The following is a 288358-nucleotide window of genomic DNA, read 5'->3' as shown; positions in this document are numbered from 1 at the left end:
GGGCAGCAGACAAAACTCTCTGTCTGCCATTATCGGAGGGGCCACACCCAGCATTCACAACACCGGGAGGGTCCCGGAGAGGAGAATATCAGGCAGGGCAGCAGCTGACCAGCTACCACTGAAATCAGGATCTCTGGCTATCCCCCAGTCAGGGCAAAGTGCTCCCCGAGTTCCTGGGGAACAGGACTGGGGCTGGGTGGAGTTCCATCGACCCAGCTCCATAGCCTAGGGGGAAACCCTACAGGCTCACAGCAGCCTCAGCGAAAGCCTCTGCACAGCACTAGTAGAAAGCACCCATCTGGCAGCCACAAGGCTGGAAGACCCCGGGACAAAAGTAGCATAGCTAGGTGAGCTAACCACAGACTGTAGAAGATGCCAATAGCTCTGCTGCGACCCATAGTGGACAAGTGAGATTTTGTGGGTGCCGACAGTGATGGAGCAGCAAATATAAGTGATCCTACCCCTGGCTGCTGGAAAAGCCCATAACACCATTGCAGACCCCAAGGAGGGAGCACGTCTAGGTGGGCTGCAACAGTAGGCACCAGCAGCCTGAAGCCCCCCTGTGATGGCCCCCACAGCAGAAGAGGGAATCCAAAGGACCACTGTGACTACGAGGAGGGGCCCAGGCCCAGTTAGCAACTGCGGATAGGGTTCCTGGTTGGTGCAGTATAAACAGCTGCTCCCCCACCACACCAGCAGAAACAAGTGGAAGGAGCAACTAATCTCTATCTCTATGCAGAGGCACAAATCTACATCAAGCAATATGAAAAAATACATTAAATCTACAGAACAGAAGGAAAACAACAAATACACAGACAAAGAAAATGAAATATATAACCTAAATGATGATGACTTCAAAACAGCCATCATTAAAATACTCAATGAGTTAAGAGAGAATTCAGATAGACAACTCAACGAGTTCAGGAGCTATATCACAAAAGAGTTTGATACGATAAAGAAGAATCAAACAGAAATACTGGAAATGAAGAACACAATAGAGGAGATTAAGAAAAATCTAGATGCACTGAACAGTAGGGCTGATAATATGGAGGAAAGAATTAGCAATTTGGAAGATGGGAATATAGAAATGCTGCAGGCAGAGGAGGAGAGAGAAGTAAGACTAAAAAGAAGTGAAGAAACTCTCCGAGAATTATCAGATGCAACGTAAGGATTATAGGTATAGGAGAGGGAGAAGAGAAGGAGAAAGGGGCAGAAAGCCTATTCAAAGAAATAATGGCTGAGAACTTCCCAAATCTGGTGAGGGAGATGCATCTTCAGGTGACAGAAGCCAAGAGATCTCCAAACTTTATCAATGCAAGAAGACCAACCCCATGGCATATAGTAGTGAAGCTAGCAAAAGTCAACGACAAGGAGAAAATACTAAGGACAGCCAGGCAAAAGAAACTAACCTACACAGGAACCCCCATCAGGCTATCAGCAGATTTCTCAGCAGAAACTTTACAGGCTAGAAGAGAGTGGAATGATATATTCAAAAATCTGAAGGACAAAAACCTACAGCTGAGAATTCTCTACCCAGCAAAAATATCCTTCAAATATGAGGGAGAAATAAAAACTTTCCAACATAAACAAAAATTAAGGGAGTTCATTGCCACAAAACCTCCTCTTCAGGAAATCCTCAGAAAAACCCTCATTCCTGAAAAATCCAAAAAAGGAAAGGGGCTACAAAACCAAGAGCAGAGGAGATAAGTAGAAGGACAACAACAGAGAGTAGCAGCTCTTCATCAGAACAGATTAAACCATGGGATGAGAAACAAGGAAATTGAAGAAAACCGGAAAACAAGACATAAAATAGTAATGGTAGGCCCCCACATCTCAATAATCACTCTAAATGTAAATGGATTGAACTCCCCAATCAAAAGACACAGAGTGGCAGGATGGATCAAAGAACAAGACCCAACAATATGCTGCCTCCAGGAAACACACCTCAGCCCTAAAGACAAACACAGACTCAGAGTGAAGGGATGGAGAACAGTACTCCAAGCTAATAATGAACAAAAGAAAGCAGGTGTCGCTATACTAATATCAGACAAGGTAGACTTCAAAGCAAAACAGATAAAGAAAGACAAAGAGGGACAATACATAATGATAAAAGGGACTCTCCACCAAGAAGACATAACACTTATAAATATATACGCACCCAACACAGGAGCACCAAAATTTGTAAAGCAACTCTTAACAGAACTAAAAGAAGACATCAACAACAATACAATAATACTAGGGGACCTCAACACACCATTAACACCAATGGACAGAACATCCAGACAGAAAATCAACAAGGAAATAATAGAATTAAATGAAAAATTAGACCAGATGGACTTAATAGATATATATAGAACACTTCATCCAAAAACAGCAGGTTACACATTCTTCTCAAGTGCACATGGAAGATTCTCAAGGATTGACCATATTTTGGGAAACAAAGCAAACATCAATAAATACAAGAGAGTTGAAATAATATCAAGCATCTTTTCTGATCATAATGCTATGAAACTAGAAATCAACTACAAGAAAAAAGCAGAGAAAGGTGCAAAAATGTGGAGACTAAACAACAAGCTTCTCAACAAACAATGGATCATTGAAGAAATTAAAGAAGAAATCAAATTTTATCTGGAGACAAATGAAAACGAGAACACGACATACCAAATCATTTGGGATGCAGCAAAAGCAGTCCTAAGAGGGAAATTCATCGCAATACAGGCTCACCTCACTAAACAAGAAAAAGCTCACATAAGCAACCTCAAACAACACCTAACAGAACTAGAAAAAGAAGAACAAACAAAGCCCAGAGTCAGTATAAGGAGGTAAATAATAAAAATAAGAGCAGAAATAAACGATATTGAAACTAAAAAGACAGTAGAAAGGATCAATGAAACAAAGAGTTGGTTCTTCGAAAAAATTAACAAAATCGACAAACCTTTAGCTAGACTCACCAAGAAAAGAAGAGAGAAATCTCAAATAAATAAAATTAGGAATAAGAGAGGAGAAATCACAACAGATACCAATGAAATACAAGGGATCATCCATAAGAGAATACTATGAAAAACTATATGCCAACAAATTGAACAACCTGGAAGAAATGGACAACTTCCTAGACTCCCACCACCTCCCCAAACTGAATCAGGAAGAAATGGAGAATCTGAATAGGCCAATCACAAGTAAGGAAATAGAAACAGTAATCAAAAACCTCCCCAAAAATAAGAGTCCAGGACCAGATGGCTTCTCTGGAGAATTCTACCAAACATTCAAAGAAGACTTAATACCTATTCTTCTCAAACTATTCCAGAAAATTGAGGAAGATGGAGAACTCCCTAACACATTCTATGAAGCCAGCATCACTCTGATCCCCAAACCTGACAAGGACAACACAAAGAAGGAGAACTACAGGCCGATATCACTGATGAACATAGATGCAAAAATCCTCAACAAAATTCTGGCAAACCGAATACAGCAATACATCAAAAAGATTATACACCATGATCAAGTGGGATTTATACCAGGGACACAGGGATGGTTCAACATCCGCAAGTCAATCAACGTGATACACTACATCAACAAAATGAAAAACAAAAACTACATGATCATCTCAATAGGTGCAGAGAAAGCATTCGACAAGATCCAACACCCATTTATGATAAAAACCCTCAATAAAATGGGTATAGAAGGAAAGTACCTCAACAAAATAAAGGTCATATATGACAAACCCACAGCCAACATCATACTCAATGGACAAAAACTGAAAGCCATCCCTCTGAGGACAGGAACAAGACAAGGGTGCCCACTTTCACCACTCCTATTCAACATAGTACTGGAGGTGTTGGCCCGAGCAATTCGGCAGGAAAAAGAAATAAAAGGAATCCAAATAGGTAATGAAGAAGTAAAACTCTCGCTGTTTGCAGACGACATGATCTTATATATAGAAAACCCCAAAGAATCCATAGAAAGACTATTAGAAGTAATCAACAACTACAGCAAAGTAGCAGGGTATAAAATCAACATACATAAATCAGTAGCATTTCTATACACTAACAATGAACTAACAGAAAAAGAACTCAAGAACTCAATCCCATTCACAATCGCAACGAAAAGAATAAAATACCTTGGGATAAACTTAACCAAGGAAGTGAAGGATCTATACAATGAAAACTACAAGACTTTCTTGAAAGAAATTGACGACGACATAAAGAGATGGAAAGACATTCCATGCACATGGATTGGAAGAATAAACATAGTTAAAATGTCCATACTACCTAAAGCAATCTACAGATTCAATGCTATCCCAATCAGAATCCCAAGAACATTCTTCACAGAAATTGAACAAAGAATCCTAAAATTCATATGGGGCAACAAAAGACCGCAAATTGCTAAAGCAATCCTGAGCAAGAAAAACAAAGCCGGCGGAATCACAATCCCCGATTTCAAAACATACTACAAAGCTACAGTGATCAAAACAGCATGGTACTGGTACAAAAACAGGTCCACAGATCAATGGAACAGAATTGAAAGCCCAGAGATAAAACCACACATCTATGGACAGCTAATCTTCGACAAAGGAGCTGAGGGCCTACAATGGAGAAAAGAAAGTCTCTTCAACAAATGGTGCTGGGAAAACAGGACAGCCACATGCAAAAGATTGAAAATTGACCAGTCTTTTTCACCACACACCAAAATAAACTCAAAATGGATCAAAGACCTAAACATTAGGCCGGAAACAATAAGTCTTCTAGAAGAGAATATAGGCAGTACACTCTTTGACATCAATTTCAAAAGAATCTTTTCGGACACTATAACTCCTCAGTTGAGGGAAACAATAGAAAGAATAAACAAATGGGACTTCATCAGACTAAAGAGCTTCTTCAATGCAAGGGAAAACAGGATTGAAACAAAAAAACAGCTCACTAATTGGGAAAAAATATTTACAAGCCATTTATCTGACAAAGGGTTAATCTCCATAATATACAAAGAACTCACACGGCTTAACAGCAAAAAAACAAACAACCCAATCAAAAAATGGGCAGAGGACATGAACAGACATTTCTCAAAAGAAGATATAAGTATGGCCAAGAGACACATGAAAAGATGTTCATCATCCCTAATCATCAGGGAAATGCAAATCAAAACTACACTAAGATATCACCTTACACCCGTTAGATTGGCAAAAATATCCAAAACCAAGAGTGACAAATGTTGGAGAGGTTGTGGAGAAAAAGGAACCCTCATACACTGTTGGTGGGAATGCAAACTAGTGCAGCCACTATGGAAAACAGTATGGAGATTTCTCAAAAAGTTAAAAATAGAAATACCCTATGACCCAGCCATCCCATTACTGGGTATCTATCCTAAGAACCTGAAATCAGAAATCCCAAGAGTCCCTTGCACCCCTATGTTCATCGCAGCATTATTTACTATAGCCAAGACGTGGAACCAACCTACATGCCCAGAAACTGATGACTGGATAAAGAAGATATGGTATATATACACAATGGAATACTACTCAGCCATAACAAAGACAAAATTGGCCCATTCACAGCAATGTGGATGGACCTCGAGGGTATTATGTTAAGTGAAATAAGCCAGTCAGAGAAAGACGAACTCTATATGACTCCACTCATAGATGGAAGTTAACATATTGACAAGGAGATCTGATCGGTGGTTACCAGGGAAAAGGTGGGGGTGGGGGGAGGGCACAAAGGGGGAAGAGGTGTACCCACAACATTATTAACAATAATGTACAACTGAAATCTCACAAGGTTGTAATCTATCATAACATTAATAAAATAAAATAAAATAAATTTAAAAGCCAAAAAAAATAATCAGGAACAAGACAAGGGTATCCATTCTCACCTCTCTTATTCAACATAGTACTGGAAGTCCTACCTGGAGCAATCCGGCAAGACAAAGAAAAGGCATCCAAATCAGAAAAGAAGAAGTAAAATTGTCACTATCTGCAGATGATATAATCTTATATATTGAAATCCCAAAGACTCAGCTAAAAAGCTGTCAGATATAATCAGTGAATTCAGTAAAGTTGCAAGATATAAAATCAAGATGCAAAAATCAGTTGCATTTCTATATACTAACAATGAAACATCTGAAAAAGAAATAAAACTGTTACATTTGCAATAGCATCAAAAACCGTAAAATATCTAGGAATAAATTTAACAAGGAAAGTGAAAGATGTATACAATAAAAACTACAAAATTTTGCTGAAAGAAACTAAAGAAGACAAACAAATGGAGGGACAACCTATATTCATGAATTGAAGGAGTTATTGTTGTTAAAATGTCCATGCTACCTAAAGTCAACTGTACATTCAATGCAATCCCTATCTAAATCCAATGGTGCTTTCCACAAAAATAGAAAAAACAATTCTAAAATTTGTATGGAACCGCAAAAGACCCCAAATAGCCAAAGAAATCATGAGAAAGAAAAACAAGACTGGAGATATCATACGTCCTGATTTCAAACTATACTACAAAGCTATAATAATTAAAACAGTATGGTACTAGCATAAAAATAGACGTACAGATGAATGGAGAATAGAGAGCCCAGAATTAAACTCCTGCATATATGGTCAAATAATATTTGATAAGAGAGCCAAGAACATCCAATGGGAAAAAGATAGTCTCTTCAACAAATAGTGTTGGGAAAACTGAAAAAGCACATGCAGAAAAATGAAATTGGACTCCTATCTTACACTTCTCACAAGAATTAAATCAAAATGGATGAAAGATTCAAACACAAAATCTGAAATTGCCAAACTCCTAGAAGAAAACATAGAGAAGAAGCTCCTTGACATTGGTCTTGGCAATGCTTTTTTGGATATGACACCAAAAAGCACACATAACAAAACAAAAATTCAACAAGTGGGATTATATCAAACTTAAAAGTTTCTGTACTGCCAAAGAAACAATCAACAAAATGAAAAAGCAACCTCTGGGATTGGAGAATATTTTTTGCAAACCATGTTATCAGATAAGGGGTTAATATGCAAAATTTATAAAGAACTCATACAATTCAATAACAACAAAAAATCTGATTAAAAAATGGACAAAGGAACTAAATAGAAAGTATTCCAAAGAATATATCTAAATGGTCACAGGTACATGAAAAGGTGCTCAACATCACTAATCATCAGGGAAATACAAATAATAACCAAAATGAGATAGGACCTCACACATGTAAAAATGGCTATCATCAAGAAGATAAGAGATAAGTGTTGGTGAGGATGTAGAGGAAAGGGAACCCTTGTGCACTGTTGGGATTGTAAACTGGCTCTGCCCTTGTGGAGAACAGTATGGAATTTCCTCAAAAAATTAAAAATGGAACTACCATACTATCCAGCGATCCCACTTCTGGGTATATATCCACAGGCAATGAAAACAGGTTATCAAAGAGATATACACACTCCAATGTCTATTGCAGCATTATTCACAATAAGCAAGCTATGAAAAGGATCTAAATGTTTATCAACAGATGAGTAGATAAAGAAGATGTGATCTGTATATACAAGGGGACACCATGAAAAAAAAAAGGAAATCTTGCTGTTTGCTACAACATGGATGAACCTTGAGGACATTATGTCAAGTGAGATAAGTCAGACAGAGAAAGACAAATACTGTACGACATCTCTTATATGTGGAATCTAAAAATAACTGAACATGAAAAAACAGAGTGAAATTTTGGTTACCTGGGGCTTGGGTGGGTGGATGGGAAATAAGAGAGATTTGGTTTTAGGGTACATACTTGCAGCTAGTAGATAAATAAGTCCTGGAGATCTAGTACACAGTACAGGGATTACAGACAACAAAACTGTATTATAAACATTATACTTGTGAAGTGATTACATCTTGTTTCCTCTACTAGATGAAACGATAATTATATGATGTGATAAGGTGTTAGCCAACACTACAATGGAAATCATATTGTTATATAAATGTATCAAATCACTATGTTGTACACCTTAAACTTACACAATATTATATGTGAGTTATATCTCAATTTTAAAAACTGTATATTGCATATGTATAAATAAAAGACAAATGCATAAAACAGTAATTATAAATCTGTGTTAGTGGGCACAAAATGTATAAAGATGAAATTTATGATTACAACATAAAGTGGGGGGGGCAACAGAGTTGTAAAGTAGTCTTTGTATACCACTAAAACTCAATTGGTATTAAAACTTGGTTGTTATAAAGTTAATTTATTAATAGTAACCCCCAGAGTCACTATTAAGAAAAAAACCTAAAACATATACAGAAGTAGAAATAAGAAGGAAATCAAAAGGGTATACTGGAAGATGTTCTTCACAAGATGAATGGATAAATAAATTAGTATATCCCTAGAATGAAATATTATTCAGCCCTAAAAGGAAAGGAACTATCAAGCCATGAAAAGGTATGGAAGAACCTTAAATGCATATTACTAAGTGAAAGAAGCCAACCTGAAAGGGCTACATATTGTATGACTCTAACCATGTGACATTCTGGAAAAGCTAAAACTATGGAGACAATAAAAAGATCAGTGGTTGCCAGGGAACAGTGGGAAGGAGTGAAGGATGAATAAGTGGAGCACGAGGGATTTTGAGGGCAGTGAAACTATTCTGTAAGATACTGTAATGATGGATACATGTCATTATACATTTGTCTACACCCCTAGAAGGTAGAATACAGAGAAAATCCTAAGGTAAACCATAGACTTTGGTGGATAATGATGTATTAATGTAGGTTCATAGATTCTAAAAAATGTACCACACTGGTGCAGGTTGTTCGTGGAGGAGGCTGCAGTTGGGGGGGGGGGGGAGGAGGGAGGGGATATATCAGAACTCTCTGTACTTTCCACTCAATTTTCGTGTGAACTCAAAACTGTTCTAAAAAAATAAAGTCTATTTTAAAAAAGGAAAAAGAAAAAAGGAGGCAGCAAGTAAACTCTGAGATTTAAATACAAAAGAAAACCTGGTCTCCCACAATACAATGCAAACATTCTAAGGCTAAGGACTGTGACACTTTTATTTTTTCTCCAGTATCTCTAACTCTTTTGAGTACATATTTTGAAATCAGTAAGATTTTCTGAAAAGAAGAGAATTTTGTGTGACCTTTGGCAAATAATTTCACCCTTTGAATCTTATACTTTTTAATGTAACGAACAAAGATGATAAATGGAAAAGTGGTACTCTAGAAAAAGATTGATCAATCAAAAGAAGGCAGTGTTGGAAGAATTCAATAACAAAAAAAGATAAGAAAGAGAAAAAAAGGCAAAATAGCAGAAATAAGTGCTTCCTAATCAGCATGCAAATAGTAACCAAAGCTGGGCTGTTTATAATAATATCAAACATAATAAACTGTCAAACTTGTTACAATAGACAAATGCATTATGTATTGATAAAAAGGACAGTCTATCCAGAAAATATACCAATTTTAAAGATATATGCACTAAACAATAGAACCCCAAAGTATATCAAGCAAAAATTGACAGAAGTAAGAGAAGAAATAATAATTGGACACTGAATACCTCATTTTTAATAATAAATCAAAATCTAAAATGAAGATCAATACAAAATAGAGTACTTGAAGAACATGATACACCAAATACACCTAATGGACCTATATAGAACACTTCACACAACAAAGCAGAATAGACATTCTTCTCAAGTGTAAATTAAACATTCTCAAGTACAGAAAATATATTAGCCCACAAAAAAAGTCTGAATAGATGTAAAATATTGAAATCATGTGAAGTATTTTCTCTGAGCACAGTGGATTGCAGCTAGAGATCATAACATAAGGAAAACTGGTATATTCAAAAATATGTGCAAATTAAAAAAGATTCTGTTGAAGAACCAATGGAAAAAGTTAAAGTTGAAATCAGAAAATATCTTGAAATGAATCAACACGAAAACACAACATAGACAAAACTTCAGAACTGAAGGAGAGAGAGTTTTCCAGTTGAACAAAAGCTGAAGGAGCTCATCACCACTAGACCAGGCTTTTAAGAAATGTTAAAGGGAATTCTTCAAGCTGAAACAAAAGAATGCTAATTAGTAACAAATTCTATAAAGTATAAAACTCATTGGTAAAGGTAAATATATAGTTAAATTCAAAATACTCTAATGTTGTAATGGGGATGGGTAAATCATTTATAGCACTAGAATAAAAGTTGAGAGACAAGGAGATCTCATCAAGATAGCAGCATAGGCAGACCTCTTCCCATGAACACAACCAGTTTGTAACTATTCTTGAAAAAATTACCCCAGAGAGAGAACTAAAAACTAGATAAAAAGAACCCCCACAACAAGAGACAGTCCTGACTGAGGCAGAAGTTCCTTCTGGAGAGAAAAAAGCCACCTTCACGAGCTGCAGAGCTTCACAGCCGAGCTGGAGCAACCCTAAGTTATGCAGCCTTCCCTAGAGGAGTGGGGACCTGAGCAGGGGGGTGCATGACTGCTATAAGCATACTTCAGACTCAGCACAACTGAGGCGAGTCTCATAATATCTGGCTTTGCTGAATATTAACTACAACTGAGAATACCCCCAGAGAAGCTATTGGACATAAGCAGAAAAACCCAGCTCTTAAAAGGCCCACATTCAAATTCACCCATCTCAGAAAGCAACCTAAAATCACCAGAAAGAAAGGTGCACAGTTCTTTGGTGAAAAGAGACTCACCTGGTAGGTTCTAGGTGCATCTCAGTGAGAGCTGAGACCTCTCTGGAGACTGAGACATTGGAGGCAGCCATTGTTGTGACCTACTACAGGTGTGCTGTCACAGATGCTGGCAGACACCATTGGAGTTCTTCTACTGGCCTGTAAGCCCAAGGGTCTGCTACACCCCCCAGAGCATTGACTTAATCCAGCTCAGCCGAGGCAGGCAGCCTGCCCTAGGGACTGACCCCACCAAACAGCAAGCCCTCAGCTACTTGTCAGCCTGCATAGACTGAGTGCCTCAATCCTCTGCAGCCAGGTGAGTCTGTCTGCCTCTGTGGGTCAGGGCCTGCATGAGGAGCAGGAGGACTGTGGAGGGTGTTGGTGAAGAGGGTGGGGGCCTCTGCAGTGGGGTGACTGGGTATGCTCCAGGGGGTTGGGAAGTGTGCACAGGCCAGAACTGTGTTAATGGTGTGTGTGGATCTGTGAACAGTGGGGCTTGTCAGCTGCAGAAGACCTGTGCTTCACAAACAGCCGCAAAGGAGATTGGCCCCACTTTCCAAAGCCTGAAACAATTGGGTGCTCCCACGCCTGGGGCCAGCCTCACTCAGCTGCAATCCTGAGAGAGCTGACAACAGCCTTGCAGGGCAGAAGCCTTCGGCAATTGTAAGCCCCTAAGCCTAGCAAACAGCCACACTGGGTGCCTACTCACTTAACAGAAAAGCTGCAACAGGAGTGTGTTATTAGACCTTGCAGCCAACTGTGCTAGTGCTCCCCAAACCTGATTTACAAACAGCCAGCCAGGAGGGGGAAGCCTAGACTCCCTGGGTAATTGCAGTAAGAGCAACACTGCCACAGCAGGACACAGATAACCCACACAGCAGTCACTCCTGGAACATTTGTACTGGTGACAAGATGGAAGCACACTGCTGGACGTCAAAAGGCATCTCTTACATAAGGCCACTTCTCCAATATCAGGAGACATAGCTGACTCAGCCAATACATAGATATAAGCACAGAGAAAGAGGAAAACTGAGGAGGTAAAGGAATACATTCCAAGCAAGGGCACAGGACAAAACCTCAGAAGAAGAAATAACTGAAACAGAAATAAGCAATCTACCTGACAAAGAGTTCAAACAAAAAGTCATAAGGATGTTCACTGATCTTGGGAGAAGACTGAACAAACTTAGTGAGAACATCAACAAAGAACTGGAAAATATAAAAACAACCCAAGCAGAAATGAAGAATACAACACTGGAAAGGAAAAACTCACTAAAGGGACTCGATAGCAGAGTGGATGACACAGAAGAATAGATCAGTGTGCTGGACAAAAGACTAGAGGAAGTCACCCAAGCCAAACAGATAAAAGAAAAAAGAATTAAAGAGAACAACGACAGTCTAAGGAAACTCTGAGACAACAGCAAGCACACTAGCATCCATATTGTAGGTGTTCTAGAAGGAAAAGTGAGAGACAAAGGGGCAGAGACTCTATTTGAAGAAATAATAGCTGAAAAATTTCTTGATCTGAGAAAGGAAACACACATCCAAGTACAGAAAGAAAAGAGAGCACCAAACAAGTTGAACCCAAAGAGGCCCACACCAAGACACATTATAATTAAAATATCAAGAATTACAGATAAAGAGACAATCCTAAAAGCTACAAGAGAAAGGCAACAAGTGATATACAAAGCACACCCCATAAGGCTATCAATTGACTTCTCAGCAGAAACCTTACTGGCACAATATATTTAAAGTGCTAACAGGAAAAGACCTACAGCCAAGAATACTCTCCCCAGCAAGGTTATCATTCAGAATGGAAGGTGAGATATGCAATGTCCCAGATAAGCAAAAATTAAAGGAGTTTATCACCAAGAAACCAGTTCTACAAGAAATGCTAAAGGGACTTATTTAAGTGGGAAAGAGAAGACCACAAATAGAAATAAGAAAATTATCAAAAAATAAAGAACAGCCAATAAATTCACTGGTAAAGGCAAAAATACATTAAAGGTGGCAGATCAACCAACTAGGAAGATAATATGAAGGTTAAACGTACTAAACCTAGGGGCCAATCCTGTGGCAGAGTGGTTAAGTTTGCATGCTCTGCTTCGGCTGCCCAGGGTTTCACCAGTTTGAATCCTGGGCACAGACATGGCACTGCTCATTGAGCCATGCTGAAGCGGCGTCCCACATGCCACAACTAGAAGGAACCACAACTAAAAATTACACAACTATGTACCAGGGGGCTTTGGAGGGAAAAAGGAAAAAATAAAATCTTTTTTTAAAAAGTACTAAACCTACCTGTTTCACTGATAAGAGCGTAATGTGTAGACACACACAAAATAAGAGTTTAGATATGATTTCAAAACATAAAATATGGGAGGAAGGGAGTAAAAGAGTAGAGGTTTTAGAAAGAGGTCAAACTAAACAGACTATCAACTCTATACAGATTGCTATATACTTAGAATACTATATTTGAACCTCATGGTAAACACAAACCAGAAACTTATAATAAATACACAAATAAGTAAGAGAAAGTAAAGCAAACATATTACTAAAGAAAGCCATCAAACCACAAGGGAAGAGAGCAAGAGAAGAAAGGAAGAGAGAAGAACTACTAAAACTCCCAGAAAAAAAGTAATAAAATGGCAATAAATACATATTTATCGATAGCTGCTTTAAATGTCAATAGACTAAATACTCTAATGAAAAGGCATAGCATGACCAATTGGATCAAAAAACAAGACCTATATATATGCTGTATACAAGAGACACACTTCAGAACTAAAGACACTCATAAACTGAAAGTGAAGGGATGGAAAAAGATACTCCTTGCAAATGGCAAAGACATGAAAGCTGGGGTAGCAATACTTAGACAAAATAGATTTTAAAACAAAAACTATAACAAGAGACAAAGAAGGACACTGTAATCATAAAGGGAACAATCCAACAAGAGGATATAACACTTGTAAATATCTATGCACCCAACATAGGAGCACTTAAATATATAAAGCAATTATTGACAGACAAAAAAGGAGAAATAGATAGTAACACAAAGTAGGGGACTTTAACAGTCCACTTACACTGATAGATCATCCAAACAGAAGATCATAAGTAAACACGGGCCTTAAATGACACATTAAACCAGATGGATTTAGTAGATATATAAAGAACATTCCATCCAAAAACTGCAGAATACACATTCTTTTCAAATGCTCATGGAACATTCTCCAGGATTGATCACATATTAGGCCACATAACAAGTCTCAATAAAGTTAAGACAATCAAAATAAAAACAAGCATCTTTTCTGACCACAAAGGTATGAAACTAGAAATCAACTACAGGAAGAAAATCAGAAAAGCCACAAATATGTGGAGATTAAACAAAATGCTAATGAATAACGATTGGGTCGATGAAGAAATCAAAGGAGAAATCAAAAAATACCTGGAGGTGCTGGCCTGGTGATGCAGTGGTTAAGTGCACACATTCTGCTTCAGTGGCCCAGGGTTCGCCAGTTCGGATCCCGGGTGTGGACATGGCACTGTAGGGCAAGCCATGCTGTGGTAGTTGTCCCACGTATAAAGTAGAAGAAGATGGGCGTGGGTATTAGCTCAGGGCCAGTCTTCCTCAGGAAAAAGAGGAGGATTGGTAGATGTTAGCTCAGGGCTAATCTTCCTCAGAAAAAAAAATACCTGGAGATAAATGAAAATTAAAATACGACATGCCAACATCTATGGGATACAGCAAAAGTGATTCTAAGAGGGAAGTTTATAGCAATTCAGGCCTACCTCAACAAAGAAGAAAAATCACAAATAAACAATCTAACATTACACCTAAGTGAATTGAAAAAAGAAGAACAAACAAAGCCCAAAATCAGCAGAAGGGAGGCCAGCCCATGGGTCAGTGGTTAAGTTTGCACATTCTGCTTTGACAGCATAGGATTGGCTGGTTCATACCCTGGTGCAGACCTACACACTGCTTGTCAGACCATGCTGTAGCAGGCGTCCCACATGTAAAAAAGAGGAAGGTGGACATGGATGTTACCTCAGAGCCAACCTTCCTCAGCAAAAGAAGGAGGATTGGTGCAGATGTTAGCTCAGGGCTAACCTTCCTCAAAGAAAAAAATCAGCAGAAGGAAGGAAATAATAAAAATCAGAGCAGAAATATATGAAATAGAGGTGAAAAAATAATAGAAAAAATCAAGGAAACCAAGAGCTAGTTCTTTGAAAAGATAAACAAAATTGACACACCTTTAGCTAGACTCACCAAGAAAAAAAGAAGGCTGAAATAAAATCAGAAATGAAAGAGGAGAAATTAGAATGGACACTTCAGAAACATGAAAGATTATAAAGAATACTATGAAAAACTATAATGCCAACAAATTGGATAATCTACAAGAAATGGATAAGTTCTTAGAATCATACAACTTTCCAAAACTGAATCAAGAAGATATAGAGAATTTCAATAGACCAATCACCAGTAAGGAGATTGAAACACTAATCAAAAACTTCCCAAAAAGTAAAAGCCCAGGACCAGATGGCTTCCCTGGTGAATTCTACAAAACATTCCAAGAAGACTTAATACCTATTCTTCTCAAACTCTTCCAAAATATTGAAGAGGAGAGGAGGCTTCCTAACTCATTCTATGAAGCCAACATTACCCTGATACCAAACCTAGACGAGCACAACACAAAAAAAGAAAATTACAGGCCAATATCACTGATGAACATCAATGCAAAAATCCTCAACAAAATACGAGCAAATTCACAACTTAGAAGGACCTGCAACTAACATATACAACTATGTACTGGGGGAATTTGGGGAGAAAAAGCAGAAAAAAAACCCCAGTAAATCGAATACAACTACATTAAAAAGAGCATACAAGCATATACCATAATCGATTGGGATTTATTCCAGGGATACAGGGATGGTTCAACATCCACAAATCAATCAACATAATACACCACATTAACAAAATGAAGAATGAAAATCACATGATCATCTCAATAGATGCACAGAAACATTTGACAAGATACAGCATCCATTTGTGATAAAAACTCTAAATAAAATGGATATAAAAGGAAAATACCTCAACATAATAAAGGCCATATGTGACAAACCCACAGCTAATATCATTCTCAATGGAGGAAAAGTGAAAGCTGTCCCTCTATGAGCAGGAACCAGAGGAGGGATGCCCCCTCACCACTTTTATTTAACATAGTATTGCAAGTCCTAGGCAGAGCAGTCCGGCAAGCAAAAGAAATAAAAGCGATCCAAATTGGAAAGGAAGAAATGAAACTGTCACTATTTGCAGATGACATGATTTTATATATAGAAAACCCTAGAGAATCCACTAAAAAACTTTTAGAAATAATAAATGAATACAGTCAAGTTGCAGGATACAAAATTAACATACAAAAATCAGTTGCATTTCTATACACTAACAACGAAGTAGCAGAAAGAGAAATTAAGAATATAATTCCATTGACAAGTGCAACAAAAAGAATAAAATACCTAGGAATAAAGTGACATGAAGAGGCAAAAGATCTGTATACCAAACACTATAAAACACCTGAAAGAAACTGAAGAAGACACAAAAAAAGGAAAGATATTCTGTGCTCTTGAACTAGAAGAATTAACAGTTAAAATGTCCATACTTCCTAAGGCAATCTACAGATACAATGCAATCCTTATCAAAGTTCCAATAACATTTTCCACAGAAATAGAATAAAAAAATCCTAAAATTTATATGGAACAACAAAAGACCCCAAATAGCAAAAGGAATCCTGAGAAAAAAGAACAAAGCTGGAGGTATCACACTCCCTGGTTTCAAAATATAGTACAACACCATAGTAACCAAAACAGCAGGGTACTGGCACAAAAACAGACACACAGATCAATGGAACAGAATTGAGAGCCCAGAAATAAATCCACATATATATGGACAACTAATTTTCAACAAGGGAGCCAAGAGCATACAATAGAGAAAGGAGAGTCTTTAATAAATGGTGTTGAGAAAACTGAACAGTCACATGCAAAAGAATGAAAGTAGACCATTATCCTACACCATGCACAAAAATCAACTCAAAATGGATTAAAGATTTGAATGCAAGATTTGAAACCGTTAAACCTCTAGAAGAAAACATAGGCAGTATGTTCTTTGACATTGGTCTTAGCAGCATTTTTTAAAATACCATGTCTCACTGGGCAAGGGAAACAATAGAAAAAATAAACAAATGGGACTACAGCAAACTGAAAAGCTTCTGCACAGCAAAGGAAACCATCAATAAAACAAAAAGACAACCTAACGTTTGGGAGAAGATATTTGCAAACCATATATCAGATAAGGAGTTAACATCCAAAATATAGAAAGAACTCATACATCTCAATGACAGAAAAAATAACAACCCAATTTAAAAAATGGGCAAAAGATCTGAACCAAGATTTCTCCAAAGAAGATATACAGATAGCCAACAGGCACATGAAAAGATGTCCAACCTCATTAACTATCAGGGAAATGCAAATCGAAACTACAATGAGATATCACCTCACTCCCATCAGAATGGCTATAATTAACAAGACAGGAAACAGTGAGTGTTGGAGAAGGTGTGGAGACAAGGGAACCCTCATACACTACTGGTGGGAGTGCAAACTCGTGCGGCCACTATGGAAAACGGTATAGAGTCTCCTCAGAAAAACAATAATTGATCTACCATATGATCCAGCTATTCCACTGCTGGGTATTTGTCCAAAGAACATGAAAACACAAATGCATAAAGATACATGTACTCCTATGTTCATTGCAGCAGTATTCACAATAGCCAAGACTTGGAAGCAACCTAGGTGACCATCCGGGCACAAATGGATAAAGATGATGTGGTATATATACACAATGGAATACTACTCAGCCACAAGAAATGATGAAATCCGGCCATTTGTGACAACATGGATGGACCTTGAGGGTATTATGCTAAGTGAAATAAGTCAGAGGGAGAATGTCAAACACTGTATGATCTCACTCATAAGTAGAAGATAAAAACAACAACAAACAAACACATAGCAACAGAGATTGAGAATTAGTGGTTACCAGAGGGGAAGGCTAGAGTGAGAAGGGTGAAACTGGTGATTAGGCACATGTGTGTGGCGATGGACTGTAATTAGTCCCTGGGTGGTTTTCATGATGTAATCTACACAGAATTCGAATATATTAGGATGTACACCTGAAATGTATATAATGTTATAAATTAATGTTACTGCAATAAAAAAAAGTTGAGACAAAAATGTTAAAAATAACTGTAAGTACAATAATTTATTAATGGATACACAATGTAAAAAGATGCAAGCTGTGACACCAAAAACACAAAATTTACGGTGGGAGAGCTTTTCTATGTCTTCAAAATTGTTATTAGCTTTAATTAGACTGTTATAAATGTAAGTGTTTTATCTAGGCTTCATAGTAACCATAAAGCAAAAGCTTATAGTAGATCTAAACAAGCTAATGTTACACTTCAACATACTAGAAAAAGAACAACAAACAAAGCCCAAATTTAGCAGAAGGGAGGAAATAAAGATCAGAACATACATAAATGAAATAGAGACTGAAAAGATTAGAAACTAAATCTAGTTTTTTGAAAAGATAATATAGACAACTCTTTTGCTAGACTCACCAAGAACAAAAGAGAGAGGACTCAAATAAATAAAAATAACAAATGAAGAAAGAGACATCATAACTGATACCACAGAAATAGGAAGGATCATAAGAGGTTACTATGCACAATTATACACCAATATATTGGGCAATCTAGAGGAAATGGATAAATTTCTAGAATCATACAACCTACCAAAACTCAATCAGGCAAAGATAGAAAATCTGAACAGACCAATTACTAGTAAGTAGATTGAGTCAGTAAGCAAAAACCTCCCAACAAACAAAAGTCCAGGACCAGATGCTTCACTGGTGAATTCTACCAAACATTTAAAGAAGAATTAATACCAATCCTTCTCTAACTCTTCCAAATATTAAAAGAGGATAGAACATTTCCATACTCATTTTATGAGGCCAGCATTACCCTGATACTAAGACCAGAGAAGGATGCCACATGACAAGAAAATTACAGGTCAATATCCCTGATGAACATAGATGAAAAAATCCTCAACAACATATCAGCAAACCAAATTCAACAATACCTTGAAAAGATCACACACCATGATTAAGTTGGATTTATTTCAGTGATGCAGGAATGATTTAACTAACATCCACAAATCATTCGATGTGATATACCACATTAAAACAGTGGGTAAAAATCATATGATCATCTCAATAGATGCAGATAAAGCATTTGACAAAATTCGACATTCTTTCATGATGAAAACTCTCAACAAACTGGATATAGAGGGAATGTACCCTATATTCATGGATTAGAAGACTTAATATTGTTAAGATGACAATAATGCCCCAAATGATCTACAGATTAAATGCAATCCTGATCAAAATTTCAATGGCCATTTTTTCAGAAATTGAAAAGCTAATCCTAAATTCGTATAGAATTGTAATGGACCTAAATAGTCAAAACAATTTTGAAAGAGAATAACGAAGCTGGAGGGCTCACACTTCTGATTTCAAAACTTACTACAAAGCTGTACTAAACAAGATAGTATGGTATTGGCATAAGGATAGACATGTGGCTTATGGAGTAGAATTGAGATCCATGAAATATACTTTTATGGCCAATTAATGATTGATAATGGTGCTAAGATCATCCAATGAGGAAAGAATAATCTCTTCAACAAGTGGTGCTGGGACAACTGGATATCTACATGTGGAAGATTGAAATTGGCTCCAGGACCAGATGGCTTCTCTGGAGAATTCTACCAAACATTCAAAGAAGATTTAATATCTAGTCTTCTCAAACTATTCCAAAAAATTGAAGAAGATCAAATGATTTCTAATTTATTCTATGAGGTGAACATACCCTGATACCAAAACCAGGCAAGGACAGCACAAAGAAGGAAAATTACAGGCCAATATTGCTGATCAGCATAGAGGCAAAAATATTCAACCAAATATCAGCAAACTGAATACAGCAATACATTAAAAGGATCATAAACCCATGATCAAGTGGGATTTATACTAGGGAAGCAGGGATGATTCAATATCCACAATTTAATCAACGTGATACACCACTTAAACAAAATGAGGAATAAAAAAAAAAATCACATGATCATCTCAATAGGTGCAGAGAAAGCATTTGACAAGATCTAGCATCCATTTATGATAAATATTCTCAATAAAATGGGTATAGAAGGAAGTAGCTCTTCATAATAAAGGCCATATTTAACAAAGGCACAGTCAACATCATACTTAACAGTGAAAAACTAAAAGCCATCCCTCTGAGAACAGGACAAGACAAAGATGTCCGCTCTCACCACTCCTATTCTATGTTGAGGTTTTGGCTAGAGCAATTAGGCAAGAATAAGAATTAAAAAGCATCCAAATTGGAAAGGAAGAAAGGAAACTCTCACTTTTTGCAGATGACATGATTCTATCTATAGAATACCCTGAAGAATCCATCATAAAACTATGAGAAATAATCAACAACTACAACAAAGTTGGAGGGTACAAAATCAACTGACAAAAATCAGTTGCATTTCTATACACTAATAACAAACTAGCAGAAAGAGATGTTAAGAATACAATCTCATTTACAATTGCAACAAAAAGAATAAAATATCTAGGAATAAATTTAACCAAAGAGGTGAAAGACCTATACTTTGAAAACTATAAGACATTTTTGAAAGAAATCAAAGATATAAAGAAGTGGATAGATATTCCATGCTCATGGATTGGAAGAATAAACATACTTAAAAAGGCCATACTACCTGAAGCAATCTACAGATTGAATGCAATCCTAATTGGAATCCCAATGACATTCTTCACAGAAACGGAACAAGGAATCCTAAAATTTATATGGAACAAGGAAAGACCTCAAATAACCAAAGGAATCCTGAGGGAAAAAAAACAAGCTGGAGGCATCACAGTCCCTGACTTCAAAATGTACTACAAAACTATAATAATCAACACGGCATGGTACTGGCACAAAAACAGATGCATAGATCAATGGAACAGAATTGAAAGCCCAGAAATAGAACCACACATCTATGGACAGTTAATCTTCAACAAAGAAGCCAAGAACACACAATGGAGAAAGGAAATTCTCTTCAATAAATGGTGTTGGGAAAACTGGACAGCCACATGCAAAAGAATGAAAGTAGACCATTATCCTGCACCATACACAAAAATCAACTCAAAAAGGATTAAAGACTTGAATGTAAGACCTGAAACCATAAAACTCCTAGAAGAAAATATAGGCAGTATACTCTTTGACATCAGTCTTAGCAGCATCTTTTCGAATACCATGTGTACTCAGGCAAGTAAAATAAAAGAAAAAATTAACAAATGGGACTACATCAGACTAAAAACCTTCTGCAAGACAAAGGAAACAAGGAACAAAATGAAAAGACAACCCACAAACTGGGAGAAAATATTTGCAAATCATACATCTGACAAGGGGTTAAGCTCCAAAATATATAAAGAACTCATACAACTCAACAACAAAAAAATAAACTACCTGATCAAAAAATGGTCAGAGGATATGAACATTTTCCCAAAGAAGATATACAGATGGTCAAGAGGCACATGAAAAGATGTTCAACATCACTAATTATTAGGGAGATGCAAATCAAAACTATAATGAGATATCACCTTACACCTGTCAGAATGGCTATAATCACCAAGACAAAAAATAGCAAATGTTGGAGAGGATGTGGAGAAAAGGGAACTGTCATACATTGCTGGTGGAAATGTGAACTGGTGCAGCCACTGTGGAAAACACTATGGAGATTTCTCAAAAAATTAAAAAAAGAAATACCATACAACCCAGCTGTCCCACTACTGGGTATTCATCCGAAGAACCTGAAATCAACAATACAAAGAGATTTATTCACCCCTATGTTTATTGCAGCATTATTCACAATAGCCAAGACGTGGAAGCTACCCAAGTGCCCATCAACTGATAAGAGGATAAAGAAGATATGGTGTATATATACACAATGAAATACTACTCAGCCATAAAAAAGACAAAATTGTCCCTTTTGCAACAACATGGATGATCTCTGAGGGTATGATGATAAGTGAAATAAACCAGACAGAGAAAGACAAACACTGTATTATTTCACTCATATGTGGAAGATAAACAATCTCATGGGTGAAGAGAACAGATTAGTGGTTACCAGAGGGGAAGGAGGCAAGGGGTGGGTGAAAGGGGTAAAGGGACACATATGTATGGTGACAGATAAAAACTAGACTATTGGTGGTGAACACAATGCAGTAGATACAGAAGATGATATGTAATAATTTACACCTGAAATTACACAATGTTATAAACCAATATGACCTCAATAAAATAACTTTTAAAAGATGATGGGCGAAGGGTTTGAATAGACGTTTCTCTAAGGAAGGATACAAATGACCAATGGGTATATGAAAAAAATGCTGAACATCATTAGTGAAATGCAAATCAAAACCACAATGAGATACAACTTACCATCTACTAGGATGGCCACTTTAGAAAAAAAGGAAAAAATAAGTGTTTGTGGAGATGTAGATCAATTGGAATAGTCACACATTGCTGGTGAGAATGTAGAATAGTGCAGGTGCTGCAGATAACAGTTTGGCAGCTCCTCAAAAAGTTAAACATAGAACTACCATATGACCCACCAATTCCACTACTGGTTATACACCCCCAAGGAATTGAAAGCAGGCATTCACACAGAAACTTGTACATGAATGTTCACTATTCACAACAGCCAAAATGTAGAAACAACCCACGCAGCCATCAACAGATAAATGGATAAACAAAATCTGATATATCAATGTTGTAGAATCTTATTCAGCCGTAAAAAAGGAACAAAGTAATCATAACTGCTACAACAAGGATGAACCTCAAAGACATTATGCTAAGTGAAAAAAGCCTAACCCCAAAGGTCATATATTGGATAATTCCATTTATATGAAATAGCCAGAAGAGGCAAATCGATAGAGGCAGGAAGCTGAGCAGCGGTTGCTGGGGCTTGGGGAACGGGAAGATGGAGAGTGACTGCTTAATGGGGAGCAGTTTCCTTTTGATGTGTTGAAAATTTAGAACTAGATATAGATGATGTATACACAACATTGTGCCACTTAATTACACACTTTAAAATGGTGAATTTTTTGTTAAGGAATTGTGTCTCAATAAAAAATATAAATACACATAAATACACACAGGGCTTCTAATTACCCATTAATGTAACAATGGAGACTACCAGTCTTTAGGCAATCAACAATCTATTTTTTTAAATAGAAATTTGAAAGCTTTGGTTCATTGTTTAATTGGAAACATTTTTTTCTTAGAGGTATGAGAAATAAAAATGGCAAGCAATAGCATATATTGGAGTATATGAGGAAGCCATTTGGTGTAAACCTAATTCGGTCTGACCTTGTCTTTCCCAAAGGGCCTGACCGAGGCCGTTGAGCATGCATTGTATATCTGCTTTAGATATTCCCTATGGCAAGAACAAAGGCCCTTGAGATAAAGGTGCAACTTTCTTCCTCCTCCCAACATTGGCATTTCCTTAAGGATTAAGCATCTTTCCTTAGGCTAGGAACTGATTGCTGCGCTCACCTGTGACCACCCAGCTGGAAACAATAGACTTGCCTCCTGCTACTGCCGCTGAGATAGCAGACCCACTACCTGCTGTGTCCATCAAGCGCTGTGCTGACAGGGCAATCTTGTGCGTATTGTGGGAGGGACATTTCAATCATATGTGAAACATCCTGTTTGGGGGTATATAACCACTCTGTATACCTCACTTCTTTGGTGCCCTTTCTTCCTTTGGGAAGAAAGGCCTCAGACCATGGTCCTCAGATTTTAGCTCAGAATAAACTCACCCAAATTTTCATTTATAGATTGGTTATGGATTATTTTCATCGACAGGTACATAAATCTTGATGCATCTTATAATCAGTTTCATCTTAAATTAGATGAAATGTGGTACCTGGATTATAGAACATATTTTGTTGTATTATAGTTTCTGATGTATGTGGCTTTCACTGTGTGAATGCTCTGGGATTATATTTTATTGAGATATTGCCCTGCTAACAAGCCATGACTCTCTGTGTTAGGTTTCACTTTGGTGGCAGGTATTAAGGAAGTCCAAAATAACTGACATAATAAGTCTGAAGGTTTTTTTCTCTTTCATATGAAAGAAGTTCAGAGATAGGCTGTTCAGGGCTGGTCTGTGCTACACAGTCAGGAAGGCATGAGCTTTTGTTTCTGTTCCTCCTTCTGCACTTGGCCTCTACTTCATGCCCCAAGATGGATGTTGTGGCTCTGTATGACAGCCTGCAAGGAGGCAAGCGGAAGAAGCCTGTGCCTCTCCCTGTAAGGATGCTCCCTCAAAGTTGCACATGATGCCAGGAAATACAGATTTTATTCCATGTCCAGCTAAAACTTGGTATTTCTCAGTGACAATCAGTAACAATGAACCCACAGCACCCACATCTTGGTTTCTAAATATCATTCTCTGATAAAAGAAACCAGGGCTCCTTGCAGATACAGCTGATTCTAGGACTTGGGCATGGAAAATACAAGAGGATGGAACATCTTGGAGTGACAGAAAGTAACAAACTGAATTTGAACAACTAAATGAGTAACATTGTCTTAGATTATAATCCAAAGTATGTGATACATGTAGTAAATCTACACTGATATAAATAAATTATTCTATAAATAAATAAATGAGGGAGAAGGGACAAATCTTCCTTACTGGATGTGATGGTCAGTTTTATGTTTCCTCTTGGCTAGGCTATAGTCTGCAGTTATTCAATCAGACACTGATCTATCTAAGTGTTATTGTGAAGGCATTTTGTAGATATGATTAATAGCAATGATCAGTTAATTTTAAGTAAATGAGATTATCCTTGATAATCTGGGTGGACCTGATCCAATCAGTTGAAAGGTCTTAAGAGATGTCCCTGAAGAAGAGATTTTTGCCTGGGGACGGCAGCTTCACTGCATGCCTGAGAGTTCCAGCCATCCTTCATGACAGCTGTTCTACAGATTTCAGACTTGCCTGGCCAGACCCACAATCAAGTAAGCCAATTCCTTGCAGTAAATATCTATCTTTCTCTCTCATGAGAGGGTCTATAGATCTGTTATCTATCTCTGTATCATCTGTCAATTTATCTATCATCTATCTGTATCGCCTATTTGTTCTGTTTCTCTGCTTGAACCTTGACTGATACATTGAAGAATTTGAAGTATTACTTGTAGATTCTCCCCCCTCAAGAGTAGAAGTGTAATGGCCTTCCACCTGAGCGTGGGCTGGATGTAATGTCTCCCTTCCAAAGAACAGACTACAGAAAGGGAAAAACAGTACCTTTCCAGTGGAGAAAGTTGGGGCACCACCTTACCAGGTGATCAGCATCAACATCACCAGTAATATGTCATGTGGATGTCATGTAGCCCTGATACGCTGTGATAAAAAGGGCACATCACCTCTGTGGTGCTCTCCAAAACCCAGATCCCAATCTAACCATGAGAAAGACATCAGACAACACAAATTGAGGGACTTTCTAAAAAACTGCCTGACCAATTCAAAACTGTCAAGGTCATGAAAAGAGGGAAAGTCGGAGAAACTGTCCCAGATCACAGATGACTAGGGAGATGACAACCAAATGTAATGTGGAGTCCCAGATGTTAGTGGAAAAACATGAAATACAAATAAAGCCCCCAGGTTATTTTTTTTAAATTGGAGTTTTTATTTCCTTAAGCAGGGAGGGGACATTCATCCTGGGACAGCTAGCAGCCTCTGGCTGACCTAAGGGCCAGGAGCAGGGCGAGTATTCCTAGAGCCCAGAAACAGGTATGCTGTTGGGGGTGGGGCGGCAGGTGAGAGAGGCCTCTGGCTTCAACCACAAGGAGCGTTGTTGTATCTGTTAGCCCTCCCACATGGAGATAGAACAAAGTGCAAAGAAGGAAAGAACACAGCACCTCCAGCTGTGTGGGACACCACTCATGGCCAGAACACAGCCATCTCTGGCCGATGGAGGTATAGGATGGGGTCCGGGACTCCTGAGAGCAAGAAGGCTGTGGGAGGAGCAGGCCATCTTGTTCTGTCTGAGCTTGGTTGCTTTTAGTTCTCCTTTAATATTTGCTCTCCTCTCTGCAAAGGTGTCAGCCAGTCTGAGGTATGCTAAGAGAGGCAGAAGGTAAGGTGGGATTGGGTTGATGGCAGCTGCAGCAGAGTGAGAAAACCCTGTGAGGTGAGACCCAGGGGCCTCTCCCTACCACCGTCCCCACAATCCTGTCCCTGGTTCTCACTCCAAGGCTTATGAGCAAATGCTTGTGGTCTTTCTGTCCACCAGACCTCCCAAAGCAGGGGAGCCAAGAACCATTTATGTCCTTAGCAGGAGGGAGAGGCCCACAGCTGGTCCTGGCTCTTAGGGAGTCAGGCCAGCAAGCTGAAGAGCTGCTCTGAATTCAAGAGGCAGATGAGTGTCGGTAATGGCTGTAAACTCCTTCCTCTCATTAAAAATTCACATTAATTGCTTTATTTCCCACCACTGCCTTTGATTTCCCTCCTAATTAAACAGGAAACACCCAATCAATCTAATCCTGTGGCTACCTGTTGTCTAGAATGCCTTTCTACATAATATGTTCCTTTTCTGTCAGTTTAACCAATTGTTTTCTTCTTCATCTCAAATGAGAATAAAAAGACAATAACACTATTCATCATTTACTACTTTGTGTATCAGTAGAGTTTGAGCAAGTTTACTGCTACGAAGTTAATATCTGAATTAACCCCATGGTTAATTAACAATATTTTGTCCAGAATGTAAGCAATTAAATCAATACATTCCCAGAATAAAGGAATAAAATCAGCTGAAGGCCAAGACTTGGCCTCACTGTCTGGGCCCTGGTAGGTGTAGGACAATTGCCCTCCCTGGCAGGGCTGAGGCTTTAATTGTAGGCAGTATAATGCTCATGTTTAAAGTGCAAAATGTCATCTCCCCATTAAGAAACCAACCTGTAACTTAGCAGAGGAAAACTGCCACACTGTCTCAGGGAAGATGCAGTACCAAATTGCCTAAGCATAATATTGGTCTGCTTTTAGTTTGAAAAAAAATGTTTTGGGGCCAGCCCTGGTGGCCTAGTGGTTAAGTTTGGTGTGCTCCGCTTTGGCAGCCTGGGTTCAGTTCCTGGGTTCAGACCTACACCACTTATCTGTCAGTGGCCATGCTGTAGTGGTGGCTCACATACAAAACGAGGAAGATTGGCAACAGATGTTAGCTCAGGGTGAAACTTCCTGAGCAAAAAAAAAAAAAGAAAAAAAGTTTTGGCAACTGATTAAGGAAGGATACCACCACATTTCTGGGGAGGTTCCAAAAACATTAGGGAGAATGATAATTTAATAATTTAGAAAATGATTCTTAAAGGTACAAGAAAAAAATCTTTTTTTAAAAGACAAATATAGACTTCTAGTCACCTAAAAAGCCCAGTAAGAAAGTGATTTAGGGGCCAGGCCCATGGCCTAGTGGTTAAGTTCAGCATGCTCTGCTTCAGTGGTCCAGGTTTGGTTCCTGGGTGTGGACCTATATCAGTTGCTGGCAGCCATGCTGGGGCAGTGACCCACATACCAAATAGAGGAGGACTGGCAACAGATGTTAGCTCAGGGCGAATCTTCTTCAGCCAAGAAAAGAAAGCAAGCAAGTAATTTAAACTTGACTGGGTGTTGACTATCTTTATCCTAAAATGCACCATCTGGGGGCTGGCCCTGTGGCCGAGTGGTTAAGTTCGCACACTCTGCTTTGTCAGCCCAGGGTTTTACTGGTTCAGATCCTGGGCGCGGACATGGCACCACTCATCAAGCCATTGAGGTGGTGTCCCACATGCCACAACTAGAAGGACCCACAACTAAAAATATACAACTATGTACCTGGAGGCTTTGGGGAGAAAAAGAAAAATTAAAATCTTAAAAAAAAAAATGCACCACCCATCCTTGCTCTGCTCTCTGCTCTTCCCTACCACTGTCTTGGAATGAGTAGGGCTTTCTTCTTTTTATTAGTGACCGGAAACTAGTTCACCACTTCTTATACTGACCCTCAACACCTCTACAATATCTCTTTTCAAGAAAGATAACTCTTGGGACTTTCAACCTAACATTAAAAAAAAGGTAACTCTGTTAAGATAACCTATGTGTTGCTCTCAAAAAAAAAAAAAAAAAAAAAAAAAAACCCTTCCTAGGGCCAGCCTGGTGGCATAGTGGTTAAGTTTGTGTGCTCAGATTCAGCAGCCCAGAGTTCACAGGTTTGGATCCTGAGTGTGGATGTAGCACTGCTCGTCAAGCCACACTGTGGCAGCCTCCCACATAAAATAGATGAAGATTGGCATAGATGTTAGCTCACTGACAATCTTCCTGAAACAAAAAGAGGAAAACTGGCAACAGATGTTAGCTCAGGGCCAAGCTTCCTCACACACACACAAAAATAATAAAAGCCTTCCTTCTTATTTTTCAAATAGGCTCATCTTAGTGTGAGTTTTTAACAATGCAACTTTGACACAAATAAAAGTGGTGTATTCACACAACTGCTGTCATGGAGTCAAAGGGTATTATTTGAACAATGTGGAGGAATGAAAATCAAGTTTCCCCCAAATTGTCAACATTGTACTTTTAGAACTTTCTATCTACATCAGTGTTGAAGCATTTGTGAGCCATCTCACCCACTCAAGGTCCTAGAGAGAGAAATCTGTGGTAGCACTTGAAGCCACACTCTCAATTCCCTTTAATTGAGTAGCAGAGGAATAATCATAATAGATTAAATATTGCAGGTGTAGGGTAGAATTAATCCAGTGCATTCTTTCAAGTTATGGAGATTAATTTTATACCTAATGACTTTTGTTTATAATATCACAATAAGAAATTGAAGGGTCAAGAAACTGGTATAAATCTTAGTTTTACTGTCAGAATTTCAAAGCATTATTTTACCTCTTTCTTAAGAAGTAAAATACATTCATTCATAAGAACCATAATTGAAACAGACACAGATTAGCACCAGAGTAACACAACATAAGAAAACTAAGTACAATTTAATATAGAAAATAACCCAAAAAGGTAAAGAAAAGGAACCCAGATGGGTGAGACACGGAAGCAGAGAGAACATTATACTTGGAACTCAACTCTCCCTTTTCGCCTGTGATTCTCAAATGCATGACAAACTGTAATAGCAAATACTTGTGTAATCCCAGAGGGGTAACTGCTAGTATGTCGTGACTGTACTATAGTAAATGTCTCAAAGGCAAAGTTAAACTAATGCCCAATTCTGTAAATCAATGAAGTGAGAGCCTTATTGACCTACTTCTCATTTTCAACCTTTGAGAACCAGCCAGCTATTAAGAGTGTCTATCAGATTATCATCTACCTGTCACCAAAGACAATTTTTTACACAACTGTCCTTCAGTATCAAAGAGCCAAGTTAGCTGGGGCTGGCCCCGTGGCCGAGTGGTTAAGTTCGCGTGCTCCGCTGCAGGCGGGCCAGTGTTTCGTTAGTTCGAATCCTGGGCGCGGACATGGCACTGCTCATCAGACCACGCTGAGGCAGCGTCCCACATCCCACAACTAGAAGAACCCACAACGAAGAATACACAACTATGTACCAGGGGGGCTTTGGGGAGAAAAAGGAAAAAATAAAATCTTAAAAAAAAAAAAAAAAGAGCCGAGTTAGCTGTCATAGGAGTTACTGTAGAGAATACCTTAGAGCTGTCCTGTTCAGTATGGTAGCCACTAGCCTCATGTGACTATTTAAATTTATAGTTGATCTTCATTATTCAAAGATTCTGTATTTGTAAAAATTTGCCTACTTTTAAAAATTTATTTATAACCTCAAAATCAGTACTTGCAGTGCTTTCATTGTCATTCATGGACACACACAGAGTAGCAAAAAATATGAGATGTACATGTTCCTAGTGGAGACTGAACAAAGCTAAGCTCTGCCTTCTTGTTTCGGCTCTCATACTGTGTCCTTTTTGGAGTCTATTTAGTGCCATGTTTTTAGCACTTTGATTGGTGATTTCTCTGTTTAAAATGGCCTCAAAGCATAATGCTGAAGTGTTATTTTAGTGCTCCTAAGCACAAGAAAGTTGTGCTGTGCCTTAAAGAGAAAATGTGTTAGATAAGTTTTGTTCAAGTACAGTTATAGTACTGTTGGTCATGAGCTCAAGGTATATGAATAAAAAATATATATTTAAAAAGGTGTCTTTATCAGAGCAGAAATAAATGAAAAAAGATTTAAAAGACAATAGAAAAGATGAATGAAACAGCTGGTTTTCTGAAAACACAAAACTGATAAACCTTTAGCTAGATTCACCAAGAAAAAAAGAGAGAGGACACAAATAAAATCAGATGGAAAGAGGTGACATCATAATTGATACCACAGAAATACAAAGGATCCTAAGAGACCACTAAGAACAATTATATGCCTAATCTGAACAGACCAATTCCTAGTAAGGAGATTGAATCAGTAATCAAAAACCTCCCAACAAACAAAAATCCAGTACCAGATGGCTTCTCTGGTGAATTCTACCAAACATTTAAAGAAGAATTAACACCAATCCTTCTCTCTTCCAAAAATTAAAAGAGGAGAGAACACTTTCATATTCATTTTAAGAGGCCAGCATTACCCTGATACCAAAACCAGACAAGGATCACATATCATAATTAAGTAGGATTTATTCTAGGGATGCAAGGGTGGTTCAACATCTGCAAATCAATCAATGTGATAAACCACATTAACACAATGAAGGATAAAAATCATCTCAATAGATGCAGATAAAGCATTTTAAAAAATTCAACATCCATTTATGATATAAACTCTCAACAAAGTGAGTATAAAGGGAACAAAACTTACAATAAAGGCTATAAATAACAAATCTACAACTAATATATTCAAGGATGAAAAGCTGAAAGCTTTTCCTCTAAGAAAATGAACAAGACAAAGATGCTCATTCTTGCCACTTTTATTCAACATACTTTTGGAAGTCCTAGTCAGAGGAATTAGGCAAGAAAAAGAAATAAAAGGTATCCAAATTGGAAAGGAAGAAGTAAATCTGTCACTATTTGCAGATGACATGATACTATATATAGAAAACTCTAAAGACTCCACCAAAAATTGGTTAGAATTAATCAATGAATTCAGTAAAATTGCAGGATATAAAATCAATATACAAAAATCTGCTGTGTTTCTATACACTAATTATGAACTATCTGAAAGAGAAATTACGAAAACAATCCCATTTACAATTGCATCAAAAAGAATAAAATACCTAACAATAAATTTAACCAAGGAGGTGAAAGACTTGTACACTGAAAACTATAAGACAATGATGAAAGAAATTGAGGAAGACACAAATAAATGGAAAAATATTCCATGCTCATACATTGGAAGAATTAATACTGTTAAAATGTTCACATTCCCCAAAGCAAACCACAGTCTCAATTCAATGCTTATCAAAATTCCAACAGCATTTTTCAAAGAAATAGAACAAATAATCCTAATATTTTTATGGAACCACAAGACTCTGAACAGCCAAAGTAATCTTGAGAAAGAAGAACAAAGCTGGAGGCATCACACTTCTTGATTTCAAACTATATTACAAAGCTACAGTAATCAAAACAGTGTGGTACTTGCATACATAAAAACAGACACATAGATTAGTGGGTCAGAATAGAGAGCCCAGAAATAAACCCACACAAGTACGATTAATTAATTAATGAAAAAGAAGCCAAGAATATACAATGGAGAAAGGACAGTCTCTTCAATAAATGGTGTTGGGAAAACTGGACAGCCACATGCAGAATAAGACGGGACCAATATCTTACACCATACACAAAAATTAACTCAAAATGGATTAAAGACTTGAATGTAAGACTTGAAACCATAAAACTCCCAGAAGAAAACATGGATGGCAAGCTCCTTGACATCAGTTGGTGGTGATTTTTTGGATTTGACAACAAAAGCAAAAATAAACAAGTGGGACTACCTCAAACTAAAAAGCTTTTGCACAGCAAAAGAAACCATCAACAATATGAAAAGGCAAACTACTGAATAGGAGAAAATACATTCATGTGTTGCTTAACGATGGGGATATGTTCTGAGAAATGCATCACTATGTGATTTCATTGTTGTGCGATGGTATAACCTACTACATACCTAGGCTAGATGGTACTAATCTTAAGGGACCACCATCATATGTGTGGTTCATCATGGACTGAAATTTCATTATGTGGTGCATGACCATATTCTAAAATCATTTATCAGATAAGAGGTTAAAATACAAAATACATAAAGAACTCATACATCTCAATAGCAAAAAAATCAGACATTTTAAAATGGGCAAAGAAATTGAATAGACAGTTTTCACTGTCTAAGGAAAGACATATAGATGGCCAACAGGTACGTGAAAAGGCACTCAACATCAGTAATCACCAGAGAAATGCAAATCAAAACCACAATGAGATATCACACACAGGTTAGAATGGCTATTATCAAAAAGACAAAAAATAACAAGTCTTGGCAAGGATGAAGAGAAAAGTGAACTCTTGTGCACTGTTGGTGGTAATGTAAAGTGGTGCAGCCAATATGAAAAACAGCACAGAGTTTCCTCAAAAAAATTAAAAATAGAACTACCATCTGATCTAGCAATTCCACTTCTGGGTATTTATCTGAAAGAAACAAAAATGTTAACTCAAAAAGATATAAGCACCCCCATGTTCATTGCAGCATTATTTACAATAGCCAAAACATGGAAACAACTTAAGTGTTCTTTGATGGATAAAGTGGGACACACACACACACACACACACAAATAGAATATTCTTCACCCATAAAAAGGAAGGAAATCTTGCCATTTGTGACACCATGGATGGACTTTGAGGGCATTATGCTATTGAAATAAGTCACAGAGACAGACAAATACTGTATGATCTCACTTATATGTGGAATCCAAAACGAACAAACAACCCCCCCAACTCATATATACAGAGAACAGATTGGCGGATGCCAGAGGTGGGGCATAAGGGGTGGGCAAAATAGGTGAAGGGGTCAAAAGATACAAACTTCCAGTTATAAAATTAGTCCCGGGCATGTAATGAACAGCATGGTGGACTCAAATAAATAACAAAAATTTAAAAATATATTAAATAAGAGGTCTTTAACACAAACACACATAAAACAAGGTTATATACTGAGTGGTTGATGAAAATGTTGTGACCAGAGGCTTGCAGGTACCAACCCTGTATTTCCCCTAACAGCAATGGTTCTATGTTCACCAATTTGGTGTTTGTGGTGGCTTTATAGAATATAACTATTGTGAATAATAAGAATCAGCTATAATTTAATTTAAATAGTTTAACATTCAGGTATTCAGTCACATTAGCCAGACTTAAAAGGCTCAATAGCCACATATGGCTAGTGGCTACCACAGTGAATATAGGACATTTCCATCACTATACAAAGTGGATATTACACAGTGCTGTTTTAGAGAGTTATTCGAGAGATAAATATAGGGTTACTCTAGAGAAGAATCTAGAGAATAACTCCTGATCCTCTGGGCCTGGTCACAGGCAGCCTCTCCTAGTGCCAGTCACCTCTGAATTGTCCTTGAGGTGTTGTTTTTCTCACTGTCTATTATGGATCTCTGTGTACAAGTACTCCCTCCTCTTTTCAGTTGTAAACTCCTGTGGCAGTTTTTTCATACAATGTCTCTATGTGCCTTATCCAGGCACATAAAGATTACTCTATGTGATCTGCAAAGAGTAGACACATACAGGAACTCAACTGCAGAAGTTCTTGACAACTATGTTTAAAAAAAGATAATCTGAGTGACAGCATCGAAAATGGCTAAGAAGGACTCTCCAAGAGTCAGTACCTCTACTGAAGCAACCAATAAGCTGGCAAAAAAATGGCAGAATCACTTTACTGGAACTTTGGATTCCAGTCAAATACTTACAGAAACCAGGTGATTGCTTAAGAAAGAGGCTGTGAAAATTTGAAAAGAGTGTTGTAGCAGTTTTGTTTACCTGCCTACCATCCCCCACTTCCCAGCTTTCAGCAATGACCATAGGGACAGGAGGCTATGTTCCTGGTGTGGTTTGCTGGTGCCAGGGGCGAGGGTTAAGGGGTGGGGTGCCAATATGGATCTTGTTCTAAAAAAATTGTGGTTGTGTGTTTTACCTTTCTGGCAGTGACCTGAGGAACCACCAAAGAATCTTCCCTTTGGTTTTCGCCCTCAGCTCAAGCAGCTTGCCAGGAAGTGTCAGAAGAATTTAAAGACATATACTACCCATGGGCGCTAGGGGCAAGATAGAGCAGATGGTGTAGGTAGCAGATAGAACCAATAGTGTGGATAAAAGGATGCTGAGGAGGAGGATCCTTGGAGTTGGAATAGGGTTCTGGAGGGCTGTCAAGTGCAATGTGCATGCCAACCCCTGACACATACTCAGAAAAGACCTGAGAGAACCCTAACTTATACCTCTAGCCAGTCCTTAAACTCTACACAAGAAGGAAGTGAAGGCTAAGGTGGAGTTGCAGGCAGCTGGGCTAAGCATTCAAAAGAGTGCCTCAGCTCAAAACCAACCTGCAAAGTGCAAGAGAGGAGTTTTCTGTTTTCTTTCTGGTGCCAGGTGTTTAAGGAAATCTCTGTCATTGGCTCACCACTGAAACAGTGGAACAGGTATTTTGGTGATCACACTTGGTAAGGAATACAGTCTTTGCGGGGGCGGGGGAGTTTGCACACCCACTTAAAAAATGGAAAATTGCAGCCCTCAAGAAACAAAAGCAGCAGCAAGTGACGTCACCATCATGGTGGAGTGAGCTCTCCCCTTGAATTCTCCCCTCTAAAATACAACTAAAAGGACATTCATACAACACAAGAGACATCTGAGAGACCCATGCAACTATACATCTGAGGGTGGTTGGGTGGATCCTCCAGAGGAAGTGGAAGCCGGTAAGGGGTACTTTTCTCTTCCCAACAGCAGCCAGTGACCTTGGGACTTTGCAAGGCTTTGAGAACAAAGCGGGGAGGGGTGGTCCTCCATGGGAGCACCATTGCTCTCCAAGTTCCCTCACAGCCTGAGGGAAAGCCCCACACAGAGAAGAGACTGTGCTGCTGTGGAGGTGTCTTCATCAAGCTAGCACCCCAGGAGAGAAATTGGGGAGGGCCCAGGGAGAACGCTCCAGGATTGTGCAGGAGAAAGAGAATGCCCTTGCTCCTGCCAGGCAGATCGGCAGGAGCTCCACAGAGAGACAGGTGGTGGCTGGGGAAGGTATGCAGGTGTAAGAAAGTGCATCTTCCCTCACCCAGCATTCCGGCTCTGGGATAGCCCAGAGAGAGATGCAGTGGCTGGAGGATGTGCACAGGTATAAGAAAGAGCCCCTTCCCCTGCCCGGCGCTCCAGCCCTGTGATTGCCCAGAGCACCTGGAAGTGAGAAAAGCAGCAGTTGGGGAAGGCAAACAGGTGAAAAAAAGTGCCCCTTCCCCCTCGCAGCACTCTAGCCCTGCAAACAGCCAGAGCTCTGCACAGAGAGAAAAGCAGTGGCTAGGGGAAGCACAGGTGAAAGAAAGCACTCCTCCCCCTGCCCAGTGCTCCAGATCTGCTATCAGTCAAGGAATCACACAGAAAGAAAAGGAGTCAGTGGCTGGAAGTGGGGAGTTGCGCACTGTGCTGGGCCCAGAATACGCAGCACCTGATCCCCACCCAGTGGCAGCAGGTGGAAGCTGCAACCAGATTGTAACACTATGCAGAGGCAAAAATCCACGCAATTAAACAGTATGAAAAAATATATTAAATCCTCAGACCAGAAGGAAAGTGACAAGAATCAAGAAACCAGTCCCAAAGGCACAGAAATTCATAACCTAAATGACAAAGAATTCAAAGTAACTATCATTAAAAAACTCAACGAGTTACAAGAAAACACAGACAAATCAATGAATTCTGGAGCATCCTCACAAAAGAGACTGAAACTATAAAGGGGGTCAAATTGGAATTGTTGGAGATGAAAAACATAATGGATACAATAAAGAAAAATCTGGATTCCCTAAACAACAGGGCTGACATTATGGAGTACCAAATCAGCAACTTAGAGGACAGAAATATAGAAATGTTTCAGATGGAGAGAACTAAGACTAAAAAGAAATGAAGAAACTCTCAGAGAAATATCTGACTCAACTAAGAAATGCAAAGTAAGGATTATAGGTATTCCAGAGGGGGAAGAGAAGGCGAATGGAGCAGAAAGCTTGTTCAAAGAAATAATATCTGAGAACTTCCCAAACCCAGGGAAAGAGCTGGATATAAAGTGAACGAAGCCAATAATTACATCAATGTAAAAAGACCCACTGCAAGGCATATAGTAGTAAAGCTGGCAAAAGTCAATGGCAAAGAAAAAATACTAAGGGCAGCAAGGAAGAAGAAAATAACTTACAAAGGAACCCCTATCAGGTTTTCAGTGAATTTCTCAGCAGAAACCTTACGGGCTAGGAGAGAGTGGAATGATATATTCAAAACTCTCAAAGACAGAAACTTTCATGTATGAATAGTCTACCCAGTGAAAATATCCTTCAGATATGACAGAGAAATAAAAACTTTCTCAGATAAATAAAAGCTGAGGGAGTTTATGCCACAAGACACTCACTACAAGAAATCCTCAAGAAGGTCCTCATACCTGAAAAAAAAAAAAATTGGAAAGGGGCTACAAAGCCCTGAGCAAGGAGATGAATAGGAAGGCAATAATCAGAAAATAGCAGCTCTCTATCAGATCAGGTTAGTAAACACTTAACTTTAACATTAAGGATAAAGAGAAGGAAAACACCAGAATGAAAATAATCTCATAATTTTAACCACAAACTCACAACACAAGATGGAACAAGATATGACCAAAATAACATAGAAGGAGAAGAAGAAAGGGACAGAGTGAGCATAGTCTAAGGAAAAAAGTGGCTATAAGAAAATGGACAATCTCATCTACGAGATCTTTTATACAAACCTAATGGTAACCACTAAACAATTAGAACAGAGACATATATGGTAAACAAGGAGAAAGTGAAGAAAATTATCATAGAAAACTACGTAACCAAATTGGTAGTCCAAAATATACAAGATGAGAAACAAAGGAAGTGCAGAAGAACCAGAAAACAAGCAATAAGATAGCAGTATTAAGCCCTCATATATCTATAATCACTCTAAATGTAAATGGACTGAATTCTTCCATCAAAAGACAGAGAGTGGCAGGATGGATTAAAGAACAAAACCCAACAATATGTTGCCACCAGGAAACAGACCTCAGCTCCAAAGGCTTAGAATGAAAGGACAGAAGAGAATACTCCAAGCTAACGACAAAGAAAAGAAAGCAGGTGTTGCTATACTTATATCAGGCAAAATAGACTTCAAAATAAAACAGGTAAAGAGAGACAAGGAGGGGCAGTATATAATGATCAAAGGGACACTCCACCAAGAAGACATAACACTTGTAAACACATAAGCACCCAACACAGGAGCACCGAAGTACATAAAGCAACTATTATCAAACCTAAAAGGAGATATTAAAGACATCACATTAACAGTAGGGGACCTAAACATCCCACTTACATCAATGGATAGGTCATCCAGACAAAAATTCAACAAGGAAATAGTGGAATTAAATGAAAAACTAGACCAGATGGACTTAACAGATATATACAGAATACTCCATCCAAAAACAACAGAATATACATTCTTCTCAAGTGTGCATGGAACATTCTCAAGGATAGACCATACACTGGGAAACAAGGCAAGCCTCAATAAATTTAAGAAGAATGAAATCATATCTACTATCTTTACCAACCATAATGCTATGAAACTAGAAACCAACTACAAGAAAAAGCTGGGAAAGGAACAAAACTATGGACACTAAACAACATGCTACTGAACAACGAATGGATCATCAAAGAAATAAAGGGAGAAATAAAAAAAAAATCTGGAGACAAATGAGAACTAAAACAGACCATACCAACTCACATGGGATACAGCAAAAGTGGTCCTAAGAGGAAAATTTATAGCAATACAAGCCCACATAAACAAACAAGAAAAAGTTCAAATAAGCAATCTTAAACTACATGTAACATAATTAGAAAAAGAACAAAGCCCAAAGCCAGCAGAAGGAAAATAATAAAAATCAGAGCAGAAATAATGAAATTGAAACAAAAAAGACTGTAGAAAGGATCAATGAAACAAAGAGCTGGTTCTTTGAGAAGATAAACAAAAATCGACAAACCCGCAGGGAGACTTACAAAGCAAAAAACAGAGAAAGCTCAGATAAATAAAATCAGAAATGAAAGAGGAGAAATAACAATGGATATCAGAGAAATACAAAGGATTATAAGAGAATACTATGTCCATTTTGTTGGCATATAGCTTTTCAATCTGGAAAAAATGGATAAATTCTTAGACTCTTACAACCTCCCAAAGTTGAATCAAGAAGAAATAGAGAATCTGAATAGACCAATCACAAGTAAAGAGATTGAAACAGTAATCAAAAGTATCCCAAAAAATAAAAGCCAAGGACCAGATGGCTTCCCTGGAGAATTCTACCAAACTTTCAGAGAGGATTTAATACCTATCCTTCTCAAGCTATCCCAAAAAACTGAGGAAGACAGAAAAATTCTGAACACATTCTACAAGGCCAACATCATCCTGATACCAAAGCCAGAAAAGGGCAACACAAAGAAAGAAAATTACAGGCCAATATTGCTGATGAATATAGATGTAAAAATTCTCAAGAAAATATTGGCAAACCAAATACAGCAATACATTGAAAGGATCAACAACCATGATCAAGTGGGATTTATACAAGGGACACAGGGATGGTTCAACACCTGCAAATCAATCAATGTGATACAACACATTAACAAAATGAGGAAGAAAAACCACATGATCTTCTCAAAAGATACAGAGAAAACATTTGAGAAGATTCACCATCCATTCATGATAAAACCCTCAACAAAATGGGTATAGAAGGAAAGTGCCTCAACATAATAAAGGCTATATATGACAAACCCATAGCCAACATCATACTCAATGGGGAAAAACTGAAAGCCATCCCTGTGAGAAAAGGAGCAAGACAAGGGTGCCCACTCTCACCACTCTTATTCAAAACAGTACTAGAGGTTTTGGACAGGGCAATTAGGCAAGAAAAAGAAATAAAAGTAATCTAAACAGGCAATGAAGAAGTGAAACTCTCACTGTTTTCAGATGACATGATTTTATATATAGAAAACCCTAAGGAATCCATCACAAAACTATTAGAAATAATCAACAACCAGAGCAAAGTTGCAGGATACAAAGTCAACTTACAAAAACCAATGGCATTTCTATACTCTAATAACAAATTACCAGAAAGAGAACTCAAGAATACAATCCCACTTACAATCAGAACAAAAAGAATAAAATATCTAGAAATAAATTTAACCAAGGAGGTGAAAGACCTATACAAGGAAAACTAGAAGACATTACTGAAAGAAAGTGATAACAACATAAAGAAAAGGAGATATTCCATGCACATGTATTAGAAGATTAAACATTAGTTAAAACGTCTATAGATTCAATGCAACCCCAATCAGAATCCCAATGACAGTCTTCACAGAAATAGAACAAAGAATCTTAAAAGTTGTATGGGGCAACAAAAGACCCCAAACAGCCAAAGCAATCCTGAGAAAGAAGAAGAAAGCTGGTGGCATCACAATCCCTGACTTCAAAATATATTACAAAGCTATAGTAATCAAAATAGCATGGTACTCGTGCAAACATAGGCACACAGATCAACGGAACAAAACTGAAAGCCCAAAAATAAAACCACACATCTATGGACAGCTAATCTTTGACAAGGGAGCCAAGAACATATAATGGAGACAGGAAAGCCTCTTCAATAAATGGTGTTGGCAAAACTGGACAGCCACTTGCAAAAGAATGAAAGTAAACCATTATCTTCCTTCATATACAAAAACAGACTTGAAAAGGACCAAAGAGTTGAAGTTAAAACCCAAAACCATAAAACTTCTAGAAGAAAATACAGGCAGTACACTCTTAGACATCAGCCTTAAAAGGATCTTTTGGAATACCATGTCTATTCAGACAAGGGAAACAAAGGAAAAAATAAGTAAGTGGGACATCATCAGACTAAAGAGCTTCTGGAAGGCAAAGGAAACCAAGATCAAAATGAAAAAACAACCTAACAACTGTGAGAAAATATTTGCAAATCATACATACGACAAGGGGTTAATGGGGTTAATCTCCATAATATATAAAGAACTCACACAACTGAACAACAAAAAACAACCAACTCAATCAAAAAGTGGGCAGAGGATATGAACATTTTTCCAAAGAAGGGATACAGATGGCCAATAGGCACATGAAAAGATGCTTCACATCACTAATAATCAGGGAAACGCAAATCAAAATACACTTAGATATCACCTTATGCCCATTAGAATGGCTATAATCACCAAGACAAAAAATAACAAATGTTGGAGAGGTTGTGGAGAAAAGGGAACCCTCATTGCATGGTGTGAATGCAAACTGGTACAGCCACTATGGAAAACAGTATGGAGATTTCTCAAAAAATTAATAGAAATACCATATGACCCAGCTATCCCACTACTTGACAGTTATCCAAAGAACTTGAAAGCAACAATACAAAGAGACTTATGCACCCCTATGTTCACCGCAGCATTATTCACAATAGCCAAGATGTGGAAGTAACCCAAGTGTCCATCAACTGATGATTGGATAAAGAAGATATGGTGTATATATATATATACAATGGAATACTACTCAGGCATAAAAAAGACAAAATTGTCCCATTCGTAGCCACGTGGATGGACCTTGAGGGCATGATGTTAAGTGAAATAAGCCAGACAAAGACAAACACCATATGATTTCACTCATTTGTGGAAGATAACAAACTTACAGACAAAGAGAACAGTTCAGTGGTTACCAGGGGGAACAGGGGTAGAGGGTGTGCACAAGGGGTGAAGGGGCATATTTATATGGTGTCTAACAAATAACAATCTACAACAAATTTCACAATGATGTAAACTATTATGAACTCAATAATAAACAAAAAAAGAAACAACAGCAAACCCTGGGGAGGGAGAAAAAAATGATTTCCAGAGTTAGTGCATTATGATATTCAAAATGTCCAGTTTTCAACCAAGATTACAAGGCTTAACAAGAAACACTGGTAAAGGTAATGATATAAATAAATATTGGTTTGTAACTCCTGTTTTTGTTTATAAGCTTTAAGAGACAAATGCATAAAACAATAATTATAAATCTATTTTAATGGGGATATAATACAAAAAGATGTAATTTGTGACAACATAAAGTGGGAGAAAGGATAGAGCTTTATATGAACAGAATTTCTGTACGCTATTGAAACTAAATATCAATTCAAACAACACTGTTATAAATTTAGGATAATTATAATCACGAGGTTAACTACTAAGAAAAATATTTAAAAACACAGAGAAAAGGATACAAGGAAAGAATTCAAATGGTACCTTAGCAAAATCAAACACAAAAGAAAACAGTAGTGGAAGAATTCAGGGAAAAAAGATGAAATTTATAGAAAACAAATAGAATAATGACTGAAGTAAATGCTTCCTAATCAGAAATCACTTTAAATGTAAAAGGATTAAACAAACCAGTTAAAAGAAAGATATTGGCAGAATGGATTATAAAAACATAATCCAATTATACACTATCTGCAAGTGACTCATTTTAGAGGCAAAGTGACAAACAGATTCAAAGTGAAAGGATGGAAAAATACATTTCATGCATAAATACTCTGGGAAACTGGCATGGCTACTAATCTCAGAAAATAGATTTTAAGTCAAAACTTGCTACAAAAGACAAAAAAAGACATTATATATTGATAAAAAGGTGAATTCATAAAAAAATACAACAATTATAAAGATATACACACCAAACAGCAAATATGTGAAGCAAACACTGACAGAATTGAAGAAAAAAACAGACCCACAATAACAGTTGGAGACCTCAATAACCCAATTTCAATAACGGATAGACAGAACATTAGACAGAAGAACAATAAGGAGGGACAGGACTTGAACAACACTATAAACCAACCAGACCTAATAGACATATACAGGACACTCCACCCAACAAAAGTAGAACACATGGAATATTCTCCAGGATAGACCATAAGTTAGGCCACCAAGCAAGTCTCAATAAATTGAAAAAAGATTGAAGTCTTACAAAGTTATCTTCTCCGACCAAAATGCAATGAAGCTAGAAAGCAATAAACAGAGAAAAGTGAAAAACTCCAAATACGGAAATTACACAACACACTCTTAAAACAGCCAAAAAGTCAAAAATGAAATCACAAGGGAAATCAGAAAATACTTTGAGGCAAATGAAAACAAAACACAATATACCAAAACTCAAAGAACGTAGCAAAAGCAATGGTCACACTTTAACAGCTACATTAAAAAAAGAATGACTGCAAATAAACAAACTAACTCTACACCTTAAGGAACCAGAAAAAGAGAGCAAACTAAACCCAAAGCTAGCAAACTAAGAAAAGAATAAAGATTAGAGCACAGCTTATCAAAATAGAGTACAGGAAAACAATAGAGAATCAACAAAACCAAAAGTTATTCCTCTGAAGAGGTCAAGAAAATTAACACACCTTCTCCTAGACAGATTAAGAAAAAAAAAGAGAATGCAAATAACTAATATCAAAAATGAAAGTGGGGACACAATCTTACAGAAATAAAATGCCAACACATTAGATAATCTAATTGAAATGGACAAATTCCTAGAAACATATAAATTACCAAAAGGGATTCAAGGAGAAATAGAAAATCTGAACAGATCTGTAACAAGTAAAGAGATTCAATCAGTAATCAAAAACCTCCCAACAAAGAAATAGGCAGCAGATGGCTTCCCTGGTGAATTCTATAAAACATTTAAGAAGAATTAACACCAATCCTTCCCAAACTCTTCCAAAAAATATCAGAGAAGGCAAAACTTCCTAACTCATTCTACAAGACCAGGGTTACCCTGATACCAAAGCCAGACAGAGGCTCCATAAGAAAACTAGAGACCAATATCTATTATGAATACTGATGCAAAAATCCTCAACAAAATACAAACAAACATAATCCAAAGCATATTAAAAGGATTATTCACCATGGTCAAGTGGGATTTACCCCAGCAATGCAGGGGTGGTTCAATGTCTAAATATCCATCATTGTAATACACAACAGTAACAGACAAAGGAGAAAAATCAGAGCTGCACCTCCATACAAAAAAAATGTTTGACAGAATTCCACACCATTTCATGATAAAAACACTCAGCAAATTAAGAACAGAAGGGAACTTCCTTGACATGATAAACGACATTTCTGAAAACCCACAGCTAACATCACATTCCATGATGAAAGATGAAAACTTTCCCCTTACGATCAGGAACAAGACAAGGATGCCCATTCTCAACACTGCTATTCGACATTGTCCTGGATGTTCTAGCCAGAGCAATTAGGCAAGAAAAAAGAAATAAAAGGCATTCAAACTGGAAAAGAAGAAGTACAACTACCTCTATTCATAGATGGCATGATCCTATATATAGAAAATAACAAAGAATACCAAAAATAAGTACTAGAACAATAAATAAATTCAGCAAAGTTGCAGGAGAGAAGATCAACACACAAACTTGGTTGTGTTTTTGTACACCAGCAATGAACAATCTAAAAAGGAACTTAGGAAAAACAATTCCATTTACAATAGCATCCAAAGGAATAAAATATCTAGGAATAAATTTAACCAAGGAAACTGAAAAGTATAAACACTGACAACTAGCAAAAATTATAAAACATTGCTGAAAGAAATTAAAGACACAAATTAAAGGAAAGATATTCTGTGTTCATGAATTAGAAGATTTAATATTGTTAAGATGACAATACTACTCAAAACAATCTGCAGATTCAATGCAATCCCTATCAAAATTCCAATGGCTTTTGCTTTTCAAAAAGTCAAGCATTAGCTTTCGTTTCCCAGCTGCCAAGATCTCGGAAGTTTTGAAGCTCAGCAAAGAAGGGAAATCCATTGAGAACAATCTGTAAAGCAATCATGACCGTGACCACTTTAGTTAAAGTTGAAAAGCCAGGATGGAATTCCAAGATGGCGCCGTGAGTAGTCCTCTTTGTCTCTCGCCCTTCGAGTCTACAATTATTTGGACACTTATCGCTTGACAAAGGATATCCAGACAGCATCTCAGGACGTCTGAGACACCCACGTGACTATACATCGGAAGGCGGACGGACTTTCCTCCGGGAGGATGTGGAAATAGGTGAAAACTCTCCGACCCCGACGGGCAGCCTAGTACCCGCAAGCGGCTTTCTTCCAACGGACGCCCCCAGAGGATCCACACACATCTAGGGCAGGAGCGAGAACACAACAGAGGAGCGACGGTGGAAACAGGTGACCAGAACCCTACTTAAACCCCCCGCAATTACTCCTAAACGCAGAGGGAAACTTTGGAGTTGCACACCTGAGCCCGCGGGGAGAGTCTCTCCCCGCCATTGGCGGGGAGACCCGGCCTGGTGCTCGGGGCGCCCGGAGGGTCCCAGAGAGACGCCCGCCCCGGGGGACTAGGGATTGCCGGAGATCTCGGAGAGGACCGGGGCGGGGGAACTTTCAAAGGCGGGTCCGGCGACCCGGAGGGGAAGCGCCGGAGCTCCGCCAGGCAGCAGACAAAACTCTCTGTCTGCCATTAGCAGAGGGGCCACGCTGAGCACTCAGGGCTCCCGGCAGAGGCTCGGACAGAAGCCCAGAGGGCGGGGCTTCCCCCAGCTGCCGTTGCCCGCCCCGTGGGACTAGGGATTGCCGGAGATCTCGGAGAGGACCGGGGCGGGGGAACTTTCAAAGGCGGGTCCGGCGACCCAGTGGGGAAGCGCCGGAGCTCCGCCAGGCAGCAGACAAAACTCTCTGTCTGCCGGTAGCAGAGGGGCCACGCTGAGCACTCAGGGCTCCCGGCAGAGGCCCGGAGAGAAGCCCAGAGGGCGGGGCGACCCCCAGCTGCCGTTGCCCACCCCGGGGGACTAGGGATTGCCGGAGATCTCGGAGAGGACCGGGGCGGGGGAACTTTCAAAGGCCGGATCGGCGACCCGGAGGGGAAGCGCCGGAGCTCCGCCAGGCTGCAGACAAAACTCTCTGTCTGCCGGTAGCAGAGGGGCCACGCTGAGCACTCAGGGCTCCCGGCAGAGGCCCGGACAGAAGCCCAGAGGGTGGGGCGACCCCCAGCTGCCGTTGCCCGCCCCGTGGGACTAGGGATTGTCGGAGATCTTGGAGAGGACCGGGGCGGGGGAACTTTCAAAGGCGGGTCCGGCGACCCGGTGGAGAAGCGCCGGAGCTCCGCCCGGGCAGCAGACAAAACTCTCTGTCTGCCATTAGCAGAGGGGCCACGCCCAGCATTCAGGGCTCCCGGCAGAGGCTCGGACAGAAGCCCAGAGGGCGGGGCGTCCCCCAGCTGCCGTTGCCCGCCCCGTGGGACTAGGGATTGCCGGAGATCTCGGAGAGGACGGGGCGGGGGAACTTCCAAAGGCGGGTCCGGCGACCCGGAGGGGAAGCGCCGGAGCTCCGCCAGGCAGCAGACAAAACTCTCTGTCTGCCGGTAGCAGAGGGGCCACGCTGAGCATTCAGAGCTCCCGGCAGAGGCCCAGAGAGAAGCCCAGAGGGCGGGGCGACCCCCAGCTGCCGTTGCCCACCCGGTGAGGCTAGGGATTGCCGGAGATCTCGGAGAGGACTGGGGCTGGAGAGAGTTCCAGAGACCCAGCTTAGTAGCCTAGGGGGAAACCCTACAGGCTCACAGAAGCCTTAGGGAAAGCCTCTGCACAGCATCAGTAGAAGGCACCCAGCCGCCAGCCACAAGGCTGGAAGACCCCAGGGCAAAAGCAGCATAGCTAGGTGTACTAACCACAGACTGTAGAAGATGCCAATAGCTCTCCTGCGACCCATAGAGGACAAGTGAGATTTGGTGGGTGCCGACAGCAACCGAGCGACAAATAAAAGTGATCCCACCCCTGGCCGCTGGAAAAGCCCATAACACCGTTGCAGACCCCAAGGAGAGAGCGCATCTAGGTGGGCAACAACAGTAGGCACCTGCAGCCTGAAGCCCCCCGTGACGGCCCCCACGGCAGAGGAGGGAATCCAAAGGGCCACTGTGGCTACGAAGAGGGGCCCAGGCCCAGTTAGCAACTACGGACAGGGTTCCTGGTTGGTGAAGTATAAACAGCTGCTCCCCCCACCGCAGCAGCTGAAACAAGTGAAAGGAGCAACTAAACTCTATCTCCATGCGGAGGCACAAATCAACATCATCAAGCAATATGAAAAAATACATTAAATCTCCAGAACAGAAAGAAAGTAACAAATACACAGAAAACAATCCCAAAGAAAATGAGATATATAACCTAAATGATGATGACTTCAAAACAGCCATCATTAAAATACTCACTCAGTTAAGAGAGAATTCTGACCGACAACTCAACGAGTTCAGGAGCTATGTCACAAAAGAGTTTGATACGATAAAGAAGAACCAAACAGAAATACTGGAAATGAAGAACACAATAGAGGAGATTAAGAAAAATCTAGATGCTCTGAACAGTAGGGCCGATAATATGGAGGAAAGAATTAGCAATTTGGAAGATGGCAATATAGAATTGTTGCAGGCAGAGGAGGAGAGAGAAGCAAGACTTAAAAGAAATGAAGAAACTCTCCGAGAATTATCAGACACAATTAGGAGATGCAACGTAAGGATTATAGGTATACCAGAGGGAGAAGAGAAGGAGAAAGGGGCAGAAAACCTATTCAAAGAAATAATGGCTGAGAACTTCCCAAATCTGGTGAGGGAGATGGATCTTCAGGTGACAGAAGCCAATAGATCTCCAAACTTTATCAATGCAAGAAGACCAACTCCACGGCATATAGTAGTGAAGCTAGCAAAAGTCAACGACAAGGAGAAAATATTAAGGACAGCCAGGCAAAAGAAACTAACCTACAAAGGAACCCCCATCAGGCTATCAGCAGATTTCTCAGCAGAAACTTTACAGGCTAGAAGAGAGTGGAATGATATATTCAAAAATCTGAAGGACAAAAACCTACAGCCGAGAATTCTCTACCCAGCGAAAATATCCTTCAAATACGATGGAGAAATAAAAACTTTCCCAGATAAACAAAAACTAAGGGAGTTCATTGCCACAAAACCTCCTCTTCAGGAAATCCTCAGGAAAACCCTCATTCCTGAAAAATCCAAAAAAGGAAAGGGGCTACAAAACCAAGAGCAGAGGAGATAAGTAGAAGGACAACAACAGAGAGTAGCAGCTCTTCATCAGAACAGATTAAACCATGGGACGAGAAACAAAGGAAACTGAAGAAAACCGGAAAACAAGACACAAAATGGTAGTGGTAGGCCCCCACGTCTCAATAATCACTCTAAATGTAAACGGATTGAACTCCCCAATCAAAAGACACAGAGTGGCAGGATGGATCAAAGAACAAGATCCAACAATATGCTGCCTCCAGGAAACACACCTCAGCCCCAAAGACAAACACAGACTCAGAGTGAAGGGATGGAGAACAATACTCCAAGCTAATAATGAACAAAAGAAAGCAGGTGTCGCTATACTAATATCAGACAAGGTAGATTTCAAAGCAAAACAGATAAAGAAAGACAAAGAGGGACAGTATATAATGATAAAAGGGACTCTCCACCAAGAAGACATAACACTTATAAATATATACGCACCCAACACAGGAGCACCAAAATTTGTAAAGCAACTCTTAATAGAACTAAAAGAAGACATCAACAACAATACAATAATAGTAGGGGACCTCAACACACCATTAACACCAATGGACAGAACATCCAGACAGAAAATCAACAAGGAAATAATAGAATTAAATGAAAAATTAGACCAGATGGACTTAATAGATATATATAGAACACTTCATCCAAAAACAGCAGGTTACACATTCTTCTCAAGTGCACATGGAACATTCTCAAGGATTGACCATATTTTGGGAACCAAAGCAAACATCAATAAATACAAGAGAGTTGAAATAATATCAAGCATCTTTTCTGATCATAACGCTATTAAACTAGAAATCAACTACAAGAAAAAAGCAGAGAAAGGTGCAAAAATGTGGAGACTAAACAACACGCTTCTCAACAAACAATGGATCATTGAAGAAATTAAAGAAGAAATCAAATATTATCTGGAGAGAAATGAAAATGAGAACACGACATACCAAATCATTTGGGATGCAGCAAAAGCAGTCCTAAGAGGGAAATTCATCGCAATACAGGCTCACCTCACTAAACAAGAAAAAGCTCACGTAAGCAACCTCAAACGACACCTAACAGAACTAGAAAAAGAAGAACAAACAAGGCCCAGAGTCAGTAGAAGGAGGGAAATAATAAAAATAAGAGCAGAAATAAACGATATTGAAACAAAAAAGACAATAGAAAGGATCAATGAAACAAAGAGTTGGTTCTTCGAAAGAATTAACAAAATTGACAAACCCCTAGCCAGACTCACCAAGAAAAGAAGAGAGAAATCGCAAATTAATAAAATCAGGAATGACAGAGGAGAAATCACAACAGATACCAATGAAATACAAGAGATCATAAGAGAATACTATGAAAAACTATATGCCAACAAATTGAACAACCTGGAAGAAATGGACAAATTCCTAGACTCCTACAATCTCCCCAAACTGAATCAGGAAGAAATGGAGAATCTGAATAGACCAATCACAAGTAAGGAAATAGAAACGGTAATCAAAAACCTCCCCAAAAACAAGAGTCCAGGACCAGACGGCTTCTCTGGAGAATTCTACCAAACATTCAAAGAAGACTTAATACCTATTCTCCTCAAACTGTTCCAGAAAATTGAGAAAGATGGAGAACTCCCTAACACATTCTATGAAGCCAACATCACTCTGATCCCCAAACCTGACAAGGACAACACAAAGAAGGAGAACTACAGGCCGATATCACTGATGAACATAGATGCAAAAATCCTCAACAAAATTTTGGCAAACCGATTACAGCAATACATCAAAAAGATTATACACCATGATCAAGTGGGATTTATACCAGGGACACAGGGATGGTTCAACATCCGCAAGTCAATCAACGTGATACACTACATTAACAAAATGAAAACCAAAAACCACATGATCATCTCAATAGATGCAGAGAAAGCATTCGACAAGATCCAACACCCATTTATGATAAAAACCCTCAGTAAAATGGGTATAGAAGGAAAGTACCTCAACATAATAAAGGCCATATATGATAGACCCACAGCCAACATCATACTCAATGGACAAAAGCTGAAAGCCATCCCTCTGAGGACAGGAACAAGACAAGGGTGCCCACTTTCACCACTCCTATTCAACATAGTTCTGGAGGTGCTGGCCAGAGCAATTCGGCAGGAAAAAGAAATAAAAGGAATCCAAATAGGTAACGAAGAAGTAAAACTCTCGTTGTTTGCAGACGACATGATCTTATACATAGAAAACCCCAAAGAATCCACAGAAAAACTATTAGAAATAATCAACAACTACAGCAAAGTAGCAGGGTATAAAATTAACGTGCATAAATCAGTAGCATTTCTATACACTAACAATAAACTAACAGAAAAAGAACTCAAGAACTCTATCCCATTCACAATCGCAACGAAAAGAATAAAATACCTTGGGATAAACTTAACCAAGGAAGTGAAGGATCTATACAATGAAAACTACAAGACTTTCTTGAAAGAAATAGGCGATGACATAAAGAGATGGAAAGACATCCCTTGCACATGGATTGGAAGAATAAACATAGTTAAAATGTCCATACTACCTAAAGCAATCTACAGATTCAATGCTATCCCAATCAGAATCCCAAGAACATTTTTCACAGAAATTGAACAAACAATCCTAAAATTCATATGGGGCAACAAAAGACCGCGAATTGCTAAAGCAATCCTGAGCAAGAAAAACAAAGCCGGCGGAATCACAATCCCCAATTTCAAAACATACTACAAAGCTACAGTGATCAAAACAGCATGGTACTGGTACAAAAACAGGTCCACAGATCAATGGAACAGAATTGAAAGCCCAGAGATAAAACCACACATCTATGGACAGCTAATCTTCGACAAAGGAGCAGAGGGCCTACAATGGAGAAAAGAAAGTCTCTTCAACAAATGGTGCTGGGAAAACTGGACAGCCACATGCAAAAGATTGAAAATTGACCATTCTTTTTCACCACACACCAAAATAAACTCAAAATGGATCAAAGACCTAAAGATTAGGCCTGAGACAATAAGTCTTTTGGAAGAGAATATAGGCAGTACACTCTTTGACATCAGTTTCAAAAGAATCTTTTTGGACACTGCAACTCCTCAGTTGAGGGAAACAATAGAAAGAATAAACAAATGGGACTTCATCAGACTAAAGAGCTTCTTCAAGGCAAGGGAAAACAGGATTGAAACAAAAAAACAGCTCACTAATTGGGAAAAAATATTTACAAGCCACTTATCCGACAAAGGGTTAATCTCCATAATATACAAAGAACTCACACTGCTTAACAACAAAAAAACAAACAACCCGATCAAAAAATGGGCAGAGGACATGAACAGACATTTCTCAAAAGAAGATATGAATATGGCCAATAGACACATGAAAAGATGTTCATCATCGCTAATCATCAGGGAAATGCAAATCAAAACTACACTAAGATATCACCTTACCCCCGTTAGATTGGCAAAAACATCCAAAACCAAGAACGACAAATGTTGGAGAGGTTGTGGAGAAAGAGGAACCCTCATACACTGTTGGTGGGAATGCAAACTGGTACAGCCACTATGGAAAACAGTATGGAGATTTCTCAAAAAGTTAAAAATAGAAATACCCTATGACCCAGCCATCCCATTACTGGGTATCTATCCTAAGAACCTGATATCAGATATCTCAAGAGTCCGTTGCACCCCTATGTTCATTGCAGCATTATTTACAATAGCCAAGACGTGGAACCAGCCTACATGCCCAGAAACTAATGATTGGATAAAGAAGATGTGGTATATATACACAATGGAATACTACTCAGCCATAAAAAAAGACGAAATTGGCCCATTCACAACAATGTGGATGGACCTCGAGGGTATTATGTTAAGCGAAATAAGTCAGTCAGAGAAAGACGAACTCTATATGACTCCACTCATAGGTGGAAATTAGTATATTGAGAAGGAGATCTGATTGGTGGTTACCAGGGAAAAGGGGGGGTGGGGGGAGGGTACGGAGGGGGAAGTGGTGTACCCACAACATGACTAACAAAAATGTACAACTGAAATCTCACAAGGTTGTAATCTATCATAATATTAATAAAAAAAAAAAAAAAAAAAAAAAAAGTCAAGCATTAAATTCTTCAATTTCTTACTGTTCAAAGAGAATAAGTGCAACCCCCATAGTTGTGTTTTCACTATAATACAAAGACAACATTCTGAAGTTCAAAAATATATATTTTACTAGAAGTTACAGGTCATCAGTTAATAAATAGTACTTCAAAAATTCTTGTAGGTTGATGACATAGCTTTTATTTCTTTTAGGAATAGTTTCAAAGTTTGTCTTTACTCTTTCCCCATGATTTGTTGTGTGCTATGTGCAGGCACTGTATTAGGTGGTGAGAGACATGTTGATTGTGTGCTATGTGCAGGCACTGTATTAGGTGGTGAGAGACAGTGATTTCGACATCGCCTCTGTCCTAAAGGAACTTGTGATAGACTTGTTTTTCAGTTTGATAAAATGCTCAAATTAATATTCATAAGGATGGATTCATTCAAGTCATCTTCATTGAGATTAATATGAACCTTCCTGGATTATTTTGGAGTTGAAAAACAAATGTTTATTTCATATGCAACATGAATATAATGTCAAAACCTGTTTACAATGTAAATATTATCATTCATATTTGTAAAACTTTTAAAAATAGCTGTACTGAACAAAAAATATATGAATAAGTCCAATACTACATAGTGCATTTTAAATTTACCTGTTATTTTTTACTAAAGCTTCACCGTCTCTTTCAGGCTTGTCTCACGTCCTTGGCACACAGTGTTAACAACGTACTCTAGCCACATTACTCTGTCTCCCTAAGATGTGGTGTAAGGTGAAGAAAATGGCTCAGTCTGTTCTACTTCTGGGAAAAAACTCTCTGCTTGCCTTTGAACTCTTACTTATCTGAAAATGCATGTGGTTTCTACCTTTAAAAACATTACATTGCTTAATAACTTAATAAAATGCTTAATAAAAATATTCTTAATATTATCCATATTTCCTTATAATCAGTAGAGACATCTTCTTTTATTTCCTGTTTTCCAAACCAAGTATCTTTATTTAGCAAGAATCACAGGGTTGAAGTTTGGACCCAAAGTATGGGTCAGACATGCAGTCCCTAAGCATCCTGAGCAACTGTGCAAATGTCTTATGAATGCTGCATATGTTAACTGTTTTTATTGCACTCTCTTGGGTTTTGATGGAATTTTCAAGCAGACAGCTTTGAGACTGGACTCATACACACAGATATCTTGGAACAATGAACTTTTATTGATATGAAACATAGTCATTAAAAAACAGTTTCCCATAATATGGGGATCTAGTTAATGAATACATCCTGCATTATCAAGACTCAAGAGAAAATTATGGTTAATTAGTTGTTACAGAAAACAATATATTATAATCGGCTCAATTCCAAAGTAGGCTTGTTTTGATTGTTTTTGTGCTGTAGCAAAACATATTTACTAGATCATGTATGTGTATACTGGGTTTTCACACACATGATCACTTATTTTTCTTTAAAGACGCAATTTCTTTGGTTGAATAGATACCATCTGCTGAGAACATAAGGTTTATTTTTAATGCCATAATGCAGTCGGTCTGTATTTATCAGAATAAATTTGTCAAGTAACATAATGAAATATAAGATGAACGTTTTGCTTTTGAAACTGTGTAAGAGCTATACACTACTTTGGGGAAAAACTTTAACGTTCCATATTTCAAGATTATTATTTCTCAAAATCATGCAAGAGTTTCCAAAAATAAATGTTTGAAATTTTCTTCTATTAAAAAGCTCAAAGCCAATCTGAAAACAGTACCAGGTGTGCGGAGGATTAGAGGAGGGGCAGAGATTCTGTGAATGAAAAGGAAGCCATTTTTGTATCCATTAATTTGATCTTGCTGTCTAAAATGCATGTTTCTCTCCAAATAAGGAATTCATTTCAAATAGAGATTTCCTTTATTTTCCTAGAACGGAAAGCTTAGTGCTATCCCTATTATAATACATGGAATTTCTGAAGTTATCCCTAATCTGGGATGCAAACCATTTTTATCTGTCTTCCTGTTGGGGATCAGAGTAATGAAAATAAGTGTTAAGACCAAGGTCTTTATCTCCTAAATATCTTCTAGTCTAGAAAACATACAATGTCAAAACTAGAAGAAAACAAAAGAAAAAAACCTACAAAAATATCCTAAAATATCAAACATAATCATTTTTAAATATAATAAGCCACAATCCTAGCTTTACTTATTGTTATTACTCCTGTGCTGCTAATATAATGTAACTTCATATCAGTTATGCTGTTGGCTTTACTCTCACGGAGTCTCAGTGATGAAGTCTCTGGGTGTTATTTCCAATGTGCCATGACCACCAAGGAGAACACTGCAGGGAATGCTCACACTTACACCATTTATTAAGATAGCTGGTTTATCTAAGTTGTAGCACTTGTAATATGCTATATTCTTGATTTAATACCTGTATAAGCCTGGACATTTATTTTTCTATTACGTCTATTATAACCCTAGCCTAATCTTTGATTATACCTAATCATTCATTCATACCAATATTCACCATGATCTTTATTAAACTCCTGCGAGAAGACTGTATCATTAAACAGATTTCTTTAGTGTGTCAAGAAAATCAGCTCACTGATTGCTGTACATAAAAGTTTAAGAGATTCTTTAAACACTTTCATGTTTTTTATCCACTGACTCTCACAGACCTCACATCCAGGGCTCCCATCCTATCCAAGTTCTGCCAAGGATGTTGGGGTCTGTTGCCTGGTCAATCAAGCACTTCACCTGAGCTTCTTCTGAAAGGTCACTCTCCAGTTCTTGGGCACGGATATTGTGATCTTCACTTCCTCGTGCTACAGCCACATAATCTCCAAATGCAGCTACCTTCTCATGGCCCAGAAGTAACTCATCACTGGAAAAAATATTAAACAAATATGAAAACACAAACCATGCATCACTTTTCCTATGTTGCCTGCGTTTCTAGCTGTCCTATCCAAATATTCCCTCTCATCACTTCTAGAATATTTTCTATTACTCATAATCTTGAAGTCAAGAGATTTCATTTGTAGAAAAATAGAACATGAATAATGCTGCTATTAACATTTGTCTACAAGTTTTTGTGTAGACATATGCTTTCATTTCTATTGGGTGTTATACCTGCGAATGGAACTGCTGGGTCAAATGGTAATTCCTTTTTTTTTTTTTTAGATTTTTTAACTTTTATTTTTATTTGATTTTATTTTTTTGAGGAAGATTTGCCCTGAGCTAACATCTGTGGCCAATCCTTCTCTTTATGCTGAGGAAGACTGGCCTGAGCTAACATCCATGACCATTTTCCTCTACTTTATACGTGGGATGCCTACCACAGCATGGCTTGACAAGCAGTGCATAGGTCCGCACCCAAGATCCGAACGGGCGAACCCCAGGCCACAGAAGCGGACTGTGTGAACTTAACCGCTGTGTCACCCGGCCGGCCCCTCAAAAGGTAATTCTGTGTTTAACTTTTTGAGGAATGGCCAGACTGTTTTCTACAGTATTTTACATTCCTACAGGCAACATATGAGGGCTCCAATTTCTCCACATCCTCACCAATACTTGTTATATTCCATTTTTTTATTACAGCAATATTAGTGGGTGTAAAGTGGTATCTCATTTGCATTTCTCTGATGACTAATAATATTAAGCATCTTTCCACGTGCTTGTCATTTGTGCATCTTCCTTAGAGAAATCCCTGCTCAAGTCCTTTGATCATTTTTTGAATTATTTGTAAGATATTATTGAGTTGTAAGAGTTTTTTTTTTTTAATATATTCTAGATGCAAGTCCCTTATCAGCTATTATGACTTTCAAATTTTTCTCCCATTCTGTGGACTGTCTGTTTACTTTCTTGACGGTATCCTGTGAAGCACACACGTTTTCAGTTTTTTTTTTTTTTTCCTTTTTCTCCCCAAAGCCCCCCGGTACATAGTTGTGCACTCTTCGCTGTGGGTCCTTCTAGTTGTGGCATGTGGGACGCTGCCTCAGCGTGGTCTGATGAGCAGTGCCATGTCCGCGCCCAGGATTCGAACCAACGAAACACTGGGCCGCCTGCTGCGGAGTGCGCGAACTTAACCACTCGGCCACGGGGCCAGCCCCACATGTTTTTAGTTTTGATGAATTTAACTATTTTTTTCTTTTCTTGTTTGTAATTTTGCTGTTTCATTCCTTTGCCAGCACCATGTGTTGGAAAGACCATTGAATGCTCTCAACACACTTGTCAAAAAACAAGTGACCAGATTTGTCATTTACTATTACTTAATTGTAAATTCCAACTTTTTTGCCTTCTAGTGAATCATTTTCCATAAATTTCTATTTGTTTTAGACCACAACAAGAAAAATTTTAAAAGCAAATCTGAAGGCTAAACCAATTTGGATTCTCATCTAACAAGCCCCTAATGTATTCTCCATACTTCAGTGCTGTACCCACCAAGGTCACCTTTTGTCCTAAAAAGGACAAAAGCAAATTTAAAACTTAAATCTTCTCATGTGTGTAAAAATATTCTTGTAATAGTCTAAGAATGCTCCTGCTGTTCCTCACACTGGTACAGGCTACTCCAGGTAATGACCTGAAGCCTGAAGACTGTGCCAAAAGGGCAAGGGTCAAGTACACAGATTTTAGAGAGAGAGACCTTGCCCAGCCTTGGAGAAGTGAACCTTAAGCCACGCTTTTTTCATTTGTAAAATGAGAATAATAAAGCTAACATCATAAGCTAAATGTAAAGTACTCAGCACTTTATATACCATTTAGTAATTTTTCAGTAAACTGTAGCATATTGGTGTTTTGTGTGTTTTTTCCACAAATAACAATCTTACCAAGTAATAACTGCTGGATTGGCACCAGCTAACTTTCTCTTAGCATAATGTATTTTCTGCCGGGGATACCAATTTTTTTCAGTTACATTTATTTCTTGAATCCATGATCCTCCTTTTTTTAGCATTTTCTGTTCAAAATTCTAAAGGAAAAGAACATGATTTTCTCTGCTTATTATAAAAGTACATATGATCACATTCAAACATTAAACAAGTAATGATTTTATTTACTTATTTTTTAATTATTTTTTTTTAAGATTGGCAGCTAGGCTAACAACTGTTGCCAACCTTCTTCTTTTTTTTTAATTCTTCTCCCCAAAGCCCTCTAGTACATAGTTGTATATTCTTAGTTGTAGGTCCTTCTGGTTGTGCTATGTAGGGCACCACCGCAGCATGGGCCCAGGATCCGAATCAGCCTTGGCTGTTAAAGCGGAGCACGCAAACTTAACCACTCGGCCACGGGGCTAGCCCCAAACAAGTAATGATTTTAAAATAAAGAAGCATATATAGCTGGGGAGAGCTCTATAGCTTCCTATACAAATTTTAACGGTAGTATACATAACAGTGACAGTAACCTTGAGGGACTGCACTTACTCCCTATAAAGGGTACCATCACTAAGTTTCATTCTTCTGGAGCTGTATTATGAAGAACCTTGAGATTTAGATACGCCATCTCTCTCTTTATGATCAAGGAAAACTTCATGTGGAACAGATTTTAAACTAAAAGCTGTCTCAGAAAGAAATTGGACCCACCATCACCAAGGGGTCCATATTTCCTCTCCTAGTTACGTCTTTTATCTGGTTTTCAGGCCAAATGATCTCAAATGTTACTTTCAGGAAATGCTGTACAAAACAATGTAACTACTTTAGTAAATACAGTTTGATGTATTTCCATTATATAATAGTAGATACCAGATCAATTACTGGTACATTGAAATAAAAGTGAAAAGTGCATATGAATAACCCTACTTTCCAGTCGAAGGAAGGCTCCTTTACAAACACGTCCATGGTGTTAGCAAGCAGGTTGGACTGTGAGCGGAAGGCTCTCAGTGCATGCACCATGATACTGTACATAACACCTGTTTCTTTCATTGGTAACATCAGATTGATAAATTGGCGAGTTAGACGAAAAGGCATCAACTCAGGGACCGGCAGAAACTAAAGAGAAAAAAAATATGTGAACATATGAACTAGAAATCTCAAATAACAGGCACAAACAGAACATTCTCCCATAGGTATTATTCACTTTTAGTGACAATATGTACTCCTCTTTTCTTGAAATCAGCTATACAGAAGTGAATTCCCTGTGCCCAAGAGTAATCAACATAATCATCCCTGCAATGCAAAACCTACGTGTGTAGGACTACACAGCCCGCAGAGATTTAGAAGTGCAATGTAAAACATTCATAGTTTAACGTCAGAGAAAAGATTGGAATCATATCTTGTGGAAGACATTTTGATTATGAGGCTTCATAATTTATAGGAAGACATTTTACTCTTAGCTCTGATAATTTATCATCACAGCTTCCATAACCTGTCTGAACAAGGCCAAAATGAAGTTGAGATTATCCCTTTCTGCAAGACTGTCAAATTCAATGACCATGACAAAACTGACCTAACTGAGATGTCATTTCTTCTTTAAAAATTGTATATTTCCAGAAGGTGTTACAAAGTGCTATGACAACTCTAAACTAGCTGAGAATAATGAGAGCAAGGTGAGCATACCTGAGTAGCTGATCCAAATGCATGTCCAAAGTCGATTCCAATCACTCCACCTGTCTCCATGCTTACCAGGAAATTGTTCAGATGTCTATCTCCAATGCCCAGAATCCAGTGACTAATGCATATCAAAGCGTGAGAGCGGGCAAAGTGTGAGCGGAGTGTCAGGAAGGCCTCAGGGCTGGTACTCATCTTCACAAAGGCCCGCCTAGGAGAGGGGAGACACAGCCTCTGAGGTCTCTGCTGCGCCACTAATGGGTTTGTAAAATCAGAAGTATACTTACTTTAAGAGATCGGCTGGCACCTTACTTTCTCTTTTTCTAAAAGATGTGACTGTTTCAGTACGACTAGCTCCCCTACGATTTAAAATAGGAAATGTCTGATTAGAACAAACTTCTTGTGACTTGAAATTTAAAATTCTTTGTTTACAGTGAAACTCAAATATCAAATAACTAGATTTTGATGATCTCTCTGAGAAAAAACTCTCTAAGAAACTAAAGTAAATACGCAACTTTGAGAAGAAGGAACTAGTCAGTAAGAAGGAAAATCAAAACAAAACTTACTTATACATTAGCATGTAAGCACCAACATCACATTTCCCAGACATCTTTGTCAGCCAGTCTCTATATTCAAATGGTGGTGCTTTGGGATCGCTAACGAGTCAGAAAAAAGGAATCGGCATTAGGAACATATTTAGCATTATGTGATTTCAGAGGCAAAGATCACCAAGAATTCATTGAAAAACAGTGAAGAGGCGGGGAAAAATAAACATGACTTTAAAACATATTTAATATTTACACTGAAACCATGTTACTCTGGATCTAGAATTTCAATATATCATTATTCAATTTTAACTGCTCCTAAGAAACCAAAGTTATTTCCTATGTAAAAATTCAGGCACAAAACAATCAGATACAATAAATTTCTCAATTCATGCAGAGAGGAACAAGATGAGCTAAACAAGTGTTTACGATTTAGGCGTATGGTTCTAAAGATCTGGTCCCAGAAAAGAACTGTAACAACAGGATGACAGGACTACGTGCAACTTACTGAAAGTAGGCAAGAAAGGTAGTCATATCACTACTACAAACAAAATGCCCACAAATTATTTGTTGAAGACGATTGAGTCTGTTTTTTACATTATTTAAAACAGTGCCACATTCTTTCTTCAACATTTCTAGTATGCAGACACATATAAAATCCATATTAAGTACAATAAAGCATTTTCTTAAACGACAATGGATTTGAATTGAATTTGAGAAGCTGTTTTCAGTAATATTCATAGGCAAAAGGCAGTACTCAGGCAGTTGGAAACAATGTGATATTTGCCACTTTTGGGTTTGTGTCACAAGTTTTAACAAGTTTTCCTACAAAAGAATCTAAAGGGGGTCAGCCCCGTGGCCAAGTGGTTAAGTTTGCGTACTCCGCTTTGGTGGCCCAGGGTTTCTTAGGTTCAGATCCTGGGTGCAGACATGGCACTGCTCATCAAGCCATGCTGAGGTGGTGTCCCAAATAGCACAACCAGAGGGACCTACAACTAGAATATACAACTATATACTGGGGGGCTTTGGGGAGAAGAAGAAGAAAAAAAAAGATTGGCAACAGATGTTAGTTCAGATGCCAATCTTAAAAAAAAAAAAAAGAATCTAAAGATAGAAGAATTTCACATATTACTTGGTAGTTCATTCACTTAAGGTGAATCTTTTCTGAGTTCCTAGGTTAATTTCACAAATAGATGACTCTATCTTCATCTAAATTCTCTCCTAGTTTCAAATGGGATGAAAATTTAGGTTGGAAAGGTGCAAGAAGTAAGTTAAGAAAAAAATAGCAATGATTTTAGTAATAGGGAGCTGGAAGCACCTTGTTTTAAAAAAACAATGGGAAGTAATTTATATAATTCCATATTTGAAAAGTACTTTAAACCCTATTGCTACCTATGTTCACCTTACACATTTTACATTACTATCCGATATTACAAACGGAGGGATGGAAATAAGGGGAGGACGAGCCACTTGTTCAAGATTCCCGTGGGAGTCAGGATCACTGCTGAGTCAGCACCAGAACGAGATGTGGAATTTCCGACTCCAGGAAGTACTATTCCTCAATTTCCCTGTCTTCCAGGGAAAGCAGAAACAATTCTAGGCAAAGGTCTCAAATGATTGGAATTAAAAGTTCATAAATACTGCCCTATTTAGCAACTATTACCCAGGAAAAAGAGTTTGATAAGAATACCCCTAATTTCATAGAAATTGTCCCTGACTGATGACAATACTGCTCCTATGTAAACACTTTCAGGAAAGAACGAGAGTACAATGAAGAGAAATAGGCCTTGCACCTATTTATGACCATTTCCTCTTCCTTCATCCTATAGCTAGTCACCAAAACTTGTCAACTCCTCCTGCATAATGTCTCTCAATGTTGTCCTGTTTTGTCTTTATAGAAACAAAAAACACTAAAAAACGCTTCTGATTAAAATATACATGTTCATTGTAGAAAAGTTGGAAAATACATGCTGGGTGACCGAGGATAAGTGATTTAACCTCTCTTGGCCTCGGCTTACTCATCTGTACAGAGGTGATAATAAGACTCACCTTGTGGGTTTTTGTGAAAAATAAATGACTTCATACACATTAAGAACTAAGAATAGTGCCCACAGAAAATGTTTAATTAAACATTAGCAGCTAATCTTACTATTATTTATTTATTTCCTTCAAGATATTTCTTTTTTTTTCAAAGTTAATACTGTTTTTTTATTCTCCTAAAATACATGCAACTACTGGTTAGATTAGAACTTTCTACTCCATGTACTTGATTCACCCAGCCAGAGGCAGATTAAGGAATAGGCCAGGGTATGGCTGAGGGCTCCAATTAAAAGGGGCCCTAAAATGCCCTCAAGAAGCTTGCGGTGGAGGAACTGAATCTGAAACCACTCTCCTCAGAGGGATGTTGTGGCTGGGCAGCAGCAGGCTCGGGTGGGGCCACAGCTGGAGAAACAGTATTTAGATTCCATGTTACCTTGTACAAGCTGCTTTCTCCTCTTGTGACATGTTACTCAAAAGAAGTTCCTTCAAGGTAAAAGTATTTTCAATCCATTCAATTAGTCCTAATCTGTAAATGAGAATAAATAGTTTATGAACATAAATCTAAACTGCTCTTTCAACACTAGAAAAAAAAGTTATGTAGAATTAAATAAAGTAGATTTCTTGTCTATTCTTCACTTGCTTTCTCTACACTAAGATGAAAATGATAGGTTTAGAAATGTTGATCAGTTCTGTTTAGCTCTCTTTGTGAAATTTAAAACACTGAATTGTCAAGTGACCTATAACAGAATGTTGGTAAAATTAAACAAGACCTTGGCATAGAACTGGATCTTACATTCACATAAATCTACTCTAGAATGACAATGCGTACGTGGTCATACCTGGAGGTCATGGGTATGACCTGGTATGTCTTTAGCTGCATGCTTCTCTGACTACAGGTAGCATCTTGGGAAAGGATGACATTCATGACCTCGAAGAGCTGCTCGATGCGTTGGTCCTGCCTCAGATCTTCACCTCCCTTCACAAGGAAAGGGTACTCTCTCTCATCATGGCCTCGGATGATGATACGCTTTGGTTTTCTCATAGAAGCCATTACTTTTATCTTTAAAAATTTTTAAGAAAACATTTTTAAGTGAAGTCTTAGAAATTGAGAGAATAACCCATCACATCATCATAAAAAGGGGAGAACTACTGCTGGTTGGTATGCATTCCTCAAAGAAAGACCTCTCCTCGAAGACAGAGTCAGGTGACAGAAAAAAGAAGAGAACCTAGGGCCAGCACAGTATTTGTTACCTGTTTATGCCCTACCGTTGTGCCAAGGAATTTCACATTACTGTTTATAAATAATTGCTTATAAGTGTGGATATCCTTAGTAACAAGCAACATACATGTTAACTTGTTACAATTACTTAATTTAATTCTACGTATATTTTATAATGGATACACATACACACATATATCCTTTTTTTTTTTTTTGGAGGAAGATCAGCCCTGAGCTAACCACTGCCAACCCTCCTCTTTTTTGCTGAGGAAGACCGGCCCTGAGCTAAGATCCATGCCCATCTTCCTCTACTTTATATATGGGATGCCTACCACAGCATGGCTTTTTGCCAAGCAGTGCCATGTCCACACCTGGGATCCGAACCAGCGAACCCTGGGCCCTGAGAAGCAGAATGTGCAAACTTAACTGCTGCGCCACGAGGCCGGCCCCCATATATCCTTAAACATAACTGATGTTGAAACATTAGAAACATTATATTAAGAAATTCAGTAAATAACAGGATCAGAAAATTCTTAACGTTTGAGACCAACATGGGAAGTTGTTTTTTCTTTAGTAAAGACAAATATACCATTCTCATATCTGAAGAACTAAATGCCACACACTAACAATCCTAACTACGGTGACTGGGGTTGAACACATTGGCACTTACCCGCTCATCAAACCCAGCAATTCGTGCATGGTATTCTGGCACTGGTTTTCCCTTGCCATCATACTGACCTAAAACAAACCACAGAAGCCTTACTTAGATATAGCTTGTTACAGAATCCTGTATTTTAAAATATATCTGTTGATGTAATAAAAAAAAAAAGCTAATCTAACATGGAAACTTTTCGTAAAAAATTTTACTATCTAAAGAAAATGGACTTATTTTTTAATGCCATTATTTCTCAATCTGACTGACAAATGGAAGTTAGCTTCCTATTCTAATGGAGTAGACAAATTCCAAACAGGAACAATAACGTCTTGAGCTAGAACATTGTATTATTTCAAGGAGAATCAAGCTGCTTATTAGGAGGCTTCGTTTTCAATGTTTTTCTTGAAACTGACTTATGTAAGGCACAGCTGTTAATAATAATAAAGAAGTGTTTCTCCAAATATGTTTTTTTTCTATCCACTGGGATGAGAATATGAGTAACCCTATCAATATGTTTTTTTGTCTGGCAAATTCCAGGATGAAGAACATGGAATATACAAAGATCACCTTTGAAAAATCATGCTATGTTCACATCCAACCAACTTATGTGTCTCTATCATCAATATCACAATTCTTTTTCCTGAACGTAAGTCATTTATCATTATCTCATCACTTTAAATGGGACCACCAAGTACATCCCAGGAAGTGATGTGCATCTATATCTGTATATTTCTGGAGAAAAGTTATTCAGGAGTAAAGCATGGGTATGTTCAGAGGGAATTACCAGTTACCATTATTATTAGATGGAAATCTGAATACTTGTCATAACCAGGAATTTAATAAACTTATAATCTAATTAGTTAGTAAAGTGTACTAATTCACAGTATTTACAGATTTTCCTAATGATGAAAAATATGGCGAAATTTTAAGTGCTTAAAAAAAAAAAAACTGTCAAGCTCCCAATATCATTATTTTAGAGATCAGAAATTCTTGCTACAGCACTATTCTCCTTAAAGAACAGTTTTGTCATCCCTGAGGGTTAACTCACCAGGAATCTCCAGTTCACTTCTCAAAAATTCTACTTTGAAGTCACTCATCCAGGGCGAGCATTCTTTCAGATTCCCAGGTGGCTTTGAGACTTCGCACATTTTTGAAAATAGTGAGTTGGTAATATCACTGAATTCACGGGGCTTCATTCCAGGTAGCTTAGAACCTCCTCTCCCAAAGTGTTTATCAAATTCTTTTCCAAAAGCCTGAAATTAATAATAATATACCTTAAATATTAATATTTCATTTGAGCTTTGGAAAAGGTTCTAGGCTTGTATGTTTATAAGAATCAAGCACCAAATTATAAAGGTTTTTTTCTGTGCTTTAAGATTTACAGTTCGGCCTTCCTTGAATGTTTCCATACACTAAAACACCTGAAGCCTGCTTTTGTTTGTTTCTTTGTGCCCACTCTCTAGTTACTGACCTAGATCATTATGGTAACAGGAGTAATTAGGAACAAAGTACAAAATAAAAGGAGTCATTCAATAAAAATGAACAGCCTGGGGCCGGCCCCATGGCCAAGTGGTTAAGTTTGCATTCTGCTTCGGCAGCCCAGTTTCGCTGGTTCAAATCCTGGGCGTGGACATGGCACCACTCATCAAAGCCATGCTGAGGCGGTGTCCCACATACCACAGCTAGAACGACCCACAACTAAGAATATACAACAATGTATCAGGGGCCTTTGGGAGAAAAACGAAAAATAAAATCTTTAAAAAAAAAAAAAGATAGGGGCTGGCCCGGTGGCATAGCGGTTAAGTGTGCACATTGCGCTTCGGCAGCCCGGGGTTCACTGGTTCAGATCCCGGGTGCGGACATGGCACTGCTTGGCAAACCATGCTGTGGTAGGCATTCCACACATAAAGTAGAGGAAGATGAGCAAGGATGTTAGCTCAGGGCCAGTCTTCCTCAGCAAAAAGAGGAGGATTGGCAGCAGATGTTAGCTCAGGGCTAATCTTCCTCAAAATAAATAAATAAATAAATAAATAAATAAATAAATAAATAAATAAATAAATAAAAATGAACAGCCCATAATTCTTCATTAGGGCTGAAAAGAGAGATATAAGAATGCTGTACTTTCCTTAGTAGGGGTCTTTCAAGCCATTGTTTTAGATCATAAGCCAGTATAAACACTATTTAAATAATTTATATTTCTAAAAGCAACTATTACTAGAAGTACTTTATCTTGGAACATATCAAATAGTTCTTTGTATTAGTCTTTTCTCAAATATTTATTTAAATTATAATCCTGATGTAAAAAAAAAAACCCACAAAAAACAAAACTCAAATGTATTACTAACAGTGACTTAATAGTCCTCAAGATTTACTTGATTCTCTTTAATTAGAAATGTTTTTACCAAATTCAGAACTAACTCCACAACATAAATCTGGTATAAATGAAATATATGCTCTATTTTAAGATAATCCACTATAGGAATATTGACATACATAAAACAAATTTCTTTCTTGATCTATAAACAGATTAAAAATATAGAAACTATCTGCAATTCTTAGAATACATGGCAAGATTAACTATTTCCCAAACATAACCAGCACCAACAATATATCTGACTGGCATAATGCCCTTCAGGATCCTCTAAAGTAAAATCTGAAGCATTTCTGTTTTGGTAGGCAATTACTATTTTAAATAATTAATGCAAATTACATGTTGATCTGGTACTAAGTAGAAGTTTCTGCATTGATTTTCCAAGGTACTAGGAATTAACCTGAGGACAAATATCATGCCTGGCAGGAGGTGTATGTCTCCACTCTGACAGCATCCCTCAGTTAGGCTGGATGTGCTGTGCTCAGTGGCAGCTAGGAAGAGCTACCGTCTACATGAATAGATTTTCAGGGCAGAGTCTTATGGTATCCAGCATGCAGGGAAAGGAAGTGGCCAAGAGTTCAAAGGGATAACACGCAGTCTTGACTGGGGGCTGCCTAGAATTATTCCACACAAGGCAATGGAAAGGTTTCTGTAGACACTTTCATGCTGGTTGAGGAGACAGACAGATAGCAAACTATAGAGAAACACCCTCCCTCTGCCTGCAGTAGGGACCAGAGCAGACTGGAGCACAAGGTAGATTAGGGAAGGCTGCAGGAAAGAGGTCCTGCTGAAATGATTTCACAGGTGATGGGCTATGGACTGGTCCTACTAAGCTGGGAGACCTGATTCTAGTTTCCATTCTGCCGCTCTCTCTGTTTGACAGGGGTCAAGTCACCCATTTTTCAGTTCTGGCTTCTCTGTTTAGAACACAATTTGGCAAATCATATCCAGCAAGTCAGATCCAGCCCACTCCCTGTCTTTATAAGTAAAATCTTATTGGAATCCTGCCAGCCATGCCTATCCATTTACATGTTGTTGAAGGCTGCTTTTGTGCTATAATGGCAGCTGTGGGTACTTGTGCCAGGAGACTAGTGTTGCCTGCAAAGCTGAAAATCTGGACCTTTACAGAAAAAGTGTGTAGACCACTGGTTTAGGAAAAAACAAACACAATTTTCCAAATCTAGTATTCTATAATTTTATTAATGCTGGTCCATTAGTTTTAAGTCTGTTTATAGTACATCTATTTCCTGTTCTGAGACTCTTGCATATTCAATGTGTAGCAGTACTATGAGATAGATTTGATATGATGTGGAGCATAACATATGTCATAAAATGAAGTACAGAGGTTTATCTTTTTTCTCTTCACTTTTAGGATACATCCCTGGTCACATTTAGGCAATGGATAGCCCTGTACATTCCTATGTTCATGACTTTAAAACTATCCTAAGTAGGAATGACCTACCAAAATCTACCTCTACTTATCAAAACTATACCATTCACCTAATTAAAGATGCCTGTCTCACAGGTAGTGGAGAGAAAAGATGAACAAGACAGAACCTCTGCCCACAAATCTAATTCAGGAGGCATAAATTAAAGGAAGAGTTCAAGATAAAATGGTTTTCAACTCCTGAGAATCTCCCCACAAGAACTTGTACACAAATGTTTGCAGCAGCACTAGTCATAATAACCAAGAAGTGGAAACACCCTAAATGCCCATGAGCTGATTAAAGGATAAACGAAATGTGGGATATCCACACAGTGGAATAATATTCAGCAATAAAAAGGGATGAAGTATTGACACATGCTAAAATATGGATGAACTCTGAAACATTACGCCAACTGAAGGAAATCAGGTCACATATTGTATGAAATGTCCAGAACAGGCAAATCTATAGAGACAGGAAGTAGTTTAGTGGTTGCCTAGGGCTGGCAGGAGGGGAGAATGAGAAATAACTGCTAACAGGTATGAGGTTTCTTTTTGGAGTGATGAAAATATTTTAAAATTGATGTGGCAATGTTTGCACAACTCCGTGAATATAAAAAAGCTATGGTATTGTACACTTTAAATGGATGGATTGCAGGGTATGTGAATTATATCTTAATAAAGCAGTCACTAAAAAAACCCAAGAAGACACACAGATCCCCTTTGCACTAGAGACTGTAGAACTTGAGAACTCTGGTAAGATGAGTACCAGGACTATTTCTTTATGCTTTTAAACTTCTTGAGGTTTAATGAACAAAGACAGTTTGACCAAAATTGAAAAAAAAAAAGCAGTGTCATGATGCTAAGAGAGGTGTACATAAGGTGCTTTAGGCGACAGAGAGGAAGGAGTACCTAAGTCTTCTTGGGGACCATTACAAAAAGGAGGTTCAGGGAAGGCTCTAAAGGAGAAATGTCACATAAAGCCAAGTCTCCAAGGGTGTCCGGGGGAGACAAGGCAAACCCATGTAGAGGGAGCAACAAGTACAAGGCATGGCAGTGTGAAATCTGGACATTTGAAGGCTCATTTCAAACTCCACTTGTTCCAAGAGGTTTCTCCTGATTCCCTCAAAACTGAGGTGTCTTCTCTTCCTTTCAGCTCTAGAGCAACTTTAAGAAGAGATCTCGGGGGCTGGCCCTGTGACTGAGTAGTTAAAGTTCCACATGCTCCACTTTGGCAGCCCAGGTTTGTGGGTTCTGATCTCAGGTGTGGACCTACTCCACTCATCAAACATGCTGTGGAGGTATCCCACATATAAAGTAGAGGAAGACTGACACAGATGTTAGCTAGGGTGAATCTTCCTCACCGAAAAAAAACCAAAAAAGATCTCACATTTACCACATTTGCCCTTATGCCAGAGTTCTGTATATATAGTATTTGTCAGACAATCTCTTTGAATTCAAGAACTAAGTCTGTCTTCTCTTTGTATCTCCTGTAGCACCCAGGAGTGTGCCTTGGACAGAGATAAGTGCTCAAAAATAGTTATCAACTTATATAAAATACAAGCATTTTCTTGAGCCAATACACAAATCATTCTGAGAATTAAAAATATTAACCTATATGTAAGCCTCATATCTAAGAATGTAAGCATGAAGAACAGAATGTAACAAAAACCCTGAGGCTTTACCTATTGCCCCACCTGCCACTATCTGACCTAAAAATATGCCATCAATAGCTCCCAGAAAGCATCAGATCTAAAGAAAGTTTACAGATTCAACAGACATTTTAAAACCAGAATTATTAACACATCAGCAAGTATAAGTATTGATCTTCACAGTGATCCCATTATCATAAAGGCAGGCTGCTGCTCATCCATACCTGAATAAACCTTCTTCGAAAAGCCCCAAGACCTGGAGCCTGTGGGTCTCCCAAGGTTGCATACATTTTTTCATACATCTTTTCAATGTTTTTTCTATTTACAGGGTTTTTTTCAAGTTCAACTTTGATATCATCAGTCCAGTCCTGTGCAGAAAAAGAGAAAAATCAACCTAGATTGCAAGTAGGTTTTATCCAATTTCTACGTTTTATGTGCTACAAGCTATTATAGTACCTTAAAGAGCATTTCAGGATGAGAGAGCTGTTCTAGGGCATTAATAAAATCTTGAATCACTCCTCCTTGATCCAACTTAATTTTAATCCTATAAAAAAAAAATTCCCAAGTTTAGCTAATCAAACACCTTCCAAAGATCAAGGCCTATAACTTATATATATATAATTATTTATATTTATATATAAAATTATATATAACCAAGTACATAGTCTAGGGAAGGAGCAATTTTAAAATTCTGTCCAATATTAGATGAAGCACAAAGTCTGTCTTCTATCTAGAGATGAGGTTCTTAGACAAGGTAAAAGCAAATCTTTCTGCAAATGATGTCAATATTTTGATATATACAATTTGATACACAGAGTTTCCAAAATTATGAAAGAAAAGGCCACATTCTCGACCCACTTTCAAACCTTTTTCTTTTCTTTCTTTTTTAAAAAATTAACCATGTTGCAGCTGACTCTGTAAGGGGCTGTGGGGTGGGGAGGGCAGGTACAGTGACAGATGGTGTGTGCACAACCAACAAACTGTGACAAAAGCTGTGTCTTCCTCTTCCTTGTTGTCTCAGAAACAAAACACTCTAAATAATGAGGCAAATCAGCTTGTGAGAAAAAAGCTCTTGACAGAGGATGTCAACTAAAATATCACACATTTACAAAGCATTCTTGTAAAAGTAACACACCATTGCTAGTTATGTCCATTAACTGTCTCCACTTACACATCAACTGAAGAAGTGAGAAGGGGACAGCACTTCAGGGAGTTTACTGATTCCTAATTAAGAAGAGGAGCTTCCTGATACATGACAAACCCACAGCCAACATCATACTCAATGGGAAAAAATTGAAAGCCATCCCTCTGAGAATAGGAACAAGACAAGGATGCCCACTCTCACCACTCTTATTCAACATAGTACTAGAGATTTTGGCAAAAGCAATTAGGTAGGAAAAGAAAATAAAAGGAATCCAAGTAGGCAAGGAAGAAGTGAAACTCTCACTGTTTGCAGACGACATCATCCTATATATAGAAAACCCCCAAAAATCCATCAGAAAGCTACTAGAAGAAATCAACAATTACAGCCAAGTTGCACGGTACAAAATCAACTTACTTAAATCAGTAGCATTTCAATACTCTAATAATGCACTAACAGAAAGAGAACTCAAGAACACAAATACCATTCACAACTGCTACAAAAATAAATAAAATATCTTGGAATAAATTTTTTTTTTTATTGAGTTATTGATAGGTTACAATCTTGTGAAATTTCAATTGTACATTAATGTTTGTCAGTCATGTTGTAGGTGCACCACTTCACCCTTTGTGCCCACCCCCCACCCCACCTTTCCCCTGGTATCGACTAAACTGTTCTTGGTCCATAGTTTTAAACTCCTCATATGAGTGGAGTCATACACAGATTATCTTTCTCTGGCTGGCTTATTTCACTTAACATAATTCTCTCAAGGTCCATCCATGTTATTGTAAATGGAATGATTTTGTTCTGTTTTGCAGCTGAGTAGTATTCCATTGTATATATGTACCACATCTTCTTTATCCATTCGTCTGTTGATGGGCACTTAGGTTGCTTCCACGTCTTGGCTATTGTAAACAGTGCTGCAATAAACATTGGGGTGCACAGGACTTTTGGGATTGCTGACTTCAGGCTCTTTGGATAAATACCCAGTAGTGGGATGGCTGGATCTTATGGTAGTTCTATTTTTAGTTTTTTGAGGAATCTCCATACTGTTTTCCATAGTGGCTGCACCAGTTTGCATTCCCACCAGCAGTGTATGAGGGTTCCTTTTTCTCCGCAACCTCTCCAACATTTGTTGCTATTAGTTTTAGATATTTTTGTCATTCTAACGGGTGTAAGGTGATATCTTAGTGTAGTTTTGATTTGCATTTCCCTGATGATCAGCGATGATGAGCATCTTTTCATGTGCCTATTGGCCATCAGTATATCTTCTTTGGAGAACTGTCTGTTCATGTCTCCAGCCCATTTTTTGATTGGGTTGTTTGATGTTTTCTGATTGAGTTGTGAGAGTTCTTTATATATTAAGGATATAAAGCCTTTGTCAGATATATGACTTGCAAATATTTTTTCCCAGTTAGTGGGTTGTTTTTTTGTTTCAATCCTGTTTTCCCTTGCCTTGAAGAAGCTCTTTAATCTGATGAAGTCCCATTTGTTTACTCTTTCTATTGTTTCCCTTCTCTGAGAAGGCATGGTGTCCGAAAAGATCCTCTTAATACTGATGTCAAAGAGTGTACTGCCTACGTTTTCTTCCAGAAGCCTTATGGTTTCAGGTCTCACCTTTAGGTCTTTAATCCATTTTGAGTTTATTTTAGTGAATGGTGAAAAAGAATGGTCAATTTTCATTCTTTTACATGTGGCTTTCCAGTTTTCCCAGCACCATTTGTTGAAAAGACTTTCTTTTCTCCATTGTATGCCCTCAGCTCCTTTGTCAAAGATAAGCTGTCCATAGATGTGTGGTTTTATTTCTGGGCTTTCAATTCTGTTCCATTGATCTGTGCACCTGTTTTTGTACCAGTACCATGCTGTTTTGATTACTGTAGCTTTGTAGTATGTTTTGAAGTCAGGGATTGTGATGCCTCCCGTTTTCTTCTTTTTTCTCAGGATTGCTTTAGAAATTCGGGGTCTTTTGTTGCCCCATATGAATTTTAGGATTCTTTGTTCCAATTCTGTAAAGAATGTCATTGGGATTCTGATTGGGATGGCACTGAATCTGTAGATTGCTTTAGGTAGAATGGACATTTTAACTATGTTTATTCTTCCAATCCATGTACACGGAATGTCTTTCCATATCCTTATGTCGTCATCCAATTCTCTCAGAAAGGCCTTGTAATTTTCATTATATAGGTCATTCACTTCCTTAGTTAAATTTACCCCAAGGTATTTTATTCTTTTTGCTGCGATTGTGAATGGTATTGTATTCTTGAGTTCTTTTTCTGTGGGTTCATTACTGGAGTATAGAAATGCTACTGATTTATGCAAATTGATTTTATACCCTGCAACTTTGCTGTAGTTGTTGATTACTTCTAAGAGTTTTCCAATGGATTCTTTGGGGTTTTCTATATATAAGATCATGTTGTCTGCAAACAGCGAGAGTTTCACTTCTTCCCTCCCTATTTGGATTCCTTTTATTCCTTTTTCTTGCCTGATTGCTCTGGCCAGGACCTCCAGTACTATGTTAAATAAGAGTGGTGATAGAGGGCATCCTTGTCTTGTTCCTGTTTTCAGGGGGATGGGGTTCAGTTTTTGCCCATTGAGTATGATGTTGGCTATGGGTTTGTCATATATGGTCTTTATTATGTTGAGGTAGTTTCCTTCTATGCCCATTTTGTTCAGAGTTTTTATCATAAATGGTTGTTGGATCTTGTCAAATGCCTTCTCTGCATCTATTGAGATGATCATGTGGTTTTTATTCCTCAGTTTCTTGATGTGGTGTATCACGTTGATTGATTTGCGGATGTGAACCATCCCTGTGTCCCTGGTGTGAATCCCACCTGATCCTGATGTATGATTCTTTCGATGAATTGCTGAATTCTGGTTGCCAAAATTTTGTTTACAATTTTTGCATCTATGTTCATCAGTGATATTGGCCTGTAGTTCTTTTTTTCGTGGTGTCCTTGTCAGGTTTTGGTATCAGCGTGATGTTGGCCTCATAGAATGTGTTAGGAAGTGTTCCATCTTCCCTAATTTTTTGGAATAGCTTGAAAAGGATAGGTATTAAATCCTCTCTGAAAGTTTGGTAGAATTCCCCAGGAAAGCCATCTGGTCCTGGGGTTTTATTCTTTGGGATGTTTTTGATTGCTGTTTCAATCTCTTTCCTTGTGATTGGTCTGTTCAAATTGTCTGCCTCTTCTTGAGTGAGCTTTGGGAGATTGCAGGAGTCCAGGAATTTATCCATTTCCTCTAGTTTATGCATTCTGTTGGCATATAGTTTTTTGTAGTATTCTCTTATAATCTGTTGTATTTCTGCAGAGTCTGTTGTTATTTCTCCTCGCTCATTTCCGATTTTGTTTATTTGAGCTTTCTCCCTTTTTTTCTTTGTAAGTCTGGCTAGTGGTTTGTCAATTTTATTTATCTTCTCAAAAAACCAGCTCTTTGTCTCATTGATCCCTTCTACTGCCTTTTACGTTTCAATAGTATTTATTTCTGCTCTGATTTTCATTATTTCTCTCCTTCTGCTGACTTTGGGCTTCATTTGTTCTTTTTTCTCTAGTTCAGTTAGGTGTGCTTTAAGGTTGCTTATTTGGGATTTTTCTTGTTCGTTAAGATGTGCCTGTATTGCGATGAATTTTCCTCTTAGTACAGCTTTTGCTGTATTCCATATGAGTTGGTATGGCATGCTATCATTTTCATTTGTTTCCAGGTATTTTTTTATTTCTTCTTTAATTTCTTCAATGATCCATTGCTTGTTCAGTAGTGTGTTGTTTAGTCTCCACATCTTTCTGCCTTTCTCAGCTTTTTTCTTGTAATTAATTTCTAGCCTTATGGCACTATGATCTGAGAAGATGCTTGTTATTATTTCAATTTTTTTAAATTTGTAGAGGCTTGCCTTGTTTCCCAACATATGGTCTATCCTAGAGAATGTTCCATGTGCACTTGAGAAGAATGTGTATTCAGCTCCTTCAGGGTGGAGTGATCTATATATGTCTATTAAGTCCAATTGTTTTAGTTTTTCATTCAGCTCCACTATTTCCTTGTTGATTTTCTGTCTGGATGATCTGTCCATTGATGTGAGTGGGGTGTTGAGGTCCCCTACTATTATTGTGTTGTTATTAACATCTTCCTTCAGGTCTGCTAATAGTTGCTTTATGAATCTTGGTGCTCCTGTGTTGGGTGCATAGATATTTATAAGCGTTATTTCTTCTTGATGAAGTGTCCCTTTGATCATTATATATTGTCCCTCTGTGTCTCTCTTTACCTGTCTTATTTTGAAATCCACTTGGTCTGATATGAGAATTGCAACACCTGCCTTTTTTTCCTTGCTATTTGCTTGAAGTATAGTCCTCCACCCCTTCACCCTGAGCCTGTGTTTGTCCTTGGGGCTGAGGTGTGTTTCCTGAAGGCAACAGATTGTTGGATCTTGTTCTTTAATCCATTTTGCCACTCTGTGTCTTTTTATTGGAGAGTTCAATCCGTTCACATTGAGAGTGATTATTGATGCATGTGGACTTAATGTTGTCAATCTGTCGCTCATTATCTTGTTTTCCTGTGTTTCTTTTCCTGTGTGCTTTAGACTATCCATTTAATACTGCAATTTCTTATGCTGGGTTTCTTAGATTTTTCCTTATCTATGATTTGTGACTCTGTTCTGTACTTTATTTTAGTGTCTACCTTGAAGTTTGTATTTAGAATCTTGTGTATAGTATAGTCTATTCTCTGGTGGTCTCTTACTTACTCGACCAATACTGATTTAGACCCTTTGCTCTTCCCCTCCTAAATAATTATTTTCATTTTTTATTCCAACTCGTCTTATTAATTTGTAGTTAGAGGGCTAAGATTGTCCTAGTTTTGGTAGTTTCCTTATTTTTACCCTAATGCTACAGTTGAATATTTGGTATCCTGTTCTGGTCCTATCCATCGGTCTCCCTAGTCTGTGGCTTGTGTCCCCTTTCTCCCTTTTTTCTTTTTTCAAGTATGAGAGCCTTCTTGAGGATTTCTTGTAATGGAGGGCTTTTAGTTACAAATTCCCTTAACTTTTGTTTGTCTGGAAAAGATTTAATTTCTCCCTCATATCTGAAGGAAATTCTTGCTGGATAGAGTATTCTTGGCTGAAGGTTTTTATCCTTTAAAGCTTTGAATATATCACTCCATTCTCTCCTAGCTTGTAGGGTTTCTGTAGAGAAATCCGCTGACAGTCTGATAGGGGCTCCTTTATAGGTTATTCTCTTTTTTTTCCTTACTTCCCTGAGTATTCTCTCCTTATCATTCCTATTTGCCAGCTTTACTATTATGTGCCGTGCGGTGGGTCTTTTTACATTGACAAATCTAGGAGATCTAAAACCCTCCTCTACACTCATTTCTCCGTTGATCCCTAGATTTGGGAAATTCTCTTCAATAATTTCATTAACCACACTTTCTTCTCCATATTCTCAGGAATTCCTATGATCCTTATGTTCTTACTCCTCATTGAATCCATTATCTCTCGGAGATTTTCCTCATTTTTTTAAATTCTTAGTTCTCTTTCTTCCTCTGTCTGGCGCCATTCAGCCTGTCTGTCCTCGATTATGCTGATTTGCTCCTCTAGATTGTCTACACGGGCATTCAGGGAATCCGTATTCTGTTTTATCTGGTCCATTGTGTTTTTCATCTCAAGTAATTCTGTTTGATTCTTCTTTATGATTTCAATCTCTTTTGTGAAGTAACTCCAGAACTCGGCTTGTTTCTCTATCTTTCTCTCTACCTCATTGACTTTTTTGATTATAGCTGCTCTGAATTCATTATCACTTAGTTTACCTAATTCCAAGTCCTCAGGACTTAATTCTGTGTTTTTATTGTTTTCCTTCTGGTCTGGGGCTTTTATAAATTGCTGGATGGTAGAGGAGCGTTTTTTTTTCATGGTGGTAGAATTCAGTTGCAGTTACAGCCTGTCGCCACTAGATGGGGGTCGAGAGCAGCGTGTTAGCTCTCCGCCTTCGGGGCAAGATGGCTGCGCCCACTGGCTTTGCTGTGGGGGAGGGGCTGTTACTCACACGCGCCGGTCTGGGTTCAGATCAGGTCTGTTCTCTGGTCTCCCAAGGCCCTTGATTTATAGGGTCCCCGCGGACGGAAGCTTTCCCCCCGTCAGCGGGTCTCCACTGAATCAGCGGCAGGAGTCCTGGATGATCCCCCGGTCGTGCGGCCCCTCCCCCGCTCCCTCCCCACCTGCCCCGCAGCGATCGCAGACTCTAGGGGAGGGAGCGATGTTCTCTCCTACCGTTCCAGCGCCTCCGAAGGGGTAAAGCTAGGTTTATGATCTCCGCCTTCTTGGTATTGTAGGTCTCTAACGAGCTGGCATTATGTTTATTCTCTGAAATTCAGTTCTTCCAATCTTTTGTTGTATTTTGGAGGGGAGAGAATCCCGGGTCAGCTCACCCCGCCATTTTGCTCCGCCCACCCCTGGAATAAATTTAACCAAGGAAGTGAAAGACCTATACAATGAAAACTACAGGACTTTCCTGAAAGAAACTGATTATGACATAGAGAGATGGAAAGACATTCCATGCACATGGATAGGAAGAATAAACATAGTTAAAATGTCTATACTACCTAAAGCAATCTACACATTCAATGTAATCCCAATCAGAATCCCAATGACATTCTTCACAGAAAAAGAACAAAGAATCCTAAAATTCATATGTGGCAACAAAAGACCCCGAACTGCTAAAGCAATCCTGATAAAAAAGAACACAGCTGGAGGCATCACAATCCCTGACTTCAAAACATACTACAAAGCTACAGTAATCAAAACAGCATGGTACTGGTACAAAAACAGGCAAACAGATCAATGGAACAGAATTGAAAGCCCAGACATAAAATCACACATCTATGGACAGCTAATCTTTGACAAAGGAGCTGAGAACATACAATGGAGAAAAGAAAGTCTCTTCAACAAGTGGCATTGGGAAAACTGGAGAGCCACATGTAAAAGAATGAAAATTGACCATTCTTTTACACCATTCACAAGAACAAACTCAAAATGGATCAAAGACTTAAAGGTAAGACCTGAAATCATAAGCCTTCTAGAAGAAAAGATAGGCAGTACACTCTTCGACATCAGTATTAAAAGGATCTTTTCAGACACCATGTCTTCTCAGACAAGGGAAACAATAGTAAAAACAAACAGATGGGTCTTCAACAGACTAAAGAGCTTCTACAAGGCAAGGGAAAACAGGATTGAAACAAAAACACAACCCACCAACTGGGAAAAAATATTTGCAAATCATATGTATCTGACAAAGAGTTAATCTCCATAATATATAAAGAACTCACACAACTCAACAACAAAAAATCAAACAACCTGAACAAAAAATGGACAGGGGATATGAACAGACATTTCTCCAAAGAAGATATACGGATGGCCAATAAGCACATGAAAAGATGCTCGTAATCACTGATCATCAGGGAAATGCAAATCAAAACGACACTAAGATATTACCTTACACCCGTTAGAATGGCTAAAATAACTAAAACAAAAAAATAACAAATGTTGGAGAGGTTGTGGAGAAAAAGGAACCCTCATACACTGCTGGTGGGAATGCAAACTGGTGCAGCCACTGTGGAAAACATTACGGAGATTTCTTAAAAAATTAAAAAGAGAAATATCATATGACTCAGCCATTCCACTACTGGGTATCTATCCAAAGAACTTGAAATCAGCAATTCAAAGAGACCCCTGCACCCCTATGTTGATTGCAGCATTATTCACAATAGCCAAGATGTCGAAGCAACCTAAGTGCCCATCAACTGATGACTGGATAAAGAAGATATGGTATATATATATGTATACACACAATGGAATACTACTCAGCCATAAAAAAGGATAAAATCATCCCAATCACAACAACATGGATGGACCTTGAGGGTATTAGGTTAAGCAAAATAAGCCAGATAGAAAAGACAATCTCTGTATGACTCCACTCATATGTGGAAGATAAACAAACACGTGGACGATTAGTGGTTAACAGGGAAAGGGGAAGAGGGGGGTGGGCACAAAGGATGAAGTGGTGCACCTATAATATGACTGACAAATAATAATGTACAATTGAAATTTCACGAGGTTGTAAACTATCATAACCTCAATAAAAAAAAAACAAGAGGGACTTCCTGGATATTTAAAATTAAAGAACAATTTCAGGAACTGATTTAAAAAAGCACCTCATCTAGTCTATCTCAACCAACAGATAACTAACTATGAGCATAAGGGTAGAATGTTTCATGAATAAAATTCTAAGACAAAATGTATTTAAAAAAACGAAAGAAATCCTACAACAAATGACATACTCAGGGAGAGATGTCTAACACATAGATGTCTAAAATTTTCCATTCTTCAATGACAGCTCTAATTAATTTGAAGACAAACATAAGCTTCCATGCGTTTGCTTTTACCATACACATTTTTTACAACCTGTGGTATTTGATCAACCTAATTTTTCTGTGATATCACCTTTCCACAAACTCCTTATTCTTATAACCAGTAGAAGTATCTTTGAAGGAATAGCTTTCACTGCTTATTATAAATGGGTAGACCATCGCCTGTGGATAGTTATCAGCAATCTCTTCCACTGTGCGATGGACAGCGACAGCTTCCTCTTTGTCCAGTAAGGCCACCATGTGGCTGATCCAGCCAATGAACTGCCAGCAAGGAATGGAAGAAATCTAAAACACAGAGAGCTGTAACTTAATGAACAAAACATTTAACATTGTTTTATTATAAAAGCAGTATGCGTCCAATATAAAAAGTATGTAGACATTTATAATCAAAAGTATAAAAAGACAGAGAAGTATATACAAAATAAACTCTTCTTCCTCAGCCCTCTAAGTTCCTATTCTATGGAGGCAACCATTCAATTCTTTCAGATGTTTTCTATGCACGTGTACATGTATCCTTTGTTTGCAAGAATGGAATCAGATTAGACACACTATTGCTGGTTTTTCTTAAGATGGATAGATAGATTTATATCTCATTCCTTTCAACAGCTGTATAGTATTCCATTTTATTTAACTACTGCTCTATAATGAATTTTTAGGGTATTTTCCAATTTTTGCTATTACAGGTAATGCTACAATGGACACTCCAATATATTTATCTCTTTGTATGTGTGCTATATATCCATAGGGTAAATTCTTAGAAGTAAAATTCCTATGTGAACATTAACAATTGTAAAAAGCATCGCTAGATTTCCTCCAAAAAGATTTTTCAAATTTTCACTTCTGGAAGTATAGTAGATTGATTACTTCCCAAAATCCTTTCTAACACTGGACACAATCAATTTTTCTAATTCACTGTCAATCTGAGAGGTGAAAAATATTTACCTTTTGTTTCCCCTCATTAGTGAGGCTGAAGAGTTTGGGTTTATTTGCCTTATATAACTTAAATCATGCATGCATCTCCTTTGACCATTTTCTACTGGTCTATTTATTTTGTACAGTGGAGACATCAGCTCTCTGTCTCTGTGTTGCAAATATTTTTCTCCCAGTTTTTTTTTAACTTTGTATATTCTTTTCTGCATATAAATATCAAGTTATTTTCTTTTATGGCTTCTGGTTTTTATCTCTTTACTTCAAGACCATTTTCAACATTTGGTCATGCTTTCCTGTAATGCTTTTTAAGGTGTTACATGTTAAGATAAAATCTGATGCACTTAGAATGTTGGCATAAGGAGTGAACTTCAGCAAGCTTCCTAAGCTCACCTGTAAAATGAGGAAAGAGCAGGGTATGTGAGGATAAAATGCACCAGTCCACAGGGATCACAGGGACCACTCAAGAAAAGTTAGATGGCCCATCTCAAATGTCTCCCCAAGTGTCAAAATAACATTGAGTGAATACTCCATTTATTTCTTCACAAATTCAAAATGCTACTTTAATCATATATAAATAAAATATTACTTTGGAAAAAACTAAAATCATAATTTAACTATTTCTCACTTATCTTTAAGAAAAACACATACATGCTGCATTTCTTAATTTACTTTAATCTCCTGAGACCTATTGACAAAAACTCCACTATTCCAAATCCAGGAGAAGGTCAGGTGGTGCAGTAAAGCCCTGACAGGCGCCAAGTCTCCACAGCTCAGAGGCCAGTATTGTTTAAAAACTTACTATGTGAAACTAATAGAGTATGGCCACCTTTTTTGAACGATTACATTATCAACTCAAAGCTTGGCTGTATTTTCTAGTTAACATCTACAGAAGTCATTAACAAGGCCTTTCAGATGGCCATCCACTTTTTACAGATGTGGCCCAAATGACAGAAAGGCACCAGCCTTGTGTGGGGTGAGGCCAGCACGGGACATGCAAGCCAGTGAGCAGAGTGTGTGGGGGAGTGCAAGCTGCTTGGAGGCCTCAGGATCCCTGTGGAAAAGGTGCTCCTGGCAGGCACCACAGTCACCAGGGGTGGGATGCCAACTGAAGCATATTCCTTCTCCCTGGGCTAAATAATAAACTGAGCATAAGGCACCAAGAGATGTTACAGACTACAGCTTAGTCTTTATGGGCAGCAGACTGTGCTACAGAAAATGCCTGTCTCTATCCCAAACACACTTCGTCCCCTGTTTCTTGGGGCCCTTGTTCAGACACAGCATTCTTACTAACATCGACAGAGAAAAATGGGTAAGTGTGAACACTCTTCTATACAGTTTTAAATTACTACCTATGTTCTTGGAATGAAGCAAACTTCAATGCTGGTTAGGAAAAGCTATAACATATGCATTGCACACATTAATGTGTTTGGATATAAACAGGAACACGTCTTTAAGTTCTGTAAAGTTCCTTTTCAGTAGAATAAAGATACTAACCTCTTTGGTCATTAGGCTCAGGGTCTCCTCTGGATACTGTTCTATAATCTGCAGTAGTCTGGGAAACTTCAGCCTGGCTTCATTGGAATGCAGTCTTAAAGCTTTTAACATTTTGTCCACCACAAGGGCTGGATACATCTGCAGTTGTACAGACTCAGTAACTACCGAGGACAGGAAAGAAGAAAACAATGGTCAATACATCCACTTACACATCAACTATAAATTTAACAAATGATTACATTTTCTCTCCTTGGCTTATATTTTGCAGTATGCCCTTCTTCTCTTTTTCACCTACTTTAGATCAACAAACACGAGACACAGTTTTGGACGATATGTTAAAGTTTCTATCTTGTCCTATTACATTACCCATTCTGCGTGAAGCACAGTTTTCTTCCTGGGCTGGGAACATAAGGGGAAGCTGCTGATTACTGAATTTACTCCAGGAGCAAGAGGCAGGCCACATAAGCCAATAATACCAAAGCTACAAGTAAAATATTAAAGTATAAATTAAGCAAATGGAAAGATGGAAGATAGCCTAACTCCATTTATATGCAGGTCATGTTGCTTAGAGATGTTATTCCCTCTTAAAAAGACAAGATTTCTCTCAGAATATTTATCATTAAAAAAAACCAAACAGTAAACCAAAAGTATCTACAAAATTTTTAAGACTTTATAGTAACATGAGGTGACAAACTTTTTTTTCTTTTGTGATTCACCTGATGAACTCTCTTCCTCCTTGCGGAGCTGCTGGTCACAGAAATCCACCAGTGTCATGTAAGCATCTATCACCCCAACTGCAGGTTCCTGGCCTCTAGTGAAAGGCTGGGCCTCCTCCTCTGCAATCCGCACGGCCTCAGAAAGGTGATGCAACACTCTCTGGTATAGACCTGCGATCACCTAGAATTCAGAGAGATCTCAGAAAAACTTAAGTGCATTTGAAGCTTTCTGGAAGAACTCTTTCTACTTGTGGTGACAAACAAAGAACACTTGTGATTAATTAGCCATAAAATAACACAGAAAGGTAGTTAAATGAAAAAAAGAGAGTCTGCCCTGATTGTGAAAGAGTAAGCGACTCTAGTAAGATTCTCAGCATGTAAAAATCAACCAAGCAAAAAAGAACAAGCCAAGTGTGGGCCAGAGAGTCAGACAGAGCTGCCACCAAAGATCAATGGGGGTCACGCAACTCTGTGAAGAATTTAAAGAGAGATGGAAGTCAGCGCCTCATGCTCAACGTCCTGCACAGATGTTGCTAACATCGTGGAGGAAGAAGACCAGGCTATACAACTAAAGAGAAGTAGGACATAGCGAGATGAGGAGAGGCTGGTAACTACTGAAAACACAAAATCATTTCGAAAAAAGCTAAGCAAAGCAGGCACCAAATAAAAAAGTGAAAAAGGCTGATTTGTCCCAAAAGCTAGTGCGATATCTGAATGGCGAGTGGTGGTGAAATTCCATTAACAAGATTCATGGGAGAACCGTCCACATCAATCCAACACAAATTTCTCACTTTTAATATTAAAAAATTTGTATCATTCAAAAAAAACAGGAACACATGGAATATGTCAATTTTCCACATAAGAACCTTGGCTGTGTACAACTGTCAAATACATTCTAAAAGCACAAAGCAGTACCCTCATTATTTCTTTAGTGTAGCCAGAAGGTTGCCCATTAAAGACATACAACACACAAACATAAAAAGTTCACTCTTTCAGTCTTCAGTACCTCTTCTGCATTCTCTAAACTGGATCCAGACAGCTCCAAGATTCTTCTAGCCTTGCTTTCCCCGATTTCAGCAAGGCAAGTTGGATCACTGCTGAGAGCATTAGCTATGATCCTGTAAGTTGTACCCAAGAGAATGTTGTGGTCACGGGAAACTGGAATATTTTTGCTTAAGTAGCTTGATGTGTTCTCATCTGTTGGATTAAAAACACACACACACAAGTGATTTTTTCAGAAGTAAATGAATACTATAAATCACAAAGGAGAAATTCCTACTGTTCAAAAGTTGTTTTCTGTTAAGAATTAATTAAAATAAATCTTGAAAGCATGACTTCAAACACTGGTTAGGGAATTTCTTGAACTCACATTAGTGAAAAATGTTCTTTGTCAGCAGTGACTGTATCAAACCCCACAGAGGCTAAGCAATTAAAACACTGGTTAATTTTTATTCAAGCACCATCATTCTGCATTTTGTCAAAGCACCTAATTCTACCTGTTAGAGAACAGAAAACGGCTCTTTTTCATGTGTTTGTACATATACCTTAATAACCCAAGAGTAGATTTTTAAATTGATCCTGTGACCTATTAGCTAATAAAGCAGCAGAGACTGCTGCGTTCAAAGATATCATTCTGCATCTTACTGTGTGGCTCTGACCAAGGAGTTCATCCAGCTCTGGTCAAGCGCCTGCAGCTTGCAGAGGTGTCAGAAGGGGGCACAAAAGAGAAAGGGCAGTCACCTAACAAGTCGCATCAACCATACCGCCCTGCTCAGCCACAGGATGACAACTGTTTCAGAGTTCTCTCAGATAAATGATCATAATTGTGTTCTTTTCATAGTGCTTATTTCACAAGACTGTTACAAACTATAACCATACCATAACTACTATAACTGTAGAATTATTATTATGATACTAATATTATCTTAATGTCAGCAAACTCCTCCTCCTCTCCCCCAACCCTCGCAAAAAATCCATAAAAACTATTTACGCAATCATAAGGATGATTTTCTGATCCTGGGATCAATATGGAAAGACTGCTTCTCCTATTTGCACTTTTACTGAGGCTGATATTCTGATATAATACCCTCTCCTGATGAGGAATGCATTTGGAAATACGGTGGGAGTATGTTCAACAGTAGTGCTACTACCATCATCTTTGGACATGGCAACAGAGTAGGCATACCAGATCCAAAACCCACATGAAGAAAGTTGTTTTCTCCTCAGTCTTTATTTTATTTTTTTTAAGATTGGCACCTGAGCTAACAACTGTTGCTAATCTTCTTTTTTTCCTGGTTTTTCTCTCCAAATCCCCCCAGTACATAGTTGTATAGTTTTTTAGTTGTGAGTCCTTCTAGTTGTGGCATGTGGGACGCCACCTCAGTATGGCCTTATGAGTGGTGTCTTGTCCACGCCCAGGATCTGAACCAGCGACACCCTGGGCCGCCAAAGTAGAGCGTGTGAACTTAACCAGGTGGCCACGGGGCCGGCCTCTCTCCTCAGTCTTAAAGCCTACATTATTATAAAAAGACAAGAACTGAGGAGGAAAAAAGCTTTTCATGTTTAATTTTTCACTAGGTAGTTCTTGTATGTAAGCACAGAGTTTTTAAATTAATTAAACTATTGGACCCATAATTTGGCTAAGTATTAAAGAGAAAAATTTTAATTTCAATTACATTTTATAGATAAAATAAAAGCTCCAAATGTCATACTCAATAGCGTTACTAGGATACAAAGTATCTTGGCTCCAAATATTTAATAAAATTACTACAAAGAGATAATTCCCAAATGTTAGATAAAGCAGCACAAAGAATAGTTTGAGAGGACATGCAGACATAATATAAAGCAGCAGTTTTAAATTAATATAAATAAGAGCAGTCTAGTACCCAACAAAGAGACTGTTTTCAACACAGTAAGGATCTGCTCAGGACGATTCTGGGTCTGGCTCCGGCTGTGACTGAGTCGACAGTAGCTCTGCACCCATTTCACCAGCCAGTCATCTCTTGTTTTTGACTCTTTATGAAGCTCCTTTAATAGTTTCATGGCTAGTGAGAAATTTTTCTATATAACAGAAGAAAAAGTATGATGGCATGTAAGTGATAATTTAGAAATAAAATTATTTTACAAACGAAGCTTTTATCGGCCTGCTTCCCTTTTTGCATGACACAATTCACCTTAGAGCAGCTAATCCATCTCCTTAGCTTCACTTATGTGGATGTCTTTTTATTTATCATAGGGATATAATTTTACAAAGTGTAAAATTCAGCGTCATTTAGTATATTCACAAAGTTGGACAACTATCTCCACTATCTAAATCCAGAACATTTTCATCCACCCAAAAAAAAAGAATCTTTGTCCATTAGCAGTCACTCCCCATTCCTCCTGGCCATTGGCAACAACTATGTCTCTATGGATTTGCCTATTCTGGCCTTTTTTTAACAATGGAATCAGAAAACATGTGTGATTTTGTATCTGGCTTCTTTCACTTTGCATGGTATTTTCCAGGTTCATCCATATTATAGTGTATATCAGTACTTCATTCCTTTTTATGGCTGAATAATATTTTATTGTACAGATATACCACATTTTATTTATTCATTCATCTCTTGATAGACTCTCAGGCTGTTTCCATCTTTTGGCTATTTCGAATAATGCTACTGTGAACATCTGTGTACAAATTTCTGTGTGGACATATGCTTCATTTCTCTTCAGTGTATACTGAGGAGTGGAATTCCTGGGTCAAATGGTAACTCTATGTTTAACTTTTTGAGGAACTGTCAGACTGTTTTCCACAGTAGCTACACTATTTTACGATTCCACCAGAAGTATATGACTGTTCCAATTTCTACACATCCTCACCAACACTTATCATTGCTTCTTTGGTTATAGTCATATTGGTGGATGTGAAGTGGTATCTTGGGTTTTTATTTACATTTTCCTAGTAACTAATGATGTTCAACACCTGTTCATGTGCTTGTTGGCCATCTGTATATCCTCTTTGGAGAAATGTCTATTCAGATCATTTGCTCATTTTTCAGTTGAGCTGTTTGACTTTCTATTGTTCAGTTGTAACTATTTCTCATGTATTCTGGATAGTAGACCCTTATCAGATACATGCTTTCCAGATATTTTCTCCCATTATATGGGTTGTCTCCTCACTTTCTTGAGTGTGTCATTTGAGGCATGGAAGTTTTTAATTTTGATGTATACTGTATCTATTTTTTTATTTGGTTAGTTGTTACATAAATGTCTTTTAAATCTATACTTCTAATTCTCTGCTAGGCTTCAAGACACTTTCATCAGCACTCTGCCTTCCTAATTACCACTTTTTCAACAATACGAGGTAAAAATCTGAGTCATCCTCAACTGCACTCTCTCCATCATTCATCATCTCTGGTCTTCGTATATCTACTTATTGAACGTCTCTTACATCGTTTTCATTCCCGCCACCGCTTCTCTAATTTGAGACTTCCATAGTCTCTCTCTTTTTTTTCCTTCAGCAGTCAGTCTTCCACATAGCTTCCAACTTAGCCAGCATGCTTGAAAAACCTTCAATGACTTCCTAAGTCCTACAGGATCAAGACTCCAGTCCTTAGTTCAGCACTAAAATGCTTTCATGATCCACCTCAAACCAGCCATCAAGAAACTCCCACAATCCCTCTGCTAAGAGCAGACTCTGTAATTCCCAGTTTCTCACTTGCACGATTTTGTTTGAATATATCTTACACTTATAATACCTTTCTCTCCTCTCCAAGTCCAAATCCTACCATTCCCATAAAGCCAAGTCCAAATGCCTCCTTTGACATGAAGCCTTCATATCCCAGGTAGACTTTCTCTTCTTCCCTGTGCTCTCCTAGCATTGTTGACATCTCTTTTCTTTGCCCACCTTATGCTATCATCAGTTATAAGAGCAGTTCTTGCTCTAGATAGTGATCATGAGGACTGGGACAGTATCATCACATCATATAATGATGGGTCCAGTTTGTTAGCTACACGGTGATCCTTGTCATTACTCAGAATTTCCTCACCACCAAATTCTTAAACTCAAATCATCCCATTCTGACCACAAACCTCCTTTTCTAGTCACCAAATTTCTGCTGTGAGTGCTTTATAACCTACTTAAGACCTCTGGTAACTTTACGTGCCTTCTTTCTGCTTTCACCTCCTTCCACATTCAAGCAAGCCAATTATTCCCATCATTCTCTTAGCAGTACACTCAGATCATCAGCCTTTATCTCTGTATCACACTCACTTGGCAAAACCACACTCTGGGTTCATCAAAGTGCATGCCTTCTCTGCTCCTACACTTGCAGATCCACTGGAGACAATGCCAACCAGGTTCTCAATGCTGTCTGACAATCCTTTTCCAGTATGGGAGTCAGTTTTCTCTCACACAGTCCATAGTACTCTTAAAACTTCCACACTTTTCTCAATTCTCCTTCCTGATCACTGTCTGCAGATGACTTTACCTCCCAACTCTCAGAGACAAGAGATGAGTTCTCCTACTCTTCCTCACATCTAAGCCCATTCTTCTTTCCCGCCCTCCATTCAGATAGAAGACTCACCTGTGCCCTGAATCCTGTCCCTGCCAACCTCCACAAAGAATCTTATTTTACCAGTGGTTCCTCCTCTATATATCCAGTCTTTCCTGATTAGTTCTTTCCATTGGGATTTAAACATCCCCAGTATCTTCCACCCTAAAAAAAAATCCTCCCTCACCCCACTTGCTCCTCCTTGCCATGGCTTCTTTTTTTTTTTTTTTAAAGATTGGCACCTGAGCTAACACTGTTGCCAATCTTTTTTGTTTTCTTCTTCTTCTCCTCCTCAAAGCCCCCAGTACATAGTTGTATATATTCTAGTTGTGAGTGCCTCTGGTTGTGCTACATGGGATGCCGCCTCAACATGGCCTGATGAGCAGTGCCATGTCCGCGCCCAGGATCCAAACCAGCGAAACCCAGGGCCACCAAAGTGGAGCATGCGAACTTAACCACTTGGCCACAGAGCTGACCCCTCATGGCTTCTTTAGGAGCAGCCTGTGGCCACTGTCCCCATAGCCTACTCTCATCCATTTCTCTAGCCACTATCATCTGACTTCTTTTCCTCCAGTGAAATAGTTCTCACCAAACTCAAGACCAACCTCCTTTTAAATGCAAGGACACTTTTCACTCTTGATACCTTTGCTCTCTTTGGAAACTGACACTGGTGATTGTGGCCCCTCCCCTGGGGTCTCACAGTCTCTGTCTCCTCTAATCTCATCATTCAGGTTCAGCATCCCTGTAGTCGCCTCTTCCTTTGCTCATCCCATAACTGTTGATGTGTTCGGGGGATTGACTTCGGTTACCATATCCACTCCCATGGTCTCAGTGACGATCCACATGCTGATCACATTCAGACCTCTATCACTAACATAACTTCTTCTCCAGAGCTTCAGATTTCTTTTGTATAAATTATCTAATGGAAATCAAAACTTGCTCATCTTAAAGGCCTCGAAAATTCAACACGTCTCAAACTGAACATATCATCTTCCCCACAAACTGCTCTTCCTCCTACATTCCCATCCCCCAGCTACTCAGGTCTGAAAGCCAGCATACCATCCTTTCTCCTCCCAAACAGAAGTAGTCACCATGTCCTATCCAAGTGAACCTGTTCCTTTTTTTTGAATCTGTCCACTTATCTCCATTTCCTTGACCTCTAACCTAGATATGGCCACCATCATCTCTCACATAGATTAACAGAGAAGCTTGCTAATGCTTTGCCCTTTCTCTGATCCTTTCTCATCATGACCACCAGGATGCTGTTCTAAAATTGTATATCTGACCACTTTGATTCAAGGGCTTTCTTGCACAAAGGTACACAGCCGTTTAGTAAGGGTTAAAATTCAACCTTCACACCATTCAGGAAACCACATGCCCTGGGTCATTCCTGGGTCTTATATGTTATCCCCTTTACTCTATTTCATCTGTCAGTTCCCAACTTAGACATTACCTACAATTTCCCACAAGGCTGGGTCAGGTGTTCTTCCCACATGACTGTCCTTTAATATTATCATATTATAATTGTCTGTCTACTTTTCTATATGCTGTTCAACACAGTATCTCTAGCACCTAATGAAGTACTTGGTAATGAAAAGAGGCAAAACTCAAATTTCAGTTCTGCCACTTCTGAAGAGTGTTGAAGAGTATCGGTAGGTAAATCAAAATACACTGAAGGTTTTTGTAAACTTCAGATATGATTCTTTTTCTCTCCATCTCCAATATTACTGGTTTTGAGAGCTAACTGTAACCCACATGTATATGTGAATATATTGTTGAAAAATTGAAAAAAAGCCAATGTGCCATATGAAAGACTTTTAGCTATCTTGGGGATTTTCACATATTTCTAAATAACGTACTCATAATCCATTTCCTTCCTCCTCTTTCATCATGCCCCTCTCCCAGTTTGGAGGAGTTTGAGCAGTAGTAGGGAGCACCTGTTGTCTCTCCAGCTGGGATGAGCACCCTGACTTCCTGCTAAGAAGCCACATGAACCCATCCTCAGCTGTGTGCCTTGAATGACAGGCCCCCCTGCTGCGATACGAGTATAGAGGAAGTAAGATATGAAACATCCATGGCCATTTCCAACTACAAAGGGCAAGCCTGGAGTTGCCAGAGAGATTCACTATGTAGAATCTGAGGACAAAATCACTATGGTGGAAGAGAGAATCGAGGGAGAGAAAGCAGGTCCTTGGTGATAGTATTTGAAAGCCAGCTCTTCTAGACTTTTCATTTATGGAAACTGATAAATTTCCTTTATTCACTAGGCTGCTCTGGGTTGGGTTTTCTGTTTCTTGTTGTTTTTTTTTCTGCTGAGGAAGATTCACCCTGAGCTAACATCTATTGCCAATCACCCTTTATTTTGTATGTGAGCTGCTGCCACAGCATGGCCACTGATGAGTGGTGTAGGTCCTTGCCCAGGAACCAAACCCAAGCCACCAAAGCAGAGTGTGCTGAACTTAACCACCAGGCCACCGGGGCTGCCCCAGGTTTTCTGTTTTTTGAAACATAAAAATTCCTAACTGATACAACACCCATCTGAAAGAAAAACCTATAAATGAGCATTTAAACTACAAAACAGAAATATTAGTTATTTCTACCAGAATAACATTCTTTGCTTTATGATAGCAATTAATGTAGGGTCATTAAGCGAGCAAGCTCCCCTACAATATTCAAATATGATTTAATTACATATAAAATATGATTTAATACATTTAAATAGTTTATATGCAACTTTTAAGCAAAGCACACTTACATCAAGAAAGGATCTTATTATCAAATGACAGATTTCCACAAACTAAATCTAAATATAATTTGTAACTATCTGGCGAGCACACATTTTGTTAAATAAGATCAAATCTGATATTAGGTTTAACTTCTTTTTAAATAACAGAAAACAATCATTTTGAAATGATTTTCAAGTATATAATAAACTTTAGAGGCTCTCCAGAAAATTTTAAGTAAGTGTTTCTTCAAGTTTACTTTCTTATAAAGAGGAAAAAATACTAACTACTTATCTTTAAGCTTCAGATTTTAAAGAACAGCGAAGTTTCAGAAAAAAAGCTAAGGGCCAGCCTGGATGGCCTAGTGATTAAGTTCAGCACACTCTACTTCGGTGGCCCAGGTTCAGTTCCTGGGCATGGATCTACACCAATCTGTTAGCAGCCATGCTGTGCTGGCGGCCCACATAAAAAATGAGAGGGAGACTGGCATGGATGTTAGCTCAGGGTGAATCTTCCTCAGCAAAGAAAAAAAAGCTAAATTAAGAAAACTCTAGGATACAATAGAGGAAGAGAAATGTTGAGTACTCACCTGTTTCCTTGCACTTTCTATCATCTTCATTTTCATGGAAAACTTACAGCTCTTAATCAGAGAATAAATATCTTCCTCCTGCTCCTGCACTTTCATTCTGTCACTGGAATCTTCATCTCCATCTGTGTTCATACTATGATCATCTGGAGGAAGAGTCAGTTTTTCTTCTATTTTGCTGAGAAAGAAACATCTACACAAAACAAAGAAAAATGAGAACTAATACCAGAGACTCATGAAAGAAATCTTTGATATATAGGGAGCTATGGAATAGCATTTAAGACAGAAATTCTACAGTTATTAAATTTTTGCTCATTTATAGACTGTGAATATGCACTTTAGGTACTGGATTTAATCTCCACTTTAATTAACCAACTATTCAAAGATCACCAAGGACATTTCAACAGAAATTTCCAGATATCATTTATTATTTTCACCCCCACAAAATAAAGCATTTAAACTTATAATTTCCTCTCTTAATGAATGGGCAACATATCCTGTGTTGGGCCAAAAGCCATTTTTCTCCCTGTATCTCCCAATCTAAGGTCCTGCTCCCCAAAAGGTGAAAGATGTAAAGCAACTAACAGGTTATAATCATTGATAATATTAAAAGATATGGTTGTATTGCTATAAAATTATTTTTATTGGTATCATAATTTGCATATATGACTTTGTTCCAGTGATTTTACTTTCATTGTCAGTAACACTGGCAAAGGATCTTAATATACAAAATTCACCCAGATCAATAATCAACTAACTGTCTGTTTATCCAGGGAGTAATTCCAATTTTCTTAGAAACATGGTGGCCAGATAAACTAGCATGTCTCACATTATCTCTTTCTTTTGTTTTTTTGGTCATTCCCAAGATACAAGACTCTCTAGTCATCTCTCTGCTTCTGTGTTCCTCGCACCCTACCCAACACACAAGCACCACTTCCCTCCCAAGAGATGCTGCTGTTTTTTAAGCCTGTACTGTTTCTAATTATAAGAATAAACAAGTAAAAGTGGTATAAACTGGGTACTTGATAAGTACTTGAAAAAATAATTAACGAATGAAACATAAATGTTACACTACCAGTATGAATAAAATGCCCTGGGCTCACAGAAAGGGGAAGGAGGATAAGTAGGGGAGGTAGATAAGTTTTCACAAAATGAGACGGACTTGTTCCTGGAGTTAGAAGAATGCATTCAATTTCAAGCAGTAGAAGAGGTAAGGAAGTCCCAGATAGAAGGAACACGATAAACAAAGACAGAGAAGTGTTATGGTAAATGAAATGTTCTTGTATCAGATTGGGGAGGATAGAGCCAGGAAAAGAATGATCTGTTTAAAAATAACAGAGTTTTGGCTCTGGTATGGCAGTGTGAGCCCCCTGCTGTCTACCTTTCTGCTGATAACAACCACAAACTCTGGATAAGATGCAACATACAACCACTCAAGAACTCTGAGAGTAAATAGAAGACAGCAGACTGTTTGTACAAGGAAGTCAAAACTAGTAGAAGGTACTGCCATTGCGATGTTTCCTGTTTTTTTCTTTCTTTTTCCAGTTTGGCCACAAGGATAACTATGGTTGCAGAGTGGTGTGGCAGCCCTAATGACTAAGATTCTGAAAGAAACGCTGTTTTATTGTGCCCAGAGAAACCTGGAAAGGAGCCCAGGTAGACCAAACATTGTAGTGGGGATCCTGGAAGGTATAGAGCCAGAGAAGGGATCCTCTAATTCTGTTTATGAAGCCACACAGGTCACAGACTACCCCCTAAAGTATGCATGTGCAGAAGTGACTTGAAACAGTGAAGGAAAGACTTGAAAACTGAACTGAGATTTGAACCAACAGAAAGCAAGGCAGACTCTACTATCCAATCTAACACGGCTGGCTGAAATCTTGCTAAAGCAAAATAATCTACGTTCTCCTAAGAACTATAAAAGAACTCTGAGTCTACACAAGATAATATTCACAATTTCTACGAAAGAATCCAAAATTAATTGATATATTAAGAACCAGAAAAACATCCATTCTTAATGGAAAAGACAGTCAACAGATGTCAACTGTAACATGACCCATATGTTGGAATGATCAAATAAGGACCTTAAAGTAGCTATTTTAACTATGCTCCAAGAGATCAAGGAAAATATACATGAAATAAATGAAAAGGTAGGTATCTCAGTAGAGAGAGAGTATAAAAAGAGCCAAACAGAAATTTTACAACTGAAAAATACAATACCCGAAATAAAACATTCACTAAACAGTCTTAAAGAGGAATGAAGACAACAGAGGAAAACGATAGTGAACTTGAAGACAGATCAATAGAAATGACATAAAGACAAAAAGGCTGAATAAAACGAATAGAGTTTCAGGGAACTGTGGGACAATGTCAAAAGGTCTAATATATGTGTAATTGGCATCCCACAGAGAGACAAATTGGGGCCAAAAAAAATTTGAAGAAACAATGACACAAAGGCTCCCAAATCTAGTGACATAAATGTACAGATTCAAGAAGCTTAGTGAACCTCAAATAGTATAAATTCAAAGAATACCACACCTAGACACATCATAATCAAACTACTGATAATCAAAGATAAATTTAAAAAAATCTTGAAACCAGCCCCAAAATATATTACATACAGGGAAACAACAATTTGAATAACCATGACTTTCTCTTCAGAAACATGGAGGCCAAATGATACTGTTGAGGAGGAAGGAGGATCCACCCAGAATTCTACATCCAGAGAAAACATTCTTCAAGAACGACATTAAAATAAAGATAACTTCAGATAAAGGAAAACTAAAAGAATTTATCATGGGCAGACCTGTACTACAAGAATTGCTAAAGGAAAATTTTCAGCTGAAGGGAAGTCGTATCAGAGGAAAATCTGGATCTTGAGGAGCATCATAAACGCTAAGTATAAAAAGACTTTTTTCCTCAAAAGTTCTTTTGAATATGTGTAAATGTTTAAAGAAAAATTATATTACCTATTAGTATTTTCACTATATATTACTTCATATATATGTAAAGTCCACACACACACACACACATATATACATGTATCAGTATATCATTATTTCGACATAATGATAACAAGGACATTTCATCAGGAAGAAAGAGCAATTATCAATGTGTATGCGCCTAATAACAGAGTTCAAAATATAATAAATAGAAATAGACAGAATTAAAGAGAGAAATGGGCAATTCCACAATCATAGTAGAAGATTTTGAAATCCCTATCTCAGCAGCTGATAGGACGAGACCAAAAAAATCAGTAAAGACTAGAAGATCTGAAAAATACCATCAACCTCCTTGACCTAATTGAAATTTATAAACATTACATCCAAGAACTGCAGAAAATACAGGATTTTCAAGTACATGGGGAATACGTATTAAAATAGATCATATGCTGGGCCATAAAACAAATCTCAATAAATTTAAAAAGACTGAAACCATACAGAGTGTTTATGACCACAATGGATTAATTTAGAAATCAATAACAATAAGAGCAACAGAAAACTCACCTATTTGGAAATTAAACAAAACACTTCTAAGTATTTCGTCAATCAAACAAGAAATCACATGAGAATTACAAAATATTTTGAACTAAATGATTATGCAAACACAACATACCAGAATTTGCAATATGCAGCTAAAGCAGTGCTTAGAGAAAGGCATAACTTTAAGCCTTTACATTAGGAAAAAAAAGTATATAATCAATGATCAAAGTTTCTACCCTAAGAAACTAAAAAAAGAAGAGCAAAGTAAGTCTAAAGTAAGTAGAAAAAAGAAAATACTAAAGATGAGACCAGAAATGAATGAAATAGAAAGCACATAAATAATAAAGAAAATTAGCAATGCCAAAAACTGGTCCTTTGTGAACATCAACAGAATTGACAAACGTCTAGCAGACTGATCAAGGAAAAGAATGAGAACACAAATCACCAGTATCAGAAATAAAAAAGCGGTTCCCATCACAATTTCTACAAATAAAAAAGATAAGAGAATAATATGAGCAACTTTATGCCAACAATTTGATAACAAGGTGAAACAGAAAAATTCACTGACAAATACAATTTAACAAAATTGACACGAAAAGAAACAGAAAATTTAAACAGCCCTACATCTACTGAAGAAATTACATACATTATCAAAAATCTTCCCCAAAGGAAAATTCCAGGCTCATATAGTTTCACTGGTGAATTCTATCAAATATTCAAGTAAGAAATAAGAAGGATCTTACATAAACTTTTTTCAAAGACGAGAGAAACAAGTATGTCCCAACTCATTTTATGAGGCCAGCATAACTCTAATACCAAAACCCCACAAAGTCACTACAAAAGAGAAAATTATAGACAGATATCCTGCTTTAACATAGACACTAAAATTCTTAACAAAACGTTAGCAAATTCAAGAATATATAAAAGGGATCATCATAACCACGCAGGGTTTACACCAAGAATCTGTTTCATATTCAACATTTGTTTCATATTAAAAAAGCAATCAATGTAACACACCATAAACACAATAAAGAAGGAGTGACATCATCAAGATGGTGACATAGGTCATTCTTTTTTTTTTTTTTAAAGATTTTATTTTTTTTCTTTTTCTCCCCAAAGTCCCCCACCCCCAGTACATAGTTGTATATTCTTAGTTGTGGGTCCTTCTAGTTGTGCCATTGCATAGGTCATTCTTGATCTCAATTCCCCCTCACAAGAGAATCAACTAACAACTATTCATGTATAAGACACCACTGTGAAAAATGTAGAAGAGAGGGGTAAGGCTGAAGCACCCCCCAGCGCCACAGAGACTGAGATGGACCACATTAAAAGGGTAAGAGGAGCAGTGACACATGGCCCCATCCCCAGGCCAACACAGCACTGCACCAAGAGCACCCCCTTGAGCCTACAGTTTCTTCAGTTGGGGGGAAAAAAGCCCAAGGTGAACATCCAATTACCCCAGTTTGTGCTTCACTAGTCAGGAGGCCCACTTGGGTCTCACTTCACAGGGATTATGGATTATGGTAGAATCTGTGGGGCTTGATCACTGGGGATCAGATTGTGATAGAGAAGAGGGTGAGCCTACAGCAATCAGAGCTCAGTTCTTGGCAGACTGAGTTCCTACCAATAGTGGTAACCAAGTAGAAATCATAACCAACAGCTTTGCTCATCTGCAGAGCCAAGACAATGGTCCAGTCTGACCAGAGAACTCAGCAGGGCACATGTCTGCCTGATTTGAGACCTCAAGCAACAAGCGTTTCTGGCCTTGGAGGGTGTTCTGCTGCTCTGTCCAGGCAGGGAAACTAATTCATAGCTCTGTCTACTGCTGAGTGTAGCTCCCAGTCTGGAGGGATTAAGAAGCCTGACTGGAGCACATGTGAAGCTGTCCAGCAGCACTCAAGCAGAGAGCCCAATCAGCAGCTCTGTCCATTTGCAGAGCCAAGCTGGTAGCCCCATCTGGCCAGAGAGCTTGGTGCACAGTTCTGCCAGATTTCCTTCTTCTCTGAAATATACGGTTAATATCCGCCTTACAGATCACCCAGGATTGTTATGGGGTGAGGAAAAGATGAGGATATGAAAACTATCTCAGACCTGATAATATATACAATTATGTAATAGAGTTGGGACACAGAGGTGGGAGTGTCAAAACTCCAAGTTATAATAATAGAATAATAAAAAAATCATTAAGCAATATCTTGTTTGCTGCCATTTCACTACCTAACAATCAGCTGCAAGGCAGACACAGATGGACCACTGCCCCCGCTGCTCCCCTGCCTTCTCTCATTGCCAGAAGCATGTTCATAACCAATCACTCAGCACAAGATGAATCCAATGTGAGTGGGCAGCAATTCCCCCACAGGGGACAAGTGGGGACAAAGGACACACTGCTGACACAGTTTTGTTAGAACAACTTAAATGGGAAACTGGCAAGATGCTAAACCATAGTTTGGGAGAAAAACCATTCTGGTAATGTCAGAAAAGAATCTACACTCAACCCAAAAAGATGACATCTTACCGATTTGTGATGATGTCATCCCAGATGTTCATTGGGTCCATTTTAGCATCCGGATATCTGTTTGTCCAGGTTTTTAGAAGTCTCTTAAGGGGAATTTGAGATGATAAATTACCTAAAAATAATATTAGAGAATGACTATATCCACAGCTCAATGACAAGACCAACTTATAAAGTGAGCTCCTATAGTAAAGAGAAACTTAATTCAAATTTCTTGTCCAAATTAAAAAATTCTGTCTCCTTTTGCAACAGGAACACAAAGCTACCATATTAAAACTAATATATTCTGACATTAAAACTCAATTTCTTAAGGATATAGAGTAAAGATGTAGAAATAAATACACACAATTTTTACACTTAGCACAGGTCCACAATCCTTCACCCATAATACCAAAATCTAAAAAGCACTGAAAACTGAAAAGTTTTTTTCATAAGATTGCAGCCCATTTTCTCATTGGCAAAATCTGATCTGAGTCGGCATTAGGGCTACTTACAGTCTTTGTTTATGCCATTCATATGAATGTTTATCACGTAAGCTGGAGACACATCATTGTGTTTAATTATGGAACACTACCCCAGACCCTGGTGAGTGCATAAGGTTACATCATCATAATAATATCCAAAACAATCTGGCCTCAAAGGTTTCAGAAAGGGGATTCATAATAATCCTCATGAAATTTACATTTCACATTGCTAATGTTTAAAGCTTTAGATTTCTCTTTCTGTGGTGGGAAAGCAGTGGGTAAGAACATAAGCTTAAATCAGAGAGTCTTGGGTTCAAACTCTGCATCTTTTACTAATAAGCTTAGGCAAGTTATTTAATCTCTCTCAGCCTCTATAAAATGAGGAGAAAGAATGTACATCTCATAAGGCTGTTTTAAAAGCTAGGTTATACAGAAAAGAGAGATTAACATAACTCCTCAAAGTAGAAAACACAATGAATGATATATCATTAATAATATGTCCTTGAAAAATAATTCTCCAAATTTAAAACTGGGAACAGTTAGGTTGATAGATATGAATACCAATTTTTATTAGTACTCTAAAAAGTGTTTTTCATAATTATTTTTAATTATTTAGGACAAAAACTGAAATTCAGATTTATAACTAAGATATGTTACTATTGCAAAGATGTAATATACTCTTTTCCCTTTGACTCTGGGGGGCTTCTCATAGGCACCAGGACAAAATCCACTCATTGGTGGCAAAAAGACCTTCAAGATCTGGGGACTGCTACCTGCAGCCTCACATCCCCTCAGGCCAGGCCACCTGGCATCCAGTCACAGAACTTGGGGCACCTCAGGGACACTGCAGGCTTTCTGTCAGGCAGGCACTCTGTGAGCCCCTCTCTCTCTATTCCATGTTCAACTCAGGCCCTCCTCCAGTAGTCTCCTGCATTCCTCAGTCGAGGGCAGGTTCTGTGTTTCATCCGGGATCCTATGCACACCTCTGCCTCAGCAGGTATCATGGGTGTTGGAATACTTTTTTGAAGCTTCTCCAAGCTAGGCAATATGTTTTATTTGGCTTTGCATCTCCAGTGCCTAGAATAGTGCTTGACCATTTTAAACATTTATTTCAATGACCTTAAAGCATATACTTGTAGAATGAACTCAAGGCAGTTTCTAGTCCATACATTAAGAAACATGTACTAAGCAAAAAAATCAGATGCCAAAACTCTTCTATAATTATAAAAGAAAAAAGTAATGGTAGGTTATAAAAATTACCTTGTTTGCTTATAAAGCTGATGAACTCCTGAATTTCTATTAAAGTTTGTAGAGATTGCAATTTGGTGAGTCTACTTCTCTCTAAAAGGACATCAATACTAGAATAGCTCTAGAAAAAAGACATTTAGTACTGTTTATAAATCAATATATTGCTTTAAATTTTAATATAGTTCTCTCAAACATGAAATATGGCAACTACCCAACAGAAACATCAATTGGTACACAATGTGTCTCAGAGTAGTTAATTAGTACATCATAGAAGCAATTAACAAATGGTTTAAATTTTTTAAAATAATTTAGGTTTTAAATCACATTTTGGTCCAGCAAAATCAATAAAATCAATATAATCAGGCTATCATTGCATCTATTTGACACCAATTTTTTAAAATCACAGCATCCTATAATGTAAACCTGCCAACTACAGAAGCCAATTCTTTCTTCTTCAATAAACTTCCTCTTGAGTGTACTAATCAACTTCAAAAAAGTTTAAAAAATAAAAATAAAGACAATGAAAGAGTATGCTTCTATGGTCAATATATGCCAGTGACAAATGTTGTTAATAACACTCTACACAAGACATTGACTTTAAAAACAAACAAACATCAGAGGAAGATTCTCAGAAAAGCAAAAGGAAAGAAGGCATAATTGCAGAAAATGAACAGGGAAGATTAATCCATATTCTTCTCCAAAAAGCAACCAAACTTCTGTTCAGCTACTTCAAATAGAAAAGTCTGCTCTCAAGTGTTCTTTAACAGCGTGAGAAAGATAAAAACCTAAAGAAAAACAAAAACTGGAACTTTTTTGGGGGGGGATGGTTGGTGAAGAAGATTGGCCCTGAGTCAACATCTGTTGCCAGTCTTCTTTTCACTTGAGGAAGATTGTTGCTGGGCTAACATCTGTGCCAATCTTCCTCTGTTTTGTATGTGGGATGCTGCCACAGCATGGCTTGATGAGCAGTGTGTAGGTCCACACCTGGGATCCAAACCTGTGAACCCTGGGCCACTGAAGGAGAGCAAGCGAACTTAACCACTATGCCACCGTGCTGGCCCCAAAATAGAACTTTTTAAAACAGAAAAAAGTGATTAAAAAAGCCTTAAGACAAAGGATAGAGTGGAGATAGCAGAAGAAACTGGAAGAATAGAAAGAAGGAAATAGGTAGTATGAAATAGTAAAGGAACATTTTTGCTTGTTGATTTTTTTATTCATGAGTTTACTGACTTTAAAAAATACTATAGAAATGGTCTATTTCAGATTGGTATATCCATATTACCTGCATGAAAATCCGAATGCAATTTTCAATATAATATTTGGCTCTGTCGACATCATCTTGTAGGATATAAAGGAGACTCAATTCCTGACTGTAATGAAGCTCTACAAGGACCTTCTGGAGCTCCTTGCTCACAGCTTCATCAATAAATGTCAGCAGGGACTGGTCTCCCTCACCTTGCAGAAGTAGCTTCAGCTTGCTGCGGATCATGTAAGGTAGATAGGTCTCCTAAGGAGAGAATCTGCTTGTAACTTCAGAAAACCAATTGAATTATGCCTAATTATTTTATTACTATAATATTGTTTGGTATAATTTTATAGGTCAAGATTTAGAGCCAAAGTGATGATGTTTCAAACCTAAAACTAAAACTTTTAAAACTAGTTCATTTAAAATTGCTCATTTTGTAACCACAAAATATAGGAACACGTCCTACAGAAAAAAGGAACTACTTTTAGTTGAAAGACAACTGGATGATACATACAAAATGAGGAACCTATAAGGACAGCCAACACAGCAGCAGTGTGAGAGGGATCAGGAGAGCAGCCTCGCTCTAGGAGTTGGGTGACCCTGTGTGTGGGGAGCCGCCTTGCTCCAGGAGTTGGGGCAGGCCCATGTGTAGCCGGTGATTCAGTGCAGAGACAACAGGAAATATTCTTCCATGTAGTCATACCAGAGATGTTAATACATATTTTTAAATGCATCCCATTTGTTTTGAAGGTTAGCTAAAAGTGATTAGAGAGTAAACAATACTATGGAGTTTGTGGGGGGAGTCAGGTTACTACCTTGTTTTTGAAAAGTTTTAAACAAACTTCATTAATTAGAAAACACCTGACTATCTAAAATATTTATTTCATTGACCTCAAAAATAATTCTACCCACCTGATAAAATGGTTCATTCCACATTTTATTTAAATCTGGAGGGTTCGCACTGTCAACACTGACTGTAGAACAGTATGCCAGTGATTTCCACTCAGCAAGTTGGTTATAACAGTCAAGGGATGCAAGTTCCCAAAAATCCTTCTCAGCTTCCATAGGCTCACCATCTACCCACTCTTGTTTATTGAGAGCCTGGCAAAGAAAAGTTCCTAAGATTGTTTTACAAAGTTGGAAAGAATACGATGAAAGCATCTGTATCATAAGTAGCGTAATATTTATACTAAGGATAATCATTTTCAGATTTATGACAAGGTGAGAGAAAATGGAAAATAGCATTAACAGTGAATAGAATAAAAAAAAAAGGAATCTTAGAGTAATAAATATAAAAGTCCTTACCAAGATGAAACTATTTCTCTGAGAAACTTACCAGTGAGGCCACTTAATAAACCGAGGACTTTAAATGATCCATAATTTGATTTAAATCAATACTGTGGGTTATTTACTACTTAAAAAGTTCTTAGAATAAAAATTAGAAAATAGGACATTTACAGAAAATTACAGAGGATTTTACAACCCGGATTGCTGAATCAAGAGTCTCATAGCTTACAGACCCTGAATGTCAACTACTTGCTGGACATCTACACTTGGATAGTCACTGGCAACTCAAAACACAAAGTGTACAAAAGTGAACTTATAGTTACCTTCCCCAAACCAATTCTTACCTACTTCTTTATAAATGTTTTACTTACTAAAGGAAAATAATCTACTCAAACAGAAATTATTTAATAATAGCAGATATTGAAATAACATCTTACAGTTCTATAGTACTTGGTAAGAAATGCTTTCTCTTTTATTCAACGATGTTTTCTTAAGAAGAGCAAGAAATACAACAAGAATTATTTCACATTTGGTTATTTTGAAACCATTCCTTTAATCTAAGGAATAAAGCTGAAATATTTTGAAGCTCTAAATCCTAAAGCTGACAGTTTTTCTATTTAGAGAACAAGTGGTTAAGAAACTGACATATTTGCCAGAGATCAATTTTACCTCATTATACTGCTTAACGGCTTCAGAATAATCATTTCTTGCTTCTGCTAATAATGCATTCTGAGTGACTTGCTTTGTTCCTATCTCACTATTAAAAATCCCACGGAGGATGTCATATTCTCCAATTGATCTATACAGTCTATAAAACAACAACAACAAAAGTCCAAATCAGTGAATGCTCCAATATTTTTGAAGTATTTATTCTAATGAAATGATACTAAATCAAGATGTCACACATTATGTTAACTAAAAAAGATATATGTTATTTTTGTTTTATAAAAATATAAAATCTTAAAAATTTTGAAGTTACCATTAGGTTTCATTACTTTGGTCATACAGAAGGCAGAAATTATTCTAAAGTGAATTTAAAGTGAAATCTGAAATTATCATAGGTCTACAATGTATAAATTGTCTCATTAAATAAATCTCTTCTGGTTTAATGCATTACAGGAACACTCCACATTACCTGTGGGTGACCGCTTTGGAATCTCTGTCTAGCCCTAAAACCTAGAACGTAGCCAAAAATCCAGAAGCAAGTAAAAAGTAATCCCAGTCCTACTGATGCCATGTTGTAATCCATGTTCTATGACCAGCTCAATTCTACTGACAAGTAATTTTATTCTAGATGTAATATTTGATAGAGCATTCATTCATCTCATCAGCACAATCTCCTTGACCCCATCAACAAAACTTCCCCTTTAAGATATGCTCAAGAAAGTTTGTTCCATGCCCCCTGGCAATTTTTTTCAATTTTTAAGTCTCAACATAAATATCATCTCTTCCTAAACCTATAGTCACTTGATGTGATTCCTTCTTAGTTTTCCTGCAGTTTGGTCCCTTCCCGGGTATGATATCTTTTATTACATGAAAAGAGCCCAGGGGCTCTTTCTCAGAGCCTACCGATTCCAAATGTAGGTAGAAATCTAACAGATATGGCTCTTATTGCCCTGCTCATAGAGGGCTAAAAGTAAGAAAGTAGAGACAGAGAGATGGGAGGTAGGATAACAACTCACAGCCCAAGAGCCCAAGAGGAGATGGGAGCTACAAACATTTTCCAGAAATTCAGAAAAGAGATGAGTTTCATGTCCATCTGACACTGGCCTCAAGGTCCCTGGATTATGTACACTATAACATGGTCAAAATGATGATCATGATATATCAAGGAAAGGCTAAATTATGTTCTGAATATCGTTTGAAAGGAATACAAAAATATTACATACAAAAGTATGAGGAAGTATCAAATGAAGTTATAAAAAAAATGTTTAAAGTTTAGGCCCTTAAAAGTTGTGTGCTTCATTGACCCAGGAAAAACACATTATATGAGTTTCTCACTCCCTGGAAACACTATATATACACACAGTGTTACTTGCTGTTCTCTCGTACATCTGAAACAACAGGATAAAGATGGCTCTTGTGTGAATCAGTGTTAGCTAAGAGACAATCTCTGAACTGCCCCAGCATTTACCTTGCCTCTCAGAGAACTCACTACCTCGTACTTCATGTTATGGTTAGTTAAGCATATAGGTATACATTTCCTACACAAAACATGGCTAGTTTTGTGAGTTTGTGAGAAATGTCTAATTCATATTTTAATTCTTCTCAGCACCTGAAACAACGCCCTCCTCACTCACAGCACCAATTCAGAAAGGAAGAGAGAAATGACTATAAAAGAGAGAGAAGTGCAAGGATGCCTCACCCTCACCTTTACTCTTTTTTTCTCATAGAACCTGGAGATCTAAAAATCAGTGCTATAAAATCAAAGTTCAAATTAAATTTCAACCTAATCCAACATTCTCCTCAAAATCAGGCATTGGTTTTCTTATGACAAAACCACAGATAAGGGAAGAATCAAGACATAATGCAAACTGGCATAACCACAAAACGGAATTTGTTTTTCCCAAATAAACAAAATAATTGGATTAAATTGTTTCCAAAATTTTAAGTCCTGCTGAAAATAAGTCATTCTCTATTCGATTTAGCAAAGCAGCAAAAACATATAAAACACTAGGAACTGTAAGTTACAACCACACTATATAGGAAAAAAAAGACTGTAGTACATTGAAAGAAATTAAAAGGTTTAATTAATGTTCTCTTTCCTTGAGCAATACATTCCTCATCATGACAACTATCCTTGACTCATGGAATGGTACTCAGGCTGAAAGATTTTTCAAAAAATTTCATAGACTGTTACTATCAACTTGATTTGTTCATTTTCTGCCAAAATAAAGCCAAGATTTTTCTGTATTACTTTGGTTAAATTCACTGTTTTCCCAACAATATCTGCATCACAGAGCTTACTTAGCAAGTTCCATCCATCTGACAAAATCAGGGTAGAGACAGGGTCTCCCTCGAACTCGCTTGGCAGGTGGCTCTTCAGGCAGCAGGTGGAGCAAGGCCTCCTCCAGAAGGCGGACGCCTACAGGCTGCTGCAGACTGGCCAGGCAGCTGGCACTGACAGAAGCTGGGTTGAGGCTCAGCAAGTCTGCGTGTTGGCAACTAATTTCCTGTGAAACCACAAACACATGTAGCTATTTAGCCTGTGGTACTTCGCCCATATCATCACAAGTGAATAAATCATTTTGCTAAACATAAAAGAAAGTTTTGATGTAAGTAGTGATACAACCAAAAGTTTCTCTGTGTAATTCTATTAACAAATTTTCCTTAACATTTGATTTGCTCAAAGGAGGAGATGACCTTTTATATTTACACTTCTAATCCATGGATTAACTTAAAGCAAGGAAACTACTAGTAAAATATGAAGATTTTTATGTATATTCTATATATCCAAACAACAATTGCAGTTTCCAGGAATATTTAGCCTGAATAGATATGTTTCCAAAGCAGTTGAAACACAAAGATTTCATATCCAATCACCAAAAAGTAGGTACATTCACCTCTGTTATTCTATTCAACATCATTTTTTCCATCTTTTTCCACCCAGGGGCTAACTTATTTAATAATATTGAATACAGGATTTCAGGAACTATTATATTGACCTTTACTTTGTAACTCTCAATTTGAGAGTTCTCTAATTACGAAAATAATGAAAAATAAGCCCCACATCAATATTGAAAACAATGTGAATAGTGTGACAACATTTGCACTAAATGGAAGAAATTTGCACTAGACTAGAAGAAAACATGGGCATTCAGGTCTTATGTGTGTGTCTGTGCATGGACACACACGCAGATTTCTGGAAGACAGTCATCCCCATACATCCACACCAGCCTTTTCCTGCCATCCTTGCAGCTGTGTCATACAAGGACCCCTTGCTAAGTCTGACCAAGTTACTACCAAGCCAACCTGAGTTTTATATTAGGGGTCTTGGAAGAATACAGATTCTCCAAAGTAAGCAAACAAACAAAAATGTTCCTCATTCAGAGAAGGAACTAGAGGTACAGGAAAGAAAATCCAAATAAAATTCTATTTCAATTAATAACATATGAAATTAAAAACAAAGCAATTAATAACATAGTTGAGGTGTCAGCTTTTGAGATAACACCATTCTAATTTGGACAGGGAAGCCCAGGATATTTTTAAAGTTGTCTTTTTTTTGTTGGGGAAGATTCACCCTGAGCTAACATCTCTTGCCAGTCTTCACCTATTTTGCATATGGACCACCACCACAGCATGGCCACTGACGAGTTGTGTAGGTCCACGCCTGGGAACCAAATCTGGGCCACCAAAGCAGAGTGCATTGAACTTAACCACTAGGCCACCAGGGCTGGCCCAATATATATTTAATTTTCAAGTAATCCCTTCATTATACAAATATTAACTGAATGCCTTCTATACTTCAGACATTGTGGTAAACATGTTGTCCCTGACTGCATGTAGCTTAGGATTTATTCCTATTTGCCCAAGAGAAGTCTTTTGTGAAACGGTTTTAATAAATAAACAACTATTATTGGGATATCATTTCTCTCTATATAAATGTGTGCTCATAATTTAAATGAGTCTGTAATTCTCTTTTCAAGAAGACTGACTGTTGTGTATAATCTTGCTGACAGTATCATTTTACTTTATAAAGAATGATTTGCTAAGCAAAAAAACTTCAGCCAACCAATTTTACTTCTTATAAATTCCAAAATAGAACAAAGTAATGAAGCCTAATTTTTAAAATGTTGACATCTAATGGAATTAGTAACAATACTCCTTGTTTGTACCTTTATCTCATTGTATTAGGTGAAGCCAGGGGTCATTTCTTCATTTCAAATATTCCATCGTTCTTAAATAGAGATATGCATATAGAATACCCTCAACAAGTGTTTTTGTAAAGAAAATCAAAATTTTATATAAAGATCAAACAAGCAATGAATAGCATAAATGTAGGGTACCAAATTAATGTCTGTTTGCCAGTCACTAACCGCATCGTGGAAAAACAGCTGAATGGATTTTTCTTCCAATTGGAAGGTTAGAGTTAGGATAGTCTGACAAATACAGGATATGCCACAGACAAAACTCATTTGGGGAAGTCATGGTAGGGCAGTGGTATCTCCAAGAGACAGTCATCCTTGCTAAACAAGAACTCATACGAATGCTATGCCAAACACACTATGATGTCATGGAGAGAGAACATAGTTGTGGTTTCAGATATGAATCATAACTAGAAACTCACAGTAGCAAATGCTGCAGACTGCAGGCACTGACTTACATTCATGCTGCTTTCTTCATGGTCAGTGCCAAATAACAAGCTCCAGGGTGAGGAGAAGTTACTTACAGACTTACTGATGGTTCATGATTCTCCTACACAACAATGGAAAAACTAGTTTTTTAAATAAATATAGGGACAAAACTAGGAAGTGAGATTTTAAAAATCACTTCAGACTACAATGTAAAGAGAAACTTATTTTGAAATACTGGCCAATTCAACACAATTTCTCAAAACTTATCTTTAGTGTGGCTGAGAGAAAAACACTGAAGGAACTTTACTTGCAAATTACAAACCAATAAAAATAGAACTAATACATAATAAGAAACTATATTAATAGTTTCATGCTGCATCAAAAAGAAAAAAAAAGAAAAACTAGTACTTCATCTCAGGGAATTATTATCCAATTAGTTGGCAAACCAAAGCTACTGATAAGTTGTACTAAAGGATATAGTTTTTTAATTACTCCAGGGACATTACTAGTTACAAAAATACTAGAATGAATCAAAGAGATTTTCTATCAGGGACTTTGTAATGATCCATGTTTTGAATGGCAAAGAAAATATTTCCTATATGAAAAAAGTATTGCCTAATTACAAAGGTCTTCTCTGATGACTCCATCTAAGTATCTGTAATGGTACATACACCTGACCCCAATCAACAGGCTGTCTGCTGAGCTGTTTCATTACTACCCTACATTACTTTAGTACTTCTATATTACTCAAGTTCTATGACACTTACTACTACTTCATGTTATCTTCTGCATTTGTCTGTTTATTGTCTGCTACCCATCTGGACTGTAAGTTCTAGGAGGGTAGGAATTTGTGCCTCTTCATGACTGTGTCCTCATCATTGAGAACAGCAAAGCATGTGCTCAGTCAACATCTCTTGAAGGCAGTCAGGAGGCAGGATAGAATTTGGTGAAACACTACATAAGGAAAAACAGCTAAACAACATGCAGAGTTCAACCAAAATACTGAAGGGACTGGCTTATTAAAGATGAGAACATTTTTATACCAAATTTAATGTCTGATTATTCTGTCATATATAAGGGTTTTTTAAAAAAAATACAGATAAATTACATCCACCCATCTGGGAAGAGGTAACCCAAATAGAGTACATCCATTCTGTTAAACACCTTGTGTTTGAACTTGTGAAACAAAGTTATTATGATGAGAAGGCATATTTTATGAAGCGCAACTTTTACCTGGATACAGGAGATGAAAGGTGGAAAGAAAGAGACAGTGGTGTTAAGAAAATTATTGAAGTCCTGGAGCAACTTCTGAGTAATGTTGTTTTTTTCAGACATGGTCTTATATTTATCCATCTCTTTTATAATTCCAGAAAACAAGCTGCCAAAGAGCTGCTTTGCAATTATTGGGTCTCTCTGTAAAATATTCAAAACAAAGACAAATTGAGATCTGAAGTAAAAATGCTATAATTCACCAATTACTTGAAAATACAAACTGTTGCAGACAATCTACTATACATCTCAATTCTATTTAGAAAGTTTTAACAGGCATTGACAAGGGTAGTATTTGGAATTTAACCAAATATATCCATTTGACACATGCCTTATAAAAGGTTTGACAGCATGGATTTTGACCCAGAAGTATGAATCTAAAAGCTGGCTTAATCACATACGTAACCCATAGCTTAACTCCCGAGTGAGTCCGGGCCTTCAGATTCCTCATCTTTAAAATGGGATAACAGGGGCCAGCCCTGTGGCTGAGTGGTTAAGTTCGCGTGCTCCACTTTGGTGGACCAGGGTTTTGCTGGTTCAGATGCTGGGTGCAGACCTAGCACGCTCATCAAGCCATGCTGAGGTGGCGTCCCACATAGCACAACTAGAAGGACCTACAACTAAAATATACAACTATGTACTGGGGGGCTTTGGGGAGAAGAAGAAGAAAAAAAAAAGATTGGCAACAGATGTTAGCTAGGGCCAATCATTAAAAAAAGAAAAAAATTAAAATATAAAACGAGGATAGCAGAACATCTCACAGGGTTGTGGTGAAGATAATGCATGTCAAATGCTCAATGCAGTAATGGTAAGACCTTGGAGACAAATTAAATTAGATTTTTAGGTATTACCCTCACATCTGCATCATAGTGAAGCTTAAGATAAGTAACTGATGAACTTAAATACCAATTTTAATTTTCAAAGTTCCAGCATTATGACCCCTTAAACTGTTAAACCATCAGTAGCCATTCTGTGTTTTTCATGTTTGGGACATTCAGCTGTAACAGCACACTACCTGCCGTATTACAGCTTTAACCCTCACACTCCATGATCATAGAAACATTATCTTTTATTTGTGTCTATGACACCAGGACTAACAACAGTTCACAGCACGCAGTGTCTATTTTTTAAATAAAGGTGTGAATGCATGAATAAACAAAATTTAAAAATTATTTTGCTTGATAGAAGTTGTGTCTGAATAAAAGTAAAACTGGATTTGTTCTTTATTAATTTAAAGTAATGTATTTGTCTTATAAAAAGCTATATAAAATTTTAGAAAATATGGATCAGGAAAAAAGAAGAAAATATATATAACCTATACATACACTGCATGGAGGCAGTCACTGCCACAGGTTGGTCTTTTACTGACATGCACACTCTTTTATATGGTGTCTATTGTTTGGTAACCTGCTTTTTTCACTTAACATGTAGCAGACAGGCTTCCATATCTACAACTCACTGATTCTTGAGTCTTGTGTACAAATTCCTTCATTTCCCAGAGAGTTCCACATGTTCATTCTCTTCCAATAATGGCAGTGGTACTTAAGACAAATAACTTCTTCAGAGCAATGGGATGCTGCTGCAGGACAGGTCCTGTAATTGCTTGTTTACATGATCCTCTTTACTTCTCTTCACGTGAGGCTCATGATGAAGAATGGCACCCCAGGACAGCAGAGGGGGCCTCACCTGTTTTGTCTAACGTGTACCCCAGTGCTTAGAACAGTCCCTAGCATACAAAAGGAGTTGCTCCATAGATAAACATTTGTTGAATAAATAAAGTATTGGAATTTGAAAAATATAAAGGAACACATTCCTGCTTAAAGAAAAGAAACAAATGTAGTCAGGCTTTTTCTTTTCTTTTTTTTTTTGTAGTCATGCTTTTTCAAAACAATATTCACCATCTTTATTTTTTCCAAGCACAAATTAGATGACTTGACTTGGACATAGGTCTCTTAACAGTCTCAGGCTTGCTAACCTGCTACCATCATTATATACCACATACCTCTCCAGCATGGACAGATGCAAATCATGCCTAGGAGTGAAGGGGTCAACATCATTTTTAAGGCAGTGATGTGAGTACATGTGTGCAAGGCACTAGAAAAACTGAGAAACAGCGGGAGCACAGAAAAAGCACTGGACCAGGTATCAAAACACAGAGGGGTCTTGCCCTTGCTCCACACACAGTAAGACATATGGCTTTAGCCATATTAGCCATTCTTTGCTAACTTTTAATTCTTCATCTGTAGAGGTGTCTAACAACTGCCTTTATGTCACAAAATTACTAGGAGAATCTAATGAGAGAAATGTGAAAGCACTCCCTAATAATCAAGGGCTGCACTGTGATGACAGTTAACATGAATTTCTATGTGGAATAAAACTGCATAGAGTCTCACACATACACATGAATGCAGAGAAAAATGATGAAACTGACCAAGGTCTGCAGTCTAGTTAACACTGTCATACTAATGTTAATATCTAGGTCTTAATAATATACTATGGTTATGTAAGATATCACCACTGGGGGAGGCTAGGTAAAGGGTGGGTGGGACTACAGACTATTTTTGCAAATTCCTGTCAATCTATAATTACTTATTTTTTTTTTATTTTATTTTTTTTTTGAGGAAGATGAGCCCTGAGCTAACTACTGCCAATCCTCCTCTTTTTGCTGAGGAAGACTGGTCCTAACATCCATGCCCATCTTCCTCCACTTTATACGTGGGACACCTACCACAGCATGGTTTGTGCCAAGCAGTGGCATGTCTGCACCCGGCATCCAAACCAGTGAACCCTGGGCCGCCGAGAGGTGGAACATGCGAACTTAACCGTTGCGCTACTGGCTGGGCCCTATAATTACTTAGATTAAATAAAAAGCTTAAAAAATAGTAAAGGGCCATGCAGATATAACCCATTATTATAATCAATATTATAATCCATATTTGTACTAGAAATTTAAGTACAATAAAATATAAAGCATTATATTTTAGTTGCCAGCATAATAATAATGCACTATATATATATATGTAATTACAATAATATAAAAATAACATAATACTACTCAAATTTTAAAAATTACTTCAATAAAAGTCAAAAGAATCTTATTCAGGCTTTTGGAGGATAAATATCCTGTTTTTATCAAAGAATTAAGCTAGAAAACTTCATTCACTCTCAATACTTTTATACCCTAATGACAGAAAAATATTTCCAGTCTTCTGCTATTAAGAGAATTAACAGAGAAGGAAGAATAGCAACACCACTGATAAACTAATCCTCTCCTGATCCTCCCCCAAGAAAGGATTTTGTATAAGCAATGACTGAAGTGGCTTAGCACCTTGAAGTTTACAATGATGTTTCACACGTTAATTTATTCTGACCAACATTATTGGTAAAAAAAAAAAGATTTCACTCTCTGATTTTATGGATGAAGACACTGTGGCTCAGAGCATTAAGTGACTTGACAAGGACCCCAACTGCAGGGCTATCTATCTTGCAGATGAGTCTAAATCAGAGCCTCACCACATAAAAAGAAGTTTTGGAGCCAGGTAATGGGAGAGTGAAGACTTGGAACAAGATCTTTTAACCAAGTCCATTGTTTAGGACAAATCAACATCTCATTCATGATATAGTGTAGCCTCAATCATTTTACCTTACACACAGTAGACCCCTGGAACTGTTAAACAGTTTTTATCTGTCAATAGAAAACGCAGGTTCAAGAACCAACCTGGGCCACAGCTTGCAAGGGAGTGATCAGGCTGCTGTATTTAATCTGAATGTCAGGAAGGTCTCCTTGACGGTAACTTCTGTACAAAATGACTTGGGCATCGTGCTTCATTTTTAACTCACTCTTGATCTCCTATAATCATTAGAACCGGAGAAGGAAGATTAGAACTCTTATTTAAGAAAATCAATAGTGCATGAGCTAATAAAATTGTTAGTACCTATCTTCAATATAAAGGTGAATCGATGACAATTTTTACCCAAACGGTTTAGTCATTACCAGTGTATGGTAGACGATAAATCCAAAATAAAAATCACTATGTCAGACAAGCAATGAAAAGACTATTTAAAGATTTATTAAAAACTAATAAATCTGAATATTTGTAAAATCAGAGAACTTGATTTAAAACTTTTTAAAGCCATAGATCAGAGGGCTATATTTCCTTTTAATTACTCTTAAAAGAAACCTTGGGTATAAGGCCCAGCATGATCACCATAGCCTCACCAACACTCTGCTCTTCCTGGCCCTGCTCATCCACTCACACTGGCTTTCCAGTGTGACTCACTGCTTCTTAGTCAATCCCCCAACTCTCCCCGACGCAGGTCCATGGGTGCTTGTTCATCGCTTTGCCTGGAATGGATTTCTACAGCTTTTCACTCATCATTTGCTTCCCATCTCAGATATCAGCTCTTCAAAGAGGCTTCCCTCACTACCTCCTTTAACAGGTCTTCCCCACACACGTTCGTCACTTGGTTAATTTCTGACACTGCACAGGTTATAATCTTAACTCATTCGTTCCTCTTCTCTGTTGTACACACTGGATTGTAGCTCCATGAGTGCTACTATTCCATTCACCTCTATATCACTATCAAGAGGAATGCCTGACATTGAGCACAACAGTCCAACAAATAAACAACCACAGTGCATGGCCTTCTGATTATCTCCATGCCATTCTTAATGAGTGGTCAGTCACTCCAGACTAGAACACCTGTGTCAGAGGGAATGCATGGCCTCACACAGCAGGGCGTTTAACATTTACTCATCATAAAAAGACCTTCTTTGTATCAGGCCAAAATACCTCCCTGCGACTTCTATCCAACAATTCTGGTTTTACCTCTTCCTTTTGCTGACTAGGTATCATTTCTTCAGGCATGCCTTCTTAGGTTTCAGGTTTAATTAGGAACCCAGAGCTACTTCTCTGAGTGGGCAAAACAGAACACCCTCCAGGTGTGATGGACAATGAGAAGGGGCATGGGATGACCTTAGGACACTGACTTTGGACCCTCATCTTCAAAAGAATAGTTGTAGTTACAGAGACAAGAAGAAGATGAAAAGTATATATTCTCCCCACAGAAGATACAGTGGAACCATTCAAGCACTTCATTCTCAGACTAGAAGTTAATTAAGTGGTTGAGGATTTAAAATGAATTAGAACAAAGACAGGGTCTTGTATTCATAATCTAGTCTTCCTTTCTTGAAACTTTTGTCATAATTACTGATTTATAAGTAATATTGAAGCTATGGCTAAACAAATTCTTCTATTACTTCCACATTTTGAGAAAGGTTTACTATTAATTCATGACACACTTGTGTCTCAAATCACTGCCTGCAGTGGACAGCTCTGGACCATCTCTGCCCTGCCTGCCCTTTCCTCTGGGCTCACTATTTCCTCCACATCTAGGCACCTCCAGGAGAGTGGCTGGCTGTAATGTGGCCTCACCCCTCCGACCACAGCTTATTGGTCCCACAGTGGCGTCCGACCCAAGGTGGGTCAAGGCTCTGGGCTTAAGGTAGGGTGGGGCCAATCCCTTCCCAGCAGGTAAAGTTGTACGAAGTAAAATTCAGGAATGATGGGTGGTCAAGTTCCCACCACATGGAGAAAGCCAGTCTGTACAGAGAGGAACAAAGCAAAGTTGCCATGACAGGCTGAGCCAAGTGGCAGAGATGGGGTCCTGGCAGTGCCTGTGAGACTCAGGGGACGGCCCACACAGGCTTCACTCCAAGATTTCCACAACCTCATCAGTGAGTCATGAACACCCTTTACATCTACATTAGTCAAAGGAGACTTTGGTCCATAAATAACTTTAACTCATAAGCACTGCTTCTGTAATTTTGGTTCGTAGACCAATACTGGAAGCAATATCTGAAAGGAAGCTTATTTCCTTACTATATATCTTTTGAAATAAAATAGGTATTTCTGACCAACTGAATTCTTGAAAAAGATACAAACCTTCTCTCGTTTTTGTTCAGCAACACCTTTTCTGGCATAAATCAAACTGAGCTTTTCTCGGTCCTTTAAAAATCGTCTCCGTAATCTTAATATTTCTGCCCGATTGTCTGTACCTGAAGAATACAAAGCAGGTTCATCACACATGGCCTATTCAACCTTCACCTCCTTCCCAGAATCCTCTAAAATAGAAGTGAGAATGCTTATCTCCATTTTTTACTTTTATTTAGTTGTGTTTTTTTTAATGACATAAGCCTATGAAGAACAGAGAACAACAGAGGGGAGGCTAATCAGTTTTGGAAGCCAGAGAAGAGAAAGCTGTAAGAGCCTCAGCCCAATCCTAGTGTCGCAGTGGAGAGAAGGGGGACAAAGCAATACCAGTGGAGAAGACTTGAAAGGCTTAGGGCCTGGCAGCACCAGGCACCTCCAAAGGAAAGGAGGAAGTGAGGCTGAAGCAGGAGGTGTGGTTTGTGCTAAAAGTGCAGAGCCTAGGGAGTGGACACAGGGCTCATGAGTGGAAAAGGCTAGCAGGATGGAGGCAGAGCCACTGCAGTGACCATAAGGACTTCTGGAACCTGGAGCTGCCTCCTCCTACTGGGCCCCAGAGTGCTAGCACCCAGGCCTGGAGCCCGCAGGCAAGAAACTGGAGATTTTGCCTCTGGGTAATAAACCAGCACAAAAGACCAGACAAAGATATGGACACGTCAGTGGTTTTATGTCCTGGTCTAGCCTCCCCTCTGCGATGGGAGGACACTCCTGATATGTAGCTATTCCAAAGGCCCTTTTAGTGCCCCACCTGGGAATACAAGCAAAAGGCCAAAAATCATCAGACATTTTCAGGAAATGGTCAAATATGAAAGAGAGAAACCAAAATAAATAACAGGGAAAGAGTAATAGCTCAACACAGACCATTCAGGAGAAAAATTTAAAAATTATCATTTATCAGAAAGATAAGATAAACATTACAACCGTTGATCAAGAGCTGAAGGGATGTTCAGAGAACAAAAAAGCTCATGGAAATTAAAAATATGACATCATAACTTAAAAGCAAGGATTAGAAGATAAGGTTGAAGAGATTTCCCAGAATATAGAGCAAAAGGAAAAATCAAGAAAATTAGAAGGATAATCCAGAAGGTCTGATATCCAAGCAAAAGGATTCCAAAAAGAGAAAAGTGAGATGAGGAAATCATCAACAAAATCACCCAAGAAAAACATTCCAGAACTGGAAAATATGAGTTAGCAGTCTGAAAGGGCCCACCTTATGCCCAGAAAAACAGATTAAAACAGACCTGCACCAAAGGACACTTCTGTGAAATTCCCTAAAACTGGTTTAAAAGAAAAGATCCTACGAGTGTCCAGAGAGAAAAGATCCAGTTCTTACAAAGGACCAACAAAGAGAACAACATCAGGTTTCTCAACTGCAACCATTGGGAGTAGGAACCCGGATGAGCTCACACTCAGAATCATACAGCTAAATGATCCTTTGGGGGTTAGTGCCAGCAAAAGCAACATATGGACATCAAGGTATCAAAAAAACTTCCTGCTTCTGAGCCCTTTCCTCAAGAAGCTACTTGAGGAGTGCTCCACCAAAAACAAGGAATAAACCAAGGAAGAAGAATCAGATCCAGGAAGGTTAAACAGACCCTCAAGATAAGGAGGAAATCTCTAGATGACAGCTAAGCAGACACCTGGAACAAGGCAGCTCAGAGGCTCCAGGAGAAATTTCTTTAAGAAGATGAAACATTTATATGTTGGAACACAGTAAAAGACAACCATGCAACTCAGAGGAATTTTGGTGATAAATATGTAGAAATCTAAGCATCTACAGCAAACTAATTATTAATACCCAGGAAAAATTATTGCATGAGAAAGGAAAAATAATCATAGTAGCACCCATGGCTCAATCACAATAGTATTTATGTAGTCCAAATATGAGGAAACTGAATATTGATGAAACCAAGACTAAGACATAACTATATCAGAGGAAGACGGCACAGGCAGAACTCATCCTGAGTGTGTGTGTGACAGATGGGGGTAAGGGATAAAAGGGAGCCAAATCCTCAATATCCATATACAAAGCCAAAAGAGAATGACTCATATTGAAAGAAAAAAAGAGAGCAATACAAAAATACTGTTTAAAGATATGGAAGTAAATACCAAAAACCTGGCTAAAAGGGTGTGAGTGGTTGCATCTGGGATTTGGGAAATAGGTATGGATGGTTGCTGATTCTTCTAACAAGCTTTGGAGAAGTATTTGCCTTTTTAAACTACATGCATGAGCCACTCTGATATAAATAACTAAAGAAAATGGAACTAAAGAATTAAACAAAATAATGGTTGAAAAGTGATATGTTAATTGTTTTAATTTCAAGTTTTTAAACTGTATTCCCATTCAAAGACAAAAATAGTATCATAGTAAATGTTAATTCACCATATTTTATGAACTTCCACATGCTCAAGAAAATACACATGCCCCAAAGAAGACAGTATGTGAAATGTTTTAAATCTGCAAAGGTACATGGGAAAACCCAAATATATTAATTGAATTAAAACAGACAGCTATTAGCATTCCTTTTACCAACTAAATTTTATGACTTTTTCAAATCTATATGGAAAACTTTTTAAGGAAAACATTAGTTTTCACCTGTTATCTTCCTTAATTTCTTTCCTTTGTTTTTTTTTTTTTGAGGAAGATTAGCCCTGAGCAAACATCTGCCAATCCTCCTCTTTTTGCTGAGGAAGACCGGCCCTGAGCTAACATCTGTGCCCATCTTCCTCGACTTTACATGTGGCACACCTACCACAGCATGGCTTTTTCCCAAGCAGTGCCAGGTCCACACCCGGGATCTGAACTGGAGAGCCCTGGGCCGCCGAGAAGTGGAACATGCGAACTTAACCACTGTGCCACCGGGCCGGCCCCATTTAATTTCTAAACACAGTCCCCCAATTCTACCTACATCATCGATAACATTTTTTTCACTCTAAAAATGTAGAAAGGGAAAGATTATGGAACAATTTAAGTTGTAGATAATAACTGCTATCATCCTCAGCAATTTTCATTTGTTTCTGTGCCTCATCCCCATTCAGTAAAGAAACCAACTTGTCCAGTCAGTCACTAGCAATCACCATAAGTTAACTGAGCTGCACACCACCACAAAGGTACACCTCTCTTTAACAACTCCATGGGAGGCTGCACGTGCCAGCGGGGGAGGAAGGGGTTGAGATGAGCAGGTGTAAAGTGTGAGAGGGACAATTTATAAGCAATGGGAAGGTGATGGTCACTTTGGGACTTGATTTTAACTTGGTGCTTTTATAAGGATGGACACAGAAGGACAGAGAGCCAGGCACTCTTGGTGGATCACTGGTTTGAAGGAGAAGCGGTAGAGGAAGAAGAGTGTAAAAGAAAGAAGACTGGTGAGAAGGAGTCAAGTGTGGAAGAAGAGAGAGAGTGGGAGTGGGGTCATTAGCCCTCCTTCAAAGACTTCTGAACAAAAAGAAGGCTAATTTACCTCTCCATATTAAATTTAGTGAATTGTGTATAGCCATAGATTTGCGACATGAAAGTGTGAAAAGAGTGGTTGGGAGTACAGAAAGTATTTTCTGTGTGTTTTTAGTTCCTACAATTAAATAAAAAGGAACTTACCCTTGCTCCTAATTTTAATTCTATACATCTAAATTCACATGTTGTCATTACCCCAGGGTTCTGTCTTGGGACCTTGTTTCTCTTCGTATTTCCTTCCTCTGGGCTTTCACTCACTCTCAGAGCATAATTTCTCGTAAAGAGCTAATTTCCAAACTGACCTCTACCCCAGCCCTCTCAGCAGTTGGGTCTGTGAGCTCTGCCAGGACTTTTCACTCAGCCCTCTGGCATCTCACCCCACCTTCTTCCTGCCCTGACCTAGGGTCAGGTTATGGTTGCCTTGACCTCTGCCTGCCAGTCCTCCTCAGGCACTCCAAAGGAACCTCCCCAAGGGAAGGTCATTCAGAGACCTTGTGCCTATCTCTGCTCAGTTCATTACCTAAAGCTGTGGTTTCTTTCTAAAGCCACATCCCCATACCCTCAAGCCTGTCTTCTCAGCAGTCTTTGCCTTTGCCCCCAGCATGAGTGGACTACCACAGGGCCCTGCTACCATAAATGTTGGCTGAGCTGATCTGAGTCCCTTCCACCTCCCGAATGCATCCCACACTTCTCCATCTCTGTCCTTGTCCATCCTCTCCCTTCCCGCATCCCAATCCCCCAAGTCTAGTCTCAAAGACCACCTCCTCCACCAGGTCTTTTCTGATGATCTCTCCATTCTCTAACTGAATTTAAACTCTCTCTCTGAGACTTAGCTTATTAATTCTATCTCATCACATGATCACCTAGCTATTGCCTTATCCATCCCAATTTTCCAGAAAGTCACTAAATGAATGGATTGAGTCCAATTTACTCAACAGCTTTTCTGGAGCACCTAAAATCATGATTTCAACATGGCAAGTGCCTAGACAACATTTACTAAATTAAATTTTAAGGGGCTTAATTACAGGTTACAAGGAAGTGTGAATACAGTCAGAAATGTGCTTTCTTCATCTAAGCTACTGCACTAATTTAGAGGGTAGGTCATTTTAAACACATTTCAGCAATCTTACTTTACCTTTTGCTTTGTTATCCACCTCATCCCCTGGAAGGCCCAGCCTTTTTTTCCCAAAATCAGGTCCTACTGACTTCAAGGGTACTCTCTGTGATTTTTCACTCCTCTTGTGAGCAAACAGCAAGGAGGAAGACAAAGAATCAGATGAGGAGGAGACCGTAAAATCCACCAGTGGGTCAATGCTGTTCCCAGTCAGCCAATTGAAAGAGCTTCTTCCATCTGCAAACAGGCATGACCAGAGCATGTCACAGCATGCCCAGCACTGCACAGCACTGCCCAGCCCACACCCCATTGCTGCTGCACTTGGGGCAGCACCAACTGCCAGAACACTGCATGAGAGAAGGGGCGCATCATCCTTGTGGCATCTGGGGCCTCGAGTGCTCACCTGTGACAGTGACTGGGGACAGCTCGTCAAGGGAAACAGCCATGTCACAGCAGAAAGGCACTTGGCTCCATGAGGTCACCAGTGAGTGACCCAAAGCAGCTCAGGCATCCAAGCCCAAGTGTCCTCATTTGTAAAATGAAAACACATCCCCTGCTCCTTCAAGCCACTGTGATCATGACAGGAATAAAGCTTTGTATCTACCATAAGATTTCTACCATCAGTGTCATAAAATTCCATTATAATTATTCAAGTTAGTCCTATTTCCAGAACCAACAGAACGTGAAAAAATTTATATACAGGAAAAACGCTGAAATGTTTATATAAAAGGACAGATATTTTACTCTACAACTTGTAGTTTGATGATCAAACGAAACAGTTGGTCCATTTGAGAAAGAAAAATTTAATAAACTATAAACATAGTAAATGAATTTGTCCTAGCTCTGCTTCGCTTTTGAGATAAGGGGTTTTAAATTTGATGCACTAAACAGATTTTTCTGGACAAAACCAAAACAAAACATACATGTACTCAAACTTTTCCTGTTTTGCCCAGTCAGAAATAATCCTTTTCTTTTTCTTTCATTGTGGTAAAATATATATAACATAAAATTGACTATTTTAACCATTTTTAAGTGTACGGTTCTGTGGCATCAAGTTCATCACCCTCATCCATCTTCAGAACTTGTGCATCTTCTCAAACTGAAACTCCGCATGATTAAACACTAACTCCCCATTGCTCCCTTTGCAAGCCCCTGGCACCCACCCTTCTCCTATCTGTCTCTAAGAATTTGACTGCTCTAGGACCTCAATCCTTTTCCCTTTTGGGTGACATATCTTTTTGGTAGTTCATATCACTTTTTTCTATTATCCTTTGACTTCTCTTATAAACGATCAATGTTCTTGTAGTAGAGGATGCTTCTACAGGTGAAAGTGCCTGGTACACAGCAGGCAGGCATTTAGGTTGATAGTTACCTGTATTTTGCGTAGGTGTGAAATCATACTGCTGTTGTGTGGCCCGTATCTGCCCAGTCATTACCCCTCGAGCTGAGAGGGATCCTTCCTGGGTCCGGGTCTGCAGAGCACTTTGGGAGGCCTGAGTCTCAATAAACATTGGAGTGAGAACAGTACTTCGGAAACGCCAGTCAGAATCAATAGTATATTCCTGCATGTGAGAGAGTTTCAAAAGAAATAATGGGCTTTCTTTAGCAACACTGAAATATTTTACTTAAAATCCAACTGCACTATCAGCAAATACATACTATGATTTCATATTTCTCTATGGAAGCAGCTGAAGAACTTTTTGGAATTTAAAAGTTTTAACTAAATAATTATTTGCCAACTAGAAAAACTAATTAGAATTGGGGGAGAAAAACCATTTTTCTACTCCTTAACATTCTGCATTAAAAGGCTTAATGCCATACTCAATAATGGCACCACAACAGAACTGCAGCAAGTTAAATGACTCAACTCCTTCCTAAGTACTCACCAGGTGCCCAGCACTGTGAAAGATACTGAAAATACAGGTGGGAGCAGAACAGAGTCAGGCTCTGCTGCCCAGGAGCTCGGGTAGAACTGAAGCGAGCTCACTTGTCAATGTGTAAATCATCACAGTTGTTAAGCCTACCAGGAGAAGGTGCAAACTCAGCATCTACTGAGTGAATGGGAGCAGTGATGGAAAGGGAAGAAAGCATTATGGAGAAAGAAAATTTAAGTGGAGGCTGACAGGATGAGATGTGTGAGCCATGTGAAGAGGAGAGTGAAACAAATGTGAAGGTTTCAGAAAGGAATGTGTGAGGATTCCAAGTAAAATAAGAAAAAGCCAGTATCACTAATCATCAGGAAAAGGCAAATCAAAGCCACAGTGGGATATCACCTCACACCTGTTGGAATGGCCATCATCAAACAGACAAGAAACAACAAGTTAGTGAGGATGTAGAGAAAAGGAACGCTCGTGCACCGTTGGTGGGAATGTAAATTGGTGCAGCCGCTATGGAAAATAGTGTGGAGGTTCCTCAAAAAATTAAAATGGATCTACCATATGACCCAGCAATTCCATTTCTGGGTATTTACCTGAAAGAAATGAAAATACTAATTTGAAACGATATGTGCAAACCAATGTTCACTGCAGCATTATTTACAACAGCCAAGACATGGAAACAAACTAAGTGCCCATCAATGGATGAATGGATAAAGAACATGTGGTGTGTATAACGATATACTGTTCAGCCATAAAAAAGAATGAAATCTTACCATTTGCAACAATCTGGATGGACCTTGAGGGCATTATGCTAAGTGAAATGAGTCAGACAGAGATAAGAGACAGACAGAGAGACAAATATGATCTCACTTATACATGGAATCTAAAAAGAAAAAAAGAACCCCAAACTCATAGATACAGAGGACAGATTGCAGACTGGTGGTTGCCAGAGGCGGGGGATAGGAGATGGGTGAAATAGGTGAAGGAGGGCAAAAGGTGCAAACTTCCAGTCATAAAATAATTAAGTCATGGGGAAGTAATGTGCAGCATGGTGACTACAGTTAATAATACTCTCTCATATATTTGAAAGTTCCTAAGAGAGTAAATCTTAAAAGTTCTCATCATAAGAAAAAAAATTTGTAATTATGTGTGTTAAGTCAATTAGACTTAGTGTGGTGATCATTTCACAATATATACAAATATTGAATCCTTATGTTGTATGTCTGAAACTACTATAATATGTCAAGTATAATTTTTTTAAAAAGCCAGTTTAACACTATTAGAAAATGTTTGTTGACGGGCAGGGAAAACTTGTAAATCTTACTATTACAGGGACAAACACTTTACCTGAAATTTGCATTCTGACAGAGGATGCTCAAACATAGGGTTTGAATAATCTGGGCTCACGCTGGTCATTTCAAGCAGAAAATCTGTTGCTAAACTTAAAAAGTGTGCTTCTATCTTAGGAGAATATAGGGAATTTAGTGCCAACAATCGATCCAAGGTATTTGAAGGTAACCTAGTTTCATGACTCCAGAAATTTCGAATAATTAATCTGAAAAGCAGAGAAGAAGGAAGCATATTGCTTAGATATTGGCAAATGAGAGGATGCTGTAAACTTGGCATCATGTGAAGAAGGTACAGTTTTTCCTCTAACCTAGAGGGAAACCACATTCAAAATTGTATAAAGAGTTTAATCTGAGCTAAGAACAATCACATGCATTAAAGGAAGGGAATATTCCAAAACTTAAGCATATTTAACAAGTGGTGAGAAATATTATTCTCATCTCTATTACCTGGGAAGTTTTTAGTGATGAGTACATAATATTAACTAATTTGAAACTTGAGAAAACATGTTAAGAAATTACATATAACCCTTCACTGCCTTGCTAAAACAATTTACTCCAAAATTAGTTCCACAAAATATTCAAAAATTCGTCAAAAACCAGATTAGGCTTTATAATTTATCAATGCTTATGAGATCAAAATACAATTTTTAAAAGCTCAATGAATTTAAAACTGCAGCAGAATGGGAAATTAATTGACATATAGACTCATACAAAAAGTTTATGCCCTTTCTTTTAGTACTTGATAAAATATTCATATAACTGAGTTAGGGTAGGCATTTTAGAGGAGAACAATCACCATTCATACCATATACAAGTAATATAGTCTTCTCCTATTTCTAAGGTTTCAAACTTTTCATTCAATATTCATATGCATAGTGTTATCTCAACTATTTTAGTTGAATGGGAAACATAATAATTGTCATTACAGATTCTCTTTTCATTTTCAAACACTTTAATTGCCTGCAATAGCGGAGAAAGCTTTATCCACACCACTTTTTCAAGAGTTTATATTAAAGTAACTTGTCAGGGTTTTAAAGTCTTAATATGATTTAAAATACATCTTTATTAAACATTATAAATGTAAGAGGCAGAGATAATGCTAATACTGCAAATACATTTCTAAAACTGCTGAAAAATACTCTATGTTAGTTTAGAAAGAAATATCCCTAAATCTATTTGTCCTGGCCCAATTATTCCAGGAGGAGCACATACTGAAGCCCAGGGTTCTCATCGATCAATCCTTGAATCAACACATCTTTTGCCAACTTAAATATTTCCTGGGAGTCGTCATCTGCTTGACTTTCTGGATCTCTGAGAAAAATAACAAAATGACAAAACATAAACTCTATCACTTTTATTCAACCCTGATAATACTGTCCAGAGTTAAAGTAAAAAAAAAATCTGGCTTCTCCCATGGAACTTTAACTTCCAAAATCATAGAAGAACCCACTGTCCCACATATGTACACTGACACTTTCTTTCGGTGCCTCTGCAAGCCCAAGTGAATATCATCACCCCCTCACAGTGTGATAGGGCTCACATGCATAGGAGAGAGGCGGTGGAAGGTGGGAGCAGGGCTGCAGAGGGCTCCCTGGGAGCGCTAAGAGGTCCTAGGATGGGCCTAGCCCCGGTGGGAAGTGGTATGATGGCAGTCCTGAAGAATGAAGACATCTAGGCAGAATTTATTTTCTTAATCTTGTCAGACCTCAAAAGAGATAACTATGAAAACATATTTTATAAAGCAGGACACTTACACACTTTTAGCTCAACCAATAATTTCACATTTTGAATACTTCCCACACATAGGTAAAATGAGTTAAAATAAGGATACATTTCAATATGCTAAAATAAACTCGTTTTAATTATTATTAGTTTAAAAATGTTTTATTTATTATAATCTGTTCCAGATTGCTAAAGGCAGCCAAAAGACCCCTTAATAAATTAATTTAAAATGTCAATGTAGAGCTTACCGATAATTGTCATGAATCCACATGAGAATGTTATACATTTGTTCCCTACACACTGGAGAAGGATGAGAAATGAATTCTACAACAGGATTCAGAAGTTCTCGAAGTTCTACTGGTTTCAATTTTGCCATCATCTTATAAATTATGTCCAAACACACTTTTTGTCTTTCATCATCTCTATAATGACATATTTTTTAAAAAACACAAATTTAACAATTTTTATTATTATACCTTCAGATCTGATATGTAACTTTTTCTTCTTTGTGTTGTTCTGTATTTTAAAATTTGTTATAATAGGTAATATTACACTTATATAAAAATAACATTCTTAAAAATAATTATCATGGGCTAGATTATTAAAAATAAATTAATTCAATGTGGTGTCCTGAATTGGATCCTGGAATAGAAAAAGGACATATAAAGTCTAGTTTAGTTAACAGTAATATACTAATTTTAATTTCTTAGTTTTGACAACATACTATGATTATGTAAGATGGGAAATTCGATGAAGGGTATGTGGGAACTCTGTACTATCTTTTAACTTGTCTGTAAATATACAATTATTCAAAAATAAAAAGTTTATTATTTAAAAAAACTGAAAAGGTCAAACAAAATAAGCTAAACATAAAGGATTTCATAACTTAAAAAAATTATTTCAAGTGTTAGGTCACCGTGTCACATAGCTGGGTTAAGTGTAGTCTGGGTCCCAAATGAGATGCACACCTATCTCCTTGTTTTGTGTACCTTTTTCTCCTTAAAGTGTCCAGCTTAATGCATTAAACATAGTAGATACTCAGTAAATGATTAATGAAGGATATCAGAACACAATGACATACATTCTTTGTTACTGGCACATTACACATTTATCAATAATTTATCACTATGTAAAAAATATGTATATGGACAAGACTAGGATAGAGTACAGAGAAATAAAAATATTACAAGTGGTCAATAGCATTCTCTTTAATATTTACTTTAACAGTATACTACAATTCTGAAAATAAATGAATAATTTTCACAAATCATGGAAGCCTCTTACCTGGCAAAAGAGATACAGAACTCAAAACCATGCATTTTAAATCTGAAAAGAGCCTTAGACAATCCCTGAGGTGTGGCCTCCCCAAGGTGCCAGGTCAGGGAAGGCAGGAGGGCCAGGCCCACCACCTTTTCTTCTCAGATTCAAACTTCACAAATACACATTTCACAAAAACCTACAAGTTCTTTCTGAGTTGGAGAGACAGCTGAACAAAGGAACATTTTATGAGCCAGCTGCATCCAAGAACTTGGGGCTAGTTTTCCACTCACCTATGTCTCATGACTTGAATGAAATCCTTGCTCTTTAACTGTAAGTATAGATCTGTTATTTCCTCTGCACGACACAGCACCACCTCCAGACAGAGAGTCTTCATCACGCCATGAAATTTTGGCAGCAGGAAGAACACGGTGTTCATAAACCTAACCAGTAGGAATGGCCAGTGAGTGGGAGGACAGTCGCAGACCCTCTCCCGCCACAGGACGTTCACTACAACTGACATCCTACCTATCAGCAAGAGGAGGGAAGTTCTTCACAGCTTTGTTCAAGCACACAATAAATTTGTCCTCCATCGTATTCTGATGTTGCTTCAACTGTTTTATGACCAGTTCACACACAGACTCCTCCAGTATCTGAAAAATTAAGTTTCTTTTCAAATACCCAAAGGTGAAAACATGTTAAGTACTTAAAATAGGTTTATCTTGAATAGTTATATGAACCCAAGGAAGGTGTGAAGTGTTATCATTGACAACAGTGTTTACCAGGTGAAGTGCCAGGAGTGACCCTGGGTCTGTACTAACCACCGGACACCACTGGAGGCTCTGGGGCCTTGAGTTCAGGTGAGCCAGGCCATAACCATGCGTGTTTTGTGCTACTAGCTCTGGCAGAATCCAGTTCAAGCTTCCTTCTGACACCAAAACACTGCTAACAATCATTTGAGAAGCTGAACTAAAATCAGTGACTAAATATTGTTTAAGATACTTTAATGATGAAGTGTTCACATCTCTGATCAAATATTCACACAAACCAGAATCATATGCCCTCTTTAAAAGAAACTGAGCACTGTATACAGTGGGAAAGAATAAAATACTAATAAATACAGAATGCCCACTTCGGCTTCTTATAGTATAGAGGATCTAAGTACCAAGTGTTATGATAAATCAAAAATGAAAAAGAATAATTTATTTAAGATTGTACAACACACTCACATTTTCTCTCTCAGTAATATATCGAAGAACAAGTCCTAGAACTTCTGCCGCTGCTGCATATACCTCTCTATATTTTACAAAGGACATATTATTGACCAAAGCTTGAAAGTATCTAAAACAAATATAGAAAATAAACATGCATTAAATAATCCATTCTGTTTTTTGACACTAAAATATAATTTTACTCCTTATGCCATATTAATATCACATACTGAGAAAATACGAAACCTAAAACTTGATGCAAATTATTTGTGTGAATACATATGTGAAGATGTATTTAAGGCTCTGACACTGACCAGGAAGGCATAGTAAAGTCCATGGTTCAATTACACAGGACCTGCTGTAGTCAACGCAAAACACAATGCTAGATACTATAAAAACTGTATTGAAAAAAGCTATCATACAAGATTAGGATTGACTGACTCCCTTTCAAAGCCATGTACTGTGACAAGAGAAGGACAATGAAATGATGAGAAAGAGTGAGCAGGAGCGCAGCGCTCACTGACTTTGCAGGCAGCACAATGTTAACCTTCAGCTCACAGTGGCTCTCTAAGATTGTCACTGGGGAAACCAAAGCTCCAAAAAGTAACCTGTCTAAAAGTAAACTGTTTCCCATTGAATCTGTGTTGAGCCACATGATGTCTATGAAACCAGGCAACTGGTATAACTGGTGACTGGGGAGGCTAACCGAGGAAGACCAACCAGATAGAGTAAGACACTTCCAAAGAAACGGGAAAAGCTAGCAAGGCACATGCTGAAATCCATTAAGTAACCATGATGTGAACAGTGACTTTTCAAAAATCCTAAAACAACAATGAAGTGACTTTTTGTGATGTTACAAAATTATCTTACTGAAGGTCCTCTCCTTCATGGTAGCGCTGGCAGCCATGCCCACCTGTGAAGGGCCACAACAGAGGGGTAGTGCCACTGCAGTCACAGCAGCAAGCAGAGGGACAGGCAGCATAGGTCTAGGAGGGTCCCCTTTCATGTTCATAGATTCTAGAGAGAATGGTCTCACAGAACTCATGTGCTTTCAGGGGAAATGCTGAAAATGTCAGTTTCGAAAAGAAAGAAAATAGCTAACACTTCTTATCTGCCAAATGTGCATGAGACAATTACACTAATTTTTAAAAACTTACTTTCTTCACTCACTCCATTAACATATTTCTTTGTCCAAATGACCTCTAAAACCCAACTATCTAAATTTAGGTAGAAATATTTTTAACATATTTTAACCTTAAATTTATCAAAACTAAACCATACTGTCAATCCATTTCAGGTATATTTTAACCTAAAAAAGAATCACAGCAAAAACTATGATACTTACTTTATGCTCTCTATGCCACATTTTGGGTCATAAGGAGGCAAGTTATTGGCCATTACAATGCCTAGTAATTGAATTCCTACTGAATTGTCTTTAGAATTAGGATCTGTACTGGAAAACTTTTCAAATATTAACCTGAAACATAAGCATAAAGGAAAAATATAGATTGCCACATAATAAAATAACCAAGAAGACAAATAAAATTTTCTATAGCCAATTTTCAGAGTAAGAAATACTTTTTCTTTTCCCACATCTAACATCCCTCTTGCTAATACCTTCTTTGTTTGCATCCAGGTTATCCTAGTTTTGGAACATAGGCAGTTTTTTCTTTCTTTATAATGTAATTATTTGCCCAAATTCTCCCTTAGTTGATAGTAAAACCTTTTGAAAGTTTTAGCTTGCCTTACGCTGTGCTATAAGAGAATCAAATAAAATTCCCACAGTTCACCCCTGGGCTGGGACAATAAAGGACAGGGCCACAGCCCAAGTGCACAGTGTGGGGGAAAAGCCAAAGGTGAGCTGAGGGATGGAGCGGGGACTACCTGGAGGCAATGGCCTGCCTCGAGATGCTTCTAGGGTCAAACTTTGGAGGTTGTGATTTTATTAACAGCAGTATTATATCCTTATAAATAGATTCTATTTCAAATTATATTCCTCCTCCTATCATTTCAAATAATTAAATTTCATTGTCATCACTATTTACAACATGCTACATTTAAAAAATTTCTAAACAATATTGCAAAATATAGTAAATTTATACCTGTAAGGGATGGATAAACAATCCTTCCAGCATTCAACAAGGGTTTTTATAATTTCGAGGTTGTGTCTAAATACAGCTCTTTTTTGATGAAAAACATGTTTCATTAGGAAATGAAGCAATCGATTTGCTAACACTTCATCTTTAGGGACACCCTAAAAAGGTATGGAAATTCTCTATTAATATGTAGCATTCCCTTCTGGAAAAGCAGTTTTCAATCCAAAAGTCCATTTATGAAAGAAATCTGGCATTCTACTGAGGAGTCTGCTTCCTGACTGAAAATCTACCTGTGATTTTTCAGGTCCAAATACAGGCAATTACAAAGGCTTTACCTGACAGGCCCCAGGAGGAAGCTGCCCTCCCCACACCAGACTTGGAACACAGCCTGTACAATGAAGTCTCAAAAGGCAGTTGTAGTCACACACTCAGGCCCCGACTGGTCCTGCTCTTCCACATATTTGCATTCCTAGTCCAGGTGTCTTCATTCCTAGGCCTCTTTATCCTCCTCAGGTGCCTCTGCTGAGACCTCCTTAAGAGGGGGAGGAAGGGGAACTCTGAAGACACTGTACCTAACTCTGACTCAGTACCCAGTGCTTTTTGACTGCTAGCCCTTTCCTCTCGCAAGTCTCCCAACTCCAAGGTCCCATAAAACTGCTAGGGTCTTTAATTTGGGGCTCCCTCCACTGTGAGAGGAGCCTCAGATCTGTGCTGATCCACCTGACTCTCAACCAGTACATTGTACCACGGAGGAAAATGGAACAGGGGGAGTCAGCGCATTCTCTGGTTTAAGCCTCATGCTTACACCATTGCAATGAGTGATTAAAGCCTTCATTGTGTCTTTCATTTTGGCTTGCTGTTGGTTTAATTGGCTATTCCATCAACTAGTGGTTTCAGCTCTCTGAAGCTCAGCTGAGATCCTGGCGTTTCAGTCAACTTTTTCCAATGGTTCCTAAATTAAACTAATCATTCTCTTAATTTTTTCATATTATTAAGCAGACTACAAATTATTTTATCACATTAAAGCTAAGAAATTTAAATTTGGTTTACTTTGAAATGAGATTCCACATCCAGACACAAATATATGTAAAAGCTATATGTATATATATTATGTTTAATAAAGACTGTTCCTAGGATATCCTTCAATGAAAACTTTTGTACATTATTAGTGCTAATGTTTTTAAATGAAGGGGCAAAGCTCCAACACACACGAATCTTTACTGGTGGATGCCATAAGCTTGCTTCAGTACAACACAGTGTCATTCATCTGGCAGGCACTTTTTTAAGAATCTCTACCATTATAGATCACAGTCAATACTCTGGAAGCAGATAAGCTGGCCAAAGAAATGTCAAAAAATCCAGGGGCTTCAGTCACGGCAGAAGTTTTCAGAATCTCACATTCAGGGTCTATTGACATTTATTTTATACATAATTTTAAGAAACCAATTATCTAGGTTCCAAGCTCCTAGAAAGTAAAAGCAACAAATGAAACAAACATCTGATAGCAAGGTGATAAAATAAAAAGCAAGATGAGAGGAATTATCAAAAGCAGACAAAAGAAAACAGAACTAAAGCAGTACAAGGCCATTTAGTAGAGCACCAAAGCAATATGACAATTAATGCTAAAAATGATGACTCAAGACATGAAGAGGAGCCAGAATTATTTGTTGCATGCTCTATTTAAGTATCAGCAAAAGACTGATATATTACTACATAAAAGATGTATCCATCCTTACTATAGGAGTAGCTAATCCTGTCCATGAAAGAATAATAACCACTATCTCAACCACCATATAGTGAATTCCTTCTCCTCCGTTGTTTCCAGAAACAACCAGCTGCAGCAAGGGGCTGAGCCAGTATCTCGCGTAAGGACGAAAGACCTAGGAGAGAATTTAAAAATCAAAGAATTGTTTTGAATACCAATATCAATTCAGAAATATATCCTCCAGCAGCTAAAATTTTATATTATGACTTGACCTAAACCCAAAACAGATGTAAATCCCAACAATTATCCCACTTAATCAGACTAGATTCTCTGTTGAATTCTCTCCTCACGAGCCCCTGAAAGCACAATTCAATGGAAATGGATTTGTTATCGATCTCCTTTGCTTAAAACCTTTCCGATATAACTATGCATGTAGAAATAAAAATAAAAATATTCTGAATCAACCTTGCTCCATGTGCATAATATGCAGCTGTAGAGAATTCTACTTTTATTTTATGCAAACACATAGGGTATATGAAGAATGAGAATCTAAAAATTAGTAGGTGTATGTGGCTAATTTTTTTTCATTTCTTCCTACATTATAAAGTCATTCTGTTATAGACCTCATATGCCCAAGATCTCTGAAATCTAAATAAAATGTATCCATTTAATTTATTTTAGAAATTGCAAGAGAATGCTATTTTGATGCAAAAGAACAGATTAAAGTATAAGTCAAACTGTCTTCTTAACCATTGCCACCATTTTTTTTTCAAATATGTTTTCTCAGAGATTTCTCATCTACTCTCACAGCTTAAATCTGTGTGGTCTCAAATCTTTTCTGATCATGCACTCCACAAGTAAAAAAGGTTGGAACAAGGGGCCAGCCGGTGGTGTAGTGGTTAGGTTCACATACTCTGCTTCAGTGGCCTGGGGTGCACAGGTTCGGATCCCAGGTGCAGACCTACATACCGCTCATTGAGCCACGCTGTAGTGGCATCCCCCATACAAAATAGAGGAAATGGGCACAGATGTTAGGTCAGGGACAATCTTCCTCAAGCAAAAAGAAGAAGACTGGCAATGGATGTTAGCTTAGGGCCAATCTTCCTCCCCCCCCAAAAAAAAAGTTGGAAAACTCTCCATGTATGTCTTTTGGTTTATTTATAAAACATAAACATAAACTTCTTTCTTATATTATTAAACTATGAGAAACAGATAAATTAAAAGGCTGAAATTTTCAAAACAGATGTAAATACAGGTTCTAACATTTTCTTCCATAAGACAACAGACAGATTGTCTAAAACATCCCCTTTGGAAACCACTACCCTGATCACTCCCGAGCTCCAGATATGTACATTGCTCCAGGGACATCTCTCAATGACGTCTCAGAGGCACCTGACATCCACATGTGTGAACACAATTCAGCATGCTTCTTTGTCAACCCACCTACCCTCACCTAGCCAACCAAGAAATCATCCAAAAAACAAAGATACCAAAGATACCAGATACTTTTCTATCAAGTCAGTACTTACAGCAACATGAGCTAGAAATCACGCGACCCCTGAGTGTTACAGATTGAATTGTGCCCTGCAAAAGGATGTTGAAATCCTAATTCCTGGCATCTGTAAACGCGATCTTATTTAGAAACAGGGTATTTGAAGATTGTCAAGTTAAGAGAGGTAATTAGGGTTGGCCTTAATCCAATGACAGTGTCCTTATTAAAAGTGGAAATTTGTATCTATTGAGACAGATGCAGAGAGGGAAGACAAAGTGAAGGCTCCAGGAGAACATCACTGAGATGCCAAGAAATGCCTGAGGCCACCACAAGTTGGGAGAGGCCTGGAACAGATTCTCTGCCACGGCCCTGGGAAGGAACCAAACCTACTAACACCTTGATCACAGACTTCTGGCTTTCAGAACCACGAGATAGTAAGTCTCTGTGGTTTAAGCCACCCATTTTGTGTTACTTTGTTATGGCAGCCCAAGGAGCTAGCAATCAAGTGTGATTCTAAGGAACACAGGCCTTGCTGTAGTCCCAGGTTAGCCCTCTCAACCATCTCACAACAGCCTCCCAGCCTTTGGCTCACATTTGCAGTGCTGCCTAGAAGGACTTTCTCTGGGGCAAAGTGGACTATGTCACTCCTCCACTTAGCACCCTTGACTGTTCCCTGCTCCTCAACAACTGAATCAGATCCTTTGTATCAACTCCAATGGCCTGGCCCAGGTCACCTGCCCTTGCACCTGTGGCCATGCCACTCACACCTCTCCTCTGGACCATGTGCCCATAGTCTGTGCAGTCAGTGAGTATGTGCTGGGCTTTCTCACGGGCTATCTCTGTTCACAGTGCTCCTTCTATGCAGAATGTCAACTCCCACTGTACTTCACAACACTTAGCTCAAGAGCTCTCTTGAAAATCTGCCCTAACTCGCACTGGTAGAAGAGGTTCCTCCCTGATGAGGTGCTGTATGTAGATCAATTGATAAATTCTGCAATTCTAAAAGAGTCAGCTATTTTTCATACACAGTTAACAGAAATATTTTCACTACCTTCTTCGCTACTACAAACCAAGAAGGCTGGCAGCCATAGGAAAGGTGCCAACACAGGTACTATACAAAGATCACTTCTAACTCAATAGAAGCTAATTTACATGTTTTAAAAGAAATAATAAAAGAGTGATGTTGAACAAATAAATAAATATGGTTGGCTAAGTTACTTAGAGAACAAAAATGTGATGTTCTGTCCCTTTACATCTTTCTTTGTCGTGGTTTTCTTTTTAAGTATGCAATTATGCATATAATTGCAAAAAATTTTTAAAGAAATAATAAATTACTTACTTCTTCTGTATTAATAACAAGCTTGGCTAAGAAGAGACGGATATTTAATGATATTGATGGATTTCCTAGTTTGTCATGAAGAAATTTCATCCAAGGAGGAAGATTTCTTGGCACTGAACCCTGAAATGATACACTCAAAATTACCGTAAAAAGTAGACTAAAATAACTTCATAATTTGATATTATGAGACCACAATGACAAAGTAAGATATCAGCAACAAAAACATTATGTTTACTTGATATGGATTTGGTTTAGTCTTCAATATTAAATGTTCAATCTTAACATGATACCAATAAATAGAATTAAGTTAGACAATATAAGATGAGCAGAAAAAGACCTCTTCTTCCTTAGGGAGGATCTGATTTCTCTGCATGTGCTTAATCAGAGCAGTCATAGTTGCCATACATTCGTGTTGATTGAGTTCATCCATCTCTAACTCCAGGATATCATCTTGGATCATGGACTCTTTATGTTTCTAGGAAAACGAAGAATCCAATGATACAGACTGCACTGTTAAAATTACAGTGTACATAACATTCTGATTTTTTGGGCAATATCAGGAAACACACTTGGATAACAGTGATAATTTGGTGGTAATATCCAACACATTCGTTATGTTTTCTTATTAAACAACTAAAAACTAAACAGGACTCATGTCTTGCTTACATTCTAGGTATGTATTTCCCCTTTGACCCATCTGCATGGTCACTTCCTTGGGGTCACAATTAGGTCAAAGCATCCATGCAGACATGCTGCTTTATACAAACACCAAGCCCTTTCCATAAATGTGTGTGTCTTGGAGGCCCCAGAACCCTCAACACCTTGAGAGCAACAGTTTCTACGATTCTTAGTTGCCACGTTATGGAAAAGGCAGAGCTATTTAAGTATCATTAAAGGATAAATTTTTACCTAACTTTTTCTCAGTAATTTGAAAAACTCTGTAAAGTCCTTAATTTGCCTCAAAATTTTAACCAATAATAGAACAAAACTTTTAAACCATTCTTGACCCTACAATTCTGTGAAAATAAGCAGTGACAATGATTTCAGAAGTGTAATGCTGAACTGAGGTTTTATATACATATACAGTAAATTTTATACACACATATGTAGGGTTGAGTAATTTATCTGGGTATTTCCTAGTATAAATCACTTGCAAGAAAGAAAGACTTGACAAATCCTGAGAGGAAATTTTGGACAGCTAAAATTCAACATGGAGACACTAAGTGCTTGTGGAGATCAAGTAGAAAGAGTAGTAAAAACGGCCCTAGATAAATTTTCTAATTCTGTCTGCCCCAGTGGCAGGAACTATTCCAAAATGTCACTTCCCAAAATGGACAGTATTTAGAAATGCAATTCCTCCCAAAGATAACAAATAATTTCCATAAATCGGGGATTTTAGAAATGATAGGAAGTGGTTTTATGTTTTAGTAACAGCAAGGCTAAACGTAAAATAGTAAATTTTGTATGCAAGCAGGATTATACGAGACAAGAGAAAAAAAAGACACATTCAGTGAGCCATAAAATCCATCAGAGCAATCTTAATGTCCCTTTTTCTATACATGTGGTAAGGTATCAAAGGAGTTAATCACAATATTTGACTGTATTCAGATCTACTTAACACATTTTTATGAGAATCATTGTATCTCAAGATGCTGCTCACAAGGACAAGAGATCTGAAACTGGAGACTCAGGTCATGCGATCAGATCAAAGGAATGAGGAGTGAACCCAAGATGCCTTGATGTAAAAGGCCTATTAATGAAAGATGAGTCTTACTAGACAATGTAACCGTAATAGAACATAGTCACACTTTTCTTACTACTCAGCACAAACGTATGACATAATTTCAGTGAAAGAATTAATGAATAGGATCCCCCTTGAAGCATTCATTAAAAAAAGAGAGAATTCAACCCCAGGGGCAACAAAAAGTACATAAAAAACATAATCAACTCCTAAACATAATCAAACTCAATTTCAAAAACATATCACTCCTACTTCTTCCCTTCTTAGGCAAAAGGCCATTGAGCAGACTGAAGTGAGCCAAGAGGGGCCTGGCAGTGTCGGGGGTCGGGGAGGTAGACAGAATAGGGTATCTGCCTGCAGTTCAGGGCCTACTCCAGGAGGGCATCAGTGTACGGAGGAGGGCAGGGGGGTCAAGGGGAAGAGGGAGTGAGTCAGTGCATGCCTCACTGGAAAAGGCAAAAGCTTGGGAATCAAATGTATCTGCGGGAACTTGTGTGTGTCTACCTACACGTTTCCTATCTCTGTCCATGAGAAGGCTTGCAAGGAGCTTCCTACCACTCTCCACCCACAGGAAGGAGGGCTCACTAGGGAGATGGCCCAGTCCAAAGTTGGGACAGGGAAAGAATGAGACCACCTTCGCACGTTTCCTTGTGCTAGCAAGTAAGGAACTGCTCAAAGAATGACATGGATATGTCAAAAGAACACAGGCACCTGCATGAAGGGATGCCCGCTGGCCAAATCTGGGACAATCTGAGCATCAAAATAAATGATAACCCACTAAGCAAAATAAGAATCCAGGAGATCACAATGATAAAAATTAAAACAAAATAAATGGAGAAAAGAGAAAGCTCTTCATTGCAGTAGAAGGCCAACTAATAAATGAAGGAGCAGTGATAGAATTAGAAAATTATCATTCTGCAACCAGCATAGCAATAGTTAACTCAGGGAACAGACATCAAAGGATGTTAAAAACTAGTGGGTGAAAGTGATTTGAAGAAGAGATTTTACATAATCTCGAAAAATCTCCCCAGAAAATGAGGTCAACATCTCTCACAAGCAGAATACAGCATCATCCTGTCATATTCTTGCCAAAATTCCTGGTCTGCTTGAAAGGAAGTCTTGAACAAACACTAACCAAGAGGCATTCTAGTACAAGGACATGGTGGGTGGGTGCACCATGTGGTCCTGGACTAGATGCTCCTGCTATAAAAGACGTTATCAAGACAACAGGCAAATCCTGAGTGGGGTCTCTAAGTGAAGAACACACAGGAGTACTTTGTACTATTTATGCAACTCTTAAATTAGAAATTATTCCAAAATTCAAAAAAAGCATGTCACCTTACAAAATAAAGAATAGTAAAACAGAGGAAGGGCACACAAACGTTAACCAGTCCTACCTTCCTGCAATATCAAAACAGCTAATTGCAAAGAAGGCTAGAACAATCATGAAAGAAGGTCTGAGAATGATTTCCTATTGGGATGCAGACACGAAAGTCACATATGATAGAAAAAACTTTAAAACATACACAGACTCTGACAGTCTGGTACAGAGAGGTAGAGATGAGAGCCCAGAGAGAGAGAGAGATGGTGAGGGAGAGAAAGAACAGTAGAGGGGTACAAGGGAGGGGATACAAACACACAGCAGGTCTTCTCTCTGAAAGAATGGACAAGAGTGAGATTAATCTAGGTTAAAAAAAGCTTGAGGTACAGGACAACTGTATAAGCTGCTGGGACCCAAAAAGAAAAAGACTGAATTTTACCTGTAAAAATAATAATTAAAACCATTCCATACTCCACACCCTTGTCACCAAGAATTTACTCTTTAAGAATTAAGCTATCACTTGTGAACATGGATGCATTCAGTTATCTTAGTTTGATAACATCAAATATTTGAACAGCTCCTTCATTCTCTCCAGAGAGAAACTGCAACAGTCATATCAGCACCAGCATTTGAGTCTCTATGGTTATTATCTCTCCCACTGGAAATCCTTAAGTGAGGTTCTGATTTAAAACACTAATCTCGGGGAGACTGGCTAATGTGAATCAGCCCTTGGAGAGAGCCTTCTTTCCTGTGCTGATAAAGTCAGATTGCTGAGTCTACAGGATGAAAGGCTGGTGCTTAGATCTTCGAAAATTCTCCAAACTAACTCTATTTTCTGAGAACTACTGACAAACAAAGAAGTGGCTTCCCCTGGAACAAAGGAGCCCCCCTTCCTTTACAAATGCCAACGATATTCTCAAATACGTGAAATGTGATCACCTGTCTCCGAAAATGAGCAGTGGTAGATTTAGGGTCTTGGGAACTATATGAATAGCTCTGCACTCCAGTCGAGAAATCAAATTGACTCATTTCCTCACTCAGGCTACTGTCTGCCAAATATGACAAGGAAGATATATAACGAGGACCATCTGAAATATAAATAAGAAGATAATACATTTATTCAAATTAGTAAGAAATGTATTTTTCTAAGTTTCAAGTGGTATTAAAATTAAAGAATACTTTTAACTAAGGCTTTCATAAATCCTGTGATTCTCAACTCATTATCCAGATTAACAAAGCAAAAAGGACATGCTCCTTTTGCTTTTGTCATTATTGAGCAGTTATTCTCTATTATCATGGGCAAAGAAATTAAGTTAAACTATTTCTAATTTTTAGATATGCTATTAATAGAATTTCTTTGCATTTAAAATTTTGATGACATACATTTTACCTATAAAGTCTAACATAAACGTGGGAAGAGATACTACTAAAGAACAACTAATCAAAAATATGTAAAGAATTTAGAAAACTGGTCCAAATTTTACTCTCAAATTTTAAAAAAAAGCTATAAAGAAAAATTAGCAAAAAATGGAAACAAGGGGCATGTAGCGGGAGAGAGGGTGAATTTTACATAGAAAGGCAAAGGAGAACCTCCTTCAGAAGTTGACATTAAACAAAACCTCCTAAGCCATGCATCTGGGGCCAAGAGTATTCTAGGCTGAGGGAACATCATGAGCAAATGCCCTGGGGCGAACGTGAGCCTGATGCCTACAGGCACAGGCAGGGGGCCTGTGAACAGGAAAGAGAGTGGCAGGGAGCTGGTTGGTAGCTCAGGGGCCTTGGGCAGCTCCATCCTGAGGGAGGAGGGAGCTGACGGGAAGTTTGGAGCAGAAAAATGGCAGGATGGAACTTGTATTTTAACACAGATTTCTACATGTATCTAAATAACATACAAACACAATCTATATGCAAACTAATAAATATCAAGCCAATTTTCACTTTTTTAAAAAAAGCATACTATATCTGAGCCCCCAGTGGCCACTTTGAGGTCTTTCTATGCAATTAAAGTTTAGCTAATTGCATTTCTTTAAAAATACAATTCCATTTGCAATCTTAAAAATAAAAATTTTTCAAACTCAATTTCAATGTTTTCAGATATTTAAAATATTTTACATTTACATAACCAATACCAACTACTAGAATCTTTCTCATCATTTTGAAAATGTCATACCTGAATCCCCACTTGCTGCTTCCCTGGCTTCTTTTCTAATTTCAAGGTACTTTTTCTTTCTCTCCATAGGAACCTAATTATTAGGCAAAATAAATACACAATTTAAAACTTTTTAGAATCATGGTCACATGTTTTCTATTTTAGTAGCAATTTGGCAAAAAAATATTAATTTTTAAACAAAACTTTTATCAAATTTAAAAGCATTCAAAAATATCCAGAAAGAAAGACAGGTGCGGGCCCTCAAGAAAAGTTTTCCCCACAGAGTCCCATAGAACCCCACAGAGGCACCTGCCTCCCCTCTGGGCTCTGGGACCTAGTGTGCTCTTAAAGCCACATGCCTGGATTACCAATAGTTTGTACTTGACCCATAAGCCTCAGTTTCCTCAACTATATGGTTATGACATATCATAGCACCTTAAAGTGCTGTTGTAAAGTTTAGAAGTAACCTATAGCGAGTGTCTGAACGCTTAATAAACTAATGCTATTATTTTTTGGATTTTTAGTTCTTTGAATGCATGTCTAGGAAAAAGCTTCCAGTCTTGTTCCAGAAGGGCACAAGGCAGGTAGCAACCATTTACAAGAACCCATGCACCACTAAGACGTGGTGAAGTCAGCCCCTGGCCCAGCTCTGTTCTGCAAGGCCATGGTGTTTGAGCACTGGCACTCTGCTCAACTTCTCAATTCCACTGGGCTGTGAGAGAACGCAGTCACAACCTTCCCGCTAATTGCTGAGGCGGGCATGTCGAACTTGGCTTAGCTAACATCAGGCTCATCACCTTTGCCAGAGCGAGTTTTCCAATTATTACCATGATGTCTGCTCATGGCACCTCCATTATCCTGCCAAATCACCTAGGCAAATCACAGGGTCCTAATTCTGTATCTGGATGGATCTCAATTTCATTGACCAGAGGAATTTACTCAGAAAACTTCCGGGATATGTTCAATAGCTCCTTTTATTGGCATTTTCTCTCCTTTTTACAAGTTAAGCGAGAGAAAAATTGTTATGATGAATTTTTTGTAGTTGCCTGAGATTGTACCTCAGGTTGAACTACATGAAACTGCCTGTTTTTGTAGTTCAAAGCAGAGTTGAATACTGGGAAGCTAATATGTTCAGCATAATAAATGTCTTTCTCTAAAAGTACTTGGTAAGTTTTTTTAACTTAGAAACATCATTGAAAAATTTCACTCACCTCAACTTCTATAGGAAACGTGTAGCAGCGCTTCAAGTCTATCAGATTTTCAAAAATAAGCAAGTTCTGTAAATCCAAAGAATCATATAAAAATATCTAAATGGTAGAGATCCTTAATGCTGATGCTACTATAGAATTAATACTACTTAATAGCTCACGGAGAAGCACTTCAGCTTTAAAATATATATGTATATGCAGTACTAAAATAACTATATGTTTAATATCATAATAAGGTACAAATTATAACTTTGATGTAATTTAACTTTTGAAATCCCACAATAACAGCAATAATGAACACTCCAGGAGAGGCCTACCTTTTCTGGTTTTTCAGTAAACAGAAAACCTTGGTAAAATTTTAATTCATTGAAGACACAGCAGACAACAGAAATGGCACAGTTGTATGCAGCACAATGGTAAAGTCTTCTCCTCTCCAGCAACTGATTCTCACCTGCCATGTTCTCTGTAAAGGCATCATAGCACAATCTGCAGAGTAGATTCAGGTTAAAAATTAATTCATATAGCAAGGAAATTGTTGCTCAAGCCCAACAATGACAGGCAACAGGATCTCAACTCAGTTCAGCCTTTTTTGGGTTAGGTTTGTGCCTCGCCTGGTACTAGGCACTGGGAATAGAAGTGCTCAATTAGAGAAGAGGCACCGTCTGTAGATTTCCCCAGACTGTGGGAAGCACAGTGACAGCAACAAGAACAGTAAGTTAAGAGATGGAAGCAAGGAGGATGGACAGTACGCCAGTCTAAGGAGCCAAGAAAAGTTTTAAGCAAATATAAGTGAATTTTGAATTATACGTTAGACAAAGGAAAAACATATGTGGGCACCACGAGCCAAGAGAAGAGAGATAAGCCTCATGGTGTGCTCAGAGCATCCCATTCATCAACGGGAAGCAGCAGTGGCTGGCAGCAAGTAAAAGGTGGATAGAGGTGGTTCCTTGAAGAGTTCACCTACCATACTAAGGAGCTGGACTTCATTCTGCAGGATGGGGTCATAAAATCACGCCCTTGTGACCAACTACTTTTGAAAATAGTTTTGCCAGAACATAGACATGCCCATTCATTTATGTATTGCTCACAGCTGCTTTTGAAGTACTGTGTAGCAGTTGCAACACAAAGCCAAAAATAGTGACCATTGGGCCCTTTACAGTGAAAGTTTGCTGACCCCTCCTACTGAAGATGAGGTTCCTTTGAAGGGTTTAGGCAGGGAAATGAAACAATCAGGTTCATATTACAAATGCATTATCATTCTGGCAGCTGTATGAACAGAAATGAGAGCGACACGCCTAGGAGCAGGGAGAGTAATTCTGAAGGAGATCGCTGCAGTGGTCCACTAAAGCACAAGGGATGTCACAGCAAGGCTATAGAAGGGGAATAAAATAAGGGCACTGGTTTCAGGAATACTGAGGACATAAAATCCACCAGATCAGGTGACTGACGAAGTGTGCAGAGAGGTTGGAGAGATGAAGATAAAGGAAAACCAAAATATGACTCCTAAGGCTCTTGTTTATGCCAACCAGTGGGTGGTGACGTCATTCACCGAGGAGACAAAATAGGAATTAGGGTAGTACTGGTAAGTTTGTTTTGGATATGCAAATGAGACACGGCAATGTCTGTGTTCAATGTTCACTGAGAAGGAATTTCACTAGAAGGCTAGTTTTAGAGAAAACGTATTTGATTGCTTTATGTTTTATAGAACGCCTGCTTAAAAATATTTAACATTCCTTTAATTTCAAATGATATAAAAACAAAATACACTAGATCCCTTCTTACTGTAAATCATATCACTAAAAATACATACATATCAAACTATTGAGGGAGAAAAACGATAGGATAAAACAACAAAATAAAAAAAGTTTTTTTATTTATAAAAGATGTGTATAGAATAAAATATTACCCAATAACATGCTAAATTAAAGTCCATCTAAGTAGTTTGTACATAAGAAAAAAAACTATAAAAATTCAGTATTTAACCAAACATTTATTCACATTAAATACACCCCTAAAAATATACACGTAGTAATTAACAAATCAAATACAATCCAAAATTAACTAAAATCTTACTTAATAAGTGTCTTTGTAAGTTCACTTCCTTCTGTAATACATGAGCCATGGAAAACTTGATTAATTTTAGATTCCTTAGAGTGAACATCATCTTTTGGAAGACGAGAATACATCACATCTAACATCTTATAGTAGCCCATCTTCTTGGTGATTTGAGTATCAAAGGCAGATTCATTCAGCTAAGAAAAAGTAACAAACGATTATCTTTGGTCTTATCAAACATGAAAAATATTTTATTGAACATATCAAATTTAATACTCAATGCCCTTTACATAGAAAATAATTTTAAAAAAGATGTTAAATCACTTCAATAAGAGACAAACCAGGATCTAAAATGTGTATATAAGTGTTGATGTATTACATTGAGTGTGGGCGGAAATAATGCATGACGTCCAACAGTGAGCTTAGGGTATGAGTATACGACTTTTGCAGAAAATCTCATTGAAGGCATGATAACAGCAGGTGAAAATGCAGTGTACTAAAAAACAAAATTTTCAATGATACTGAAGTCTACATTAACAATGTCCCATTTGGATATTTACAATGTTTCCCAAGGGGATTATTTTAGGGGCTGAATGATGCTCCCCACCCCCTAAAATAGATATCCACATCCTAATCCCTAGAACCTGTGAATATAACCTCATAAGGCAAAAAAAGGACTTTGCAGATGTGATTAAGGATCCTGACTTGGGGAGGTCATTTTGGATTGATCATGTGGGCCCTAAATGAAACCACATGTAACCTATATTATAAGAAGGACGCAGTGGGAGATTAGATAGACAGGAAAAGGCAATGTGACAACAGAGGCAGAAACTGGAGTGATGCAGCCACCAGAAGCTCGAAGAGGCAAGGAATGGATATTCAGTGTTGCTGGGGCAAGCGTGACCCTGGCAACACCTTGATTTCAGCTCACTGAAACTGATTTTGGACTTCTGGCCTCCAAAACTGTGAGAGAATAAATTTCTGTTGTTCTAAGCCAAGAAGCTTATGGTAACTTATTACAGCAGATTCAAGAAACCAATACACATTTTGGTTCCAAGAGTTGGGGGCTACTGTAACGAAGTCCAAAAATATGAAGGTGGCTTTGGAATTAGATGATGGGTAGAGGCTGAAAGAATTCTGCCACACATGACAGAAAAAGCCTAGAATGCCTACCAGAGACTGTTGGTAGAAATATCAACACTAAAGGCATTGCTGTTGAGGGGGCGGCCCGGTGGCGCGGGGGTTAAGCGCGCACCTTCCGCTTCTCGGTGGCCCAGGGTTCGCCATTTCAGATCCCGGGTGCGGACTTGGCACACCATGCTGTGGTGGGCGTCCCACATATAAAGTAGAGGAAGATGGGCATGGGTGTTAGCTCAGGGCTGGTCTTCCTCAGCAAAAAGAGGAGGAATGCCAGCAGTTAGCTCAGGGCTGATCTTCCTCAAAAAAAAAAAAAAAAAATTGTTAAGGATAATTAAATCCACACACACAAAAAGGCATTGGTATTGAGAGCTCAGAAGAAAGTGAAGAGCATGAGAGGGAAAGCCAATATTGTCTTAGAGAATATGCCAATCATCATAAACATATTTTTAGTAGAAATATGGACGCTAAAGCAGTTGCTGGTGAAGTCTGAGAAGGAAATAAGGAACACATGTTTGGAAACTAGAGGAAAGGGAATCCTTGTTATACAGCAGTAGGAAACTTAGCAGACAAGCCTTCTGTAGTTGTGGAGAAAGCAAAACTTGTAAGCTATGCACTTAAATATTTAGCTGAGAAGATTTCCAAACGAATTTGCTGAACATACTGCCTGGTTTCTTCTTTGCTGCTTATAATAAAGTCTGAAGTTCAAAAGATAAAATGAGGTAATAATTGGGAATAAGAATTTGATGATTTGGGAAATTCTCAGTCTCTCCAGATTGTAAAAGGTACTAACATCAGGAGATTCACTGTTAGGAAGTGTGCTCTGGAGAGAAGACCAAGGTTGCGGCTGGACAATCTCTGACTAGTGCTGAAGAAATTAAGCATGTGACTCATGGATGCCCTCAACCATTTCAACAGAATCCAGCAATAGAGATAGAATTATCCAGCAAAGATCTGTGGAGCACCCTGTTATCTAACGGAGTAAGTCTCCAAGACATATGTAGGAAAGCCATAAGGTTTTTGAGAAACACCACCAGCTTGAACTTCCAGCTTCCAAAACTTTGAGAGAATAAATTACTGTTGTTCTAAGCCACGTCTGTGGTAATTTGTTATAGCAGCCCCAGTAAGCTAATGCAGATCCCATGTAACCACAGGTTGCTATCAAAATGTAGAGGTAATGCTCCTTGGGCAAGACAGAATACTTTACTGAACACACAGCAGTTTCTAATGACACTGATCAAGGAGATTTATCAATTCTGATTAATACTTAATTTAACAATAGATGTATGATACCTTTATAAATCTGGACTTCAACACATTAATGGCTTCCACCACAATTTTGCTAAAAAATTCCCTCAAAGCATTCAAGCTACAGTGCCACAACAGAGTGAGCAGAGAACGGTCTACAAATGCTTGGCGAGTGATATTTGAAAGCAGGTCATCCCTCCTGAACATTCTATATACACTTTCCAGAAGGCCTAATTGTGTGATACATGAACTCCTAAAAAAAAAAAGAAAATTATATAAACATTCATAGTTTCAACAAATATTTATGAGTGCCTACTACATAACAAGCAAAGTAAATACCAATGATTACAAACTAGAAAAATAACATTAAAGATTTTATATATATAAAAATCATGAAATACAAAGATCATTTGCATATGAACCATATTATTTACTCATTCCCAGAAATCTTCATGCCAAATTTAGGCATTAAAATGAAGATTTTTTTTCATTTACTTTCAAATCTGGTCTTGTTTAGAGAACATCTGGAAGGCTTTGGAAGAGTCTCAGGCTTAAAGATGATCACATTTCCAGCATTTGAAACTCATGAATTATGATTTAAAAATTCTCGTCTCTTCCTAGTAATGATCTACCATTCCTATTTCCTACAAAGAAATACATTCATCTGGCTCTTTATTTTCTTTTTCTTTTTTTTTTTTTGAGGAAGATTAGCCCTGAGCTAACTGCTGCCAATCCTCCTCTTTTTGCTGAGGAAGGCTGGCCCTGAGCTAACATCCATGCCCATCTTCTTCTACTTTATATGTGGGACTCCTACCACAGCATGGCTTGCTAAGCAGTGCCATGTCTACACCCAGGATCCAAACTGGCGAACCCGAACCGCCGAAGTGGAATGTGCGCACTTAACTGCTGCGCCAGTAGGCCGGTCCCTGGCCCTTTATCTTCTCATCTGGGAAATAAGATATTTATCACCTATAGGGTTTTGTCTATAAATGTATAAATTAAGAATACAGGTTTAGGGGCCGGCCCAGCGGTGCAGCGGATAAGTGCGCACGTTCTGCTTTGGCGACCCGGGGTTCGCCGGTTCGGATCCTAGGTGCGGACATAGCACCGCTTGGCAAGCCATGCCGTGGCAGGCGTCCCACATATAAAGTAGAGGAAGATGGGCACAGACGTTAGCTCAGAGCCAGTCTTCCTCAGCAAAAAGAGGAGGATTGGCAGCAGATGTTAGCTCACGGTTAGTCTTCCTCAAAAGAAAAGAATACAGGGTTAGTTTCCTCACCTATGAAAATAAGAGGATAGGCCTATGTGACCATTAAAAACCCTTTCAACTTCTAAAATCTCGATGCTCTGAACCAGGGTAAAAATATTAGATGCAGAATGTAATTCAGTCATAAAATTTTAAGGTTTCAGGACACTACTAGATGCTACATGGGCTTTTTATGTACTCATTTGGGCACTGTCCTAGACTTAAATTCTCTTGAGGAGCTCCCTGCTATTGAGCATAGTAGGGATACACAGCCCTAAAACATTCAGCTCTTATATAGAAAGATAAAAGAAGGAAGAGAATAGCAGAAGAGCAAACATCTGATTTTAAAAATGGGCCAACAGATGGTTTACCAAAAAATAAATGCAAATGAGAATTAAATATCTGAATCTATGTTCTATTTCACTCATAACAAAAGAAATACAAATTAAAGCAACACTCAGAGATCCTTTTTCACCTATAAAGTTAGAAAAACTCCAAATGTTTGATAATATATTCTATTGGCAAGACTGTGATGGAACAGACTCTCTCATAATATAGCCCCAAAAGAAGGGATGTGGTGATTGTAGGAACATTACAAATGCATTTACCTTTTGGCTTACATTTAGGAATCCACTCCAAAGATACAGCGGCACAATACAAGAGGATATAAACACAGCGCTATTCACTGTGGCATTATTTTTAGCAAAAGATTGAACCCAAAAGTCCATCACTAGGTAGTTACTTCAAAATATTATACTTCCACACAATGAATAATTATATAGTTGTTTAAAAAAAAAGGAATGAGGAAGGTCTCTGTGGAATGATCTGCAGAAGATATGAAGCAGAGAAAAAGGAAGGTGAAGAGGCAGAAGAGAAATAAAAGAGGGGACAGAGACAGAAGCAGGATCCTTAAATATGTCATTATATGCTGATGACTTTCGAATCATGTAAATACCTTACATATTCAAAAAGAAAGTTGTCAAACAAAAAGATACTCTCTAAAATTTGAAGATTAAGTAAAACAAGCATACCTAGTTGGTATAATAACCACATATTGAAAAAAACTTTTATCAAGTGATTTTAGAACATAAAATTTGACTATATCTCCTCAGAGAGTATATTCTAAGTAAATTATAACTAAAATGAAAAATTTAAACTTTATCCAGTTGCCACTATTCTAATACTGGTATGGTTATTTTTGAAAATATTTTATGTATACTGTAGGATAAAGCAATTAAATAATGATGGAATGTTATTGAAAACAATGTAAAGGAAAAAAGAATAGGAAATAAAAAGAATAAAAGAAGTTAAATAATAACCCCACAATGTTAAAATTAAGAGGGAAATATTATGTTTTTTCTTTTCCTTTAAAAAAAACTACCCATTCCTTAGTTATGTCAACTGAAAAGGTATAACGGCAATGCAACCCCTAAGCAGCAATAAGTTCACCTAGGACCCAGACTGTGGTCTCTAAACATCATTCTCCATTTTAAAAGAACGAGGGCTCTCTGAAAAAATGGCTGATTTCAAGTCAAGATGAGCCTGAGATGATTTGTTGGGCCAGGAAGCAATAAAAGATATCAAAGATTAATGAAGTCATGTTAAAGTACATAAGAGCCAGCTTGCAGAGACTCCCACTGGCCACAGATGGGACAATGTGAACATCAAAAAGAATGATGACTGTAACTAACAAACATTTTTGTTGCATTTTTAAAAGTTCTAAAAATGAAAACAATTTCCAAAAAAATTTAATTTTCACAGAGACAACTGTAGCTTTACACTAAGTTTTAAAATTGGGATGTGAAATCCTCCAACTTTTTTTCTCTTTTTCAAAATTGTTTTGGCTCTTAAGGGTGTTTTGTATTTCCATATAAATATTAGAAACTGCTTGTCAATTTCTGCACACACAAAAAAAGGCTTGCTGGAATTTTGACAGCGATTGCCTTAAATCTATATATCAATTTGAACAGAACTGCAAGTTAACAATACTAACAATACTTCCAATTCATGAACAGAGAATGAGTCTCCATTTATTTAAATCTTTAATTTTTTAATTTCCTTCAGCAATGGGTTGTTATTTGCAGTGTACAATTCTTGCACTTCTTTTGTTAAATATATTCATAAGTATTTTATTCTTTTTGATGCTATTATGAATTGAATTATATTCTTAATTATAGTTTCAAATGTTCTCCGCTCATATAAATACAATAGATTTTTGAATATTGATTCTATATCCTACAAATTTTATATAATTGTTTATTAGCTCTAATAGTTTTTTATAGATCATTAGGCTTTTCTACATCATGCCAGCTGTGAATAAAGACAGTTTTACTTCTTTCTTTCCAATTTGGTTGCCTTTGATTTCTTTCTGTTGCCTGACTGCACTGGCTAGAACCACCAGTACTATGTTGAATGGAAAAGGGCAGACATCTTTGTCCTGTTCCCAAATTTAGGAGGAAAGCAGTCAGTCTTTCACTGTTAAATATTTTGTTGGCTGTTTGTTTTTAGCAGATGACCTTCTGTCAGTTTTATCACAAACGGGTGTTAGATTTTTGTCAAAAATTTACCTGCATCTACTGAAATGATAATGTGACTTTTGTCCTTTATCCTATTAACATGGTGTATGACATTAACTGATTTCTGGATGTTAAACCAGCCTTGGATTCCTACGACAAATCCCAATCAATTATAGTGTATAATATTTTTTATATGTTGTTGGATTTAGTTTGTTAATATATGTTTGAAGATTTTTGTATTTATATTCAGGAGGGATATTGCTCTATAATTTTCTTGTGATGTTTCTGTCTGGCTTTGGTATCAGGGTATTACTGGCCTCACAGAATGAGTTGGGAAGTGTTCTTTCCTCTTCTATTTCCTGAGGAGTTGATGATGTGTTGGTATTATTTCTTCTTTAAATATTTGATAAAAAATCACCAGTGAAACTATGTGGTCTGGGCTTTCTTTTGTGGGAAGATTTTAAATTATAAATTCGATTTATTTACTTGTTAAAGGCATACTCAAATTTTATGTTTCTTCTTGAGTCATTTTCGGTAATTTGTGACTTTCTAGGAATTTGTCCATTTAGTTAAATTGCTGAATTTGTTGGCATAATGTTGTTTACAGTATTAGGGGATATTGTTAGGAAATAATCCCTATATTAGGGAATAATCTTTGTAATTTCTGAGAGGTCATTGGTAATGTCTCCTTTTTCACTCCTAATTTTCATGAAATATACTTTCTCTTTTATTCCTGGCTTGTCTAGCTAACCGTTTGTCAATTTCATTTACCTTTTCAAAGAACCAATTTTTCGTCTCACTGATTTTTCTCCATCATTTTTCTGATTTCTATTACATTAATTTTCACTCTAATCTTTATTATTCCCTTCCTTCTGCTTGCCGTCAGTTTAGTTTTCTTTTTCTAGATTTTAAGGTGAACGTACATTGATTTAGGATCTTTCTTATTTTCTAATATGGGCATTAAAAGATACAAATTTCCCTCTAAGCACTGCTTTAGCTGCATCTCATACATATGGATATGCTTTATTCTTATTTTACTCAGATTAAAATACTATCTTATTTCCCTCATAATTTCTTCTTTGATCCAAGGGTTACTTAGAGTGTTGTTTAATTACTTAATTACTCAGAAATATTTTTGGATTCCTCAAATTTCCTTCTGTTGTTGATTTCTAATTTAACTTTATTGTGGTCAGAGAACACACAGTGAGATTTCAATCCTTTTAAATTTATTTAGACTTGTTTTATGGCCTAGCCTATGGTCTATCCTGAAGAATGCATCATATGTGCTCAAAAAGAATGTCTATTCTCCTGTTGTTGTGTGAAATGTTCTACAGATGGTTAATTATGATATTTTTAAAAATGCAAATAAAAAGGAATGAACTTCTGATTCATGTTATATCATGGATGAACCTCAAAAACGTGCTAAACAAAGAAGCCCAACATAAGAGATCACATATTATATGACTCCATTTTTATGAAATGTCCAGAAAAGGCAAATTTATAAAGACCAAAAGTAGATTAGTGGTGGCCTGGGAATGATCATGTAGGATCTCATTGGGAGGATGAAATCATTTTATGGTGATGGCTGTACCCCTTGGTAAAGTTACTAAAAATCACGGAATTATATATTTAAAATAGGTGAATTTTATGATATGTAAAATAACTCCATAAGAAAAGTTAACATATTTACATATTCAATATAAATAAACGCAAAAAAAAAAATCCTCACTGACCACAATTAAAAGTAGCCATGTCATCAAGCCCTTATTTTAAAAATTAATAATCAAATTTGATGCATCTTTTCCATGGTATTTTATCAAAATACCAAAACTGTATTTTAGGTAACCAAACAGCCCTAGTGATGAGGGCAAGTTTTCATTACAGTATAATTCTAGCTAGTAAATTTAGAATAAAAGAATTTAAAAATGACCATTTGCAACTCCTGATGAAATAACTGATTTGTGGCAACAATCATGAATGGATGTTAAAACCGTTAAGAAAAGGCTACAAAAAGACATGGCTGATAACCTTAGCATCAGCAGAATTGGAACCACCAGACACCATGCACCCTAAATGCCATGAACATGAAGTCTGGAGCTTCCACTATCAAGGAATCTTGCCAAAACTTGAACCTGGATCTAACTGAGCTTTTAGACTTCACTTTCCATTTATAGGAAACAGCAGCTGGAGTAACAAGATAAATGAAAAGAACAGGAAAACATCAGATAAATCCACAATGTAAGATATTCCCCAAGTGTCCAGGTTTCTTCAACAACAAAAGAAAAATTAATAAAGGGAGGGACTGTTCTAGATGAAGACAGACTTAAGAGAGACAATGGTGAAATGCCATGTAAGGATCTTGTTTGCATCAGAATTAAAATAATCCATCAATCTAGAGCATTTAAGACTACTGCAGAAATCTGAATATGGAATTAGTGATACTTTTCTTCAGTTGATCATGGTACTAAAGCTACTCGAGAAAATAGCCTATTTTAGAGATAATGGTGTCAGGAATTTGCTTCAAATTAAAATAACAGCAGCAGAAGAGAAAAAGCTAAAAGGGGTAATGAAGCTGTTAAATGTTGATGCTTGTTCAGTCTGGAGGCTCACTTAAAGTCTTACCTTTAGATTTGAGTATATTTGAAACTTTCACAATAGAAGTCTTTTTTTTCTCAAAGAAAAACAAAAATACAAAGTAAAATTTAGTTGTAAGAGTTGAGTGCAATTGCCATTCAACTTTTTTTGGAAAAGAAGATAATTTCCCACAGAAATAAAATTTATATGGTTCCTGGGATCCCAGACTAGAAAAGGATGACTTACTTTCTGGCAATCTTTTTGAAAGTAGACTGAAATAATTCTTCCATAACATGTTGCTGTTCACGACAAAGAATTTCTGTCATCAACTGCAACAACATAGGGCTTTCAGATAATTCCAATGCATCTAGAAACTAGAAAAAAAAATATAATAACAATAATGATAATAGTAATTTTGTTGTTTTTCTGTTTGTTTGTTTTTACCAGTTCTAATTAAAAATAGAGAGAAAACTATAAAAGAATTTCATAGAGAATTAACAAATGCTAATATTTTTGCAGATACAATGAATGCCTGGCATAAATATTTGAGTTTTGATTCTTTTAAGGTTTTGCAAATATATTTTCCCTCTTACACCTTTTAGGATCTTCTCTTTACCCCCAAGTCCTGCAATTTCACACTGATATGCTTTCACTGAGGTCTTTTCCTTCACCATTCCCGGCACTCTGTGGGCCTTCGTACTCTGGAGATATGTATCTTTTCCAGACCACTTCGTTGTATGGCAGAGGTCCTAGACTGCTCATCTAATGTTCTCATCTTTACTCTCCCGTTTTCCACCTCAACGTCTGTTTGTTCCACTTTCTAGAAGATATTCTCAATTTTATCTTCTGTTCTGTGAAGTCTTTTTTTAAATTTTGCTTTTATATATTTAATTTCCAAGAGCCCTTATTTGTTCTCTTTCATGGACACAGCACCTTCTCTCATCTCTGAAGCTACTCTGCAGTTTCTTTGACGTGTTCTTATCTCCCTTTGTTGACTCAGTCCCATCTGAGTTCCACTTTCCAGTTGGTTTACATCTTTCTTAAGCTAGAAGCTTTCTTCAAATGTTCAGCGAATGTTTGCACTTAATTTTACATTAATGCATTTACATTAAGAGAAAGCACTAAAGATGCACTTAGAATCTTTGTGGATGTTAACACCCCTAGGGGACAGATTGTTGGGGAACAGGATACTTAGATGCACCAACATGACAGTGTCACCCCATTGATTACTTGCTAATTGCAGAAGAAACATACCATTCAACAGAGAGATGTGCAGTCACCACCTTAACCAGACTTGAGGTCACTAACAATGGGACAGTGACACTATTTGCTCCTACTATGCTATTGTTGCCAAAAAGATGAGCATAAGTCTCATGACCAAGCTTTAAACCTAACTTCCAGTACAGAGGAAATACAGAGGATGCAGGAGAAGTTAAAGAACATCTCAAGGAAACAATCAGACAAATAGGGGACTACATCCAAGAGAAGTACTCTGGTTTCTTCCAAAAGCTCAATGTCATAGAAAAATAAAAGGGATATAGGGGTGAACTAGTTCTAGATTAAAACTAGAGACGTGGCAATTCAATGCAATCATTAATTTGATCCTGATTTGAAAAAAACAAGCTAAACATGGGGATCTTTGGAGAAATGTACTGTGGACTACATAACACATGGTATTAAAGGAGTGTTAATTTTCTTAGGTATGACAACAGTATTGTGCCTATTCTTAGGACATGTATGCTGAAGTATTTACAGGTAAAGTATCATGAGTCCAAAACTAAGTTGCAAATGTTTCAGCCAAAACACACACACACATACATACATATGTAGATAAAGAAAATAAAACCAAATGTTAACTATTGAATGTAGGAGATGGTCATATGGATGTTTGTTTTACTATTCTTTCAGCTTTCTGTATGCTTGGAAAAAATAATTTAAAAAGGATGGGGAGGAGAGAATCTGTGTGGATGGGTGGTATTTGTAAACTGGCCTTTCCATGTGGCTGCTTGGCTTTCTTATAGGATGGTGACTGGATCCCACAAACAAGAGACTCAGGAAAGAGAAAGCCAGGAGGAAGCTGTAAGACTTTTATGTCTAGTCTTGGAAGTCATGTAGCATCACTTTCACTGCATCCTTTTTGTTATGAGTGAATCTTTAAGGCCAATCTATACCCAACAGGAGGGAAATCAGACTTTGTCTATCAATGGAAAAGTCACAGTGTAAGAAGGACGTGTGGGACAGGGTATATCAGTACAGCCATCTTTGGAAAATATCATCTGCCACACATACACCATCTGTTTATCTTTACTCTAGCATTTATTACAGTGTATTTTAATCATCTGTTTCTTTCTGTTTCTGTTTACTTCCTTGCTTTACCAGAACCTCCCTGAAAACAAAGACAATGTCTTCATTATTTTTGAGTATTCAGACATTAGCCAGGGCTGAGTCCATCACAAGTATGGTAGATGACTACCCATCTTTTAATGGTCACTCTCTTATTTTTTATTTAGTGGTTGAACCCCTGAGTTTTAGCTGATTATACTGTTGCCCAAAGCAAGAACATTCATAGCCTTGCTTGCAGATGTATGTGGCAAATAGGATGTCAGCATAATTGATTTGTACAGTTCTGGATTAAGCCTTTACAGGGAAGGGATATGTTCCCTACTTCCCTTTCCTCCCTCTTGTTGGCTGGAAAGGAACAAGACGGCAGGAGCTGAAGCAGACAGACTGGACAAGACAGAAGCTATGTACAGAAGATGACAGAGAAAAAGGGAAAAGGAGAGAAGGTCCCTGTTGACTATGGAGCTACCCTAGGTCGCCAATCTAGAATCGTACAGAGGAGACAAATAATCTGTCACCTTGTTTAAGCCAATGGAATTTTAGAGACCTTCAGCAGTACATTAAATAATATAGGTGATAATGACCAAATCTTTCTCAAATAACCACTACTTAATTAAATTTTAGTAAGTGAACTATATTGGTAATATTCTATTTCTTCTCTCTTTTGGGAATTATTCTTCAAAACTCATACGTTATGCATAAAAATATTTTTATGCATAAAGTATTTCACAATTTAAAAATAGGCAAAAAATGAATTACAAAGGATTCAGATATACATCTGCCTCCACAGCAACCGGCTTTCAAAATGAATTAAACTGATTCTTAAAGTTAGAACACTTCTCTGACTCTAAATATTTCACTTCTTCTCATCAAGAAATACAACAGAAAAACACCTAATGTTTTGATTTTACTTGGTACTACTAAAAACTAACCTTCTTCATGCAGTCCACATAATTACTGTACTGCAGAGTTCCTGGGGGAAATTCTTCAGATTTCATAGGAAAATTAGAAACGATGAGGTTTTCAAGAACAACCTTAAGGTCCTCAAGGCTGCCTCCAGTAAGACTGGTGAAGAATGGAAGAAGAATTATAGCTTGGCCCTGTGGAGCGATGCAGACATATGAAATTGTACTAGTTGTAGCTTATGAATCTTACAGAATCAATTACATTACTGCTTTCTAAAGACCTTGGAGACAAAGCACTGTGTGGATTCAATGAGAACACCTTCTGGATTACATCAAAAACCAACCTGAATGCAATTCTATACCTCAGCTTCTACTCTAGAGGTCAGTGGGCCAACTCAGGGCGATGTACATGTACATAAATAGGACACTCTGTGATGATTCTGTATGTGATTTCTCCTTCTGTAAACAAAGATTCTAGTAGAAATATACTGGATAAGTTTTGTGTGGAAAGAACATCTTGAATAACCTATGGGGTAATTTACAAATATTCCTTGAAGAACTCGCCCAGAACTTCACACTGAGCTTAAAAGGAACTAGGTGTTGTTTCCTATCTCCTTTGTTTGGCAGGTGAGTTCCAAGACTCCCTCATATTGAGAAATGAGAAATTTGAATAATCACATACAGCACAAAATTCCATAGAAATATTCTCATGATCTAGAAAAAAGACAGCTTTCATTAAAGCCACATTTTATTAGAGTATAAAATCTAATTATTATAGGACTTTAAAATGACAATATTTATTCAGTTCTTGAACCTAAAAATTACCAAGATATTTGTATTATTTACTAATAGAAAAATGAGTAATAGATTAGATTGTGTCATTCTTTAATACAGCGATTCTCAAAAAAGCTAATTTAAATCATATATATGCAAAGATAAGTGTTACTTCTTCTAAGTATAGTAATCCCATTGCAGTTATAGTTATCTTTCGGAGAGACATACTAAAGTACGTACAGATCAGATAACACGATGCCAGGGGTTTCCTTCAAGGTGATGGGTGGGAGTGACTGCATAGTTGGAACAAACATGCCCACAGACAGATGGCTATTGAGTCTGCGTGATAGGTACACAGGGGTTTATTGTGCTAGTCCCTCTGATTTTGAGTATGTTTGAAATTTTCCATAATAAAAAGTAGAAAATATCACAAATATGCAAAAATATAAACTGGGAAAGTAACGGAGAATGTAATCTGAAAAAAAAACCTTTTTTAATCACTTGCCTTTAAATGCAGATCCAACTTTGAATCAGCAAGTAGACTAACATATGTTGTAAAGACTTCAGGGAACATGCAGTGATTTGTATTAAAACAAACAGATGAATCAATCTAAAAGAGAAGAAATAAAAACGATACATTTCTATACTATGCCTCTAATTTCCTTTAACATATTTTTCAAATTTTTAAATTTCAGAAATGACCTATAAATTTGTTCTTGGCCTTCAACAATATTTCAACAATTCTTGTTCTGAAATATTTTTAAACTATCTGATAAGACAAGCATAAAGGCACACTAAAAAGACAAAGTATAAGAAATGATAATGAGTATAAATGATCACAATGTAAAATCATGGAAAAAGTGTAAAATTTAAAGTAATCAGCAATTACTCAGTTAAAATATCGTTTTTTTATCAAACCAATGTTTTTTTCAGGAAACCTCCATCAAATTTTTAAAGATCCAAGTTACAGAGTCCAAAATAACAAACACAATTGCATTTTTAATATCTCTCAAAATACCTGCAAAATTTTTGCCAACAAGGTAAGCACTGCCATTTTACTTTCAGGAGCAGAATCTTTGGCCCACCATGAATCACACTTCTTCCAGTTTTGCAGAATTATAGTTGCAAGTTTCAGTCCTTGGTGTTTCTCACTGGTTCGATCCCTGAAGCTCTGATCTAACATACCATTCAAAACATTGCTCACCTGAAGCAATTGGGTGGTGATTAAAGAAAAACTCTTAATATCAAGACTGACAAATATCTAACAGAATTTACTTTCATTTCATATGCTATTCTTAAAAACGGAAGATGCTGTTTCTATAAGAGTTGTTTACTTCACAACTCCTCAAACTTGAGAACAGCCCTTTAAACGTACAAATTTTCCCATAAAAGTATGAGATGTCTCATTTATGAAATCACGCTCAACCTGCTATTTCTTGTTTTCTTAGTTGGGAGCATTCTTGATAGCAGAAACAACTAACTCTCTTCTGTCACCATCACCACCATATGCCCATGTGCACATGTAGACATACACACATTCACACACCCACACATCTGCACAAAGGCATACACATACATGCTTGTGTGCACAAATGTCCTGTCCCACCACATTTCCAACAGAGATATCCTAATTTTGGTGAGATTTATACCCAATGTTCCTATCATTATGACAATGTAAACATTTTTCACAGATGATCCAAGTCATATGCTACCCATACTTTTCCTTTCTTGCATAACATTTTGATCTCACTAAAGTTAATACTCATCTGCTTTCTTTGCTGTTTCCAATGTGCCTATCATTATTTGTCATCAAAAGTTCCCAAATTAATTAAATCTCCTCAAGACATCTAAAACATCAGGAAGTCTATCAGCTCCATCTCTCATAAGCTCCATCTCTGATAACTCCTGCTCTGGAATGGCAGTGACTGCTGCCCGCTGGGTCTCATTTCAGCACCTTCTGGGAGACTCGTCCACTTCTCTGTGTTCGGGCTGACTTCCCAGATCCAACATCTTCCTCTTTCTTGGCTGACTGCCTTATTTCGGTAAAGTATTTACTCCAGTAGCTTCCTGACGAGAAGTGCACGTGAGATAGATTCCTTTGAGATCTGGCATGTCTAAAATATATGCATTCAACTCTCACACATAATTGATAATCTGGCTAGAGTCAGAACTCTAGCTTGGAAATCTTTCCTGAATTGTGAAGAAAATTTGGCTCACACTCTTCCACCATTTACAATGCTGTTGCAAAGACAAACATCATCCAATTTCTAGATCCTTTTAAATGTAATCAGCTTTTCTCCTGTAGAAATTTTTCAGGATCTTTTCTCATGGTGAATCCCCAGGGTTCTGAATTTTCAAGAAATTTGCTCCATGGGGAGCTGTTTTCATATACTGTGCTGGTCACTCAACAGCCTTTTTCCATCTGGAAACTCAAGGCCTTCATTTCTGAGAGATTCTCTTGAGGTGTATTATCCATGAAGGCCTCTCCTTGGGCCTATCTTCCCTCTGCCGTGGAGGCCCTGGTGCTGCACCTTGTAGATGGATCCCAAGTTCCTCCTCTTTTCTCTGCCATTTTCTAGTTTGTCTTTTTACTCTCTTCTCTGTGAGAGTTTCTGAATTTTATCTTTCAACCTATTTATTTCATTTTTAATTTCTGATGCCTATGCTTAATTCCCAAGGATGCTTTTTTGTTCTCTGATATTCTTTTTCAGTAGCAATTCTTATTTCAGTATCTTCTCTCATCTCTCTGAAGTTTCTTGTTTTTTCTTTTTACATTTCCATCTCACTGGACAGTCTCTGCTTCAAGTGGTTTTGACCCTGTCAGAGGCCCTTTCTGCGGGTGCTTCGTGCTCCTTGGTTGTTGGTACATAAGGAGGAACTGAGTCAAAGCACTGTACAGTGGGCAGGGCTCACTGGCATTGAGGATCACTGTAAGCTGATCTGACTGGGCAGTGATGACAGCATCTTTATTTTCTCTTAGGCTTGTCAAAATATCCTGATACCCTGCCTGGGAATACATACCTGGCTGACTGTATTCTGGGAGTCAAATTAGGGGAAAGTGGCTAAAAGTCTCAAAGTTCATAATTTAGGGACACTTTCACTTAACTTCCCTGTATTTAGGAAAGTATCCTCACACCACAGAAATACAAAGGATCACAAGAGACTATTATGAACAATTATATACCAACAAGTTCGACAACTTAGAAGAAATGGATAGATTCCTAGAAACACACAACTTACCAACACTGAACCATGAAGAAATAGATAATCTGAACAGATCAATTACTAGTAAAGAGATTGAATCAGTAACAAACAAACAAAAGTCCAGGACTAGATGGCTTCACACGTGAATTCTACAAAATATTGAAAGAAGAACTAATATGAATTCTTCTGAAATTCTTCCAAAATTTAGAAGAGGAGGGAATACTTTCAAAATCACTTTATGAGATCAGCATTACCCTGATAACAAAACCAGACAAGGAAAACTACAAGAAAATAAAATTGCACAGGAATATCCCTGATGAATATAGATGCAAAAATCCTCAACTAAATATTAGCAAACCAAATTCAACAATACATTAAAAGGATCATACACCATGATCAAGTAGGGTTAATTGCAGGGATGCAAGGATGGTTCAACACACGCAAATCACTCAATGTGATAAACCACATTGAGTAAAATATCTAGGAATAAATTTAACAAAGGAGGTCAAAAGACCTTTACACTGAAAACTGTACAACATTAGTAAAAGAAATGAAGACACAACTAAACGAAAAGATATTCCATGTTCATGGAATACAAGCATTAATAACGTTAAAATGTCCAGGGGCTGGGCCTGTGGGTCAGTGGTTAAGGTCATGTGCTCTGCTTCAGTGGCCCAGGATTTTGCTGGTTCGGATATCTGGGTGCGGACATGGCACCGCTCAACAGGTCATGCTGAGGCGGTGTCTCACATGACACAACTGAAGGACTTACAACTAGAATACTATGTACTGGGGGGCTGCTTTGAGGAGAAAGAAAGAAAAAAAAAAGATTGGTAACACATGTTAGCTCAGGTGCCAGTCTTTAAAATAACAAAATAATGTCCAGACTACTCAAAGCAATCTAAAGATTCAATGCAACCCCACCAAAATTCCAACGGCTTTTTTCACAGAAATAGAACAAACAAATCCTAAAATTTGTATGGTATCACAAAAGACCCCAAATAGCCAAAGTAATCTTCAGAAAGAAGAACAAAGCTGGAGACATCACACTCTCTGAAGTTAAAGGTTAAAGAAAATACTGGGGTGGAGAAGGCCTTTCTAAGTATGACATGAAAGACAAAAACAATTAAAAAAAAGAAGATTGGTAAATTTCACAATAAAAAATTAAGTACTTCTGTATGGAATAAACATTCCAACAGATTGAAAGAAAAAGGGCCAGTGGGAAAAAGTACTTTCTGCATACATGACAGACGGCTACTATTCTTTTTTTTTAAATTATTTTTTATTGAGTTAATGATAGGTTACAATCTTGTGAAATTTCAGTTGTACATTATTGTCTGTCAGTCGTATTGTAGGTACACCTCTTCACCCTTTGGGCCCACCCCACATCCCACGTTTCCCCTGGTAGCCACTAATTTGTTCTCTTTGTCCACATGTTTAAATTCCTCACATGAGTGGTGCCATACAGAGATTGTCCTCTATTTGGCTTACTTCACTTAACATAATTCCCTCAAGGTCCATCAATGTTGTTGCAAATGGGACGATTTTGTTCTTTTTTATGGCTGAGTAGTATTCCATTGTATATATACACCATGTCTTCTTTATCCAATCATCAGTTGATGGGCACTTAGGTTGCTTCCACGTGTTGGCTATTGTAGATAATGCTGCAATGAACATTGGGGTGCATGAGACTTTTGGAATTGCTGACTTCAAGGTCTTTGGATAGACACCCAGTACTGGGATAGCTGGATTGTATGGTAGTTCTACTTTGAATTTTTTGAGGAATCTCCATACCATTTTCCATAGAGGCTGCACCAGTTTGCACTGCCACCTGCAGTGTATGAGAGTTCCTTTTTCTCCACAAACTCTCCAACATTTGTTGCTATTTTGTCATTCTAATGGGTGTAAGGTTATATCTTAGTGTAGTTTTGATTTGCATTTCCCTGATGATCAGCAATGATGAACATCTTTTCATGTGCCTATTGGCCATCCATATATCTTCTTTGGAGAAATGCCTGTTCATGTCTGCTGCCAATTTTTTGATCAGGTTGTTTGATTTTTTTGTTGTTGAGTTGTGTGAGTTCTTTATATATTATGGAGATTAACTCTGCCAGATATATGCCTCGCAAATATTTTTTCCCAATTAGTGGGTTGTTTTTCTGTTTCAATCCTGTTTTAGCTTGCCTTGAAGAAGCTCTTGAGTCTGAAGAAGTCCCATTTGTTTGTTCTTTCTATTGTTTCCCTTGTCTGAGAAGACATGGTGTCTGAAAAGATCCTTTTAATACTGATGTCAAAGAGTGTACTGCCTATATTTTCTTCTAGAAGCCTTATGGTTTCAGGTCTTACCTTTAGGTCTTTGATCCATTTTGAGTTTATTTTGGTGAATGGTGAAAAAGAATGGTCAATTTTCTTTCCTTTACATGTGGCTCTCTGGTTTTCCCAACACCATTTGTTGAAAAGACTTTCTTTTCTCCATTGTATGCACTCAGCTCCTTCGTCGAAGATTAGCTGTCCATAGAAGTGTGGCTTCATTTCTGGGCTTTCGATACTGTTCCATTGATCTGTTTGCCTGTTTTTGTACCAGTAGCATGCTGTTTTGATTATTGTAGTTTGTAGTATGTTTTGAAGTCAGGGACTGTGCTGACTCCAGCTGTGTTCTTTTTTCTCAGGATTGCTTTAGCGATTCGAGGTCTTTTGTTGCCCCATATGAATTTTAGGATTCTCTGTTCTATTTTTGTAAAGAATGTCATTGGGGTTCTGATTGGGATGGTGATGAATCTGTAGATTGCTTTAGGTAGAATAGACATTTTAACTACGTTTCTTCTTCCAATCCATGTACATGGAATGTCTTTCCAACTCTTTATGTCGTCATCGATTTCTTTCAGAAAAGCCTTGTGATTTTCGTTGTATAAGCCTTTCACTTCCTTACTTAAATTCACCCCGAGGTATTTTATTCTTTCTTGCGATTGTGAATGGTACTGTGATCTTGAGTTATTTTTGGGTTAGTTTGTTATTAGAGTATAGAAATGCTACTGATTTATGTAAATAGATTTCATCCCTGCAACTTTGCTGTAGTTGTTGATTACTTCTAAAAGTTTTCCAATGGATTCTTTAGGGTCTTCTATACATAAGATCATGTCGTCTGCAAACAGCGAGAGTTTTGCTTCTTACCTCCCTATTTGGATTCCTTTTATTCCTTTTCCTTGCCTAATTGCTCTGGCCAAAACCTCCAGTACTATGTTAAAGAAGAGTGGTGAGAGAGGGCATCCTTGTCTTGTTCCTGTTTTCAGGGGGATGGCACTCGGTTCTGCCCATTGAGTGTGATGTTGGCTGTGGGTTTCTCATATATGGCCTTTATTGTGTTGAGGTAGTTCCCTTCTATCCCCATTTTGTTCAGAGTTTTCATCATAAATGGCTGTTGGATCTTGTCAAATGCTTTCTCTGCATCTATTGAGATGATCATGTGATTTTTATTCCTCATGTTGTTGATGTGGTTTATCATGCTGATTGACTGACTGATTTGCAGATGTTGAACGATCCATGTGTCCTGGTATGAATCCCACTTGATCATGATGAATGATACTTTTGATGAATTGCTGAATTCGGGTTGCCAAAATTTTGTTGAGAATTGTTGCATCTATGTTCATCAGTGATATTGGCCTTTAGAACTCCTTTTTTGTGCTGTCCTTGTCAGGCTTTGGTATCGGTGTGATGTTGGCCTCGTAGAATGTGTTAGAAAGTGTTCCATCCTCCCTAATTTTTTGGAATAGCTTGAGAAGGATAGGTATTAAATCCTGTGTGAAAGTTTGGTAGAATGTCCCAGGAAAGCCATCTGGTCCTGGGGTTTTATTCTTTGGGATGCTTTTGATTGCTCTTTCAATCTCTTTCCTTGTGATTGGTCTGTTCAAATTGTCTGCTTCTTCTTGACTAAGCTTTGGGAGATTGCAGGAGTCCAAGAATTTATCCGTTTCCTCTAGGTTATCCATTTTGTTGGCATACAGTTTTTTGTAGTATTCTCTTATAATCCGTTGTATTTCTGTGGAGTCTGTTGTTATTTCTCCTCTTCCATTTCTGATTTTATTTAATTGAGCTTTCTCTTTTTTTCTTTGTAAGTCTGGCTAGGGGTTTGTCAATTTTATCTATCTTCTCAAAGAAACAGCTCTTTGTCTCATTGACCCTTTCTATTGCCGTTTTTGTTTCAATAGCATTTACTTCTGCTCTGATTTTTATTATTTCTCTCCGGCTGACTTTGGGCTTTGTTTGTTCTTCTTTCTCTCATTCAGTTAGGTGTAGTTTAAGATTGCTTATTTGGGATTTTTCTTCTTTGTTAAGGTGTGCCTGTATTGCGATGAATTTTCCTCTTAACACAGTTTTTGCTATATCCCATATGAGTTGGTATGCCATGTTATCGTTTTCATTTGCCTCCAGGTATTTTTTGATTTCTTCTTTAATTTCTTTAATGATCCATTGCTTGTTCAATAGCATATTGTTTAGTGTCCACATCCTTGTGCCTTTCTCAACTTTTTTCTTGTAATTAATTTCTAGCTTTATAGCATTATGATCAGAGAAGATGCTTGTTATTGTTTCAAGTTTTTTAAATTTATAGAGGATTGCTTTGTTTCCCAACATATGGTCTATCCGTGAGAATGTTCCATGCGCACTTGAGAAGAATGTGTATTCTGCTGTTTTCGGATGGAGTGTTCTATATATGTCTATTAAGCCCAAGCGGTTTAGCTTTTCGTTTAGCTCCACTGTTTGTTGATTTTCTGATTGGATGATCTGTCCATTGATGTGAGTGGGGTGTTGAGGTCCCCTACTATTATTGTGTTATTTTTGATATCTTCTTTTAGGTTTGTTAATAGGTGCTTTATGAACTTTGGTGCTTCTGTGTTGTGTGCATAGATATTTATAAGCATTATTTCTTCTTGATCAAGTGTCCCTTTGATCATTACGCATTGGTCCCCTATGTCTCTCTTTACTTGCTTTATCTTGAAGTCTGTTTTGTCTGATATGAGTATTGTGACACCTACTTTCTTTTGTTTGCTATTAGCTTGGAGTATTGTCTTCCACCCCTTCATTCTGAGCCTGTTTGCCCTTGGAGCTGAGGTGTATTTCTGGAGGCAACAAATTGTTGGATCTTGTTTTTAATACATTTTGCCACTGTGTGTCTTTTTATTGGAGAGTTCAATCTGTTTACATTGAGGGTGAGTACTGATGCATGAGGGCTTAATGCTGTCATTCCATTGCTCATTTTCTGGTTTTCCTGTGTTTCGTTTCTTGTCCTGTGTGTTTTAGCCTACCCATTGACTTCCGCAATTTCTTATGCTGGGTTTCTTAGATTTTTCCTTATTTATGTTTTGTGCGTCTGTTCTGTTTTTTAGTGTAGTGGCTACCCTGAAGTTTGTATTCAGAATTTCGCATAGAACATAGTCCATTTTCTGGTGGTCTCTTACTTCCTTAGCCTTGACTGTTTCAGTCCCTTTCCTCCTTCCCTCCTAAATTATTATTTTCATCTCTTATTCCAACTTGTGTTGTCAGTTTGTGGTTAGAGTGATAAGATTGTCTTTGCTTTGTTGATTTACTTCCCTTTATCCTAATGCTACAGTTGAATAGTTGCTATCCTATTCTGATTCTATCTATTTGTCTCCCTACACTGTGTTTTGTGACCCCTTTCTCACTTTTTTTCTGTTTTCAGATATGAGAGCCGTCTTGAGGATTTCTTGTAGTGGAGGTCTTGTGACTATGAAGTCCCTTATCTTTGTCTGGAAAAGATTTAATTTCTCCCTCATAACTGAAGGATATTTTTGCTGGATAGAGTATTCTTGGCTGAAGACTTTAACCCTTTAAAGTTTTGAATATGTCACTCCAATCGCTCACAGCTTCTAAGGTTTGTGTAGAGAAATTAGCTGAAAGTCTGATAGTGGTTCCTTTGTAGGTTATTTTTGTCTGCCCTGCTTCCCCGAGTATTCTTTCTTTGTCATTCATTTTTGCCATTTTTACTACTATATGCCTTGCAGTAGGTCTTTCTGCATTGACAAATCTAGGAGATCTGAAAGCTTCCTCCACACACATTTCTCTCTCAGTCCCCAGATTTGGGAAGTTCTCTGGTATTATTTCGTTGAGCACACTTTCTGCACCATTTTCCTTTTCCATGCTCTCAGGAATTCCGACTATTCTTAAGTTGCATTTTCTCATTGAGTCAGCTATTTCTCAGAGATTTTCTTCAGTTTTTTTAATTCTTAGTTCTCTTTCTTCCTCTGTCTGGAGCCATTCAGCCTGTCTAACTTTGATTATGCTAATTTTCTCCTCTATGGTGTCTACACGGGCATTCAGGGAATCTGTATTCTGTTTTATCTGATCCATTGTATTTTTCATCTCTAGTAAAATTTCTGATTGATTCTTCTTCATAGTTTCAATCTCTTTTGTGAATTAACTCCAGAACTTGTTGACTTGTTTCTCTATATTTCCCTTTCCCTCACTGAGTATTTTGATGACAGCTATTTTGAACTCATTTTCACTTAGTTTACCTATTTCCAAGTCCTCAGGACATACTTCCGTGTTTTTATTGTTTTCCTTTTGGACAGGAGCTTTTATAAATTGCTGGATGGTAGAGGAGCGGTTTTTGCACTTGATGCTATTATTCGGTTGCAGTTACAGCCTGTCGCCACTAGATGGGGGTCGAGAGCTGCGTGTTCTGAGCTCTCCGCCTTCAGCTGCAATGGCAGCACACAGCGCGGGCTGGGTGAGAAGGAGGGGCACTTTCTCTTGCCTGCCGACCTGGACTCGGATCAGTTCTCGCTCTCTGGTCTCCTGGGGCCCTGGCTTGCTGGGGTTCCCCCATGTGAAAGCTTTCCCCCATTAGAGAGTTTCCACTGCACGGGTGGTGGGAGTCCTGGATGATCCCCAGACACACGGCCCCTCCCCTGCTCCTTCCCTCACCTGTGGCAGCAATCCCAGTCTCTAGGGGAGGGAACGAAGTTCTCTCTTACCCTGGTTCCAGCTCCTCCAAGGGCGGCTCCAGCCTCTCCGCCCTCCATCGTTTGGCTGCTGTGGGTCTCTGACAATTTCTCTTAGGGTTTTTTTTTTTTTTTTGGTTGGAAAGCAGCTGCTCTTTTTGGTTGTAATTTGGAGGGGAGAGAGTCCCAGGTGAGCTCATGCCGCTATGTTGCTGACGTCACTCCCAGAGGTCTACTATTCTTAATATACAAAAACCTCTTACAAATTACTAAGAATGGACACCCCAACAGAAAAATTCTCACTAGTGGAATAATAAAATGCTTTTGTTATGGTGCTAAGTATTTCAAACTTTACTACGTTGCTTAAAGAAATACTTGTGTTATATACTGAATGTGATTCCAATCTTCACTAAATGTCTTTCCTTAAAAAAAAAAAAAAAAGAATGCTACCCTTACATTCAAGTATGCCTAGGGTCCACCAGTGCAGAGACAGTTCTCCTTTCTGGAGAATGAGTCGCCTCCAGTCTCCTCAAGTTGGGAAGGATCAGTCCCCTGATAACATGATGAGGCCAGGTGACCTGGCAGGGAATGGCTAATCTTCAACTAATCTTCAATCTCTCTGCAGTCTCTCCTTCACACCCTGCTCTCTGTACTCCAAAAGCCTGGGGTCTCCATTGTCTGACCCCTTTCTGAGTTCTGTAGCACAAACTGGCTGCCCATCTCCCCATTGCTATGTCACATCACAGCTTTCCTGGACTCTGAAGTCTATCACCCCTTGTCCTTTTGCTTTCCAGTTTCCAAAATGTTGTCACTCTTCTCTTTTCTCCTTAATCTGTGTTCTTTAAGATTGTTTCTTTTTTTTTTTTTAACCCTGTTTCTGTCATTTTAGAGGGATCTGAGGGGGAAAGGGAGGTGAATGCATATGGTTTTTATCTATCACCTTTACCAGAAGATTGAATAGTTTAAAAAGCTCAAAATGCTATATTTCCTGAGTGTCATAGGTCTACTACAATTCTATTTCTAACTTTAAAAAACACAAATTCATAGTGCAATCTACCATAAAATATTTCCCTAAAGTAGACAACAAGCACTGTTTGGAATAAAAGCTTAACTCAGTAGGAAATTATGCGCTGTCTCTTAAAATGGTCATTCCAACAGTTAACAGTTTCTAATTGTCTATAGACCAGGATAATTTTGAAAAGTTTTTAAGTTTAGCAAACCAAAGTCAACTATGTATTAAATATATTCATGTCCAAAGTTTCAATGTGAGGGGGCAAAGTGGGCTACAGCAGGAACATGCTCTCAGTATGAAGACATGAAAGAACCATGACCACAGAAAGGACCACCAGAATGCACAGGATCAGCTCAAAGCTGGTGGAAAAGCAAAGGCAGGCAAAGGCCTCAGGACAGGTTATGAACTCCAATGCCAAGTCTTGGCAAAAGTCAATATTCTACACAGCTGTGCCTCATATTAGGCCTAGAGATTTTGGGGGAGTGAGGGATTGGGGGAAAAAAAACAATGTTTCAACACCCATTAACATTATTAACTATTCATAAAGGCTGTGTTTTGTTTCCTTTGGTTTTGTTTTTAAACACTGGCAAGAGCTTTAAATATTCCAGGAAGAGATCTTTTTTGTTTTAATGATCTATTTCAGGAATATAGCAATCCTTTAATGAGCACTATATAAGAAAATATTTACTGAAAGGAAAATTTCAATACCATTTTGGGATTATCCACAGATGATTTCATGAGCTCCAATACAGCAAGATCTAGATTTTTCAACAATTCAGTGTTGATCGTTTCTGAGAACAAGCTATAAAAATACTCTCCATGAGAGAAGCTGACGATGTTTTTCTGGGACCCTCCTCTGGATGGCATAGACAACACTGTCGTGTCCAGGAGAAGACTCACAAGGTGCTCACACTGTGAAGAAGAAAGAAGTGTGATGACAGGAGTAGAAGTCTTATGTGTTACAGAAAGACTCCTGGGATAGCTGTGAACCTGGAAAGTGGACAATCACAGAGTAAGGTCTAAAGGTGCCTGATATCTGAAAGCCTGGTTCAAGCCTGGGTCCCAGTTTAAATTGTAAACATTTCAATTAGCCTCCATTTTCTAGGTTTCATTTTGGGAAAGAAATCTTCCCTAACTCACGTTTCTCCCAAATTTCCAGAAAATCATCCTCTTGTTGCTTTGAGAGGGGAGTCTAATAAGGGTGAGTATTTTTAGACAATTTAAATATGTAATCTTCTTTCATTAAGTGGACAAACAGGTAAAGAAGAACTTTCTGCTACACGAGAAGAGAAGGTGGGTGAAACGGACTGAACACACAGGACCGGCTGGCCGCTCTCAGCTAGCAGAGACTGCTTGAGGCCAGCACTACACAGTTCAAAAAGCCATGAAGATACTGTTTCGTGGTGCCTCTGGATTTCTCCTCCACAGATCAGCCACTGGAAGAATCAGGAAAGACAGAGGGAGAAGATACCACTGTGTCAACACAGTCCAGCTTTTTATTCACAAAATGTTCTCTGCCTAAAGTCCTTTTGGAAACAAAGTGGGATAGACAAAAATCTCAATTTAAGAAGACTGCTGTTCTATTTATTTTATTAAAAAAAAAAAACTTTTAGAGAAAAAGTCAGCTCATATCAATCAATTATAGTACTTGTGCAGCGAAGAACTTACCCCACTAAATTCCTGTTTTTAGAGACACACTGCAAATGAGTTATATATTTACATCATTAAGACAGCATAAAATATAACTGTTTTTCCTACCAGTCCTCCAAAAGCAAAGGCCAACTCCAGAAGTCCACTGGCCAATCGCTTACAATTGGGATCTAGTGAAGGAAGGCACTGTTGTTCATCTCCAGGTGCAATGCTTTTATAAACCAAGGAAAGAAGTTTTGTGCCAATAGAATGATGCTGATCTGCAGACTAAAATAAAGTCAACACTGAATTATCCAGCAATAACATATTTTATAGGAAAATACAATTTGACACCTTTCATTAATTAAAACATCCAGGTTAGCTAACACAACTGCCTTCCAATTGACAGGAAAATTTTCATTCCACTTTGCTTTCTATGCTATATTTTTCATTTATGTTGCCTAGCTACAAAGGCACAGCAGCAGTTAGCCCTTAAAGTTCTTCAGAAGACTGCTGGAAATATTCAAATGCCTTTTATTTTCATTTTATATTTATAAAAATATTTATAAATTTTTATATTTACTTTCATATTTATATTCTACATGTCTGGAGAAAGTATTTCTATAATTCCCGTTTCAAGCCTGGTCTGTACATAAAGGATGTCTAACAAAGAATATAAATAAAATAGACTGGCATAATAAAGCTAAGAGAAACATAAAAATAAATTGGCTATGGTTACCTGAGATGGTATTATAACACACAAAAACCCCGCTCTATGAAGTTGTTTACAAGCTGACACGACAGAAGCCAGCCTGGCCCTGTCCACGCAAGCATCAGGGCAATACAAGTCAACTGCACAGAGCTCTTCAATGCTGGCCATGCGAGAAAAACAAAAAGAAAACCAGATGAGAACTGATCTTGTTAAATTATCAGGACACACTGAAAACATGTGTGTGTTCTGTTATAAATGTATTTACTAACTACCTGGCACTCAATTTCATTACATAGCCTTAGAAAGCAAACACAGGCTAACACCAAACAATGGTCCCACGCCCTTATGCGGCCGTGGAAACGAGGGCTGCTCACCCAAAGGCCTAGGGGAGCCATATGCTAACCAGAAAATTTTCAAACAGTTGATGAGAATCTCTGCACCAAACACCCCACTAATTAGATCCTTTATTGAAGAAATGGCTACAGCAGCCATGCAAGCAGCTGCCAGAGCACAGGACACACTACGACCTTAAATTCCATAATGCTGCCCTGGGCACAATCTAAATGCCCACCTCTGTGCTGTTATCTTTTCCTTGAGGTGCATCTCCAGGATGTCTTTGTATGGGGACTTCTTCAGTGCTTTCATCAGGTTGGTACAAACACTGGGAAGATAGTTCATAACTGCGACATCACCGATGTTGAAACCTATGCTTGAGGGCTCACACAGGGTTTTCACTAAGAGTTTCATAAGGTTTGTGTTACACACATCCTTCTCAAGCAGCTGTAAAAGATGATTTGAAAAAAACACATTTATTAGCCAGCACTTAAATTTTCTCTAGAGTGTTAGGTCCACGAGGTTGGGAATTTCTGCCTGGCTAGGGCAGGCGTTGGCAAACTTTCTCCATAAAGAGTCAGACAAATATTTTAGGCTTTGTGGGCCATATGTCCCTGCTACAACTACTTAATTAACTGCCATTATACTGTGAAAGCAGCCATGGATAATGTGTGAAAAAATGGGCCTGGATGTGTTCCAGTAAAACCTTCTTTACAGAAGCAGGCGGCAGGCGGGATCTGGCCTGTGGACCACAGTTCTCCAGCCTCTGGCTTAGGTCAATGCTGTACCCCCAGGACAGGGCCTGGTGTACAGTAGGTGCTTAGTATATATTAACTGGATGAATTCTTTGGAGTTCGTTTATATAATAAGCCTCAGAGATACATTTACAAATATGTGCTAATGTATAAACACACATTAAGGCAGATGTTTGCTTATCATATAAAATGCAATATCTAATAAAACTTTTAGAAAAACTATTTTGTACTTTATTCACACAATGAAAATCTGAAGTACATGCAAAGTTTTATTATTTTCAGGAACAGATAACTCCTACAGTAATGGAAAGTTCTAGGAAAGTCAAAACCATTTCTCACAGGTACTTAATAAGTATTTCCAAATGCCAAGTACTGACTTCAAATAAACAGAGCAGCAGGAGTGACCCCACCTTCCAGCCTTCTGGGGAGGTGCTGAGGAGCGTTGTGGTAAATTCCATAATGCGGACCACAATTGTACATTTGCTATAATTATATCTTTCTCCTTCTTGTGGGCTGGGTCTGTTACCTGTTGCCCCAGTGCCAAAGTACTTTTCTGCTGCCATAATATCATGCATAGCAATGCTTTCTAAAAAGAAAGCCACCGCTTTCCAAAGTGAAGACTGTGTTTCAGTACCTAGAAAAAAATTACATTAAAATATTACCATATGCATCCTTCTAACCCCACTAAGATTAATGTGAAATTCCTTAAGTATAGGCATGATATACTTTTAATCAAAATTAAAAATTAAAAAAAGTTAAAGCTGAATAAAATGGTAGCTATTTCTTCTCCTTTCAAAATTTCAAAATTAATATGACTCAAACAGAATTCAACTTTAGAGTCATACAATAAGAACACATTTATGAGAGGTTAGGTCTTGATTCTCAAACACTACCTGTGAGAATATAAATTATTATGATCTTTTTGAAGGGCAATTTGGAAAACCATACCAAAAGCTTTAAAAATTGTGCATGCTATCAAATGTCAAAAACCTCAGTGTTGAACCAGCATTGAAATTTTATCCTAATGAAATAACAGCAGAAATGGAAAGATGTTGTGACTGTGATTTATAGTAAGAAATATATATGGGTGTCTATCCCCAGTTTCTGACCCAGAACTCCTAAAACCCTTGTAAATTCCTAAGTGATAAGAACACTAGGAGCATCTTTTATTCTAATATTGGGACTTTGACCCTGGTCCTAACACAGAGCCCTTGAAACCCTTTAATTTCCTGGGGGATAAGAGTGTCTTTTGTTCTAATGAGGTAACTCTGGGTGGGCTCTTGGATGGCTCCTGAATGACGCTGGTTACTAGAAAGACCAACCTGTGATTAGCAGCTTGGAATTTTCAGACTCACCCCCCATTCTCTTGAGAAGGGAAAACGGCCGAAAACGAAGTTAATGATCAATCATGCCTATGTGATGAATCTTCCAAAAGTAAGGGGTCTGGAGAGCTTCCAGGCTGGTGAACACATGGAGATGCTGGGAGAGTGGAGCACCCGGAGAGGGCATGGAAGCTTCATGCCCCTCCCCATAGACCTCACCCCATGCATCTCTTCCATTTGGATGTTATTCTTATATCCTTTATCATATCCTTTTGTAACAAACTTGTAAACAACAGTAAATGTTTCCCTGAGTTCTTTGAGTCGCTGTAGCAAATTAATCGAATCCAAAGGTAGAGGAGGTCATGGGAACTTCCAATTTGTACCTAAGTCTGACAGAAGTTGTGGGTAACTGAGGGACCTACTACTTGTGACTGGAATATAAAGTTGGGGGAGGCAATCTCATGGGACTGAGCCCTTAACCTGTAGGACTTGAGGTTATCTCCTGATAGACAGTGTCAGAACTGAGTTAAATTGTAGCACACCCAGCTGGTGTCAGAGAATTGCCTGGTGGGGGAAAAACCTCCACACATTTGGTGACCAGAAGTGTCAGAAGTGAAGCGTTCTGTGTAAAAAGTAAAGGAAACACACAGGAGAAAAACAAAATAGGAAAGAACTGGGTTTTCCCACAGAGGAGGTAGAGTGAACTGAGGTTTTCCATTACAGATGCGTTTGTAAGAATGTTTATTTTAGCACTGTTTTTAATAATCAAAGAATAGAAACAACCTAAATGTCCTTCAAAGGAGCAAGGGAGAGACAAATTATGGCAGTTGTTTTCAAACAGGTGTGTATGGGTACTGGTCATTTTATGGAATCAATTTCAGATCAACTCCCCAATGACTTTTTCATAAAACTCATCTGTCTGAAAACATGCCTGTGCTAGTTCTCCTGTCCCATTTCTACTCCTTTCATGATTACCCTTCTCCTGCTTAACAAAAGAAGACAGCTACACCTTTCTCCTTTCCTCAGTCTCACTGTAGTTTACTATGCCAGGGTATAAAGATCTTCAGAACCCCAAACAAAGGGACAATTTAAAATAGTGGTGCACATGTTGAAAGAGTGAGTAAAGGTAATGACTAAGAAACTCTTTGTAAGTCTGATGGTTTCCAATTATTTGTTTTTATAAAATTTAAGGGAAGTTAATCAAACTACCAACTGACAGATGATTAAAAATAATTTTGATGACAGGTCACTATGTATTCAAAGAAGGGAGACAAAATAGATTAAGAATTACATTCTCAAACACCAAATATCCTTGACTCCAACGACCATGGGCTGTATGACAATTCTGATCACAGATACTTTGAAATGTGGAAACAATGTGCATTTTAGAATTATTCAAATATAGCACTTTTTTATGTGAACCAGTTTTTTTAGTACTAAAATCCATATGAAACAATAGAATTCTAATCACATAATTTTACTTTTTATATATAATAATTATTTATCAAAAATTTTATTATATTTATGTTGTGGTGGTGGTAATAAATGTAATGGACACTAATAACACACATATTGACAGCAAAGAAGAAACTTTAAACACATAGACCCTATTTTTCCAAAGATGTTTATAAGTAAAGACATAAGCAAAAAAGGAGAAAAAAATGTGGGGCTTATGGAATGGTAGCAATGATTCAGAGACTTGCAAAATTTCCAGTAAAGAAACTGTATTTTAAAGCTGATGATGTTGAAAATGAAACTACTATAGTATTTAGGTTCCAATGAATACATTTTCTTCAAATAATGTCAACAGCTTTATATTAAAGTGTCAACATTTACAACACAACAGAAATTATAACTTTTTCAATTATTTGAAGCTATAAATAGGAAAATTTATTCGGTCAACTTTAAAGTTTGAAAGAAGGTACCTTGTTTTTAATGTCTTCCTCCCCTTAGAGGGTAAATGAATAAAATAGTTTGAAGACTATTTAATTGCAATACATTTACATAGTTTGGCAATATGTGGTCATTTAGATCAGATCAAGATAAATATACTAATATAAAAAGATGTCTAATATGTTAAGTTTCTTTTTAAAAAACAAATTACAGTAAAGCATGAATAACAATCTCATTAACTAAAAAATTAAAATTTAAAAAATAAATATATATTATATGTATAGAAAAAGTTTAGCAAGGTAAATACTAAACTGTTATAATGTTTACCATTAGGGAATGTGATTAGGGGAGAAGGTTTTGCATATTTCCTATGCTTTTTTCCTTGTTTAAATTTTCAAAATGAGGACATATGAGATCTTTTAAAACAATAAATTTAAGGTACTATTTGTAATTGAGTGGCTATTACTTCTGTTTCTAAAGTTTCACAAGTTTTTTGACCTATCCTTCTGAGAATCTCATGCTAGAATCCTGCAGAATCCCATGCTCGAGAGTCAGATTTTCTCAGAACAGTATAAACTCTTGTTTTTCTGAACCCTAGCATGTGCACACACACATTACCTTCTCCCCACTATGCCTGACTCTACCATCCTCAAACTAGAAGGAAGATAGCTTCTAGGGAGGAAGGTTCTTTTCTCCCCAATTCCCATAATACAGACTTCATCTCTGACAGAATAAGAGAGAGAGAACGGTAGTTCCTTCAGTCAGCAACCACCTCCACTAAAGAGGATGCAGCGTTTATATTAAAAATCATTTAGGGCCAGCCCAGTGGCACAGGGGTTAAGTTCACATGTTCTGCTTCTGCAGGCCAGGGTTCGCCGGTTTGGATCCTGGGTATGGACCTATGCACCACTTGTCAAACCCTGCTGACATGCTTGGGCAGGCTTCCCACATATAAAGCATGTGGGCAGGAGTCCCACATATAAAGTAGAGGAAGATGGGCATGGATGTTAGCCCAGGGCCAGTCTTCCTCAGTAAAAAGAGGAGGATCAGCAGCAGATGTTATCTCAGGACTAATCTTCTGCAAAAAAAGGAAAAAATCATTTAAATAATAGAACATGTTCTGAGTAGCAAGTCTGCACAGCTCAGCCCATGAGAGAGGATTTAGGTGAAACCCCAGAAGACTAAAAATATGCCTGTTCAGACAACCTTGAAGGAGAGAGCGTATCAGTCAGCTGATAGCTCCAGACGCTCTATCCTTAGAGAGAGACACCTCTCAAGAGCCATGCCCTGCCTTTACAGGTCCCATTCAGGTCACTAGAAGGACAGAGTCTGCCTTCTTCCCAGCATGGGCTGAGGACAACACAAAACATTCCACCTTTTGCAGACAGAACATTCTGTCCTCTGCAAACACTGTTATTACCATACATAAAAACTCTTAGGGAATAGGAAAGTGTAAGAAAAAAAAGAAATGCTACAGAGAAACAGGGAATAAGATTACAGAGCCTTATATCAGGAAGAACTCTTTTAATATACTTCATGCAAACAAAAATCTCAAAAGGTTATTTTATAAAAAGGTCATCAAGAACCTGTGAACAGGGCAGAAAAGAAATATGGAAATTTGGACAGGTTTTTGTAACCTTGGTTGCATCATCAAGTCCTTCTCCCACCCTCACTGTGAGACTGAATAAAAGTACTTCACACAGTACTAAATGAACATGCTCTGTTATCACCATTGCTATGGTTATTTTGAGACAGCAGTGAACTGTGTAATCAAAAACTTCACTGATCTTTTCCCCAGAAGGACTCCAGGCAGATCGGGACAATACTAACTTGGGGAATAAGTTTTACCTACCTAGGACCTTGGGTGCTTCCAGGGTTTTCTCTTCAATGAATGTGTTGTAGCACTCCAGTGCTGCCAGAAGCATGTCCATCCACTGCAGGGCAGCTCTGAGACTGAACGGCCCTTGCAAATGGAAGAGGGTTGGCTGAGCAAGGATGCCTGACGGCCGATCACAACCTCTTCCCCCGCCCTCAAATGTGTTTATGAGAAAGGAAATATCTTCTTTCTTGATAATATCTTTCAGCCATAAAAAAGGGGATTTGTTGCCTTAAAAAAGAAAAAAGATTAAAACACACATATAAATAACTTTCATATAATTAAAGTTATTTAACCTAATCACTGTGACTGATTAAAAATAGCATCGTCCAATAATAAACAAAAAAAACCAAAAGTCTGATCTGTTAAAAACATGTAAGACCAGAACAAGACTGGCACTATCACAATATTTCAAATATAGTTTTCCATAAAAGTCCCACATAAACCACCTACCAGAGCAGTAAAATTTCAAAATGGTACAGGATAATCTTTTTTTTAACTTTAGCACTCGCAATTTGTTTCACTACAAATTACTGCCAAGGAGGTATTTCCACCAAAAGCCATTCTCTTCAGTTTCTTTAAACATTATAAAAATAGTTGGACATCATTTGAATAACTATAAATTTCATACTCTTTCCCTTGCTTTTTGTCTTGAAAATTATTATTCCTTTTTTAAAGCAATAAACACAAAAAGAGCACTGTGACTCTTAAGCTTCTGTCCTGGCTGTGCAACCTCCTCACTGCAGGGATCTGGCCTTGTGTCTCAGTGTCTTCAACTGTAAATGAGAATCATAACAGTGTCTACCTCTGAGGTTGTTACAAAGATTAAATGAATTAAAGTTAATATTTGAAAAAGTACTTAAAATAGAATCTACCGCACAAGTGCAGTGTTTATTAAATAAGAGTCAAATGACCTTTTTAAAAGATATTTTCCTTCTGGATATTAATCATTTTCTATATTAAAGAAAAAACATTAAATTGTATTTTGTATGCTCTAAAATCAGTGGCTCTGAAAAGGTCAAGTCATTCTGACTCTAACAAAGTTAGTGAAGGATCTAAAACAGTAAATTTGTGATATATTAAGAAGAAGAAATCGTTTTTCTATTGTGTCAAAAAATACCTATCACAAGCTATATAAGTAAAAGAGTAGTATGTTTTCAGAGTTTGTTTTATAAAGAAATATTAAACATGCTACAATTTTCACTAAGAATGGACAAAGAAAACTATAATAATGAGTGAAAAATAATAAGATATTTAAATTCTGCATCAGACAGATGTCAGCTAAGAGTGATAGAAGTGTAAGTATTGAAAGAAAGAAGTGTAAGTATTGAAAGAAAGTACAGAAGCCAGATCTAGAGGAAGAACAAAACAAGGGAAGATGAGTAAGAAGAGAGACAGGGCTGAGATGGTAGAAAATCACATTATTTCTCTCTTGCTCTCCTCCTCATGACTGTGGTGTTCTGTCACTCTGGCTTTCTGTCCAATATGTTCCCATTCACTGAGTCTCAGTACTCAGAAGCCCCTGACATGTCATACGGACATTCCTGCACCTGTTGTTATGTCCCAACGATCTGGATGTTGATGTGCTCGGCACACCCACTGCATAGTAAAGATATGTCTAACACTGTCCCTTTAAAGCCAGTGAGGGTAATGATAAAGAAGAAAGAGAGAAGCAGATGTACTGTTGGAGGATGCAGAAGAGCTAAGTCAAGGAATGCTCATTAATTTTACACAAATTATATGTTGGTAGCAGGTAGAGCTCTGAGGTAGAGCTCTATTTATTTCATTGAAAATATATGAGGTCCTTATTATAGGCAATTGAGAAGAAGAGCAATAGAAATGTCTGGGATCAGTCAAGTTGACATTATTGGAAATCTTTGTGTGGGCTACAGGAGAGCCCAGCCAGCCCTGGTAGTCTAGTGGTTAAGCTTCAGCACTCTTACCACAGCAGCCTGGGTTCGTTTCCCAGTCAGGGAACCACACCACCCATCTGTTGGGTGTCATACTGTGACAGCTCAGTGTTGCTGTGATGCTGAAAGCTATACCACCAGCATTTCAAGGGTCACCCATGGTGGGCAGGTTTCAGTGGAGCTTCAGACTAAAACGGACTAGGAAGAAGGACCTGGCCACCCACTTCCAAAAAAAGTGGTCGGGAACAGCAGTGGGCATTGCCTGATACAGCACTGGAAGGGGAGAGGATGGTGCAAAAAAGAGAGGGCAGGGTTCCGTTCTGCTGTACACAGGGTTGCCAGGAGTCAGAACTGACTTCAAGGCACTAACAACAAAATAGGAGAGCCAGAGACCCAAATGTGAGGTACAGCATGCTAATAAGTAGTTCCACCTATGTAATGACTGGGCCTCAGCTTCTTTTAAAAATAAGGAAAACATACTTCACCCCTCTACCCCATCCACTCTTCACTGACTTTATCAGACTGTGGTAAGAATGACTTAACATATAAACAAACTTTGTTAACTAAAAACAGTAAACAATATAAAATACTAAGAAGGTTTTTCAAACAATTCTTTAAATTAAAAATACAAATATAAATTTCTACTATATACATAAAATTATAGTATATTAGATAATTATATACTATAGAAATATAAATTTATATAGTACATATAATATATAGTATGAATACAATTATGATATGTACTATATAACATTATAATATATTCCATAGTATGACAAAATATAGAATCCTTCTAAGTTTTAGCATTACATGGAGAAATTTTCACTTCTCGTTCCATGAAGAAAAAACCCCAAAGTAGCACTCCATCCTCTTTTCTAAAGAGAACTGGCTCTCTCTCTCTCTCTCTCTCATGATTTGTAGTACAATGTCACCTTCCTCACCCAGATGCACATGCCACAGCATGTCTTGGTTCTGGACCAGTGCACAGTGCACTTGACAGTGGGAGGCCTGGGCCTGAGTCTGTCCTGAGGCACAGCCTCCCCATGCCTAAGCTACCAAAGCTAGGTTAGACTTACTGCAGAAAGTAGAACAATACATTTATGTCTGAGAATCAAGTCTATAAGTACTAAATTTACTTCCTCTGTATCATTTGACTAACATCAAAATAGCATTTTTTTCTTTCCTTATTTATTAATCTTTAAGAAATGTACAGCCATAATTTATCGCTTGTCATACAAATGATCTGTAATGATTACTGAACATACTTTTTTTTTTTTTTTTTTGAGAAAGATCAGCCTGAGCTAACATCTGCCAATCCTCCTCTTTTTGCCAAGGAAGACTGGCCCTGAGCTAACATCCATGCCCACTTTCCTCTACTTTATATGGTGGATGCCTGCCACAGCATGGCTTGATGAGTGGTGCCTGGGATCTGACCAGCGGGCCCCCAGGCCACCAAAGCAGAACATGTGCACTTAACTGCTGTACCACCAGGCCAGCCCCTGAACATACTTATTTTTTGTACTTATTAGACACATATTATTTGTTACTTCCATCTAAATAATGGAAGGATCATGTTTTCAATAAGTGCACATCTCTAAACTACTGGTAAAAGCAAAACCCACCATTTACAGAACATACCTGGCAATAAAGTAACAAATTTATAAAAGAGTTCTATGGATTTGTGTCGACATTCTGTCTGGGGTCTCCCACAATTGGCTAAAAGCCACTGGACCACATCCAATAAACACAGTGATGTCGCAGGTGGAAAGCCTCTATATGGAGAGAATAAAGTATATTTAATATACACCCCAGTGTTTAGCATTTAGCTGACCCAAGAATCTAGAAATCGTAAACTCGATTTTGCCACACTGATACATGTAGAGATCTTACTAAAAGACATTCAATTTATTTTTAATATATTATCATTAGAATACAATCAAAATGTCACAGGTTAAATGGGTTCTGCTTACCTTCATTTTTTTTTAAAGGGAAGATTAAAAGGTATTTCTTAAAAGAATAGCATCAAGTATTTTCATGTTCCCTTTTCAATGTACCTTAAAACAAAAGGGGGTTTAAGATCTAAAGCAGTGTTTCTCAAATTGTGGTCCACGGACCAGCTGCATTAGTATTATCTGTAAATTTGGCAGAAATGCAAATTCTCAGCCCCACCCCAGACCTACTAAAACAGATTCTGAGGACAGGGCCCAGCAATCTGTGTTTTAACTAGACCTCCAGGTAATTCTAATGCATGCTCAAGTTTGAGAATCAGGGATAGAAAGCATAAGTTAATGGTAGAATTTGAAAGACTCAATTTTAAAACAGAGAAAATATTAATATCTAGTACATGGGCCAATGCTTCTGCACAGTGGTGGCCACCAGCAGACATCAGAGTCCCTTAGACACTCTGCACAGATCTGGAAGGGTTGATGCATGGCACACCCTATCCTGTCTGAGAACAAGACCTTGCTGGAATGGGGATGAGAGCAAAGACTGGAAACCACTGGTCAGTAAACCAGCCCTGGTTTTAAGCATCATCATTCCATAATTCTATAATTCTGTATCTGTCAAAATCCTACTATCTCAATATTTCAGTTCTTATGCTGCAAATTCACTCCAAAATAGTTTGTATATATTATAGTCAAATAATTCTACATTAAATTTGTATCCAAAATTAGTGCAGGTAAAACAAATGTCTCAGTTACAAAACTAATTTTCAAATTTTATCCACTATCCCAATCAAAATTAAACTTATACCTTTCAGACATAAAGCTTTTTAACATCTTTGGAAAATTGACTCTTCACACTTCCACACATTCCTTGTTTAGAAAATTAATTCTTTATACTTCCACACATTCCTCCCAGATTCTCCTTTATTAACTATTAGTTTTACGTTAGGATAAAAACAGGGAAAATGAAGCAATACCACCCACCGTGGCAAACGTCGTTTTTTTGCTTTGTTTAAAGAAACGTGCTTCTTCTCAATGATAAGACTGAGATGATCAATGGCATCACAACATTGTTGAATTGTACCTGTTCTCAAGTACAAAAATATATTTCCAAAGAAGATATATAGTTGATTATTAATAAATTAGTATTATAGGTTTATTGGCCTAGTTTTTTAATTAAAAAGGCAATTTTATAGTAGAGTTAATATCTTTTCACCTCTCAGAAAATTTAAATAAATGACTTACATTGCATGTCCAAAACCAAAACAAAATCCATATTTAAGACTGCAAGATAGCATGGTGTACATATGTGTGCACAGTCACACACACAGCAATACCACACCTAATGAGAAACTGATCCACCAGCCCATCAACCAGCCAAAGAACAGCCTCACATAATGGATTTGAGCTGGAAGAGACTCTGAAGGTATCATGAAACCCACACACCAGGTCAGAGCCTGTGAATCTCAATTTAAGGCCTTTATTTAGGGAGTGTAAGTTCCTTGACCTCCTCTTCTTCTTATGCAGGTTAAACTATACTATAGGTTAAAAATACAGCCACTGTAGAGGGAGAACAGAAATAAAATAGTAAAACCAGCCACAGATGTCTAGGATAATTAAAGAACAGAGCCTTACACCACTTATTTTGACCTCTGTTACCAAGAAAAAGTGTTCTTTCTATGATTTTTAAATATGGTGGTGATTTTTAAAAGAGTAAAGTTTCACTCATTGAGATAAATAAAGCAATCCTAAGCTATCTGATGGCAAGGACTAAATTTTAAGCGTTTCTGCCCATAGCAGGCTATCTACACAAAGAAGAATAGAGCTCAACTTGTCTTTTAAAAAAAAGAAACAGAAACAAAATCTGGATAAGTGAAAGAGATGTTCTGCCACCACACAGCTCCGTGACCTAGATCAGTCACCTACATTCTCTGGCCCCCGTGCCCTGACTAGTATGGAGACTGAACAACGAGATTGCTAAGAAGTCTTCTAGTTCAAAAACTCTATCATGTTCCCAATAGCTTCTGGAAAGAATTTAATTTTAAAGACTATTATTTATCACTCTCTTAGCTACTTTAGCCCATTTCTAACTTAATATCTTTTTATTATTTCTTTAATTATGGTCAAAATAGCTTTATCACAATCTTGTAATGAGACCTATTTCCTACTTTCTAAATTGTCATTAGTGAGTTCAGAGACACTGATCACATCTCACTGGTTATTACGTCCAGCTTTCTTTGTGCAATCTGCACATTTTTTTTTTTCTGCTTTATTTCCCCAAATCCCCCCCAGTACATAGCTATATATCTTAGTTGCAGGTCCTTCTAGTTGTGGCATGTGGGATGCCACCTCAGCATTGCCTAACGAGCAGTGCCATGTCCCTGCCCAGGATCCGAACCGGCAAAACGCTGGGCCGCTACAGCGGAGCACGTGAACTTAACCACTTGGCCACGGGGCCGGCCCCTGTACATTTTCATATTTTCTGTCACGATAGTAACTGGCTGGCTTCATTAGAGCTACCCTATAAAACTGTCCCACCTGCCCTGAGAAGGATCTCTGACCAGCGGTCACGTTCACTGGCCACCTGAGCCCAGGGAACACAGTGAGTCTTTGAGGAGGAGGACATGGAAGACTCTTTTACAAACTAAATTTGTGACACTGGAAGGGGATATTTCCCCTTCACATTTATCACCCTAAATGGGAGATGTGAGAAAAGAAAACACTACCTTATGAGAGAATTATCTGAGGCTTAACCCAAGTGGAAAAGCTCTTAAAGACTGGTAAGGAAAACAGAACTGTCATGCAAACAGAGAGCTTGGATAAGACCTACCTAAGGATTTCTCATCTGTATGTGCTAAGGCCAGACTTTCCATATACGTTACCAAGGCTTCAAACACAAACTGTTCTACCAGAGACTCTTCTTCCCTGTAAAATAAAACAACATTGAGCCTCATCTAAGAAAACAGTGAAGCAGAAACAAGGAAAAAAAGTAATGTTATTAAAGAAGACACACATTAATTAAATTTGCTTTTTAAAAAATGGCTCAAATGCTTTAAAACATAAAACAATCTAAAATACTTCTCAAAGAAGAAAATTTCCTCAAGAGCAGAGCAGAGACTACATAACCTGGAAGAGGCAACATGGGCTTTTTCTCTGTCAACAAGTAGTCTTCCTCTTCCACCTGTGGAATTGCTCATAGCACATGGAACCACAGAACCACTGTTCTGATCATACTTCCACACACCTTATTAAAATTAAACATAGGTGAAGAGAAGAGCTGATACCACATCCACATTCTTTTAAAATAAAGGAATTTTAAAAGTTCTCAAACTATCCAAAAATAAGTCAACACCAATAGTAAATGCTATGACTTTTACAAGCCTATCCAGTACATGAGAATGATTAATTCAATCAACAATGTCTGTGGACCATCTATTGATAGTATAGAGTGAACTCATGGGTGGGCCAAGGGCAGACGCCAGATCTCTCACTGGAAAAATCTGTTCCTTAATAACACAGGACAGTAAATGATTAAGTACAAAACGACAGGCACCAAGCCTCATAGCAATTCAAAGAAAACCAAGAGCTGGAGCTTCTAGTTGTGAGATGAAGTGCTGGGTCACTGCCCAACCCCTGGGAAGGAGCACGTTCCCAGAACAAACAGAACTGGAGTGAGGTGTTGGAGGATAGGGAGGACTGCAAGCAAGAACTGCAAACTCGTGTTTGCCTTAGCAGGAATATTATCCTAATTTTTTTTTTTTTTAATTTGAATCCCAGTAGGGACAGGGCCTCTCAGGGTTCCACAAGCTCCACACCTCTCCCAGTGCTGCACCCCCCAGATCTCATACTGAAAATAAAAGATATTACCAATAAATGTATGGTGTGAACAGTAAGGGAGGCAAGGCAAAAAACACAGTGTCAGCAAGAAAATTGGCAAAGCTAGAAGAAAAGGTTCATTTGAAAGAGTAACTTCTGATAAGACTGCAAAAGTTGGAGTTTTAAATGTAGAGATCTTGGAAGGCCAGGCTAAGTATAACAGTTTTCATCTTAGGTGCCAAAACCAATTAAAGTAGCTAAGTAGAGAAATGACATGACAAAATGATACTCTAAAACTGTGCTCTCCAAAGAAAGGTGTGCAAAACAGTTCATTAGGATGCAGAAAGGAAACATTAAAACTTGGATTTATATTATCCAACACTCAGGATCTCAAGAAGTTCATCTTCCATGCACTTTTTCTCAAAAAGCCACTTGGAATGTGGTCCAACAAATGATAGTATTCAAGAAGGAAGATGAGAGGAAAAGGAAATAGAAGAGCAAGCACAGGAAAGAAGTAAAAGGAAAGTCTGAGAGGAGTGTCGAAGAGACCCAGAAACGGCAGACAAGCAGGGACAGCTGTTTCCACAAGAATGCAACAGTATGGGCTTCCAAACTGCACAGAAGACCCAGGTTAGCCGGGTCCAAATTCCTCTTAACCTGGCCTACCATGACCATGTGCTTGAAGTTCTTCTCCTGTCCATGTTCAGCCTGGACCACCTGACAGTGTTCATTTATCCCACAAGAAGATTTTGTTTGTCCTGCTCCTGTTAGATGGAGGTACGTCACTGGGAAGCACAAGGAAAAATTAAACGGCAGTCCACACCCTCTGACAACGTTTCTCCCAGATGTCAGCTGCTGGTCTACTTCACACGATTTCTGAAGAGCTCTGCTTCCCAGGACTAAGGATGGACCCTGTCAATCCAATTCCTTGGACTGGGCTCCTGTAGTCTCTCAGGGAAGGTGAAGCCAGTCTCCATTCAGCAGATTCTCCCAGGATCCTTCACCTGAGAGTGAAAACACTGACCCATCCTCACAGAGCCATGTCTACGCTTACCATCCACTTTCCAAAATGCAAGAGTACACCGTTTAGGGTGTACACATAGATAATGAAACAAAAGAGAAGAGCAAAAGAACAAGTAACATAAATGTCAGGAGAAGGATTAACAGGGCAAAGGAGGTTCTAAAATATAACCTAGGTGGGAAGTATGCAGCAACTTGTCTTATTATTATTCTACAAACTTTACACGTTTTTTGTGTGTTTTCTTTTAGTTGAGTATAATTGACATTTAACATACATTAGTTTCGGTGTGCAACATAACGATTTGATATTTGTATATATCATGAAATGAGCACCTCAATTAACTCCAGTTAATATTCATCACCATACAAAGTTACGCATTTTTTTTCTTGTGATAAGAACTTTTAATATCTATCCTCTTGGCAACTTTCAAAAATGCAATACAGTATTATTGACTGCAGTTGCCATGCGGTACCTTACTTCTCCATGTCTTATTTATTTTCTAACTGGAAGTTTGTACCTTTTGACTTCCTTCACCCACTTCACCCACCCTCCCGCCCCTCATCTCTGGCAACCACTGATCTAAGAGCTTAAGTTTTTTTTAGATTCCACATATAAATTAGATCATATGGTATTTGTCTTTCTCTGTCTGATTGTCTTGTATAATGCCCTCAAGGTCCATCCATGTTGTTGCAAATGGTAAGATTTCATTCTTTTTTATGGCTGAATAATATTTCATTATATATTTACTTTTACACAACACATCTTCTTTATCCATTCATCCATTGATGGACACTCAGGTTGTTTCCATGTCTTGGCTATTGTAAATAATGCTGCAATGAACATGGGGGTGCAGATGTCTTTTCAAGCTAGTGTTTTTGTTTCCTTCAGATAAATACTCAGAAGTAGAATTGCTGGATCATGATACTTTATTTATAATCTTTTGAGGAACCTCCATACTGTTTTCCACGGTGGCTGCACCCATTTACATCCCACCAATGGAGTACAAGGGTTTCCTTTTCTCCACATCCTCACAACACTTATCTTTTGCCTTTTTATAACAGCCATTCTAACAGGTGTGAGATTATAGCTCACTGTTGTTTGGATTTGCATTTCCCTGATGATTAGTGATGTTGAGCATCTTTTCATGTGCCTGGTGGTCCATTTGTATGTCTTCTTTGGAAAAATGTCTATTCAGTTCATCTGCTCATTTTTTAATGAAGACTTTTTGTTTTTCGCTGAGTTGTATGTCCTTTTTGTATTTTGGATATTAATCCTTTATCAGATACCTAATTTGCAAATATTTCCTCCCATTCCTTAGGCTGCCTTTTCATTTTGCTGATGGTTTCCTTTGCTGTGCAGAAGCTTTTTTTAGTTTGATGTAGTCCCACTTGTTCATTTTTGCTTCTGTTTCCCTGGCTTTTGGAGTTAGTGCCAAAAAATCACCAAGACTGATGCCAAGTAGCTTACCATCTATGTTTTCTTCTAGTAGTTTTACAGTTTCAGGTCTTACACTCAAGTCTTTAATCCATTTTGAGTTAAGTTTTGTATATGGTGTAAGAGAGAAGTCCAGTTTCATTCTTTAGCATGTGGCTGTCCAGTTTCCCCAACACCATTTATTGAAGATATTATCCTTTCCCCATTGTATATTCTTGGTTTCTTTGTCATAAATTAATTGACCATATATGTCTGGTTTTATTTCTGGGCTCTCTATTCTGTTCCACCAATCTATGCATCTGTTTTTATGCCAATATCATACCGTTTTAATTACTATAGCTTTGTAATATAGTTTGAAATCAGGAAGCATGATACCTCCAGCTTTGTTCTTCTTTCTCAAGATTGTTTTGGCCATTTGGGGTCTTCCATGGTTCGATACAAATTTTAAGATTCTTTGTTCTATTTCCGTGAAACATGCTATTGGACTTTTGATAGGTAGTGCATTGAATCTGTAGATTGCTTCAGGTAACATGGACATTTTAACAACGTTAATTATTCCAATTCAAAAGCACAGAATATCTTTCCATTTATTTGCATCTTCTTCCAACAATGTCTTATAGTTTTCAGGTACAGGTGTTTCACCTCCTTAGTTAAATTTATTCCTAGATATTTTCTTCTTTATGATACAATTGTAAATGGGATTGTTTTCTTAACTTCTCTTTCAGACAGTTTGTTATTAACGTATAGAAATACAACAGATTTTTGTATATTGATTTTGTATCTTGCAACTTTATTGAATTCACTGATTACTTCTAACAGTTTTTAGGTAGAGTCTTTAGGGTTTTCTAGGAAACCCTATTTATAAGGTTTTCTACATATAGTTTTCCTATATATATATAAAAAACCCTATCATGTCATCTACAAATAGTGACAGTTTTACACATTTTAAAACTCTCTCTTTTAAAACAGTCGTTTTAAAAACAAATAGGTTTCATAATTTAAAAAGCTAAAAACAAATACCGTAGTGGCTTCAAACTGCAGTCAATTTTCATACGAACATGCAAATGTACACACAGATTCCTATCTATCCATCCATCATCCATCACCCATCTATCTATCACCTAGCTAGCTAGCTAGCTATCTGTCTATCAGCTATCTTATCTTTATAATTGCTCCCCTCATATCTATCCCAACTGCCATTTCCTGAGAAACTATTCTAACCAAACGAGGTCACGTTCCTCAATATAAGATTCCTTAGTAAGCAGGTATCACTACTGAAAGCACTAATTTCAGCTATAAATTTTATATTTATCTATATGACTAATTAATGCTTATCTCTCTTTCTTAAATGCAACCCACATGAAGGGCTATATCTTTCTATTTCTGGCATTTGGCAGTGCCTGGCATATAATATTCTTAATAAGTAATGCTAAATTAATAAAAAAAAAAAAAAAAGAACAAACACCACTACATCCTTAGGTCAGGGATGAATTATCTCTTTCTTGGACTTTTGAAACAGCCCCTTTGCTGGCGTCCTGGTCCTCAGTCTTGACCCCTTCAGATCTACTTTCCATATAGCTATTGGAAGGTCAATTTTAGGGGGAAATCTAACCATTCTGCTCCCTGCTCCCACTACTCCAGGGACTCGTTGTCACTAGAGGTGACCTACATTTCCTAACTCAACAGACAAAGGCTCCTGACTAGTCTCACTATGCTCTCTTCCAAACCTAAAACTCCACAGTCAAGGAATATAAAATGTCTTCATCTCCTTATATACCATACTATTTCTTATCTCTATCCTATCTCTTTGATCTGAAATGCTTTGGCTGATCTCCATTAGTCCTTTTAGTTTCAGCTCAAGTATACATGTTATAGGAAGCCTTCCCTACCCTACTCAAACTAGGTTAGATACTCTTCTGTGCTCCAAAAGACACTGTATTATGTCTTTTGTTGCATTTACAAGACTGCTGTGGTATTATGTTTGTAAGTATTTCTCAGAAGTTTCTGAGCTTCTTGCATTTCTTGAAAACTGCACACTTTAATTCATTTTTTAATGCCCAGAAAATAGTACAACATCCAGCACATAATTACCAATGCTTGATCTATGAATACATGGATACATAAACACCAAGTCACTTTTCAAAATGACTACTAAAAACTTAAAGAAATTCTTTTACCCTCGCCCCTACCATGTTGCTTACTTACCTGAATTCCCTGTAGATATTATTAAAAGCAAGTGATGCTCCCAGCCTCTTGAAGGCATTCGGATGAAGTGCAAAGCTATACAGTCGCTTGAAAAGCGATTTGGTATTTACTGGACTTTTTTCCTGCTGCTGTGGTGTCGTCTGCTTAATGGACCATTTAAGGAATTCTTGAATACACTGACCACAAAAATCTCTCAAAGTACTGTCAACAGGGTCCACAATTCCATCCTGAAACAAAGCATAAAATGACAACTGAATACCCTGGTCTGCTTCTGAGCATAACCAGAGTACACCATGAAAATTAATTTAGAGCACTATTCAAGAAAAAATAAACACTAATAAAACCAATCTGATTGTCTAGAACCTAGACTCTAATAACAATTTCCTTTTGACATAAGGAAAGCACTTTCTTTTCAACAAATTAAAAAACTAAAAAAAATCTATAAAAAAAAAGAGAGACTATTTTAATTAACAACAAAGTAGTCTTTCCTTTCCCTGAAGAAACACAATGGCTACATCCTAAGAATTTTTGTTGTTGACTTCACCTCCTAACAGTATCTGAAATGCTTTATTTATTGAGGTTAATGAGAATAAGACCCTTGCAAATTCCAAGGAAATTGTACTGCTACACAGAGAAAAATCATATGTAGATGTGGTTCTGAACATACACCTTTCTGTAAGAGGAGTCTCTCTAAAGGTAGTCACTAAGCACCTGAAGTAAACAGCTAAGGGAATTTGAGTGCTTTTGTTTCCCTTTAGACATTATTCCGTCCTCTTAGATCTGTATAAAAAAAGTTTAACTGGAAATGGTACACTGAACACTGAAATAAGGGAGTTCTTTCTGCCTAACATTTGCAGTTATTTGCTACATGCAAAATCTTTGATTACAGTTGTAATCAGAATTCAAGAAGGTAATAAATCGTGGAAATGTAAAGAGGTGGTACTCATTGCTTTTCAGAGCAGAGATAAATAACGTGTGTGTTAACACTAGGGAATCAGCACTTCTTTTTGGGAAACTGATGGCCACTCTCACTTGAGTGCTCTACAAACTTCACCTTTCCTCCTCTCCCTTTTCTTTCCTTAACTCTCTCATTTTACGTTATCATCTTACTCAATTTCTTTCTAAAGCTCTTCCTTACGCTACCTTCAAGGATCAAAAGGAGAAAAGAAACAGCTAAGATAGAAACTTCAGAACAGAAACATGAGAATAAATCCATCTGAATGCAAATAAGCCACAAATTAAATTTAATTAAATGTATTTACTATGGGCAGGATTCACTGGTAGACACTTCAGGGAATTAAACCACAGATGTGTCACCATCTTAATTAAAAATGTTCAGTAACTCCCACTGCCCACAATGTGGCATCCACTGAGGGTAACTCTTGAGAGTGAATGGAGGGCTCTTCATAATTAATACACAACAGGCCACAACCAGGACAGTCCTGGCAAAGCGGAACACACAGCCACTCTGCGTGCCATGTTCTGCTATCCTGCCCTAACACACATTCTCAGCCCTGCCTCACACAACACTCCCATGCAAGCAAAACTCCAAACAGACCAAATTCTTCACAAACACACCAAGCACCTGATGCCTTTATTTCCTCTGCCTGGAAAAGATATTTGCAAAACACATGGAATTAAAGGACATTTGTTTGGACAAATTTGCGAAGTGTTTAACTGGGGTCTCTGATTCCAAAGTCAGTATATGACAAAAGGAAATTATAGCCTGAAATAGGAAGTAAAATCAAATAAGATGACATTTAAAGGGATCAAATGTAACGTTATCTGCAGGAGTTGAGAAAATTATAATAAAGTGTCAAAAGACACTAAGGCTTTAGCGAACCTCATTTATTCTGCCCTCAGTGAACCAGTGACCAAATCCTAACGATTCTACCTCCACAGTCTCAGGATAGTTCTATGAAAATGGTGAGCTACTGTTTCTAGGGTCCTTTCATTGTTGAATCTGAATGCAGGAGAAAACTGGATAAGCTCAAAAAATTCCTTTTACTTTCAAGTTAACTATCATACTTTATTTTTTTGTTTGTTTGTTTTTGTTTTTTTTTTTTTTGGAGGAAGATTAGCCCTCAGCTAACTACTGCCAGTCCTCCTCTTTTTGCTGAGGAAGCCTGGCTCTGAGCTAACATCCGTGCCCATCTTCCTCTAGTTTATACGTGGGACGCCTACCACAGCATGGCTGCCAAGCAGTGCCATGTCCGCACCCGGGATCCGAACCAGCGAACCCCGGGCCGCCGAGAAGCGGAACGTGCGAACTTAACCGCTGCGCCACCGGGCCGGCCCCAACTATCGTACTTTAGATATTAAAAAAACAAAAAAAAGAGGATACTGCAACTCTGATAAAAGTTCAAGGAGATTCTTATTCATTCCTTCCTCCCTCAACACACACACGCAGAGCCTTAATGTGAATATTTGCTTGCAGATGTTTAAAAGTATCACTTAAGTAAATAAATATGGCAACCTGATCAATAAAATACCACTTCACCAATTCTCTAAAACAAAAGAAAAAGACAGTATGATCTAGCTAGATGCTACACTTTGATTCTTGATAGGTAATTTTTTTTTTTTTTTTGAGGAAGATTAGCCCTGAGCTAACATCTGCTGCCAATCCTCCTCTTTTTGCTGAGGAAGACTGGCCCTGAGCTAACATCCATGCCCATCTTCCTCTGCTTTATATATGGGAATCCCACCACAGCATGGCTTTTGCCAAGTGGTGCCATGTCTGCACCGGGGATCTGAACCAGTGAACCCTGGGCCACCGAGAAGGGGAACATGTGAACTTAACTGCTGCGCCAGCGGGCCGGTCCCGATAGGTAACTTTTCTTAAAGTTCTAAATATAGATCAACTATAACTAGCCAATGGGAACAGCAGGAAAAGAATCAACCATTACTCACCAATATCGTTTCTAGTAGGGCGACAGTGTCCTGACTTTCAAATTTCTTGTTGTTAGTGAACCAGTGAATCAGTTGCATAACTAGTGGCTCATACAGTTGCCTTGTCACCTGATGACAAAATATGATTAGAGTTTACTATTCTCATGTTAAAGTCATTTTATATTGGAAAGAGTTCCAATGGCAGGGGCAGAATTAAGTGATACTACTACTATGGTTTTATTAGTTTTCTTTTCTAGTTAAATTTAATGATGAACATGTTCTTTCTAACTACTCCTCTCCTTCCTCAAAGTCCAGCAAATAAAAAATATGCATACTAAAACTCATAGTTTCTCTAATTAGGATGACAGTTTCAGGTAGATACTATTGGTTTTTTAATATTTATCGTTATTAATTGGATCTTGAACATGCACATGATGTATTCTGGATCAGAGACTATCATTATTCAATTAAAAAGCAAATAATGACCATGTGGTACCTTACACCCTGATTCACACCCTTGCAGTAAAAAAACAAAAGCCAGATCAATGCCCTACGCATGCAAACTTCGAAGCCTGCATCATAGGAGAAGATATACAAGAGAAACAGGTGGCTGCCAAAAGGAGGAAGAAAAATCTTGACCCCTTGAAGATGGGATGGAAAGGATCCTGAGTTCTCACCCTAACCTTCTAGAACTTCAAGGGCCAGACAGCCCTGTGGTCTCTGGCTATTACAACCCCCTCCCAGGCCTAGGCTCCTCCCTCCTGAAAGGAAATACCCAAGGAGACAGTGTTTATCGTCCTGGAACCTGGGAGCTTAACCTTGTGGCCTAGTCTGGTGTGATTTATGATCATCTTGGGGAGATAAGTTTTATTATCCTTTTGGATCAGAGCAACTACCTAGACAAACGGTTACAGATCTAATCCGCAATATATATGAAGAGTAAAATGTTTGTAGTGAAAGTGAAGGTAAACATTCCCTATCTTTATATCTTATACATTTCTGTGTCTCACAGGTAGGGCTCCTACAGGAGCACTGAGAAATCCAGGGTAGCTTTATTTCCCAACTGATACGGAGCTCAATAATAAAGTACTCTGTTATGTATACCACCTCAAAAACCAAATGTCTCACATCTCAAAGCAAGCAACACAGAGTCCTCTTACACTTGGATATTTTTCTCCAAAAGAATATCGTTCTAACTCTTAAAGCAATTCTTTTTTTTTTTGGAGGAAGATTAGCCCTCAGCTAACTACTGCCAGTCCTCCTCTTTTTTTGCTGAGGAAGCCTGGCTCTGAGCTAACATCCGTGCCCATCTTCCTCTAGTTTATACGTGGGACGCCTACCACAGCATGGCTGCCAAGCAGTGCCATGTCCGCACCCGGGATCTGAACCAGCGAACCCCGGGCCGCCGAGAAGCGGAACGTGCGAACTTAACCGCTGCGCCACCGGGCCGGCCCCAAAGCAATTCTTAAGATTAACCAAAATAAAAGGGTCTTACCTTTCAGTTTGGAAGTTTAAACTAGTCTTAAAGCGTCACTTTTTTTAAAAAAAAGAATTATACTGTTTTATTTTTAGTATGTAAGTTATATATGTGTGTGTATACATACACGCATCCCTTATAGAAATTGCAGGAAATCTAGAAAATCATCTACCTACAATCCTACATCCCAAGGGTAACCACTGTTAACATTCAAAATCAGTTAACTTTCCAAATACTTTATTTATACACATTTAAATGTATATATACATATGTGTAAAAATAAATACACATTTGTGTAATGACTTTTCCTGTTAATTTTGATTATTTTCCATATAAATATGTTATATCATTATTTTTATTAGCTACCTGCTATCTCATGTATGGATATACCATGATCCAGTTACCTAAATCCTGTTGTGAGAAATGCAGGTATTTCTAATTTATGACTAATATAAAGAAATCACAAGAAAAGTCTTATACACACTACTCTGAGCAACATCTCTACTAAGGATACTGCTGGACAAGGGCTGCAGGTCACCAAGCCTTTTGCTCTGCCTGCAGACAGCCTATGTCAATCCATACTCCCATCAGCCATGACTCGCAGGGCGCTATCCCTACACGCTTGGCAATACCAACATTGTCAATTTTTTAAATATTTGACAATAGCTGCAAACAATATCATTTTAATTTGAATTTCCTTGCTTTCTAAAAAGGTTGACTGTTTAAAAATATATTTCATTGACTGTATACATTTCTTCATTTACAAACTGCCTATTTTTGTTCTTTATCCATTTGCACATTTTTAGATCTTATACCTTCAATAGAAAGTTGCAAAAAATGTTTTGCCACGTTTGTATATGTTAAAATTGTGGGTTTGGTGCCATTCAGTGGTTTTAAATATTCATAAAGTCATAAGTATCAATACATTCATGTTTTCCTACCCTCAATATCTTAGAGGAAAAATCTCCTTTTCTATGCAAACATTATAGAAAGACATGGGAGGAGGCCTATAATATAATAATCACAAAATACATCCAAGTAGCAGAAATCACATTTTGTATATAAAAGAAAGTGTTTTTGAATGCTGTAATCCTACTTTAATAAATAAAATATACATGCACATTTGTAAAAACGTGTTTTTACAAAGAACTGGGAATCTATTCACCAAGCTTTCTGCAGAGGATAAAGCAGCTTTTCCTGGGGAACGAGAACAGGAAAGGGATGAGGACGTGAAGGTTCCTCTTAGCTTCACAGGTTTCTAGATTAGCTAATGTTTTTATCAATGAAAAAGACTCCCAATCCAAAAATATACCCAGACAGATAAACATGCTATATAATTCATTACATTTTCCTGTAATATAGTCTGTTTCTCCATCTAAATCTTTTTAATTTGAAATTAATTTTTCATGTTACTCAGTTAGCCTAACAGGATTTATTAAATGATCCATTTCCCACTAACTTAAAATACCCCTTCTACCATATGTACAATTTTTATGCAGATGCCTGCATCCACTTCCCAACTACCAGACTGTCCCACCAATCTGTGTACTAGTTCGACATTTAACTAATATGGTTTCTTTTTAACATCTGTTACGGCAAGACTCCCTTCAGTACTCGACTCTTTCAAAATTTTTCTTGATTTGGCTCAAGTAATCATTCTTTCAGATTACTTTTTAGGTTCAAAATGAAATCAATTTGGGGCTTTTGCTATAATGATACCAAATGCATTGATTGATTTGAGGAGAGCTGGCATTTTTGCAATAGTGATTCTTCTAACTCAGGTACATAGCATATTCATTTTATATTCATAAAATATATGTTTGTCTGGCATATTGAAGTTTATTCTCAGACATTTTATATATATTTTTTGAAACTTTGATGAACGGAATGCTGTAGACATATTTTCCAAGTGGTCAATACTGATATATGAGATACGTGAGAATACTGATAGATGAGAATTCTATTTTGTAATTCATCAGCTTCCTTTATTAATTCTCAGAGTTTATCAGTTGATATTATTGGGCTTTCAAGATTAAAAAAGTATATATTCAAAATAATAATCTTTTCTCCTTCCTTTATAATGTCCCTGTCCTTAGAATCCACAGCCTGTTGAGAGGCCCAGATACTAACCACTGCAAAGAACTAACTACATACAAGTGAACCTATACTGAGCAACCACACCAAGCAACAGGCACCACTCCAGGTAGGTTCTGAAGGTGCCTGTCAAGAGGCCAACTGTGTGTCACCAAGGGCTTCAGTCCTGGCCAAAGCACAAGACAGTTAATGCTTCACGACTGGGGATGATTTGACTGTGACATTCAGGTAGACATTCTTTATCACATTAAATATAATATTGACTTGTCTTGTCAAGATGGTGGTGTAGGCGGACTCTGAATTTACCTCCTCCCATGAACACAAGGAGGTTACAACTATTCTTGGAAAAATTATCCATGAGAACGAAGCAAACAAGGGATAAAAAGAACCCCCACAACAAGGGACAGTCCTGACTGTGGTGGAAGAAGCAGAAATTCCTTTCTGGATAGAAAAAAGCCACCTTCACAAGCCATTAGCATCACAGCTGACCAAGCAGGAGCAATTCTAAGGTAGACAGCCTTCCCTGGAGGAGTGGGGACCTGAGGAGTGGCACGTTACTGCGATAAGCATACTTTGGACTCAGCACAGCTGAGACAAGTGTCATGATATCTGGCTTTGCTGTCTATTAACTACGATGAGGAATATCCGCAGAAAAGTTACTGGACATAAGTGGAAAAACCCCGCTCTTAAAGAGCCCACACAGATTCACCCATCTCAGAAAGCAAACAAAAATCACCAGAAAGAAAGGCGTACAGTCCTGTGGTGAAAAACACTTACTTGGTAGACTCTGGGTGCATCTCAGTGAGAGGTGAGACCTCTCCAGGAACTTAGACATTGGTGGCATCCATTATTGTGACCTAGTACAGGCATGCTGACACAGATGCTGGCAGATGTCACCGGAGTTCTTCCCCTGTGCTGATAGCCCAGGGTGTGCCCCACCCACTAGAGCACAGATTTAATCTAGCTCAGCCAGGGCAGGCAGCCTGCCCTAGGGACTGGCCCCACCCAACAGAAAGCACTCAGGCTACTTGTAGGCCTGCACAGACTAGGTGCCTTGATCCTCTGCAGGCAGGTGAGTGGGTCCACCACTGTGGGGCAGGGCCTGTGTAAGAAGCAGGTGGAGTAGGGGGAGCATTGGCAGAGAGTGTGGGGGCCACTGCATTGGGCCAACTAGGTATACTCCATGGAGTCAGGACGTGTGCATGGGCCAGGACTGCGTTGACTGTGCGTGTGGACCTGTGGGGCTTGGGGCTTATCAGCAGCAGAAGACCTCAGCCTCAGAGCTATGGGTCCCACCTTCCAAAGCCTGAAACAATTCGGTGATCCCATGTCTAAGGCCAGCCCCACTCAGCTGCAATCCTAAGAGAGCTGACAATAGCCTTGTAGGCCTGAGGCCTATAGCAATTGTAAGCCCCTGAGCCTAGCAACCGGCCACACGTGGGGCCCACTCACTTAACAGAAAAACTGCAACAGGAGTGTGCCATTAGACCTCGCAGCCAACTTGCTCAGGTTCCCCAAAGCCAATTTACAAACAGCTGGCCAGGTGGGAAAGCCTAGACTCCCTGGGTACCTGCAGTAAGAGCAATCCTGCCACAGCAGAAGGACACATGTACCCTACACAAGGGTCACTCCTGGAACATCTGGACTGGTGACAAGGGAAGCACAAGTGCTGGGCCTCAAAAAGGTGTCTCTTACATAAGGCCGCTTCTCCAAGATCACAAGACATAGCTGATTCACCTAATACATGGATATAAGAACAGAGAAAGAGGAAAAAGGAGGAGGCAAATGAAAACATCCCAAGCAAGGGAACAGGACAAAACCCCAGAAGAACTAAATGAAACAGAAATAAACAATCTACCTGACAAAGAGTTTAAACATACAGTCATAAAGATGCTCACTGATCTTGGGAGAAGAATAGATGAACTCAGTGAGAACGTCAACAAAGAACTGGAAAATATAAGAAACAAACAATCAGAAATGAAGAATATAATACTGGAAATAAAAACTCTCTAGAGGGACCCAATAGCAGAGTAGATGATATAGAAGAATGCATCACTGAGCTAGATGAAAGACTAGAGGAAATCACCCAAGTTGAACAGATGAAAAAAAAAAAAGGATTAAAAAGAACAAGAACAGTCTAAGGGAACTCTGGGACAACAGCAAGTGCACTAACATTCATATTATAGGTGTCCCAGAAGAAGAAGAGAGTACAAAGGAGCAGAGACTCTAACTGAAGAAATAAAAGCTCAAAACTTTCCTAACCTAAGGAAGGAAACAGACATCCAAATACAGGAAGCACAGAGAGGACCAAACAAGATAAACCCAAAGGGGCCCACACAAAGAAACATTATAATTAAAATGTCAAGAATTAAAGATAAAGAGACAATCCTAACAGCTGCAAGAGAAAGGCAACAAGTGACATACAAAGGAAATCCCATAAGGCTATCAGGTGACTTCTCAGCCAAAACCCTACAGCCTACAAGAGAGTGGCACGATATATTTGAAGTGCTGTAAACAAAAAACCTACAGTCATGAATACTCTACACAGCAAGATTATCATTCAGAATGGAGTGAGAGATAAAGAGTTTCCCAGATAAGCAAAGACTAAAGGAGTTTATCACCAAAAGTACAGTTCTACAAGAAATGCTAAAGGGACTTATTTAAGTGGGAAACAGAAGACCACAAATAGGATTAAGGAAATTATTTAAAAAAAAAAAAAGGAAAAAGGGCAATAAATCACTAGCAAAGGCAAAAATACAGTAAAGGTAGCAGATCAACTACCTATAAAGATAATCTGAAGGTTAAAAGACAAAAGTAGTAAAATTACCTATTTCAGTCATAAGAGGGTAATGGATACAAACACACAAGATAAGAGGTTAGATATGATACCAAAAAGATAAATGTTGGAGGAGGGGAGTAAAAGAGTAAAGCTTTTAGAAAGAGGTCAAACTAAAGTGATGATCAACTCAAGAGAGATAAATGAATACATAGATTACTATATATGAACCTCATGGTAATGACAAACCAGAAACCTATAATAAATACAAAACTAAGAGAAAGGAAGTCAAACATATTACTAAAGAAAGCCATCAAACCACAAGGGAAGAAAGGAAGAGAAGAAGAAAGGAACACAGAAGAACTACTAAAACACCCAGAAAAAAAAGTAACAAAATGGCAATAAATACATATTTGTCAACATCTACTGTAAATGTCAATCGACTAAATGCTCCAATCAAAAGGCGCAGGGTGGCCAACTGGACAAAAAAACAAGACCCATATACATGCTGCATATGAGAGACACACTTCATACCTAAAGACACTTGCAAACTGAAAGTGAAGGGATGGAAAAAGATACTCCATGAAAATGGCAAAGAAACGAAAGCTGGAGTAGCAATGCTTATATCAGACAAAATAGACTTTAAAACAAAAAATGTAACAAGAGACAAAGATGGGCACTACATGATAAAGAGAACAATCCAACAATACGATATGATACTTGTAAATATCTATGCACCCAACATAGGCGCACCTAAATATATAAAGCAATTATTAACAGACATAAAAGGAGAAATAGAAAGTAACACAAGAACAGTAGGGGACTTGAACACTCTACTTACACCAATGGATAGATCATCCATTCAGAAGATCAATAAGGAAACATTGCCCTTAAACAAAACATTTGACCAGACTGATTTAATAGACATATATAGAACATTTCATCCAAAAACGACGAATACACATTCTTTTCAGATGCTCACGGAACATTCTCCAGGATTGATCACATATCAGGCCACAAAACAAGCCTCAATAAGTATAAGAAAATCAAACTAATACCAAGCAGTTTTTCTGACCACAAACATATGAAACTAGAGATCAATATCAGGAAGAAAACCAGAAAAGCCACAAATATGTGGAGATTAAACAAAATGCTACTGAATAAAGACTGGGTCAATGAAGAAATCAAAAGAGAAATTAAAAAATACTTGGAGACAAATGGAAATGAAAATACATTATGCCAACATCTATGGGATACAGCAAAAAGAGTTCTAAGAGGGAAGTTTATAGCAATTCAGGCCTACCTCAACAAAGAAGAAAGATCGCAAACAAACAATCTAACAGTACACCTAAAGGAACTGGAAAATGAAGAACAAACAAAGCACCAAATCAGGAGAAGGAAGGAAATAATAAAAATCAGAGCAGAAACCCACAACTAGAAGGACCTGCAACTAAGATATACAACTATGTAAGGGGGCTTTGGGAAGATAAAGCAGAAAACAAAAAACCAAAATCAGAGCAGAAATAAATGAAATGGAGACTAAAAAATAGAAAAAAAATCAATGAACCCAAGAGGTGGAACTTTGAAAAGAAAAACAAAATTGACACATCTTTAGCTAGAGTCACCAAGAAAAAAAGAGAGAAGCCTCAAGTGAATAAAATCAGAAACAAAAGAGGAGAAATTACAACAGACACCTCAGAAATACAAAAGATTATAGGGAAATACTATGAAAAGCTATATGTCAACAAACTGGATATCTACAAGAAATGGATAAGTTTTCGGAATCCTACAACCTTCCAAAGCTTGATCAAGAAGAAAGAGAATCTGAATACACTAATCACCAGTAAGGAGATCAAAACTAATCAAAAGCCTCCCAATAAATAAAAGTCCAGGACCAGATGGCTTCCCTGGTAAATTCTACCAAACATTCAAAGAAGACTTAATAGCTATTCTTCTCAAACTCTTCCAAAAAATGGAAGAGGTGGGGAAGCTTCCTAACTCATTCTACAGAGCCAACATTACCCTGACACCAAACCCAGACAAGGACAACACAAAAAAAGAAAATTACAGGCCAATATCAGTGATGAACATCAATGCAAATATCCTCAACAAAATACTAGTAAATTGAATAGAACAATACATTAAAAAAATCATACACTATGATCAAGTGCGATTCACTCCAGGCATTCAGGGATGATTCAACATCTGCAAATAAATCAATGTAATAAACCACATTAACAAAATGAAGAATGAAAATCACATGAGCATCTTAATAGGTGCAGAGAAAGCATTTTACAATATATAGCATCCATTTATGATAAAAACTCTAAATAAAATGGGCTTATAGAAGGAAAATACCTCAACATAATAAAGGCCATACATGACAAACCCATAGCTAATATCATTCTCAATGGAGAAAAACTGAAAGCTATCCCTCTAAGAACAGGAATCAGACAAGGATGCCCACTTCCAGCACTCTTATTTAACGTAGTATTGGAGTCTTAGCCAGAGCAATCAGGCAAGAAAAAGACATAAAAGGGATCCGAATTAGAAAAGAAGAAGTGAAACTGTCACTGTGTGCAGATAACATGATTTTATATGTAGAAAACCCCAAAGAATCCACTAAAAATTTTTAGAAATAATCAATCCTGCTACAATAAAGTTGCAGGATACCAAATCAACATACAAAAATCAGTTACATTTCCATACACTAAAAATTAAGTGGCAGAAAGAGAAATTAAGAATAGCGACATTTAAAGGCGGAGCAAAATGGTGGGGTGAGCTGACCTGGGACTATCTCCCCTCCCAAATACAACAAAGGACGGGGAGAAAAAAAAAAAAAAAAAAAAAAAAACCCTGAATTTCAGCTAATGAACCTAATGCCAGGACTCAGAGACCTGGAGTATCAAAAGACAGAAGACGGAGACCCTACTGCCCACCTCAGAGGAGCTGGAATGGGGTAAGAGAGAACATCGCTCCATCCCCTAGAAACTGGGATCGCCGCGCAGGTCCAGGAAGGAGCGGGGGAGGGGCCACGCAACCAGGGGATTGTCTAGGACTCCCGCTGCCAATACAGTGGAAACCCGCTGACTGCAGAAAGCTTCCCTGCGCGGCGACCCCATAAACGCAGGGCCCCAGGAGACCAGAGAACAGAAGTGATCGAATCCAGATCGGTGCGCGAGACAAACCGCCCACGCCCCTGCCCCGGCAAGGCGCACTGGGCACCGACATCTTGCCCGAAGGCGGAGAGCTCAGAACATGCGGCTCTCGACCCCATCTAGTGGCGACAGGCGGTAACTGCAACCAAATTCTACCACCACATGAGAAGACCGCTCCTCTACCATCCCGCAATTTATAAAAGCCCCAGACCAGAAGGAAAACAATAAAAACATAGAATTAAGTCCTGAGGACTTGGAACTAGGTAAACTAAATGAAAATGAGTTCAGAGCAGCTATAATCAAAACACTTAAGGAGGTAGAGAGAAAGAGAAACAAGCTGAGTTCTAGAGTTACTTCACAAAAGAGATTGAAATTATAAAGAAGAATCAAACAGAATTACTAGAGATGAAAAACACAATGGACCAGATAAAACAGAATACGGATTCCCTGAATGCCCGGGTAGACTCCATAGAAGAGCAAATTAGCATAATCGAAGATAGACAGGCTGAATGGCTCTAGACAGAGGAAGAAAGAGAACTACGGATTAAAAAGAATGAGGAAAGTATTAGAGAGACAGCAGATTCAATGAGGAGAAAGAATTTAAGGATCATAGGAATTCCTGAGAACGTAGAAAAGGAAAATGGAGCAGAAAGTGTGCTTAATGAAATTATAGAAGAGAACTTCCCAAATCTAGGGATTGAGGGAGAAATGTGTATAGAGGAAGCTTTCAGATCTCCTAGATTTGTCAATGTAAAAAGGCCTACTGCAAAGCATATAGTAGTACAAATGGCAAAAAGGAATGACAAAGAAAGAATACTCAGGGCTGCATAACAAAAGAGAATTACCTACAAAGGAGCCCCTATCAGACTTTCAGCAGATTTCTCTGCAGAAACCTTACAAGCTAGGAGAGAATGGACTGACATATTCAAAGCTTTAAAAGAGAAAAATCTTCAGCCAAGAATACTCCATCCAGCAAGAATATCCTTCAGATATGAGGGAGAAATTAAATCTTTTCCAGACAAACAAAAGTTAAGGGAATTTGTAACCAAAAGTCCTCCACTACAAGAAATCCTCAAGAAGGCTCTCATACCTGAGAAAAGAAAAAAGGGAGACAGGGATCACAAACCACAGAGTAGGGAGACAGATAAATAGAACCAGAACAGGATAGCAAATATTCAACTATAGCATTAGGATAAAGGTAAGGAAACTACCAAAGCAAAGACGATCTTATCACTCTAACTACAAACTCATAACACAAGTTGGAACAAGAAGTGAAAATAATAATTTAGGAGGAGAAGAGCAAAGGGACTAAATTAGTCTAGGCCAAGTAAGTAAGAGACCAGCAGAGAAAAGACTATATTATACACGAGATTCTAAATACAAACTTCAGGGTAGACACTAAACTAAAGAACAGAACACAGACACAAAACATAAATAAGCAAAAATCTAAGAAACCCAGCATAAAAATTGCAGTATCAAATAGGTAGGATAAAGCACACAGGAAGAGAAAAGCAGGAAAGCCAGATAATGAGCAACAGATTGACAGTTTTAAGTCCACATGCATCAATAATCACTCTCAATGTAAACAGATTGAACGCTCCAATAAAAAGACACAGAGTGGCAAAATGGATTAAATAACAAGATCCAACAACTTGTTGCCTCCAGGAAACACACCTCAGCCCCAAGGACAAACACAGGCTCAGAGTGAAGGGGTGGAGGACAGTACTTCAAGCTAATAGCACGGAAAAAAAAGCAGGTGTTGCAATTCTTATATCAGACAATGTGGATTTCAAAATAAGACAGGTAAAGAGAGACACAGAAGGACAATATATAACGATCAAAGGGACACTTCATCAAGAAGAAATAACGCTTATAAATATCTATGCACCCAACATAGGAGCACCAAGGTTCATAAAGCAACTATTAACAGACCTAAAGGAAGATGTTAAAAACAATACTATAATAGTAGGGGACCTCAACACCCCACTCACATCAATGGACAGATCATCCAGACACAAAATCAACAAAGAAACAGTGGAGCTAAACAAAAAACTAAAACAATTGGACTTAATAGACGTATATAGATCACTTCATCCTGAAAAAGCAGAATACACATTCTTCTCAAGTGAACATGGAACATTCTCAAGGATAGACCATATGTTGGGAAACAAGGCAAGCCTCTACAAATTTAAAAAAATTGAAATAATAACAAGCATCTTCTCTGATCAAAATGCTATAAGGCTAGAAATTAATTACAAGAAAAAAGCTGAGAAAGGCAGAAAGATGTGGAGACTAAACAACACACTACTGAACAAGCAATGGATCATTGAAGAAATTAAAGTAGAAATCAAAAAATACCTAGAAACTAACGAAAATGGTAACATGCCATACCAACTCATATGGGATACAGCAAAAGCTGTACTAAGAGGAAAAGTCATCGCAATACAGGTACATCTTAACAAACAAGAAAAATCCCAAATAAGCAATCTTAAACTATACCTAACTGAACTAGAGAAAGAAGAACAAATAAAGCCCAAAGTCAGCAGAAGGAGAGAGAAATAAAAATCACAGCAGAAATAAATACTATTGAAACGAAAAAGGCGGTAGAAAGGATCAATGAAACAAAGAGCTGGTTCTTTGAGAAGATAGATAAAATTGACAAACCCCTAGCCAGACTTACAAAGAAAAAAAGGGAGAAAGCTCAAATAAACAAAATCAGAAATGAAAGAGAAGAAATAACAGACTCTGCAGAAATACAATGGATTATATGAGAATACTACGAAAAACTCTATGCTAACAGAATGGATAACCTAGAGGAAATGGAGAAATTCTTGGACTCCTACAATCTCCGAAAGCTCACTCAAGAAGAAGCAGACAATTTGAACAGACCAATCAGAAGGAAAGAGATTGAAACAGCAATCAAAAGCATCCCAAAGAATAAAACCCCAGGACCAAATGGCTTTCCTGGGGAATTCTACCAAACTTTCAGAGAGGATTTAATACCTATCCTTTTCAAGCTATTCCAAAAAATTAGGGAGGATGGAACACTTCCTAACATATTCTGTGAGGCCAACATCAGGCTGATACCAAAGCCAGACAAGGACACCACGAAAAAAGAGAACTACAGGCCAATATCACTGATGAACACAGATGTAAAAATTCTAAACAAAATTTGGGCCACCAGAATTCAGCAATTCATCCAAAGGATCATTCATCATGATCAAGTGGGATTCATACCAGGGACACAGGGATGGTTCAACATCCGCAAATCAATCAACGTGATACACCACATCAACAAACTGAGGAATAAAAACCACGTGATCATCTCAATAGATGCAGAGAAAGCATTTGACAAGATCCAACAGCCATTTATGATAAAAAACTCTGAACAAAATGGTCATAGAAGGGAACTACCTCAACATAATAAAGGCCATATATGACAAGCCCACAGCCAGCATCATACTCAATGGGCAACAACTGAGTGCCATCCCCTTGAAAACAGGAACCAGACAAGGATGCCCTCTATCACCACTCTTATTTAACATGGTACTGGAGGTCCTGGCCAGAGCAATCAAGCAAGAGAAAGGAATAAAAGGAATCCAAATAGGGAGGGAAGAAGTGAAACTCTCGCTGTTTGCAGACGACATGATCTTATATATAGAAAACCCCAAAGAATCCATTGGAAAACTCTTAGAAGTAATCAACAACTACAGCAAAGTTGCAGGGTATAAAATCAATTTGCATAAATCAGTAGCATTTCTATATTCTAACAATGAACTAACAGAAAAAGAAATCAAGAACACAATACCATTCACAATCGCAACAAAAGGAATAAAATACCTTGGGGTAAATTTAACTAAGGAAGTGAAAGACATATATAATGAAAATTACAAGGCCTTTCTGAAAGAATTGGATGACGGCATAAGGAGATGGAAAGACATTCCATGTACATGGATTGGAAGAATAAACATAGTTAAAATGTCCGTTCTACCTAAAGCAATCTACAGATTCAACGCTATCCCAATCAGAATCCCAGTGACATTCTTTACAGAATTAGAACAACGAATCCTAAAATTTATATGGGGCAACAAAAGACCCCGAACTGCTAAAGCAATCCTGAGAAAAAAGAACAAAACGGGAGGCATCACAATCCCTGACTTCAAAACTTACTACAAAACTACAGTAATCAAAACAGCATGCTACTGGTACAAAAACAGGTGCACAGATCAATGGAACAGAATTGAAAGCCCAGAAACAACACCACACATCTATGGACAGCTTATCTTTGACAAAGGAGCTGAGGGCATACAATGGAGAAAAGAAAGTCTTTTCAACAAATGGTGCTGGGAAAACTGGAAAGCCATATGTAAAAGAATGAAAAGTGACTATTCTTTTTCACCATTAACAAAAATAAACTCAAAATGGATTAAAGACCTAAAGGTGAGACCTGAAACCATAAGGCTTCTAGAAGAAAACATAGGCAGTACACTCTTTGACATCAGTATTAAAAGGACCTTTTCGGACACCATGTCTTCTCAGAGAAGGGAAACAATAGAAAGAATAAACAAATGGGACTTCATCAGACTAAAAAGTTTCTTCAAGGCAAATGAAAACAGGATTGAAACAAAAAAACAACCCATTAACTGGGAAAAAATATTTGCAAGTCATATATCTGACAAAGGCTTAATATCCATAATATATAAAGAACTCTCACAACTCAACAACAAAAAAATCAAACAACCCGATCAAAAAATGGGCTGGAGACATGAACAGACATTTCTTCAAAGAAGATATATGGATGGCCAATAGGCACATGAAAAGATGCTCATCATCCATGATCATCAGGGAAATGCAAATCAAAACTACACTAAGATATCACCTTGCACCCATTAGAATGACAAAAATATCTAAATCTAATAGTAACAAATGTTGGAGAGGTTGTGGAGAGAATGGAACCCTCATACACTGCTGGTGGGAATGCAAACTAGTGCAGTCACTATGGAAAACAGTATGGAGATTCCTCAAAAAATTAAAAATAGAACTACCATACGATCCAGCCATTCCACTACTGGGTATCTATCCAAAGAGCTTGAAGTCAGCAATTCCACAAGTCCTATACACCCCAATGTTCATTGCAGCATTATTTACAATAGCCAAGACATGGAAGCAACCTAAGTGCCCATCAACAGATAAATGGATAAAGAAGTTGTGGTACATATATACAATGGAATACTACTCAGCTGCAAAACAGAACAAAATGATCCCATTTGCAAAAACATGGATGGACCTTGAGGGAATTACGTTAAGTGAAATAAGCCAGTTAGAGAAAGATAATCTCTGTATGACTCCACTCATATGAGGAATTTAAAAATATGGACAAAAAGAACATATTAGTGGCTACCAGGGGAAAGGTGGGGTGGGGGTGGGCACAAAGGGTGAAATGGTGCACCTACAACACAAATGACAAACAATAATGTACAACTGAAATCACACAAGATTGTAACCTATCATTAACTCAATAAAATAAAAAACTACGCAAATTTGAAAGAAAAAAAAAGAATAGTGACATTTAGCATTGCAACAAAAAAATAAAATACCTAGGAATAAACTTAAGCAAAGAGCTGAAAGATCTCTACGCTGAAAACTATAAAACACTGTTGAAAGAAACTGAAGAAAACAAAGAAATGGAAAGATATTCCATGCTCTTGGATTGGAAGAATTAACATAGTTAAAATATGCATACTTGCGAAAGCAATCTACAGATTCAATGCAATCCCTATCAATGTTGCAACAACATTTTTCACAGAAATAGAACAAAGAATCCTAAAATTTATACAGAACAACAAAAGACCCTGAATAGCCAAAGGAATACTGAGAAAAAAGAACACAGCTGGAGGTATCACACTCCCTGATTTCAAAATATGCTACAAAGATACAGTAATCAAAACAGCACGGTACTGGCACAAAAACAGACACACAGATCAATGGAACAGAATTGAGAGCCCAGAAATAAACCGACACATATATGGACAAAAGACACATATATGGACAACCAATTTTTGACAAGGGAGCCAAGAACACACAATAGAGAAAGGAAAGTCTCTTTAATAAATGGTGTTGGGAAAACTGGACAGCCACATGCAAAAGAATGACAGTAGACCATTATCTTACACCATGCACAAAAATCAACTCAAAATGGATTAAAGACTTGAATGTAAGATCTGAAACCACTAAACTTCTAGAAGAAAACATAGGCAGTACGCTCTGTGACATCGGTCTTAGCAGGATTTTTTCAAATACCATGTCTCATCGGGGAGGGAAACAAAAGAAAAAATAAACAAATGGGACTACAGGAAACTAAAAAGCTTCTGCACAGCAAAGGAAACCATCAACAAAACAAAAAGATAACCTAACAATTGGGAGAAGATATTTGCAAACCATAGTTCAGATAAGAGATTAATATTCAAAATATACAAAGAGCTCATACATCTCAACAACAAAACAACTAACAACCCAATTAAAACATGGGCAAAAGATCTGAACAGACATTTCTCTAATGAAGATATAAAGATGGAAAACAGGCACATAAAAAGATGTTCAACCTCATTAACTATCAAGGAAACGTAAATCAAAACTACAATGAGATATCATCTCGCTCCCGTCAAAATGGCTATAATTAACAAGACAGGAAACAATGAGTGTTGGAGAGGACATGGAGAGAAAGGGACCCTCGTACACTGCTGGTGGGAGTACAAACTGGTGCAGCCACTATGGGAAACAGTATGGAGATTCATCAGAAAATTAAGAATAGATCCAGCATATAATCCAGCTATTCCACTGCCAGCTATTTGTCCAAAGAAATTGAAAACACAAATGCACAAAGATACAGTCACCCCTATGTTCAGTGCAGCCTTATTCACAATAGCCAAGACTTGGAAGCAACCTAGGTGCCCATCAAGGCACAAATGAATAAAGAAATGTGGTATATATACATAATGGAATACCACTCAGCCATAAGAAATGATGAAATCCATCCATTTGTGACAACATGGATGGACCTTGAGGGTATTATGCTAAGTGAAATAATTCAGAGAGAGAAAGTCAAATACCTTATGATCTCACTCATAAGTAGAAGATAAAAATGACAAACAAACACATAGCAACAGAGATTGGATTGCTGGTTACCAGAGGGGAACTGGGGCCAGAGAGGGGCGAAAGGGGTGTTTGGCACATGTGTGTGGTGATGGATTGTAATTAGTCTTTGGATGGTGAACATGATGTAATCTACACAGTATTCAAAATATATTACAATGTACACCTCAAATTTATATAACATTATAAACCAATGTTATTGCAATAGAAAATTTTTTTAAATACAAATAAAATAAATAAATAAATAAATAAAGATAATATTGAACTACTCCTAGTTTACCAGGACAAATGCCTTTTAGGCTTCTACAGAAAGAATCACTGAGTCTGAAATCTATTTCTAAGGAAAATTTCCAGTTTTAACCAAAAATCCTATTTAATCGTGGTGCGTCTTAATACATTGCTGGATTGTTTTCATTCAGATATACTGAAGAATTTTCCATCTATATTTATAAATGAGTTTTTCACTTAGTATTCTTTTGTAATGTGCGCACTCTGGTATCAGAGTTGTGTTAGCTTTATAAAATGAATTGAGACTCTCTTTTTTTCTGCTTCATGGCAGCAATGGAAAACTTGCCCATAAAGTCGCCAGTAATAGGCCATTTGCCAAGATTTACAATCTCTCCCACGAATACTGGCCATAGTTACTTATCTCTTCTTCACTCTTTCAAAGAGTGTAAGTCCCTACATGAAAGGGGCGACAGCTAATTCAGCTTTAGCTGCCTAGACTCTCAGTAACCATTTACTAGAATAGTGATTCTCAAACACTGTCCACATTAAAAATCACCAGGAGAGCTTTTGAAAGTCCCAATGCCCAGGTCACATCCCTGAGGAATTAAATCAGAGTCTGAGGGTAACAGCCAGGTAGCAGTATTTTTTTTAAAGATCCCCAGGTGATTCCACTGCGAAGCAAGCTTTGATGACCACTGAAGTAGAACATTTCTTTTAATTTTGCAGAACTGTTTTTTAAATTTTAAATTTGAAACTTTGTTTCAGATTCAAAATCATTCATTTACCTGATCTACATCACATGCAAGTCGAAGTAAAACAGGAAAAGTTCGCTTATAGAGCTGGTACATGGGTGGGGAACCCTGACCATCTTCAGGCATCTGAGTGGCTTTTCCCAACATAAACATAACCATGCTATGTAAAAATTCACAAGCTGCAACCTAAAACAGGCAAGGAGTTCAGCAAAGTTTAAGTTTTCATATTTACAAGAAATGTTAACTCAACTTAGCCCTTTAAAAAGAAAAACTTCGTAGCAGATAGCTATCATACCCAAATATAAAATAACTGGCAGTAGCACTTCTTGTCGTATAACATTAATGCATCTGTTCACTTTCATCTTTATGCAAGAGTTAAGAATTGAAATTTAAAGGTTTTAAATATTGGGTCTAATACATTCATAAGAAATATATTTCAACGCTGCCATATTACAGAACTGTGCTTCATTTGTTGGCACTATTTTCAACCTATCACTACTTTTAATAAAAATATTTTTGAAGCACTTTGGATATTTATGAATTAACATAAAAACTTGAGATTGTTTCTAATCTCCTAGGTTGAAGAGATAATCAAGCATAGACTGAAAATCACTTTGAAATGTCCTCTGTACTGCATTTTCTATTATGAAGAGTTTCTGATATATTAATGTTTTGCCAGGTTATTATCTATTAAGATGACTTATGATTAACTTTCATTTATCAATGACATGTGTTTCTGATAAATGAGTAGCTTTCTAATTACCATATTACAGAAAATACAAAATTAGTGATATTGGAATGGCTGAAGTATATTATCTATTTCCTAACAAATATGTCTAAAAACAATAGACTCTAAATAATGAGGAATGAAAAATAAAAGTACTTTAGTCTGCCTGTCACTAGCTGAAAGAGCTAACTCGGTGACCCGAGGCAGGAATAGATCCAGATAAATGACAGGCTTCATCTCCATAAATGGTACTGCAAAACGGAGTCTTTTTTCTCTGTCCCATGCCACACACTTCTTCATCATTTCATCTGATGATGCAGCTGTTAAAGAAGATTAAGAGTGTTTTTTCATTCAAAATCTTAGCTTAAATACCAATGGCTCTACAATTCATTAGTGAACGCAGAATGCAGTTATACTTTTCAGTTAAGCACTTCACTAACCTTTCCCTTTTTGTTTTGTTTTACTTCAGACATGTAATTACAACACTGGAAATCACTGATATACTATTTCTAAATTTGATTTAAAGTAAAAGTATTTTTAAACAAGTCTAACAGTCTGGAATGTTTAATTTTTAATTTCACTAAGAGTTACTGAATGTATTCTGTGGAAAAGTGAAAAATGAACATTTTTATTAAAAAATTCCTCTTTTACAGGGCCAGCCCTGTGGCCAAGTGGTTAAGTTCACTCAATCCACCTTGGCAGCCCAGGGTTTTGCTGGTTCGGATCCTAGGCACAGACATGGCACTGCTTGTCAAGCCATGCTGAGGCGGCATCCCACATGCCACAACCAGAAGGACTCACAACTAAAAATACGCAACTATGTACCGGGGGCTTTGGGGAGAAAACGGAAAATTAAAATCTTTTAAAAAAAATTTCTTTTAACACTTTTTTCCCAATTATAGGCTCTAATTTCCTAAATAACCAAAAGTCACCAGTATATTTAATATAAAACTCCACAAGTAAAAATACAGATGGAATTTTTACTAATCAAAAACATTAATTCTTATCAAAAACAACCTAAAAATATCCAAATATAAAGAATATCAGGTTTAAAAAAGATTAACTTTGAATACCTGACACAATGTTTAATATAGAAAAGAATGTCAACTTAAATTCTATTTCAAAGTGGAAAACATTCTTCACCAATCAAACTAGAATATTTTCCCTGTAGTGTATTGAATTATTCAGATTGCATGAGGACAAGAAAAGTATTTCATTAAGCAAACATTATTCTTTGTAATCTTACTTGAAAATATATACATCATATATAGGAGCAAATGTATGTGATTATCATGATATCAGAATATACCATGATCTATATACAGCCAAATTAAAGTTCAAACATACATACCAAGGTTCATTTATGTTAAGGAAAGTTTACCTGTTACGAGATTCTTGTTTATTTGTCCTCCTAGAGAGCCAAGTATCCGTACTACTCTAATCCTCACTTCTTCTAAGGACAGTGCTTCATTCTGCAAATGTGAACAACTGTATTACATGTGATGATAACTGAGTTAAAAATTAAAGAGAATTATCACAGGAAAGAAAAACTATTTTAAACCCTCTCCATTGTGTTAATGTCGCCCAATGTTCATCATATCCTACATAGTACTGCTGTAATTTTATTGCAAATTTGTGAAGAGAAGTCAGATCTCTTCCAATTTTGCAGTTAGATTCCATTTCCTAGGCCAGCAGTTCCAAAGTTTTGGCAGGGCTTTTTGGACCCATAAAAATACTGAGGATCCCCAAAGAGCTTTTGCTTATTTGGGTCATATTTATCAATATTTATTATATTAGAAGTTAAAGCTTAGAAATTATTTAAATATTTATTATTTTACTTAAAAATACTAACCCATTACAAATTAACAAGTAAGATATTTTAGGAACAGTGACTGCATTTTCCAAATAAACAAACAGAAAACTTCACGTAAGTGGCACTGTTTTACATATATAAAAATCTCTCTATTTTTTAGTTTACTATAAGACAGCTCCAGTAATACGTTGTTAGGACTGTAGTTGGAAAAGGGAGGAGCATTTTAATAGTCTTTTTAGATAATCATGCTTATTCTTTGATACACTCCAAAAGTGAACATGTAGTAGTTTCTTAAAGGTTAGTTACAATGTGGTATCAGAAACCTTATCAATGAATTTTATGTAGTCTATTAGATTATAAAATACCATGGTTTATCATTAACTTTGAGTGGATTTTTAATCCATCCATGATTTGGTAACATAATATATTGCTCATCTGAAAATATTGTTTTCCTGGGTTATGCAGATATTCCAAATGTTGCCACATTTCATTATATATGCAAAAATCACATTTATTAATATCACCACCAATCTCATCAGAAAAATCTTTAAGTACTGAGAAGTCATCAAGCTCATGGTGATGGTTACAAGTTTTCCAAAATTTTAATTTTCACTTAACTGCTTGAATTTTACCACTGACAACAAATACTCTCACACATTTTCTTTGAAATGACAGGCTCACTCTCTTTATTTTAGAGAAAACGTCTGCCAAATACTGAATAGCTAGTTTGTCTGTCACTTGTTCTTTCAAGTAAATATGGTATTCATGAAAAAAGTGGCTATGTTAACTCACAGCTCAAAGCATGATACAAGTGCTTTTCCTGAAGACAACTGTCATATTTCACTATGCAGCAGACTGCTTTATGTCTACCTCCTGTTTCATCACACAGAATACCAAAAAACGTGTGCTCAAAGGTCAAGGTTTAATAAAGTGCTAAGGAACCAAGAGTGTTACCCATTACTACACCATACTACAAATGTCAATGAGTAAAAATAGTTTTGCCTTGCACCAGGAGCCCCCAGGGGTCCGCACTTCGAACTGCTCTCCTAGGGAATAGGGGTCATGTATCTGTAGAGAAATTTTATTCGAAAACTAGAGAAATGCTCAAGTAATTTCACCTTGCTTTACTTATATGTCATAATACAATAAAAAAATTTTAGACAACCATTTCTATTTCATTCAAGTCTCTCAATCGAAAACTGTCAAAAAAATGACACAGGAAAAAGTTACCCTGGTTTGCTTTATCAGTTCTAGACATTAAAAGTGTTTCAAATTTTAGTTTTCACTTCATATATAAAATAGATATTTTCCTTACACTAATTCAGTTTTCTCTATTTACATTATTTTTTCCTATTACATTTTATGTCACATCTAAAAACACTGGTCTGAAGAAATTATCACTGAAAAAAACACAAAAACTGGCATGAATCGAACTTGACAAAATGATATGCTTAAGATCTAATCATTAAATGAGTCAATCTTACATATCCAAAATATCAGTATTCCAGCTGCCTATTGAATACAAACTGTATTACTTATTATCCACTAAATACATTTGAAGGTTGAGATGAACAGAAAAACAAGATCAAGACAATAGTTAATATAGTTTACATTTTTACTGCTAAAAATATATTGAAATTATTTCTATATTGTACTCGAATTTATATGTAAGAATAACTAACATTTTAAATGAAGATTTTTACTTTGCACAAGCATTAGAATCTGATCTCTGCATTATTTAAGGTAAAGAAAATACAAGGAATTTCTTACTGATGAAATGCTCTTTGTCTTTGTCAGATGTTTTAGCACAACTTTATTAAATCCTTTCTGGGCAGCCCGAGAAAGTGCTGACACTTGCCAGCTATTCTTGGTCTCATCTGCCAAAAGGAAACAAAAATCACTTTTAAACAGTATTCATGGGGCCAGCTCTGTGACCAAGTGGTTGGGTTCACGTGCTCCGCTTCAGCAGCCCAGGGTTTCGCCAGTTCAGATCCTTGGCACAGACATGGCAACACTCATCACCCTTGTTGAGGTGGTGCCCCATCTAGCACATCCAGAAGGACCTACAGCTATGTACTGGGGAGCTTTGGGGAGAAGAAGAAGAAAAGGAAAAAAGGTTAAAAAAAACCTATCAAAAAAATTTTAAAAATAAATAGCATCCATTCATTTATTTGATGAATACTAGGGAGAATACACTACATTGCCAAATAGAGACATTAAAATCTTAATTTTAATTACAATTAAAAAATCAAGTTTCTAGGGGCCGGCCCCATGGCCAGGTGGTTAAGTTTGTGTGCTCTACTTCAGCAGCCCAGGGTTTCGCCAGTTCAGATCCTGGGCGCAGACCTAGCATGGCTCATCAAGCCCTGCTAAGTGGCATCCCACATAGCACAACCATAAGGACCTACAACTAGGATATACAACTATGTACTGGGGGACTTTGGGGAGAAGTAAAAAAAGGACTGGAAACAGACTTTAGCTCAGGGCCAATCTTTAAAAAAAAACCAAATTATGTTTCTAGAACAAAAAATATTAACAGTGGTTTTCTTGCTTTTAAATACCCTAGTCTACTAAAAGAAGCGTGGTTCCTTGGAGAACTGGCTAATTCGAGATTGGGCAGACTTGTACTTATAAGAAGAGCCTGAATCATCTGTGTTGCCAGGAAGTAAGAAATTGCTCAAAGAAAATAAGCCTGCTCCCACTTCTTAGACACAAGCCAAATCTCAGACAATCTGAGCACCAAAGTCAGTAATAACAGTAAAAGATCAGACCCAGGGGGCTGGCCCCGTGGCCAAGTAGTTAAGTTTGCGCGCTCTACTTCGGTGGCCCAGGGTTTCACCAGATCGAATCCTGGGCATGGACATGACACCACTCAACAAGCCATGCTGAGGTGGCAACCACATGCCACAACTAGAAGGACCCACAACTAAAAATACACAACTATGTACCAGGGGGCTTTCGGGAGAAAAAAGAAACATAAAATCTTTAAAAGATTAGACCCACAGAAAAAATAAGAATACACAAGTCCCAACTGATATAAATAAATAAATAGGTGAGAAAATAAAGTTATTTCTTACACCTGAATGCCAACCAGTATAAAAGGAATGATGGAGTTTGAAAATCACCGTTTTGCAACTATCATTGTAACAAGTGACTCAGGAAGAATCATCAATGGATACTAAATCTGTTATGGTGAAAGCTCAATGAGGAACAGAATATTTAGTTGTGAGTACCTTCCTATAAATTATTTTTTGAAAACAATGATAAACTTATAGAAAATCTGAAAGTATACACAAAACTTTCCTTTTCTGAATCACTTAAGGGTAAGTTACCAACCTGATACCCCACCACCTCTGAAAACTTCAGTGTGTATTTCCTACAAGGACATTCTCCTACATAACCAGCATGCAACTATCCAGATCAGGACAGCGACCTTGACACACTAACCACATTTAATCCTCAGCCCCATTCAGGTTCCAGCATTGATCCTAATAATATCTTTAGCCCAGAACCACAAGTTACATTTAGTTGTTCTATCATTTAGTCTCCTTGAAACTGAAAGAGTTCTTCAGTCTTTCCTTGAATTTCATGATTTGGACATTTCAAAAGTCATATGCCATAATTTTGTACACTGTCCCTCTATCTGGGTTTTCTGTCTTCTCGTGATTAGATTCAGGTTATAGGAACTAGGTGTAACATCTTACTAGTTCCTTTATTAACTATAACGTTAAATAAAATCTTTGATACATGTTCATTTTATATCAGTGTAAAGTCATAACTTATAGCTATGAAGTTATTTTTCACTAGTTCTGGAAATGCCTAGAAAAGTAAGCTGCATTGCTGAAGGACACCTCACAGGAAGTTTAATCCCAGCATGGCTTTTCTTGGCTCCCAGAAATGAACCCCAAATGACAATAAAACCTCACCTCTGCTTTCTGGTTCTCTAGCTCTCCTTTCTACGATTTTGTGTTTTTGGTTTACTTATGCCCAATAAGCTAATCCCCATGGGTGGCAGCAATGACTGAGAATTTTGGTTTATGGTCTGCTGACCATTTGGTGACCTTCTGTGGGCAGATGTTACAGATCTACTCTCTGATGGGCCAAAGATGAAAGGAGGACCTGGTTTTTAGCCTTTTTAAAATTTTTTGGAGTCCAAGTTAGTTAAGAATTTTGTACACTGGGAAAAACGCTCTTACTATCTGGACTGGTCAGTGTTGTGTCTGTGTGCCTCTTGAGCTATGATTCAAATTGCAGAACTGAAGCTATAAGCTCTCCAGGTGTCTGTGTATCTATGTGCCTGAATTGAGAAAGGCCTTTACTTCTTATGTGTGTAATTTATCTTATATTTAAAGGGTACTAATAAACTAGATTATAAAGTTTCTTAAATTAAAGGAGCTCTGTTCTGACTTATTTATACAAATAACTAAGTACACAAAATGAATGTTCCTAAAATTCTCTGAAAATAAGGAAATTGCACTGAAAATGCTTTAAATATGCCAGATTTTTTTTAAAAACTTACAGAAACTAACTAGGGAGGATTTCAGGAATCAATATTCACATAATTAAGGCAGATGTTTCATAAATGAGAAGTTTAATAATTTTGGTTTAGATAAAAGAAATGTGTTTTTTCTATCAGTGTTAACTATAATACAAGTGTACATCTCATTCCACTTGGGTTTGTTTTTCCTATACTTATTCAGGCTCACTAAGCCAATAAGCTAACATTATTTTTCATAACATTTTTTTATTATGCTATAAGACACATAACACAAAATGTATTCTTTTAACCATTTTTAAGTATACAATTAAGAGGTATTAATTACATTCCCAATGTTGTGCAACCATCACCACCATCAATCTCCAGAACATTTCATCATTACAAACAGTCCTACATAACTTTTAAGATTATGAAAAATGTAGTAATTTTATGTGAACTAAACTGAATCATTATGTCAACAAACTTTTTATCTCCCCAGTAATTGTATTTTTTAGCATATCGCTAGATGGTAACTTCCAAGGTATGCAGGTAACTAGAAACCTTGGACTGACAGATTTAATTAATGGATAATCATTGGATGTCCAGATATTTTCTAAGTAAAAGAGAATACTAGAACACTGATTACTAAGAACCATTTTAAGTTTATGTTCTTTTCTTGTTTTTATGGGCCACAACGAGGCTGGAATATGGGGTCATGTAAATGAACGTGTGCGTGTTGTCACTGGAGCTGTACAGGGATGGATGTGGTACAGACAGTGGTATCTACTGTGTGTGCTCAGGGCTCTGTGAATCTGGAAACTCCACGTGTATGGCACACAATTCTCAATTATCCACTCTAAGGTTTCTCTGTGAAAGAGATGTTTGGTAATAAGTAATAACTAATGAGTGGTGGAGGCTATCATAGAAGTAATAGTGCAGAAATACAATTGTGGGTGTGCTTTTGACTTTCAAGGGAGTAGTGTAGTCTTTTCATAAAGCAGTGAGTCTCGGGCTTTTGGTGTCTGGATCTCTTTGTACAACTCTGATTTACTAAGGACCCCACAGATCTTTGTTTATGTGGGTTAGAACTAGCAACAGTTGCCATAATGGAAACAAAAGCTACGTTTTAAAGACTTACAGATTTATTTGAAGGTCACATGTGAACATGTATAACCTCTGAGTATTACTTTGAAAACAGTTTGATCTCATGGACCTCTCAGAGAGAACTGCTGTTTTAAACTTGTTTCAGTTTGTTCCAGAATATGAAAGAGCATAATCAAGGACACAACTTGGAAAGGGAATATCTGAGTCTGAAAAGAAGCTATGAAGTAAGTTATATTTTTAGCAAAACTCACTCAATCTTAAAGGATGTGCTTTTATGGTTTACTAATCAATGCCTTTGTCACTAATATGAAAAGCTATTCTCTACTTTCTCTGTAATCTGTCAAGATAACAAAAATTCAGTGTCTTATGAGAATAACTTTCTGAGCTTTATGCTGACTTCATTACCTAAAACAGAAGATTCAGGTCTTGCACCTTTGGCAGAAGTGGCACAGAGTACCGCTGCATCCTTCTCAGCAAATCATATCAGGAGGCATGTGTTATCAATTGGTCCCACGACTGACCAATAGGCTGAGGAGGTGTCTGCCAGGTGTCTCCAATGTTAAGTTGCTACTTTTACCCTTGATAATTAACACACGTTTTGGGGTGAGGTACTTTACTGTGTATACAGTAGGCAGAATTTTAAGACAGCCCTATGACCTCCCCCCTGGTGTTACCCTACAATTGTGTACTGTTATATAACAAAAGGGAGATTATCCAGTTGGGCCTAACCTAACCACACGAGCTCCTTAAGAGCACAGGGTTTTCTCAAGATCACAGAAGAGGAAGTCAGAGAGAGTCAAAGCATTAGAAGGATTTAAAGTGCATTGCTGGCTTTAAAGATGAAGGAGGCAATATGCAAGGACCAAGGAGAGGCCTTCAGGAGCTGAGAAAAAGCCCTGAACATCAGCGAGCAAGGAAATGGGAACCTCAGATCCTGCCAACAACCTGAATGAGCCTGGCAGAAAATTCTTACCCAGAGTTTCCAGACAAGAGCCCAGCCCAGCCAACACATTGATTTCAGCCTTATGAGACCTTGAGTAGAGGAAGGCTGGGCCCACCTGGACTTCTGACCCACAAAACTGTGCAATAACAGATGGATGTTGTTTCAAGCTAATACATCTGTGGTAACTTATTGCATACCATGAAAAAACACTATGAATCTTCCAATTTACTCATTTCATTTATTTATATTTGTACACACTGAAAATTTCCTATTTAAAAATCAGAAATGGAAGAGGAAAAATTATAATGGACACCACAGAAATATAAAGGATTATAAAAGAAAATCATGAAAAGCTATACACCAACAAATTGCATAATCTAGAAGAAATGTATAATTATTAGAATCATATAACTTTCCAAAACTGAATTAATAATAGGGGATCTGAGTTAACAATAAATGGGGAATCTGAATACACCAATCATTATTCATGATTGACATGATTTCCTATATAGAAACCATAAAGAATGCACCAAAAAACTATTAGAAATAATTAATCAATATGGTAAAGTTGCAGGGTGCAAAATCAACAAACAAAACTCAGTGGTATTTCTATACACTAACAACAAACTAATACAAAGAGAAATCTAGAAAACAGTCTCTTTTACAATCACAACAAAAATAATAAAATACCTAGGAATAAATTTAACCAAAGAAGTGAAAGATCTATACACTGCAAACTATAGGACTCAGTTGAAAGAGATCAAAGACGACACAATGAAAGGGAAAGATAGCCCATGCTCATGGATTGGAAGAATTAACATAGTCAAAATATTCACCTTACCTAAAGCAGTCTACAGGTTCAATGCAAGCCCAATCAGTATCCCAATGATATTTTTCACAGAAATAGAACAAAGGATACTAAAACTTATGTACAACAAAAAAAGACCCCAAAGAACCAGAGCAATCCTGAGAAAAAGGAACAAAGCTGTAGGTATCACACTACCTGATTTGAAAATACACTACAAAGCTATAGTAATTAGAAAACCATGGTACTGGCAGAAAAACACATACACAGATCAATGGAACAGAATTTACACCCAGGAATAAAACAACACATTTATGGACATACAAGGGAGAAAGAAAAGTCTCTTCAGTAAACAGTGTTGGGAAAACTGGACAGACACATCTAAAGAAAGAAAGTACACTATTCTTTTACACCATAGAAAAAAATTAACTCTAGGAGTGACGTTAGCGTCATGGCAGAGTGAGCTTGCCCAGGACTCCCTCTCCACCAACATACAACAAAAAGGAGCAACCATATTCCAACAAAAAATATCCCAATAGCACAGGAATCCTAGGAGACCAAAGGCAGCCAAACAACAGAGGGTGGAGAGGCTGGAGCGCACCTCGGAGAAACTGGAACTGGGTAAGAGAGGACTTTGCTCCCTCCCCTAAAGACTGGGATTGCTGCCATGGGAGGCTCCTTGAGTGAAGGAGTGGGGGAGGGGTCGTACATCTGCAGGATCACCCAGGACTCCCTAGCACCCTTGCAGCCTAGAGGGAAGCCCCCTAACAGGGCCAAAGCTTTCGGGTGCAATGACCTCATCAATCCAACACCTCAGGGGACCACATAGAGAGAGGTGATCGAGAAACCCGGCTCTGCATTCAAGAGAAAGTGCTCCCCGCAACACACGCTGTGCTGTGCCATCTCAACTGAAGGCGGAAGGATCAGAATATGCGGCTCTCGACCCCCATCTAGTGGTTATAGGCTGTAACTTCAAGCGAATAATATCACTATGCAGAGAAGTTGTTCTTCCAGCATCAAACAATTCATAAAAGCTCCAGACAAGGAAAACAATAAATACACAGAATTATGTCCTGAGGACGTGGAAATAAGTAAACTAAACAACAATTAATTCAGAATAGCTATCGTCAAAAAACTCAGTGAGATAAAAGAAAATATAGAGAAAGAATTCAGAAAGTTCTGGAATTACTTCACAAAACGGATTGAAACTATAAAGAAGAATCAATCAGGAATACTAGAGATGAAAAATAGAATGGATCAGATAAAACAAAATACAAATTCCCTGAATGCTCATGTGGACACCATAGAGTAGCAAATCAGCACAATCGAAGATAGAGAGGTTGAATGGCTCCAGACACAGGAAGAGAGAGAACTGAGATTAAAACGAAATAAAGAAAATCTCCAAGAAATAGCCAACACAATGAGGAAACGCAACATAAGAATTATAGGTATCCAAGCAGGTGAAGAAAAGGAGAATGGAGCAGAAAGTGTGCTCAAAGAAATAATAGCAGAGAACTTCCCAAACCTAGGAAATGAGAGAGAGATGTGTGCAGGAAGCTTTCAGATCTCCTAGATATGTCAATGTAAAAAGACCTACTGAAAGGTATATAGTAGTAAAACTGGCAAAAATGAATGACAAAGAAAGAATACTCAGGGCAGCAGGGCAGAAGAAAATAACCTACAAAGGAACCCCTATCAGACTTTCAGCAGGTTTCTCTGCAGAAACCTTACAAGCTAGGACAGATTGGAATGACATTCAAAATTCTACAAGATAAAAATCGTTAGCCAAGAACACTCTATCCAGCAAAAATATCCTTCAGATACGCGGGACAAATTAAGTCCTTCCCAGACAAACAAAAGCTAAGGGACTTCCTAGCCACAAGCCCACCCACAACAAGAAATCCTCAAGAAGGCCCTCATACCTGAAAAAAGAAAAAGAGGGAGAAAGGGGTCACAAAACACAGAGTAAGGAGACAAATAGAATCAGAATAAGATAGCAAATACTCAACTATAGCATTAGGATAAAGAGAAGGAAAACACCAAAAACAAAGAAAATCTTGTCACTTTCACCACAAACTCACAACGCAAGTTGGAATAAGACATGAAAAGAATAACTTAGGAGGGGAGGAGGAAAGGGAGTGATTCAGTTTAGGCTAAGGAAATAAGAGGCCACTAGAAAATAGACCATTTTATGCACGAGATTCTGAATATAAACTTCATGGTAGCCACTAAACTAAAAAAACAAAACAGAGACACAAAACATGAGTAAGGAAAAATCTAAGAAACACAGCATAAGAAACTGCAGAAGTCAATGCATAGACCAAAACACAAAGGACAAGAAACAAAGGAAATGCAGGAAAACTGAAAGATGAGTAACAGAATAACAGCATTAAGCCCTCATACATAAAAAATCACCCTCAATGTAAATGGACTGAACTCTCCAATACAAAGACACAGAGTGGCAAGATGGATTAAAGAACAAGATCCAACAATTCTGTGCCTCCAGGAAACACACCTCAGCTCCAATGTGAAATACAGGCTCACAGTGAAGGGGGGGAGATGATACTCCCAACTAATGGCAAACAAAAGTAATCATGTATCACAATAGTTATATCAAACAAAGTAGTTTTCAAGCTAAGGCATGTAAAGACAGACAAAGAGGGTGAGTATATAATGATCAAAGGGACGATACATCAAGAAGAAATAACACTTAGAAATATCGATGCACCCAACACAAGAGCACCAAAGTTCATAAAGCAACTATTAACAAACCTAAAAGAAGATATCAAAAATAACACAATAATAGTAGGGGACCTCAACACCCCACTCACATCATCCAGAACGAAAATCAGCAAGACAACAGTGAAATGAAACGAAAAGCTAAAACAGTTGGACATAACACACATATATAGAACACTCCATCCAAAAACAGCAGAATACACATTGTTCTCAAATGTGCACAGAACACTCTCAAGGATAGACCATATATTGGGAAAGAAGGCAAGCCTCTATAAATTTAAAAAAATGAAATAATAACAAGCATCTTCTCAGATCATAGCTATAAAAAATTAATTCAAATAAAAAAGCTGAGAAAGGGACACAGATGTGGAGACGAAACAACACGCTATTGAACAAGGAATGGATCACTGAAGAAATTAAAGAAGAAATCAAAAGATATCTGGAGACAAATGAAAACGATAACATGCCATACCAACTCATATGGGATACAGCAAAAGCTGTACTAAGAGGGAAATTCATCGCAATACGGGCACATCTAAACAAACAAGAAAAATCCCAAATAAGCAATGTGAAATTACACCTAACTGAATGAGAAAAACAACAAACAAAGCCCCAAGTCAGCAGTAGGAGAGAAATAATAAAAATGAGTGGAAATAGATGATATTGAAACAAAAAAGGCAGTAGAAAGGGTCCATGAAACAAAGAGCTGGTTCTTTGAAAAGATAAATAAAATTGACAAAGCCCTAGCCAGACTTACAAAGAAAAAAAGAGAGAAAGCTCAAATAAACAAAATCAGAAAGGAAAGAGGAGGAATAACAACAGACTCCACAGAAATACAACAGATTATAAGAGAATACTATGAAAAACTATATGCCAACAAAATGGATAACCTAGAGGAAATGGAGAAATTCTTGGACTCCTACAATCTCTCAAGGCTTAGTCAAGAAGAAGCAGACAATTTGAACAGACGAATCACAAGGAAAAAGATTGAAACAGCAATCAAAAGCATCCCAAAGAATAAACCCCAGGATCAGATGGCGTTCCTGGGGAATTCTACCAAACTTTCAGACAGGATTTAATACTTATACTTTTCAAGCTATTCCAAAAAACTAGGAAGGATGGAACAATTCCTAACACATTCTACAAGGCCAACATCACACTGATACCAAAGCCTAACAAGGACAGCACAAAAAAGGAGAACTACAAGCCAATATCACAGATGAACACAATGCAAAAATCCTCAACAAAATTTTGGCAATCAAATTCAGCAATACATCAAAAGGATCATACATTATGATCAATGGGGATTCATGCCAGGGACACAGGGATGGTTCAACATCCGCAAATCAATCAATGTGATACACCACATCAACAAACGGAGGAATAAAAAGCACATGATCATCTCAATAGATGCAGAGAAAGCATGTGACAAGACCCAACAGCAATTTATGATAAAAACTCTGAACAAAATGGGGATAGAAGGAAATTACGTCAACATAATAAAGGCCATATATGAAAACTCACAGCCAACACCACACTTACTGGCACAAAAGTAAGCACCATTCCCCTAAGAAAAGGAACAAGACTAGGACGCCCTCTATCACCACTCTTATTCAACATACTACTGGAGGTTTTGGCCAGAGCAATTAAACAAGAGAAAGGAATAAAAGGAATCCAAATAGGGACAGAAGATTTGAAACTCGCTGTGTGCAGACGACAGGATCTTATATATAGAAAACCCCAAAGAATCCATCGTAAAACTTTTAGAAATAATCAACAGCTACAGCAAAGTTGCACAGTATAAGACCAACTTACGTAAATCAGTAGCATATCTATACTCCAATAATGAAGTAACGGAGAAAGAACTCAAGAACACAGTACCATTCACAATCGCAACAAAAAGAATAGAATACCTTGGGGTGAATTTAACTAAGGAAGTGAAAGACATATATAATGAAAACTAAAAGGCTTTCCTGAAAGAAACTGATAATAACATATAGAGATAGAAAGACATTCCATGCACATGGATTGGAAGAATAAACACAGTTAAAATGTCCACACTATCTAAAGCAATCTACAGATTCAATGCTATCCCAATCAGAATCCCAATGACATTCTTTACACAAATAGTACAAAGAATCCTAAAATTCATATGGGGCAACAAAAGACCCCGAATTGCTAAAGCAATCCTGAGAAAGAAGAACAAAGCTGGAGGCATCACAATCCCTGACTTCAAAACATACTACAAAGCTACAGTAATCAAAACAGCATGGGACTGGTACAAAAACAGGTGCACAGATCAATGGAACAGCATTGAAAGCCCAGAAACAAAGCCACACATCTATGGACAGCTAATCTTCAACAAAGTAGCTGAGTGCATACAATGGAGAAAAGAAAGTCTTTTCAACAAATGGTGCTGGGAAAACTGGACAGCCACATGTAAAAGAATGAAAATCAACCATTCTTTTTCACCATTTACTAAAATAAACTCAAAATGGATCAAACACCTAAAGATTAGGCCCGAAACAATAAGTCTTCTAGAAGAGAATATCGGCAGTACACTCTTTGACATCAGCTTCAAAAGAATCTTTTCGGACACCATAACCCCTCACATGAGGGAAACAATAGAAAGAATAAACAAATGGGACTTCATCAGACTCAAGAGCTTCTTCAAGGCAAGGGAAAACAGGATTGAAACAAAAAAACAGCCCACTAATTGAGAAAAAATATTCACAAGTTATTTATCCGACAAAGGGTTAATCTCCATAATATACAAAGAACTCACACAACTCAACAATAAAAAATCAAACAACCCAATTACAAAACGGGCAGGGGACATGAACAGACATTTCTCCAAAGAAGATATACAGATGGCCAATAGACACATGAAAAGATGCTCATCATCCCTAATCATCAGGGAAATGCAAATCAAAACTACACTAAGATATCACCTTACACCTGTTAGAATGGCAAAAATATCCAAAACCAACAGTGACAAATGTTGGAGAGGCTGTGGAGAAAAAGGAACCCTCATACACTGTTGGTGGGAATGCAAACTGGTGCAGCCACTATGGAAAACAGTATGGAGATTCCTCAAAAAGTTAAGAACAGAAATACCTTATGACCCAGCCATCCTACTACTGGGTATCTATCCTAAGAACCTGAAATCAGCAATTCCAAAAGTCCCATGCACCCCTATGTTCATCACAGCATTATTCACAATAGCCAAGTCATGGAACCAACCTAAGTGCCCAGCAACTGATGATTGGATAAAGAAGATGTGGTATATATATACAATGGAATACTACTCAGCCATAAAAAAGGACAAAGTCATCCCATTCACAATAACATGGATAGACCTTGAGGGTATTATGTTGAGTGAAATAAGCCAGACAGAGAAAGACGAACTCTGTATGACTCCACTCATAGGTGGTAGTTAACATATGGACAAAGAGAACTGATCGGTGGTTGCCAGGGGAATGGGGGGTGGGGGGAGGGCACTAGGGGTGAGGTGGTGTACCTACAACATGACTAATAATGATGTACAACTGTAATTTCACAAGGTTGTTAACTATCATAACCTTAATTAAAAAAAAAAGACCCAACAACATGCTGCCTCTAAGAAATACATCTCAGCTCTAAAGACAAACATAGGCTCGGAGTGAAGGGATAGAAGACAACATTCCAAGCAAATGGCAAGCAAAAGAAAGCAGCTGTTGCTGAACGTATATCAAACAAAGTAGACTCCAAGATTAAAAGGACAATGAGACACAAAGAGGGGTAGTATATAATAACAAAATGGACACTCCACTAATACGACATAACACTTATAAATATATATGCACCTAATGCAAGAAGACCAAAGTACATAAAGCAACTACTAACAGACTTAAAGGGAGAAATTAAGAGTAACACAATAATAGTAGGGGACCTCAGCATCCCACTTACATCAATAGAGAGAGCATCCAGACAGAAACTCAACAAGGAAATGGTTCAATTAAATGAAACATTAGACCAGGTGGACTTAATAGATACATACAGAATCCTCGATCCAAAAACAACAGAATACACATTCTTCTCAAGTGCACAGGGAACATTCTCAAAGATAGACCATATGGTGGGAAACAAGGCAAGTCTCAATAAATTTAAGATTGAAATCATATCAAGTATCTTTTCCAATCATAATACTGTGAAACTAGAAATCAACTAGAAGAAAAAACCTGGGAAAGTGACAACCATGAGGAGGCTAAACAACATGTTAGAGAACACTCAATGGATCAATGAAGAAATTAAAGCAGAAATAAAAAAACATCTGGAGGCAAGGGGCTGGCCCCATGGCCGAGTGGTTAAGTTCACACGCTCCGCTGCAGGGGGCCTGGTGTTTCATTGGTTTGCATCCTGGGCGCAGACATGGCACTACTCATCAAGACATGCTGAGGCAGCATCCCACATGCCACAACTAGAAGGACCCACAACGAAGAATATACAACTATGCACCAGGGGACTTTGGGGAGAAAAAGGAAAAAAATGAAATCTTTAAAAAAATATATATATATCTAGAGGCAAATCAAAATGAAAATACACCATACCAACTCTGACAGGGAATCTGAATAGACCAATCACAAGAAAAGAGATTGAAACAGGGGCTGGCCCCATGGCTGAGTGGTTAAGTTTGTGTGCTCCGCTGTGGCAGCCCAGGGTTTCTCCGGTTTGGATCCTTGGCGTGGACATGGCACCACTCGTCAGGCCGCACTGAGGTGGCATCCCACATGCCACAACTAGAAGGACCCACAACTAAAATATGCAACTACGTACTAGGGGGATTTGGGGAGAAAAAGGAATTAAAAAAATAAAGAAGATTGGCAACAGTTGTTAGCTCAGGTGCCAATCTTAAAGGAAAAAAAGAGAGAGAGATTGAAACAGTGATCAAAAACCTCCCCAAAAACAAAAGTCCAGTACCTGATGGCTCCTCTGGAGAATTCTCCCAAACATTCAAAGAAGATTTAATACCTATCCTTCTGAAACTATTCCAAAAAACGGAAGAAGGCAGAATACTTCCTAACACATTCTATGAGGCCAACATCACCCTGATCCCAAAGCCAGACAAGGACAACACAGAGAAGGAAAATTACAGGCCAATATCACTGATAAACATCAAAGCATATATTCTCAACAAAATACTGGCAAACCAAATACAGAAATACATTAAAAGGATCATATGCCATGATCAAGCGGGATTTACACCAGTGATGCAGGGATGGTTCAAGATCCGCAAACCAATCAATGTGATATACCACATTAACAAACTGAGGAATAAAAACCATATGATCATCTCAATAGATGCAGAGAAAGCAGTGCAAATAGGCAAGATCCAAAATCCATTTATGGCAAAAACTCTCAATAAAATGGGTGTAGAAGGAAAGTACCTCAACCTATAAAGGCCATATACACAAACCGACAGCCAACATCATACTCCATGGGGAAAAACTGAAAGCCATCTCTCTCTGACAACACGAACAAGACAAGGATGCCCACTCTCACCACTCTTATTCAAAAGAGTAGTAGAGGTCTTGGACAGAGCAATTAGTCAAGAAAACTACCAAGACAAAAAAGAACGAATGTTGCAGAGGATGTAAAGAAAAGGGAACCCTCATACACTGCTGGTGGGAATGCAAACAGGTGCAGCCACTATGGAAAACAGTATGGAGACTTTCCAAAAAATTAAAAATAGAAATATCATACAACCCAGCTATCCACAGTAGCTATACCACTACTGGGTATTTATCCAAAGAACATGAAATCAACAACTCAATGAGACTTACCCCTATGTTCACTGCAGTATTATTCACAATAGCCAAGACATGGAAGCAACCCAAGTACCCATCAACTGATGACTGGATAAAAAAGATGTGATATATACACAATGGAATACTACTCATTCATAAAAAAAGACAAAATCGTCCTATTTGCAACCACATGGATGGACCTTGAGGGTATTATGTTAAATGAAATAAGCTAGACAGAGAAAGAGAAACACAACATGACTTCACTCATATATAGAAGATATACAAACACATGGACAAACAGAACAAATTAGTGGTTACCAGAAGGGAAGGGGGTTGGCAGTGTCCATAAGTGGTAAAAGGGCACATATATATGGTGACTGACAAATAATAATGTACAAGTGAAATTTCCCAATGCTATAAAGTATTATGACCTCAGTAAAAAAAAGATGAAATAGCATGTGTTAGAAAGGATGTAGAGAAAAGGGAACCCTTGTACACTGCTGGTGAGAACATAAATTGGTGGGGCCACTATGGAAAACAGTATGAAGATTTTTCAAAAAATTGAAAATAGAACTACCATATGATCCTGCTATTCCACTTGTGGTACTTATCCAAAGAACAGGAAAACACTAACTTGAAAATATATATGCCCCCCTATGTTCATTGCAGCATTATTCACAATAGCCAAGACCTGGAAACAACTTAAGTGTCCATCAATGGGATGAATGGATAAAGAAGATACGGTGCGTTTGTGTGTATACACACACATACACACACACACACACACACACAACGGAATACTACTCAGCTGTAGGAAAAAAAATGAAATCTTGCCTTTTGCAACCGCATGGATGGACCCTGTGGGTATAATGCTAAGTAAAATAAGTCAGACAGAGACACACAAATATTGTATGATTTCACTCATAAGTGGAAGATAAACAAACAAATGAGCACACAGATAGAGAATAGATTGGTAGTTACCAGATAGGAAGAGGGGTGAGGGAGGATCAAATGGGTAAAGGGCCACAGTGTACGATGACAGATGGAAACCAGACTTTCGGTAGTCAACACTATGTAGCCTATACAGAAGCCGAAATATAATGATGTACAACTAAAATTTATATAATGTTATAAACCAATATTACCTCAATAAAAACAAATTGATTTTAAAAAACACAAAATTCCTGGGGCTGGCCCAGTGGCATAGTGGTTAAGGCCACATGCTCCGCTTTGGTAGCCCAGGGTTCGGAGGTTTGGATCCTGGGCACAGATCTAGCACCACTTGTCAAGTCATGCAGTGGTGGCATCCCACATAAAATAGAGGAAGACTGGCACAGAGGTTAGCTCAGAGACAATCCTCCTCAAGCAAAAAGAGGAAGATTGGCAACAGATGTTAGCTCACGGCCAACATTCCTCACAAAAAGCAAAACAGAAATTCTTGGGAGCCAGCCCAGTGGTGTAGTGGTTAAGTTCACTCACTCTGCTTTGGGGGTGCAGGGTTTGTGGGTTTGGATCCCAGGTGCAGACCTATAAACCATGATGTGGCAGCATCCCACATACAAAATAGAGGAAGATTGACACAGATGTTAGCTCAGCGACAATCTTCCCCAAGAAAAAGAAGACTGGCAACAGATGTTAGCTCAGGGCCAATCTTCTTACCAAAAAGCAAAAAACATTTCCTATTTTATTCAATACAGTATAATCTCTTTCTAAAATAATTTATTGTGATGCTCAAATTATCCCAAATTTTGCCTGTGACACTTCCCCATCATACTCACTTCCTTGATTTATGTTTCAGAAAATACAATATTCTAGGTTCATCTTGTATTTTCTGTATCCCAGGCTGGAATCAGTCATTTTCCCAAGGGGTTCTGGTTCCTTCTAGTGGAAAATGACATTTAGAAACCATGATGTGGGCACTAGGTCTGCTCATTACTGTTAAGGTATCACTACTTCTAGGCAGGCCCTTTCAATGGATAGAACTAGAATATGTCTGTGCTACACACACAAGCTTTCATCTTTATTTCTACATTTATTTACCCACATATGTATGCATATATAATTGTGCATGTCTATTTGTGCGTGTGAGTGAGTGAGTGAGAAAGCCAGAGAGAGGGGGAAGGAGAGAGACAGGGAAGGAGAAAGACAGGGAAGGAGGAAGGATCATGAGTTCACACTGACATATCCACCTCCTATCCAACACCATAGGTTCACTTTAGTTTTTTCTCTTTCTCTTTTTGTAACTTCCTTTTCTAATAGTGAAAAACCTAGCTTCTATTATCCTTACTCTATTTATTTATTTGATCATCCCTCACGTATTTCCCTCTTTACCCTGCCTGGACCCCCATACCCCACAAGGCTGCCTCAACATGTGGGTACCCCCATCCTGCTCCAGCTCTGACCCCCATGCCAGGCCACCCCTCCAGGCTGCCTTCCTCATGTTCCTCAGGAGTACCACAGCTACCACAACACCTACCTCCCTCGGCACCACCTAAAGGCCTGAGGACTGAACACTTCAGGAAGAGGAGAGGAAGAGGACCTCAGATGACTAACTCACACAAAAGGAAAAACAGTCACTCTACAATTTTGAAAAGATGGAGCAGATACTTGCTAATCAAATGGTCAAAATGAACACGACTGGCAATGGCACCAACTGCCATCATGATGCTATGAGGAAGACACGGCATCAGTTCTGGTGTTTCTGCCAAAAAGGTATAAGCTGAATCTCACCATGAGAAAACATTAGTCAAACCCACATTGAATGACATTCTACAAATAAATGGCCTGTAATCAAAAACATCAATGTCGTGAGAACTAAGAAAGGTTAAAGAACTATCCCACATTAAAAGAGGCTAAAGAGTTGTGACAATTAAACGCAACACATGGTCTTAGACTGAATTCTGGACCAGGAAAAGTACAGCTATAAACATGGCTATACAAGAAATTAATGGGACAACTGAAAAATTTATATGTGGACTGTAGATTAGAGAAGAGTAACGTATCTATGTTATTTTTCCTGATTTTGATAATGATGCTGTGGTTATATAAAAGAATGTCCTTGCTCTGAAGAAACATATGTTGCAGTATTTAGGCATAAATATCCATGATGCCTGCAACTTACTCACAAAGGGTTCAGGAAAAAAAGTCATGCATAAATATACACACATATATATAATTATCACACAATATATATAGACAAAGTACATGCAATAATACTACAAATGACAAAATCTTAATAACTGGTGACTCTGGATAAAGAGTATATAGGAGTTCTTTTTACCATTAATGCAATGGTTCTGGAAGTTTGATATGATCACATAAAACGTTACTAAAAATAGTGGTTGTCTTAAAGATTACGGACTTTCTTTTGTTACTTAATTTCACTTACTCTCTGCTTTTCCCTATCTTCTAATCATCTAGAGTACACATATTTATCAATGGATAAATCCTTTCCTTAAAAGAATCACAGTAATTTCCCTTATTAATTTTAAAATGGACACAAATCTTTTCAATGAGCTGATAGAATTAAATTCAAAAATACAAATAAAAGTACCAAAAAGATATTTGCTACTAGATACATTTTTTAACTAAATCCATGTATTTTTAGTGACCTACTCAAATAGCAGGACTTCTTATGTAACATGAATTTTAAAAGCCTGCACAAGCTGTAAACGTTAATTAGTTTGTATTTTTTATCTCTAAACAATATTTGTTATTACTATCATCTACAGAAAAATCTCCCAAAATTGTGACTCTTTCTTCATGAACTCTGAATACATATCAAGGATGTAACAAAAACCAGACATAACGAATGAAATTTGTACATACCTTTCACTTAATGTTTCCAAACCAACAATATTTAAATTGAACAATAAAGTAATGATTTACATAGATGAAACTTTACAAAATAATACTTGATTTTCTACATTGATAGTCAAGTTTAAATTCTTACCAATACTTCAACATCTGTCTCCAAAGTGAATCTTTCTTTTGATTCCATCTGATAACAATGTTCCTTCTCATTCTGGTTCAAGTAAATCTGGTCCCCTTAAGTAGTTCAGGTACTACTTTTCTTGACTAGTAATACTTTCGCCTGGCCAGATGAATTTTTCTTTGAACCATTTCCCAAACCTACTTCTGTGACAATTATTCTCAACTGGCTAACATTAGTGCTTCATCAGTTGTATTTGAAAAACCAGTGAAAATCAAGTGAGCTTAGGTCAAAATATAAAATTACTATTGAGTTTTCCTACAGTTTTAATTTCCGTTTGATTTATTCAACAAAAGTTTTTCGCAAGGCAGTGTATTAGGAGGTATAAGGAGTTCAAGATATCTAAGATAGAGACTTGCCCTTGAAGATTTTATAAATCCTGGTAGGATATAAGTGAATAAAATTAAAAACAGATTTAATGCCTCAGTTATAGTTCCTATGTCCCAATTAAGCTGAAATAAATTGGGGAGATTATAAAAATACTGATCAAACACATTTTGAATATGTTGGGTTCAAATTTCAGAAGTTGCAAAAATACAAATAGCACTGTCATTTTATTTCAGATATACATCATAATTCTCCTAAACCATACCTGATAAGACTGAAGTTTTCAGATATCCATCAAGGCTGGGTAGAATGTCCTTATAATAGGGCTGAATTACATGTTTGCAGATGTAACCTGACCATTCTTCTAGAGCATTCAGGCCTACTTCCGCCAATGGAGTATAGCTCAGGCCCAGTTTAAAAGCCATCTATATGTTAATACAAACAAGGTAAACTGAAACGGAGAATTTAAGATTTAAAGAAAAAAACACCAATTAATTGTGGTTTCTAATGAATAAACCTTTGTACTGCCAGAGCACCAGACACTGCTGGAGGCAAGGTCATTATTAGGAAAACAAGCACTACCAATCTACATGGTTGGTATTACACTGCAGACTTTCAACATATGCAAGGTTTAATCCTCCCATCTACCTGTAAGGGAAGCTCAGAGAGGCCAAGCCAGGTGTCCCAAGTCCCAAAGCTACTAAGTGGCAGAAGCAGAACTTGAACCAGACCAGGGATGTCTGATGGGCAAGCACCTGCTGTGATTGCCAGAGCAAGACCTTGATTTTTCCATGTTTTCTAGGAAGCATAACATTGTGTGAAGAAATGGATTTGCTCAAGACAACGATTCTACCTGCAATGCAGGAACGTAGGCTCTAACATCAAGTTCAATGATGTCATGTGGCAGGGACAGAATAAAGGTCAAACAGGAGGCCAAAAGTTCATCTTTGTATTGCTTCATTTTAATTGATACCTTAACAAGAAAGAAGAAGAGAAAGATAGCACTGTGTACCTGAATAGAGTCTACAATTTGAAAATCAACTAAAAAATATTTACCATATTCTCAAGTATGAAAAATGATCATGTAGCCTTTATATGATATGGACATGTTCATTTACAAATGAAGCACTGATCTCCAGGAAAAGTTCATTTGTTGAAGTAATTAATTCCCATTATATGAAAAAGCTAAAGAATCTATTAATTTTGAGTTGTCATCACTCAAATTATTTTAAGAAAACTCAAGGGATTTTTGAAGCATAAGGATTTCCCTTGTTAGTGTTTTTTAATCCCTTAATTCCAATCTGGATTAAACAAACCAATTTTTAAGTAATTACATTATTTATGATCACTAGGATTTTATTTTCAACATACATTAATTTTTAAATAACCCATGATAAATCATTTAAAAATTACCTCTTTACTAAATTTTGCAAACAAAGCAAAGCAAGAATACTTTTCTAGGTCCTCAGGAGACTGTTTCTGACTCTTTGGACCAACTCCCTGTTGAATAAAACAGTAAATTAGTACAGTGAACAATAATCAGGTAATTCTGTGTCCTAATCCAGCAGTTCCCAGCCTTTCTTCCAAGGGGTGAATCAGTGTTCACTTTGCCAAGGTCTTGTGCAGAGGGGAAGGAATATTGGCTCTGAAAACAATTCAGGCAGAGGCCAGCGAAAAACAGAGCATGAAGTGGGAAGTAGATGGCTAGTCAAAAGCCACAGGCCTGGCTAAGTCCATTCCCCCTTCCTCAGATTCCATTACATACACCTATGAGAGGAGAGACCTGCTCACCCTGTATTAACCAGTCAGACTGCTCAAGACTGACTGGAACCTTAGGTACACTAATCTAGCTATTCCCAAACTTCACTAGCCACAGAGCACCTGGGTGGCCTGTTAGCACAGACTACTGAACCTTGCCCAGAACCTGAACCCAGAGTTTCTGATTAGATAAGTCTGGAGAGGGCATGAGATCTCCCAAGTAATGCTGGTGCTGCTAGTCCTAGGACCACACTTTGAGAATCTCAGTTAATCTAACATAATTAGCCAGGTACTTGTAAATCAGAACAGAAAATGCTAGTAGTTAACTTTTTAAGAGTGTCATTGAATTGCCATTCACATTATCAGTTTTTAAAAATACAGATAAAATTAGAACTTAAAATTGCAATATGCTATAATCTCCTATTTTATAATGTACTTATACATGCTCACGCAATCTAAAAAAAACAGGAATATTCAATCCTCCAAAAAACACTTACTTCAAAATACTTCATTTTCTTGGCATTTCTCACAGCAACAGAAAGCAATTTGTAAAAACCACTGATGAGTGGTAACCGTGTAGACTGCAAAATTAATTCATACGCAAATGAGTAAACCCATGGCTCAAAAAATTCTACATGTTTCTCAGGAAGAATCTCTCTGTAAAAACAAATTAAAAGCTTAATGCAGAAACTTTTATCATATTAATATTTTTATTCAGCTATGAAATTATGAGAGACATAATCAAACAGGTCTACGATTCCATTACATAACATTTTCAGGTACATCTATATTCCTTTTATTCCATACCTGAGGATATTTTAAATATAAAAATAATGATAATTTTAAGTTGGTACATTTAGATATACTTTAGGTTCATGAAAGCGATAGCTAAGTCTTTTGCTATTTCATTTCTTACGTATATTTAAGTGATTTTCCTACATTATAGGAATATAACAGCCAACAACTGATAATTTTCACTCTTAAATAAGAATTTTTTTTTAAATACCTGCAAAATTCCACCAGGTTAATGAAAGCTGAAAAATCTTTAGGTTTAGCAGGGTGCAAGTTAGCCGCTGGATCTGAAGTCGGGATCACCCAAACACCAGTAGCTTCAGTTTCATCCTTAAAAATTAATTGTACCAAAACAAACAGTATACGATTCAATCACACAGTCATTCAACAAATAACTGACTAACTGACTTCACAGTCAAGGCCTGACGCTATGAGGAAAAAATGCAAAAGTGAGAAAAGAACAGATGGGTCCTCAAGAGCTTACAGTTTGATAAAAATGATGGAAAATAAGAGAACACGTGGGAAGTGAAAAAAGAATAGTACAAACACATGGGGGGGGGGGGGCATCATTTCTTGAAGGAGCTAGCAATGATGCCTTGACAGAGGTAGGATTTCAAAACATAGAAAGTATCAATAGCGACTTGGAGTTTTCACAGTAAGAAACAGAAGAATAACAGTACTATGTAATATTAACAATATTAACATGTTAAGTTGGTGTTAGCAAATACAGAGAGAAATGTTAAGCAAGTAGTTAGAAATACAGACTAGAAGCTGTAAAGGAGGATAGGGCTGGAGACTGGCTTTATTTGGCAAGTGCTAACAGAGCTGACAGCTGACCTGTTGGAATTAAGCAAGAAGGGCAGGAAACAAAAGAGAACAGAAAACAAGAGAAAGAAAATGCAAGGGAAGCCCCTGAAAACAAGAAAATGATAAAGACATGTGTTCTCAGAAGCAGGTTTGTTGGCTGACATAGTTCCAGTAAGTCTCTTTTGGCAAGTTTTTTAATGAAGTTATTCTAGACATACACAAAGCACAAAAAGCAATAAAACATACATTGGTGTTCCCATTAACCAGCAGAAAACATTGAACATTACGAATGCAATAAAGTGATGTGACAAATGGCCTTTTCCTGTTTCCTTTATTTATCCTCTGCATATCCTCCCCATTATTTCTTGTCTAACTCCACAGTATTGCAGTAGAAGTACCTATGCACTAACTCTAACAAGCATAACCTAGTCTAAAAAAAAAATCATGAGGCTCAAAAGTAAACTAGATGTTTTCCAGTGGAACTCAAGCTCTTCGACATTAGTTCTATTATCATAGTGTTTTTTATCAAAACTCCTCAGACAAGAGTAGAACACTTTCTAGCTGGCAGCCTTAAGCTATGATTTATCTTTCACCCAGGCCAGGAAAACTGGGTACAGAAAAAAGGGAGGGTGTGTTATTCCTTTTCTGTCTCTTGTCTATATTCTACTATCTCAAGAACACATTTAATACTTTTCACCCAGAGTTAGAGTTTCCTTAGCTTTCCATATCCTACTGCAAAAAGTCACCTCCACACAAAATAAGATTTGAGTCTTTACTATTGCTAACGAATGAGTAACAAGACTAGTAAACAGTAAATAACTTTTCAAAAAGGCTGTTTTAACATATTAAACATATAAATTACTTTTTGAATAATCTAGTGATAACATTTTCTACACATTAGGCTATTCAAATGGAAAACTATCAACAACACATATTAACGGTGAAGAAACCAATTTCCTGCAATATGCCACAAATGTACTATTTTACCCTGAATATTTATATGCAAAGAGAGATGGTATAAAAATGATGAAAACTTATTATTGACAAAAACTTCTAACCTCTTGCTCCCCAACATTCTGTTTTTCTAGTGTAAGATCCAATTTCTCAACAATCTTCAAAACTGATTTTACAAATTCATCATACAGCAAACGATTCAGACTATGAAGGGAGGAATTCACAAAGAGAAATGCTTCATCTGCTAAAAGAGAATCCTTTAAATAAAGCAAAACAATAAACTTCAAACTTTGTACAAAAAAGTATCAGTATGAGTATTAAATAAGCATCAGATGCACAAAGATGTACATGCATATTTAGATACTATGGAAACTTTTACGTAAACTATAGCAGACTTACGTGGAAGTTTTCAAGCTGCAAAATGTAGACACCATCCTAAATTATTAGGACAATATCTTTTCAGTCAGATACGACTTATCCAGTCATGTAACAAATACTTCACTAAGTACACAGTAGTGAATGAGAAGATGTAGGCTAATGCTTGTCAAATGATTTTCCCCAATTAACTTGTATATGTGTACACCCACATATCTATGCTATACACATACATATGTATTATGTTGCGCATACAAACATATATACATAAATGCATACATATATATGGATAAATTTCTATCTACCCTCAAGATGCATTTAAAAGTATCAATATCTAGGGGCTGGCCCCGTGGCCGAGTGGTTAAGTTCGCGCGCTCCGCTGCAAGCGGCCCAGTGTTTCGTTGGTTCGAATCCTGGGCGCGGACATGGCACTGCTCATCAAACCACGCTGAGGCAGCATCCCACATGCCACAACTAGAGGGACCCACAACAAAGAATATACAACTATGTACTGGGGGGCTTTGGGGAGAAAAAGGAAAAAATAAAATCTTTAAAAAAAAAAAAGTATCAATATCTATCATTTCTTTAAAAGTGAAACTATTCCACCAGTCTAAAACTATAGACCAATTACTTGGCCTTTACTTAGTCAAATACTCTATGGAACTTAACCTGAAAATATACAGATACCTAACATCATACATAAGAAAGAGATATTTTAGGTAAAATTACTAATACTGCTATACTATCTTACCTCAATAAAAAAGAACTAAAAACTCCTAAGATTTTTCACAGGACAGGAATTATCTGACAAAAATTGCTTTTCCTAGACTATTAACGTTTTGTCAAAGTCTATGTTAAAATAGTGGCCAGCACCTGGCTTCAAGTAGACATTAAAGAAACATGTGATAGAAATATGTCAGGCAGAGTCACTATCCTAATCATAAACGATGTAAATAATAGCTGTGCACCAATCTTCTTCATACCTATTAAATCAATTGGATTTATCTTCATCTTTAACAAGTAAAAAGAGAATAGCTCTTCCATGGTGATAATACTACTATGTTTTTGTTACCTAAGAGGCTGGATCTCTTAGAAAGAACAACTTAGCATCAACTATACTGCACTGAGACACTTCAAGCTAAGATAAGGACGCAGCTACAGCACTTAATTAATTTTAAATGACTTCTATGATTTTGCTCCTTTTAATCGTTTTTTTCCTAGTCTCAACTTTAACTATCCTAACTTACACTTTTTAAATTTTTTATTACTTGAAGTACTTTAAACAATTATTAAAAGTTAGTAAAACATAATTCTGAAATAAGTAAGTCTTAACTGTAAAACTATGGTGACTAATAAAGAGGAACTAGGGTACTTTTATGGCTTTAAAATTGTCATTTTTACCATCATCTGGTCACAGCTCAGGAGATATCTAAAAAGATCCAAATAGTCTTTGTATGTGGGCATTTTCCATTTGCCAGTTCTAGCTTCCTCTGATGTATGATAGTCTTCGGATTCAGACCCAGCACCCTAGGCAGGAAGACAACATACCAATATTTACTGATAGATTTATAAACTAAACACTGATGCTAGAAATTTCTGATTTTCAGAATTTTTAAGCTATAAGAGCCACCAGTAGGAGACTGTAATTTGATTGAAGAAGATAGTATATTATGAAAGCATAATAAAAAAGCAAGCTAAAAAAAAGTCATGACATTTCTAATTGGGACTACAACAGTAATGCACTAACAAATATTTCAAAACAATATAAAAGGAATGTGTTATAAATCATTTATCTCACTTTCTTACACAGGTCAATCTCTCATCTCATGCTATTTCCTGAAACTTCAAGTAACTCCTGTAATACATCTAAGTATTTTGTCCTAGAGTTTCAAGAGAGAAAATGTTATTTTTGTAAAAATGTGTACACAATAGTAAAGTTATGTTTAAAGATGTTTCATAACTTAGGGGAAGGTTTTTCATCTGGAAAAATATAGAGGTATTACTTCCTACATTTTTCAAAATGTCACAGCTAAAAACATGACTAACAACTAAAAAGGCCACTTCTGCATATTTACAAACTAAAAAGCCCAGCAACATTTCTAACTCACAGTGACAAAAGATTAATTTTCAAATAACTAGATTCAGAATTTACCTTTTGAAAGACGACTGGTTTAGAACATATTCTAATTAAACCTTGATGCACTGAAAAAAGAAAATGAAAACAAAAATGTAGGGAACACTGAAAAATACAACCACTCAACAAAAATGACAGCCATTATTTTTTTTAATATAACTTTACCTCTCAATTTTTTCTCTAATTTGTTAATATCTTTGGTTTTAAATTTTGAACTATTAAGATTCAGACGCAAAAGAAAGAGAAAAAAGGATGGAAAAGGGAGATTTGGGTCCATCAAAAAATTAGTTCTCCAAAATGCATCAAAAGATACAGAAGAATTTGGCAACCAGATGTTCTTTATCTGCATCAAACAACATGTTAAGAATTCATTATTCATCACCGTAGAAACAAGAGTGAATTCCAGACTTACCCACAGTACTAATGCAATTCCAGAGAACTGGTCCCTTTTCTGCTAAGGCTAGGAAAACTTTCACTATGGCTCTACAACACACCGGCTGCATTTTTGGACTATACTGTGGGAAGCTGTCTATCTGTACCACCATGAGATGTTCCAGAACTGGAGTATACACCTCAGGAATCTACGAGAAATGGAGAGCAAACTAAAGTTAGGGGAAGAAATAAATAAATATAGGAATAATAGAATATTTAAAGTAATTACAAGTCGATTAGATACATATTAGATAGATGAAAAAACTATCTAATCTGCTAATCAGTTTAACATTTATTATTGTGACTGTATTAAAAAAATCAGAATAAAAATGTCTGACTGAGGGGGCTGGCCCTGTGGCTAAGTGGTTAAAGTTCTGCACTCTCCACTTCGGTGGCCCAAGTTGGCAGGTTTGGATCCCAGGAGCCAGGAGACCTACTCCACTCATTGGCCATGCTGTGGAGGCATCCCACATAGAAAGTAGAGGAAGATTGGCACAAATGTTAGCTCAGGGCTAATCTTCCTCAAGAAAAAAGAGGAAGATTGGCAACAGACGTTAGCTCAGAGCAAGTCTTCCTCACCAAATAAATAAATAAATAATAAATTCTTATTTAAAAAAAAAAATGTCTGAATGATACCTAAGGTGTAATTCTACCCCAGGCAGCAATCTTAATCTTTTAGAAAGACAGAGTAACAAATAATTTTTCCTGCTTTGGGTAACAAAAATTCAAGTTTCAAGACAACAATTCTATTGACACAAAACACTAACTAAAAATGTCACCCAGGGGCCAGCCTGATGGCACAGCAGTTAAGTTCACATGTTCTGCTTCAGCGGCCTGGGGTTCTGCGGTTCGGATCCCAGGTGCGGACATGGCATGGCTTACAAGCCATGCTGTGGCACATGTCCCACTTATAAAGTAGAGGAAGATGGGCATGGATGTTAGCTCAGGGCCAGTCTTCCTCAGCAAAAAGAGGATTGGCAGCAGATGTTAGCTCAGGGCTAATCTTCCTCAAAAAATAAATAAAAATAAATTAAAAAATGTGACCCAGATCACAATGGTGCCTGTACTGAATGCATACAACTCATATGACCCCATTAAGTTATTTGAAGAACTGAGATTAAATAGTTTAAATTGTGCTCAGTGTAATTAACCATTTCACTTACTGTATCAAGGTAAAGCAAGACACTTGCAATAGATTGGAGGAAACTGGGCATCTGGTAAATATGGTCATCAACAGTATCTGTCTGGGTGAGGAACAGCTGCTTGCAGCGCTGAATGAGCTCTACGTACATGAAGTCAACATCTTTTGCATTTATAACCTTGCAAGGCTTTAGGAAAGGTAAAACAAAAGTCTTTATCAATCTTATCAATGTCAAAATAATGATATTTAAGGTGTTGTGTTAAGCCACACAATTATAAATTGAATATTAACAAGCTTTTTAATGGAAAAGAAATACAGATATAAAATACAGCATATCTTATAAAGATGCTTTTTAAAATAATCTGTAATTACATTCTAAATATTTATTCATACCCAAAACATCTACTGATCATCAGCTATATTGTAGGCACTATTTAGATAGTAGGTATCAAAGACAAATGAGACGTAGTCCCTGCCCCAACGAGGCTAGCTGCGCAGAGGAAGAGACTGAGAACTCAACTCAGTTGGAATCCACTAGTACACCACGTTGCACCCTACACCCAGAGACACCTTTATAACTCACATATCTGATAAAGCTACTACCCAACTTCAGATTCCCCAAAGGTTTCTTCAGACTTCAGATGTAGTCTAGCCTCCTTGAGGATCTGACTGCTTTATCTTTTTAGAGTCCTCTCCCTTCTTCCTTTTCTGTCACACTGTAGCTACACTGCGGACTTATCTAACCACAGTGAACAAGGTGAAGTTGGTTAGACCATACTAGTATATAAAGTTGAAAAGTCCATGCTCTCATTTACCTCTGAGCCTTCTCACATACTGTTTCTTCTGCCCTAAGTATATTTAAAGGTGTCAAACGAGACGCATGGAGATGAAGATTTAAAAAAAACAAGGGAAAGGGAGAATTTGGAAACAAATGCGTAAATATCGGAGGTGGAATGAGTAGTAAGAGTGGAAGGCTGGAAAGAGGGACTCTCTTTCCCTGAAACAGGGGAGTAGACATTGATGGGCAGATTTGCAGAAAGAGAGGTGGCAAGTGATAGTCTCTGTAAAGTAGAAGTCATAGAGATCCATTAAAAGGGAAATAACAAATGCTATTCTCAATATTTTTAAATATACCTCTGTCAAAAGAACTCTTTTTAACATGTGGAGTGATATCAACTACAATTTTATCTCATAAGATAAGCATAAGGGACAGCATAGCATAGTAGAAAAACAAAGTATTTCTACACTTCAGACTTGAATTTACGTTTTGGTTCTGTCAGTTATTAACTATGTGTCCTTTGAGAAGTTACCTAATTTCTCCGGGTCTCAGTTTCCTCATCTGTAAAGTGAAATAATACTCCTAAAAGCACTTAAGAGAGTTATGACGATTTGAGATAATACACATACAGAATTACAGTAAATAGTAAGCACTGAAAAAACAAGTTGAGAGCAAACAACAATATTCTCAGAAGTGTAAGATACTATTTAAAAATGCGATAAATTATGTTCCTTTAAACACTCAAATGAAATTAAAAAGATAAGAGTAAACTAAGGAGTCATACGCCTGCAAAAAGTCCATATCCACGAATTGCAATTGATAAATCCTTGCTATTTGAATCCATGTTCCTGATGATTCCATAGAATTGCTCCATAAAGTACTGCAGCTTATTCTTATGCCTTTCTGCATCTTTTGCCACCATAAAAGAAACCTGCAATTGCATAATATTTACTTTTTAGAAACAAAAGCAAATGTTTACTTTTTGGAAAGCAAAGAAATCTATACAAATGTGAGAAGGCTAGAATTGCTTAATTAAATATTATCAACATGTTGTTATAGTTCCATACAATTGCTTTTAGTCATAAAGAACCAATGTTTCGATCTGCTGAGTTTCCATCAAGTTCAAAAGAGCCATTCTCTTAAATGAGATTTTATTATATGTGATGTGTCTTTCCCAGAGATAGGGACTGAAAGAGACCAGGACAATGCAGGAAAACATATGCACAAAAGAGGTTTTTTGTTTTTTGGGTTTTTTTCAAAGATTTTATTTTTCCTTTTTCTCCCCAAAGCCCCCCAGTACCTACTGAATAAAAAAAGAAAAGTTTCTTTCCCAAAGGAGTAATGTTTAAATTTAAAAATACACATACAATAGTCAAAACAATAATGGCAAAGAAGAAAGAAGCTGGAGGACATCCACCACCTAATTTCAAGATTTTAATAAGCTAGAGGAGTCAATGAGTGGGGTACTGGTATAAGGACAGACACAAAGGTGAATGGAACAAGGAGTCCACAAACAAACCCACACTCATATGGCCCACTGATTTTTAACAAAGGTACCAAAGGTCAACGGGGACAAAAAAGTCTTCAGCTAATGGTGGTCAAACCAAAAGCTGGGGGAAAAATATCAACTTCAATTCCTACTTCACACCATACACAAAAACTGATTCAAAATGGATTATAGACCAAAGGGCTGGTCTGGTGGTGTAGTGGTTAAGGTTGCACACTCCGCTTTGGCAGCCCAGGGTTCACAGGTTCGGATCCTGGGCGCAGACTTACATACCACTCATCAAGCCATGCTGTGGAGGCATCCCACATACAAAAGAGAGGAAGACTGGCACAGATGTTCGCTCAGGGACAATCTTCCTCAAGCAAAAAGAGGAAGACTGGCAACAGATGTTAGCTCAGGGCCAATCTTCTTCACCAAAAAAAAAAAAAAGGATTATAGACCTAAATGTAAATGTTCAAACTATAAACTACAAAACTCCTTGAAGAAAACTAAGAAGAAACCTCTGCAATCTAGGATAGGCAAACAATTGTCAAGGAGGACACAGAAAGGAAGAGCCAGGTAGAAAACTGGTAAAATGCACTTAATCAAACTTTAAAACCTCTGCCCTTTGGAAGAGTCTGTTAAGAAAATGAAACGGCAAGCCACAGAAGAAAATTATTTGCATTATCTATAGAAAAGAACTTATATCCAAATTATATAGAGAACTCTTACAACTCATTAATAAAAGACATATAACCTAATTTTTTTTAAGATTTTTATTTTTTTCCTTTTTCTCCCCAAAGCCCCCTGGTACATAGTTGTATATTCTGTTGTGGGTCCTTCTAGTTGTGGCATGTGGGACACTGCCTCAGCGTGGCTTGATGAGCAGTGCCATGTCTGTGCCCAGGATTCGAACCAATGAAACACTGGGCCACCTGCAGCAGAGCGCGTGAACTTAACCACTCGGCCAGGGGCCAGCCCCCCATATAATCTAATTTTAAAATAAGCAAAATATCTGAATGAATACATCACAAAACAGATATAAGAATGGCTAATAACCACAGGGGAAAAAGATCATCATCCATACTCCTAGGGAAATTCAAATTAAAACCACAGTAGGGTAACAATATACACCGATTAGAAGGGCTACAATTAAAAAGACCGACAACAGTAGTGTTGATGTGGGTAGGGGTGACTGGAACTCTTATGCATTGCTAGTGGGAATGGAAAATGGTGCAACAAGTTTGGAAAGGGGTTAGCAGTGTCTTGTAAAGTTAATATATATCTACCTCGTGACCCAACAATTCTACTCCTAGGTTTCTATCAAGGGAAATGAAAACATATGCCCACAAAAATACTTGCTCATGAATGTTCTTAGCTGTTTTATTTAAAACAGCTCAAAACTGGAAATAACCCAAATGTCCATAAACAAACCACGGCATAACCTTATAATGAAATACTATCTGCACCACAGTTCAGATAGGTCTTCATGGACTACCATGGGAATGTAATCACCATTGACTTATAACACTGCTTCAGATAAAACTTCTGTTGTGACTCTTCAGTATTTTCGGGTCTTTGTGGACTAGCTTCTGAATTTAACCACCATTTCTAACACTGCTCTAGACAAAACTTTTGTTGTGAATCTTCAGTATTTTCCATCATAGCCAACCCAAAGAGTCTGATTCCATAACACCTAGCCTGAACAGCAGGAATTTCCAGATACCTTTGGACGCTCAGAACTACAATCACAAGCACATTCTCCTTAGCTAATTGATAACACGTTTTCAAACTTACAGGTTCAAATTCTGCAACCACACCCCATCTAGATGGAAAAAACACAGGGGAAACAGGCTCTCTTTGCTCTTGATATAACAGGAAACACAAGTATCTTATCTTAACATGCCAGCTGATCCTTACCTCCCAGGAGATGAGTGCCCTCACCTCCACCAGGCTGCCCCCAGAGCAAAGGAGCCCTGGCCTCTCAGCTCTCCTTTCCTTCCATCTCCTCATTGCTACTTCTTCTGTCCATTAGACTTGCCCCAATCTTGGCTCTGAGGCCCTGATCACATCTGGCATCTTCCTAGCTTTCTTCTAGTTGTGCTGCTACCCATGCAGCTGATCAAGAAACAAGCTTCTTTCTTTAAATACTACAAAAGCTAATGAATCAACTTTTATTTATTTCCCAAATGTGCATGCAAAAGACTGGAATTTAATTTTTTGCATGGAAAAAATACTTTTAAATGCAAGTTGAATTTGTAGTACCTGTTTCAGAAAAGACTCCAGAGCTGAATGTGCGGCTTTTTTCAATTCTATGTTTGTATGGCCACACCATTTTGACAGCACTTCAAACAAAGAAACGTAGTTCTCCAAAAGGCAGGTGCTAAATTGAGATGCATGCAGGGTAAATAAGCATAAACCAGCTGCAATTGCAAAAATTGTTATATTTACAATAGGAAAACAAAAGGCAGAACAAAGAACTATGAAAGCTTCAGGTATATGTTAAAATTAAAACTGGTGATGAAGATCCAGTATCATTACACAACAAGGATCTAGGGACCCTGTAAGAGCTCTGATGCCACCAACTTCCATTTGAATTAACAGGCCCACGATTTGGCCACTGACCCCCAAAACAAAGCTCAGAAGAAGGATCAGGATTTATTTAGATAAAGTCAGAATCAAATAATCTGGATCCCCTGAAAGATGCTCTAAAGTAATTTTTTGTTAAATCATGTAATCTAAGTGTGCCCATCTCAACCAGGGTTTGTGTGCAAAAAGTGCAAAGTTTCCAAAAGCCTCCTTATAAATAATTGCACATGAATCACAGATGTTATCACGCTTACTTTCATTCGTAATTTAAGCAAAAGTTTACGTAAGACTTTAATTTAATAATCTGAAATATTCTATCTCATTAAACATAGAATCTCACCTAAGGGCACTGCATATCTCTTCAGATCAATCTATTTAAAAAAAAAAAATTTACCATCAATGTTTGACAATCACAAGTCTCAACTATAAAAGAATTAGAGTGATATTAATCCTACCTGAGGACGAATTGCCTTTAACGCAAAATCAAAAATCTCCCTTGAAGTCTGGGGATCTGGGAAAAAACCAAAAAGAAGCCTCTGTTACAAATCATAACAGTATCATCTAACAAACTTCACAAAGGACATTATAACTAACAGCTTTATTTCAGACAGCTTGACATCTATATTGACCCAACAGTCTCCTGTGAATTAAGGAGTAGCATCTTCTGTCTTTTTTCTTTGCTGAGGAAGATTGTCCGTGAGCTAACATCTGTGCCAATCTTCCTCTATTTTGTACGTGGGTCGCTGCTACAGAGTGGCTGCCGACAAGTAGTATTAGTCCATACCCAGGGACCAAACCCGGGCCATGAAAGCGGAGCATGCTGAACTTAACTACTAGGCCAAGGGCCTGCCCAAGGAGTAACATCTTCTATCACTGGATTCAGCTAGAGAGCTGCAAGTTATTACTGCTGCACAGTTATTACCGCAATAAAGCAGAAAGAAAATCTGGAACAACAAAGACATGGGGGTAAATCCCAACTCATCACTTACAAGCACTGTTCGATAATCTCTCAGAGCCTCAGTTCTCTTATCTGTAAAAAGGGACACTACATACCTTTTTTTTAGAGTTGTTTGGAGGATTAAACAAGGCCAAACACATTAGCTTCCCAATACGCCCAGGCATTTATTCAACAGAGTATATGCTAAATTATTATGGGAATATGATTCTCAACCTTAGTAAATTTATTACCTAAAACGGAAGATAAAACAAGTGCACAACTATAATCTGAGGCTGTCATCTTGGCCTGACTGACATCATGATTATTTGTGTCTCCCAGCAGTGTTCACCACAGCTGTCCAGATATCATACTTTCTTCATCACCCAGTTCTCTGCCCTTGAAACAGTGACTTGCAAATAGCAGAGGCTCAAGAACTGATTGCTTTGATTGCCAGGATTGATACATTTGAAAAAGAGGCCAGATGTGACAGAAGATAGAAGGAGAAGGGGTCAGAGAGGGCTTAAGACAAGAGAACTATCAGCATGTTTGTAGGATAAGGCCATAAAAGAGATGCAAAAAAAGCTACTTTGGAATTCAATACAAGGAGACATTTCTTCTGGCTGTGACTATTCAAGACAGGCTTTACAGACAAGGTAGCACTTGAGCAGGGCCTAAAAGAATAGGTATTAGCTGGGGAAAAGGTCATTCTGATACAAAGTGCCAGTGTCAACACAGGTGTGTGGACAAGGGTACCAGGCACTTGTCAGTACACAGCTGGTCAGCAATGAGTGGACTTGGTGAACAGTGAGGCCCAGGGATTCAAGGGCCTGAGCTCTCACTAGTGGAAATGGACACTATCCTGGCCTTCATGCCTTCCCCAGGCTCTGTCTCCCACTATCCACTCTCCTGTGTCCATGTCTCCTTTCTAGTGGACCACTCCCTCTACAAGCATGCTCTTTTACCTATTTTTTCACTGTGGTAATTATGACAAAATATTTATCATTTTAACTTTGTGGAAGTGTACAATTAATTCACTGCCATTAAATACATTCAAATTGTTGTGTAATCATCACCACTATCTATACCCAAAACATTTTCATCACCCCAACAGAAAGGCTGTACTCATTAAACACTAACTCCCCCTCCCCCCAGCCCCTGGTAATCTCAATTCTACTTTCCATCTCTATGAATGTGCCTAGTCTTACTACCTAATAAGTGGAATCCTACAGTATTTGCAGTTTTGTGACTGGCTTATCTCACTTAGCATAATGTCCTCAAGGTTCATCCATGTCATAGCATGTGTCAGAATTTCCTCCCTTTTTTTTCCTTCTTCCCAAAGCCCCCCAGTACATAGCTGCATATTCTAGTTGTAGGTCCTTCTAGTTCTGCTATATGGAATGCCGCCTCAGCATGGCCTGATGAACAGAGCTAGGTCTGCAGCCAGGATCCAAACTGACGAAACCCTGGGTCACCAAAGTGGAGTGTGCAAACTTTACCACTTGGCCATGGGGCCAGACCCAGAATTTCCTTCCTTTTTTAAGGCTGAATAATATTCTGTTCTATGTATGTGTGTGTGTGTATGTATACACACCACATTTTGTTTATCCATTCATGTGTTGATGAATACTTGGGTTGTTTCTACCTTTTAGCTATTGCGGATAGTGCTACTAGGAACATAAGTGTACAAATTTTTCCACCTGTTTTAAAAACCCTCTTTTATCCACACATCTCCCATCAGCTATACCACATTTCTTAGCTCTCCTCTGTTGTAAGATTTCTCTAAAGGGTTTTCTATAGATGGCCTCCACTTCCTTCCTTTCATTCACCTTGTCTTCACCATACTGCTTCACCTTCAACCGCTCTGTCTGGTTTCTCCTCTGACACTCAATTGAAGCTGCACTTGTTGAGTTGGACCTACTCTGCTGCTCTGCTCTCTCTACATTCAGACTTCCCCCAGAGAAGGCAGCACCACATTCCCTCCCCTAGACTCCCTCCTTCCATCCTTGCCCTAGTCTCTCTGTCTGTGCCCCCTGGCTAATCTTGCTCACGTTCATAGCTTTACATATTATCTCTATGCTGAAGACTTCCAAATTTATATCTTGGGGTCTAATTTCTCCTACAAGATCCAGTCTCACATATGCAACTGCACACTTAACATCTAAGCTTGGGTGTTCCATAGTGTCTACAGTTAAACATGCCCAAAACAAAAAGCCAGGTTTCCGCCTGAAATCTGGTCCTCCTCCATCCCACTCAGCTTAATAATCAGTGCATAGACTTTAGTTGCTCACTCTCACACTCAAGAGCAAAGTCTCTCAGCCCTACACTAAAACATATCTAACAGCAGTCAAGCTATAAAACATCAATTGACCCATATTCATTCCTTATAGAAAAACTATGGCTCCCCATTCCATTTGGAATGAAATCCCAGCTCAGGAGCCCCTCACACACTGACCCCACACCCTGGCCAATCTCATCCCAGGCCCTCTCTTCATGCCACTGAGCTCCAGACACGCTAGCTCTCTTGAACCCCTATGATCACCACGTGCTGCCCAGGCTTGAGGCCTGGGTACTTGCAGGTCCCTCTGCCTAGAGAATGCTCTTCTCAGCTCTTCCCCAGCTAGTTCTTTGCCATCCTGCAGGCCTTAGCTTCTTGTTTCCTCCTTAGAAAAAACCAGCGGGCTGTGTGCATCCTCCATCTCTCCACACTCCAATATTCCTATTCACTGTACCCAACTTGTTCACAATTGAACCCTGAAACCTGTAATAGCTTATTCATCTGCTTATTGTCTGTCTCCTCCACTAGACTCAGCTCAAGATGGTAGGAACTTGGTGATTCCGGTCACTGAATCCAACACCTAATTAGTCACTCATTAGATAGAAGGCACCCAGGAAATAAATACTGTACAAATGAATGGATCAGTATAGTATTTAATGCTTGAAGTCGCATGATCCTGGCATGACAGAAAAACTAGAAATTTTAGCCTCAGACCAAGGCTTAAGTCCCAGTCTTGCCACTTATTGGTTATATTAGTTTCCTATTGTTGCTATAACAAATTATCACAAACTTTGTGGCTTAAAACAATCCAAATTTATTACCATACAGTGGTGGAGGTGAGAAATCTGAAATGGGTCTCAGGGAGCTAGAATCAGGGTGTGAGCATGGCTGTGTTCCTTTCTAAAGGCCCTAAGCGCTGTCTTTTCCAGCTTCTAGAAGACACTCACATTCTTTGATTCATGGCCCCCTTCCATCTTCAAAGCCAGTATGGGAGGTCAAGTCTTTCTTGCATTGCATCACTCCGACATTGACTCCTCTGCCTCCCTCTTCCACATTTAAGGACCCTGTGATCACGTGGCCCACCTGGATAATCTCCTTATCTCAAGGTCAGCTCCCTAGCAACCTTAATTCTATCGGCAACTTTGATTCCCATCTGCCATGTGATCTAACATATTCACAGTTTCTGAGGATTAGAATGAGGACATCTTTGGAAGCCATTATTCTGCCTACCACACTAGTTGTGTGACTTTGGGCGAGTTACTTAACTTGTCTTAGTTCTAGCTTTCTAAGCTATAAAACAGAGATATTATTACTTATCTTAGAGAGTTATTACAGAAATCTTCCTTGCAACATGTCTCAAATAATCTTTAGCACATGGTAAATGAGCAACAGTGCTATTGTTTTTCTTGAACTATACATGTTCACTGAATGTCAATTAATATGCCAAGCAAATACAAAGACAAATTATTACTGGCCAGCAGGGTCAAGTAACAGAAATAAACATATAACCTGGTAAATTAAAAATACGTTGTAGTAAGAGCTGTAACGGAAGGGAATACAGGAGCTAGAGGAAGTGACTCAGCTCAGGGGAATCACGAAGCCTTCATAAAATGGGTGATCTTTGAGCAAGAACCTGACAGAGTGGGAAGTCAGCAACAGGATAAGGAAGAAACGAGAGAGAAGACAGAGGAAGCGAAAGCACACAGAGCTACTCCAATATTCTTAGGAAGAAGCAACAAAGAAGGGGTGAGGAGAAATATTAGGTTGAAACATATGAAATTGCTGTTTTTGAGGGCAAAAATCATTGGATGCTGGCAATTTCTTATGTTTCAACCTAATAAAAGCAAACTCACAGAGGAGGTAAAAAATATTTGTCAATAACTTCAACAAAAATGGTAAGAGAGCAAATAGAGTTTTTTTAAAAAAGAATCTTTCAGGGTTAAAAGTTTTATTTACCTTTTAAAAAGAGATGTATTTCCTAATGCTTATAATGTTCTCATAGCCAGATTATCCTCTAAATCTTTAATTTTGAGATAATATAGCAGAACACTCTTGATAGCTCTGAAGAAAAGTATATTAGACTTTAAAACTGATAGGCAAGGATCTGTATCCTAAGAATAACAAAATGCTGATGAAAGAAATCAAAGACGACTTAAATAAATGGAGAGATATACTGTGCTCATGGATTGGAAAACTCATCATTGTAAAGACGTCAATTCTCCTCAAATATACAGGATTACTGCAGTGACTTTGAAAATCCAAGCAAGGTTTTCTTCAGACACAGACAAACTTATTCCAAAATTTACACAGAAAATCAAAGGCCTTATAATACTGAAAGAATTTTGAAAAAAAAGAATAAAATTGGAAGATTTAACTCTACCTGATATTAAGCCTCATGATATAGTTGCAGTTAAAAACACAGTATACTGTTAGCAGGGGGATAGAGACATTGACCAATGGAACAGAGCAGAGAACTCAGAAATAGACCCACACATATATACCCAACTAATTTTTCACAAAGGCGCAAAAACAATTCAGCAGTGATTTGGCAGTGATTTCATGGATAGATACCAAAAGCACAAGCAACAAAAGAAAAAACAGATAAATTCAACTTCATCAAAATAAAGAACTTATGTGCATCAAGGGACACAAAAGAGCGAAAAGGTAACCTATGGAAAGGGAGAAAATATTTGAAAATGATCTATGTGATAAGGAATTGATATCCAGAATATATAAAGAACTTCTATAATTCAACAACAAAAAGGTCAAACAATCTGATTAAAAAATGGGCAAAGGACTTGAATAGACATCTCTCCCAAGATGATATACAAATAGCCAATAAGCACATGAAAAGACATTCAACATCACCAGTCATAAGGGAAAGGCAAATCAAAACCACAATGAGATACCATTTCACACCTGTTAGGATGCCCATTATCAAAAAATAGAAAATAACAAATATTGGTAGGGATGTGGAGAAATTGGAACCCTTGAGCATCGCTGGTAGAATGTAAAATAGTACAGCCGCTGTGGAAAACAGCATGGCAATTCCTCAAAAAATTAAAAGTAGCTTTACCACATAATCTAGCAATTCCACTTCTAGGTGTATACCCGAATAAATGAAAGCAAGGACTTCAACACATATTTGCACACCAATTTTCCAGCAGCATTATTCACAATAGTCAAAAAGTAGAAGCAACCCAGGTGTCCACTGAGAGATGAATGGATAAACAAAATGTAGTATATCCATACAATGGAATAGTATTTGACCTTAAAAAGGAAATTTTGACGTGTCACAACATGGATGAACCCTGAAGACATTATGCTAAGTGAAATAAGCCAGTCATGAAGTTACACAGTATGAGTCCATTTATACAACCTTGAAATTACAAAGTTTGAGAGGGAGATAGATCAATAGTGGTTGTGGGAGGAGGGGGGCAAGGAAGAGGTGGCTGTGGCTATGAAACAGTAGCCCGAGGAATCTTCGTGGTAATGGACTATTCAGTGGCTTGACTGTGGTGGTGCACACACAAATTTACATGTGATAAAACTGCACAGAAATAAACACACACATGCAAATTCACACACATAAAACTAGTGAAACCTGGGGCCAGCCCAGCGGCTGAATGGTTAAGTTTGCACACTTCAAATCGGCAGCCTGGGGTTTCGCCGGCTCGGATCCCGGGCGCAACATGGCACCGCTCATCAAGCCATGCTGAGATGGCATCCCACATAGCACAACCAGAAGGACCTACAACCAGAATATACAACTACGTACTGGGGGGCTTTGGGAAGAAAAAGAAAAAGGGAAAAAAGAAAAGGATTGGCTATAGATGTTAGCTCAGGTGCCAATCTTTAAAAAAAAACTAGTGAAATCTGAATAAGGTCAGTAGACTTTATCAGTCTCATCGCTAGGAGAAAATGGGTGAAGAACATATGGAATCTCTCTGAATTACTTCCCAAAACTGCATGTGAATCCAAAATTGGTTTAAAAGTTCAAAAAAATAAACAGGCTGTTCATTTTAGACCTATAGTTTTTGAATAAAGAAAGAAAATCAAGTCAAGTCAAGCAATACCTTCTTCCATGGACTTAGTGAAGTTACACATAAGTGATGACAATCCCTTCAGACACCCTGCCAGAACAGGTAGTTTGGGCTCTCTTACTGTTGATGTCATCTAAAAGAAAAGTTTTAAGATGATGTCATTAAAACAGAAAAAAATAACCAAATCCATGGAAGCATAATATCATAAAGTTTATCATACCTGGGACTTAAGTTCACCCAGAAAAGCCCGGAACAGTTGTTCTGAATTACTTATCATCTCACTAGGATGAACTTCACCTAATACTCCTAGGAGCTCATATATTTTTTCTAAAACTGCAAAATAAATTTTAGATAAATGAAGGCCTAAAATTTCATTTAAGTAAAATGACCAAACAAAAATATATGAATAAGAAAATGAGAAGATGCTTAGTTGAAAAGTAATTTCACGATAAGACACACAAAATATCTAGTTTTATGTACTGGAATCTTTTCTGTAAGTTTTACACAAATCTATTCTTATAAACTAAATTACATTTGACATGTGTTGTGAGTTTTTTAGTTAAATAAATCATTTGTAAAGACTAAAATTTTTATAAGCAGAGTCTTTAGACTTTTTTTTGTTTCCACTTTGGTTTATTTTCAGCTAAAAAGATTCATCTGTAAAACATATAAATACCTTGGAAGAGAAAATCTAGGTTTTACACTGATAATTTTTCAAAATTTATTTGTTAAAATATTTTTAAAAACATTTAATGCCTCTCACCTGTATCTGGTATTTTTGTTTTCAAGGCAAGTTCTCCATAGAATTTGGTAAATAATTCTCCAACTCTAAATTCATCCATGAGTCTAGAACTTCTCAAAGTCTGAAGTAACTAAAAGAATGCAAATTAGCATTGACTAAAGAAGAAAATAATGAAATGTCTTCATCTATCTCAGTGTGTTTGTAACAGCAAAGTTCCAGAACCATGTGTCTCCAGGGGATTTACACTTGTCCTCTCAGAATTCTTATCTAGCCAGATTATCTGGGAGGTAGAGGTTGAGGTGAGTAGTGGAAAAACACAGGGGTTACAAACGGGAAGACAGGGTAGACTTAATTTTACCTTCCCAAGAAACCAAGACCATGACTAGAACCATTCTCTTGGAGGCACTTAAGACAAGGACCAACAAGATCCAAACGAATTCTAAAACAGAAACGCATCTGAGAGAGAGACACAAGTGAGAGTGAGCTCCAGTGACCACTTAAATACAACACAGAGACCTATTTGCACTGCAAGGTTTTAGGAAAAAAATAAGAGACACAATGTAGTGAATTTTGGCAATTCCTCGTAGCAGCAGGTTTTAAGAATAAGGGTAATGAGGACAGTGGAGGAGAAGTAAATTCCTTAGCTATTTTTCCCCTTAATTCCCCTCACAACCCAAAATTCTTCCTTTGCTACCTAGAAGGGTCTGAGAGAAAAACAGCAAGGTATTGTTGGGTGATGGTTGGAAAACGTGAATCTTACCCATCCATCAATGTGATTCAAGCCTCTCCTCCAACATCCCTCACCCAAAATATAATCCCAAACTCCAACTGTGTTTTTTAAGTTATACTTTTAATATAAAACACTTGTACTTAGAAATGTAACATTACCTTAATAAGAAGATCTAGGGCCGGAATTTTACATTTGGCAGCTTTATCTTTTGTGTAAACACTGGTACAAGTATTCTAGGTTTAAGAGGAAAGATACCAAAATCATCAATAAGACATAAGAATTAAGACTTAACAATAGCTAAAACTATATCTCTGAGAGGAGCAACCCCAAGATAGGACATAATACAATATTTAGCTCTTAAAAGTCAAACATTAGAGTATACAGATATATAGATTAAAAACTACTGAAAACATTGATAGAATATGCTATGGTGATAATATCAACAATTATCAGAAACACAAAGTACATGGAGACCTCAGCAGGATTAAAAAATGTTACTCCTCAAAAGAAAGTCTCTTCAACAAATGGTGCTGGGAAAACTGGACAGCCACATGAAAAAGAATGAAAATGGCCCATTCTTTTTCACCATTCACAAAAATAAACTCAAAATGGATCAAAGACCTAAAGGTAAGGCCTGAAACCATAAGGCTTCTAGAAGAAAAGATAGGCAGTACACTCTTTGACATCAGTATTAAAAGGATCTTTTCAGACACCATGTCTTCTCAGACAAGGGAAACAATAGAAAGAACAAATGGGACTTCATCAGACTCAAGAGCTTCTTCAAGGCAAATGAAAACAGGACTGAAACAAAAAAAACAACCCACTAATTGGGAAAAAATATTTGCAAGTCATATATCCGACAAAGAGTTAATCTCCATACTATATAAAGAACTCATACAACTCAACAACAAAAAATCAAACAACCCAATCAAAAAATGGACAGGGGACATGAACAGACATTTCTCCAAAGAAGATATACAGATGGCCAATAGGCATATGAAAAGATGTTCAACATCACTAATCATCAGGGAACTGCAAATCAAAACTACACTAAGATATCACCTTACACCTGTTAGAATGGCAAAAATATCCAAAACAAAAAGTAACAAATGTTGGAAAGGTTGTGGAGAAGAAGGAACCCTCATACACTGCTGGTGGGAATGCAAACTGGTGCAGCCACTATGGAAAACAGTATGGAGATTTCTCAAAAAATTAAAAACAGAAATACCATATGACCCAGCCATCCTGCTACTGGGTATGTATCCAAAGAACTTGAAATCAGCAATTCCAAAAGTCCCATGCACCCCTAAGTTCATTGCAGCATCACTTACAATAGCCAAGACGTGGAAACAACCTAAGTGTCCATCAACTGATGATTGGATAAAGAAGATATGGTGTATATATATACAATGGAATACTACTCAGCCATAAAAAAGGATAAAAGCATCCCATTCACAACAACGTGGCTGGACCTTGAGGGTATTATGCTAAGTGAAATAAGCCAGATAGAGAAAGACAATCTCTGTATGACTCCACTCATATGTGGAAGTTAAACACATAGACAAAGAGAACAGATTAGTGGCTACCCGGGGAAAGGGGGGGTGGGGGAGGGCACAAAGGGTGAAGTGGTGCACCTACAACATGACTGACAATAATGTACAAGTGAAATTTCACAAGGTTGTAAACTATCATAATCTCAATAAAAAGTTAAAAATAAATAAATGAAAAAAAAAATGTTACTCCTCCTTATATACTTCCCATAGCACTTGTTGCCATATATCAAGAAAGAAAGAGGGGCCAGCCCCGGGCCAAGTGGTGAAGTTTGCACACACTTCTTTGGCGGCCCAGGATTTCACTGGTTCAGATCCTGGGCATGGACATGGGACCACTCATCAAGCCAAGATGAGGCAGCACCCCACATAGCACAACCAGAAGGACCTACAACTATAATATACAACAACGTACTAGGGGCTTTGGGGAGAAGAAGGAAAAAAAACCACAAAAAAGAAGACTGGCAACAGATGTTGGCTCAGGTGCCAATCTCTAAAAAGAAAAGAAAGAACGAAGAATAAAAAAGGTAAGTAAAGCAATTCAGAGCAGAACGGCTGAGACTCTACAGGAAAACAATGTAGTGTAATGAAACAAGCAGGCACTCTGGAAGGAGGCAACTTGGCTCTAAGATTTGGGTGAGTCTCAGCTTCTAAGTATCATTTGTAAGCTAGAGAAATTAAGAATATCTACCTCACAGAAGAGTTCTGGTAAAAATTAAATAAGACAAAGTGTATATTAAGGAACTTTGTATGGTATGAAGCACTCTACAAATGTTAGTTACTCCTACTATTGAGAGAGTTTTCTAGAATATTAACATTCCAATCAAGAAAGACTAGAAGTCAAAAAAGGAAATCAAAATCTGTTAAAAAAAAAAAAAGACTGATAATCACTAAAAATATTTTACATATTAGAGCTAGTTACAATTTATAAAATAACGTCTTATAAATTACCTCAGATTCAATATGTATTCTTCAACCACTCTTAGCATCCAAGAACTAGCAGCAGATTTAGGACGAGCAGAGAAAACTTACCTTGAGATGTGGCCCTTGTTGAAAGCATAAGTCTGAGAAAGAACTACTTAAGTTATGATTACTAGTTCCATAGTAAATTATAAGGAAACCTGGGAAAGGCAGGTCAGAAGAGAATGGGAGGCACCAGAGAGGCAAACTTTTCAGACTGTTGTCCAAGAGAACGCATGAACTACAAGAAATGTGAACCTTACCCACTGGGAGAATGCTTTAAAGTTGTTTTTTTCAAGTGTTCTGAAATCTCCCCACAATTCAAAAAATACAATTTATTCTGTCTTTTTATAAAAGGCATTATTCTATGTGCAAAAAGTTACCAAAATAGTTTCTGACAAGGGCCTTAGCTTACTAAATCAAAACAAAAGAACAGCCCACTTCATTTCTAACACAATCAAGCAGAAATAGGTAAACTCCCCAATGACCAAGGCAGAAATAAAATAAAAATCCAAGTTTAACTTACACCATAAGTTAAAGTAGACATTGGTATATAATGAAGTATGTTTTTTCCTCCTTACCTTAATATCAAGAGAATAAGGTGTGATCTTCTGGCCAATTTTTTCTAAGAAAATATATAAAAATTTTAGGATTTCTTCTCTACAATCACGAAACTATAAAAAAAGAAATAGACATCATAGTAAATATAGGTACAAGAGTCATGCCAACATAAAGGAATATACGAGAAAAGCAAAATGAAAATTTTCAACTTACTTCATCAATACTAAGTGATTTCCGAACAAATACAAGTAAACCAAAATCTTTGGAAAAAACCAAGGAAGTCTGTAACGCTGGACAAAGAAAAAAAAAAGTAAGGTGAGAACTGCCAAGAAGCACTCCATAACCCACCATAAAGGGATTGCATGTTTCTCATTTCACCCTTAAAAGTGATAAAACATTAACTTAAGGCTGCTGTATTTAGACAAGGAAAACAGAAAACTCCAGATGATTTCCCACAGTGATGTAGTAGGGAGGATAATGGCCCCAAAGATGCCCAAACTCTAATCCCTGATGTGACACTTCTGAATACACTAACTTTACATGGCAAACGGAAATTAAGGTTGCAAATGGAATTAAGGTTGCCAATCAGTTGACTTTAAAATGAGATTATCCTGGATTACCCCTCGGGCCCAATGTAATCACATGGGCCCTTACAAGTGGAGGAGGGAGGAATAAGAGAGATGGGAAGACAGCAGAGCAGGAGAGATTCCAAGCATGAGTTACTGGACTCACTGTTGCTAGCTTTGAACATGGAGGAAGGGAGCCTTGATCATGATCAAACAAATGTGGGTGGCCTCTAGAAGCAAAGAATTTCAGTGAGGAAAAAGGAAACTCAGTCCTGTAACTGAAGGAACTGAATTCTGCTGACAACATGAATGAAAAAGGAAATGAAGTCTCCCCCAGAGCATTCTGAAAGGAAAGCGGCCCTGCCTGATACCTGGGTTTCAGCTTGGTGAAACCTTGTGTTGGGCTTCTCACTACAGAATTTTAAGATTAACAACTTGGGTTTTTTTTGTTTTTTTGAGGAAGATGAGCCCTGAGCTAACTACTGCCAGTCCTCCTCTTTTTGCTGATGAAGACTGGCCCTGAGCTAACATCCGTGCCCATCTTCCTCCACTTTATATGTGGGATGCCTGCCACAGCATGGCTCGACAAGCAGTGCATAGGTCTGCACCCTGGGATCTGAACTGGCAAACCCTGGGCACCTAAGCAGAACCTCCAAACTTAACTGCTGTGCCACCAGGATGGCCCCCTTGTATTGTTTTAAACCACTAAACTGTAGTTTTGGTTACACCAGCAACAGAAAACTAATACACTCCTCCATAATCTCTCAAATGAAAAAACATATTTTGAAAACTCAGAGTAAACATGCCACTGCTTTATAAACAAATTATTAAAGGGACAAAAAGGAACTCTAATTTAGAAACTGAGACTAGAAAGCATTTACATCATGTTGTTAGTTTCTTCATCTTTTTCCCCATTAACACATCCTTGACAACATATAGGTAATAGCATCTTGCTTAAGGTGTTTACATTACTTCTCCACTATATTTAGCAGTGACCACTTAGAAAGAAAATCGCACCTATCCTTTTTAATTACGAGAAGACACAATGGAGAAGGTCCACATATTTGTCTTTTACAGAAAAAGGAATATCGGAGATCTCACACAATGATATATTTCAAAAGTGCTAAAAATAGGCACGTTTACTACAAAGGGAAAAAAGTTCTCATTCAGGCATTGCTAAAAAGTTAAAAGAACAGCATAACTTTCCAGTTAGAATTCTGAAATGCTTCTCAAGAGTAGGAACAGCAAAAACAAGGGTTTGGAAAACGTACTGGTGGGTTTAGGGAAGACTAAGGGGAAAGAAAATACTTTCCCCTTATTCTCTCTCCCCCATTTGTGTAGCAAGGACTGCCCAACTTAAATCATTTTCACCAACTTTGGTCTCAAAAGTCTTCCTCTGCTGTTAGGAAAAAAGCAGCACAACAAATCTCTTTTTATACACGTCCACAGAAATTCCGAGGACGCATAATCAAACAGCAGGACTTCAAACTACTGTTTCCTATCCCCAGGGCGGGAGGAACGCCGGGCCTTCTCCGGCACACGTGTGGAACCCAGAAGCGCGCGCGGCCGGCGGGGACCGTACGCACCCAGCACAGCGGGGCCGGTGCTCAGCATGCACTCCTGCCCCAGGCCCCGGATCAGATGGTAACCGGCCATCGCGGCGCTGCAGCGGTCCGCGGCGGACAAGGACTCCTGCAGCTGCATCAAAAAGCTCTGTAGGCCAGAGCCGGAGTGCGCCATGGCGCCCACCCACACACAGAGCCAGGCGTCCGCACACCCAAGCCAGACCCGGAAACACCTCTGCTCCAAAGGCGGGGCTAGCGATACGGGGGCGGGATTTCCGGGGCGGGGGAGGCAGGACCTTCCACGAGACCCTAGCGGGAGGGTGTTCCCTGTAGGAACAGCTGCTTAGACGAGAATTAAGATGTTGGCAGGTTTATGAATGTGTTGCGCCCGATACACTTAGCATGCATGCATCGAAACTTTGGGAGAAGCAGGAATCCAACAGTTTGACCTCCGGAAATAGACGGGGAGCATAGTTGGTGAATTGGAGTTGACTAAATACCAGAGGCAGAAAAAGACAAGCGAGGGTCTTGGGCAAGATCTACAAGTTTGTCCCTTGATAAAGAGTAAAAAATGCATTTGGAATGTTTCTAGAAATGAAAATGTTTAGGGATAAATAAGGATATTCCCCTTGGCCAACGCTTCAGTGAGGATCAACACCCCCGTGAACATGGTCTAGTTGGACTCCCCAGATTTCCCGCGAAACCGCGGTCCAGCAGGGGGTCAGACCACCTGACTGGAGGGGGATCCCGAGCGAGGACTGCCTCTGCCATTCGCCGGGCGCCCGAGCAGGCTGTTCAGCACGCCCCTGTCGGTGCGCAGTGGCGCCTCCTGGAGGCGGAGCCAGGCGAGAGCACTGCTATGATTGGCGGGGCGCCGCCGAGGGCGGTGACGTCGGGCTGCCCGCGGGAAACCTTGGCCCGGCTGGTGCATTCCGGGAGCGCGAACCCCCCTAGTGCCCCTCGGATCTCCGCGCGGAGGCACCGCTGTCCCGGGTAATCGCGCCGGCGGGGTGGGCTCGGCCTCGAGCCTGGCAGGGGGTGCTATTCTCGAGGCGGGGGCAGTCGGGCGGGCGTGCCGCGAGCCTGTCCTCCTTGTCGCGCAGGTACCCCGAGCAGCATGTCGTCCCCGGCGTCGACCCCGAGCCGGCGCGGTAGCCGGCGCGGGCGGGCCACTCCAGCGCAGATGCGTAAGTCCCCTCGCCAGTCAGCCCCAAATCCTGCTCTTCTCCCCCCACCCCCAGCTTCCGCATGTCTCTAGCCTTTTCCCGCCACTGCTGAGAGACCGTGGTCGTGCGCCAGGCCCTGCGGGTGTCCGGCCTGGGCGGTGCCTCCAAGTCCCGGAAGGAGGAGGAAGAGGAGATGTGTGGCTGCGAGCCTGCGCTCGCGCTCTGCCAGCTCTAGTGTGCACAGACCTTCCTTGGGAGGCGGCAGCGCCGGATGCTCACGTCCACCCTTGCCAGGCTGTTCCTAAGTTTTGACTGGTTAAACACGTCAGTGCCCATGTGCCCCCGTTCTGTTTGGTTTGTATTTGTTCAGTAATGAATCAAACTGTCCCAAGAGACAGACAAATCTAGGAAGACCCAACATAAGCATTGATGGCTGTCTTTTCTGTTTTGTATGTCGCAAGCTCGAAGTGAGGATTCCAGGTCATCTCCGTCTCAGAGACGTCGAGGCGAGGATTCCACCTCTACAGGAGAACTGCAGCCGATGCCCACCTCCCCTGGAGCAGACCTGCAGAGCCCTGCAGCGCCGGACACACTGTTTTCCAGCCCTCCTCAGATGCATTCTTCAAGTGTGTTTCTGAACATCTACGTTATATGTGGTTAATATACCCACAATGCTTCAGCTCGTTAGATTTGCTGGTTTGCTAAGGGTTAGCTAAAGTGACTCTGTGCATGAGCTAGTATGTTCACCAAAAGAGTGCAGAGATAGTACATGTTAGAGCTTAGTGAGCAAAAAAAGAAACTTTTGGTGGCTTTTTATAGAACGTTTAATAGTCCCCAGAATCTTCACCACAGGTACAATAAACTTTCAGTTTGCTATTGGTGTAGATGACTTAGATCAACAGATAACATACTGTAGGTTTAGGTTTTATATGCTACCAGAATTTGATTATAAATTTCAAAATTTTGTTTTTATAGCTATTCCTCTTGATTTTGATGTTAGTTCACCACTGACATATGGCACTCCCAGCTCTCGGGTAGAGGGAACCCCCAGAAGTGGTGTTAGGGGCACACCTGTGAGGCAGAGGCCTGACCTGGGGTCTGCTCGGAAGGGCCTGCAGGTGGATTTGCAGTCCGATGGGGTGAGTACACAGTACAGTCTTCTCATAGCATCATGTCAGGAACATAAAATGAGTCATTCCCCATTAACGTGGTTTTGTCATATTTTTCTGTGTAGCCAGCAACAGAAGATATAGTGGCAAGTGAGCAGTCTCTAGGCCAAAAACTTGTGATTTGGGGAACAGATGTAAATGTGGCAACGTGCAAAGAAAATTTTCAGGTGAGCTATATGTGTTAAAATTCATATTCTTAGGGCTCTGAAGATCCTGGGAAAAAGTATTTATAACCTATATGTATGTAGCCATAATACTTAGGGATAGGTTTCTAGGTGTCTTAGAGTTATGGATGTTTTTCTAGTTTTTAAGAAGAAAAAAACACTATGTCTCCAAATAGTGACATACTCAAAATTTTTGGTATTTTGAATAGTTATTTATTCCTAAATGCATTATGCTTAATGTTTTTCTCTCCACATCAAGAGATTTCTTCAGCGTTTTATTGACCCTCTGGCTAAAGAAGAAGAAAGTGTTGGCATAGATATTACTGAACCTCTGTACATGCAACGACTTGGGGAGGTAATCAAACATTCATATGCATTCAGATTATACATGGTAAAACAAAATTAGAGTATGACTTGTTTGTTTTATCTTACAGATTAATGTTATTGGGGAGCCATTTTTAAATGTTAATTGTGAACACATAAAATCATTTGACAAAAATCTGTACAGACAGCTCATCTGTTACCCACAGGTAAGAATTTAGCTTTAACCATGATGGATTATGGTAAACATCTAGAACATCAGGAGAGTTTCTAAAGAGCAAAATTTCCTTGGTGGTGATGGAATATGCCTCCACAGCACAGGAACTTCTTTGGAAAACCATGTTTCATCTCCTTGAAGATGAACATTTTTTCACACTAACATTTCTGAAATTGGGGTGTGTATTACTGTGAATGGCATGTCATAGTTTAATTGGCAATGTTTCTTAATAGTATACAAAGTACTGATGAGTCTTACAATTGATAACTTCTTGAGTTTGGTGAATTGAATTATCTTAAGTGGAAATATTTTATAAATGTATTGAAGAGTTCTGCCATCTCTAACAATATATTAACTGTATTGTAGCCTTTTTCTTCTAGGCTTAAGGGCAGGTGTTATTAATGACGTATCAGCTATATTGATTCTAGCTATAGGCTTTGAAGGCAAGCAGACTTGGTTTTAAATCTTGATTTTGCTGCTTAATAGCTGTGTAATTTTGGTCAAGTTCCTTAGCCCCCAAGGCTGTTTCCTCATCTGCAAAATGGGGAACAAATGTTAACAAATTTGAATAAGATAATTATGCTTTTTGTTTTCCTTTTGCTGTGGAAGATTCACCCTGAGCTAACATATGCACCAGTCTTCCTCTATTTTGTATGTGGGTTGCTGCCACAGCATGACTGCCGATGGGTGGTATAGGTCCACGCCCAGGAACCAAACCCTGGGCCACCAAAGCAGAGCACGTGAAATTTAACCACTAGGCCACAGGGCCGGTCCCAGATAATTATGATTTAATTTATTTTGGTATCATTTTATTGTGGAGAAAATGTAAGACATGAAGGTGTGAGCTCAAGATCCTTTCTGTTACTAATTAAAAGCCTAAAATATGCCAGTAATCGCAAAGGCACTTACATATATAATCACATTTAACCAATGAGAACATACAGCGGTAAGATAGTTCACTCTGCCCAGGGTTTGTAAATGCGTGTGTGTGATTATATACGGTAAATGATTTTGGAATATGCTATGTGTTTTTGCTTTTGTACTTTGGTACCTGAGCTAACATCTGTTGCCAATCTTCTTCTCCCCAAAGCCCCTCAGTACATAGTTGTATATTCTAGTTGTAGGTCCGTCTGGTTGTGCTATGTGGGAAACTACCTCACCATGGCCTGATGAGCAGTGCCACGTCCATGCCCAGGATCTGAACCAGCAAACTTAACCACTAGGCCATGGAGCCAGCCCCAGAAATGCTTTATTTCTTATATGTAACCCTAAGATAGAAATACAAACACAGCTTGCATCCTTGTATTAATTTTTACAGGAGGTTATTCCAACTTTTGACATGGCTGTCAACGAGATCTTCTTTGATCATTACCCTGACTCAATTTTAGAACATCAGATTCAAGTAAGACCATTCAACGCACTGAAGACTAAGAATATGAGAAACCTGAACCCAGAAGGTGATATTTTTAATAGCAGAAAAATACTTTACATGGAAATAAACAAAACGTTATTTCATCAAGGAGCTTTAAAAGCATTGGTGGTCATAGTGGTGATGATGGATTATAAGTCGACAAAATAATAGCAGATTCATTTACTCTATATGCTTATGAACCCAGCATACCTTTTTTAACCTAAGTGAAATTGCGTAAAGGATGTTGGAACTATTGAAAACTATCTTAAGTTGAACTTACCCAAATATAATAATTTTACCATAATTTTATTAGGTAGGCATTTTCTCAGAATCACTGTAGGAAATAAATACAAAATATGATTCCTGCTCTGGAGCATAAGAAAGAAATCTAGTTTGGAAAGTAAATAAAAGAAAAGGTGGAATAATAGAAGAATAGTGCAGGAGATGTCTCAGCTGAGGGAGAGAAGAGAGCCCTGGCTAAGTGAGAAGAGTCCGTGTGGAAGGGAAATTTGGATTACAGTAAGGGTTTAGAAAGCAGACGTGAAGGAATTCACGCTAAACAGAGGAAAGATGAGATATGGGCAGAAGTGAAACAGCAATCTGTGGACAATAAGTAATGGCTGAAACAGGGTGTTTGGGAGGGAATATTTTTGCATGGGGGTTGGAAAGTCTAGGCCCTGAAGAGCTTTGAATTCTAACTTAATCTAGGTTTTATTCTGAAGTCAATAGGGAGCCATTGATACTTTCTGAGGAGAAAGATTTTGCTGCTCTTGAGAAGTATGTCTAGTGTGCAAGGTATGTCAAAGTTCAGTTAGGAGACTTCAGCAGTAGCTCAAATATGGAGCAGCAGTGTCCTGAGCTGGACAGTGGTCGTAAGAGTGAGACACAGGACAAACGTGATGTTTGCCATATACAAAGATTGAGGTGTAAAAGCTATTGAGAATTGATAGAAAAGTGGAGCCAAACAGGAGGCAGATGAGAAGGGAAGTGGTAGGTGCCTATTGGACAGGAGGCCCTGAGGAAGAAAGGGTCAGAGGTGCATGGAGGTTGAGAAGAAGACAGACTGGACACAGGAATGACATCCTAGGCCAGACCTGAGGGTTCCCAATGAGATGTTCATGACCCACCTGTGGCCCCAGTAATCCCCAGGTTCCTCTGCACTGCTGGGTAAGATTTTCCTGGGCTTAATGGCAGGAGGTCAGCCCGGGAAGTGACTACATCTGGCTGGGCTGTGGGCAGTGGCTAATGGACAAGCCGACCTCTCTCTCCCCTTGCAGACATCGACCAACTTATTGCCATCAGTGGCATGGTAATCAGGACATCCCAGCTGATTCCAGAGATGCAGGAGGCCTTCTTTCAGTGCCAGGTGTGCGCCCACACAGTGCGGGTGGAGATGGACCGTGGCCGCATTGCTGAGCCCTGTGTGTGCGAGCGCTGCCACACCACCCACAGCATGGCGCTAATCCACAATCGCTCTGTGTTCTCTGACAAGCAGATGGTACGTGGCCTCCTGGGGACGCTGGGCAGCTTCCCTATGGCATGTTTTGCCTTTGTTCTGCCTCTCTGGAGCCTCAGAAAGCCAAATTTAACTTGTCCACTCTTGAGGTCCTAAAACCTTGCTTCCTGAATGGCATCCAACTACTCCATTCCTTCTCTGACAGTATAGATTTTGTCAAAGAATTGCAGGCTGATACTTGGAGTACTCTGAGTCTTCAGCTTTGGGATGTCAGTATCCTTGTTTTGTTGCTGTAAGTACCAGGTCATTATTTGTAGTCTACATTGTCATGGCCTATAATATTTTGTAACAAGAGAAGGAATGCATTCTTCTACAATAAACATCTTAAGTTTAATGTCATTTGTAAGTTAACAGATCAAATTAGCCTACTATGACTTACTAAATCAAATTTAACATGAGATGCTTCGTTGGGAAATATTTAAAATCATATAAATTTAGTATGTCAGAAAGAGTATATAAAACATTTGAGATTAGTAAAAATTATTTGGCTAAGTTCTGTCCTTTTGCAACTGTTCTATTGGTAATGAATGGGTTGAGAAATTTTTTCAAAGGTTTTCTCACAAATTTTATTATGTAGGAAGTTTTGCCTTGTATCTCTTTAACCATGAAAATTTTAAGCTGAACTTATTAAAATGCTGTAGAATAAGTGAAGAAAGGCAGAAATTTATTTACTATGATGTAGTGTTATAAAAGTATGCACAAGGACTTAATTTTTTTTATTTTCTGACAATGTTTAAGCAGGTTTTTTAATGTTAAGTAGACAAAATGTGTTCTAAATACTACAAAAGGTAATTCTCTTACTGGGTGTCAATTAAAAAAAATACTACCACATGTGAAGAAAGAGTTCAAGTTTATTGTTAATCAAAGAATTGAAAAGTAACTTAAGGTATAAGTTTTCATGTAACATTGGTGTAAATTATTGGAGTAAGTGTACCTCAGTGCACGCCAGCATGGTGCTGAGAACTGGAGATACAAAGGTGGAGCCCTGTTCCCAAGGACCTTGTAGTGTAGTATTCTTAGAATGTTTCAAAGACTCCCAAACTGACTTGGAATAAAACCTAGTGTCTTAGAGTAGCCTCCAAGCCTACATGGCTTGGCATCACCCACAACACACCTTTGTACCTACGGAACTTGCTGACGTTGTCTCCACCATTCCCTTTTTTCTTGGCTCCTCAGTCAAGCACAAGCCTGCCTCAGGACCTTTGTACTTGCTCTTCTTTCCATTGAGAACACATGGCTTCTTCCCTAATATCCTTAGACCTCTGCCCAGAGGTCACGTGATTTGAGAAAGGCCTTCACTAACCTTGTTTTGCAAAATGTGTCTCCTCCATCCCCACCGTCTGTGCTCCTTACCCTGTTTTTTCTTCTGTCCATTGCATTTGTAACTGTCCGATCTGTTATGTGCTTACTTGTGTGTTCATGTATTGTTTGTCCCCACTCCACTGGGTGAGGGGCAAGACTTCATTGACTGCAGAATCTGCAACAGAACAATGTCTGGCATGTAGCAGATGCTCAGCAGATACTTGTTAGATGAGTTGATATAATTAGGTAACAGGTAAGTATTTGTGAAGTGCACAGTGACTAGAAGAGATGCACAGAACTGCTTAACCATGAACCTTAAAAGTGGCTACTCAACTGAAGAAATCTGCTAGAAATAGCTTCTAAAGAAAATCTTTAGAAATGTACACAAACATTTATGCAAAGAGGTATCCACTAAAACCTTAAAATGGCACAGAAACAGAGTCACCTAAATCGCCGCCCCCTCTCCCACAGAGAGGAGTGCTTAAATAAACAATATCCTCACAAAATGTGTGTTTGTTTTACATTAAACAAACTTTAATATGTGTGTACTTTTTTCCCCCCTGAGGAAGATTAGCCCTGAGCTAACATCTATGCCAGTCTTCCTCTACTTTGTATGTGAGTTGCCACCACACCATGGCTGATGAGTGGTGTAGATCCACGCCCAGGATCCAAACCCGCAAACCCAGGCCACTGAAGCAGAGCACACTGAACTTAACCGCAGCACCACTGGGCTGGCCCCCTAACTGTGCTTTTTTAAAAACTTAACTATGCAGAGTAAAACAAAGAATGATGTTTTGAAAAGAAGATGCCAGGCATCAAAAATAGTTACCTCTAAGTTGTACAAAGACTCACATGTTTTGTCTCCATTATGCTTTCTTTGTTTCCTGAGTTTTCTGTTTTCACTGCTCTTCTTTCAGATCAAACTTCAAGAGTCTCCTGAAGATATGCCTGCAGGGCAGACGCCTCACACTGTCATCCTCTTTGCTCACAATGACCTTGTTGACAAGGTTCAACCTGGGGACAGAGTGAATGTTACAGGTAAGAATGTAGGTTGTACTAACAAGATGAGAAGTCTGTTTTCCTTCCATGACACTTTTTAGTCACTCTTCTGACTTGGTCATGAATTCACTGGTCTGGGGCTTGGTCCTGCCTCCATCTGTCATTCAGGTCTTCACAAGATGAGTTGTGTGCTTTAACCTAGCAGGATGGGACCTTTCAATGCCTTGTCTTTGCTGTCACTTGCTTCTTGCCATCTCAGGTGTCCCAGAGCCGTGTGTTTATCTGTCTTGTTAGTATTGGTGTCTTGAAAAAACAGCTCCAGACAGGGCTGGTTTTGGTAAGATCTGAGCTATGCCATCAGCTCCAGGAAGCATCACTCTCCAACTCTACACTTTTAAGTAATTTTCTACTTATTTCCCAAATGCACAGCCAAGGTTTAAAATTTATTTATTACAGAGAAGAATGGGTCAGAGTCCCTTATTTCCATGTTAGGAGTTGTATTAGGGTATTTTTAGAGCCGAGGACACTGAGATTCAGAAAAGTGTACGTCACTGTAGCTAAGATTCTGCTTTAAATTGTGGTGCCAGGACTCCATTCCTCTTCCTGCCAAAGAAGTGCTCTTTCTGCTGCACCACATGAATATGCCAGTCTGCCTTTCGATGCTTCAGAGCAGCGTGGCCACCTGGTCGCTCAAGGCGGGTGTCTTTGTGTTTCTGTTTGTGGCAGGCATAGTTCATTATTGAGGGCAGTCTGGGAATTGAGTCCAGGAGGTGGCTGAAGCTCCTGAGGCAGTCTATCTGTTCTGCTCAGGGAGTCAGGACTCTCATCCTGTGTCTACCCCAGGATGAAGTCCAGCAGTTGTCACTAGCAATCTTAAGTTGTAAAAGTAAGTGTAGTAGTTAAAAATTTGAAAGAATGTATCATCTCTAGTGAAGAGATGTGCATTCCCAGTTCTGCCACCTTACTGTTCTGAAACCCTGGATAAAGTATCTAATCCACTATTTTCGTTTCCTCAACTGCAAAGTGGAATTAATGGGATGGTACATGTGAAAGTATTTGGGGGGGGAGCTATTGTGGAAAACACCTTCAGATGTAAAATAAGTATTATCAGTGCTGTTCTGTGAAGATGAAGCATTGCAGGCACCAGTAAAGATAACTAAGCCACTCTAATCATGGTAAACATGATCATCCATCCCTGATCTTCTTAGCATGTGGAATAGTGTGTGTTCTAAGAATGTTATATATAAACTGGTTTTTATGTTTTAGAAAAGAATTACATTGACCTGTTAAATAAACAAAAGGACAGGTGACCTGTGGTGGCATGCTGTGAAAGCTTTGAGAGAGAGATCGGATATTTTCTCCTCAGAAAGCAACATGAAACTGAATTGTCCTGGAGTTCAGGGGTTCTCATTGGAAATTCAAAAAAGATAACCATCAGACTTATTAGTTTTGGAACTTTTTCTTCTTGGAGAATGAATGAGTTGGTATGATTGAAGGGTTGATTGTTCATCTACTTCTTTTAATGTTCTTAAATTAAATTCTTTAGAAAGGGGGTGAGGCACAACCAACCATTCACCTAGAAACACCTCCTGTTATTAACAAAGTATAGTCATTTTTTCTTCACCATATTTTCCCCTTTGACTCATTAGACTATCTTACTGTCTGTAAAATAATTTGTGAGCAATTTTAAAAGATTTGAGTTTTTAGGATTTCCTTTCTTTCAGGTTTTTGGTATAGGATTTTAGTATTCCAGTGAAATAATTACTGAGCAGATTTTGTACACTTAGCTTAAGGGAATTGAAAATACTATTTCAAAATATGGGTCGTCAAACACAGCCAGGAGCCAGGCATTGTGCTGGAAGCAAAGTAGTTTATGTGCAGTGTGGAAATGCTCATATAGGTGTCCAGGCTTGCAGAGCTAACAAGTGGTCACAGATGGACACATTTTTAGGTTTGCCATTTTCAGAAACCTGTGTTCTTTCCAACTTGCCCTGCCCGCTTCAGCATCGAGGTTTGCAATACATGCCTTGAGTCCCAGGCTCTGGGAGGGCCAAGAAGGCAGTGTGCCTGGAAGCTCCCCTCCTCCATTGCCAGCCCTCAGCTCTCCTCAGTGCTACCTGTTGTCTGCACTGGTTTACTGAGCCCGTTACTGGTAGGTAAAAGCATGTCTCACGGTTGTCCTCAGGCATCTATCGAGCTGTTCCTATTCGAGTCAATCCAAGAGTGAGTAATGTGAAGTCTGTCTACAAAACCCACATTGATGTCATTCATTATCGGAAAACTGATGCAAAACGTCTGCATGGGCTTGATGAAGAAGCAGAACAGAAACTTTTTTCAGAGAAGCGTGTGGAATTGCTTAAGGAACTTTCCAAAAAACCAGACATTTATGAGAGGCTTGCTTCAGCCTTGGCTCCAAGCATTTATGAACATGAAGATATAAAGAAGGTAATGCTGGAATTTTAACTTGTGGTTGGGATTTATAGTTCTTTGGGATTAAATAGTATAAACATTGATTCAATCCCCCAACCCCCCCGACCCCCAAAGGATAGGAGCTGAGCTGTTGCCTGTCTGGCAAAGCATGGTACCTACGACCTGACTTGGTTAGTTCTTGAGAAGAATTAAAGCATCATTGTCTATTTCTTCATCTCTAAACCAAACTTACATGTCTCTAAATGTAAGAAAAGCCACAGAGGGTCAGAATAGGGATTTACATGGCCATCACTCTGGCATCATGGTGTGTGCTTATGTGTAAATTGGTTAGTGATAACTTAAAGCATTGTCACATACATTTTTTATACCTTCCTTTAATTTCTTAATTGTAATTCTTCATCCATGGGGTTGAAAAACACCTCTAATGTTTAAACTTTATCGCAGTTACTACTCTCTAGTGAATGAAAGTTTAGGCATGTTTGTTTGTTTAGGGAATCTTGCTTCAGCTCTTCGGAGGAACAAGGAAAGATTTTAGTCACACAGGAAGGGGCAAATTTCGCGCTGAGATCAACATCCTGCTGTGCGGTGACCCTGGGACCAGTAAGTCCCAGCTGCTGCAGTACGTGTACAACCTGGTCCCCAGGGGCCAGTACACATCCGGGAAGGGCTCCAGTGCAGTCGGCCTCACTGCGTATGTCATGAAAGACCCTGAGACGAGGCAGCTTGTCCTGCAGACTGGTGCCCTTGTCCTCAGTGACAATGGCATCTGCTGTATTGATGAGTTTGACAAGATGAATGAAAGTACAAGATCAGTATTGCATGAAGTCATGGAACAGCAGACTCTTTCCATTGCAAAGGTGAGTCACATTCTCCATTTGTAAACACAGACTTGTTCAAAATGTGTGGACACTTGAAATAAAGCATCTATGGAACTGTATAGTATAACCTTGGTTCTAACTTTGCAAAACTGGTAAATACTTTTCCTATTAAATTTCAGCTAAATCTCTGAGTATTTTTTACAGGATCCTCTTTCATCATTTTTGCTCTACTAACCCACTGACGTATGATTTTTGTAGAACTTGAGTTTGCCTAAATCTCATGCAAGGGGTTTAGTTTCTGAGAAAGACGCAGTTATTTATAGCATACATTTATCTAAAACTGGGTCCTTGGGCCAGCCTGGTGGCACAGCAGTTAAGTTCGCATGCTCCACTTTAGTGGCCTGGGGTTCACCAATTCAGATCCCAGGTACAGACCTACGCACCACTTATCAAGCCATGCTGTGGCAGGTGTCCCACCTATAAAGTAGAAGAAGATGAGCACAGATGTTAGCTTAGGGCCACTGTTCCTATGCAAAAAAAAAAAGGCTTGGCAGCAGATGTTAGCTCAGGGCTAATCTTCCTCAAAAAAAAAATAATAAAGTGAAATAAAATGAATTTTAAAAAACTTTTTTAAAAATTAAAACTTGTTCCTTGGCATGAATCTGGAGATAGGGTGTTCTCCCAAGTGGAACCACTGAATCACCTTTGCAAGGTGATGTGGCTCTTGGTGGCAGTGGAGACATGGCAGATGGCATGCCAGGGTAAGATGACTCACAGAGTTTCTGCCAGTGTCAAGGTAAGGTTCCTAATGGCACTGTTTTCCCTGATAGGCTGGGATTATTTGTCAGCTCAATGCACGCACCTCTATTCTGGCAGCAGCAAATCCTATCGAGTCTCAATGGAATCCAAAAAAAACTACCATTGAAAATATCCAGCTTCCTCACACGTTACTATCAAGGTATGGAAACATTTTATAAAACAGGTGTTCTTACTTTGCTCATGTGTAGAACTTTCAGAGTGAGTTTAAGAAAAGGAAATAATAATATTCAACAGCTGCTGATTTCATAAAGTGTTCACTCTAATGGAAAAGTTTTTAAATTTGATTGTTCAAAGGTTTTCATGACAAGAACTGTGTATCTCTCCACTCAACTGTGGGTAGCACCTTAACATTTATTCATCTTTTCAAGCAATTAGGACATTTCACCTTGTCATCCTTTTCAGAAGCCTGTCGCTCACTACTCTTATCTCAGTCTTAAGGCCACTACAGAGGATCAACACAGTGCAAAGAACAGCTTCACACTGTAGATAAGGTTCTGAAAAATTAAATTTGTTAAAGCAGAGTCATATAACCCTCACTTTTTCTCAACCCACTACTCCAAATATTGATGGATTTTAAATTTTAATTACTTGACTTTTTTTTTACCAAATAGTTCTTTTTGCCCAAAACAGCTGAATGTATTTTTATTCAAATCTTCCAGTCTTCAAAATTATTATAACATTTTCCTCCGGGGAATCTTACTTTGACTCACCTGTTTGGTGGCCGGCTGTTTCCTGGACAGACACAAGGGCTAGGAGAGCAGGCACCTGCTGAGGACAGAGCAGGGTGAACTGGATTGATCTGAGGCTCTTTAGGCAGCCTGGACAGAAGATAGTTCCTCTCCCTCAGCAGCCCTCACTAAACGCACGTTCACTGTACATGCCTAGGTGACTTCAGGACAATTTTTAAATTAGGTTTATAGGTTTGTTGGTGTCCCAACTAGGAAAACTATGTTTTCACATTTTCTCAGGTTCGATTTGATATTCCTCATGCTGGACCCTCAGGACGAAGCCTACGACAGACGTCTGGCTCACCACCTTGTTGCTCTGTACTACCAGAGCCAGGAGCAAGTGGAAGAGGTGTTCATGGACATGGCAGTGCTGAAGGACTATATTGCTTATGCTCACAGCACAGTCATGCCTCGCCTGAGCCAGGAAGCCAGTCAGGCTCTTATCGAGGTAACTCATGTTTAAAGCCTAAAAAAATATTTTGCTGAGCCTGTGGCCAAAAGCATTAGTGTAGCTAGCTGGTTATTGCCTTTAAAATATTAATTATTCTGTCAAGAATAATATGCTGTTTTCCTCCTGTGTTGCAAAGTTGACTTTTCCAAATGTAAAAAGCAGAAAAAGGTTAATTTATGTACGTTATACACACTGTTTTTATATTTAAACACTTGTAAGCGCAGTGAATTTAAGATCAGAATACCTAAGTTGAAATATAGGTGATGCTACGTAGTTTGTACTTTGTAACTCTGGACAAGTCATCCAATTTCTCTGAACTTCCATTTGCTTGTTTCTAAAAAATAAGATGAATAAGTAATTTATGAAATTTATGAAAAGGACACTTTTCAGTATCCTTTTACATGGGCAGCAGTGCACAGTGCTATATATTAGGTTATTCAAATGTTGTGATATTAGGAAGGTTCCTCGTGCTCTGATGGGCTTTACATCCTTACTAAGCCCCTGAAAATGTTCAAATGAAAGTTACAAGTGATGTGTAATTTTCCATTTGTATCAAATTCTTGAGAGTTGTTCAAAAAGAAATAAAATTATGTCATCTAGGTAAGTTTAATATAGCTTACCTTTGTAACGTTATCCTAGTGAACCTTTGCTGCATGCCTTGTTAAATGAATCCTCAGCAGAAGTGTAAACCAGAATCGGTGCCTGAGCATCTCTTTCAGACGGACAGCCCAACCTTCCTTTTACCCAGCACACTGTGTCCTCTGAGTGCCAGGCCTCACACGTTCTTCTCTGCCCATTCTCATTCTCTGTTCTTCAAAGCCACATCACATAGCACCTTCCTGATGAGCTTCAAGGTCCAAGGTTAGATCTGACTTTTAATTCCCCTCCAGACCTGCACATGGCAGCCAGGCAGGAGTCCACTTTATGTAATGGAATCCTAACTGTTCAATTCAAAGTTCAGCCACAAAACTAAGGTTATTGTTACTGAGGAGTTTTGATTTTTTTTCCTATGTGTGTACACTAGGCTTATGTAGACATGAGGAAGATTGGTAGTAGCCGAGGAATGGTTTCCGCATACCCTCGGCAGCTGGAATCGTTAATTCGTTTAGCAGAAGCCCACGCAAAAGTACGGTTTTCAAACAAAGTCGAAGCAATTGATGTCGAAGAAGCCAAACGCCTCCATCGGGAGGCTCTAAAGCAGTCTGCAACTGATCCCCGGACTGGAATTGTGGACATATCTATTCTTACTACAGGTTTGTTATTTGCATTGAACATAAAAGCACATGAAATTTAATATATGTGATTGATATTTCACATTTAAGCTAACAATTAAATCATTTGAAGCAGATTTAGATTGTTGCCCCTTTGAGAATCTAATAAAAGTTGTGAGAAAAATATACACTAACTTCTCCTGAGGAAAATAAACACTACTGCACACAGTGTTATATGTAATTTCAAAGGAATTCTGTCTCCTCTTCTGCTGTCTCAGCACTCGTGTTAGCCCATTTTAAAGAAGTAATTCATTTCTTTTTATTTTTCTTTTTAAAGATTGGCACTTGAGTTAACAACTGTTGCCAATGTTTTTTTTTTTCCCTGCTTTTTCTCCCCAAATCCCCCTGGTACATAGTTGTATATTTCAGTTGTAGGTCCTTCTAGTTGTGGCATGTGGGCCGCCGCCTCAACATAGCCTGATGAGCGGTGCCATGTCTGTGCCCGGGATCCCAACCAGCGAAACCCCCGGCTGCCAAAGCAGATCACGTGAACTTAACCACTTGGCCACGGTGCCAGCCCCAAAACTCATGATTTTGAATGTATTTTGGCATTCAGCCACTGTCCCCTAATCTTTTTTGGGAACACTGCTAAAGAAATATTTATGGAAACTTGAAATATTTCACTTCCTTATAGCAGAAATATTTTCATTAATTTCTTTTAAATCAGGAATGAGTGCCACCACTCGTAAACGGAAAGAAGAGTTAGCTGAAGCACTGAAAAAACTTATTTTATCCAAAGGCAAAATACCAGCTCTAAAATACCAGCAGCTTTTTGAAGATATTCGGGGACAGTCTGACATAGTAAGTGTTTATATGTATTTTTTGTTTGACTTTTTCTTTTTTTTTTCTTTTTTTCCCTTAATCCTGCTTTCAAGTTTTTTTCTTATTTTTCCTTCGTTTGTTGTTTAATAATATTTAAGTAATAAATATAGGTAAAGATAAAGAAGAAATGAAAGATCACTCATAAATCCATCATCAAGAAGTAATCATGATTAAAATTTCATTGTATTCCTTTCATGGTTTTTCTATGTGTATATGTACATGTGGACTTTTCTTTGAAAAATAAACATAGTCAATTATAGTTGCACTGTTTTGTAACTTGCTGTTTCTTTTTAATTAACAATATACTATTAACATCATCTTTGGTGGTAAACAGACTTCATAACATTGGTCATAATTGTTGGGTAACATTTTATTATAGCATGCATATTCCATCATTTACTTAACCACTTGTTGGACATGTAGGATGTTTGCAGTTTTTTGTTATTGTAAATAGTGTTATAATCACACATCTTAATTTAGCAGCTATCAAATTGATTATATAAATTTGTTTGGGGGATGAAATACTCAGGTGCCCTTTTGTGACTAAGTAAAGTTGAGTTGTTCGGTGGAAAGAACTCTGCAGGCCAAATCCAGCCCTTCACCTACTTCATAACGCCCCTTCACTTAGATATCATCTATGGCTACTCTGGCACCGGGGGGCAAAGCTGAGTAGTTGCAACAGACCATACAGGTGCCAAGTCTGTGATATTTGCCATCTGGCTCTTCACAGGATATGTTTGCCACTCCTGAGTTAGAGCATAAGAAATGTATACAACCACCAGAAAGGAAAAGACTATGGTGGTTTTTTAACATTGAAGTCATTGTATCTTTTAAGAGGTAAGGGAGTACTTGTTGTATAAAGTATTTGTTTCCTCCTCTTCCCCAAAGGCGATTACCAAAGATATGTTTGAAGAAGCACTGCGTGCCTTGGCTGACGATGACTTCTTGACAGTAACTGGAAAAACCGTTCGCTTGCTCTGAAGCTCTTGTGAGCAGTGCTGTGGGTATGCAGGCCAATCAGCTGCCACCATGGAAATAGAGTCTTAAAGTCATTATTTGACTCCATAAAAATTTTCTAACCTAGGTTCAATTTTCGTAGTAAAGTGTGTAATTTTCATTTTTTTTAACGTTTTAAGTAAAAGTACCTTGCCAATTTACAAACATACAGTAGAGATTATTTTCTTGAAGTGCCATTCTGTATATGCAGATAGCAGGATGTGGGTCTTTTTTGAAGATGGCAGTCTAGGTCGTGGTTTTTGTGCTAGACTTTCTAATGACAATCACCCTTATGCTTGAGGTTTTTGTAATATGAGATAGGACTTAGCCAGGGCATATCATTCCATGTGAAGTAATGAAGGACCAGACCCTTTGTCCCTGTTTCAACTCTCAAGTGTAATTCCTTCTAGAGGCTTATTCTCATGGTTTGTATAAGATGAAAAATGGGTGGTTGAAATGATTAGGCTAACTTCTACTCCTTTATCCTAATATGTAAAACTTTTTCCTAAATAAATGATAGAATAAGTAATACTTGGTTATCTGGCATTATTCTTCATTAAGAAAAAAGCTTTAATGAACACTACATTCATAGACATTTATGATGGTAAGTATAAATCATAAAAAAAAATTGTAATGGATTTCATTTTATTCAAAAATTACTTCAATCCTAGCAGTCATTATTCTTGAAAAACATCCATAGGCTGAAATCTTATATGGAAACACTATTGTAGTAAGTCTCTGAAACATTTAAGTCACTGTTTTAGTTTTTATAACTCAGAATCAACATTCATTAATAAAGAATCTGTAGAAAATGATATATCTAATTGAATTTTTAAATAGCATTAAGATGTTATGAAATGGGGGCCATCCCCATGGCTGAGTGGTTGAGCTTGCTCACTCTGCTTCGGTCGCCCAGGGTTTCACTGCTTCGGATGCTGGGCACAGACCTAGCACCACTCATCAAGCCGTGCTGAGGCAGTGTCCCACATAGCACAACTAGAAGGACCTACAACTAGAATATACAACTATGTAGTGGGGGGCTTTGGGGAGATGAATATAAATTTAAAAAATAAAAAACAAAAAGATTGGCAACAGATGTTAGCACAGGTGCCAATCTTTATAAAAGAAAAAGAAAGTATGAAATATTTAGACCAAACTCTTTGATTTCATGAATCATCATTCTTATCTCAGCTTTCCTTGGCAGGTTTGGGGAACGCTTCCTATTTTGCAGGAGGCACTGGTTAGGTTTGGGCATTGACAAATAGAAATGGCAAGCAATAGGATATATTGGAGTATACGAGGAAGCCATTTGGTGTAAACCTAATTCGGCCTGACCTTGTTTTTCCAAAAGGGCCTGACCGTGGCCGTTGAGCATGCATTGTATATCTGCTTTAGACATTCCCTATGGCAAGAACAAACGCCCTTGAGATAAAGGTGCAACTTCCCTCCCCCTCCCAATGTTGGCATTTCCTTAAAGATTAAGCATCTTTCCTTAGGCTAGGAACTGATTGCTGCACTCACCTGTGACCACCCAGTTCAAGATAACCGACTTGCTTCCTGCTGTGCCCGTGGACATAGCAGACCCACTACCTGCTGTGTCCATCAAACACTGTGCCTTGTGACTATTGTAAGAGGGACATTTCAATCATATGTGAAACATCCTCTTTGAGGGTATATAACCACCCTGTACACCCCCGCTTCTTTGGAGTGCTCCGTTCCTTTGTGGAAGGACTCTCCCAGGCCATGGTCCTCACATTCTAGCTCAGAATAAACTCACCCAAATTTTCATTTATAGATTGGTTATGAATTATTTTTGTCAACAGCATCATCAAAAGATGCAAGCCCAACTGCCCACCAAGAGGCTTTACCAGTGAGGTTTTCTCAATGAACTCACTGTGTAGGAATTCTTTTATATGTAATCCTCAGCCACTCTGTAGAATCAAGACTTTTCTTTTTACAGATGAAGGAAGCAAGAGATGAAGCTGGAATTAAAAGAGTTGACTCTTCTGAATTTAGAACTTAACTTTATATCACTCTCAGGATGTAACTCAGGTTTTTAACTCTTTTCACTGCTTTTGGACATGCTGCTTACACTTCCAAAAATCACCCAGAGGAGGTTCCCTGGTGCCTGTCATGTGGTGCATACTTTGTGAATGTTCCGTTGAGGAAATAAGTCTGAATGTGTTGAACTGTGTTCTCACAACTACGTGTTTTTCAGACTAGAAGTAAGTGCTATTCACAGCTCTCAAGTTACTCAAAGATAACTGACTCCTTGGCTGTATTTGAGCTTTCCCTGACAACGTATGAATAGCACTCATTATCATGGAAATCACACATTATGAAGGTTTTGTGAGGCAAAGTTACCTGATAGTAATTGGAAAATGTCCTATGGCCACAGTGAGAGAGCTGTCCTGACTTTTCCCCTAAATTGCTTAGTCAATAAGGTCACAAAAAGAGTGCTTTCTTGTACAATTATAAGCTTAAAAAAAGAGTATTGCTACGACTAGGCAGCTGGAAGTCAAGGTGTCATAAAGTTCTAGGGTTGATTCCTTTACACAGTTCTGTAGAGCTGTAGAATTGATACAGGAAATAAAGACAGGCTCTTTCTCACATTAAATTCTTAGCCTGCAGTAATGGCTAAAATATTGGAAGCTGTATTTGAAATTAAACAGTGTGTATGCACAGTCCCTGAAACTGCTTGGGAAATAGAATATGCTCAATAGATACTTGTTGACTAAGATGTTTTCCTCCTCAAGTTTATACATTAGTAATATTTTTCTAAACCTTGTAATTCAATACCAAAATGGAAGTTATATACAACTGCAAATGAAGTGTATATATAGTTTGATTTTAAGGGAATTTTAGTTGAAGGAAAATAATGGGGCTGTCCTGTTGCTGTCAGGTTTCATAGTAAATCTAAGTTTATTGAATTCAGTGACTTTACTCTTCACATCTGTGACTTCCCCAGTGGTCTGTAGGTCTCTGAAAGAAGGATGGTCCTCTCCTCCCAGTGCAGTGCCTGGCGATAGACGCGTGTTACATGTTTGTAGAGAGGATTGACTCCTATAAAGAGAGAGTGAGGTATGAAAATTATCTGAGAATGTTCTTGAAATTAGTGAAATCTCAGGATTGTGGAGTGGAAGAATAAGAGGATGTGTTTGTAGGGAAGGGAGATAAATCCTCTACCCTCTGGGTCCTTCTGACTGGGCTATGAATTAAATTGACAGACAGAATACAGGAGAAAATCGAACAAAGCTTTCTAACATGTATACATGGGAGAGATTTAGGAAAACTGAGCAACTCGTGAAAATGGTGGAGGCTGTTCCCTTAAATACGATCGTCAACTAAAGACAAAGGAGGATGTGGGGGGGGGGGGTAGTGGTTTGGGGCTTCAAAGGGGAGGAAGGCAATTTACATGGAAATGGAAAAGCAAATGTTTGGTAGATAAGAATGGGCTTAGCAAGGACCCGCACAGTCTACCGATACCCAGAGTTATCTATGGTGATGGCTTGTCCTGGGGACAGGCCTTTTATCTTAAATTCTTTCAGGCAGTTGGGGGAAGGTCAAAGTTTCTTTCAGAGTCTGTTGTTCTTAGAAATAATCAAGCCAAAGGACATATTTTGAGGTGGCCAATTCTGATTCCCCACATGTTCAAATTAGGCCTCTGCCCCCTAAGTTCCAACTGATGCTCTCTTAGAGGGTGTGCCACATGACTCGGTGGAGTGCTCCATACCCCTCAGGAGTGTTGGGGCAGGAAAGAACAGGAGCCACTGCCTTAGGCTGAAGAGCATCTTCCCCATTTGTATAAGGTGGTTTACAAGAGCACAGGTGTGGGCTGCCCAGGCTCAAATCCTTGCTCACTACTTACTCCCCAGGTACAATGCTTAGGACCCTGGCATGCTGTAAGTGCTCAATAAATATTGTTGCTGTGAGCAAAATAAGGAGAATCTGGGTTTTTCTTAATAAAACAATACAATTTCATCTCCTATGAATATATATTTTTAAAAACACTGCAATATAATGTAATTCCATTTGAATTTTTCCCTGAAAATTTTCCCTTTTTGACCCTGAAAGATACCCAAACTTGCTAGTTAGAATAGCTTTATTTGATTTACACGAATAAACACATGCCATTCTTTTTCCAGTAGCCGTCATAAATATAACCAATTCCATCCAAAGGAGTCAAAAATTAGCAAGAAGATTGAAGAAACCCAAAATTTAATGGCTCACTCTTAGCACACATGTTAGGAAATATTTAAGAAAATGCTGTTACTTATTAAATCTAAGGTAATTTCTTAAAATACCTCTGCAGTTCAATTTTGAAGAATATTTTTTTTAATTTGGAACTTACAAAAAAGTTGTAAAAATAGTATGAAATGATGCGGGGTCGGTGAGCCGAGGAGTCGAAAGAAAGGTTTCTTAGACTCTCAAGATCTGGCAGTAGTGCTCTTTTATTTAGAGAATAGTGTGGAATAGCATGGGGACAGGACCCATGGGCAGGCAGAGCTGGTGCGTGGGGACAGGACCCACGGGCGGTCAGAGTTCCTGCTGCTGCCCCCGCTGGCATGGGGACAGGACCCATGGGCAGGCAGAGCTGGTGTGTGGGGACAAGACCCACGGGCAGTCAGAGCTCCTGCTGCTGCCGCTTCTGCTGCCCCTGCTGGCATGGGGACAGGGCCCATGGGCAGGCAGAGCTGGTGCATGGGGACAGGACCCATGGGCAGGCAGAGCTGGTGTGTGGGGACAAGACCCACGGGCAGTCAGAGCTCCTGCTGCTGCCGCTTCTGCTGCCCCCGCTGGCATGGGGACAGGGCCCATGGGCAGGCAGAGCAGCTGCTGCAGCCCCCGCTGGCATGGGGACAGGACCCATGGGCAGGCAGAGCTGGTGCGTGGGGACAGGACCCACGGGCGGTCAGAGCTCCTGCTGCTGCCCCTGCTGGCATGGGGACAGGACCCATGGGCAGGCAGAGCTGGTGTGTGGGGACAAGACCCACGGGCAGTCAGAGCTCCTGCTGCTGCCCTGAGTTGAGGGTTAGGGCTAATTTTATAAGGCATGGGTACGTGACTTATTTTTACTGGAAAAAAAGAAAAAGAAAAAGATGATGTAAAAAGTCATTAAATGATTTCAGTGCAGATGGGGTCTGGTTATTGTGCGGTCATATAACTTTAGATACGAATCTGGCCATATAGATCAGCATGCAGGTGAGGATGCCCCGGGCTTCTCTCCCTGGGGCAGTCCTAATTCATACCATAAAAAAAGTCCACTGGGTCATATAGTTTGGCATGTAGGCCAGGTCACCTTGGGCTTCTCTAGCTGGGGCGGCCTTAATCCACATCATAAATGATTCCCACACACCCTTCCACTCAAATTCCTGTAATGTTAACATTTTTTCAAATCTACTTTTATCACACAATAAATATTTTTAATCATTTTAGAGTAAGTTACAGACAGGATGCCCCTTCTAAACTACTTCCTAAAAACCATGGGTATACTAAAAACAGTGACATTATATAACCACAGAGCAATTTCATAACATAATCAAAAAATAGTATTACCTAATCTACAGACATTCAGATTTCATCAATTATCTCAAAAATGTTCTTCACAGCGAAAGTAAAAAACATATTTCTGGGGCCGGCCGGGTGGTGCAGCGATTAAGTTTGCACGTTCTGCTTCAGCGGCCCAGGATTCGCTGGTTCGGATCCCAGGTGCGGACATGGCACCGCTTGGCAAGTCTTGCTGTGGCAGGCATCCCACATAAAGTAGAGGAAGATGGGCACGGATGTTAGCTCAGGGCCAGGCTTCCTCAGCAAAAAGAGGAGAATTGGCAACAGATGTTAGCTCAGGGCTAATCTTCCTCAAAAAAAAATCAAAACAAAACAAAACGCATATTTCTGTTTCAGGATCACAAGTTGCATTTAGTTTTCTAATGTCTCTAGTCTCTTTCAATTTGAAACATTCCTAAGTCTTTTCTCATCTTTCACCTTGACATTTTTAGAGTACAGGCAGTTCATTTGTAAAATGTCCCTCAATGTGGATTTGTCTGATGCCTTTATGATGAGATTCTGGGTATCCATTTTTGGCATGCCAAACGTGGAATACTATAGAAGTGATACTGTGTCCATTATCAGTGAATCATATAAGGAAGGTCAGTGAACCTGACCCTTTACTGGTAAGGTTAACCTTGATCACTTAAAGAAAGTCATGTGTGTCAGGTTTCTTCGTTGTAAATTACTTCTTTTTTTTTGCTTTGTAATTATAAATATCTTCTAAGGAGATAATCTGGGGCACTAAATATTCTCTTTCTCATTGTATTTTGAGAGTAAGTTGCACGCATGATCCCCTTTACTCGTAAATACTGGAATTGATCCTTTTGAAACAAATCGCATTACTCCAATTGCAATGCCACACAATTTGACATTGTTTCTTAAAAACTTTCAAAAGCTGCCTATTCTAATGAAATTAAAGTAGAAATTCCTTCTCATTCATAATTAAAACACTGCAAGATCTGACCCCTATCTGCTTCTGGGACCCCATGACTAATTCAGGACATTCCAGTCACACTAGATTTCTTTCTGTGGCCAAACTGGCCCCATCCTTAAGGCCTGTAACAGATAGCATTGCCCTTCTCTCCCAGAGGCCAACTTCCACCAGTCCAGGCCCCAGGCCCCTCACCCTCAGCTGGCCAATGTCTGCAGGGACTCCCTCAGGACTTCAGACAAGTTTTGTCCCAATGTTCATAAACTGCAATCCTTTCCTGAGAGCACTCTTCTGTAACTGCCTGCTCCAGAGAATAAAGCAAATGACTGTCTCCACACTCTTCATTCCGTCCATTACAAGGTTTTCTTTTTAGCACTTATGATTGGAAATTACCTCATATATTTGTTTAAGAGTTTGCTGTTTGTCTGCTTTCATTAACACATAAAGCTCCACAAAAGCAGGCACTTTTTCTAAGGCAGCTACAAATTTTCCAGATAAAAGGAACAATTTATAAAACCTCATGAGTCCTATGTTTATAGCAGCATCATTTACAATAGCCAAGACATGGAAACAACCTAAGTGTCCATCAATGTATGCTTGGATAATAAAAAGTTTGATTATATATATAAGGGAATATTATTCAGCCATAAAAAGAAGGAAATTCTGCCTTCTGTGAAAACATGGATGAGCTTTGAGGGCGTTATGCTAAGTGAAATAAGTCAGATAAAGACAAATCCTGTATGATCTCACCATATGTGGAGTCTAAAACAAAACAAAAAACCTCCTGGCTGTTTATCCTTTAAACTCTGTATGATGACCTATTTTCTCTCACAGCTCTCTGACTGGTCTGTCTTTCATTGCAAATGCAAAGTTATAAACTTTAAAATCTGCCTCCATTACTTTCCACACTTTGTCAGCCTTCTGTCAGAGACTAAGCAACTGATTCCACAGTTGTTATCCATGTTGTTGTGAATGGGACGACTTTGTCCTTTTTTATGGCTGAGTAGTATTCCATTGTGTGTGTGTGTGTGTGTGTGTGTGTGTATATATATATATATATATATATATATATATATATCCCACATCTTCTTTATCCAATCATCAGTTGCTGGGCACTTAGGTTGGTTCCATGACTTGGCTATTGTGAATAATGCTGTGATGAACATAGGGGTGCATGGGACTTTTGGAATTGCTGATTTCAGGTTCTTAGGATAGATACCCAGTAGTAGGATGGCTGGGTCATAAGGTATTTCTGTTCTTAACTTTTTGAGGAATCTCCATACTGTTTTCCATAGTGGCTGCACCAGTTTGCATTCCCACCAACAGTGTATGAGGGTTCCTTTTTCTCCACAGCCTCTCCAACATTTGTCACTGTTGGTTTTGGATATTTTTGCCATTCTAACAGGTGTAAGGTGATATCTTAGTGTAGTTTTGATTTGCATTTCCCTGATGATTAGGGATGATGAGCATCTTTTCATGTGTCTATTGGCCATCTGTATATCTTCTTTGGAGAAATGTCTGTTCATGTCCCCTGCCCGTTTTGTAATTGGGTTGTTTGATTTTTTATTGTTGAGTTGTGTGAGTTCTTTGTATATTATGGAGATTAACCCTTTGTCGGATAAATAACTTGTGAATATTTTTTCTCAATTAGTGGGCTGTTTTTTTGTTTCAATCCTGTTTTCCCTTGCCTTGAAGAAGCTCTTGAGTCTGATGAAGTCCCATTTGTTTATTCTTTCTATTGTTTCCCTCATGTGAGGGGTTATGGTGTCCGAAAAGATTCTTTTGAAGCTGATGTCAAAGAGTGTACTGCCGATATTCTCTTCTAGAAGACTTATTGTTTCGGGCCTAATCTTTAGGTGTTTGATCCATTTTGAGTTTATTTTAGTAAATGGTGAAAAAGAATGGTTGATTTTCATTCTTTTACATGTGGCTGTCCAGTTTTCCCAGCACCATTTGTTGAAGAGACTTTCTTTCCTCCATTGTAGGCCCTCAGCTCCTTTGTCAAAGATTAGCTGTCCATAGATGTGTGGCTTTATTTCTGGGCTTTCAATTCTGTTCCATTGATCTGTGCATCTGTTTTTGTACCAGTCCCATGCTGTTTTGATTACTGTAGCTTTGTAGTATGTTTTGAAGTCAGGGATTGTGATGCCTCCAGCTTTGTTCTTCTTTCTCAGGATTGCTTTAGCAATTCGGGGTCTTTTGTTGCCCCATATGAATTTTAGGATTCTTTGTTCAATTTCTGTAAAGAATGACATTGGAATTCTGATTGGGATAGTGTTGATTCTGTAGATTGCTTTAGGTAGTGTGGCCATTTTAACTATGTTTATTCTTCCAATCCATGTGCATGGAATGTCTTTCCATCTCTTTATGTCGTCGTGGATTTCTTTCAAGAAGGTCTTGTACTTTTCATTGTATAGATCTTTCACTTCCGTCTTTAAATTTATCCCAAGGTATTTTATTCTTTTTGTTGCAATCGTGAATGGGATTGAGTTCTTGAGATCTTTTTCTGTTAGTTCATTGTTAGCGTATAGAAATGCTACTGATTTATGTATGTTGATTTTATACCCTGCTACTTTGCTGTAGTTGTTGATTGTTTCTAATAGTTTTTCTATGGATTCTTTCGGGTTTTCTATCTATAAGATCATGTCGTCTGCAAACAGCGAGAGTTTTACTTCTTCGTTGCCTATTTGGATTCCTTTTATTTCGTTTTCCTGCCAAATAGCTCTGGCCAAAACCTCCAGTACTATGTTGAATAAGAGTGGTGAAAGTAGACACCCTTGTCTTGTTCCTGTTCTGAGAGGGATGGGTTTCCGTTTTTGTCCGTTGAGTATGATGTTGGCTGTGGGTTTGTCATATATGGCCTTTATTATCTTGAGGTACCTTCCTTTTATACCTATTTTATTGAGGGTTTTTATCATAAATGGATGTTGGATCTTGTCGAATGCTTTCTCTGCATCTATTGAGATGATCACGTGGTTTTTGTTTCTCATTTTGTTAATGTAGTGAATCACATTAATTGACTTGCAGATGTTGAACCATCCCTGTGTCCCTGGTATAAATCCCACTTGATCATGGTGTATAATCTTTTTGATATATTGCTGTATTCGGTTTAGATTCTCAACTTGTAAAAAAGATTTTTCCCGTATCTCCCTTTGCGTTCTATAACAGATATTTTTGTAATCCATTAATTGGGGGAAAAAAAAGGATGTAATAAAATTACAGAAGTATAGGAAATTGGAGGCCTGGGAGTTAGGTGTAGGAGAGAGACTTATGCTTCACGATTATCTCTGTACTCTAAATTTTTACCACATGCATGTATTACTTTTTTTTTTAAGTACTAGGGAAATAAGTTAGGAATACTTTTACAACCTTAGAATGGTCATTCTAATCATAACACCAAATTCTGAAAACCTTTAAAAATCGGCATGTTTGAATATACAAAAACTTAAATGTTTTGCATTAAACACTATAAACAAAGATAAAAGCACAAACAAAAATGTTTCCAAAATATACATCATAAATTTAGTATTTTTTTCAAACCAGGTGTTTTATAAAAAATTTTATTTATTATATTTTGTGTAAGGAAGATTGCCCCTGAGCTAACATCTGTGCCAATCTTCGTCTATTTTATGCAGGATGCTGCCACAGTGTGGCTGGACAAGTGCTAGATCCACGCCCAGGGTCTGAACCTGCAAACCTCAGGCCGCCAAAGTGTAGCCCGTAAACTTAACCACTACACCACTGGGCCAGCCCCATAAATTCACTATTATTAACATATAAAGAGTTCTTCTTAAAACCAATATAAAAAAGATAGCAATCCCTGGAAAACTACACAAAGGACCTGTATGGCTATGAAATAAGAAACACAAATACCTATTTCTGAGTTATTTCTGATGGTGATGCCTGCATTTCCAGAACACAATTTTTTTAACATGTATTTTTATGCAAAAGAATATGCCTTTATTTTAATTCTATTTGAGAGACTGGATATACAACAGAACAGTAGCCAGACCATATACAACAGAACTTTGACCCACAACCTGCAGCAACCTGCATAGGAAACCAGCCGCTTATCTGCAATCAACAACCTAGGAAGTTAGCCTGTTGTAGTCAGCCTTGCAGGAGGCCAGACTGCTATCTCCGGTGACAATCCAGGAAGGTACACAATAACTTATGTAATAGCCCAAAATGGCCAGGACTCGAGTAATAACTGCCAGCCTCCCTAATTGTTGTCCCTACTTCCAATGTAGGATTGACAAGAGAAAGTCAAATATGTCTCCCCAAACTAGAGACTGTCTCCAGCTTCCCCTCGCCAACAGCCTCCAATCAGGGCACACCTGAATCTTCCTTTTTCTCACTATAAAGCTTCCCCACTCTGCCTGCCTTTGAGTCTCTAACAAAAGAAAGTGATAATGACTGACTCCCTTGCCATTACAAGCTCTGAAAAAATAGCCTTTGCTTTTCTCAATTTGGGCAGACTTCATTTATTTCCACATATTGTTTAAAGGCTTACATAATTTGCCCTTTGAAAAAAAGTTAAACTATGCTATTTGTCTCTTATTATCTATGTAACTAAATGGATTCATTTTTAGTTTTACAGAACTTATTATAAAAACTACAAGGGCAGGGGCTGGCCCCGTGGCCGAGTGGTTAAGTTCGCGCGCTCCGCTGCAGGCAGCCCAGTGTTTCGTTCGTTCTAATCCTGGGCGCGGACATGGCACTGCTCATCAGACCACGCTGAGGCAGCGTCCCACATGCCACAACTAGAAGGACCCACAATGAAATATACAACTATGTACCGGGGGGCTTTGGGGAGAAAAAGGAAAAAATAAAATCTTTAAAAAAAAAAAAACTACAAGGGCAAAAGGGAGTCCTACACGTATTCTGGGGGTTTGAGAGTTACGTGAAAATGTTGTGTCTGTATTTGGATTATAATTTAAAAACACATAGATATATTTACACCCACATGTACATATATTTAGCCAGTATACATGTTCATATACATGGATACATTTATTTGGCAGTAATGACGTGTAATTCAAATATATTTTACAAAACAAGACTATTTTTAGGTCAGGATGACAGTGAACCCAGACTTTTCAAAGGATCAGACTGCTCCCTCTGGTCCTTTCCTCTGCATGGCCTTGCAGTGTAAACTTGCACACAGTGGCAGTTCATTCTCTGCCAGCTCCCCAGAGCCTGCCCTGGATGTATGGCCAATCTGTCCCTTCAGGTCCCTTCATCCATCCCTGTACTCGTCTTCTGTCAGAGCCCTTCCTTCCCAATTCCTCCCTGCCTTTCACCTCTCCTCTCTTCCTCTTCTCCTGAGCCCGGTCTCTACACCTCAAGGATGGGAGATTGGGAGGAAGACCATACATACTCCAGCTCCTTTCCCCTTCATTGCAGCGAAGTAACTGATTGTGCCCCACCTTTTTTTCTTTGCCATCTCCTCACATTAATGATTAAAATGAAGGGAAGATTTCTAGAAAAGGCTGAGGTCATTTATAGGGAAGGTCCCAGCATTCCATAGTGTTTGCTATATTACCACCCAAGATCAATTAGACAAGATGGGTCTCCTGCTTTTCCCCAATAAAACAGCATCAGCCTTTAGATTGAAATATCTAATTAGATAAAATTTGCTGCATGTAAAGCTCAAGAGTTTCTGTTTCATTTTCTGCCTCTCAGATGCCTTATTACTTCTCCTAGCACAGATTCCCTGTACTTTTAATGGGATTTCAAAAAGAAAGTGTGTGATCTTATGTCTTTAAGCAGTGTGAACCCTAACTGCACGATCTTACAGAAATGAAAACAGTCTTTCCTTAGTTGGAAAATTATACTTGATTAAAAAATTTATATCAGTTTGAAAATTGCATATAGCATCTGTCATGACAATTTCTATATGCTATCTACTGTTATCATTTAAAACAAGAGTTTACAGTAAAAAATTTCCTGAACATTATGGTTTACTCCTATGTTATCAGAGACATTCTGAACATTTGAGAGACCCGAGGATCAAACTCAAGCTCAGATAAGGTGTATGTAAAGTGTATGAAACCTCTTCCCCCGAGTCATGGAACTTTGGAAAGGGCTAAAATCTCTCGAGAATTAAATCATTATTTAATTGGCAAAATACTCCTCCTCCTCCTCCTCAGGATTTTTGGCATTACTACAGCAGAACAATATTTGACTCAAGAATAAAGTTTAATGACTGTTTCTTATAAGACTCTTGGAAGTCAAAAAAGGATACGATAAATGCAGGCCAAGAAATAAAAATTATGGACAATGATAGCGAAGAGAGCTTTAGAACCAGATATAATGAACACTTGTTTACTTATTCAGTAAATGTCTACAAACTTGTACATTATGACCCAAACCAACTCTCCCAGTGGCTTTGTCACTGAACCTAGAATTGCCAAATCCTTCATGCCTGGAGTTTAACATTGAAGTTTACTGTCGAAACGCAAATATCTCAAAGGGGTCACACATTAACCTACTATCAAATGTGAACTTTTTCTTGAATGAGTTTGTAAATTAGATGAGGCAAAGAAGAAAAGATGCCAGGTTGGCAAATTTTCAAGTATGTTAAACAATTTGCTTCCTTATTCTCAAAATCAGATTTCCAGGTTGTAGATAATCACAGGTAAACTCTGGTTCTCAGGAACAAAGAATAGAGAGTTTCATGAAAGAGGCTGTGAATGTGGAGTTCCAGGTGCTTTTCAAACTGTTGAATCTGATAGTGCCATGATCCTGGACTTCTCAGCCTTCAAAACTGTAAGAAATAGATGTCTGTTGTGTATAAGCCACCCAATCTCTGGCATTTTATTTTGCTTACAGCAGCCTGAGCAGACTAAGACACCAGCCTTCCTTCAGATCCCCCATTGCTGCCTCTGAATGTGTGGCAGTTCCCTGGACTCGCCATGCTCTCCCTTACTCTGTGCTTCTGCACAAAAAGCCTTTCTTCTCATTTGACTAGATCCTTCTCGTTCCACAAGATCAAGGCCAAGATGCCCTCAAGAGACTTCTCGAAGTCCTCATGTCACCTGCACCTACTATACCATGACCTTGTTCCACATTGCAGAGCTTTGCTTACCTGCTGCCGTGGCTTTCGTCTTTTTTCCCCAGAGCCTGGTGCAGGGCCTGAGTCCTCATTAAAGTGAATAAATACATAAATGTGATTAGAATGTAAGTGTAGTCCCATGAGATCTTACCGAAATTCATCATATTGAATCTGAGTAAAGCTTTATGCTGTTGTTAAAAGGTGACTTTTTAAAAGAGGATATAATTAAGCCACTGAAACAGACATAAAATGAATATGTGTCAAAGATTTTATTTAACTCAATCAGGGAATCAGTAAGAAATTACAATTTGTTCAAATGAAAAATCAAAGTGATAAGAAATTTTCACATATTGAGGTATATGGGGTATATTCTGGTTTAAACCTGATTCAGCCTGAACTGTATGTGAAATAAAGAAGACTGACTTATGGCCTGTCAAGCATACACTGTACATCTGCTTTAACCATTAAAGGAAGGGATGCAATAAATATTACCCCAAAGTGAAGAATGTACTCTTTGAAGATAGGGATGCATACTTCCTTCTCTACAACACCAGCATCAGTATCCTTTGAAGATAAGTTTCCTTTCCCAGACATCAGCGGCGTGTTGATCTGCTAATCTGTAACTAAGTATCTCTTTGAAACTTTGAGGAATATGTATCCTGGACCTGTTTGCTGTATGTTCTTTGTTCTAAAAAGGTATAAAACTGTACCAAAACCATGCTTCTCCAGGGAACTTTCTTCCTCTGTGGAGACTGCGATCCCAGGCTAGTCCTCAGTTTGGTTCAAATAAAACTCACCTTATGTGTTTAATCTATAAATTGGTTATTGGTTAGTTGCATTGACAAAAGAAATACTGGCATGAATTTGCAAATTGAAGAAATAGGACTACACACAGAATAATCAGTTGAAATCCACTGGACACAATTAATTTGTATTTCTATGTGCAGGAATCATTGCCATCATTATCAGTTTTCTACAACTTAAAGAGTTGTAGAATAGCTCAAAAACAGCAAAAGGAGCAGAGAACCCACAAGATTAGGTAACCCAAACAATACCTAGTTCCATCATATGTGTCTGGTAGGCTTCTTGATCTATTTCAAAGTCTTTTACATTTTTTTCCTATACTGTTTTAAGTTTGAAACTGCCAGAAGCATTAAAAAATTTTGAAGTTTATTATAGATGACAGCAGCAGGGAGACAGCAATTGAAACAATCATAAGATACACTTAGTTCTATAAATAGTGTGAAACAAGTACTCTAGATCAAGCTGGAAATGAAAAAGCTAACAGTGAATTCACTGTAAGTTCAGGTATATCTAAAATAATTAGATACATATGCATATAAATTAGCACTGTCACTTATGAATTAGGCAATAATCTAAAATATAATTCATAAATTCTAATGATATCTCTTCAAGCATGGAATTATGGTTTGGATGGGTAAAAGGAGATTCTGTGCAAACCAATCTGATGAGTGTCCTTATCTCTGCACATTGAATTTCTTGGATACGCAACAGGTAGCATATGTAATTTATGATAAAAGTTAGAACATAGTCCAATTTAATCTTACATGAAGCATTCACAGCCTCCTGATTTGTGAACCAATAGATTATTTATTTAGTTCTTGAATTATAAATATTCTGTATCTGTGGTAGTTTTGTTCTGTGTCAACTTGGTTAAGCTGGAACTTTGTTTTGTGGAATTTCTTTCCCTGTGTGGCCTGGGTTGGAATGGCCACAGGAGAGATCTTCAGGAGGTGAGGAAATGGCAGTAAAGGTACAGCCATTCTGTCTGCAGCTTGTGCTCTCTGTCAGTTAGAGCTGCTGGCTCACCTGTTGGTAGGAGGCAGACTCTTCCTTCAGGAGTATGTGTGAGCACAGCCCTATGGCAAAGGGCACCGCCTTCTCTTCAGGTCCTCAAAACTGGTGAGACACAACATGGGCCCCAACTGTCCTGGCTTTCCCCAACATCTCATGCAGCTTTCCTGCCTGTTGATCTGCAGCAACTTCAGCAGTATTTTCATCTTAGCAAAGTTAAGTCTTCCAATCCATGAATGTGGGATGTCTTTCCGTTTATTTATGTCTTTTTAAATTTCTTTAAAAAATGTTTTATAGTTTCAGTATATGTCTTTTTCTTCCTTTGCTAAATTTATTCATAAGTACTGTTTATGCTATTGTAAATGAAATGGTTTTCTTAATTTCCTTTACAGATTATTTGCTGTTAGTGTATAGAATTGCAACTGATTTTTGTGTGTTGATTTTGTACCCTGCACTTTGTTGAATTAGTTTCTTAGTTGCAAAAGTTTATTTTGTGGAATCTTTAGGGTTTTCTACACATAAGATCATGTCATCTCTGAAACTGAGATAATTTTACTTCTTCCTTTCCAATTTGGATGACTTTTACTCCTTTTTCTTGCCTAATTATTCTGTCTAAAACTTCCAATACTGCATTGAGTAGAAGTGGCAAAGTGGGCATCCTTAGCTTGTTGCTGATCTTATAGGAAAAGCTTTCAGTCTTTCACCACTGAGAATGATGTTAGCTGTGGGTTTTCTTATATGGCCTTTATCATCCTGAGGAAGCTTCCTTCTATTCATAGTTTGTCAAGTGTTTTTGTCATGAAAAGGTGTTGAATTTTGTCAAATGCTTTTACTGCATGAATTCAGATGACCATATGCTTTTTTTCCTTCATTCTATTAATGTGGTGTATTATATTGAATGATTTTCCTGTGTTGAACAAACTTTGCATTCTTGAAATAAATCCCACTTAATCATGGTGTGTAATCCTCTTAATATGCTGCTGATTTCTGTTTGCTAGTGTTTTGCTGAGAATTATTGCATCAGCATTCACAAGGGATGTTAGTCTGTAGTTTTCTCTTCTTGTAGTGTCTTTGCCTGGCTTTGGTATCAGGGTAATGCTGACTTCATAGAATGAATCAGGAAAAGTCCCCTCCTCTTTAGTTTTTGGAAAGAATTTGAGAAGGATTGGCATTAATTCTTTAAATGTTTGGTAGATTCACCAGTGAAGCCATCTGGTCCAGGGCTTTTCTTTGTTGGGAGATTTTTTATTATTGATGCAATCTTCTTACTAGTCATAGATCGATTCATATTTTCTATTTGTTCACGATTTAGTTTCAGTAGACTGTGTGTTTCCAAGAATTTGTCCATTTCCTCTAGGTTATCTAATTTGTTAGTGTACAATTATTCAGAGCATTCTCTTATAATCCTTGTTATTTCTGTAAAATCATTAATGATGTCCCCACTTTCATTTTTGATTTTAGTCATTTGTCTTCTTTTTTCCTTAGTTAATCTAGCTAAAGTTTTCTCAATTTTCTTGATCTTATCAAAAAACCAACTTTTGATTCATTGATTTTCTATTCTCTATTTTATTTATTTCCTGCTATTAGCTTTGAGTTTAGTTTGTTCTTCTGTTCTAGTTTCTTAAATTGTAAAAGTTAGATTATTAATTTGAGATATTTCTTCTTTTTTAATGTATACCTTTACAGTATGAATGTCCCTCTTTACAGTGCTTTCACTGCATCTCATAAGTTTTGGTATGTTGTCTTTTTGTTTTCATTTCAAATATTCTAATTTCCCTTGTGATTTCTCTTTTGGCACATTGGTTGTTTATGAGTGTGTTGTTTAATTTCTACATATTTGTGAACTTTCCAGTTTTCCTTCTGTTAATGTTTTTGAGTTTCATTTCACTGTGATCAGAAAAGATACTAAGTATGCTTTCAATCTTTTAAAATTTATTTAAGACTTGGGGCCAGCCCCGTGGCCGAGTGGTAAAGTTTGTGCACTTTGCTTCGGCAGCCCAGGGTTTCGCCAGTTTGAATCTTGGGTGCGGACATGGCACCGCTCATCAGGCCATGCTGAGGCGGCGTCCCACATGCCACAACTAGAAGGATCCACAACTAAAATACACAACTATGTACCGGAGGGGCGGGGGTGTTGGGGAGAAAAAGGA

The 288358-nt window shown here is 38.1% G+C and overlaps 2 protein-coding genes across 5 annotated transcripts; one reads left to right on the top strand and one right to left on the bottom strand.

Annotated features, from left to right (window-relative positions):
* Nucleotides 1–52434: 52434 nt before the first annotated feature.
* Nucleotides 52435–254492, bottom strand: PRKDC (protein kinase, DNA-activated, catalytic subunit). Of its 4 annotated transcripts, none has more exons than XM_070221374.1 (86): nucleotides 254277–254474; nucleotides 252338–252414; nucleotides 252145–252237; nucleotides 249212–249286; nucleotides 248345–248453; nucleotides 247802–247914; nucleotides 247615–247714; nucleotides 240782–240837; nucleotides 240667–240697; nucleotides 240003–240120; nucleotides 237036–237182; nucleotides 235496–235660; nucleotides 234313–234481; nucleotides 233919–233968; nucleotides 233168–233293; nucleotides 231496–231648; nucleotides 229845–229960; nucleotides 229336–229495; nucleotides 228494–228580; nucleotides 227934–228053; nucleotides 227346–227505; nucleotides 208679–208785; nucleotides 206477–206567; nucleotides 205252–205415; nucleotides 204402–204554; nucleotides 186753–186860; nucleotides 183843–184069; nucleotides 178197–178291; nucleotides 176351–176450; nucleotides 175059–175192; nucleotides 171484–171738; nucleotides 166827–167050; nucleotides 165900–166108; nucleotides 165356–165488; nucleotides 164746–164904; nucleotides 163696–163899; nucleotides 152834–153019; nucleotides 152321–152425; nucleotides 151069–151236; nucleotides 148043–148170; nucleotides 141506–141713; nucleotides 139094–139272; nucleotides 137338–137506; nucleotides 137024–137089; nucleotides 135834–135906; nucleotides 134603–134751; nucleotides 130939–131076; nucleotides 130602–130721; nucleotides 127802–127945; nucleotides 126072–126223; nucleotides 125315–125446; nucleotides 123988–124099; nucleotides 123287–123411; nucleotides 123052–123201; nucleotides 121750–121923; nucleotides 120992–121090; nucleotides 119778–119985; nucleotides 117926–118115; nucleotides 116575–116790; nucleotides 111944–112056; nucleotides 109717–109848; nucleotides 105963–106142; nucleotides 102403–102608; nucleotides 100105–100243; nucleotides 99061–99249; nucleotides 98185–98409; nucleotides 96915–97023; nucleotides 95194–95305; nucleotides 89200–89389; nucleotides 83242–83416; nucleotides 81363–81553; nucleotides 80357–80537; nucleotides 79641–79801; nucleotides 77290–77501; nucleotides 68126–68213; nucleotides 67894–68037; nucleotides 63272–63476; nucleotides 62239–62306; nucleotides 61189–61409; nucleotides 60783–60875; nucleotides 58331–58420; nucleotides 58052–58123; nucleotides 57774–57975; nucleotides 57018–57206; nucleotides 56052–56191; nucleotides 52435–54112 (listed from the first exon to the last, which is right to left on the bottom strand). In XM_070221374.1, exons 11-86 carry the CDS (start codon nucleotides 237171–237173, stop codon nucleotides 53908–53910), a joined length of 11430 nt encoding a protein of 3809 aa, XP_070077475.1. In that variant the 5' UTR covers nucleotides 237174–237182; nucleotides 240003–240120; nucleotides 240667–240697; nucleotides 240782–240837; nucleotides 247615–247714; nucleotides 247802–247914; nucleotides 248345–248453; nucleotides 249212–249286; nucleotides 252145–252237; nucleotides 252338–252414; nucleotides 254277–254474; the 3' UTR covers nucleotides 52435–53907.
* MCM4 (minichromosome maintenance complex component 4) lies at nucleotides 254479–271384 on the top strand. Its single transcript, XM_005613179.4, has 17 exons — nucleotides 254479–255248; nucleotides 255359–255442; nucleotides 255883–256047; nucleotides 256397–256560; nucleotides 256656–256757; nucleotides 257014–257109; nucleotides 257189–257284; nucleotides 258611–258749; nucleotides 259981–260201; nucleotides 262439–262559; nucleotides 264706–264965; nucleotides 265442–265807; nucleotides 266599–266726; nucleotides 267556–267763; nucleotides 268791–269019; nucleotides 269705–269838; nucleotides 270748–271384. The coding sequence occupies exons 2-17, from the start codon at nucleotides 255373–255375 to the stop codon at nucleotides 270838–270840; spliced, it is 2592 nt and encodes an 863-aa protein (XP_005613236.1). The 5' UTR covers nucleotides 254479–255248; nucleotides 255359–255372; the 3' UTR covers nucleotides 270841–271384.
* The last annotated feature ends 16974 nt before the right edge of the window (nucleotides 271385–288358 follow it).

The sequence above is a fragment of the Equus caballus genome, chromosome 9, assembly GCF_041296265.1.
Source record: "Equus caballus isolate H_3958 breed thoroughbred chromosome 9, TB-T2T, whole genome shotgun sequence".
Lineage (NCBI taxonomy): Eukaryota > Metazoa > Chordata > Mammalia > Perissodactyla > Equidae > Equus > Equus caballus.
Note: the sequence above shows the minus strand (reverse complement) of the source record. Positions and strands in the feature narration are given on the sequence as shown.

Excerpts from the sequence above, each read along its gene's own strand:
- PRKDC (XM_070221373.1), bottom strand. The coding sequence starts at position 237,173 with ATGGTGGCAAAAGATGCAGAAAGGCATAAGAATAAGCTGCAGTACTTT. Across the intron at positions 139,273-141,505 it reads TGAAGTCCAGATTTATAAAG|CTGAATGAATCTGCCTTTGA; the intron begins GTATCATACATC and ends ACTTTTTCTTAG. Across the intron at positions 127,946-130,601 it reads TTGTTATTAATACAGAAGAA|GTCTTTCGTCCTTACGCGAG; the intron begins GTAAGTAATTTA and ends ATTCTCTCCTAG.
- MCM4 (XM_005613179.4), top strand. The coding sequence starts at position 255,373 with ATGTCGTCCCCGGCGTCGACCCCGAGCCGGCGCGGTAGCCGGCGCGGG. Across the intron at positions 255,443-255,882 it reads GGCCACTCCAGCGCAGATGC|CTCGAAGTGAGGATTCCAGG; the intron begins GTAAGTCCCCTC and ends GTATGTCGCAAG. Across the intron at positions 264,966-265,441 it reads AACATGAAGATATAAAGAAG|GGAATCTTGCTTCAGCTCTT; the intron begins GTAATGCTGGAA and ends TTGTTTGTTTAG.